Genomic DNA, 262,047 nt, shown 5'->3' on the forward strand with positions numbered 1-262,047 from the left:
ATGAAATAAAGAACTGTCAAGGGGAAGTAAAAAATCTCACCTGGAGCCATCTCAGTGGGCACATAGGCCACATATGGGCTGTTCATAAACTGAGGCCAGTGGTCATTGATATCCCCAATGAGCACAGTAACAAGCACAGAGCTTGACAAAGGCTGAGTCGGATGCTTATCACTGCCAATCACCATCAGCCTGTAGATGGCCTCCGTCTCCCTGTCCAGGACATCGGTTGTAAACAGCTCTCCAGATGTTTCATCAATAGCGAAAGGCACATCAAGGTTCTCCATGAAATACCTACAGGAGAGTCAAAATACCTCATTGCCTTTCAGTGTATTATTATAAAGTATAAATAAACATAATGTATGTAGAATCAAAGAGTGATTTACTTGCTCTTATGCAGCATATTCAGCAAACACTCAAGAAAGCCTTGAAACTGTCAGTCTTAACGTTGGGATACTATCCCCAAGAAACAGGCCACAGGCAAACATGCACAACCTCAGCAGTCATTTCTCAAGTGTACATTCGAGACAGTGTCTGTCAACATTGCTGTCAAATTTTGAGTGACCTTTTGATGTGGCATGTTACCTTATTTCCCCACTGACACCCTCGTCAACATCAGATGCCGTCATCATGGCAAACACCGTGCCGGTAGGGCTGTCCTCAGATACTATGGTGTTGTAGACGTCCTCAGTAAACTCTGGACGGTTATCATTGATATCATCCACGATGACATGCACGGTTAGAGTTCCTGTTAGAGGCGGCAAACCTTCAAATGCGAATAATGAGTTATCAAACCGTTTGACGTGACACTACAGAACAACATATTGTAAAGGTTTTAGCTTTGGCCTGATTCACCTGAATCAACAGCAACAATGGTAAGGAAGTACGATGATTCCCTCTCTCTGTCCAGGCTTTGTAAGATCTGAAACATGCCGCTGGGAGTGATGGAGAACAAACCATCACTATTTCCTGTCTGTATAAAATACGTAAGCTGGCTGTTGATGCCTAAATCTTCATCCAAAGCTGACACCTGGTTAAAAAAGACATAAACAATCTAGAAACTAGCACCAAAACATTGTGTAATTCAGAATTCAATGAACTCCTCAGTGAACAACATCCAGGAGCACCTGATGTGTTAGCTGAGAGGGATCCTCCTCATTCTCCATTACATGCATGCTGAGTGTTTCTGGAGTGAAGCGGGGCGCAAAGTCGTTGGCATCCAACACTGTGACGCTGACAGCAGCGGTAGCAGACCTGGGAATATTCCCCTGATCTACAGCTGTTATGATTAAGGTGTAGTTTGACTCCTTCTCCCTGTCCAGTTTATCCATGACTGTGACGTCACCTCGCACCGTGTCAACCACAAACGGACTCGCCCGGCTCAGTCGGTATCGCACTTGTCCGTTCTTCCCGATGTCTGGGTCAAGAGCCCGAACCTGAAACAGGCTCGCTCCTCTGGGGATATCCTCCCTGACCGTCAGGCTGAAGGTGCTTTGTGAGAACTCAGGGTCGTGATCATTAGCATCCTCAACATGCACCGTCAGATTCATAGTGGTTGCCATCCTGGGTGAGCCTTCGTCGGTGGCAGTCACAGTAATAGTCAGGGTATCTACCTGTTCTCTGTCTAATGCTTCCTCCAGGTATATTTTTCCACTTTTGTTATCGATGCTAAACACGTCACCAGAAGTCTTGTTTAAATAATATGAAACTTCCCCGTTGGATCCACTGTCTTCATCCTCAGCATGAACAGTCGTTACAACAGAATGAAGCGCAGTGTCCTCTGGTATACTAACTATTCTGGCTGATACAAACAGGGGAGCGTTGTCATTGATATCCTCAACCACCACAACAACATGCGCTGTGCTGGTGAGCTGTAAGGACACAGGCTGGACACAGTCATTGGCTGTCACAGTCAGATTGTAGACAGGTTGTCTCTCTCTGTCTAACTCTGTGTTCAGGCATAAACAACCAGCGGGGTTAACGAAGAACACCTCCTCTTCATCTCCAGCAACCACTCGCAGCTGCAAGTCTCCGTTATCACCTGACAGAGAGGAAAACATAATACACAACGTTATCACAAATGATTGCTCATAATGGCCCTGTACAGATAATCAAGGAGCAAAATGTTGCACTTTGCACATGACACACTGACAATAACACCTGTTTGCTGCAAAGTGCATACGCAAATAATACACTTTAATCAAGGGTTCAACAAAAGAGGCCAAGAATAGAAATTCTCTTGCAAATGGGAAACTAAAATGTGCAGTTTTGCCCCCAACTAAGCCTGAGATTTTCATAAAATAAATAGATAAATAAACAATAATAAAAAAGATTCATGTCTGGTATTCATGTTAAGTGTGCGGCCAAGAAATGTGTGAATTTTCTGTCTCTTAACACTCTAAGCTTTAATTTTCACAGTCATCCGTGCTTTTCTTCACTCTGGTCAACGCAGACTGAGTTTGACGGTTACAGGTCAATCCAATTAATGGGGCAACAATTTTTGTCGCTATCAATTTTATAGCTGTGATAAAGTGAAAGAAAGTGTAAAACCTCATAACTAGCTATAGCATCTCATTAGCTTTCTCTGAACTGTGCAATTCAGTGAGGACTGTCAGTTTGACCCCCATTAATTGCATAGACCTATAAATCCAGCTGGAGCAACATGTGGAAAAGAGGACATTGAGAAGAAATCCTGTATTTGTAGTAAATGAGCAGTATGTGTAAATTATAAATAGACTTTAAACTATTCATATGAAAATAATAGCTTCCCTTTACAAAAACAACTTTTTTGGGGGGCTCCAGCACAAAACAATAACCACATAGCTGTTTAGCTCCTTCTCATTCACTGTTTTTAGCTGTATTCAAATTTAAATACACTGTAAATCCTCTCAATACAACAGATTTCGTCGACAGCGCTCATGAAACACGACGATGCTTGAAAATCAACCATAGGGAGGAAACTTTGCAAACTGCAGAACTGAATTTCCCACAGCTTCCCCATCACAGCCCAGTGTTTGTTATTCAGTGTTGCTGAGCAATGTTCTGATCCTTTTGGGGTCTCTCTCTAACTGTTGTTTGTATTGTTTTGAATGCAGTTGTTGACACCTTTGATCAGTAATAAAGATGCATTTATGGTGACATCTGCGCTATGTTACATTACAGTTGTACTTCTGCACTTACCATCATCTCTATCTGACACATTCAGGGACAGGAAGCAAGTGCCAGCCCGTGCGTCTTCCTGCAGTGACGCGGAAAAGGTCTCCTGACTGAAAACAGGGGGGTTGTCGTTCACATCCAACACATTGAAAAACACCCTGACACTGGATACCTGTGGATCCCCCTGCTGCACCACCACAGTGAGTATGTAGAAGCTTTGTGCTTCGAAATCCAGGCTGCGGGATAATAGGAACTCTCCTGAGAGGGGGCTGAGGAGGAACAGGTTCTCTCCGTCGTCCTCCTGCACTGTGTATGTGATAGGCGTGAGAGTCTCAAACGCTGTTGCCACCTTTCCCACAACTGTTCCTGTCAACACATGGATAATGTATACTCAGTGATCTAGTGATTGGAATGAAAAGACAACATTTTGGCAACATTACTGTCAAAAACAGGAGGATCTTAAATATCCTAGAAATGAGGATAAAAATCACAAGCTAAGTAATATTTAAAACTATCCTGTAATATTCAAATTAACTGTAATGAAATATTTGGGCCTAATTTGCATTGGGAGAGGCCTTGCGGCGCAGATGACTAACCTGGTACTGTGTCTTCTTTCACTTCAAATGAATAAACTGTTTTGGAGAAAGCCATCTGCGTTCGCCATCTGTTATGAGAGCTTGAGCTGACTGTGCCATGCTTGGGCACAGCATCAATAGATGTGTAATACCAGGAGGGAAGCGTATGCTGCCCTGAGACGGTATCTGCAAACTGCCTCTCGCTGCTCACGTTCACCGTGTTTCCAGATGAAGGTCCGTGAGAGGATGTAGTGTTAAACACCTGAGGAGCCAAAGAGATGAAGGACTCTCAGTTTCTTGTTAAAGTGAAATGTGCATAAATAGGCAAGTTTGGAGGTTTTTAAGTGTCTTTACAGCCTGTTCATATACCACACATTCAAATACAACCTTTTACTTTTGATAAAAGATTAAAGTCGAAATAGTGATTAATCATTTTACACATAAATTGTTATCTGTTATCTAAAAAAAAAAACACTGCTGCGACATGTGAGCTACCAAGCCAACTTACTAGGAAATTCAACAAAAAAAGTGTGTATTTTCTCCAGTGTCCAGCTGAGTCCATTATAAAGTTTACTCCCTGAGTGCCTCTCACTCGGTCATACTTGCAAAATCAAGAGAGAGAATAAAGCCTGAAGCAAAACAAAACGGACTCTGCAGTAAGAAGTGGAAAGTCCTGGAAACTGCACAACATTACCTCCATACAAGACCAACAAATGGAAAACTATAAAAGCTGTATCCATAGTGATTACTCAATCTTCTCAGCTTGTAATCCTGACTGACACGCCCCTTTGACATCACTCTATGCAAATCCTGCAGTGGGAAAAAAAGAAGCTCTTTTTGGGTCTGCAAAATGCAGCAGATTGAGTGTTTGTCATTCGTGTTTGAATGAAAGCATGCCTCATAAGGTTTAATATAATTAGTCCACATATCCCTGCTTTCTTTATAAAGTTAACAAAAATCCTCGGAAATAAAAAAGACTCATAATATATACCACTATGTTTTGCTGAATCATCCTGTTTTATATTCTCTCCATGGATTCTGCTATTGAGGTTCCTCAATGCAGAGATGAAATGGACTCTTTGAACAGTTGCCTCCAGTAAGGTGACCTAGAGGGAGCCTTTCTTGCTGCATGTCAGACGGGGGATTCGTTCAGAGCCTGCGAGGCGTTCATTCATTTGCTGAAAGGAGAGAAAAGAAGGAAAAAAAAACACGCAGCTCTGAATCACAGGTTTTAAAAGCGAGCTGACAAGATACTGTAGCACTGAATGTTAAAACTGGGTTTACATTCACAAACTGTACCAACAAATCCAACATCTAACAGTGTCTTGGAGTAATTGTTTATAATCAGTTAGCATATGACTAGCATTGCCAGAATATTCGTCTTAGTTTCTCCTTCATGTATAAAAATTCAGTTTCCTCCTCTTATGAAATCACATTCATGGTTTACTGAGTTATTGTCACATTAGAAACTACTGACATAACTCTGACGTTCACTACATGCAGGAACAGTGGAGATGAAAGCCTGTTCCTGTGCTCCACCCACTGAAAAGAGAACAATGTGGTTTCATTCATTTTTGCAAACACTTTTAAGGAGAGAACAGTTCTTTGTATGGCAAAAAGCAACGCTGCCGAAAAAAGGCCTGATAAATGGACATGTGAAGCCCCTTTAAGTGACTGTGAGGCCACCGTGACTGTGAGACTGTCTCCAATTACACACAGAGGGAACTCTATCCAGCAGAGGATCACAAAAGGTCCCTCCCTGGACTCACTGGGAAAATGCTCACACAAAAACACAAAAAGTACTTTTTTTCTGGACAATTTGGCGAGACCGAAATAGACACGCAGCTCTTAATTTCATGTTTTGGATGTGGTCAGTACAACTCAGCTAACAACTGGGATTCATCCTGCTTTAGTCACAAAAAACACAGCTAATTCTTATGTGTGACTCTTCTTCTTGTTGGTTCAGTGTGTCCATGTCATGGTTTGAATTATACCCTTTCAAAAATATAACGTGATGCATGATTGTGTAGTGCTTCTGATGAAAAACTCCCATCAGCTGTAGAAACAGGCAGGCTTACTGGTCTTTTTGAGGAGAAAAGACTATCTGCAGTGTGATTTAAGTGAGACAGAAATGTCCATCTCATATTTTAGTGCTTATGAAATTTTCTATGGCGAAATGTCCTCCTTCATGTTCTTCTGGAACAATGATTATAGGAAAAAAGGCCACTTTTTGTTGTTAGGCAGATTGTTTGGGACAAAGTGCAATGCAAGTTTTTTTCATATCTGACAAACGTTGCACAACTTCAGGTGTGTTTTGGTGTCTTATAAGTCCATGTGAGCTAGGTAAACATATGTGCATGACACAATCACTATACAGCATTTGAAACTTTTAACTTCATATATTGTGCAATGTACTTCCACCCGGCGCCACCTTCTGGATTTAGGTGCTCAAACTCCAGTCCAACAAAAAACCAAGGGAGTAAACTCACTTTTTAATTAAGTTTGGAAGAATAGCAGAAGCCTAGCAAAAATGTCAAATCAGGCAGTTAGATAACACACAAACACACAATTATTTCCAGGTAAATGTGCAAAAACCCTGAAGGCCACCAATTCATTATCTCTCTACGTATCAGACTTCATAGGCTGTTACTTTTAGAACCAATAATCTCTGCTGAAGCTCCCAATTTTAGTTTCCAATAAATACATATTTGTGTTCATATTAACTTTGTTGCCAATTCCGCATTCTTCTGGCCAATCATTTCCCTGAAGTCAACGATTTATCCAGAGATTTATCCAGAGGCAATTTCGCTGCAGGTATTACAAACACATCAGGAACTTGAAAACCTAGTTGATGCTTTTCATTAGGTTTAAAATAGTTGCTTTCAAATATGCTGTTACAGTAAAATTTGACAGCAGAGCAAGAACAAAGAGCTGTCATGCTGTCTTACACGTACTCAGTTGTGCGGCCATCAGCTATACTGGTTAAAGGAAATGTGTTTGAATTATTTATGTGTATGCTTGATAGGCTACATGTTCTACACTTTGGGTCTTTGATAACTGAGTGGTTGTCTGAGAGATGTTGAGGGAACTCAAATTAGAGGAAGAAACCACAAACTTCTTAAGAAAAACGACCTTTATTGAAGACATTCTTGAATGTCGACAGCTGCATTTGATATTAGAGTGGTATTCAAAGAATAAAAAGACATTGGGACATCACATAAAAAAATATTTTTCAAAATAAAAATACACTACCAACTCAGAAATCTCATTTTTGAGTTGCAACACCTAAAGACTAGTTACTTTCATACTGATCTGCAGTCCTTCTAAATTGTTACGTAATATGGCGAGGATAAAGAACTACCACTAGAAAATCTCAAACTTAAGATATGTAGTGTTAACTTTACAAAAAAAGGAGAATAACACTGTACATCTTAAAAACATTAAATATACACATGTTCTTGTTCCGTCTGACTTTTGTTTCGAGATGGTGAATTGAGTATATTAGGGTTATATGGCATAAACAAAACTTCAGGTCCCATCCCTGTGCAATCTACTCGTCATCCTCATCATCGTCATCATCGTCCTCCTCCTCCTCGCCCTCCTCTTCATCCTCTTCCTCATCATCATCATCTGCTGTAGCAGCTGATTCTGAATCCACTTTGCCCTTCGTGCGGTAGGCGACGATATCCTGTGGAAATCACAATAAAGACGTTTTGGTCGAGTTTGCACCTCAACAACTACAAAATAGGATCATTAAATCGCCCCAAAACAAATCTAGCTAGTCTATTTACCTTGTCATATTTCTCCTTCAGCTTGGCAGCCTTCTTCTCATAGGGCTGCTTGTCCTCGGCTGATGAGCTGTTCCACATCTCTCCCAACTTCTTTGCTGTGTCCCCAATGGAGAGTCCAGGATTCTCGCCTTTAACCTTGGGGCGAAAGTCAGCACAGAATAGGAAGAATGCAGACCTGTGGAGAAACAATGTGTCAGGGTTTAAGAAGTCATAATCTAATTTGCACTTATTGACAGGCAAAAATTATGTTACATACGGTGGTCTCTTGGGGGCATTGGGGTCCTTGAATCGCTTCTTCTTCTGGCCCTTGGGGGGAATGTAATTCTTCATTTCCCTCTCGTAACGGACCTTATCTTGTTTGGCCATATCTTCAAACTTGCCTTTCTCTTTCGGTGACATTGTCTTTGGGAAAAATACAGTCGATTTTAAACAAACAATCTAGAACATGTGCAATGCTTGAAAGAGCATAGATTCAGAAAATTAAAAAATATTCGACACTAATATATTTTACCTTCCAACGCTCTGAGCATTTCTTGGAGAACTCTGCAAAGTTGACAGAGGCATCGGGATGCTTCTTCTTATGCTCCTCTCTGCATGTCTGCACAAAGTACGCATATGAGGACATTTTGCCTCTCGGCTTCCTTGGATCCTTTCCCATCTTGGATTTCTGAACAGAGAAAAAAAAATGTTTTCAGAGAAATGTATCCAGGTCTACTCATACAGTTGCAGTGGCAATAAATATCCCACACTCGTCTGCCTCTTGCTTTGTCAGTTCCATCTATTGTTTAAATCAAGAGGAGGGAGGAGGGTGTCTGGGGTGACTGATAATCCTTTGTGTGTAGAGGCCAACATGATGCTTCTTTTAATACTACATATTAATTAACCTGTACTTTGTTTTCAGCATCCATTCACAGTGATACAGTGCAGAGCTAGTGGAAAAACGGCACAGTGCGTTATAGTATCTGGCAAAGTTAGCCTCCCGTAGATATAACGTATAGCTAGCTGGCTTGGGGTTGTAATATCACTAGATGAATACATTAGCATAAGCTAGCCGCCTTTGATTGTTCGCTAACTGTTAGCCATTATGGCTCCGCTCTTGCTTTGTGTCCTCTTGCTTTTACCGTTAGCCGTTTAGCTAGGCTAGGCTAGCTGGTGCTAGCGAGCTGGCGCGCCACAGTGCTCATTTCATGATGACGATTATTAAAATGGCTGATTAAATTGCTAACAATGGCTAGCGGGGTTTTTCCACACACCGCCCGTTCTTCTAGCCTACTAGCTTGCCTCATACTTGACACCAGTGGCCTATCTGGATAATTAAAATGATGTGCGTTTTAAGTTTAATGAAAGTGGCGGTCTAGGAGAGGGATGCTCCGCCTGTATCACCGAACCCGGGTTGCCTCAGCACCAGTTAACGTTAGCGGTATTAACCTACGCTCGCCCTCTAGCTAGCGCTAGCTTTCCTGATAGCAACACGGCCAGACCAAGCAGCCACCATTGTCGAGGTAACATAGAAGGCTATACGGGTTAGCTCGTCGTTGTTAGCTGATAACACATTAGCGGACATCACGCTAACACCACAGCAGTAATTAGCTTGGTCATTGGGGAATTTGTTTTCGTTATTATTTAGGTCCGCAGCTAATTTCAGTGTTTGGTAACTACGTAGCTGGCGTTAAGTTAGGGAGGCACTGTTAAACATAAGCAGGAGCTTGATACTGTTAGCATCCCATCCAGCTCAGTCATGCAACTACACATATACAACGCCGATATACTGTGCAAACTGCATCGCAAACCATCGTTTCATTCAAAACAGCCGCAAACCAGTCGCTCTGTTAGTAAGTGGACATTAAGTTTGCTTACCCCTATAGTGCTACAAGAGGCCGGCTGTACGTCTGCACGTCTCAAACAATGGGACGGGAAGCACCGTCAGTCCGCGGTCGTCTGGCAGTGAGGATCACTCTGTGTTTATCCTGCATGTTGAGCTCCGGCTGTCGGACATTGGCTACCGTCAACTCCTTGGAGTATCTTATTGGACACTCGCTGTCTCAGTCACGCTTGTTGTACAGTTGGTTGTCCAAAACATGACGGGACGATGGCGCTAAACTTGAATGAGGAACAGCCGAGATGGGAAACAAATGCAGCATTTCGTCGTGGAATAGGCCAAACTACCCATTTCATGCACTTCAGTAAAAAATAATACTTGAGTGTTTAGTTATTCCATTAAGTAGGCAACACTTAAGTAAAACTATTGTTAGCAAACGATCCTTAAATGTGTGAAGGGTGGAAATGGGCTAACAAAAATTCATTGATAAAAATGGGTGTGATGAAAATACATGTGAATTGAAAAATGGATATGAAATGTAATATGTAGCAATAAATTATCAAGTGATTTGATTAATTTAAAGCCGATTTGATGAATGATAAATGGAAGACTGGGAAAACGATGAAGCATGGCTCCGTTTTCATAATATCAGCATGGATTTAATCAAATCAGCTTCAAATTAATCAAATTAATTCAGTTTGTTTAATTTTCATGCAGTTCATCATCTACATTTTTATCAAATATTTTTTTTGCCACTTTCACCTCATATAAAGTTGTGCCATATTTTTGTAGCCTATTTCTTCACTGTGTTATCTTGTCAAAGTGGAGCTAATTTTATTTTAGTTTTTATTTCTTTTCACTGGTTAAAATCAGATTTAAAGATTACGAGTATTAGATCACTGCTTGAGTTGGAGTGAGTCTGAATTAGGTTGAAAATAAGACATAAATTATGTGGAGGATTTGCTTATCTGAATTATATCTTGTATCACTTTAAACTTACATATTTGGAAGATATCAATCTCATAAATTGCACATAGCTTAATCAGTCCATACTAAATATGAAATGTAGAATACAGTACAGTATTTCCCCTCTGAAATGTGAGTTGAATATTATAGCATAGAATGAAATTATTTGAATTACAGACATTGCTTCAGTAATGGACATAAATAAGGCATCTCTGGCAACCTTGAATTTTTAATGCATCATCTCCCCTGGTGAGCAGCTCACTGTGGCCATTCAAATGTTGTAGGTCTCCATAACCACAGCACCTAGAAACATCCTGCAAGGATCAGCTGTGTCTCTGTCTCCGTGCAGACAAAGCCAATACCTGAAAGCGAAACTTTCTAATTGTTGCACACAAGGTTCAGTTTAGGCTCCGCAGTGGTCAGTTACGTGTTTCCGCAAGCCAACCGTGAAGTGAACTTTCTTCTGGAAGTGGAAATGTTTTCAGTACACCGAAAGCAACTGTAGCACAAGGTACTAAAACAGTGGTCACCAATGGCAACCAAAGGTAATGTCACATCAATGAAATTTGTTAACTAACTTGAAAAGTTTTAAATTGCAAAAAAACATGATACAGAATATTTGAATTAGCAAGCATCATATTATTTTCTTACATTTCTACTACTTCTTGGTTTTATCTCATTATGTTGCATAATTAGGCTATGCTGTGGTTAATTATGCTATGTATACAGTATTATTTTGGACAACTGCAGACTTACACTTGAGTGTAAGATGGAGAGTCTGATGTGAGACCTAAGTTAGGTGTGTTTACTGTCTAAAAAAGATTATTCATAGAGAAAGTGCAGTCTGTTTATTACCTGCAGCCTGGAGAGACTGGTGTACTCTACACATCAAGAATTCAGGGTTACGATTTAATAGTAGCCAATATTTTTTTGCAGAGGGCAAACAGTGGTGGGATCCATATGAAACATCTAACAGAAGACAATTCATCTACCGGCCAAACTCAGCTGCAGAGATTCTCCCGTATGTTCTATTTATGGGCTTCTGATCAGCATAATTCGTGCTTTTTTTGTGTGTGATGGCATGTACTTGTATGTCTATGTTGATCCATATGTAGGTGCCTGACGCCCACTTCATTTGTAGACTCTTATTCAAAGTCTGGACCTTTTGGTTCGACTGTGTACAATAAGGATTTTTGCTGGAAGCCAGCCTGTAAACCTGAATGCATTCGCACAGGAACAGTCTCAGGGCAGAGGAGAAACAACCCACATCCCAGTCAGGTTGGTATTTAGGCTGTGTTAGCCTCAATTTTACATTCATAGTTGAATGCCATGCTTGACCTCTCACAGTGTATCATAACCTTTAAGTCAAGCCATTTTTGTCAAGTCTTTCATGATGTGGAGGCTGCCTCGAGACGCGGCACAAAGCGCCGAGTATGTCGGCCTCCCGTGGAAATGTCCCCCATCTGAGTGGGAGATCCGTAAGGCTTTGACAGCACAGTACCGCTCCACCTACAAATGTGACTTCATGGGTATGCATCAAGGTAGGACAGGTCTGTTGGTTCAGTCTTGTGTTTCTGAAAGCATGCCAGAACAACTGAAGTCGTGACATTCAAGCACGCAACCAGGTCAGAATCAAACCGTCATAAGATTTCTCTCTACAGCTTGTTTTCCATTTGTTGTGCAACTTGTTTGACAGGATATGATCACATTAATAGTGCAGAAAGAAGACACGCACCTAAGCACAGCAGGCATGAAGTGCTGCCTTCCGCTGACACAGAGATGAGGGACAATTACCGCCATCCAAAGCGAAAGCCTGAACAGTACCTATGCCACAGATTCTTACAGAGCCTGCTGTGGCATAGGTACTGTAAAAAAGAAAAATGATGTAAACACAGTAAACAGTGCTTGCAATTCACCAAGCCAAGTAATTTCTATCTCTTCATTTTCTTCTGTGTCTTGCAGTTCCAACTGTTGTGCAAAGGCACATCCACACCCAGAAGAAAAGACCAGATATGACTAACTACGACAGGTTTTGTGGAAAGCGAGTCACTAACATGACACGCGAGCTGAAGTCTCTGCTGCCCCAGAAGCTGCAGCAGTCACACAGAACTTTACCTGAGGAGGGTTAGCACCAGCTCGTGCCTTTGATTGTTTGAGCATTTCAAGAAGTTGCTTACCGATTTTGGTTTTGACAGACAGGTGTAGTTCATGTTTTGTGTCTTCTGGCTTTGCAGAAACGGAGAATGTAAAAGCGGTTTTGAGTAACGAGGCTTATCCAAGCAACACGGTGGAAGCGAATAAACTTCCAGCAGTTGTACGTGAGTCCTGCTCACCAAAGGGCATATCAGGCAGGTCAGGACGTCTCTGAACCTTATAGCTTGTGGTTTTTTTAAAATATGAAATATCATAATGTATAATAATACATTGTAAATTAAAAGTGCTCATTTGTCATGGCATTTCTGTGTGGAGCGTGTGTGTTCTGATTATTTTGTGTTGTAATTAAGCATCTTTGCCTTATGAAAAGATATTTGTCTGCCTTCATGTTTCATCTCCCCCATGTTCTGCTATCTGGTATTATGCAGTCTGCTGGCAGCTTGATAACAAGACGGAATAAAACTTGTTGCATTGATTTGATTAATCATTCTTCTCTTTTGTATTGTTTTCCAAGTCTATCCAGCAGGAATATTAATCATCTTTTTTGCTTAATTCCCTTTTTAGTTGCAGTGAAAATGCGAAATTGCTTTAACATTAATGAGATGAATTCAACTGTGATTACCTGAAAATTGCTACAATAGTTAACTGATTAAGATGCGACGTAAACACTGCAGTATATTGCTATTCTCAAACAAGGCTGAAGATGCAAAGCTGTTTGTGTCTTGTCATTAGTTCTGCAGTCTCAGTTGTCACTCTTGGTTTCTTAGTTACCACGGGGCTGCCTGCTCTGCTCAGGTGTAATGTTAGAGTGAGTGTCAGGTAGGCTAATATGGGCTCTGTCTCATTAGCTCCGGTTTGGAGGTTAGACTGAGGAAATGCGTTGCTCTGAAGTCTGCTTTTTACAACACACCAACTTTTAAGACACACCATCAAACAAGGATGCCGTTGGGGAAAAAGGTCCGCTCTTCTTCAGCTTCAGGGAGGCTAGAAACCCAACATGTCATCAGGTAATCTGCACTTTAGCTGTTCTTACAACCATTTTAATTTGCATGCATTTGTTCAGTTTCATTCCATTTCAGTACCACTTTTATCTTAATTGTACATTTTTCACACTTTATGTATCCCTTGTGTAATGTGTAGACAAGGGCCTTGTTTCTCTGTCATGTTTAGAAAATGTTTACTGTTGTCATGGCGCTTGAGTTTCCATGTGTGGCAGCACTGAGCACTCACCATACAATAAAGCAAGTCTGGTCACCTGGAACTTATAATCACATTCATAGGATGAATTTTTTTTTTTTTTCTGCAACAAAGATAACAATGTTTGTTACCCTGAGTCATTGAGGATATAATAACATCCTTCTCATACACTTTGAATGAGGCCAAAACAATATTTACCCATAGTAACAATGCAGCGTAAGTGCATGAATTAAATCAAAATAACACCTGAAACCCTCCAGCATCCTCTCTGAACTGAGGAATACAGCCGAGAGGACAAGAAACAGCTCTGGGCCAGGTAGCCGGGGTGAGAAAGTCACTGATGACTTCTCAGCGCTGAGACGAGTGGGTGTCAGCGAGGACAGGAAAGAACAGCCTGAATGGATGGTTGGAGAGCTGCTGAAACAGAACAGGCGAAGACACTCTGTCACACTCGGAGACCAGGCTCAAATCATGAGGCAACAACACCAAAGTATTGACTCAACTCACGGACTCTGCAGCCTGCAGGTACAGTTTTCAAAACATCTATCGGAAAGATAAATCAGACATGTGACGTATTGAACCCAGCTGCATCTGAAAAGTTGTCCTAAATCTAGATTATTTCAGTGCTGTGATAGATTTTCACCCTTTCCCAATGAATCTACTTTCGTAGAGTTGCTGCTTTCAGCCTCAAGGTGTCACTAGAGTGTTACTTTGCTCGAGTTGTCAGCTTCTATAGTCTCTTTCTAAAGTGCTTAAACTCAACTACAGCTGAGACATATCTCACCAGGAGGAGAATGAATGTGAGGTAATGCCAAAAATGCCATTTTAAATCAAGCTGATGATCAATTTATTTGCAGCCTGACAGCGCATCAGGCAGAACAATCTGTCCCAGAGCCCAGGATGGCCAAAGTAAAACAAACATAGATGCTGAGTGAGCCAGCTGCTCTAAAGGACCCTAGCAGATTCAGATTCAAGCTTTCAGGCTGACAGGAATGATGGAACGGCGGCTGCTGCAAATGCACCGGCCGAAGTTTGTGGGTTTCAGCTGCAGATGTCAGTCACACTCGTGCGCTTAATGTAATGAGCAATGTGCCATAACGGATCAGGCGGAGCAGGCTCAGGAGTTCAAAGTTATGCAGCCCTAATAAAGGGATTTGGAAAGCAGTCGAGGTTACGTGAACATTTCAGTACTTCCATCACTTTGACTGATTAAACAATTAGCTCGACATTTCAGGAGAAACAGTGGGGAAGCCTAACCCCAGTTACATCCTTGAGGAATTAGGCTGTTTATCCCTGTTATTTATTAATAATAGATCAAAGAGTGTCATGGATCGAGGACCCGTTGCTAGGAAACCGTGGCAAATTGAAGAGAGGCCATTAACACAAAGAGCATGGCCTGTCATCTGGCCTTGTGCAGGCATCTCAGAGACATGTCATGGCTGGTGGTGGCTATTACGGATAATGCTCAGAGGTGGAGCCCTAATCATGTGTGTTGATAATTAAGCAGTGTTCATAAGGCCTCTCTAACCTTGGCTTGTATTTTCAGCACTCAGACTTTATGAACTGCCTGGTGAGTAAATGTGAGTGGACTGAAAAAACAAATGCAAGTCAAACTGGTTTTACTGTTCACTGTACTGTTGTATAATATTAATAATCACTGGCATGATGGTAAATGGCTTATGTCATAGCATAATGTCACCATTTGTCTCTTTCCGATAAGATTGATGAGACGATATCACTCGACAGCCTCCAGAAGCTAAAACTTGGATTTGAGGTACTGTATAAGCTGCACCCTTCAAGTCTGGTTATTCATTTCTGGAAGATGTGACTGTATTTTTCTTTAAAAGGAATTTGAAACGGGTGGCTTGAGATCCATTGATGCGAAGAATTTTGGACATATAGTGAAGAAGTGTTTGGGTTTGCCTAAGACAGTAAGACAGCGTGACATTTCTCTTTATATCTTATTCTCTCTCAGATTCTCACATCTATTTTTTTGCAATTAAGAACAGGCCTTTGCAATTACATGACTAATTTACAATAAGCATCATTGTGCTTCAATTCTTTTGTTCTTTGAATTTCTCAGAGCAGTGCGCAGATTCGAGGGTTATTTAAGAAGATTGATTATTCAGGCCAAGGAAGGATTTCATGGGTGAGAAGAAATTCATATTTGTTTCTTATGGAGCATGCAGCCTTTTTATTCACTGTAAGGAGAACCTTTCCATGCATGCTAACAGGAATCCGCAATAAAAAAAGTTAGGCCACTGTGAAATATGATAGGGTTATTTCGGCAACTGAAATTCAATTAGGATTTGTGAAGCAAGTGTAACTGAACACAATGTTTCGGACTAAATCAGCTTTTCTACTGCCAAGTTGACTGTACACTAACACATTTGTCTTGTGCTGACACAGAGGCAATGGTTTCCTAAGTAATAGCCTACACTGGTATTGACTCTGGGCTTAATTTTTAATATGCATTCAGTGTTTTGTTCTTCAGCTGGATAGTTAGTCAATTTTTCCGGGTTGTGTGGATTGTAAAGCAGAAAAAATTGCCCTGGTTTGTTCAGTGATATTTGAAGTTAGAGGATATTTCCAGATATCTGAGGTAACATCAGAGTATAATTAGTTTTTTAATTGCAAGAGTCAGATAATTAATTTTACATTTGCATTCATATATAACCGTGTAATTTCCACCAGGGAGGGGAGGACATGTCCCCCTCGCTTTTCAAAATCCTGATTCCAAAGTGCTCCGCACATTTTTTGCATAGAAAATGCATTTGATCCATATGTTTGATACTCGGTATTCTCCTAAACATATGTCCAATGTTAGCTATTAGATATGAAGATAAAGAACAAAGTTTTTTGTAGTGAAGGTACACTAAAAGATATTTATCTGTCATTCATGAGGTCTCTTGCAGCAAAAAGTTAATGTGATTTTAAGTAAGGTTAGTGAATTAATTTGGAAAACATGATGTGACGAATTTCAGAATTTCTAGATTTATACACGTATGTAAAATGTAGAAAATAGCATTAATCCTCCATACAATTTTTTTCTTTTATTTGTTATTTTGTTTTATGAAGAGCTTCTAACTTTTGGCATCTCCCCTTCTGAAACCAAACCTATGGCTTTGCTCGTATAACCATGATAACAGTTGTATAGCCTAACTATCAACATGCGGGACAGAGAGCCAGAACAGTTCTAACACGAAGTGATGTGATGCAGGGCGACTTCTGCACACACATGCTGCAGGAGCACAAAGAGCGGCAGGAAACTGCAAGACGCAGTAAGCAGGTGGCCTTCACTCTGCCAGCCACGATGAAAACGCTGTGTCACGGCATCCCCATCGCCAACATCCACCCCACCCATGACGGCACCACCGTCACAGTGCGAGAAGACGGGGTTGTTTGCTTCTGGAGCCCTGAACTGAAACCACTGACGACCAAACACGTGTTTGTATGTTTTAACTTTTGTACATAGTCTGAAATCAAATCCCATGAAATGAACAACACCAACAACGTGTTGGCCCATCTTTCAATACTTCATCACTGTCTGACTCAGCACTCAGTCCATTGGTTCATACTGAAGATGCAAATCTTTAAAAATGGCTCAAATATATCGTCACATTTTAAATAATAGGGTTAAATAAGGCTGATTAATGCCTTTGGCGGTATTACACCGCACGATACACGAGTATCTACAGCAGGAACATGGGTGAATTAGCTTTCATGCTCATTTGATGTGTTTTTTTAATCGTTTTTGGACCACAGTGAAGGTCTACGGATGAGATTTTAGGCTTAGGCTGCACATCGGTTCATTGTTGGTTTGCTTCTTTTCAGGAGATTTGTTGATAGTAAGAAATCTCCTGACATAGCCTTTAATGTTGTCCATATGTCTAGAACAATGTAAGGTATGACAAAAACATTTACCATTATTGTTTAAATTTGGTTTTTGATTCATTAATGTGTTCATTTTTTTTTTTTTTTTTGCAGAATGACGAACCTGCAAACAGGAAGTCAAAGTGGGCGAGTGATTTTACTCTGATGACAGAGTACAACAAGCTGATGATTGGAACGGGGTAATATGAGAAAAGCTTTGAGAAAATGACCACAATATTTGCTGAGTATACTGATTGCTCTCTTTAGCTGCTGGTGCCGGGCGGTTATACTTTGTTTACTGTGCGTGTCTTGCAGGGACAGAGAAATCCAACTTTATGAGCTTTCCAATCTGGAGCCCTATTGCCAGATCAATGCGTTAGACACAGTGCCTCTGACTTTAGACTATGGGTGAGTAACAGAACTGCATGTTAGCGTCTTCCCAACATCGCAGTAAGTCCCAACACACACGATGATTTGTGTGGTTCCTCACAGCTGCACCGGCCCTGACAAATGTTGTGTTCTGTATGGAGACACTGAGGTAGGACCTTTTGTTCAAATCTGATCCACTTATCGAGAGAAAAAAAAAAATACATTATATACCTCTGGATTAACACAGCGAAGTTAACTTTTATGTTTGTGTTTCAGGGTTGTGTGACTATCATTCTAATATCTTCGGTCGCAGATACTCTCCGGTAACTGTACTTTTCTTAAGACTTACTACACCTATTCACTCATAGTTCAATTGTTGGGCCAACCACCATACACACTGTTATTCAGTATTATTTGAACAGTTTTTAAAGGAAGCCATAGCAAGGTGTCATGAACACATTGTAAAAGTATTGTTACAGTAGAATTAGACTAGATATGTAGTTTTACAATACTGCAAGTGAAAAGACATTTTTGCATTCATGCAATAACAAAGCTGTTTTAACTGAATAACACAAAGAATATGTTTTTTCTTTTGAAAGGTCAAAGCTTATTTCTAAATTTCTACTCACATGTTCAGTGAATGCAACTTTCTGGTTCCTCTTACATAATGAATCTCTTGATCATATCAGACACATATAAAATATTGAGCTTTGATGGGCAGATATCTAGAACAGCATGAAGGAATGTTTTATCCTCCAGACTAAAATGTCTAGTTTCCAAATGAACAAGAGCTAATTTGATTCCTTTAAAAAGCCTTTTTCCAGGCTGTAAAAACCTTTGGAATCTGTGTCATACAGTGTTGTTCCAGTGAGTCAGTACTGAGTGATTCATTGACTGGCAGGCTATTGTACTGCAGCCGTACTGAGTCTAACAACATTGTTTTATTGATTTATTTTTTTGTATTGCACTTTTCTTCAGTTAAATGTGGCACATTTCACTGTATTCAGGCTGGAAACACATGCATGTGACTTTGGTTCATTGCATGTCTTTGACAGGAGTGACCGTGCAGTTGTTCTGCTCTGCTTTAAATGGAGCAGAGTGTATTTATACAGTGAAAAAATAGCCTGGTCGAGAATCATTGTCACGGCCATTTCAGAGATGTGGTAGAAAATTATACCTTTCCCTTCCTATGGGTTCCACAGCCAATTAACTTAATTATGGTCTGTACATATGTGAGGCTTTGCCTCAGAAAATGTGACCACTTCTGGCCTGATTGTACATCTCAACTTCCTTCTTATAGATTATGGAATAAATTACCGAAAATGGAAAATATGCCCAGCATAGCGATTGACAATGCAGTGCTTTCTCCTAATGTGACTTTTGTCAGATGGAAGGTTCATCAGGACTGGGTGACACAGGTGACAATTTACCTCTCTCTGTCTGAAACCTATCAAGAAACATGTGACACAGTATCTGCACGAGCCATGCAACAACAAATATACTTACCATATGCACAGATAATCCTGAAATAGACTGAGCAACTAACTATTCTCTCTATATTTAGGCAAAATACTTTCAAAGCTTTCAAGCTGTCGTCTCCTCATCAAACGACGAGTCCTCGTCTCTTGTTATAGGTAATTTCTGTTTCCATTTTTTTTATTTGGCACATGTTCAGCACCATCAGGATAATAACAAACAATGTGAGACTCTTGTTATCACACTAACCTGTCTGTTATTACACCTGCATATTCTCCTAGACCTGTTCTGTGGTTTAACATCCAAACAAAACATTACGTTGCTGCAGATGATCGTAGAAAGTATGAAACCCTTTCACTCGGCAATGTGGCAGTCATTAAACTCAGCTTTGAGGAGCAGTGAGAGATGACGCTTGATGGCTCATCAATCACAAATTCACCAGTCAGTGTCAGAGTGTCTGTACATCTTTGTGTGTGTGTGTGTGTGTGTGTGTGTGTGTGTGTGTGTGTGTGTGTGTGTGTGTGTGTGTGTGATCACACATGTCCACTTGCCAGCTCGGCTATTTATTCTGGTAATGATTTGCCCTTCATCCAGAAAGCCCGTTTTGATCGATGCTCGCGGCCTTGTAATAAAATGCTTGTATTTTGTCCTTCTTGAGGCTGCGTGCTGCCTTTAACAGACGCTGAGCAGCAGTTGAGTGAGATCAGAGAGGCCTGCTACGAAGGTAAGAGCAAGAAGATCCAACTGAGCTGGACGCCACAGCTCCGTGCGTCACGTGACCAGACAGCTTTCACCATCCAGAAGGGCGTGAAGACGTTCGACCTCTGTCAGAAGCACAGCTTGCTGGTCACCGGAGGAATGGACAGACTCATACGCTTGTGGAACCCACATTTTTCTGGGTGAGGAACCAAAATTTTGGTGTCCTTTCTTTAAGAACATTAACATTAAGTTAAAGTGCCACCTTAGATCTGTTTTTTATTTTTAGGAAACCAACCGGTATTCTGAAAGGCCACTCTGCTCCCGTCGTCTACCTCTGCATAGAGCGAGAGGACAGTCAGATCTTCTCTGTCTCACTGGACAACACTGTGAAAGTGATTCATTTTCTATGTTTCGCTTGTAATTTTGCATGTTCTTAACGATCCATATTCATCTATATACATTAACCACTGCAGCCAGTAATATTTTGAGACAGGCCTACTTGAGTTTTTCCATTTATGCCAATTTTTACTTCTAATCCACAACAATTATACACCAGCAACAGTTACGAGCTACTTTTCAGATTAAGGATCTACACATAAATGTATGATCAGTTCATAAAACATGATCGTTATTCCAGATTAACAGCAGTATAAAAAGCAGTCTAAATTTCTGCAGTGTTTCAGTGCTGCTTACACACTTCAATAACAATGATCCAGTAGTGTAGTGTGACGCTGACAGGAGCCATTCTGCATGGTAACTGCTCTTTCTGTTGATGCTTTATGTCACATATTATCGTGCTTTTACTGAAACGAAACTTGAAATCCAGGACTTGCACTTGTAATGGAGTATTTCTGTTAGTATGGTGTCGCCTTACCTTGAATAAATTTGTGTGACTACTTCTTCCATCGCTTTTCACCTGTTTCCCATTTCAGATCTGGGATATTCACGATCAGTGCTGCCTGTTTACAGCAGACCCCAAAGCAAGTGCGATTCATGGTGACATATCTGCATGCTCGTACTCCTCTGCTATGAAATCCCTCTACATCGCAGCAGACTGCATGGCTGCGCTCTCCCTGAAGATAAGGTTGGCTGGCACGCCTTTGTGCTTTATTCATCATAGAATCAAACACACTCTGAAGATATTTTGAAAATATTCCTCCACTGAGCCAATTTTAGGATGACGGCTTGTGAAGTTCTAAAAAAAAAAAAGTTGATGATTTTTCAGATGTCCTTTTAAGGGATTAAACGTCCAATTTTCACCCAAAAGATGACAGAATTTAAGGCTTTTTTTTTTTTGGAGATGACTGCAGCTCCTTAATATTCATCTCCCTGTTATCCATTTTGTTATCTTTTTCCTCTCTAAGGCCACGACTTCACAGCCGTCTGACTGTTTCACATAATGAGCCTGTAATGTGCTGCGGCTACAGCGAGGAGTTTCGTCAGGTTGTCAGCTGCGCAGGGGGATCTGTGAGTAAATTAATATTTTACATCACGGACACAGATGACCAGCTTCACATTTGCTCTGAAAAATGAATCCAGTCTATATTAAAGCAGGAACACGAATATCAGATTTATATGACATCTATCAGCTGCATAATTAACTCAAAATGTTGCTTTCAGGTGGTGAAGGTCTGGGATTTCGACACTGGCCGTCAGGTTTTTGAATTCGGTGGCGGACGTGACCTTTCAGTCATCACCTGCATGACTTTTGATTCCAAAGGGAGGAGGTTCAGTACATGATGCAACTTGCGAAAATGTTCTCATAAAATATATTTACTTCATCGTACTACAGCATGTTCTTGTGCTTGCAGACTCATCACAGGTGGGAGAGACGGTTGTTTAAAGATTTGGAACTTCAACAACGGTCAGTGCCTGAAGACACTAAAGAAGGGTACGTACTGAAAGTTGCCATTACTCCCTCAAAACAAGTTTGAAATAATATTTAATCCAGTAATCATGAAAAAACGCTTCGAATCTCTTTTGTAGGTGGTGAATGTCAGGAGGTGTGCGACTGCATCTTTCTGAAAGTTCACAGGAATTTGTGAGTAATGATGTGATATTTGGCAAGTTTGCTTGGCTCAGTATAAATTTTAATCCATGTTGCGTTTGTGGAATTTCTGTTTGAAGCCATGTGATGTCTGTCGGCCGGGACCGCAAGATTGACATTTACTCAGTGAGTACAAAAGCAAAGACACGAGTTCTAGGTGTTATTTGTCAGTTGAGTTTCCGAAATCCCATTCCAATTATTTTCTCCAATTCCTCCATCCCTCCATCGTATTGCATCCCATCTGCATTTGTTTACATTGTTGTCACCAGCTCAACTCCATCCTGAAACAACAACAAAGAGCGACTGATTGTTCATGCCACTTATAGCCTGTTTCGAATTTCATTATAAAACCACACAATTGAGACAGAAGTGTGCACATTGTTTGCTGCCTGGCAGATGACCCTCGTCCTTGTCATTGTCTGGTTAATGAGAATTCAGACGTGCTAAGAGGATGTTCTACCAATACACAAGAAAATGTATTAATATTGAGATGTTAAATGTCTCCTGTTTGCTGACCGTGCGTCTGTATCTTGTCAGGACACACCCGAGGACCTTCATCACATCCAGAGGCCGCAGCCTTCGTGGCAGGACGATCTGGTGATTAATGAACAGGAAACTGTCTTGACAGTAACTTTGAGAAAAGATGTTCAGGCAACCCAAAATAATAAGTAGTTCCATGGACTCCGAGTGAGAGTTTGGATTTCCCCTGTGACATTTGTTTCAGGCAGACAAGATGGCAGCGGTAGAAACATTAGCTGGATTCAATCGTTTTTCTTGCATTTCTAAAAAGCACAGCTCTCTGTGTTGAAAGTGACAAGAGGACAAATGAGGTCTTTTTGTTGTAAACTGACTGCATGATGCACAATGTGTGCCAGCTCTGCAGTTATTCAATTACCACCTCTTTATAATCTTCTTGACAAAAACAGAAGCAATCTTTCTCTTGCGTCGGTGTTTGTTTATGAAACAGCTAAAGAAATTCTGCATTTTGTGGAAAGTAATCAAGCATATTACTTAAGTACTGTACTATTTTAAGATAAGATTTAAAATCTTATCACTTTATACTCCATTAAATACATTACATGTGTTTGACAGCCATGATTACAAGATACTTGCATTGTCAGATTACGTACAAACTACATTTTATGTGCCCATATACAAAATAATGGAAGTAGCTCCACATTGGCTGCAATACCCCATTAACATTAGCACACTAACACATCATTGTGCATTATTCTCTACATCAGGGGTGCTCGGCCAGTTCTGCACATGCTGTCTCAGTCACCTACAGGGCTGTGAAAATAAAGCTTCCCTGCTGGTTCAGTGTTCATATTAGACGGACAAACGGAGGACACTCTAATCTGTGGTCCTAAGAATCGTTTTTGCTGACTGGCAGGAAAGCTCGGAGAAGATGGGTAACAAAGCTTCCATGATCTCTGCCCTACTGTGCAGCATCGCCTGCAGGAAAAATTTCAACTCAAGCAATGAGCCACCCCAACCCCCCATCTCCGTTTTATTCACCCTCTTTCTAATGCATTCACATTTCCTTTCCTTAATGTACCACCTTCCTCTATTCATGCTGCATATACAGTATCTTAATATATATATATATATAGTTTAATATATGGTTTTATTGATTGATTTAGTAAAGTTTCCTCCCATGTTTCATCGTTGATGTCATCACACCACATAGCTTTTCTTTGTGTCCCAGAGCCGCCAAGCTTTGACCTGTCAGCGTACCTGCAGTCAATGACAGGCTCTGCTCCAGAGCTGTCACTGAAATGTGAGGATGGTTTTATCGCTGACTCCATTCAGAGCACAAGGTGTGCACCAAATGCCCTGCGCAGGCCATCCACTGTGGCATACAGGGTTCCACCAGTATTTTACCCCGCGTGATTTTTCTGCCACACTTTTTCTGCCACGAAACAACAGCCTCAACTGTTGTTTTGTTGTACAGTTGAGGCTGATGGGAATGCCATTTGTTTATTTAGTTGTATAATTGCAGTATAAATGCTGTACAGTCAGTAAAATCACTCAATGCTGTATGTTGCAGTTTCTTTATCTGATCTTACCTGTATCATGTGACCTGGTTCCCTCTGACAGCCAGGCACAGCTCTCTCTCTACATGAGCTGTAGGAGGGAAAAACTCATTCTGTGTGATTCATCGGAGGAGGTGACGCTGAGTCCCCTTCCATCTCTTTCATTATGGCTGGTGGTTACACTCACCCCCAAAGAGGCCCATTAACAGAGCAGAAAGATTGCATTACAGTGGCCAGTAAGAAGATTGACCCCTTTGATTATCTACAGAGCTCTCTCTTGAAATTGTTTTTCATTAATGGCCTGCAGGAAGAAGATCAATGGGTTGCTCTATATATATTGGTCTCTTTCCCTTATCCACTGAGCCTCGGGTTCACTGTGAACTTTTCTGCTCCTCCAGATGGTCTGTGTTGTGTTGCATCTCATAAAAAAATTAAAACATGGCCCAGTTCAGCTAAATATTTCGCTTTTGCTTGGAATACAATTTATAGTAAGTTTGCTAATCAGTGCCTAAGTCGAAAATGCCATCTGCCTCCCATACGCTTTTACTGATTTGTGTAGCTTCTTGTTGGCAGCGTCGCTCCAAGCAAACTATTCCTGTTCAGTTCAGTGAGAAATGAACACATAAAGAACAAGATGAATGGCTTTGTGTCAGTGTGAGGTACGGCGGCAGGAGTAATGTTTGGCTTGTCTGCTCGCTCGGGGGTTTAACATCAAGTGGGTCGCTGATCCAAAGTGTGTGACACACTTGGTGCTGTAAGCAAAATCAAGACTTCAGTGAAAACTCTTTGACAGTCACACGTGGCTTGAAACATCTGCGATTCCTCTCCTCTGCTTAATGAGACACCTTTGCTCTTCAGAGAGATGCTCTTTGAAGTTTTTACAAACTGGTTCAGGATGCTTCAAGATGTCCACTTGTTCTGTGAGACGTGCAAACTCCTTGATCAGTGTTCAGATTGATAAGGCTACAGAAATACTTTGACATTTTGGAAAATATGTTTGTTTGCTTTGAGAAGACTGATAGCGCGCTGTCTGCAAAATGTCTGATACATATGAGCTACCACCAGCTGGCAGTTAGCTTAGCTTAGCATAAGGACTGGAACATGGGAGAAACTGATATAGCCGTATCATTTTTACACTAAAAAAACAAGATGTAATGTTAATTAGTGAACTTCAGAGATGCTAGGCAGATTATAATAATGATAGTAATTATAAAAATATCTATATTATTATTATCATTCTTATATATTTTTTCCAATATATATTTGAATACTTTTTTGAAAAATAGAGGAAATATTATTAAAATGTTTAAGTGAGAATCCTTACAAAATGCTCGAAAGTAAGCATTTTGTAAGGTTGTATGACCTGTAGCACTATATCAGGCTTTATCTGTTCGAGAATACATTCTGGTGTTTAAAGAAGCGGATAGAAACTTTGCATGGCTCTTGCCCATGTAAGAAACAAAGAGATAAAGTTTGAAGCTTTAACTCATTTCCACAGATGGTTAAATACTGAAGTGACGGGGATTGTAATAGACTATATCTTCCTTTGTGAAATCCCTCGAAATAACTCAAATTACTGTGTCCTGTTGAGCTGCAAATTCATTTTGACTTTTTCTTTTTAAAGTTAATTAACTTTTTATCATTGCAATTATTTAAAGACCCTTTAAACAACTGCATAATAACTTTGTATTCCCTCAGAAAAATGGCCATAAAGAGGACATCCTTTGTGTGGCACAGTGTCCTCCATCTCTCCTAGCCACCAGCAGCTATGATGGAGAGATTATAGTGTGGAACGTTGTTTCAGGACGTATACAGTGTCGGTTTGTCACCCCTCTTCCAGCTGAGCAGCAAAATGTTGAAGGTGATTTTGCAGCTTCAAAGTGAATGATGAATGTTCGGTAAAAACTCTGACGTGGTTAGAACATTGCATTTGCTTGATGTTTTCTTTTCTCTTGCACAGCGATGGACACAAGTGTTCCAAGCATCACTTTCCTGAAGAACCCCAAGCTACAGCAGTTTTCCTCGGCTACAGCTCTCGTGTCGTCTGGGGCGACGGGTCGGTGTTACGAACGTATTACATTACAGCACATGAATGCACTTTACAGCCTTCCACCGTGTCTGTCAATACACTGTTAATTATCTCTTTTCTCTTTAAAAGGCCGTATAAATCTCTGGAGCGTGCTCGGTGGAGGAAAATTTGTGGGCAGTTTCAAAGCTGTAAGAGATTTAACAGCATTTATTGGTTTCACTTTTGGATACAAAGGGATAGGGCTTGCTTTTCTTTCTCTTACCTTCAAGAATGCTGATCAAACACTAAGATAATTTGTGGTGCACTGTTCTTTGCTTAGTTCTAGTTTTTGAACAACCAGCAGGTACTTTCCTTGCAGCAATATAATGCAAATGGAAGGTGGTGAACACGGAGGGCGTGAAAATGGAATAAAACATGTGCATGTGAAATATCCCCCCCAAAAAAGCAGAAATTGTCTTTTTAGGCTGTTAATATTTTACACACAAAAAAAACTCTAAAACAACATGTTAACATGCCCCCCATGTGTTTTGTTACCTAGCAACAATGGCTTTAAAAAATGTTCATGTACTTTAATTTCTTCATGATTAATTTCTTCAATTTGTTGCCTGGCACATTTTGTATTATTTCATATATCAGAATGTTTGGAGGGGACTATCATCTGAGGGAATGTATTAAGTCTGTCTGCGGGGAAGATAACATTTACTCACCACAGGGGACATACGTGTTGTTAGCGTCTGATTCCACCTCTTTCATTCTGTTAAAGCTATTGCTAAATAATGAATGCAAATAGTTGGTGATATATCAGTGCTGTGATTGAAAATATACACTGATTTTTATTTCCGGTTTGCAGTCTCGATTCCAACAAAAGATTACAAAACTGGCGAAGACAGACAAGACGACGTTGCTGTACGCTGCTGACAGAATTGGTTACATCTATGTTTACGACTTGGAAAAGTTTGCCCCCGAGCAAAAATCACCAAGAGGTTAGCTACACTTCTTCTCACCGCTGACTTTGATTAAACAGATGGTAAAAATATGAAGCTGAACTTACAGAACGTGTAAAATCCCTTTTGTGAGAGTGTTTTCTCATATATTGTTTTTTTCACATTCATTCAGCTGAAAACTTCTGGCGTGCCCACACCTGCAGAATTACTGGGTATGTTAAACAGTTTTAAGTTCAGTCAACTCGTCAGACTGAAATGAGAGTTTGGGTTGTGTTGTTAGCTGGTTGTACACTTAAAACTCGCCGTGCGTACATCCTAAGTGGAGCCAATCATCCTCAGTGTGGGGTGTTGGTGGCAGCAGGAGCAGCGTAGCTTCCCTTTGCTGCAGTAAAACAAAGTGTAGAAGAGACTGTGTGTGTGGGAAGGTCTTTTAAACAGATGATCAGTATAGGTGAGATGCTGCCCGGGGTGCATCTGCCATCAGACGCACCAACAGAGTGGATGATTTAGAGTGTTCTGCCAGAAATGCCTTCTCCCATTTCATCTCATGTCTCTTTATTCTGGTCCAGCCTGCAGATTGTTGACAATGATCAAGTGGTGCTTACCTCATCCACTGACTACACTGTGCGCCTTTGGAGTGTGCATGGAAAATTCATAGGTGGGTGTCATTCAGCATCTGTCAGTCTCCTCTTTCTCGACATTATTGATGCTCATGCAAATATCGTTAATCTTGAGCATTGTGCTGTGATTAAGGGGGAAATGCTGTTTTTTATGGCCATGTTCATTTCAGTGTGACAGTGCACATGGCTGGATTAACCCACTGGGAGACTCTGGGGTAAAAATGAGCTGTTGGGCCCCCATGGGCCCCCACTTGCTCTCACTCTCCGTGCATTGTGTATGTGCGCTGTCACCTACAAGTACCCGTCAAGTACAGTAATTACATTTTGCCTGGAGAGCTAGTAAACATCCAGTAGGGTACTCCTACGCTGCAACACTACATGGCCGTATGTTTACAGTGCGTCAGTTGTAGCACAGATTCATTTAGCAATATGAACCCTGTTAACAGAACATTGCTTAAATAACTAAATACCTAAAAAGCTGATTTTGAGTCAAGGCATTCAGTCAGGTAGAGATGCAGGATTGCATTTTGGTGAAAATTGTTTTGTTATTGTTATTTCCTTATATGCAGACAAACAAACAAATGCACATTAAATACTTAAATAAATACCACAATCCAGTTCACACACACTGAACCTGTGAAACTGTCCGATACATAACTCCGTAAAAGCACACATTTTACAGTTTGGTGATTCATAGATTAAACAAAGGAGATATAACATGCTTGCTGGTGAGTGCTGGTTGGTGAACCTTTGGACAAAGGTTGCTGTTTCCACCTATTGTCACTCTTTGTGCTAAGATAAGCTAACTGGCTGCTGGCTGTAGCTTCATATTTCATGAATAAGCATGAAAGTGGTATCAATCTTCTCATCTAACTCTTGTAATTCCCAAAATGTTGAACTATTCCTTCAGACAACTGTCACCTTAACTGATTGGTAGTTCAACCTTGATGTACATTGATAGAGCTCTCAGTGACTCTAATTCCTGATCACAACTGTTTTTTATGTAAGTTAATGATCATATGTTTTGCCCACTGACAGACAGTAGGCAGAAACAATTAAAGTGAATTTCACATTATCTTGATATTTTTGCATACCTTTGTAATGTCATCATTTAAATGTTTAGGTATGTAAAAGCAATAATTTGGCATTCATTTTTCAGCCTGATTCCTAAAACTTTAGAGACAAAGATTACATTTTTCTGTGACTCTGTAGGAGATGTGCTGCACAGCAGAGCACTGCTGCAGAGAAGTGATTTCAAATGAATTCAGACATTGTGACATTTTAAGAAGCCACAGTTTTCACTGTGTCACATTCTTTCAGCACCATGTCGTGCAATTCTGCAAAACATTAAAATGGAGAATTTGGTCTTCATCCGCAGGGTCCTTTGGGCAGCCTGAGAGCTGGAGCGTCCACATCCCCTCTTCCTGGAAGCATCCCGCTGTCCCCTATGAGGTTCTGATTGATCCTCTAAGTCTGCCAGATCATGAAATTCTGAATTTAAAAACACCTCTTTCTGATGCCATCAAGCCTGGTGAGACTGAGGCTCACAGAGGGGAACTAAAGGTGAGCTGCATTACTTTACAAATGATTATCTGAGCTGTGTAAGGTATGTTTTTCTCTCTGTCTCTCCCCCCTGCAAATATTGAACTGAACTGAACTTTGCCTGCTCTTCCTGTGGCGTAATTGTAGTCAGAGACGCACAGTGAGCTGAGACTTCCTCCAACATCCACCAGTGACACAGATATTGAGGAAGATTAAAAGCATGTATTAGCTAGAGGAACACAAGAGTGGGTGTGTAATAACCATTACAGCAGCACAGACTACTGTACAAATGCAATGCAAGTCTTACACCAGACTCGGCTTTAAAAGAGACAGACTTATATTTAGAGTGAGTGTGTCTTATTTTGCATTTCAGGCTCTGTCATAAAATTGTCAGGCATACTAACAAGCTATCGAACGACTGCGCTGCGAAAGGCTTTGATACTGTGGAGCCACCAAACAGCAGTGTAAGACCTGACCTCTCCCTCTCTTGTATTGATCCTTTCATAAGCAGCGCTGAGGAACTGGAGCCAGCTGCATGAGCTGAAACTCTATTGATCACAATTGGGAAACTGGGTCATTGCAGCACCCAACGCTATAAAGACAGAGCAAGGAAATATTAAATAGAATTAAATAAAGGAGAGAATCAGGGCTATATGGAATCACACCCAACTGGCTTTTTCCACATCAACCATGTGAAGCAAAACAATGGATGAATGGAAGTGTTGAAACTGAAAATGTGACAATAACTGAACTGGTTTCATTAATCCAAATGAGACTGCAAGTGCTCCCGGGAAGGTTTTGCAGGATCTACGGCTGCTCGCGTTGAAAGAAGGAGCTGAGTAACCTGCTTTCCGGAGCGCCGCTCCATAAAATTGCTCTTATTTGCATTTTGTAACACACACAAGTAACACACATGTGAAAAGGGGTTGGGAACTTGTTGCCATCAGTGTAGTGCGACCGTCTCATGACATTAACCACATGTTTATTTTTGTCACCACGACGATGAAGGTCACCTGACTATGGATCTGTTCTTCACTGGAGTTAATGGGAAGGACTGGCGTATCACCTGCACGCTAAATTGGACTTCGGTGTATGCACTGCACGCAATTTGAAAGTGTAAAATAGTGTTATTATGCAGATTGAAGAGACCAACTTATCATCACGATATGATGCATTATCAGTGTATTAAATGTAAGATGCAGAATCTTGATAAGGTGATCTGACATACATAACACTATTAATAAAAGCCTGCATATTTTGTGCTTGTTTTCACAGTTGTCTTCCTTCTTTATAGCTTAAAGGATTTGACAATCTGTCTGACGCTGGAGTTTTTGCCATATTAAACAAGGCTACAATAGAGAGGACAGAGACTCTCTTGGTAACTAATAAGACCATATACTAAATAATAAGGGCAGTCATATTTTAAAACATATGACAGTGGAGATTAGAGGGCTGTTAGTTGTGCATTTGGGGAAAGTGAGATGTATGAGTGCAGGCACAGTCATGTTTGTGGAGGCAAAATAAAGCGTGGCGTAAAATAACAAAATGAGGGAAAGAGGTGCGTGGCACATTCTGCACAGTCCATCGAGTAAATTGTCACTGTGTTATTTTTACATTGATGGGTCACTGTTCATAGAAATCATACACACAGAGACCTTGAAAACCTGCAATTTATCATCCCTTGCACACACACACGCACAAATAAACACACACTCACCTGAACGCTCCCCCCTCCTCATCTTGCAGAGAAATTATGAGAGCATGCAATTTAATGTTAACAAACAATAATTACAAGAGTACCTCAGGGGAAGTTATACACACCACATTTATTTTTTTGATTACACTATTATAACCTAACTACCCACACAGATTTTAAGCAGTGGGACCTCAGAATTATTCGGAAATGCTCAGAGATTTTAAGTACCTTTATAGGGTATTTTTTCCAGTGAAAGCCAGGCACATTCTGGGTGGGAAACATCAAAATTATAGGTCACAACTTCCACAAACTGCAGAGTCGAGGCTTTCATTGCACAAAACATGTATTGTAGCTGCTTCAGTGACGGTGAACTGCAGACGCTTTGCTTCTTTTGCCAGCAGTCATGAACCAGAAAATCTGACTGTGTCTGTAAAATCAAGTAACCGTCACTGTCCACAAATCTGCTCTTTCATTTATTGTCACCGGAGAGAAATTCGTGGTGAGGCTGCCTTGGTTTTCTTGTTTCTGGCTGTGGGAGAGACTCGTTCATAGTCACAGATCTGGACTGAACTGTCAAAGTGCATCTGAATGAATGCTGCCTTCACAGCATATCAGAAATACTGTTTATACACAGTACACAGCACATGAAAGAAAACTAACCATACAGCTGTGATGCTGCTGAAATGTGGCGTTTATGGGTCTCACAACACAGAATACATTGCACTGGTGTCAAAAATTACTGTAACTAAAACATCATTACATACATGTGTGTCTTTTGCCATTTGAGAGCAAAATATAGGAGAAAATAAAGGGATTGTGGCGTACATATAACAGACAATGTGCATGCTTTAACGGCGCTTCTCCATCATTTAAAAGCAAGTGGTCAAACTTAAAAACCTCTCTCATTTCTAAGGGATCATTAAGTTCTCAGCTTCATCTCAGCCCTCAAATTATGCATCACATAACCGAGCAAATCTGTGAAGGAAACACAATTTAACCTTTTCCCTGAATCTCCATGCCTTAGCAGAAAATCTTTGCACAACTCCTGCAGCAACAAACACACAGGTGTAACTAAAAGCACAAATGATGCTAAATTTAGGTGCACCACTGAGTCGGCATGCAAAACAGCCCAGCAACACCTAAATGCAATGTAGCTATTATGAATGTCAATTACTGGTGCACTGATGCAAGCATCTGTTGTTTTGGGATCATAATACAACACAAGTAGCCCAGCAATACCGTACATAGTAATTGAGTAAAGGCCTGGCACACTTACACAGTGTTTTCAGTCATTGTGGCTAAATTTGCTGGGAATAAATTATGTGACCAACCTCTATGCGACCTACTAATAAGAATGATAAAGTTAAACTTAACTCAAAAGAAAGTGAGATCATAGTCAATGAATCACACCTTTGTAGGTGCATTATGGCTTTGAATGGGTTTTAATGAATAATTTGAATAAATAATGTTAATAAAGTAGGACTTTAAAAATACTGGCAGCAATTCCTTCCCCAAAACTGAGACACAATCAAAAATGGGCCTTTAAAATCAATAAAAGAAAAGAGTCAAGGACAAGCGAGAAAATTCTTCTCTGCGGCTTCTGCAAGTGCAAGCATAGCATCCAACTGAGCGTGTTTCAAACTGGAAGACACCGAGGTCAAATCATTAGAACTGTTCAGGCACATAAACGGGTGGACCCCGGTTGGCCTTTTTCACAACAGACATTTTTGACTTGCTGTTGCAAGAAAAGCACGGGTGCTATTTATAACACAGAAGATGGCTGCATCCCGTGTAGGTGTTCCAAGTCCAGGGACCATTGGCATGGCTTATTGGGAGACCTAAACATAATGGAGCCATTATAAATCAATACAATTACCAACACCTGTGCTTTTCCTGCTATGACAACATGTGTGGTGTGCCAAGGTTCAAGGCTTTAACTGCCAAAGACATCACACTAAACAGTTACACAAAAATGGTGATTTTAAGGCTGATTGTGCAACTTTTTTGTGGCACACAGCTAAAAACCGCACATATTTACATTCATCTGTGAAATGACTGACTGCAATATGTCGGATATATTTTAGAGGCTTTGTGGTGGTCAGTTAAAAATATATCAGGCATGTTGGCACTTGGGGAATTTGGGCTTCTGACTGGAACTTCAGCAATTAGCCAACTGATCAATTAGTCTGTGGACAGAAAATTACTTTTTATAATTGCCCAAGTGTTTTTCAAAGAAAAGGGCCGATGATTGGCTGCTTCCAGCTTCTCATTTGTGAGGATTTGCTGCTTTGCTCTATGCTGTATTATTATTAATTGAATGTATTTGGGTTCTGGACTGTTGGTCTTACAAAATAATCGATAATAAAAATATTCGAGCTGCAGCCCATCTTCTGACCTCAGTGGTTTTGAGCTTAAAAGTACGCAAATGGTCCTTTTAACCATTATATTCACCAAACATGAACCCTCATCAGGAGCGTGTTACCACACCCACCACTCAGAAACTGGAGTCTCACAAGAGCACTTGGAGGCAGCAGCAATAAACGCCTATGTGTGATTTTAGATTTCTATCTTTCTTTTGTTTTTAGTCTCCATCTGGTCGGGCTGCCTGCAGGCTGCGCTCAGTGACCTCATCCCGCCAGCAGAGCGCGTCCCAGCGCCTCGGACTGAAAACGGAGATGCCTCCTACCGGAGCACAAACCCACTCCCCCGTTTTCTGAGAAACTGTAAAGAGGAAAAGCCCAGTTGTTGTGTGTTTTTTTTGAACACTGTCAGAAAGCCCATGCACTGCGAGCTTTCTCCGCCAGCCACACTGCTCGCAGGACTCTCCCAGGATGCTGTCGAACAACCCTCACGTCGGGCACAAAGTGGCAGGCTGTTGGATTTTCCTCTCCCTCTGTAAGTACTCACTTTACTTTCTGATCTCCGCGTCGGGAGGCTCGGACCGGGCAGCTGTGAGGGGCGTCATGAGCCTCAACAGTAAACAGTTTGTCCTGGTTTTCAGAGCTGACGCTTGTGTTTGGAGAGAAGCGACAGCGCGGCGCTGAACGCGGCGCTCCCAGCGAGCCGAGAGCGTCATTTCCACAACTGTTGGAGAAGTGCGGAGCCATGATTTCGCCTCAACTTCCTGAGGAGTTGAAAGGCGATTTGCGCGTTGCCCACGCGGGCTCGTGCATACTGTTAATTGCAAGTTTGCATGCGAGTTAATCACGAGGAGAGGTCCGAAACCGCCTTTCCGTTCGAGTCTCAGTATTCCTGCTCAAATCTCTTCCCACTCGCGACAAGCGGCGTTAAGTAGCTTCTTCCTGACACATCGACGTTGCACGAGTGGGAGTCAAGCCCGAGGATGAATGCACCTCAGGCTATAGCAGCTGTAAGCTTTGCCCAAGTCAGGTTTTCCTCTGTCACTGTGGATGTGCACAGAGAATCTAGCAACAAAAGTAGAGGATGAGAGAGGAGTTACATCGGATTTATTCCTCTTTTTGTTGCCACAGGAAGGGAGTCTTGCAATTCAAAGAGTGTCATTGTACTATTATTTTAAAAAACTCAGCTTGCTGCAGAAATAATGGCATTTTTACCTTCTCTTATCGAGTTAATTGCTTAATTGGACAAGTGCTTAAAGGCTTAATGTCAAATATTTAAGGTGAGTTTGATTTCACAGGAATAAAAGCACGTTTTAACCCCTTTAACACTCACATGGAGCACTATCTGTATCACCATTAAGAATGAGGATCTCTACATTCCATGCGTATGTTCCAGCACGAATCCAGAATACATTCAGCGGTGTGTCACGTCCATTGGGTGGGGTGCAGCACACAATGTGTGGCTGCAGCTGTGGAGAGAGAATTTGCAGTGAGCGACCAATATTGCATCGGCCCAGTGTGCCATGTGGATGTCCTCCTGAAAAGACTGAGATAAATGCTGAGTGCGGGAGACTGTCTGCCTTGCTGGGACTGAAAATTGTCACAATGCAATAAAACAAGAGGCCAGAATACACACAAGGATCTGCAAATATTTTAGTCCTGCAAGATGGGGCAACATCTGCCAGGGCTGTGTCTGTTTTCAGGCCGCAAACAGATTACAAGCTGACACAGGATCTATGAATCTTAATGCTGCAAGAAATTGCCAGTGGTCACACTGATTTATAATTAATTGGGATAATCATTTTTGAACTTGCACTCACTCTTTACATTTCGCGTCTGCTTACGTTACACCTGGCTAAGCTTATGCCACGTGAAATGGCCTCTTTTACAGACAGACAGATTTCACAGACAGTCATTTCTAAGTTTCCTGGCGCTGCAAGAGAAGTTGCCGCATATTAGTTAGGATCACCTTTCGCTCTCAATTCATGGTTTCGCGTCAAAAATTGAGGCTTGCCTCAGTTTAGTCTGTGTTGAATAACTGGATGAGGGTAAAATGGTTTGTTTATCTTAATATACATATACTTCCAAACTACTATTCAAGCTTGTGGATACGTCAGAAATACAGTGCAGTCGGCGCAGTACGGGGAGCCGGGGTCACTGCTGCAATCCACCAGGATGTGCACAGGGTAGCGTGTATTTGGCACCAAGTCAAGCATGTTTAGTTGGGCATGAGACTCTGACAAGGCAGCTTGTCTGCTCCCCCCGTATGTAATATTCATGGAGCTAACATCAAGGCGCAGCCAAGGTCTGGAGAGCGTCCAGTTTGGTGACATTAGGGTGCCACCTCTGCTGTTTTTCAATGATGTCATCCATGAGGCTTCAACAGACCGTCGCTTCCGATGTGCACTGGAGCGGTTTGCGGCTGGGTGGGATGCAGTCAGGATGAGCAGCAGCACCTCCAAGTTTGAAGCTACAGCTCCCTCAACGAGTCTCCGTGGGTCGCATTTCAAATTGTGGTCCACAAAGTCTGCATGTGATTGTGGGTAGAGGGATACTACAATGACGTAAGGTGTTTGGGGCAGAGTGTTGAAATGCTAAAAATCTACTGTGGCTGGAGACGATCTTCATACTCAGAGGTTGTTGCTGCTTTGTGGCTTAATTTAAGGTTCAACATGTGGAAAGTTACAGCTCACCATTTTATCCAAAAGAAAAAAAGAAAAGAAAGTTGCCTTTTGCTTTCTGCCCACTCTCAGAGACGCCTCAGTTCAGGTGTCTTGGGATCTTACTCAGAAGTGACAGTGGAATTGATTGTGAGATTGATGTGGGTGGTGATGGTAATGGGAGAGCTCAGCCACAGAGAAAAGCTCTCAAACAGCTGCCTTTGTTCTGACCGTCAGCTGTGGTGGCGACTGAGGGAACGAGACTGCCGACGTGAGCCGCCACGTTGAGTTTTCTCGGCAGAATGCACGGCCTCACTGTGGGTGAGAGGGTGAGGAGGTCTGTGATTCAAGATCGCGTCAGGGTCCAGCTGCTGCTGAGGCCCCTGCACGCTGGAAGGAGCAAGATGAAGTGGATCAGGTACCTGGTAAAGATGCCATCCGAAGAGGCCAAACTCTCAGAGAGCAAGGATGTGCTGGAGAGATTACTGTATATCTCTGACTGGTCTGGGAGTGCTTGAGGATCGCACAGGAAGAGAAATGAGCTGCTGTGCATTTGCAACCCGGTCCTGAAAGAGCAGCTTCTGGCTAAAGGACGAATGGATGGATGGAGGTCTTAGTTATAATATCAGAATGAATCCTAATTAGAAACTTTAATCTAACTTCATTTACTTAAAGAGAAGGCAATATTAATAGAGGATATAAATTGTCTGCTGTCCTAGATTTTGCTGTATCTCTGTATCACAGCCTCTGAAATCTCAGAAATGTTCCCAGAAACCAAGGTGACATCTTCAGATAGTTTGTGCAACCAACAATACAAACCCCAAAGAGATTCAGTCGGTTTTCATATAAGACAAAGAAAAGCAGCAAATCTTCATATTAAAGCTGAATGTGAATGAAGTGAATGATCAATTAATCAGTTTAGCATTTCAGCTCCGCTACAAGCTCTGTATCATCAATGGATTCTTACACAATGTTTTGCATTAATGTGATCAAGTACTTTGATTTGTCAGGTATTTAATTCTCAGATCGGCCAAAAACAGACATTCATGTCTCGTCATTTTGTCCATGAACATTTTCTCGGTTTATTTCCCTTAATATGTTCATGATGGGTATTGATGTTGTGATTATAAAATTCCATAAACATGCAAACATCGCGGTAAAAAAATGCAAACGTGACAAAAATTGCAAATGTTGGTGTTTGCAATCCGAATTGCTTTTTTGAATTACAGTATTTCAGGTGCCATGCACCACGTTCATTAACTGTTTCCTTAATTATGGCCATATACCATCACGCTATACTAGAGACCATTCAAAGCATCTGAGGATGTTGCATGTTAAGCATCCTAAACAGGACAACAGGATGTCATCTGTATTTAAATAAGAAGATAGCATTAAGAGCGAGCTCCAGCTAGAAGCTCTAACTGGGTTAGGAGTTGCCAGTATGCATTCTAGATGGCTGCTGGCTGTGCTTGAATGGGAATAAAAAGTTTAAATTTAATATGACACAATGCCAGATGAAGCCTGTGCTTCCTGCATGCCTAACAGTCTGCAGAGCAGTTTTCATAAAATACAAATCAGATGCATTATTACAACGATATCTGCAGCGCAAACTGTGTGCCATCTGTGCCAGTTCTTTGATGAGCTACTTTCATTTTAATAGTGTTTGCTGCCTCTGTCCCCACAAAGTGTCACATTTTTCTCATTTTGCATTGAAACACTGGCATTTTGTAATGAACTTTACAGAATTTTTGCCAACAATGAAAAATAATGTAAACCCGCCTCGAGTCATTTTTGATTTTCAGGGATCAGGGAGAGGAATCCAGAAATCGCAGTTTGAAACTTTGATATATCAACTCATCATTTTTAGATGTTTTTCAGACTGGACACGAAGCAGAATTCAAAGGGAGAGTGATTACACGCAGTGGAAAGAGGCAAACAGACGTGGATTAGGCAACACAAATTGAGGTCAAGACAGGTCTGCACGAGCTGGAAATGTTTCTCATTGAGCTGTACGACTCCACGCCTCGGATGCACAGAGACGAGAGTAAAACTGAGAGGGGCCATAACGGAGAGGGTTGGTTCTTGATGAATTCAGAGTTTGTTCCCAGTCTGAGCTGTCACACTCTCACAAGTACAAACCCTAACCCGCCAGACAGGAGCGTCCACATAGAACGATTCTGCAAAACCACAGAGTGTAGGTTCACTGACAACAATAACTAGGTAGTTCTGAGGTTAGGGAAAGACAAAGGATGTGTTTCAAAATAAGAAAGTGTGAATTGAACACTTGTGCTGTGTAGTGGACACCCGTCTCCTGCAGGAAGGTCATACTTGCTGCACGTCCTGACACCACCACGACCTCCACACTAGACTTCCCGACCGGCTACATAAAGGGCAAGCTGCCTTCTGCATTGCCACTGAATTTTGCCATTGGACATAAACCATCTATAATCCACCAATATGGATGTAATTACTGGGCACACCGGGCGGCAGGCGCCTTCTGCACACACGCAGTCAGTTAACAGCTCGAGTTAACCTTTGTTCAGTGAGTGCCTATGCTGTTTTGAGTGTGGACTGCAAAAATGCTCATCAAATTTGCATGAATAAAGCAAAATTAACTTTAATTAATTTTTAACACACCTCAGTGGCAGAAGCACATGGACACGAGAATCCCATTTCAGTCCACTTTGTCACGTCCAGTAGAATTTATGTTGTCTTTTACCTTAGACTGGATTTGTCAAATGTAGAGGAGAAGTCTGGGTCTCTTTGTCTTGGTGAATGTTTGGCTGACCTCACCAGCCACTCCACGCCACTTTGTTCCACGTGGAAAGTGTTCTTGTTTGAACTGTGGTGCTGGGAGCTGCTGTCCACGGTTTCAGGAGGGTTTGGTGAGAGGTGAGTCCAGGTTTAATGGTCCTCAGCGTGAGGATGTTTGTGCATGGCGGACAGCCTCACCATAAATATCAGAATTGTGACGCTAAAGTGATTTTAGGTTTTATTGTCTTTTGCAGATTGAATTACTTTGCTTTTCGGGACCAGTGCAGCTGCAGTTCGGCCTCTTCACTATTTAGCCTCTTTTGAACCCTTTAGTTGTCTCGTTTTGCTTTGAGCGCTCACACATGGAAGCAGTGATTATCAGAGCTCTTCTAAAGCTGACACTGACTGTTAATTAGCGTTCAAGTTAATATAATACACCTGCGTGGCTGGCTTTGTTAATGTGATTTAGTTACTTCAAAGTACTTTAATGCGCTGTCTACATTTATTTCCGCTCCCTCTGTAGCCATTAAATCTTGGATGAAGTGGAAAGTTAAGTCAGACACCAACCGTCAAACGTCAAAATCATATCTTAATTATAAGAATCCTTTGAGATTTTCATGTTATAGAAGAGTATGTATGTAGAAGGAAAAAGTACAACAATGTAAAAATACTCTTTCAAGTAAAAGTCCTGCATTTTAAATCCTACTTCAGTAAAAGTGAGGTCAAGTAAAGTAGGACACTAAAATGCAGTAACTGATGTGACTGATATTCTGACATTATTGGATTGTAAAACTGATGAAGCAAAGTGTAAGTAGCATTTTACTGTGGTAGTTGGTTGAGGTGGAGCTAGTTTTAACTATATATTTAGTCCGGTAATTAAGTTTGGTGGTTCTCAACCAAGGATTCGGACCCCTTCAAAAGAGTCACAAGATAAATTTGATGGGTGATGAATAATGAGAGAGGACACAAGGAAAAGCAGTTCTTGGACATCTGAAACATGATGAGGAGACACATTTTATAAGCTTATCTTGTATATTTTATGCAAAATATTTTTCTGAAAAGTAATTATAGCTGTTGAGTTGAAAGATTTCCCTCTAAAATGTAGTAGAGTAGAAGTATAAAGTGGCAGAAAATGGAAGTAAAGTCAAGTAGCGTTCAAGTACCTGAAAATTGTATTGGGTGCAGCAGTTGAGTTACTGTCCACCACTTCTTCTTGCAGAACTGTTCTCCTGGAACAAAGAGGAGTTGTGATTCTGTAAACTATCCACTGTACATGTTTTCTTTGTCAGATTCATTCTGCGAAGATACCAACCTGACTCCCACCCTCTCTATTATGAGCACAATGTTTCCTGGCTAATTGCATCGAACGTGTGCTTTGTTTACAATGACAGTGCAAATTTAGATTCTTGTTGAAAGGCATTCAGCTAAACCATTCAGGGCTTTCAGCATGGAGAGAGATTTCCTGAGTTTCTAAAATCAAAGCAAACAAGTTCCCTTCGGTACGGCTCAATTGAAAACATGGTTGGAAACAACAGACTTGATTATGCAGCGATGCGATGGAGGCGCTCCCATCAGCACTCCTGACATTATGTAGGGGGTTACTCCCACCCTCGCTCTCCCTCTCACTCCTTGTGTGTCTCTCTCTCCGGGGTGAGCCATGAAAAGATGGGAAGTTTGAGCAGCTGTAGCAGAATATATCGTGAACTTGAATGTACTCCTGCTGGAAACTTCATTTCATGCCAAATGTTGCATTTTTAATCCTGACGGGAACCTGGATGACAGCGTCGTCGTCGTCGCACTCGCTCGACACAGCTCATTATTTGCTGGGTCGGATTTTATGTTTCTCAACTTTGAATGTTTATGAACAATTAGGATTCATGGACATTTGATAGTGTGTGTTCAGCTTGAATTTGGGTTATCTGCTTTTTGTTGCACATAAAAACATGGATACTTCATTCCCCACATTGTACAATGTAGTCGTCTTTGTCAGCAACCACAGGTGTTTCTTTTCTGTAGGAGCCATAATCTTCTGTATGTAAGAGAAAGAGGACACTTGTGTTCTTGGAGTGTTTTGAGTGGCAGTTAATAAGAAACAAGGTCCACACTCAAGGTCCACTTACTCGCTGTTTCTGGAGCTTTCAATGATATTATGTGGTCTTCATCTGGAGATAAAGTGTCATTAGTTAGATACGATAAAATAACATAATCCTTTATTGATCCCACAACGAAGAAATGTCAGCAGCCTGTCACTGAAGGAGCTGCCCAGTGCTGTCGGAGTGTCCTGCATGGGGTGGGACATGTTCTCCATGGGGGATACAAGCCATCATCCTCCTTTCTCCCTACACCACCTCTGGGTCGAGGGGACATCCCAGAACAGAGCTGGCCGTCTTCACCACTCTGTTAAGTCTCTTCTTGTCAGCAGTTGAGATGCAGCTACCCCCTGCAGACCACTCCATAGGAGATGGCTGGTGCCACCACAGAGCCAAAACAGGTCCTCAGGAGTTCCCCCTGAACTCCAAATCTCCTCAGCAGAGTCAGTCTGCTCCGGCCTTTCTTATTTACTGCTTTTGTTTTGTTGGTTCAGAACAGTTTATTATTCACGTGGACATACATTAAGAGTCCACCATCTAAATATCCATTCCCTGGAGGTTCACTGGTGTAGGAGGAGAGTGATTGCACCAGCAGCTCTTTATTTTTCCCTGCATTGATCTGGCGGTGGCTCTTCTCTGTCGTCCTGATCTGTGATCAGGCCGACGATTGCAGTCGTCAGAGAACTGTGGCAGGTGGCAGTTTGCTGAATTGTGCCTGGAGTCTGCAGTGTGGAGGGTGAAGAGGAAGGGATCCAGGACTGTCCCCTGCAGGGCCCCCGTGCTGCAGACAACCACACTCACAGTCCCTGTGCGCTCCAACTTGTCCTTCAGTAAGCATGAGCTGCACGGTGTTGAGGGCACCGGAGGAGTGATTCTCACAGTGCTTCGACCCTCACTTTCCCTGAGAGAGGGATCCATGTAGGAGGTCGTGTAGCATCGAATTTTGGGGTTGTGTACTAATGTGTATGAATAGATCTCCTTTTTGGGTCCTATGTTTCCATGTTTCTGTTTTTTAAAAATAACCTAGCATATTCCCAGACACCAGTAGAACCAGTAAGTGCAGGGCAGCTAATGCACTGGAGGATTTGTGGGAATCATCAGTTCCAGTATATACATTGTGGGAAGGATGACAGGTGCATTAGAGGAAGGACTGACAGTAACAGGACACCAAAGATGGTACATGATTGATTACAGCGATGTGGCATAACCGTGGTGCGACTATGTACCCACGGCCACAATTTTAAGTACAAAAGATGATGTTTCAACAAGGAAAATCAGTCTGTTCTGCAGAGCATACTCAGGCTTCGTAATCTGTGAAGAGAATAAGGCTCTCTGGACCCAACTCTTCTGGACTCTGACGCTCATTCAGACCACTTCTTAAAACTCTTCAGGTAAAGTAATACTGGTCCTTGATGGGACATCAGTAGATCCGCACTGAAGCTTGGTTCCTTTGATGGGATCACCGGGGGTAATGTTGGCTTAAAAGTTGAGTTTGACAGTTCACTCAGTAATCAATGATAATTAACAATGTATTTATTATCACTGTAAAAAAACTTCCACTGGTTCAACTTAACCGTTCTTGCTGCCTTAAAAATGTGCGGTGCCTGAACTTAAAGTTAAATAGTTTGTTCATGTTTGTAACGTAAGAAAATGAAAATGTAAAATTCACTGAGCTTGAGAAAAGAAGTTCAAAAGCTATTTATTGCAAAGACAGATCCAAAGAACTTACAGCTGTGGCTGCTGTTGTGGGAACCAGTCTGAACCGGAGTTATTGTTATTGAGTTATTATAAACTGCTCCCAGTGACCTCGGTGTGTTTCGAGTGCACAGGAGCAGAATTGAAAAGAATTCAATACTAACCTTCATCTTGGTTCATATTGTTTTCATTATAACAAGAAGAGACTACCTTGATTTAACGTAAAGACACAGAGGTCTCCAGAGAGTTTTGACTCCCAGACAATGCATGCTGGGAAGTCTGATGTGCTGATTATGTTTTTTTCTTCTTTTTTTTCAGAAATTTAATTTAATGAGTGTAAACAGTACCTTCATCCAGCTCATCATTTCAACTCATGTTTTTAAGTGAAGATTAGTTGATTTTCTGCAAACAGGTGAAGACTTATTGAAAAAAATGCAAAAATCTGCTGAAATCCGATGAATGAGACTGTGCTTGCTGCAGAAAAGTTTTGCTTTCTCTGTTTATTTTTCATCATGTCATCTGCAGGATAAACACCAGCTCTTTTCTGCTTTCTCTCTATTTTGCCTCATTACTTTTTCTCATTGGAAACATATTCCGAGCTGTCCTTGTCACAAAAATGCTCTCACTGCAGACTGCACTGAACAGAGTCCTCCTGCAGCAGCAAACAAAAGCAACTTTTGATGTGAGGAAACGTATAAATTGTGTGTGAAAATCAGATCTCCCTTTGAAAATCGGCTGAATCTTTGTGTGAAAATCGGAAACGACATTAGGTGTAATCACCACCTTAATGTGGGTGTTTTCTGCTCCTCTGAAGACGTCTTATGTGTTTTTAAAAGGAAAAATAATATTTCGTTGGCTCGGCAACTTGCTCGCGTCAATTGTTTGGTTTTTTTGGTGCTTTCATGACTAAAATAATTAGGTTCATTCCATTGTTTGTGGCTGTGGCTTTACCGCAGGCTTCAGGCACTGAAATGTTTTGAAGTGAACTCAGCTCTGAATAATTTAAGAAAAGGATTCCCTTTGCATGGTTAGAATTAGTATCTGACCAAATTACTGCAGATTGGGTCATAAAAGCAGTCACAGAGATCATATCTATCTTATGAAATATGCACCTTTTTATATTGGATTTTTTTTTGTGTGTATGTGTGTGTGCGTTGGATATTAGATTATAGCTGTAATGTGAGTTGGCTTGTTCCTAGAAAACATATCTGCTGCTTTAAGGTTTTAATCAACACTCGCAGTTGCCCTTTAATGGCTTCTGCAGCGAGTCAGCAGAGGAAATTTAACTCTTTCTCGGTTCTATCACCTAATTAAAGTCAGATTTGAAGCTGACTGATGTGAGAGTGCAGGCAGCCTGATTTAATATAAACTGCTTTATAAATTCATTCTCAGTGACACCGCTGTTTTTGATGTATCGATTTGAAATCCTGCGAAGATTTTCTTGTCTGAGAATCGATGGCAATGTAATTGGATAGAAGCTCTCCTGGCTCTTATTACATACTTGCATAGATGAATGGTGCTCTTACAGATCTAGCGTCGACTCGAATGAATTAGGCTGTGAGTAATCTTTTGAGCATTCAATTAAATATTTCTATTTTCAAGCATAATAACTTGAAGCAGATTTTTTCATTTGGCCCTGCCTGTGTAGACAAGACACCCAGCCTGAAGAAAAAAAAGACAGTGTGTGCTTCATCTTAAAAGCAGTGATTGCTGTTTGTTTTATGATCTAAAATATCATTTTCCTCTTTCTGTTCTTACAGTTCATATCAACTTTTCTGCTGGCAGCTCAGGAAAAGGCTCACAGGTAAGAAAAACAGTTGACACATGTGATTCTTGCACATTTGCTCTTGAGAATTAGTGTTCATCGTTCATTTCCTGCTCTCCTCGCCTCCATTAAAACCTTAATTACCTGACCAGCTGAAACTAATGACCATCTTTTCCTTTTTTTTTTTTTAAATGGATTGATTATTGGCCTCCAGATCGGAAGTTTAATTTGCTCTTCCAAATAAATCTGTTAGCTCTGTCTTTCCTCAAGTGCAAGATGATTTTCTTGCCGTTGCAATTTCTAAGTCTGCAGTTGCGGCTCGATAAATAATTAACATGTTCAGTTGCTCTGCTTGTTCTTGGTGTGAGAAGATGTTGACAGTAAGCCTCCTGGCAGAGGTGCTTAGCATCACAGAAACAGGAAATTACTGTCTTGCCTTTTACTGATGTCAACTGCTCCATTCCCTGCAGACGAAGTTTCACCCTTTCACTTTGTCTCTTTTCATATTTCTTACATTGCTGTAAATGATGTGAGGCAGGAATTGTCATCTGCTCAACCTCCAGTGTAATCTAAAAGAAAACCAAAAAAAAAAGTAATAATGAAACAATTGATTCTCTGAAGCACACAAAGGTATTGGCATCTAATTTGAGCAAATTTGCTTAAGTCAGTTTTCTTCCCGGAAATTTCTGTGTCACATTACCAGCGTCCCTTTAAGAAAGGATGCTTTTTGTCCATAAAAGAGCGATTAGGGACAGCTGCCTGTCAGAGTGATAAAGCTGAAGATTTAAACGACATCCGCTCAGGAGAAGAAGCTCTTTAAGGGAATGACAGGAGCAGTGTTTTTGCAACACTGGAAACACAATCAGGAATAAAAGACACGTCTGATGTGCTGGAGAAAAACGACTGTAAAAGCTGAGAAACTGCTTAATGGAGTTCCTCTTTGTCTGAGCTGTTACAACACATCTATTCTTAGACACAAGTGTACAGTAAAAACATCAGAAAAACATGTTTTTTTTTCTTCTTGACCCTGACGTGTTGGTGCTAGCACTTCTGAGAGCTCGTGGGGGGGGCCAGCACTGTGTTTCTCACTGCATTTGAATTTTTTAATGTCAACTTTTGACAGGTGTTTGTCAGACAGAGAGTGAGTCCAAAATGGGCTTTACACCTTCTATCAGACATTTGTTATAGTGAGAAATGTTTCTTTTTCTCACCAAGCTCAGCTGCAAAGTGGAAACCAGGTGCTTGCCCCCTTTTTAGATCTCCTGAGCTAAAGAACAACATTAACAAATTAGATAGGAATACACATTTTTAGGTCATCTCCAGTTTCATTCTAGAAAGTCACATCAGGGCCATGGCGGGAGGCCTGGCAGTCATTCCTGAACACAACATTTGCAAATTAGTGGACTCTAAAGTAAACACACTTTATTTACTATTTCAGAATAAACCAGTTGTTGAATAAAGCAATTAATCATTGCTCTTCAGAGGATTATTAACAAGGTTACAGTGTTCTGTATGTGGGACCTTTTTGCTCAAAGCCATTTTGCAGCAATAAGATCAATTACAATGCAACACATTTTTAAGCTTCCAGTGAAAAAATAAATTACCTTTGTTGTTTGGACAATCCAAATCCAATATATTCAATCTAACTTTGCTTCCTGTCTCTCCAGCCCATGTTTAAAAAAAGATCTTTTCCTCAACAGAGTTCTTGTTGGTTTGGATTTGAGAGTGCAGCTATAACTCAGATGTTAAACACACCAAACATGATTGATATTTCTCTAAACTATACAAAGTTGTTGAGAAGCATATAAAGGTAGTTATAAATGGAGGGTTTGCCACACATGTTTTAAGCTAATGTTGAAGATCGCACTGGTGTTTTGGTTATTTAGCTCATTTACAACCCATTTTTCCAGATGTGTAGATAGAGTTAGTTAGTTAATCGGAATTTCCTATATTTCAGTCAGATGTTGGTTTTAATATGAAATGTGACTCCTGCAGAGCTTCATTGTGACTGTTGCAAGCTAAAATGACTGACTTGGCAGCAGTTTTAATGAAAAACCACAGTGAGGTTAAACAGTTGCAGGTCTCTGGGAGGAAAGCATTTGATCGTTTAGGTGAGAAAAGATGAGAAAATGCATGAATGAATCTGACATTATCGTATGCTTTGGGAAATGGTTGACAGCGGTGTAGACTGAATTCTGCACAGTATGTTTTGCATTTAATGGAGTCAAACCACCCATCTAGGCCTTTGAGCCAGTGTTTGATCAGAGCTTTTTTCCACATGATTTCTGTGCCAGTGGTCAGCAGAGAAGATCTGGCACCTAATAAGAGAGGGGTTCCCCATCTGACTTCAAACAGCTGGGCTCATCCCATCAAGAGTAAAGTCTGGATAAATCTGCAGGGGCTCCTGTCGCATGAGATGTGAGCAACACTGCTCTCACAACGCAGAGTAGCAACAGCCAAGTCGTATTAATCTTCCAGTAGCATGTTAATAAAAGTGCTCAATGCATTTTCTATGTAATTCTGCAACCCGCGGCTGATTGTTTGCTCCCTTACATTGGAGGAAATGATCAAATCTGTTTTTCTCAGGCCGGATTTGAAAAGATGCATACTCTTTGATCAATGTTGTTGCATATAGCATTGATACAAAAGGCTTATGATATGTAAAGCAGGAAACATGGCTGCACCAGTAAACATTAAAGTGTCATTTTCAGTGGCTGTCTTTGAACACAGTCCGTGTCTTGCATATGGAAGAAGTTTTAGCGTCTCCCTCCTCCTTTGAAGACGGCCCGAAGCCTCTGATGACTGGCACCAGCTCGAACTTAGAATGACTCAGAGAAGTTGGCGATGGCAAGCGCAGGTACCGTGATTATCCGCAGCTCCAGGGCTTCATAAACAGCCTAAACAACGAGTCTGCTGCAAGTTTGCTAATGTAAGCAGAGGTGCCTTGATCTCATGCATCAAGAGGACGGAGAACAGCGAGAGGATGCGTGAGCACAACACAGCGTGAGAAATTATTTACAAACTTCCAGCCAGGGTCGTGCAAAGCCGCTGAATAACTTGTCAACAGGAGACCTGACATTCCCTGTCGCTTCGCCGCCGTTCGCGTCTGAGGACACTTCTTAAAAGACATTGCAGGGCCCAGGCTTTATTCTGAGAGGGGCGGCTTCACCTTAAGGTGATGTTCCTAGATGTGGCAACAGGCAACAGCCAGTCACGCGACGCACACAAGAACACAGCCAGTACAGCAGCAGTAATTGAAAGTGCTGATCTTTGTGAGTCATTAGCTTCTTTCATGGCTTTTCTAGACTAAATAGTAGCTTCGCAAAGTTACATAACACAAACATTTTCTCAGGTTCATCCTCAGGCTGCGCAGGATAACACAAGGTGTGCGCCACAGACCGGAACAACACATTTTAATTCCAAAGTATTCCAAATAGTGAATAGCGTCCTTGTAAATTTGCAGACAGGAGACATAAACACTTCTCATTTGCCACCACCGTCAACTTTGCTCAGTTCTGCTCCATTTAAGTGTGTAGATCTCCGTCTCTGTGTAGGCTGCACTCAAGCTTAAGTGCCATTCAGTTGTTGACATAATAAATAGTCTTCAAGGAAAAGAGCTCCTGCCTTCCTTAACAACACAGTCGCTTGAAGTCATCATGTCTGATTGGACAACAACATCTTCAGTGTTGTTGTCATGTTGTTTAAACTGTCATCTGTGCTCTCTAAGTGGATGCCACTACATGCAAGAGAGCCTCCCTTTTCCTCCCCAGCTCGGGCTGAGCCGTTTGTAAGAAAATCAAACTCAAGAGGAAATGTGTGAGACAGATGTCTGAATCATTGCTTCGGCTCCTCTGCAGTGACCTTATCTCGGCAGGAAAGACAGATTCTTTTGCTGAGATTACAGCCCTGCCTGAATGCTGCCAGTGTGCACCTAAAGATCCCACCGAAACTGGACAAAAAACGTGAATATCAACAGTTGTCCAGGTGGTACACATCTTTTTCTGAAACCACAGAGAGCAGCTGATAGCATCTCAGTGCTTTACTATACTTTACTTTACTATTTTTCGTCTCATCTCATAGGAGATCACCCCCTCAGATGATTTCCTTTTCCATTTGTCAGACACTAACTGCTCTTAATTGAAAAAGGTTTTTTTGAAGCAACTTCTTCCATAAGCTCATTATATTGATAAAACTGTTCCCACTAATTTACTGAGTGTTTGCTAATTTATTTCTTTTGAGTTCGGGTGATCATTTAGATACAGATTTAAATCGCACATAGTGCTTCACAGCATTCGGTTTTCCTTTTGAATCCACGATACGAGTCCAGCATGTTTTCTTGTGTGAGCAAACTCTTTTTTTCCCCAAAGTGTTGTGGCTAAAATTTCCATCTCATGTAGAGGCCAGGGATCATACTGCGACCCTAAATATCTTACACAGCAGGGCCTGACAGTAGCGGTTGCCTCGTTGCCCGCGGCAACCAGATTTGGACCACTGTCAACAATTTTGTGCGGTCTGGTCGCTTCTGTTGGCAACAGTTTTTCCTGTGCTTAGAAAAACAAAGCTGAATCCCTCTGTGTGCGCTCCTCTAACTAACTGAGACTGCCCCTGTTGAACTGTTTCACTGTTGTAAAATTATGGATGAAAAATGGAAACATTAACCCTGTAACTCACACAGAGATTTGTGCAAACTACATCAACAATAGGAGGAATTAAAATACTGTTTTTGTGTAAAAGGTTTAATGCAAACTCTTTACAACATGTATTTCCCTCATTAAATCATCCAGGCAAACACAACGTTTAGTCGCAGGGCTGAAAAACACACTGCAAAAACTCCCAAAAGCTCTCAAAGGTAAGGAAAAAAGCAATCAATTGGAGGAAATATTGCTTAAAATTATAAAGAAAAAATTATAACAGGCAAATTTCACTTACCCCACAGTGCAGCCGGACTAAAAGCAAGTACATTAGTCTGGATTCAAAGAAACTCTGACTTCAACAAAGCAGTTTTGTGTTTTTTAGTGTCGATCAAACAGCTCTACAATTCTGGAAAATCTACTTTCAAGCGTCAAGTTCACACAGAACCACTAATTAAATCTCAGCAAAAAGTTCAAATATTAAAATGATTAAGCACAAAAAAGCTTGAAGCAAGTGAAATGCTTTAGCGTAAAAACTGCCTGATAAGATGATATATCTCAGATCTTGTATTGGCTGATTTAAGACAGTTTATCTTACTTAGATTTTTAGTTTTTTTGCAATGCAGGAAAGGGGGGGTAAAACTTGTTAGAGGAGGAAGGAATACAGCATGTGTGCCTTTACAAGATTGTCCAGAACTGAGAGAAAATTAGCTTTTAGCATCGCCTACATCCTGGACAGACTCCTCTACCGTCTCCAGTTCAGAAACAACTCTGACATGACAGAAAAGTGGAGCTGGAGATCAGACCAGGCCTGCAGGAGTTAAACATTCAGCATATTGTAATTTATCCTGCTAATTATATTACCTTGCAAATGTGAAATTTAAATGCAGTGACATTAGCTGCTCTCTCTCACTTTTGTTCTGGATTATTAATGAAGCTCAGCCACTTGTTCTTAATCAAATCCATTTAATGTGTTCATTTGTGTCTCTGTTAGGGAGAGAGAGAAGGGCAGCTAAGATGAAAATGTTGTCATCTGAAGTTGTTTAACTCAATAATGTGAGAAAGTTTGGATGGCATCTCAGTTCAGCGTTCACTGATACTTTACTGGGTACAGGATGATGCTCGTTGCTATGGATACCGTCCAACGCTATAAGAGAACCCTTTAGCTTTCATTTTGTCATACACAAACTTTACAAGAGTGACTTTATTCCAGCGTGTGGCTCCTCTCTTCATGACACTTTAGTTCCAAAGTCTACACAACTGGCTGCATGAAAAAGTGTTTGAGGCTAGAGGGAGATTTCTGTATCGCTGGTACAAAAGTGCTGCTCGCCGTTTAACAAATACTAGACGATGCATCGGCCCCGTTTCAGCTCCTCTTTGCTGCTTACCAGTAAGCTTTCGAATTGATTTTAAGATCTCACTGATCACATTTAAAGCACCTCATGGTTCACCTTTGCTGCTTACCAGTAAGCTTTCGAATTGATTTTAAGATCTCACTGATCACATTTAAAGCACCTCATGGTTCACCTCCCAGCTGCGTCGCTGAATTGCTGCTCTCCTATGAGCCAGAGCACAGGCTCAGATCCTCGGGCAGGCTTCTGCCGGGCCGTTCCCACATCCCGGATGACTCAAGGTGACCAGTCGTTTGTAGTCAGAGCCCCTTCAGCTCTGGAACTCCCTGCCTGTGAATGTGAGGCTTGCAGGATCAGTGACATCATATAAATCTCCTCCCAAGACTCCTCTTTAAAAAAAGCCTTTTATTATTCTTTCTAATTGTTTTATTTCCAACATGCCCAATATTTCCTTATAATTATAACAGTAGGACTAACTAGCCTGCGAGGGACAGTGCTGTTGTATTACGTGTCTTCTACATGAATCATCAGCTGGTGACAGTGCTGAAGTTTTGCCTGGGACATGCAGCTTCAAACTCAGTCAAAGGCCGAAAGATAATGCTTGGTTGCCAGGTTGGCAGCTCCCTCTAAAAGTAACACATCCTGTTACTGTAGTATCATTTAGAGCAAGTTAACAGTTTAACTTGTCAGTTTCGAGACTGTGTGCCCTGTTATCAACAGAGCTATGAATAAAAACCTGAAAAGAGAAGCGTCAGGCGCTTCAAGTCATTAAGTCATTGCACATTAAGAGCATTTGTGTGAAAAAATGAAATTTTAATCTGTCAATTCTTTTGGCACCCTGACATGAAGGAGGGATACAAAAACGCTTTAAGTGTTAAACCGCTCAACAGACCTGAAAGCGCCTTCAAAATGAAGCTGACAATTTGCACCTCGCCAGGAAACTGCTTTATTCTGTGGTTAATGTAAATATAGAGTGAACACAAGAATAATAGATGTCAACTTCTCAGGTATGTCAGGTGCTCAGTGTCCTTCTAGAAAGCCAGCTTCTGTAAACATCACACATTTTTCAACCCACATGTCAAAATTCAGAAAACCCTGCAGCCTTGAATCGTTCCTGCCATCAGTGAACAGAGAGCTAATGTGACCTGACGGGTCACTCACATCAGTGGAGCGTCTGGGCCCTCGGGGATTGAGAGATGCAGCAGGGGGGCAGGGGCGCTGCCGTGTACGTATGTGAAGAGCTCCCAAATCAAAGGCGGGGATCAAAGGGTTGTCTTTGCGGGTGTCCTTGATTACATAACAATCACATTAAGTGGGTTGAGCATCATTCTCGAGGAGTTTGCGCTTGCACACCTCGGCTGCTGTTGTGCGGTTAAACTACACGAGGCAAAAAAATCTTTCTGTCTGTCTGCATCAGCGCTGCGGTTCCGCAGATCAAACCCGCTCAAGGGACGGTGAAACTCACTCCCTCAGATGGACAGCGCAGGCTCATAGCAATATCTTTTTAACACCTATGGGTGCCTGATTCCCGCTGCAAACGGCTGACAGCCTGCTGTCGGATGGGATTAAAAAGAGCGTTACCTGCGTGCAGAAGCATTGAGGGCCAAAAAGAGGCGAATCCTGTGAGCTGAGAATAATTCATCTCCGGGTAATTGCGAAAATAATGTGAGACCCGATCTGAGCTCACTCTGCCGCAGAATATTCCATCATTTGCCCGAGAAAGGTTTGTGCCACTGCAGGAAAGTGCAACCAAGGAGCAGGGTTTTGTTAAAGGTACAATAAGTAACCTTTTGAACATATAAATGTGAGGTATGTTCACCTTGAGTTGTGCCTTTTCATAAAAAAAGGCTTCTGATAAACCGTCAGCACTGCAGAAAGCAGCTATAGCTCCTATATTTATCTATATTTTTATAGTAGTGTAAAGGACAACACCAGGATTTGATGTCTTTTTTCCTTACAAAGTCCGACACGTTTTATTTTATAAATATATTCGAAATCCTGAACGCATTTTGTTCTTTAGTGCTGTTGTTTTGGGTTTTACTTCCACTGACAAATCGATGCTAAATGTAGGTGATTTCATGATATTTCAAGAAGTCTTCCATGTATGTAATTTTGAAAAATGTCGGAAATCATAAAATAAGGTATCTTAAGCAGGTGTTCAGACTCAAAAATAGAATTGCATAAAGAGGCACAGAGGGTGAGCATGGGTGGGGGCGCGTTGCTACAGGTACAGGTGAGAGGATGTAATATGATCCCAGAAGTCAGGTTTGAGAAAGGCACCCATGAGAGTGAACCTTGAACAGACGACAAAGCGCTGCACAGTTATTTGTAACACTGCAAAGCAAACATTAATCAGTTAAAACAGAAGTAATCTGCAGGACGGAGAACGTGCACTTGCGTGTAATTGGTTGGCCGGAGCGGTGCCTTGCTGGATGATGATGTGTTGTGGAACGGCGTCTTTTGCCAGATGACCCTGTGTTTTTTGTTTGCCAGAGGCAGCTGCGTTGGAACCTCTGCTGTGCCAAAATAGTGGTCTAATTGAAATGAATGAGGAGGCTGCATTTTTCTGGCCACGACGCAGCCCGTCCAACAACAGCTCGAAGCGAAGGGAACTCCTGACATACACTGTACCTTACAAACTGACGTGTAACAGCACAGGACTATCTACAGTTCAACTAGATCCAGAGCTTTCTCGTTAAGGCCTCATTAATACCTGCCTTAAAACATTAGTTCTTATTTAGAGTCATGTAGTAGACACACATGCGCACATTGCAAGCGCACACACAGTTGCGCACGATCAATATACCTGGTAACGTTTCACCGACCACTTAATTCATCACACTGGAGGTCTTGATTTATTTCATCTGACAGTGGCAATGCAGCGATTTACTGTCAGTGCAGTTTCCTCTCTGCCTGCCGGAGGAGACGGTGAAGAACTTTACACCTGCCACTCTTCGTCACAACCACCATATTCAACTCCTGCGCTCTTTTATTTGTTTTAGGGCGATTTGCCTCGTCTTTCTAGATTAGTTTTCCTTGGATATTAACCTGCTGTATACTGTATTTTTTCAACTTGGAAAGATTTTCTATGAGTAATTATCTGATAACGAGTCAGATCCTCCTGGCTTATGAGATGCATGTTTTCCGTCAGGTGCCTTCTCTCTTCAGCTGAGGAAATGATTTCAGAGCGGTAGTGTGTGATAAAATGAGACAAAAACCTTTTGGGCATGACTAATGCTACTGAGTCCAATTAAGCTGATGTCTTGTACCCACTGAATTAAATCACCCTGATATGATCTTGTCTGCCTGTGCATATATTTGCCTCTAACTCTGATCACCTGGAAAAATAAGAGAAGAAAAGAGCGGCTCACATGCGCACGAGTCGCCGCTGTGCATATCTTCGTAATTGGTGAACTTTCTTCTATTATTTCTACGTCTGAAAATGCGATGCTTGTCAAAACGCTCCATCCAGGATTTGATTTATATAATAGGAAAGATAAGAAGTGCAGGAAACAAGCCCTTCAGGAAATAAATCATGTGTTGTCGTGACAGTTGCAAGAAACCGTTCATGGGCACGGAATTGACTACATTTACAGTTTCTGTATTATGAAAATTGCCAGTCCTCAAAATGTGCTGGTTCACACAACTGCCACCCAAACTACTGTGATTCCCTGTAACCACTGCGCCACACCCGCTGAGAGTGAATTTATGACTTAGTTAAGCTCTCTGAAGGCTGCAACAGCTTGCCAGTAAAATGATTGTTAGTCTAGAGGAAGTCATAAATCAAAACAGGCCTCGGTTTGTCATTATCTATTAATACTCGAGCTCTTGAAACAGTCAGAAATGGCACGTTCTCGCCTTTTCCCAAGGCTGAAAGATTTCCTCTGAAAGACGGAGGTAAAAGACATCTCTTCAAAGTTTGCTCAGCTTGTGATTGATTTACTCATCCCTCCATGGTCTGCTGGGTGCACTGACAGCTCTGGAGGTGGAACAGTGTTGAACGCCTTAATTGAGCCGAATGTGCAGAGCTTAAATGCTGCAGGCACAAAACCCACACAATTAGGAAGGACTAATGACGTGGGGTATCACCCATTATTTCTCCAAATAACCCACAGGGCTTTCCATATTTAGTATCACTAAGTCTTAATTAGTGATTAGAACAGGAAATAGAGTATTTAGCTGAAACTAAGCAACGCCACAAAAGCCATATTTGACAGTTTCTACATCTTTTGTGAAAACAAAACAGTGGATGTAAATGGGTCATTATTTGAAGACGTGTTTGAACATCTTTTTTGGCTGTTATTAAAAAGTTTCTCTGTCTTTTCAGAGCCAAGATGATATGCATGTCACCCACAACAATCAGCTGGGTAAGTCTTATTTTTCTCATGACAGTACCAGCAAATTACAACGTAAATATTCTGTGCATATGGGGTGCTGATGCAAGGCTTATGAGGCAGAGCGACGAGAGGGTGACAGATTCGCAAATAAGAACGAGCCCGAAATACACGTAACTGTACTCTAAGTACAGAATGAATAATTAAAGGGTACAGATAGAAGACCTATCACGTCTTTTTAGCAATAGCTGTAATACCCACTGTGTGTCATAAAAAGGAGCCACTTTCACTCTGTAGAAAATATGTAGATAAAATCATATACAGAAAATATAAAACATTATAAACTGACTTTCATTTGTCCAATAAACAACAATAAGAACAGAAAAGTTGGTCTAAGTAATAATTTATCATTTTAAAGACATGTGTACACACGTTTATAGCAGCAGCTATCATACAGCTGCATCTCTCACCCAAACATAGCAGCATAACACTACTACTACAACTGCAACCACTACTACTACTACTACTACTACTATTAATAATAGTTTTGAAATAAATGATACCATAACTAAATTCTTTGCAACATCAACAATGACAATGCTGTTTTTTTAACGATCACTTTCCCCGTCTTATTATCTAGTAACGATATTACTGTGTTCTGGGAGTTGTTGTCATCATTGTTAATCAACCAGCGTTGCTGATGTAAATCTATCTGACGTGACTGAGGCCAAAATCCTGAATGTTTATGGACGAGGTAACTCTCTTCAACACCAAGCTGATATCCTCTGATTCAATAAACTCTACCCAGTAAGTATGCTGCTGATACCCTTTGTGTAAGAAATCATTACATTGTACTATTCTATATTCTCTGTGTATTCATGTTTGAATTCTTTTATATGCTGCTTATTGATAGTACCTGTGTTCAAAGCTGTTACTCACAGTGCTAGTCATCTTTTGGACCCTGTTATTGTTTGATATTTGGATCAGTCTGCATCACTGGAGTTAAATTATAGAGTTGGATGACATTCAAAGGGATGAACTATTACTGAGTATTTTAGAGAATAGCACAATCAAAGGGTTGAAATGCACCATCACTTGATATAATCATGAACAGTGAATCTTAAAATGAAAAATGTTGGATAGTGTGAAATTCAAATCGCAAAAGTTATTAAATGAAAATTGTAAAAGGGCTTTTGTCTGATGCCTGCCCTGAAAATTTAATCTTCTGAGATCCTCAGATTCTTTTTCATGAATATAGTCCCCTCACTTTATTGATTTGACAGCAACCAGGAATTTCATAAGTAGAGCAAATAAAAAGATCCCGTGCATGCCTTTCATGCTTCAGGGGGCGCATACAATCACCATCTGAGAGTGATTTTCGGGAGCCTGCAGAGGAGTTTGGAGCCAGTTTTCTGGACCTCTGCCTGTTGTTCATTCAACTGGGTCACCACAGATGCAAAAGCACACAAAAGCAACTTCATAATGCTCTCATTTGGCACCTCAGCACAGAGAGGAAATACAAACAGACAGCTATCTGAAAAATGGAGCTTCACTATCTGGCACGCCACAGTAATTCCCTTTGTCACACCAGAAGAGCTACACTCGCCTGCAGAGAATATTGTTTGTGGGCAGGAATTCTGAAGATGAATAAAGGAAGTTGGACTTTCTATTGTTTTAACAATACCGCGAACATCAAAAGGTATAAGTGGCTTGTTTATTTGAAAGGAGCTGGTGACCCGTTAGAGGGTATTGGAAGTAATCATTCAAACAGAGCTTCGTTTGAGGGAATACAGTGTGCCAAATGTAGACAGAATGATGTCTCATTTAAGACCGAATCAAATGAGACACGCTGTGCAGCTTGTACACACTGTACATCTACATTATTATATCCTGTGTCTTTATCTTTAGTGCAAACAAGAAGCAGTGTGAGTCCTCAGGCCACATTGTGCTGCGTGCTGTTTTTAAAAATGCAACATGCTACATCTCAACAACACATGTAGCTAAAACCTCAGAGGACACCACCTTCTGAAATGCCTCAGGAGACGAATTCATTCAGAACAGCCACAATATAGAGATACAACTGCAATGTTAAGATTTGAGTACAAAAAAACAAGAGAAAAAAACATGCATTGATTGAAGGGCCCAAGGCCACGAGTCAATGAATGCATCATGACCTCCCACAGCATAATAGAGACATGGAATCAGAAATACTCATTTGTACACGTTTCTTTCAAAGATATTGTTTCTAATTGTAGAACCTATTCTTCTTCTTCTTCTTCTCCTCCTTCTTCTTCTTCTTCTTCTTCTTCTTCTTCTTCTTCAAATCAGTTTATAGTAAAGGCTATTAAACCACATTACTATATATTGTGCAGCTTCACAAAAAGCACTAAACATCATAATAAAACACATCTTGGCCTTTGGCTGTCTAGCCCAAGCAGCCCAATCAGTCATGGTTCATCTACTCAATTCACTTTTCATTTCCAGACTCGTAGTCAGAAGAAGAAAGAGATAAAGTAGGAAAAAATGATGTTTTATATGCACAGTGTAACAGTAGAGGAGTCGCTGTGCTGAATAATAATATTCAAATAAAGGAAGTGTACAGAAAATCTTCAATTAAACCCACTTTTTAAGTAGGTAGTTTCAGATCATGTCCTGTCTTCTCATTTGCTGCTCCTGGTTTAAATACATACATACATACATGTGCACTATATGGAGGTGATGCATTTGGACAAGAGCAACCGAATTGCGAAAAATCCAAAGATTTAACCTGATTTGCATGTCTTGTCGGCCGAGCTCAACTTTTTAAATAGATCTACAACAATAGTGTTGAATGAGGCAGTTTTAACCAAAATCCTGTTGGTTATTCACCACTTTTACTACTTTACTATTAGGCAGAGTTTATATTCTGTATACATGTAAATTTAGGCGGCTAGTGTTTTTTCAATTTAGTTGAACAGTGCATATATACAAGGTTTGATCTGCGATACTACAGCTGGCTGCCTCCTTATAAAATTAGAGTTTTTTTTCCTAACAAGATTTCATATTGCAACTTGTTCCTAAAGGGTTTTAGACTGAGACCCGCTGAGACCCGAAATTACATCAGAACTCTTAAAATTCCACTTTTGAAATTGTGTTTCCTGGGTCAGACTCTGTCTTCCTCCACTGATAGAGAGACGCTGATTTGCGGAATATGAATGAAAAAGGCTGCAGTGGTTAAAATTGTGCTACGTGCTTCCTCGCCAAGTGACTGAATTTCCAGAGAATTCCTGCAGCCTTGTTTTGTCTTGTTTCAGCTGTTAGTTGTGTGTGAAACAATACAGAGATCATGAAGCAGGATTTGATCTCCTTACTTTAAAAAAGCCTCTTGGCTGCATTACATTATGATCTATTGGCGCTGGTGAAACTGGTATTTCTGCCTCCTCTGCTCTCCCTTTTATCTCCAGTTTCTTTCAGTCATGGCCAGTGCCTGTTTTTCTTGCTGAGCTTTGTTGCAAAAATGCAAATGTAGACATAAAACCTTGCTCTTTGACTTGAAGGGAACAGCTCTAAAATCAGAAGTTTATTGTTGATGCTGTGGAAAAAGGTTTGGTTCTTTATCTGTGGGACAAAGAAAAATGTTCCAGCAAACAGTGGATGCAAGCTGCATCACCAAAAGATGTGACTTTTTTAGATTACGTTGAGCTTTTTAATGTATAGTGTTAGCAGTTGATGGTACAGGGCAAACGGCGAGCGGTATTGCTTGAGAGTTGCAGAGAATGTGTGCCAGAATTGAAATCAGATTATCGCTGTAACAATAATTAAGCCCAGGAAAGCAGTGCTTCTGTCCCCTCTGCACCTGTATTATATTCACGAAGTGGCTCAGAGCCAGCTTCTTGAGACCAGGGGGATGCACGTTGTATCTTGAAGAGGGCACAATGTTCACAAGATTTTGACTGAATTATTCCAGCGTACCAAGCAACATTCCCCATGTATTTACGTTTCCTTACTTTCTTTCTCTTTCCCTCTTACGTTCCCTAGTGCCTGGCTGCATGCCGATTCTGTTTTCCCTGCTTTTCTTCATTTATTATTCCAAACACGGCTGGTGGCTTTATTTTCCAAATTAAAGAACACCACACATTAATCCTCAGTAATGTCACTGGCGTATATTGCTGTATGGGATATGAAATCATGCATCTTTCAAAAAAAAAATGGAGCTTTGCAGAAATGAGGAAAAAAACAAAGTTATTTTCAAGTGGTGTATCATCCATTTTTGAAACACTATTATGGATAATGAATGGGTTTCATAAGCAAAACCTGGAATCTGCTCTGCATTAATTGCCTTTGCTCCCTGAATTATTGATGCTAAGTGAGGTTTAAGGGTTGAGTTCAGCACTCATTAGTCTTCGGCAGAGTTGTCCGTGGAGTCGTGAACTCTAGAGAACCTCTAATGAGTGCGATCATCACAGGTTGGAGACCCTGTTCTCCAGCCTTTACGTGTTGCATCTGCCGTGTGATTGTTTTGCATGCGTGTTTTCGTATAACCAGAACTGTAATGAGCTAATTTTTACAGGACAGTGCCTTTTCCCTCTGACCTCCCCCTCATGCATACCTCTTTTTCTCTCTCTCACACACACACACTTCCTCTTTTTCTTCTTTTGCAATCATAGTGCATTCCTCTCTACAGGTTTGCTTCCTCATTTCATCCCCTATCTGTCAGCACCCTCTCTGCTATTTTCCTCTCTGTTTTACTGAGAGATATTTATGACGCTGACCTTTTCAGCTGTAAGCCAAAGTTAAATACACCATGTTCGCTATTGATCTTCTGCAAGGCAATTAAAAGTCTGTATTAATATGAGAAGGAGGCTGATAGAAAATCGTTTCACTTGCTGCATGACACATAGGCCTGTGCCACACGAGATGATTGCCTGTAGGGAAGGTAAATTATTTTTATATGGCTAAATCAAACTCTCAACAGCCTAAAAAAGTTGGATATATTGAATTTGGGCTTCCAGATTGAATATCACCGGATGTCTGCGGATTGGCTATTAAATCCTGGTGCTGTCTGGTGAGACCGTCACGCTTAGTTTGTTCTGGAAACTGCAACGCAATTCTCCTCGGTGTAGCATGTCTCTCGGATGCACCGTTTTGGACGTGAGGAAGAGAGAGATGGAGCGGAATTTTTAGGAGAAGGATGAATCTGGGCCTTCTTGTCTCGGGGAGTCCAATGATGTGAGTCAGTGGAGTGTAGCAGGTTTTACACCAGCACAATCAGCTGCTGGATGGGGAGTCGGGCCTGCCGCCTATGGAAATGAGCTATTGACATCCTCTGTCATCTCTGAATATGTGCTGGCGATGAAGAGCTCTGGATCTGTCATGACAGTTTCATTGTTCCCACAGCAGCCTAATGGCCCCACTTGCAGGATCTTATCCCTCTAGACTTTTGCAAACATTTGTCATTGAAATTGCACTATCGATCTGCCTTCCATCTGTACGGCCCTCCTTTTTCTTTCAGAACTAGATTTGAAATCCTGCTCCCCCAAACTCATCCCTTCCTGCACCCTTTCGGTTGCCTTGCCACGGACATGCGTTTATTTAACAGAGGGGATGGAGATACTCTAGGCTGAAATGAAATGTCCCTGTGACAGCTCTGGTGACTACACACACCTGCTCTCTGACACTGATGGAGATGACAGAGCTGCAGGAGTGCCTAGAGGTCAGTGTGCTCTCAGTTCCTCTGCCACTTGGCAACGTCTGCCATCCTGCTCTAAGGAAGTGTCACCATTGATTTGTGTCAATGAGGTGACAACACTGCAGGGGCAGGCCGCTACAAGAGCACATAATCTGCATTCAAGAGCAGATATTTATATACCTTCCTGCATGTGTGCACATACCTAGAAATACAAATATGTTTTAGCGTCTCGTCCATGATTCTTTGACTCTGATCCTCGGCCCTCGTGTGTTCAGAGAAAGCGAAGGAGTACACACAACACTGAAAGCCTTCACACAGAGTTTGCCATCGAGCAGATCATAAAGGCCTTTAAACAATGGCTCCATGAATCGAGGAAAGTAGCAGATCAGAGAGGAGAGGCCCAATTCTCCTGTGTCTCATTTCATCCAATATATTTCAAGGCTGATACAGTCTTTTTTTTTTTTTTCCTGTGGCCTCGGTGGAATACTGAATGAGTGAGGAGAGATAAACGAACACTAGATTCGTGCTTTCTAGTTCCATCAGCCTGGCAAAATAAAATCATCTGCTCTGAGGTGACCCGGGCTTTGGCTTCATCTCCCTAAGAACCTTCAGTCTCTTTCATTTTAAGCATATTATTGTGAGCCAAGAGGCATCCTTTGATAATTTCATTGAGCCACTGAAAAAAAAATGTTTCGTGGTGTGTTTAGCACCAGGGTGCAACTTCACATTTAGCCCTATTATTACATAGATGAAATGATTCTGTACTTTCACCACTGGTAATACTGCTATTAATACAACTACAGTTAGAACTGCTAGGTGTAATAGCATCCTCTCTGTAACAACTGTGAAAACAGACAATCCAAGCAATATACTCCCTGTCAAGCACCCAGAGTCACCCTAGCAACCACCACAAACTCCCTAGCAAACACCTGGCAACATCCTACCTGAATGCAGTAGAAACTGCCAAGTGAAAATCAAACAACAAAGTAAATTTAATTTGTATAGCATTTTTTAAAACAGAAGCTAGGAGAAATGAAATAACAAGAGCCTACATCCACAGTAGCAGCTCTATAAGGCCGCACTGAAGTAAATGCTACAGTAGTATGCTAACATGCTCACAATAACAATGCTAGCATGCTGTCATTAAGCTACATAATGTTGACCATTTTCAGCATGTTAGTTTGGGGTGTTAGCATGCTAACATTTGCTATTTAGCACTCAACACGTTCGAGGCTTGTGGTAATATCAGTTAGCGTCGCAAGTTATAGCCACAAACCACAGTATTGTACAGGGGATCACCACAGCTATTACAGTTCATTATGCACTAGCAATCCATCCAATTGGCCATTAAATCCATCTTGCTGTTGTTGAGGTACTTCAAAAACAAAAACACAAATATTGACTTCATGATGGCTTTAGAGAAAAAGTCGGGGGATCACCGTCCTCTGGGGACCATGGGGACCCTAGAGCCAAGCCACTAAATCAGGGAAAAAAAACAAAGAAAACAAATGGTTTTTAAGCTGCTGTTTGTGCTTCTCTAACTTTACAGGACACTGTCTCATATAATCATGAAGCAGACAAAGCAGAAGCATGATAACATCTGGTGCTCAGCTTGTCCTTGGAACAGTCAGAGGTCCCCGCTCTGAAGACATGAAATACCTCCTACACCCCAGCCCCACACAGCTTCATAGCAATTAGCGTAACATAACTATCACCTGACAACCATTCAGAACATCCAGGCACCTTACCAATCTTAGCCAACCCCCAACACCTTAACATCCCCTCATAATGTCCCAGTAATGCAAGGGCAAAGTACAAACATTAGCATGTTTTCTTATTCATATTCTTCTCAGCCCTGAGGCATCCTTGGATAATCTCACCTATCCACTAAAAAAGTGCTTTGTTGCATCCTTGGCACAGTAAGTCTTTAAAATCTTTGCCCTATTAAATACAGATTGTATTGATTGCACATTTGTAATCTGGCATGAGCTGCCGTGAGTGTCGAGGGACCACACAAAGGTGATTTTTACCTGAAAGGCGAAGGACGGAGGAATGGTAGAGGTGGCGGAAGAAGGGCGCTATAACAGGATTTTTCCTTTTCCCCTTTTCTCCCTGTTGTTTGATGATTAATCGAAACCCATTAGTGTGGAGCCAAGGCCAGTGAATTCAGTCTTAATTAGTTTCTTTTTTTACCCCTCATTCTCCTTTGCTTTGGCATGAAGTACGCATTATCTACACAATGAGCGATTGGCAAACTGCTTATCTGATTTTGCTGTTAGTCTCATGCAGCTGGAATTATAGCTGTACTGTGCAGTATCAGGAGGCCGGTGCCTCACCTGGGGCTTTAAAATGCACTGCTTTATGTGAAACCAGATGCACACGCACGCACACTCACATAGTCATTCATTTGGCAAACTCAGCAGAAGGACATTTAGAGGAGGTGCAGTGGTATTCGCTCTCTAAGCTCAGCTCTCGGCGGAGGTTAGATCTGTTGGGAGATGGGCATGCTGAGATTTAGCAAGTAAATCCCCCCCTCACCGGGTGCCCCGCGATCAATGGGATCTTTGTTATGAGCGGCGCAAAGGAGCGTCACACCCACCACCACTTAATTAAAAAGATCTGACAGGGATACTGTACTCTGACATAGTGTCTGCCCCTGATTCCACTGCTAATATCTGAACCCAGGGTGGGAAGAGGTTCAAGCAGTGTAATTGAGGAGGAGGCAATCCATCTAATCCTGCCATTGTCAGCACTCGTCTGTCCCCTCTCTCCTTCTATTGCTCTTGCACAACTATTCCAATGGGAAGATTATAGACCTGTCAGCAGCGGCTGGCACTTATTTATGTTTTGAAACACCAAAATACACTTAGTCAGCAAATTTTGAAACGCTTCATGGGGAAAGCTCCTTCTGGTAATCATAATTTATGACATGGTTTACCCTTTATGACTGTATTCTGTACAAATACTTAAGGAGCTAATTAAAATGTATAAAGCAAGTGAGAATTATCTGGCACAAAGCCTGCTGTGTTTGTTTGAGCTCAAATTAAGAGGAAAATATGCACAAAAAGCCTTGCACATCTCATTACAGGGAGGCAGCCTGTCATAGCAGGACAGCTCTGACATCTCTTGCGTTTCTTCTTATTTTACCTGGGTATTGGCTCCCACCTCTCGGCTTTAAATCCTTGAAAAGCCTTTTTGTTGTCACAGTCACTCCAGCCAGGTGCTGCAGACTTCATTTTGATGTGAGGGACAGCTTACAGGATTTAGGAGTTGTCAAATGTAATTGTACAGAGCCAAAGACAAATGACAGCTTTTTTTTTTTTTATTCCCTCCCCTCTGGTCTTTTGGTCTGGTTTTGATTGTGCTTGGCCGTAAGAGCCGCAGGGTTTTGTGTGGACTTGTTTGTGCAGCCAATGTCATTCTTCACTGAGCTGTGTCACTATTACTGCACTGTAAATGAATTCCACATGAAGAGGAACTGCAGCAAGCCGGGTCAATGACAGAGATGGTGTCTAAACGTGTTGTCAGCATTGAAGTAGCCTGTTTATGAGCTGTTTTTAAACAGGCATTAATGAGCTTGTGGCTCCCTGTTAACCTTGGTCTTAATATGCAGTAACATCACTCGTTTACTGAAAATGCACTTGTGCCGTTCAGCCAGCAGCGAACAGCTGGACTGTGTCAACCTTTTGTGTGTTATGCTACCTCAGAGAAACGCTTCTGACTGCTAATCTTTTATTAAGTAACACAGTCTGGGCTGTGACATTTACATACTCTCTCCCAAGCCAATTATGCCCTTGATGTGCTGGTTATTATCACCAGGCCAATAATGGAGATTAGCAAAAATCACCTCAGCTATTCCGACCGTGGCTCTTTTCTTGCCTTGCGCTCAGAAGGTCAACGATCGGCGTGATCCTTTTTCGCAGCGTGTGAGCAGCCTCACATCTTTGTCCTTTGTCTTCCTCCAGACCTGCGGGAGATAGTGTTCGTCCTCCAGAGTCAAAGCAACTCCTTCCATGTGAGGCAGGCAGAAAGACGGAGAGCAGATTTATTGAAGCAGGCGCACAGTCTCACAGAGGTAAGACTCAAGACACCCTTTCACTCCTGTACGCAAGATCTTATTTTGTCTTGCAAAGAGTACATGAGAGCATAGATCTTATAAATATGTGCAGGTAATGAATCACTTGCAGCAAAAGTCGCGCCTGCCAGGGAGCTGTTGTAAGCAGTGGATGTTGCCACATGGTGTCAGCACTGATTTTTAAAAAAATGGCTCAAAAACTTTGCATTTTTTTAAATTGGAAATCCATTTGGGAGAAAGTCTACAGAACATGATTTCACTGCATAGAAAGAAAGCTTCGCCAGGTGTTTTGCCATTTGTTACACTATTACTCAATCCTCATCATTTTAAATATTGGATGATGATAGTGAAGAATTATTCATGGTGCCCTCCAGATTAAACCTCCAAAGTATATGAAAGTCTGAAATATGAAAGTGTAGTTATAAGCAACATCCTCAGCTCCTTGCTACAGTAAATCATGTGATTACTTGTGATTTTATGTGTTTAGGAAATCCAGTGCAGCTTTGATGTCCAGATGTATAATGTATGTGTATGTATGTGTACATTTTTAATGAGATGTGATGATCATCCAAAGGCATATGTTCATCTTAATGAATATTGCTAATTATGACTCAGATATTCCAAAACAAAAAAAAAATAAATAAAAAAATGCTGGAGGAAAGAAAAAAGTATAATTTCTCTCGGGACGTCACCGCAGTATTTCATGCAATTTGTAAAATTTCAGTAAGGACATTCATCATTGTGCATCATGTCATCTGAGAACATTTACAGGTCAACGTGCCCTTTGCTTCCATTCATTAAATCGCTCCAGAGCCAGATGAGATGTGGTGTACTACATGGCGATATTCTATTAAACAGTGAATGCAGCATCACTAATGACAATATTACTGGCAGTTAGATTGCTCGCTGTGTTTCCTGTATCAAGAGACCAATTTAGGTCTCCTGTTTGGGTTTAATTTCTGTGGTCTTGGATTTGTCTCTCTTTGCCTCTGCTGGATGTCACATCCTTTTTATCTGCACTATCGACCGACTGACAGAAATATATAAATAGTCACAGTGAGTCATTATTTCTCTGTTTAGTTCTGCTATTATGGTTTTGAAAGTAATCTTAAAGCATTTTGTTTGGCGCACCATTGGAGCTGCTCTCGGAAAAGTACTGGACACCATGTTGTCTTTTCTGTCAGCAACCCAGAAATCCTGCACTCAGCCTCAAGCAATAAAAACTCAGCTCACTTCCCCATTTTATTGTTATTGAAATCTCATTAGTCCGATTTTGTCCACAATTTGGAAGGATTGTTTCATGGTTTGTGTAATGAATAGTGGCACCAATTTGTGCCAGTAGATCAGATTTGTCATGAAAAGATTTAGTTGCACGACTGGACATCAAATTTTATGAGATGAGACAGACTTTATGAGTACCACATCATGTTGTGTTTGCATTTATGATCTCAGAGATGTTTGGCTTTTTAGTGTACGTTGCATGCAATTACACTAAGTCCAGGGGGACTTTTAATCAGCAACTTCTCAAAGAGGCAGCAGTAAAGCTTTGACAGCCCTTCAAAGAGATATAAGACCCAAAGCCGCATGATCAAAATGAGTTATCCTCACAGAATCGCACTGAAAAGGCTTTTAGCCTCAGGTGTACCCATAAAGCTCTCAGAGAGTGGTGCACCTCCACCAAGGCTGCAGAGCCCTCAAAATGTTGTTATTTCTCTAACAGTAAATGTTGAGTTCTGTAAAGCTTCAAGAGGTGAAAGCTCCAACAACACTTGTCACATAAAGAATAATTTTATTGTTGCGGAAAAAATAAAAAGTTAAATTTTTTGTCTTTTTTTGCCTTGTTCATTACAGATTTCTAGCTTTCACATTTTAAACCTTTAGATTTTGCATCTAAACTTCTGACCCTAAGTTTCACAATATCTATTTGTCAGTATTTTGATTTGTGACCTGATTATTCTTAGTTCTTTAACATTTTATTTTAATTTGAGTACATTTATCCTTCATCGCCCTGATCTTGTGATTATGGAATAATCAGTTTTCCCCTCATTTAAAGAGCAGCTCATGAAAAACATGTTAGAAATCCACACAAAAAAACTGAAGAGCTCGATTCTTAGATCACAGCCCAACTGTACACAAAACTTTACTGAATTTATCTTTTCAGATGTCCTGCTTAAAAGTCTTTTCAGTTGTAATTACACAGCAGTTAAGACATCCAGCAAAGTAGCTTTGAAACGACAGCTACAAGCTGTCGTGAATACTGCGTCTGCTTTGCTTTCGCCTTATTAGTTGTATATAAACGTAATTTCTAGGCGACGGGCTTCCAGTGGAGTATAAAGGAAAAAATCAAACTCTCCGGCTCATCTTATTTACTACCATCCTTAAGCCAAACATGAGCTACAGCCGGCCATTCACCACTTCACTCCCACCTTCGAGGCACAGCACACACACACATCTTATAATGCTGCTGTTTAACAGTTTCAGAGGGCGTTTCTGGGATAGTGAAGGAAACAGAACAAATAATACAAGAGGCTTGCTCAGTTTGTAGCTGTTAAACATGTTTGTAGTATGTTGTTGCACACTGTCACAGAAATCTTTGCGCAAAGCCCTTTTAATGTCTTGAATAGATGTGCGGAAAGACGATGCAGAGGAGACATTAGTCTGCTCAAAAGCATTGTGATACAAAAACGTTTGATTCAGAGCTTCTTGAATGATTCAAGGCTGACTTGGTGTCAATAAATATGTGAAATTTCAGGATGTATGACCTGATCACTGCACCTTGGAGATGGGAAACGCATGTAGTATCAGTCTTTCTGTCTCCGAGCCTTTTTTCACCCTCAGCAGATATTTCTGTTGTATCCTCATCTGGCTGTGGAAGGTTGTGTGATATCCACAGATTTGCACAGGCAGTAACTTGTGTATTCTATGTGGCGGGTCACAGCCCATGTTCCTGCTGTCTGACATCCTGCCTTCTGGGAGGAATTCACATTACATTTATGTAGTATTTTTGTCGTTTAGCCGATGCTCATATCCGCACAGGGAGAACAGGGTGAGATTAAACTCGGAAACCTTTAACAGCAGTAGTGAAATACGCAGTTTTTAAATGCTCTACCTCTGCAATCCTAACAATTTATGCACTTAAGGAGCAATTGTGATTCAAATATTTTAACATGCGAGTCCTGTTCTTCAAAAAGAGGTTTGGCTCTTATTGCTTTAACTGAATTGACTATCAAAAATGTCATTTTTGACTGCAGCTCATCACTGAAAGGATTTGACAGGTGGCTGTCTCCAGTCTCCCCTGCAGCACCTCATAAGGTTAAAAACATAGCATCCTGTCCCCACATGACCCCCATCTTCTCCCAAGTCGCCAAGCAGTCAGTTACCTATTTGTTGCATGTATGTCCACACAAGGACCAGCTCTTATCTCTGATTTGGAATCTGCCTCTTCTTCCTCTTCCTCTTCTTCCTCCTTTATCACGGGGATGTCAATACTACTTTGAAGGAAACGCTCTGTGTCTGAGATTGCATTATTATCTGAACGCTACGCTTCTTCTTTTCTATTTAGCTTAATAGAAAAAAAGTTCTTCTTTTTATAACAGCGATGGTGTGAGTGTCAAGCAGAGAGCAGTTTAATAAAACATGGTCGGTGTCATTAGCTTTAAGATAAAGCTCATATCAGACGAGCGCTAACAAACCTTCGCTGACTAATATGGTTTAATAAGTGTAAACAGCGTCAGACTCATCGCCTAAATCAAACAGGCTGCCGTTAGACAGAATGGCTCAGAGGAGACTGTTCCCCCTGACTTCCTGCATGATGAGTGGACCGTGCAGTAATGAACCACAGGGTCTTACGCTCTGCTGCTTTGTTTTCCTGGCAGCGTGAAGCATCGGCTCTCTCAGACAGCCCTCACACACCTTCTCCTCGCCGTCCTCAGTGCCGAAAATTTTGCTGAAACAGATTCCACTCATTTGAAAGTGATTGTGTGTGCTGCTCATGTCCTCAGATGGCCTGCGCTTGTTTCCAGTGATATTTCTGTCTTACTGACAGTTTATTTCGCAGTGTAAGGGCAAGCAAGAGCAGAAACCCCGAAGGCGATATGGGTTTTGAAGGATCATACTGGTGTCTTTCCAAGTTTTGTCTCCTTAAAGAATAAGACGGTGTTCTGTGTTGTTCTTACTGTGGACCACTCACATGGAAAGATCAAAGGCAGCAAAAAGCTCAGTAAAGCCAAGGTCAGGCAGCACAAGCCTGATAATGGCACAACCTGACAGACGTTGGCAGCAAAAGTGAGGCTAATTTGTGATATTGGGCTGTAAAAATAATACAAATAATGATTGCTTATTTTATCCTGTGTTCTTATAGTGTTGCATAATGGAAGATGAGCATTTTGCTTTCTAAAAAACTTCTACAGTGTGCTCCGTGCCGACGGCGAAGCGACAAAGGAACGATGTTTGCTCATTTCAGCGAACCTGCAGCCGTTTGCACATCACCCTCTGGTCAGGAGAATTACGCCAAATTAATCACGCCTGTGAGTGCGAGATCATAGTTCCCCTCTGCGCACTTGCTGCACATGTATGCTGCGCTGACAGGACAGGAAAAAACAGACAGCGCGCATGTTTGCTTTCATTCGTAACAGTGTCTTTACATATGTTAATGTTCATTGTTGTTGTTGTCAGGTGGAATAATAGTCATTTCCTGGCACCTCTTTATGCGAGCCAGACAGCCAGCTTGGTGGGGGTAGGCATGTAGTCATGGTAAGCATTTATGCACACAGTGACCACATCAAATATATCATGTAGTCTGATCAATCAAAAATCAAAATCAAAAAGCTGTGCACTGTAGTTCCCAGCAAATGTCTGCGGTGCAGTTATTGAGGACTGTGGCTGAAGATTAATACACGTTTGGTGTTCTGGTGGTTGTCTAAGAAAGTTGTTAATATGTTCCACAAGATTGTGGGTCAGCGTCACAGTATGATGCTGCCTTGTGAGTCCTGAGTGGCGGGGAGAGGTCCCTCTCTATGGCGAATAAAAGTTGCAACCATCCGGATGGAGGTACAGGGCATCCTTATCCAGTACAGTGTGTTAAACAAATCCTCGTTGTTGTGAAGCCCTTCATTGTTAAATGTCTGTCTTTAATCGTCTTTTCTGTTTCCGTTGTAATTGTCTGACAGTTGCCACAGACACAAGCAGAATTTCCAAGAGCATAATAAATCAAACCTAATGTAAAATAAACTGCAGCGCCCACATTCATCATGAAGGAGGAACATGTTTTTGCACAACAGCGGAGGTCTGTGGCACAGCAGTCTTTGGCAGCACAGGCTGTGCTTGTAGCATAAATTTATTGTTGATTTTGGCCTTTTCATGGGATTTGTTGACACATGAAATAATACAGTCTGTGTTCATTTTTGTCAGTGTTGCACAATATTGCAGTGAGGTCAAGCTGTGCAGATTCCTCCAATTGCATTACCGTGCAAGATTAATGTTAATACAAATAAAAGCGTACAAATAAAGGCAGCAAGACATAGAGTCATAGAAGAGTAGTTATACAGCCATCATGTAGGTTAAATGTGTGTATCAAAACTGTAAAACACACCAGTATGGGCTGCAGAGTGGTTGGCTTCCATGCTTTAATGCAGAGTATATGCTATTTGTAGTAAATGGGCTACAATATGCAAAAGCACTGCTAATTGTTCTTTAAGTAGGAGACTGGGACAGGCATGGTCCAGAACTGGCTCATTAGCATGGATCAAACCTTTGACTTTGCAGTTACAGGGTAGTCTCTAACTTTGTGGAGCTGTTGTACAGTTAATAAACTTCACTGTATGTCTGGTCTGTGTGCTGCTTCTTTCAGAAACCACCGGTGGTTTTGCTTCTTCACAGTTTATCAGATAATGAGGGAGATTGGAGTATCCTTCCCCTGCTGCCTCAGTAAGTATCCCTGGACTCTCAGGACTCAATCAGTGTGTGATTAACAAAGATTTAAATGTCAGAAACATTTTGCCTTCCCACAGTTGAGATTTTGGGGGTTTGGGCACATTTTGTTTGCCATGTTTTAAGGCTACAAATTGCTAAGAGGCTATTATGAGCAGAGTAACTGACTGATTGCTACACATTGTGATAAATGCCTTCCTAATGCATCTATAACTGTGGCAGTAAGCCTATTATTGGAGCTATGCAGTGGTCCGTCCAGCAGAATAATGACATTAGCTGCAGTCGTCTACATGATTGGGCCTTTTCAGAAGTCCAATATGTGTTCAATAATTGTTTTTGGTGAGATGTGAAATAAGATTTGAATCTGTTTTTTTCATCCACCGCACAAATTTAGGCTTTAGGTCACCAAAAGCACCCCAGATCATTACAGAGCTGCCCTCCCTGAAAGAAGTCTGTGTGCTTGTGGTGGGTTTTTTTGTCTCTCAGGCCTCCAGGGAAAACTCTGTGGCTGCCTTGATCTGACTGGGTCAGGAGCCTCAGTTAGATGATTTCTCAGACTGGACTGAATTCAAAAAAATCCGCTTTATCTCGAGTTTGCCTGTGCATGGCAATGTTCCATTTATTCTTGTTTTATTATTTGACTCTAGCTTTTCATGATACTGTTATTTTTTATGTGTCCCCAGCTTATCGCACTCCTTTGGGAAAAACTCATCCTGGATTGTATTTCTGGAGGAGGAAACAAATGTGGAGATGACTAAGCTTGTTCAAGTCCTTGCAAAATTTGACAAGAATAAAGTAAGCGTGTGTGAATATTCCCTCTATAGCTCCATCTCTTGCCGTCTGCCTTTGTTGCCGTGTCTCTCTTTGTCAGATTCATCAGCGAGACCCGAAGCTTCCTGCTTGGGGCTCCGGCCTAGTTGATCATCGCTTCAATTAGGAGATATGGTATCAGGTTGGCTCCAGCTCGTCTGCAGCTGCACTGAGCTCTGCCAGCTCACAGTGTAACCTGTCAGACATGTCACTCCAATCTCTGCTGTAGACCTAATTTAAGGCCTGTCTCTCCACTCATGAAATTATTTTTCTTGTATATGGGTCAGTGGGGTAGGTCGAATATAAATATTAGATAAAAGCCGCAGTCAGAACATTGTAATGAAAAGATTTCTTTCTTAATCAAGCTTAGCGAAACAGCTTTCTCATCAATAATTTGTTTGTGTGTGAATTTTAACAATAATCCAAATAACAGCTTCTTTTTTTTTTTTTTTGGTGCTATTTGTACGTGTTGACAAGCTTTCACAACACAAGTTTGCTCCGGCTTTCAAGTGAAACAGGGCCAAAAATGATGTTAATTACATTTTGATGTAAAGCCTACAGGGGAAAAAACAAAACAAAACAAAACTTATTTTTATCAGCAATAGCTGAAGTTTGCTTTGGTCTCAGAGAAACTCAGCACAACAATTAATGGAAGCCTTTATTATTCATGTTGAACTATTTAGACCCTGCATGGTATCTCAATTCCAAGCCAGAGATGGAACTCGTTATTGTGGGACGATAAATGACATTTTCCTGAGGAGGACGAGACAGTGGATACATCACCTCATGATTTGATTCATTACAGCATGGCCTAAAGCAGTGACTTCTCTCTCAGGTGTTACGGCGCAGTGTGGCCAGCCTCGTACTGTGATGAGCAGGACAAAATTAGGCTTCAACGCAGAATATTTGAAGGACTGAAGCTGCCACTTTGAAATGAACTCCCAACAGTTAGACACTGAGACACTAAAGCATGACAGCAATTAGACAGAGTATGTCTTATGATACTTGTTGATTATATAAGGCTTAAAAGGGAAGGAGTGAAAGCTGCTATTTCTGTCATACATCCACATTTAAACGGCAGTCAACAAACACATTAATACTTAATATGAATATAATAAGACCTCTTACTGTTTCGCAGCACGACAAAATGCAGCCTCCAATATGATCATAAAGTGGAATCACCAGCACTCTAAAACAGCAAAAACTAAACTTTACAACCCTTATGAAGGTAGAATTTATAGCAGGGATGTTGTTCTTGAATTAAAATATTGTGTTAGCAGAATGCCAACATGAGCACACTTGACTCATGACATGTACATGTATTTATTAGCGAGCTTGAGTGAGGCTGGTGCTGAGCCGAGCTAACCGGTTGCTACCTGTAGCCTTATATTTACAGTACAGACATGAGAACTCTGAAATGAGCGAATTAGCATAAGATAAGATAAGACTTTATTGATTCCACACTGGGGAAATTCTCTTGTTGCAACAGCAGAATAACAATGAGAGGTAGAAAACAGAACAAATGGACAATAAAAAAGATAAAATAAAATCAGTTATAGAGGCCATGTACATTGTATACAAAGGATCTTAAGAATAATCATTGCCTTGTGGCTCAATTTCACATTGGAAGAATAAAAATTTTGATTTTATATTTCTCTAAACTTCATGTACTTTAGCTGTTGGAGGATTTTCTCTAAATATGAGATAACTTTTACTCCAGATATGTCAGGAATTTTGATGAGACCCACTTTGGCTACAGTGTCTGGTATCTTTGAACTTCACTCTATCAAGACATCTCATTATTTTCCAACCTAGTGACAAACTTAGTCACCGTAACGAATTTCAAAGATTTTCTCGCCAGCGCAGTGTCAAAACTTCCAAATTAGGCCCAAATGTGTCTTTTTTTAATGAAAGCTCACAGTGATGTGTTAACGGTAGAAAGTGCAACATAAAGTAAAGTGAGGTAACCATCGCTCACGCTGCCACCCTGTCACGTGCTTCTCGTTTATCAGGAGTGGTTTCTTGGTAAGCCCCTCCATGACGAGGAGTCGACCATCATCCATCACTACGCCTTCGCAGAAAACCCCTCCATCTTTAAATACCCTGACTTTGCTGCTGCTTGGGTCCTGAGCATCCCCCTTGTTGTGCGGTGAGTACGTGCAGTAAATTTGTTTTGCGTCTGTAAAATTGAGCTGTTCGGCTCGTATCATTACATTATTCCCTATTTTTGAGCGGCTGTCTTGTGTGTTTGCTCCATATTTCAACAAAAAAGAAAAAAAAAGTGATTTCTTATTTCAGGCTTGCAAACAAAGTGAGAGATGAGCCACTTAAATCTGACTTCACCATTGACCTGAAACATGAGGTAAGATAACATGCGAGTCACACGGTTACCTTCTGACCTATTTTGCTTGGAAAGTGATGATGAGTCTCCAATTTTCTTGTTTGTCACACACAAGCTAACGCTGACCTACTATAAGTTATTTGCACAAAAAGAGCGAGCCATGAAATCGATCTAACCTTGAAGTGAAATCTCATTACTTTGGAGAATTGTCATGGCGCAGCATTGAGGTTCTTATTTTTATCACTGAAATTCAGTGAGGGAGGCATCTAGGGATTTTGTTGGAGTAAACACGGCATCAGACTTATCAGGCTCAGTCTGGAAAAGGTAGTTCAGCCAGAGATGGCTTGAGTTCAGTCCGAGAGATTCAATTAAGTGGTATTTTTGCAGATGAATGGGTCTTTCAACAGAACAATGCACATCACAGATCACTTATATGCAAAAGTACAGACAGACTTTGCATGAATTCTCAATGTCAATCCAGTTCACTCTCAGTAGATTCGCTCCAGGCTGTAAATCAGCAGAACGTCACAGTTTACAGTTTCTGTAGATCCTGATTCTTTGAGACATCCGTCCATTATCGGTAACCGTTTATCCTTTGGAGGCTCACGGGAGGCTGGACCTGATCCCAGCTGACACCGGGCGCGAGGCGGGGTACACTCTGCACAGGTTGCCAGTTCATCAAGGAGCTGAAACATAGAGACAACCATTCACACTCGCATTCACACATAGAGTCAATTTAGAGTCACCAGTTAACCTAACCTGCATGTCTTTGGAGTGTGGGAGGAAGCCGGAGCAGCCGCAGGCTCCATGCAGATACCAGGAGAACATGCCAACCCCACACCCAGCCCAACCATTCAGCCTTCATCATGTATTCTTTCACCCTAACATCTGGATCTGTCTGTAGAATAGTTCAACTAAATCCTAAAGAACATTTGCTGGTTTTCAGAAAGAGGTACAGCAACACTCGCTGGCTCTCAATTTCTCCTTCTCCATCATCCCCTTCTTCATCTCTTTTGTCAGTCATCTTAAATATTCACGATGCTCACTGGAGTGTTGTTGTGAGAACAAAATTGTGGTGTTTATTATAAAAGAAGACAGGAAGCATTCCACGTCTCTTCTGCGAAGTCTGTAACAGCACGTTAACGTCTCGTGATAGCTGAAAGATCAATCCGTGTTCATACAGGTTGCCTTGTATATTTGGGACAACGGGAACGGTCCGCATCTCACCGCTGTTCCCGAGCTGTGCACTGAGCCGGAGGACTCTCCTCAGACCCTCAGCCACTGCGCTACCTCTCTGAGCAGCAAGCCTCCACCGTGTGTGAGTATCTGCTCTGTGTGCAGCCTCTATTTGAGTGCCCTCAATTCCCAGGAAATGGAAAAGGGACAAAATTGAACAACAACATAAAACAGAACACACTTCACTGTGAGCCATTGGTAGTTCTGTGATGATCTATGATATTCAGCCTTCAGCCTTCATGCTCACGGCCGCATCAAAGCAGCAGCCCCTGCAGCACAGCCCTGAATGTTATTGCCTTTATACACCATTCAATCGAGCATTGTGCATTAATCAAAAAGGACAGAAGTCTTGGGTTTGTCTTGCTAAATCTAAAGGAAAGGAAGGAAAAAATACTCCTCCATTGCCAAGCAACATCCTTGTACAGCCTCTCAGCATCTGGAGTTACATCTGACTTTTTGTTAGAAGTATTTTAGCAGGTTTGTGACTCGTCCTCCTCTGTTAGATTTATCCTGTCATCATATCTGGACCAAAGGAATCGAAATTGAGATGCAAATTCATGTTGTCTGCAGTTGGCGACGACCCAGGTCTCGATTTATGCTCTTTATCTCGTTTGTTGTCCGTTCTACAGACAGTATTTTATCACGTGAGCATACTATTTATTATGACAAAAACATAAATCATCCCACACTGTTTTGGGATGAGTTTTAAGTAAAGCATCAACATCTAAAGGATTTTAGTTGCTTGTGAAGAAGCTGCCTGCGTTGTTGTAGCATAAGTGTTGGACATTCGATGAATTGAATGAAACTAAGTGGAGTAACTGGCACTACACTGCAATTCTAACAGTTCATTGAATATCTCCCTTAGCATCTCAGCATTGATCTTCAGTAATTGATCTTACTTCCCTATTTATTAAATAATATAGAGAAAAGATTACAGTCGGTTTTATGTTCAAGGGAGAAATATCTGGGAGGCAGGTTCTTAGAATAATCCTGCAGGATATAATTGGCTCTGTCTTAAGGGCATACTTGATGTTGCATTGTATCTGAGTGGGAGTCGCTGAGTGTGTGTGGCTGAGGAAAAAACATAATTAGGTCACAAAGTAAGTAAGGTCAGTACTCTGTGTTATGTAGGAAGAACAATTCTAGTTTAATTTAATCATTATTGTTGGGGCGCTTCTTTACTGTTCCAGTATATTATTTATTGTTTTTCCGACCATGTCGCTGTGTTGAAAAGCATGCTTTGCCATGTGATACCTGACGCTGTATTTGCTGCGTTTGCTGTAGCTGAAAGAAGTTTGGTTTGTGAACCGATCAGAAGGGTCAGTCAACCTTTAGCCAGCGATTGTCGACGCCACGCGCACCCTCAGACAATCAGTGATGTGAGGAAGAATGGTAGTGTTGCACCGATGTGTTTGTGACTGAAGTTTTGTTGAGAGCGGGTGAGGTGTGATGAATCTGGGATGCCAGAACTGCAGCTGAATGTGTCCCAATTATGATTTTTCTCCCTTTCCCCCAAAGTTTTGACAGAAAAAAGTCCAATCTGATCTTTGTTGATCATTTGTGATTCAAATCACATACCACATGTGCATATGTGGTCTAGAGTCTGCCACGTGTTTGTTGCAGTCTTTGACTGTCAGATTTATATTCATGTGTTGTTGTTTTTTTTACCTCCCCCCTCGATGGAAATCACATCCTCATAAAAGTGCATTCTTTTGACCAGAAAACAGAAAAACAACTGGAGCAGCCAGCGTAGGAACATGAAGGTCACAGGTTTGATAAGCATTCAGGGACAAGTTTCCATTCAGACAAAACAAGAGGGGACACATCATAATCAGCACTTCGCTGCAGTGTCAATAAGGAATCAAGAGCCTCAAGAGGCAGATTCCGGGAGGTGAAGGACGACGATCAAACAAAGTGGCCGCGGCAGCAAAACACATCCTTTTTATGTGAGGCGATAAACGTGTTGTGGGGTTGCTCCTCTCTGCATGCCGGACGTTTGAGGACAGATGCGTGTTCAGATTTGCATCAAACGTGAGTCTTTTTTTTTTTTTTTTTTTTTCAGATGAGTAAAACAGACAAAAACAGAGACAATGAGGGCTGCGGCGAAAACTGAAAGTGAGCAGTAAAGCCTGTAATGAAAGTGTATTTTGAGCCCATTTTTTGGGTCTTATGCCAACAAAGAGTGAACAGAGCGTGAACGCCCACTCAGTCCTGTAGTATTTGGAGGAGGTCTGACAGTCCTGTAGATAACAAGTAGCCGAAACCTAATGAGCAATTTTGACAAATGATTAATTGTTCATGTTATTCATCAAGCAAGATTTGTTGGTTCTTCACTCTCAATCTGAAAATTAGCTTTTTTCCCCCACTTTTATGTTATCATTAATTCTTTTTGGTTTTGGGCTGACGTCACTTTGGATCAACATTTTATTAAACATTTTAAATTTTTGTGTGGCATTTCATGCACTAAATGATTAAAGCAGCTGTAACCAATATTTTTACAATAAAAAAAATCAATTGACAATATGAAAGGAGTCGCTCATAGTGATGAACCGACAGAGAATCAGAGAGCTTAATATAGCGATTTTCAGCTTGTTTATCTGTCCGACTGCAGCTTTAATGTTTTGGTTCACTTTCACACTCTTAAAGCATCATCTTCAGCATCATTTTCAGCCCAAAACCTCGAAAAACCCACTGTACATGACCTGCTCTGCACAACAGACACAGCTGGCACTAACTGGTGAACAGAGTGGAGTGTTAAGCAGCTAAGCAGCCAGATATTTCCCTCAGGAGTTGGTCGAGACCAAAAACAGAGCTAAAAGAGAGTGAATATTGATTATTGTTGTGTTCGCAGCTTGTTTCTGCTGCACACAAGTGGCCAGGAAATAAGTTATAGCAGGTTTAATCAGTTAAAATGAGTAGAATAATGGAAATAATCACTAGCTGCATCCCTAATTTGTATGTTATTGTTTCAATTTCCAACGTTTGTTTCCTGAGTGATGATCATAGCACAAGCGATTGTTACTGTACATCACATCCTGTCTATAAATGTTCCTGGAGAAGTGATGGTTTGTGCGGCAGCTGATGACATTTTAATGAAGCGTACACTGTTAATGCATTCTGGCTGCTGTTGATTTAGTTGATCTTTTTGTGTGACTGTTTGAGCACAAGAAAAGAAAAAAAAAATCATATCAGCCCCTTCCATTTTGGACTGAATGTGGTAATAAAGGGCACACAGATGCACAGAGAAATGTTCCATTTGCAGGTTTTTTCTCTCACTCTTTCATTTCATTTAGAATCTTTCCCAGTTGCAGTGCTCTTCTTTTTATTTCCAAGGCTTTTATATTTCACACATGCTCACCGAACTCAGCCCTGATTTCTTTTACATGTGCTGCAGTGTTATCAGCTGCTATGTGTCTTTAGTTTCAGGAGCAGAGCCAGAGGGCCAAATGACCTCCGACTATTAGCAGAAATATCCATTTCTAATTTCACTTTGAGGACTCCCACTGATCACTTTGATGCTCACTATCACCTGAAAAACTCAATTTCAGCTATTTGACTGGATATAATATAGATTCTGTTTTAATTCTGTGTGATTTATGTGCTCATGCGAGCATTTCTTTGATAAATGTCTCCTGTTTTCATCAAAGGGGGAGCCTGTAAATAAAGAAGATATATTTGTCGCTGTGAAAACGTGTAGGAAGTTTCACAGTGAAAGAGGTGAGTCACACTCCCACTCCTACAGAACCCGCCAAAGATCCACAGTTTCCCTTTTAATTGCAAATGTTTTTGCCCTTATGTTTTACCTTTCACGTGTGATTGTGTCAGAGCTTTACCAGAAAATCACGATCAAGTCTTTCACAAGGTAATTCCACCATCAAGTCGGGAAGGATTTATAACCCTGATACCAAAAAAGTCAGGACGCTGAGTAAAACTTCAATAAAAACTGAATGCACTCATTTGCAGATGAGCTGTGTTCACCAACAACAGTGTTTCTAAGCCCATGTAGTAATCTCCTTTATACAATCATGTGTTCACAAAGAGGTGAACATCGCTTCATTCTCGCTTGTGATTGACTGAGCCTTTCCACGACGCTCCTTTCATACCCAATCATAATACTATCACCTGTCACCAATCAACCTGTTTACCTGTGGAATGATCCAAACAGGTGTTTTTGGAGCGTTCCACAACTTTCCCAGTCTTTAGTTGCTCCTCCCAACTTGTCTGAAACATGTTGCTGCATCAAATTGGATAATTCTGATGAGGTCAAACATTAAATACGTTGTTTTTGTAGTGTTTTCGATTGAATGTTTGTCTATAAGGATTAACGCATTTATATTATTATTATTATTTTATTTATGTTAAACTTTTTGAGGCTAAAAGAAAATACCTAGAAGTGATTGTTTTTTCTTCGCTGGAAATGTGAACTCACCCAACAAGCTCTACTGACGCCATTTATTTGCACTGTCTGCCCGACATTAAGACATCTGCAGCAGATCTTGCTCTCTTTTAACCTGATAAAAATGTAGCAGGCTCACTCAACTGCTCAGTTGCGGATTCATTTCAAAGGCATCAGACAAATTGTACGCCACGCTCAAAGAGTATTGTTCCAAAGTAATCCCACTAATTACCTTAATTAACATTCCTCTGCCAAGCTGCCATTATTAATCGTTTCAACTATAGACAAGATGAAAATGAATATTAGATTTATATATCAAGGTTAGCTAAGATCCATAAGAAAATAGACATGAAAGAGCCACATATTTAATTTACGATGGTTTAATCTCCTTTATCTGTAGTGATTATCTTGTGCAAAAACAATGACATGGACATAAAAAATGCACATTCATCTGTTCAGGAATTAGACTTGATATAAAATCAGAGTGAACAATATGACATGTATTACTTTCCCTTTTCATGGTAGCTAAGTGTACTTCTCTTACTGTTGCAGTCTGAGAGCGTCAACCTTCAAATCTATGTTTGTTTTTTGGGATTTGAAGCTACCACAACAAGAAATCAGAAATGCATTTATCAATAATTACTCATGTTTTGAGTTTTCATGGCTCTGTGTAGATTTTGCACACTTGAAACACAAAAATTAATAATATTTTTTTCTTTTTTGATTTGCTGGGAAACAACCTGCAAATGGCAAAGTTCTGCAAAACTTTATGAAACAAAGAAGAAGAAAGCTAAAACAAAAGACAGAAATGTAATTCTTACATGGAGCAAAAACTATAAAATGAATGAAATAGAATATACAATAAATAATGTGCATAAAATGGAGTGCAGTGCCTCTGCTGCATCACAGGCAGTAGTATGCAGTAGTAATGCTGTATGCTCTTACAGAAGCTATCACTCATAATGCAAGCATTGCATTTTTAATGACATACATTCGATTTCTTCCCTTTCCTTTTCCTTTAATTTAACATTCCATGTTTTTAAAAACTGTAAAACATCAAATATCTCATGTCATCCAGTGGCTTAGTGTTTGCTCTACCGGTAGTCTGATGTAAAGTCTTACTAATATGTTTACATTTGGTTGATAATATCTCATTTTATATCCACTAAAGCAACAGTCGTCTATTTCCTTAAGTTTTATGTGTAGGTTGCCTGTCTGTGTCAGTATCTGTTTTCAAACTTTCTCACCCAATCTATTGATTGTCTGCTGCAGTATGACAGGAAATCAACAAATCAACATCTGATCTGCTCAGTGCTTTTGGGATTTTTTTAAATTTAGGTTTATATCATTTGAATGCGGCGATATAAAATAGCATTATGATATTTGGAGCTTAATTGTACTTCTCTTCTTCATTAGTACATTTGTCAGTTTCAAAGAGCCTTAAGAGGCAATGAAGGCCTGCCAACTCAACATTTTGTTCCTTTTGGTTCAGTCTTTCAGTGTTAAATATGCCACTCTGATTCACTTCTGTTGATTTATGAGAGTTGAACACAGCCTGGAGCTGCTGCTGCTGTGGATCTCTGGGTATTCAGTGTTTCTCAGCCCTCAAACACACTCGCCTCGACAACCCCAGAAACTCATCACCAAACCACCAGAACTCATCGGTCAAATGCCAATCGAGTCTATTGGAAAACTTAAAACTCTGATGCCAAGAATTAGGTCATTGATAGATGAGCGCTGTGTGCACTAATAGCTCAGCTGAAAGACACTGTGTATAAATAGAAGGGAAAAGTACATGCAGACACAGTAATCTGCTAACCTACACTGCTCCTCCTACTTACTGCTACCTTCCAGCAGAGGACAAAAAGTCAGAAGGCTGCATCGAGCACAGGCTGACAAAAAAACAAAAACTACAAATTCCATTTTTTTTTTTTCCTTGCAGGAGATTCATGGTGCTGAAATTTAACTGCTGAAACTGAAGCGAGTGCTTTTTGTTTTGCAGGACATAACATGTTTGTGATGCTTATTTGGCAACATGTTTGTGCACACCAGACTATCTGTATCATAGAAATATAGCCTCAGCACATTATATCTCGCTCTGATATGTTCTGCTTATTTTCAAGTTATCTTCAACATTAAAAAAGTGGGAGGATTAAAGAAGCACACTGAAGCATTTTATCTTATTCTCATCTTTTATTTTCAATCTATTTCCCCTCATGCCTCTACTGATGATTTATTTCTTTCGAAGCCTCCTCAATGGTCTTAAATAGAATATTTGACCAAAAACAGGCAGAAACATCAGAGAAACCATGTATGGTGATAAATTTGAAATAACCATTCGCTCGGGGAGCGAGTCTACATTGCACAGAACCAGAGGTCTGCTTGTTGTGAAACTTAGCGAACACTGTATTGATTGATTTTCTCCCCTTTGCTCTAGTTCCAGTGATAAAGAAGACTTGGGAAAAGGATGCCTTATTTTTAGAGTACTACAGTGACCACGCTGATCCTTCAATACCAACCATTGATATCGGAATACCAAATACTGAAAGAGGTAAGTGCTTGTTTTTTTGGAGGTACATGAAAAATGAAATGGACGAACTGAAACATCTACAGACTAATACTGTGTGAAGGGGATGGCAGGTAGTAGATATCTATAATTCAGATCTAATTTGTAGGAGAGTTGGAGTGAGAAGGAGTGGCCCACCGTCACTTCACAAAATGGCGCTATTGCAAAACTAGATATTTGTTTTTCAATCGACTTCATAAATAGATTTTAATCCATGATGTTGGCATTTTTTAGTTAATCGTGCTCAGACGTTTTTAGACTTTTGCATGCTGTCTTCTGCTGTTTCTCTGAATAATTCTGTGGTGATAAATGCGTCTGTGCCTTCTGTTTGTTCTTGGATTTGAGGAGCTTCTGTGTGACTGAGAGCATTTACTCAACAGAAACTTGGCCAACACCTCCTGCTGATTTCCACGGACTGTAGGACTGTCGCTATTTAATAACTGAAATGTTTCCTCCAGATATTTGTTTGTTTAAGAGCCGGTGATAATCTGACTTGTCATCACTTGCAGTTTATTTTTAACGATGGCTCACTCTGCCCGACTTACTGTTGCGTCCACCTTAACAAACTCTTACTGCAGGGCCAAGTGTCATTTAAAAGAGTAGATTAGGAAACAGGCTTCTAGGCTTTCTTGGTGAGATTTAGATGAGAAAATTGATACCACTCTTACTCCGTATCTGTACATTAAATATGTAGCTACATCAAGGAGCTGGTTAGCTTTACTGAGCATAATGACTGGAAACAGGGGGACAGAGCCAGTCCAGCTGTTACCCCCTGTTTCCAGTCTTTATGCTAAGTTGCGCTGCTCAGCTCCTTGGTGTATCTTTATATTTAGCGGACAGATACGAACCACAGAACCTCATTTTAAATTCATGACAAGATCCCAAATGTTGCCAAAGATATCTGAGTTTGAGGAAATATGTTTAAAATGATGCATGAGACAGTATCATTATTTCATGGGTTGGTGCGGACTGCAGACGCACAAAAGCATGTTTTCGTGTATGTGGGAACAAGCACGTACAGAACATGTAAAAAAAAAATAAGGCGACCACTGTGCCTCTGCATTAAGAGGCTGAGCCTGGTAGCAAAGCCCAGAGGTGGTTCCTTCTGTTGGTGCACCACACATGTCTGCCGGGGCAGAGACCCTGGGACAGACCAGGCTTCTCTGCACCAAGGCAAACTCCTTGAAATATGTGAAGACTTACTTGGCAGTAAACCTGATTCTGATTCTGGAGGAAAAACACACCCCCCTGCTGGTCTGAGAGCCTGGTGATCCCTCAGCAGAAGCTTTAACCCAACAACATCCTGCAGCTTCTCCTGAGGGAAAAACTGGAAATGCATAATGTATGATAATCAGAAACAAGTACAAGAACATGTACATAGAGCGTAAGACCGCTCAAAGCAGCCCAGAGTAGTTTGTAAAGACAGCAGTAGCTCTCTGCTTCAGCACCCTCCTGGTTGCCTGAGGCAGGGGCCATTTGGGCGCAAATTATTTTACAGTCTGATGGCTGTTGGCGTAAAACGGCACCCTAAGACCTCTCATGTTGCACCTTAATGGCATGATGCATCGACCGAAGCCACTCTCAGCCCACTGACTCTGGTTAATCCGCAGCCTCCATTCAGTTTCTGTCTCCGGGCAGCTTCTTTAACAAGGACGTCTTCTGCAGCATCTTTGCATTGAGGAAGTGAAGGATGCAAACTGCCACCGGCTACTTGCTGGAACATGCGGACTCGTCTGTTGCAGAGCTGAGCCTCGTCAAGAATAAAAGCCAACCTTTTCATGTAAAGTTACTCTGTTAAGAGTCCAGTTTGTTGTTGATATGCAGCCCCCGTACTTCAGGGCCGCCTCATCTCCACCTCCTCGTTTTGGATGGTGACAGGCCTCTGCGGCTTCTCGCTCTGTAACAAATCCACTACCAGCTCTTTTGCCTTCATGACACTGAACCACACATAGTTCCTCTTGCACCAACTCTCAGCGCTCTCAGATATCTCACATACTGTATCCTGGCTCGAATCACCATGTTGGATCTTTTTAATCAAATGTTAACAGGAAATATCCACAATGAAACAGATTTTTCCTAATCAGATTTTAAGTTTGATCAGATTTAAGAATGCTTAATCAGATTTCTGAAGGTGCGTCTCACCCCAGCTGCTCAAATCCGATTTCAAACTGGAACGGGAAAGAAACCGTGATGCCACATGGAGAGGAGGATTTTATCCCTGTCAGCTAACCTCACGGCAGCAGCAGGAATCATGTGATGGAGCAGTTTCACAGTGCGATGAGATATTGTTCATCTGTGCAGACCCGTTACATCTGTTTTTGGCCTGTAGCCTGCTGCTTGTTATTTTCCTTCCACATTGATAAAAAATGCCACCAGAAAATGCAAATGTGTGCGTAGTTTACATCTTTACAGTAACCAGTGTATCCCGACCTGACTGATGCATCTCATAAAAGTAGAGCCATGACTGCAGAACCAGTGTAAAGTTGAAGGTTTGATATGTGGCGGGTAAAAAGGAAGGTGACAGTACAATCCCCCAGGCCACTGCAGTGCCACTCTGCAGCTTATAATTCATCACTAATGCGTAATTGTTTGGAGTCGGGCCACGTTTGACTGAGTGCCTTTGAAATCCTTCAAAAAGCTAAAAATGCATTGATTTCGACACATTAAAATCCCTGACAAACGATTAAACACGTCGCTGCCTGATTGCAACCTACAGTTAATGACTGCTCAGGGTTAACTGTTAGTGGAAAAACACTTCCCAGGGTCTTAAAAGTCAAGTTGAATTTACACCCAATAAAGCTTCTTGGTTTAGATCAGGAATTAAACTCTGGCTGCATTTTTGTTTACCCTTTATAATTCTCTCATTAATGGATACAGCATTATATTGATCGCTTAGTGCATGGTTTTCATCCCACTGGTGGTGTTGCACTCGATTGCACACAGAAATGTGTCATGACAGGCACATATTGGAAAGAGAGTCCAATACATCATCGCTATCTGCAACCTAAAAACTGGCCATACAAGCAACTGTGAAAAAAAAGACACATTATAAACTTCTCAAGGTTTATTGGAAAGCTGTTCAAGTAGACTGCATTAGATTACAGGTAATTAAAAAAATGGAGGTAAAAGGTCTGCAACTAACGATTTTCGTTTTTGATAAATCTGCTGAATATCTTTTCAATTAATAAATACATCCTTTTGTCTATGACATGTCAGAAAAGGATGAAAAATGTGTGTTATGTTATAATTTTCACACAGCTCAAAGAGATGTATTCAAATTACTTGCTTTACTGATATATAGCTATGAAATCCTCATATTTGACAAGGTGGAATGAAAATGTTTGGTATTTTTGCTTCAAATATCAATCAATGAATTGACTAGTTGTCACGGCTCTGTATGTGCTGCTTAGTGTAGTGGATCTATTCTGACCTACAGATTTGTTAAATGGCCGTCTGTTCAGTAATTTCCACCCAGCGCAGCAACATTAATATTCCAGATTTTTAAATGACGCTCGTCATGATATTCTCCCTCTGTACGACAGGTACCGGGGTCAGGCAGGAGATGATGTGCGCTCCCATTCGCAGTTTGCGTACTGCCAAGCTGACAGGCTGGCAGCTGGTTATGCCACGGCAGAAAAAAATTTAAGTGGAAGTCATCTGGCTTTCTCAAACCTGCTCATTTGCATACTGTAACTCGACATGTTCCCTAACTCGTGGTACAGAGAGTCGGTGTGGCTTACTTGTGAGGTTGATGTCTCACTCCAGGAAAAGCCACGGCTCCACTCCTCTCAGGCAATAAATAATGTTAGTATTTTTTAAGCCAGTGTTGGAAAGGAGAAAGTGTCTCCTTCCCTTTAATTTTGCCTTCCACTGCCAGTATTCTTACTTTCAGGAGACAACAATTGAGTGTTGGAACTTTGGCAGCAACCCACAGTCCATCATCAAGGCAGGGGGATTTTCTCTAGTTTGGTAAGCAGCCAGATAGTGAAACTACTCTCAGTTTAGTAACTATGCTTTCTGTCATTCAAACAGCACTCATACAGTAAATTGGATTTTTTCACAGTCGTTTCAGTCAAGGAGCAGGAGATTTTAAACGTGATTTAAGCAACACCATGGCACCAGAGAATAAAGTTAGTATCATACTGTATCTTTAAACAGAAGCATGTAATGGAGTCAGCTACCTCGGGACGTACGCTGAAGCCAGTGTTTCAGTGCATGCTTAATCAGATAAGCATGCACTGAAAACAATGAACGATTGAGGTCAAATGAAAAATAAGCAGTTTATCTGTTCCTCTTTGCCAAATGCCCACGTGATATTCAGTCAGTCATTGGACTAAAATTGAGTTTAAGTCAGGACAAACATTATTTCCTCCTCTTTGTTAACCTCTTTCTGTTCCTTTTCCAAGACCTCAAGGTTTATACTAATGATTGCTGAGAGCAGCCTGGAGTTCATCAAGAGCCGACAGGCATCAATATGTCAGGAGTGTGGAGTCAACTTTCATTATTTATTTTTTTCACCGTCCACTGACTTCATTGATTCCATTGTGTTGCCTATACTTTGATAGCCAAGTGTTAGAGCTCTATTGCTAATGTATGTTTGTTTAATACAGCATTTATGTATATTTTGAAGGGAACATGCAGAATTTCAAGCTATCAAATCAGTTTTAAGCAGTTTGTACAAGTAGGGTTGATAAGTTGGCAGTCACTTACTACTTAGTAAGTTCCAGAAACTGCATCGGAAATATCAAGAAAACCAACCCCGAAGACTATTTAACCATAAGATAAATTATCTTGGTTGCCAGTTGAAACAAGCTTTGATCCCACTTAAAACTATCTGGGTTATCATGCCACCATCTGCAGTCTCAAAGAAATATTAAGCCTGGTGAAAACACACAAGCCTTACAGTATACATATACATCTTTTGAAAATGGAAAAATAAACTCAAGAGTCTGAGATTAAAAGTTTTAAGATGTTAGGGGAAGGGTGATGCAAGACCTTGTAATGGGAAAATGCAGTATCAAGTAAATAGTCGTAGTATTTACAGTAAAGTGTGTCGGAGGAGAACAGAGACTTGATGATAGGAGGCACTTCTGAGGCCAAGAGGACCTTTCTGCAGCGTTATGTTGCAGTGGCAGGTAGGACATTTTAATGATGCTCGATAGATGCTGCATGAGACATGGACATGGACGCCTCTTCCAACTATAAATAAGATTACCAGCTTGTCTGGAGACCTGCCTCTAAAAGTGCGTTTTTGGATTTTATTCCTGTCAGCAGTTCAAGGTGTCCTTACTTATTCTATATTCAGATACCAGCAAAAAAAAAAAAAAAAAACACCTTGGTTGCCTTATAAATAAAACAGTAGGGCCTCAGTATTCTTTGTGATGCTTGCCACCAGGGATTTCCATGTCTGAGCTCTCAGCCCTGATGGTGTGCAGATATTTGGATTCTGATGGTTATATTTCTTTTGGGTTCCTCGTATTTGTTCTGTGCTACCACATCACTGTTTTTGTTTTCAGGAGTTGGCAGAACATTTTGTTCTGTCTGGCAGTCATGTCAAACATGCCAGAGTGAAAGTCTGATCTTCCTCGCTCATCATGCCAAACATACCTTATTATTTGTTTAAGGCGTCAGGATATAGACAACAGCCTTGTCTCTACTCACAAAGCTCTAGAGGACACGTCGTTGCATTGAAGAGATTTTCTTTAATGCTGCTCAATGCAGATGTTAAAAATGTGGAAAAGGCATTTTTGCCCCTTAAATAGAAGGTCGTTTGTTTGATCACCGCGGTGGCTGATGTGTCCGCCTACAGCCATGCATGCTTTTGAGGCGTCCTTGAGGCTTTTGGCATTGAGAAGCACCACTTTGAGACTTATGATGCGTGCAACTGTCAATTTAATGCTGAAATATACATCGAAGGTGAGAATGTGCTGCACCCTTGTTAGGTCAGGGTTATGGCCAGGGTTAGAGTTAGGGTCAGGGTTTGGGTTACGGTTACGGTAAAACTCAGCGTTAGCATTTGGGTTAGGGTCATGGTCAGGGTCAGGGTTATGGCTTTGGCACAGCACAGTCATAAACTGTGTGGAGTCTCAATTAATTAATGGTTTGTTGTGATGGTTTTTATATTGTTTAAAGAAAACACTATTGGCCACATCTGATGAATCTTCATTTCATCGGTCACAGCACATTCCCCAGACTGGATTTCCACAGAAGCCATTCATGCTGAAAAATAAATTCACTCATCGTCCCGAATGGACCTGTGGCTGTGGCTGTTGGTTAGCCTACAGCCTCTCAAATTCTTTAGCATTAGCATAATTCATGAGTGTGATGTTGCGTTTTTGTGGCAGAGCTGTTGTCTATGCATTTGTGCATACGCAGGTGTGTGTGTGTATGTAAATACCTGCTTATGCCGAGTGTGTTCGCCTTCGTGCCACAGGGTCATTTATCTTGGTAAACCAGAATACAGCGCGTGGTCAATATGTGATTAAGTCGTACAGGCCAGTCTATTGATACCATGTCTCTATTTGCAGGCCACTGTGGGAAAACCTTTGCAATCCTTCAAAGATTTCTAAGCAGCTCTGTCCCACACACCAAGTGGCTCGTCGTTGTGGACGATGACACACTTATCAGGTATATTTTTGAAGTGTGGTTTCAGCATTTTATTGCTCCCATTTGTTCTCTTACTGTTTAAATGCCATGCCTTCGTCTTCCTCAAATTTTGACTGACATTTATTCATAGATTTTCAAATTGATTCTGTCTCACAGCCATGAAAAGGTTTGAACAGTGGACGAGAGAAACCCTTGGAATAATATCTTTTTTTTCTTTTTTTTTTTGAGAAAACGAGTTCCAGAGATATTACCATCCTGTCCAACATCTAAAAAGCTCAGTACATAAATTCAGGTCCAGCTGGATTCGCTTTATATCTGTCAGGTTACCCCTTCATGTGGAAGCCTGTGGACGTGTAATAGTGCCTGAGGGAGAGCAGTTATTTCAGCTTCTTAAATGGACGGTTTCATACATATGCGCAGGTGTGTGTGTGTGTGTGTGTATGATGATGATGAGGGTGTGATGAGTTTGATCTGTGCCTTCTGCAGCCTCCCCAGACTGCAAGTCTTGCTGAGCTGCTATAACCCCTCTGAACCAGTGTGTCTAGGAGAGAGGTACGGCTACGGCCTGAGCCAAGGCGGCTACAGCTACATCACGGGAGGTGGAGGGTGAGTTTCGCAGCTCGGATGCTCGAGGAATAATGATGAAAGATACAGACGCAGCGGAGGGACTATAAAACCTGTAATGGAAAACCTGTAATCTGTAGGTTACAGATAAACTGTTTCGAGTCAGTTTAAAAGTGTGTTGCTCCCTTAAGGGACATTTTGATTTGCTGGCTGCGTTAACAGTAAACATACTCAATAAAAATATGGAATAAATCACCTCAAAATACAGTAAACACACAGTCTTCAGTTGATAAGACAAGACAGGCAGTCAATAATTAATACTCAAACTACATCATACAGATACAGCGCAAAAATAATTGCAATCCACAAGATCCATAGATGACCCCCCTCTTATTAATAAAAGTGGGCAATAAGCAAGTTATATGCCAGCTGTCAGTGCTGGAGGAGAGCTGTACTATAGATAAATCTTGAGCTGTGAGTGAGCTGTGTGAGAAACTCTATTTAGGGACACTTCAGTTGCTGTGACACTTTACAGCACTGCAACTGCCAGCTTTCTCGATAGTGATACCTCCTAAAAACTGTTCTGAGTGGCAATGAGCGATTCCTTTGGCAGCTTAGGATTTGTTTTTTCATGTGTAATTGCCTCTCTTTTCAAAGAGATGTCACATCATTGTTGTGCAGAGATTCACAGAAAAACAACATCTCCCTCTCAGCTTGATTTGCAGTTTCACTCCCCGCTCTGTCGCCCTCTCACGATGAAGTAATCACGACGAACCTTACGATCACAGCTGAAAGACGTGTTATTTTCTGCTAATTTCCAACATTTGCCTCTAAAATTGTGGTGTTCTGGGTGTGTTTTGTATGTTTCTGATGGCCGTCTGTGTTGCTGCAGGATGGTGTTCAGCAGGGAGGCTGTCGTCCGACTTCTTGACAGCGGCTGCAAGTGCTACAGCAATGACGCGCCGGATGACATGGTGCTGGGAATGTGCCTCAATGCTCTGGGACTTCCTGTCACACACAGTCCACTCTTTCACCAGGTTGTATTCACACTCTTACAATTCATTCTTTGTGTCCGTCTGACTGTGTGTTTGTGCCTATGGTGGAACTGATTGCTGCTGTATTTACTTTTTTGATAAAAAACCACCCACACAAGTTGTATAAATATCCTGAGAATTACTTTTTTATAGCTTGGTGAAGAATCATCATTTGAAATCTCTTCAGATGCATGGTGCTTTTAAACAAATCCAGGCAAAGAAAGTTTTACAAACTCATTATCCACAGAAAGACAGAGACCTCTATTTATTGGCAGTCGACCACACAGCTCTGATATTTCGAAAACCCACGCAGAGGTTTTCAGTTTTTCCAGCTGATTAAACCCCTCTTCATGTCACATTTAAAGGTCCAGTGTGTTGGATTTAGTGGCATGTAGAGGTGAGGTTGCAAATTGCAGCCCAACTAAATACCCCTGGCCTCACTCTTCTCTGACCAAAGTGTGTAGGAGAAGCTACGGTGGCGCTCTCCAGAGCCAGTGTTTGGTTTGTCCGTTCTGGGCTGCTGTAGAAACATGACAGTGCAACAAGGTGGACTCTGTGGAAGAGGACCTGCTCCCTCTGTAGATTTAAAGCTCACTCTAAGCTAACACTAACACAAAACTTTTCCATTATCCATTTCACCATTTCCAGGTGATTATACACAAATGAAAACATACTTATGAATATTATATTCTATTTCTGCCTAGATCCTACACACCGGCCCTTTAAGTCATATGTTTGATTCTGTAATAACGAACAGTGAGTGGTAAAATCACATCAGTTTCTCCACTTGTAATGCTGAGTCACAGATATTTCCAGCCACAGTATCTACCATTTGGCAAAAAGACCAACAGAAGACAAAAATGACCACAAAAATGGCCATTATGTGAGGTTTTCCCATTCTTCCCATTGTGCTGGTATGATGTAAATGCACCATCTTGTTCACATCACATGAGATGGGTCGTAAAGATGGGAAAGATTCCCACGGTATAGCTTGCCACTGTACTACTACTGTTAGAAATACAGTGTAATAATATTATAACCCTATATCAATTAAATATGGGTTTAATTACCCTGAATAATGGATTTGAACAGGTATCCATGTTCAGGCTGTACTGTAAATTCAGGTGTATCGGTGCTTTCAGGAAAACTGCTGGAATTAGAATTTGAATGTTTATGTGAATGTTATGTAAAAATCATAATCTGATAATTATTCTAACTCCGACATGAACATATATATAGCCTGAAGGTGGATGGAGCTTTGCTGGGAATTATCATTCCTTTTACTATTTACACCTGTGCTTACGACCATAGGTCGCTCTGTCTACGAATCAGCCAATAAAATTGACTGTTATAAGTTAATCATTCAGCTCCTGATGTTTGGTTGAAAATATTTGTAAACCCATGATAATTTCAGCTGCCCAGATTTCAGCATGCAGTATCTGTTTCAACATAAACATCACGCCTTCGCTCTTGCTCTCTGCAGCACTTGCACGAAGTCTCTTGTGACTGCCTCCAAATATGAATTGCTGTACTTAATCTTACCTTTCAGGCACGCCCAGAGGACTATGCCAGAGACTTCTTAGCGCACCAGGTGCCCATCTCTTTCCATAAACACTGGAACGTCGACCCGGTTGCTGTTTTCAACAAATGGCTCAAGGATGACTTTGTGGCAAAAGCTTCAGATGGACTTAATAAGAGCGCTAAGACTGAGTTATAATGATTTTAAGCACACAACTAGCCTGTATGAATATGTATGTATGTACAGCGTGTGAGTGTGTGTGTGTGTGTGTGTGTGTATGATGGAGTTATGGAACTGAAATATTGCCCATCACAGATGTAAATGTTTTTGTATTGTTGATGTTGAAGTGTTAATAAGAGGACCTTGTGAGCGTGTGTCCATGACTTGATATGTGAGTGTTTTCATGACTGACTGCATGTTGAGGTTACTGTCAATTTGGAAATATGGATGTAATATGTGTATATTTATATCATACGAATAATCCAAACCTAACAGAGGAGGATCCTCCTCTATGGGAGATACTGTATCTTTCAAAAAGTATCACTAATGCTGTACAATGTGCTCTATTTTGACATAAAAGCATAGTTATTTGAGAACATTTTGCTTCTCGGTTTCATTGGAGGCTTATTAATTAGTTAGTTTAAACCACTAATGTATAAATTATGAAGCTGATAAGGGTTACTTGGGGTGAAAACTGCAGTATGAAGACAGATTGGTGCAGCTAAAAGGCAGCATTAAAGCTCTCTAAGAACACTGAAAGTTTGTAACTTTAACCTAAATTGTACCCAAACTGTCGTCTTTAAAGAGGCCCAGCTGCTGCTCATGCCGATAAACATCCTACATTTACTTTAAACTCACCTGAACACCCTCATTACATTTTTGGCTCACTTTGGCCTTGCAGGAACAAAAAAAAAAACACCACTTCCATGGATGTACTTTCTTGTAATTCATTAGCTGATATCCTGAGGTATGAGGTGGAAATTGGTTTTATCAACACCAATACCAATTTTTCATTTTCACATCTTTTCCCACAAAATTAACTGTCTCAAGTAATTAATTGGCAGACTCAATGATTTGCTGACCATTATTAAAGGTCTTTCAAAGACCTTGAGCCTGGGTGGAAGAATGAAACTTTCTCCTGGCTGTTTGCCATCTTAAGAAATGAATTTGCAGCTGTAATGCTTCATTCAAGTCATGCTTTAAAAAAAAGGAAGTGACTGCTGCTTCATAGTGGTCGCAAACGCTGTGGAAACACTGAGGATTATGAAAGCCTTCATATTAATTACACTGAACCGCTGAAAATTTGAAAATGTTAATACAGTAAACCTCATTACTGCCAGCACACTGTAATACAGCCATTGTTCCTCCACTCACAGATTCTGTCAGTATTGTGGTACTAAATTTACACTGTCCTAATAGCACACTAGGCCATCTCGAGTTCATGAAAAATCTATTAGCCGCAGGCATTTGAAGCAGTGCAGTATGTCAAGTAGACATCTCCGAACACACCTATGAATTGTAACCTATTTGCAGGAAACAAGTTAAATTCCTAGTGGGACTCTCCCACACGTGGAGGGAAATCCTCTGCGTGATTCAAAGTAGGTCCACACAACATGCTTGCACCGCCAATATTTCTAGCATGTCAGCAGCAGCATCCCAGCGGGGTTGGACTGTGTCTGGCATTGGATTTCATTCTTTAATCTTTGTCCAGAACAGTGAAAAAAAGGGAGATGAGTGCACCGCTGCATCTCCTTCATGTTCTGCCCATTAAGAAAAAGCACATTTTTGGGAATTTTCACACTTTATTTATTTGGTGATTATATTATCAAGGTCTCTCCACACCGCCGGGTATAAAACTCCTAGCATATTCGTATTGTATTTTGTTGGCCTAAAGTTATGGAATCATGCTTTTGGAAAAAAGCACACAGAATGTTTTTGAACTGCAAACTCCGCTGCAGAGAAATTCATATTTTCACAGAAAAAGGACGCTAGTGTCCTCAGTGGTAACAACACTGCGAACTACAGAATAACATCCAAGCCCGACTTAAAACACCAGCTCTGCAGCGATAAATATGGTTTGATGGGCGTTCAAGTCACTGAAGGGATTTTGCATCATGTGCTTCAAAAAACATCACAGATGCCTTCATTACCTAATTCCACTCATTTATACTGCTGGCTGATCTGTTTCAGTTCGCGGCTTTTGCCTTTCCTTCTCTATTTCTGCCTCCACCCGAATTTTGTGGAGGTAAATGGAATTTTATTTGTGTATTTAAAGCCCTGAAATATTACACAGGAACAATGAAACATCAAAATCTCTCTGCATGTCCTAATATTCGTTGGAACTGCTTTCTAGCAAAGTAACTGGCCCTGTGAGAACTGCATGTTTTGTAATTTGGGTGAACCGGCCCTTTAGAATTGCTGTGGGTTAAACTGGGAGCAGCAGCAAAGAGGTGGCACCTCTTTACCTTTATTCCTCCCTTTGAAGCAGTTAATTAGATTGCGAATGAACTGTACAGAAAGTTCAGTTTCTTATCATATTTCAATGTCTGCTTTTACCTTTGTAACAAAAGATTTGGCTTCCCACGGCCGGATTATTATTCATAAAGCTGCATTTGAATAAAAGCGTGTGTGAGCCATGGCGAGTCCTGGCTGGAGAGCCGTCGGAGGGTTTTGAGTTTTCATGCTGGGCTGTTTGAACGAGAGTGCGTTTTCCTCGGAGGATTCACTGTGATCACTGGGGTCTCCAAAATGGAGCAGATGAGAAGAGCTGCCGCAGTCAATGGCGTCTCAAATCTCTGTTACCATCGGCTCTGCTGAGGCTTTTATCATCACTCAGCCCTCTCACTTGTTGCCAATCTGTTTGCCAGCCCTCCAGGGGAACAACACTGACTGCAAAGATCTCTGCAGCAAAACAATTATGAGACTTCATTTTCCCCACTTACAGTGATCCCATTAGATCGAAGTGAAGCCTGTTGAGCCATGTTCTGCACAATGTAAGGATCGTATTGCTGTTGTAGCATGTAAGCTGTGCTAACGGCGTGGCTCTGGAGGGATGCCAACTGGCAGCCAGCTGGTCGATCCACCACTGAAATATCTTAACAGCTAACGCTAATGGATGAATTGCCATGAAATCTCATCTTTCTCATATGTTTTGTGCTCAGTGCTAATTAGCAAATGTTGGCATACAAACACACTAAGGTGAGAACATGGCAAACATACATCACCATGTTAGCATTGTCACTGTGCACATGTTAGCATGCTGTTAGCATTTAGCTTGATGCACTGCAGCCTAACAGAGCTGCTAGAATGGCAAACCATTTTTGACATTTTGTAGTATTTATGATTGTAGCCTCCTTTGTAAGTTAGAACAAAAAAGTCACAAAACCAAACTAAACTCTAATTTTATCCATATGTCCACATTTAATTCTGTTAATATTAATATATATAGCCTAATTAATATAGATTCATAAGTGCATGTCATTCAGGGAGTCGTGTTAATAGTGTGAATGTAGAAAAGGTAGCGAAGGGTTTTTTTTTCCTTTACATACTTCAGGTTGAAAGTTTAAACAGATGAATTCATAACTCATTGCATTTTATGTTTTCTCTTTAATATGAGGCCACTGAAAATGACACCTCTCTGACACGCACACACACACGGCCAGAAATTAGCCAGACGGTGTCTGAGGAGTCCAATGTGTAATCCTGCTTATAAGTTAAAGCTGATATATAGATGCAGACACAAAAGCCGTAGAGGTGTCTCAAATCTTGTTTTGCCCAGGGGAAATTTCACTGATACTATCCAATAAAATGAGGTTGTACTGATTGTGAACATTATGCATTCAAAAGGTGTTCCTCAGCAGGAGTCACCTGTTTGCTTGTCTGTTAAAAGAAAATCATGATAATGAATGCTGACAAGGTTGGCGAATTAATTATTTTCAATTATATGTATAATTCAGCAGTGTCCCGTAAAGGTGATACGATTGCGCTTGCAAAATAATGCCCTCAGAATAAACTCAGTGTCAAATAGGAGGAGTGATTTTGAGGGGGGTCTCTTTGAGAGGCAGGGTGGATGATACAGAAGGTGTAAAACTTCAGCAGATGTGCTGGTAAATGGGCAGGTTGCAGGTAAAGCCAGGTTGGCCAAGGACAAGTGTTGAAAGTCAAAATGCTTGCCGGCATTAACCACCAGTTACACAAGATTGGTTTTATAGCTAGTCCAATAGCAAAATAAATAGTATGCTGTCATAGTGTCAGGCTACTGATAGCAGTTAAAATATTTCTGAATACTTACACTGCACCAGCTGCTTATTCCGAAAGATGAGATTAGATCAAATGTGTTTTATTGCCCTTGCAAGGATGATTTGTCACAGCAGCAAGGACACGGAAACATAAACAGCAGCGCAGGATAAAAACACAATATATCACACAAAAACTGCAATTAATGGCAGACACCATAGGATGAAATCTCATCCAATTACTGTACATTCACCAGTCACCATAAATATATAACAGGAACTAAGGAAAGGAAGGACAAAACGGGAATGTGAAGCAGTCTGTGTTTGTGCAGTGGAGACCCAGACTATCATTCTGAGTTAATCAGTTTTATTGGCAGGGGAACAACAGACTCCTTGTATCTATTCAGGCTGCAGCATGGGACATTGCATCATCTGCCTGATGGGGAGAGATGGTATAACTGTAGCTGTCCACGATGTGAATGAAGTTTACTGATATATACACTCACGGCAAATGTGTTGGTTTTTTTTGTGGGATCAACATTTTATTGATATAACAAAACACCAATATCGTCGAGACAGAAAGCTAGGTCAAGAGGTAAACATCCACCAAACAAGAGGGGACCTTTCGGGTGTTGTCGACATGACCATTATGTTGTAGTATGTCCTGAATGAATATGATGTTTTTTACACAGTTTTCACAGTGCCTCCATGGCCTAACACACTATAACAGTATTTGTTGCTTCACTTGGAGTACAGACTGACCTTGAGTGACTGAGTGCTGCAGAACAATAGTCTTCACTTAGGAGCACTTAAGGATTACTCCTGCATTTCAGTATAAAGTTGGGAGACTTGCAAGAGAAAGATGTTAAAAAGAACGGTCAAAATCGGAGCCGCAGAGGCTGAGATATTCTGACTTTTGTTCCCTTGGATGAGTCATTTCTCATAACGCAACACAAAGGGGTCTTTAAGCTCACCTTCCCTGCCTGGTCCCTCTTCCTTAAACTGAATGCCTCCAGTTTACAATGCAGGTCTGTCTGTCAAATATCTAAGTCTGAAAACTTGATTAGAGATAGATAGATTATTTTTCTAGCTTTTTCAAAATGCCCTCCAGATCCACAGATGATATTATCCAACTGTTTTTGCATGACGAGTGACTTTTTTCTAAGAAGGAAGGCTCATCACAGTCCTGAGCAGTCGATCGGACATGCATAAAACCTGAGGCTTTAATGGCATGGATGCTGGGAGTTTTGTTTTTGTTTTTTTTTTTTGTACAGGCATTACTGTGAGAAGTAACAAGGATGGGGGAGAGGCTGACAGCTGCTCTGTTGATAGTCATGGGCTCAGGCAAGGTATTAACTTTAACACTCGTAGTGTGTTGAGTGAGAAAGGAGCACTTGACTATGTGAGCCCTCACCTCCTCTCCTGAAACTGTATGAGCTGCACGTCTGGAGGTGTGACACAGCTGCAGGATTAGGGCTGAGGTTTGTTACTGTCGCAGAATAAAATATGTAAAATCTGATTTTGCTCCAGCAGTATAACCCTCCAAGTAATGTCTGAGGACTAGAACCTGTGTTTGTCTATTACGTTCATGCACACTGCACAGCCTTTGCACTTGCCTGTGGGTTATTTTGTCCTTCTGAATTTGACCCAACCTAACTATTTAGGAGCGGTGGGCAGCCACACTGCATCTGGGGAGCGAGTCCAGTTCTGAGGCCACTGTCCTTGACTGAGGCACATATTATATTCTGGTAGTGTTCAGCACTGGTCTGCTTTCAAATGGAGCGAGCACGGCTACCGTCATTATAATGACGGTGAGCAGAGTCATTCAATAAGCGGAAAAGGGTGCAAAACAGCTCAGTGTGCATCTGCCTCGATACTGTAGCTGCACGACGAAACAACATCGTGTGATGAAACCAGTCAGAATTCCTCCCACACATGTTAACCCCCCATTTATCTTTGAGACACAGAAAGCAGAGAAAAATGGCCACCTGTTCACTTTCATTCCGCGTGAAATGTAATTATTTCGAGAGGTGTGTGTAAGTTGAAGCAGCACAAGCTCCATAAGTCGCAGCTATAATCTCTGATATGTCAAGAAAAGTCTGGAAATACTGCTTCCAGTCAATTTTACAATTTTATGCTCAAAAATGAGAGGTTTCTGCACTTCCTGTGTACTTCAGTGACCTCGCTTCGTACTTTTCGTGCCTAACGATTAATATGAGTCATTTTATTTATACTTAAAGGTTAACGATCATTTACATTACTGTTTTAATCTCCGCAGTTAATTTTCAACATCAAAGTTTCTGACTTTGATGTTGGAGGTGAAAAATAAAATTGGAGTTATTTCAGAGGAGCTTTTAATCCTTTCATGGCATGTTGTTAGTGGTGGTTTATGACATGCAGAATTAAATCAGCAGAAGAGTTCAGGTAATAATGGGATAGAGTGACTAAAAAAAATCTTCTCCCTTCACCTAATTTGTCCACTCGCAAGCTTAAAAGGTAATACAGTTCACCTTTTATAGACTTACTGTTGGTAATAGTATACCTGAGTGTCAAAATTCATGGAAAATCATCTTCATCCTGCAAAAGCTTTGCTGTTTGTTTTAAAAAATATATACAGTCTGTTTCTTTAAATTCTTGATCACTTATTGATTACCTTTTGACATTTGTTGTCCCAAAACAACAAACACTGTTTTCCAATAAACACTTTCATACTTTACCTTTTATATATACCTTATTTATTGACATTCATGAGGACTTTGAACTTATGACCGTCAGCCAGAATAATATGGTGTGGTGAAGGAGGGGAGAGCAGTTTTGAAACAAAGTACATCAAGCATTTTTAAGTGCAGAATGAAATGTGGGCACCACGAGCACCCAGGGAGACTTCCAAAGCAAAAAATCTAAAATAAAAACCTGATAATTGTGTTTGGCTGTGACCAACAACTCTGGGTTTGTTGTTGTTGTTGGTTCATTGTCTTTCTGGTGCATTTTGGCTTTTCACAGCTCACCAGGCTATACTCTTCAAGCACTTGTTAATTTGTGAATCTGCACTGTGATGGTGGCACCACGCAGAGAAAGCAAACCTCATGAATACTCCCTCTCCTACTCTGTATGTTGACAGCTGCTGGCAAATATCAAGCAGCATGGTGGCTACAACTGAATAGCAATTTCTTTCATGCACACTTGATCTAGATTTTCCCGCTGCTCTGCTCCTTCTTAAATCATCATGCTGGTATCATCCTATTATGAATTACATATGTGTTTCAAAGTTCCTCTCCTGGTCCATCAGAACTGCATATTTAGACTTGTTTTCTGTGGAAAAATTACCCTCATGCCTTAAAATGGCATAGATGCAGGTGCCTTCATTTAGTATGCACAGATCCATAGTCTGAGCCTCTACCTCCACCTACCCCTCCGTCCTGCAGGCCCCCCTCGCCTGCAGCTCCAGCGTACCTGCTCACCATACACACAAACCTCTGCTTGCTTGCTGTTTTGTTAGCTGCTGCACACCACACAGTGGCTACTGGTTATATAGGAGTAACTCAGACATGCTCAAACCAGAAACCTGAAGAAAAACTACCTCCAAAGTCTTCTGTCACAAATACCATAATGAATATAGCCACCATCTAATTCAGCAGCTTAACTCTCTGACAAACTGTTTTAAGTAACATTTGTTGTAACTTTCTTCATCAACATCCCCCAGCCATATTAAATATTCTGTCAGCATTTGACATGAATCATCATGGAACTTGGCAGGCTAACATTGGCTAACACAGTCAACGGATAAAAAACAAGAAGTATAAACTTACCAACATGTTGGCTGGTACTCACTGTGTCCCCGGGATAAATGGATTGAACAGTTCTAGTTGTCAGTGGAAGGTCTGTGGTAAAATCCATCTGTTCTCTGTAAGATTTTTTCTGGGAATTGCGCACTGTGGTAATACATGAAGGCTCGCCATATCTTCTTTTAGCAACTTTGCAGCTGAAAACAGAGCATGCCTGCGCCATCAGTTTAAACTTAGCTTGTAAATTAGCTACACCTGGCTTCTCCCCTGATAGCCCCACCCCCAAATTGACAGGATTGGTTCTGTCTGAATCTGTGCTGCTCTCATTGGTCCACTGCGGTTCCAAGGTGCAAGCGCTCAGCCATGGCGCTGACTGTTTATTTCACTGACAGTATGTCTTGTAGCATATAAAAAAAGCTTGATCTTTTAGCTGAGGGGGTGTTTAAGATTGTTTTATGTTCATTTATGGTTTATGGGAAAAGTGCGGTATGATGAGGTAAAGCAGTTTCACAAATATATGCTTTTAATATATGAAATTTAATAGACTCTTTTATCCAAAGTATTTTTTTCTTCTAGCATGTGTAGCACCAGTCTGAATTAAACCCCTAAATCTTGCATTAACGATATCACACGCGGCCCACAGAGCCTGTTTAAGACCAGATCTAAACAGAGTCTTTGGTGGTAATGCTGTACTGTAACATAAAAGAAGCAAGCAAATGTGAATAATCAGGCACAATAAAGGGAAGACATTAATTGCTGGATGCATAAGTGCCCACTCAGCCAAACTAAAATAGCAGAGTACAAATACACAGAGCAAATTACACATGGACTCAGAGTCTCTTATTTTATTCATTCCCTCAGTATGGAGGACCACACTGTAGTTGTAAGAGCTGTATTTGAGCTTCTACAGTCTGAAGGCAATAAGATCAAGCACCTTGTGAGTTTCTTTTCAAAGGTGTTTGCCCGTCAGCCGCTCTATGAAACCATAAAAACAGACATGCTGATCCTGTTCACGTTTTTGGAGACCAGGTCAGTCTTTAGCCTTTTTGTATTTCGAGTGATCACAGTCCTCTCACGCTAGCGAAATGTATGAGCCAGTGACAGACACAAGTGGTTGAAACTGTTTGGAGTGCAAACAATAGTTCCCTTGAGTGTTTGCATCTCCAGTTTCACCATATGATGCATGTGGAAAAATAATTATGGTGAATCCTCAGTCATGTTTGAAATTTTAATCGGAGCAGTGAAACTGTCAGTGGCTGCTGTGGATGTGACTCTGGTATAATTCTTCTTTAGGCAGACAGCCAACATGTTGGGAGTAAAAACACAGATGACAGACACGTACACGATCGCAGTTCATGTCCCGTGTCTGCGTTGAAATAATTCAGGATGCTCTGGGATGTATTTCATTCACTTTAAATCTTGTTGAATTAGTCCAGTAATTCTGCAGTAATGTGCCCCAGTGGTCATTAGTATCACTTAAATTGCTGTCAGTTTTATATTATCTTTATTGTCTCTATTATTATTGCTCTGGCCTCCTGGAAGTCAGGTCTCAAGCAAATTCATACAGCAGCGGTGAAGCCACAGTTCAAAAACCTTCAACAGATCAGTAAAAAAAAAAGGAAGACGATGTAATCAAGCGTGACATTTAAATCAGAATGAAGCTCTGTGGCTGTCCTCTCTGTGCAGATACAGTCTCTCTCCAATTGTGTTTTATGCTGTAATCTCACTGTGCTCCATCATCACTCTCTGTTCACCTAACATGCCCGTTTCAAGTCAAAGCCGTGTTAGCAGCGTATGACTCCAGGTACTTTGAAATACCTTTTTTTTTTAACAAGAAAAAAGAGTCTGTTGCCATGCTGGCGGCTCTGTCAGGCTGCATTAGCCACCGCAGTACTTTGTGCAGCCTGCTAACAATTGCATTGCTAACATGCTAGTGGTTGGCAGGTATTCTGTTTACCAAGTTCATCATCATAGATTAGTGCCTTCGCATGCTAATATCTGCAAATTAAACACCAAGTACAGCCGAGGCTGATGGGAATGTCATTTGTTTTGCGGTTATTTAGTCATGAACTTCTCATAGTATCGAACACAATAAGTCAAAGGATCACCAAAGCCAGCGGGGTTTATCCTCTGGGCACTGTGAATGTCTGTACCAAACTTCATAACCTTCAAGTGAATAGTTGAGATATTTCAGTCTTGACCAAAGTGGTGGATAAACTGATGGATTGCCATCCCTAGAGCCACGCCGATAGGATGTCAAGAAATCCTATACCACTCTCGACTGAACCCTTTACCTTTCACTTTGCGTACTCACTTCATTGTACTCACACCACAGAGAAAGGCAAATAAAGTTCAGATGCAAGTAAGCATGTCCTTATTGCTTGTGTTAACCTTCTCACCCAGACATGATTGCTTTGCCAAAGTTGTAATGGATTTTTATTGTATTGCAGTCACCTCTGGACTGAGAGGCTTCGTGGTCTGCAGGGTGTTTACTCTGTTTATCTAAAGCAATATTAAAAACATCACTGCCATGATTAGCAATGCATTTGATTGTGTTAATGGGAGAGGACATTGCACTGTTAGAAATATGAGACAGCTAATTCCACATACACTATATGAAGACTTGGAATATTGCTCAGCTCAGTTTGGGTTGCTGAATGAGTAATAGCTGCACTATAAGCACTGTAGGAACAGTGGGAATATATTATCTGTGATATGGTGTGATTTGTCTGCAAATGTGTACTCTGTGTGGATGAATGTCTCGCAGTATTATTACTCTCAACTTCTGGTGGAAATTTATAGTCACTGATAGAGGCCCTGAGTGAAGTTGTCCAATCCGGTTATGTGAGGCAAATTGGTGTAAAACACAAAAGGATGAAACATATTCCTGCAGTTAATGATTTGATATCACTGGGCCTCATCCTTTAGATCTGCACGCACTAATCGAATTAGGAGACGACCAGAGGATAAATTCCACGCATTACGCGACAGAAACATGCAGACTCGCAGCAAAATGTACAGATATATGAGACAGATGCTCTTTGAATAGCCTACTGGAGTGACAAGTAGAATCAGAGAGTGCCTTAAATACTATCAGAGGCCTCTCTGCGACACATTTTGACTGTTAATGTTGTCTAAGGCCACATTTATCAACAGTTTGTGACATTTTTGCTTTCGTTTTTGTCTGTGATGCCTTTCCAACTGTCAGTCCTGCTTTGAGAGGTATATATATATGTCAAGGTAGATTTGATCACCCGTTTGAATCCTCAGCTTCTGGGGATGCTTCTCAGTTATTGTGACTTATACCATGCCCGTGAGCAACCACCTTCCAGAATGGTATGATAAGCCCATCTGGGCGTCTCTTCTTTTTTTAATCTTGCAATTTTGAGTGGTGTTTCTTACAGCAGCCTCATAACTCGAAGCCGTGTCGTCTTGTGGTGTGTTATATATCCAGAGAAGCAGATTGTTGATAAAATCAAAGATAAACACGCGGCCTTCCTGCACGCTTTTGTGCCAGGCCCGGGCCTGCTATCCCTCCTGGGGGAGATTAGCAGGTAGAGGACAGATTGAAACCAGACAGAGAGGGGATGATAAATTGGAGCATCAGTTCCAGGAAAATGATACGCTGCACTCATTTCTGCTTTCCCATAGAGTTCTAACAGTGAGACTGATGCTGTTCATACACACACAGACATCCCAGCTGCTTTCACATCCATGTAGATATCCATATTCATTTACTGTAATTTGATTCATTTTTTCCGCCTCACATGTAGAGTAGTCAATAAGAGTTGCAGCACCATCATGACAGCAACAAAAACATCAAGGCCAAAAAAAAAAAAAAAGAGATCAGATTGTGCAAATTAATCCAGAATTGGACACAGAGATGTAAAGGTCATTATATTTATTGCAAATAACAGTACAAGCCCTCGAGGGCCGAGGCAGCAACACTCAATCCTCTTTAAAGTTTCCAGCATAGTGATGTTCAGAGTAAGATGATACAGAACAAACTAGCCTGATTTGTTTTTAGAACGTATGTAATCACTCACCGAAATAACATTAAACAGGTTGACAACACTGCCTAATACATTCCTAATAAAAAATGACAACGTCCAAAGTCGCCACCAATGGAAAACATGCAAATTGAACAAATCCATCATATGTTTACAGATATGAAAGTAATTCATCTCTGGATGCCAACGTAATGACATTGTCTCTTTGCAAAACATAGGGGCGCTAGCAAATCCCATCTTATTATGATTAACTGTGCGACTACACATGCACTTAAAGTTATGAACTTAGCTATCTTATTTGTCTTTTCCCCACTTGTCTGTGACAAGTAAACAAGTACACAGACAGAACATCTCAAGCAGTCGCTATTTCTCGAAAGCTAACGATCAGACTGTAGCGCCACAGGTTGTGTGTGAATCGCTGAGCGCGCAAAATGCACTCAAACGAGACAGGTGTGATTCCGCTGATGTCCTGTCCAGCAAGTGGCTGTAGGTTTTGTTGCTAAACCTAAAGTGGAAAGAAAAACCCATTAAAGTCCTCTTAGCCGTGCAGAGCATTGGGGCTGCAGTGTGCCGTGCGCAGTGTGCCAAGTGGCTAGCTGTGCATAAAAGGAAATCATGGCTGTGGCTGAGGCTGCCAGCTCCTGATTTGCACTTAAGTCAACTGTAAGCAGTCTAATAGAGAGATATGATAGAATATAATAATATAATACATTGTCTCTTTATTTCATGCCGTCCTTTGTCCCTCCTTGATCTCTCTATGTAAATTCCAGGCCCTTCACTGACAGAGAATTTGTCTCTGCCCGCTAATGTGAAGGGGGATGCATTAATGTGGAGGGCAGGTATTACTGGGCTTCAGGTTTGGCTGCTGCAGAAATGCACTGTAATTTCACTATTTTTGTACTGATCATCTCTGCTCATGTGCAAATACTCTTGCTCTTGATATGCACATTAAACATGCCGCTGCTGTGGTGGCATCAGACCCCATAATGAGGGTGGTGGACTAGCTTTAACGGCACACTAGGCAAGATATTCATGTGAAAATACACCTGTTTAAGCAGCCTAGATTGCAAAATGGGGCTGTGCAGTGAAGAAGGGCGTCAAACCCCTGCCAAGTGAGAGTCTTAACACTTGTCAGCTCACAGAGAGTAACCAGATTTAAAAGCAAAATACAAACAGCAAGCAAGTGACTGCTCCATTCAGCTTGGACTCATTAGATTCTTTTCCTCTCACATCCCTCTGGTATCCGTTGGCATAAGGCAATCAGAGCCTGGGTTAGTAAACATGAGCGTGCTGCGTGCAGTTTACTGATGATACATGCATTCTGGGTATAAACAGTTACTTCTTGCTGCCGTTTGGATTTGTCAGCTTGCCAAGTGAGGTTGTGGAAGGGGTCGGAAAATCAGTGATGGAAAGGTTCGCTTGGGTTTTTAGCCTTGAAGATGACGGTATAAAAACATCAGTGGTGGAAGGTGGCGCTTTTACACCACCGCAGGTCTTGTATGCCAGTGTAGAATCTCGCGCACCTTTCACCTGCCTCACAACCATTAGTTGCTTAGCTGACCTGTTGTTTGTCAGAGTTGAAACCAGACAGCCTTGAAGTTCTTAGTCTTCACATCACCTCATTTCTCATTTTCCTCGCCTCCTGGAACAACATCTCCTGCTGCTTTCAAGCTTCTCTCCACGAAACCACTGTTAATTGTGCCAAGTTTCTCTTCGCTAAGAGGTACAAATACCTCGGTCGACTTCAATTATCTCAACATGGGTGTTAATGATATTTTTTGTTACTTGCTGGTATGAGGCGGAGGGAGATATGTGCAGCTTCATAATCGCTGGTTGAAACTAGATCATATTCCTAAAATACATCCAGCCCTGACATATCATCCATCTGTTCACCCATTACCAGAACATCACAGTGTGTCCTTGTTCAAATACTTAACAGAGCTCATCTCATCTGTGGCCTCGTCAATATTGTTTGTGGAATAGTGCGGCATGGACCAATCCGTGCAGTCAAAGCATCCCTGCAAGACGTGAGAGCTTTGACCACACTCCTGACCTGCCGCTTCAGTGCCCTCAGCTGCCTCTCTGTGGTGGACTGATCTCTTGTGCTCTTATTCAAAGGTTTCAATTCTCCATTAGAAGGGCCAAAGTGTGAATCGAGGGTCATCATGCCTCAGAGTTTCAGCTGTGGGGCAGGTTCCAAGCTGAAAACGTTCATATTATAGCAAGAAATCCCCTAAAATGGAGTTGCTGCAGGAGTGTCAGCAGCTACAGAATACCCCTGAAAAATGTAAGACGGCATTGAACCTACACCCCCCAAGTGGAAAGTAAAAGACGGCTTACTTTGAAGAAGATGTGACTAATATGATTTCATGCATGTCTGTGTGGGTCACGGCTTTCACAGGCGGTTTATGGAATCTCTTTTTAATTGGTTCGCAGACTTTCATCTGAGCCGAAAACTACCTGCATGTGCATCAAGGCGCTGCGCTGTGACAATCATCCACATCCTGCTTTATCCTGGGTTTTCTCTATTCCTTGAAGAATTCAGAAAGGGGCACTTGGATCAGGTCAAAGCTGCAGTGCTGAGTTATGCAACTGTCTTTCCTTTGTACTGTGGCACTGATGTGTTACTCCACTGATGGGTAGCCTAGCAGAATTATCACTACAGCCAATAAGCCACAGCCAAAAACACCTGGCTCACTTTAGGAGAAAAAACACGAATGAAAACATTTTCGGAAGCTTAATTAAAATTCCAAATTGAATACACGCTGGTTTTATGAGAACGGCGCCGTTATTTCCATGCACAAAATATATTTTTAATGTCCTGGCTTGTGGTGCACCTGGTGCTCTATGCCTCGCCAGCACTGTAGAGCTCTGCTGTCATCGTGACAAGCCCTGGTGTGTGCATACAGTTGACAAAGCAATTTTGTTGTTCTGGTCTGGACGGAGCTCTCGGGCATGCTATCATCTTGAATCAGTTGCCTGCTTTCCCTGAGTGCTAAAACAGTGATGTCTGAGAGGTTGATGGCCAACCATTGAACTCTGTCCATCCTCGTCAGGGTTTCTGCTCTCATCAACAACAGCTGTGTCTCTCTGAGTCTGTGGGCTCACACGTTACGAATACCTTTTTCACAAAGCAACACCGACCTCACATTTTTACTTCTGACACATCTATTAGAGCAAGACAGATATTTGTGGTATTTTGTGGAGAAGTGCGGCCATTTGAAGCTCCACTGTCAGAGAAAGAAAACATCAAGTGTCAAACTGTGATATGAGCACTTATACTTCTTTGGCCATCTCTTTGAAAACCATTCTCTCCACACTTCTCAACCTTATTCTTTTCTAAACATGCATCCCAGTGGTGCTGCCCCTCACAGCCTCCTCTTCAAAGCTATTTCCACTCTTATCATGTTCTTTGACGCCATCTGCTGGATCCTCATTTAATTAATCCCTCTGAAAGTTCAAAGCAGCATTAGTACATTAGACACCTTGCTGTGCGTGTATTTGCAGATAACAGGTAACTCCTCCTCTCTGTATTGTTCCTTTCTTATTCATTTGTTGTGCAACCATTAAACGAGTGTCCTCAAATGGTCCACAAGTCAAGAATCTCATTAAGCCAATAAGGCAAAATGTCAATGTACACCATCTCTGAGTATACAGTTGCAGCACTATATACACACAAATACGGTATAACTCAGTATGTGGACAAACTGAAACATTTTTAAAGATGGATTGGTCATAGTCACGGTTAACTTTTATGTTACCTTTATTACCATTAGCTTTTTTTGTTTTGTACTGATTTCACATTTTGAGTAAAGGACCATGCTAGAAATGCTGTGTGGTTTTGGTTTAAGATGATTTCATATTTTGTATTTTGTATACATTGCCTTGCTATAGCTGTTTTTACTGATGCTGCATATAACACAGAATTTCCCCAGCTGGGGATTAATAAAGTTTATTTCATCGTATCTTATCTAACTTAATTAGATTTGATTAAGATTTGACATATTTTAGGTTTATCTGTACTCTTGTAGTGAAATTAATACGAATTATGTATTTTAAAAACACTTTGGACATATTTTTGTTCCATATGAACATCTGTTGGGTTTCATAAGTGACCCTGTTGAACACCGCGGTGAAATGTATCACACCTGATGACTTTGTTAACCCTGTGTGTTGTGTGTGTGGCCTCTGCTGTGATGCTCGGTGATCTTGGTGTGCAGCTTTCCCTGTCAAAGCCACCACTTGGCAGCAGGTGCGGTAGGAACCCAGAGCCAGGTCACGGTGCAGGCTGCACAGAGCCAGGCTCTTGCATGTTTTTCATTATTCAGGAGGACATGAGCGGGGCTGCCGGGGGCGGAGTCTGTCCCTGCAGAGCCGATGGAGGGAGACCGAGAGGGAGACGTGCATCAGAGCAAGTGGATCGCCTAGAGGGACGCCGGGGCCGAAACTTGGACTCACTTCGCAAGTGCAGATGGAGAAAGCAAAATAAAACGCACCTGCTGCAGCTGAAGGTATTTATCATCTTTTCAGATCTCCTGCACTTTCTGCTCTTTCTGCGGTTCACTTTTCGGCGCAGTAACTGTGGTCCTGTTTGGAGGAAAAACTGTGATCCAAACTTCTGCTTCTCTCTGTGGATTTTCAGAAACGTGAGGCCTTTCCTAACCTTCAGATTCAAGTCTGGGGGCTAAGTGCTCGAAGTTGGCCGTTAAAGTCTTGGTAGATGGAGTCTTTATTGGAGAGAAGTTCGTTCATCTTGAAGCATTTTGTCCATTTGTGTGATTGACGCGCTGTCTAAAAGCTGTATCCTGCTTATAAACCTCTTTCTCTCTGCTAAATGTCCGTAATGTGTTGTTTTGGGCAAAAGAATCTAAATGAATGAAAACGTTGATTCAAACAGGATGTTGCTCCATCATCTAATGCGTCCAATTATTGCTTATGCGCACTTTTTTCCAACACCTTCCTAAATGATTAAACCTTGATTCCTTCTGCTAGAAATTAAACTGTGAAACTGTACAAGTAGAAAGAAAAAGTCCTCATTTTATTACAGGCTGAGCGGTTAAAATAAAACCCCATCTCAAGTTGTTTGGGCAGGTGTCAGGAAGGTCCTGGCAGGTGGGAGTCTTCCTGTTTGGAGTTTGCTTGTTTGTGTTGTTATTTTCTACCTCCTGTCCAAAAAACTTACAGATGATTGGGAATTTTCCCCATTAGGACCATAGGTGTTGGTGAGAGTCTGTTTGTCCAAAACTTTACTGCAGCGGTTTGATAGACTACCTGCCCAGGATGTACCCTCCAGCCTGATGCATGCTGGGCCAGACTCCGGCCCCCTGGCCACACTTGATGGATGTGTGGTTGGTGCTAAGTTTTCTTATTTCTGTTGTTCGAGCAGCATTTTGCCATAGGTAGGCTTAGACCTTTTGGTGTACGTGCACCTGGGCTGGATATTTGTGCTGAATACTTGACTGAAGGTTCTGACCAACATAACCCAGTACCAAGTAGGACTGAAAGGGGACACGCTTGACATGATGATAACACTTTAAGGGTTCTGATATTCATAGTGGTACCATAATTTTTTAAATGATACCCGGCCCGAGTTCAATCTCCAAATCAACACATCAGAGCATAAAAACAAGTGGTGGATGTAACACAGCGGCTACAATTTTGGCAAATGGCAAATACAATTTCTGCTCTTTCCATTGGCTGAATGGAGATTGTCCAGAACATTTGTAGCATTGTCTCATTTTGCATCAGAATGAACTTTGCATTGAACTAAAAAAAACAACAACTCTGCTCTTTAGAATAAAATGACACAAAAGAATCAAGCAGTAGCCTGCATGTATTACATTAGTCAGTCAGAAGTGTGTCTCTACAGATCCTTCATCACAAGCGTGTCACAGTGTCACTTTTATTCTCAAACTCTGACTTGCAGATGTCTAAATGAGGATTTTCCCCACTTCTTTCTACATTTAGTTGACACTGTTGTTTTGTTTGTTTCTATTTCTGCGACGCAAACAGAACAAACATGCTTGTGCAGAAGTGCTCTGTAAATAAAGTTGACTTGCACTGACTTGACACTGTTGTCACTGCAGTGAAACTCAATTTCTGTGCATGTAAATGTGAATCAGAAATGTCTTCTACATGGAAACTTAGCTTCAAAATAAGTCACTCCCGTCAATGCTGCCTGATAGCTCTGTAAAATGAGAGAAAAATGTTCATTTAGAATTCGGTGGCATCACTTTAATGGGATCAAAGATTTTTTTTTAAGCAGGCTGGTAGGGTAATCAATAAAAACACAGGCCTACTCCAAGAGGGGCTGGTACTGGAATTATTGAGGTGTCTTTAGCAGGGAAGAAGAGCAGCTTTAAAGATTTTCAACCTTCCCTTATGAGAGAATCTGTGAATGCCCGTCGGCAATAGATGTAATGAATGCCTTAACAATGTAGCTTAGCATGGCTTAGCAGTTACTCAGATAAGCGCCTTGGCATCCATCTAGCAAAAAAAACTGAATCGATAATGACCATATCCAAAATTCAAGGCTGACTTTATTGTGCTACATTGTGGGAAATTTGACAGACAGGGTGAGAGAGCCAGAGGGAATAAGAAACATAATAAAACATAGAGTAATAAATATACACTGATGTTAAATAAAGGCGCCACAACTGGAAAATAGTCAGTCATCAATAAATAAGTGAAGCTCTGTTGGTTTTCATATCGGTTTCATTATTATTTAATCTCCTCCGTTTAAAATTTTCATTGAAGTATAAATAAAATAGTTTTTGCATCTGTTCAATAACGCCTTATTACAGTTAGTGTGTGTGTCGTGCTGACTTTGGGCAAACGCTCAAATGTCCATCAGGAGCAATAAATAAGTGATTTTTTTTTTCTCCCAGAAGCGAGGCGATCCTATTGATGCACCAAGCATCAGAACACAATCACCTCGCTGTAACTGGATCTGCACGGCGTTCAACTCACCTGGTCTCCACAGTGGCTGCATGTGTTCAGTATGAAGCCCCTCCTGCCCCAGGTGGATAATAGGCCGGCAGAGCAGGGAACAGGTGCAGGTGCAGAGTTGTTTGCAGCGCTTGAATGGTCCTTATGTAGAAGACAAGTGAGCCGTTGAGTAATTATTCACTGCGGATGCTTTGCCCGTTTTTTGCCGTGTGAAGTTATATATGCAAAATGCGGATGTGGAAGAATGAAACGACGGAGATCAGGTGGAAAGCTTTGACCTCATGTGGTATCTTTATACCACACAAGGTCAATTTTTTGTAATCATGCAAGTCCTTCCACTTGCAGTTGAAGAGATTTGTAAATGTTTAAACAGCACTCTGTGCAGTTGCTTCTTCTCTTAGTGTTTCAAGAAAACACAAGTGAAATGCACTTTAGGGGGACTTTCATACACACCGATGTTTTAAAGCTTAAAGTTGTCAGGTGTGTTACGTAGCAGTCGTCTGCGTCCAGCATCGGTTCCCACAGTGCGCTGCGTGCGTTTGTCTACTTGTTGCATGAGAGACCATGAGAATAGCTGGAATTAACCTTCAGCTGGTTTGTGCTAACATTAGGGCCTGATATCTATCAATTATTCATCATGTTCTGCTCTGCCTGTGCAAATCTAAATGTGTCTCACCATGGAAACAGCCTTCGGCCTCAGCCGGAGGGTGTCGGTTTCAGCGGCCATGCCAACTGCAGGCAGTCCTGCTCTGCTCCACATTCTGATACATGCGTTTATTTGAGCATTGTCCTGTCTTGTTAGTGGCTCAGTTTGTTTTCAGACTTGATAAGTTCATATAGACGCCAAGCTGATACAGACTTATTTATTAGTAGATTGTGTACATGGATTGGCTCTTTGTGTTGATTTTTGTTTATCTTCAGTATTCTGCATAAAATCTATGTTGTAGTTATTAATCATTTACGAACAACAGAAGGTCTAGAGGGCGTTTTGTTGCTAATCTCCTTTTTATAGAAGCAGAATAGACTGAGGAAGTTGTACCATCTCCAGCTGTATCGATCAGTACACAGAATGGGCAACTGTTACTGGTAAAGAGAAATAAGTAAAAACACAGATATACTTGCATGTATTTCCTACTAAAATATGACGGCCATGTTCATTGATTGACTGACTGTGAAACTGTGCACATTTTGGATGTGTGTGTCTGTTTAAACTGATGAAAGTGATAAATGATATCAGAGGAACAGGTACAGGAACCCTGAACTGATGGAATTACTTGTCAGTAGGTTTTAGTTGACCACTAGGGGGCGCACTGCTACTACAATTTTCCAGTAGCCTCTTGAGATTGCTCATCATGTAAGATTTTTATTGTTGTGAATACAAACTAAACATGAATATGCAGAGGAATGAAGAGTCACGATGCAGTGGCTGATGAAACCCTGAGAGAGGGGACAGTAATATCTATTAGAGGAAGATGTTCAAATATAAATGTTTAAAACATTAAATGTGCATATTTAGACACTTGAAAAGCTGATCAGGCTCGTGTAACTGTAGCAGAGTGAGAGAAGGCAGGCGTGACTCCAGATTTTAATGTTTTTTTTGTGTTTTAGTGGATATTATTAATGATTTGATCATATACTTATTTGGGATGATGTCGTTCAACCCCAAACAGAAGGCGCGTCTTTAGATGTTGTGAAGACATTTCTTTGCTTAGCTTGTTGTTTACTATGACAACATGATAATTCTTGTCCTGAAGGACCTCATTAAGTAGGTCAGGAGCAGGCTCTTAGGTAATTGTAATTCAGGCTGGTAGAAACATGATGAATGTACTTTGTTGTTCTTGACTGTTTTCTCTAGCGTGCTGCTGCAGAGTCATTCCTCTCTAACAGTTTTCTTTAGGCTACCTTTTTCTTTGACAGGTGGATGAAAAGTGAAATTACTGCTGGACTCATTAGATTGAAGAAAAACCTGTTGCCAGGGGCTCCCTGTCGTGCAGCTATTCTCTTTGAGTTCAGCTCCGTATGTCCACAATGAAACTATTCGTGTTTAGGCGTGACGTTTGACATGTCCATTTTGGCCTCATTGTCCTGTTCTGCAACACAGATCCTTGAAAAACCATATTAATGACACGAAAAAGGGGTGTATAGGCTGGTTGTTCCATGTTCTAACTGTGGTTTCTTCAGAAAACAGAAAACGCCTTCGCTTCATGTACATACAGGGTGTTTGTATTGCTCATGTAGGTCAGACTCGGAAAAACTGGTTCATGTGGTAGGTGTGTCCAGTTTGTGTTCACTTCAGTGGTTGAAAACGACTGTTGAATGGAGCATAAGATGCAAGCTGTGTGAGAGTTTCTCTGGATTTATTTATTAACTTGATGGTTTCGCACCTTTCGCTCATTTTTTTTTGACGCCAACAACAACAGCAGCCCAGGACTGGATGGAGACGGAGGCGTCGGAAACGTCCAAGTGTTTTGTCCTGAAGTGATGGAACCAGTGAGGACTCTCAGACGTGCATGTGGAGGATGTGCTTCTCTGACAAACATCTCTGAATGTGCAGCTCTTAAACATTTTCACGCCGCTAACGAGTGCTCGATTGTATAAGAAATTAGTTTGTATCTCATTAACGCTGCCGGTGGCAAAACACGTCTGTTTAGACTTTGATGTGTGGACTCCAAGGCAAATACAGGATATTTATTCAGGAATGCCTCGTGGGCATACAGTAGGCGGGGATGTTGTAGCTGTCAGAGCGGCCTCTCTCCCCCTCGCCCTCCCTCTTCAGTTATGACTTTGCCCCTCTCTTCTCTGCCTCTTGCCTTTTTGCTGAAAAGAGGAGGGACTGCCTCAGTAATCCAATACCTGCCCAATTCTTGAATGTTACTGTAACTTGCTGAACTGCTCTGACAAGTGCAGGGGTTAAAACACATTAGCAGACCGAAGCTGACGGCTCGGGTCGCATCTCTGCACGGCAGAAATCTGCTGCCGGACCAAGAGAAAGTTTGCAAGGAAGGAAAAGAAGGAGAAATATTAAACACTGCACTTAAGAAGGAAAGAAGGGGAAAATCCTGGCACGGCTTCAAATGACTTCTTTGGAAGAATGATAGAAGTAGCTGTGGGCTCCCTGCCATCCAACATGTCTTTAGAGGAGAGTGCTGTGAGAGACATGGCTGAGAGTGAGACAGATTGCTCTGAGGGACGGGATGAGGTTGTCTTGGGGCGCATTGCCAGCTTACCTCTGGATCCATTCCCACCCAGGGACTTCAGAGGGAAGTTTAAAAAGATGCGCCATAAGAAGAGGCCCACCATTCTTGAAAGTAGGTACTGCTTTGACTCTCTGAAGCTGTGGTAAGCACCTCTGTATTTTTAATCCGGTAGTAGTGGGATTTTGGAGAAATGTGGTGTTTCAGCTGCTGCTACACCACTGTGAAATGCCTCACCTGCCCGCTGTATTTGTCATAGTAAGCTAGGAATCTAATGGCTTGTTGTTAATGAGTCAGGCAGTGGGAGAGTACATCACACAATTTTTGATATTATGTCGTTGAGCTGACCTCACTTTCCAACTTTTCTGTACTCCTCAAAACGAGCACAGAGGAAACAGCGATGACCTGAAACAAACCGGGTACTTTAAGACCAGAATATGTGAGCAAAAAAGAGGAGAAGCTGAATAAAGTAGGGGCGCCGGGGGGCAGGGAGTAAGAGTAAGAGGGAGTCAAGTGTTTGAGCTTGATAACCACAAAGATGGCCGAGCTGGACAGACATACCTCACATTCCTAACCTTCATCAGAGCCCGATAATGCTTTTAATAAGTGCTCAATGTGTCAGAGCTCTCACCCGCCAGAAGCCTAATTAAGGAAAAATGTTTACAACCTTTTATGCCATCAGTTTCTGATTTATTCCTCTTTCACACTCGCCTGCTGCTGAAGCTACTAATAAACAGACCAGGAAACCTGAAGATTCGGAGGGTATTACTGAAGCAGTTTCCCTCAGAAGAAGCAACGCTGATCCTATCCAGGCTGCCAGCAGGCTGTCAGCGCTCTACGTCTAAATGTTTGGCAGCAGTTACGCCGACAACTTTTAAGATATCCAGATAAGGTGTTGTACTGTAAACACCATATTCAGGTCTGATTGCTTCATGATTTCCACTCCTGGCTGTTAAGATGAGCTGTGATACAAGCATCCAGTTGTCTTTTCTGGCATGTTCGTTGCATATTTTCATTTGCTTTGGCAGTTCTGACACCTGTAAAAGCTGTGTGGTCTGCTTTGGGCTCCCTGGTGCCGTCACCTCAGATCTCTCTGAGAGACAGGTCCATTAGATGCGTTTTTACCACCGCTTCTCTTAAAGTTTGGGCTGTCAGGACGGGAGCAACCTGTAAACCTCACTGTCGAGTCCGTGCCTCATGTAAACTGTTTCACTGCTGTGCTGATGCAAGTTTTTATAGAGTTGATGCGAAACAAGTTTATCCTGAGCCTTAAAGCGAACATAGTTTCAGCTGCATAAGCGTGTTGTGAATTTAAAGTTTTATTTTCATATTTTAGTCTCATAAATGAAACCAAAAGTGTGGTTGGAGTCTCCATCGCTCCACCTCTGCTTTGACTTTTTCCTGTTTAGCAGCCTTGTTGAAAAAAAAAAAGTACAATTATTCAACATGGGAATTACATAACCGTTCGCCCTTCAGAGGGCCTCTGACGAGACAAGTCAGGCTGACTAGATTATAACTGGTGGATAACTCAGGGAAGCAAACCAAAGCTAAGTGTTTAAAGAGTCCATTTGGACTGATCTCTGTTCGTTATCAAGTGTTTTGCTGTGACCATAATAGCCCAAGCAATTGCCCACAATTAGTCAAATTTGCTCTGTCTGGACTACTGTTTATGCCTTATCGCTGCTTGTGTTAATGAGATGACTTAGTGGTTACTTCAGGGTGAGGAGATGTTTGCTGAAAGTCAACATCTGAAACTTCACGAAACAGAAATATTGAGGCTCCGTCACACTGTTAAACGCTAACTGTTGCACTGAAGAACAAAAATGGATAAACGTCCTTAAGAAGTGTTTGGGTTGGTCGACCTGCAGTCATTCCTCTTCAATGCAGATGTGACAGATGCAACATCTGTACTAGCATAGCCATCGGATCCTCTCTGCAAAGTGCTCACATTATCATCAGTCTTGTTCGTCACAGTCACATTTTTAAAAATGAGCTCTCTTTAAAAGCTCTCTGACTGCCCGCAGTGGTCATCTGTGATGGCGCGACAGGAGGAGTGAATGTGTTAGAAATGCAGCCCTCAGAAATGATGGCACAAGTCACAAGAAGACTTTTGTTAAAGGTGATTCATTCGCTGCTGGAGGAAGTGGAGCAGGATTATACACAAATGTGCCGACTGCTATGTTTCAGCACTCATGACAAAATGTTCTCTATGACTTTAATGACACCAGATCAGCACCAGGCGCTCGCATTAACCAAATATTCATTGTCATTGGCTGAATTGTTTGAATGGAAAAAGTATGAAGTCAATGTATTGTAACGTCATTAACCACATGTAGTCTGTTCAATTGCTGGCGAGTGTGCATATTAATTAGCTATTGTCTCGTCTTGAGTTGAGAGGGTTTCAGTGGGAGCAGGAATTCATTGTAATTGTAATTGTCTAATTCTGTAAAGCTGCTTCGATTGGTCGTACCTGCCTGTTTAGGCACAGTCGCCGCTGTGCTTTAGCGCCCTCTGGTGCCACTGCAGGAAAAAAACAATCGTTCATCTGCTTCATGTGCTGCTGACACGAAAAGTGACTGTTTGTCTTCTCTTTCCATGCCCGTATAAATGTGCCATGTAAGTTTGTTCTAGTCATGAAGCTATGCTGCTGCTGTGTCGTGGTGTTTTTTAAAATTAAATGCAGTTAAATAGGCTTCGTCTCATTATTGTAAAAAAAAAAAAAAAAAAACTAAAATGATGTCACAATGACAAGACAACAACGAAAAACGAGCTGTGAGCAGCACAGCGGCAGCCAGGCGGTACTGTCTTGGATATAGTCAGGATACCTGTGTTTACCAAACACTGCAGCCAGTGATGGCTTCTCCATCACAGAGTGTATTATGTAATGAAGGTCAAGTGGCTGTCGCTTGATGGACAGACAGAGTTCTGATAGGATTATACTAAGAGCGCTGAGAGGCAGCAGAGGAAGGGGGATTGGAGGATGTGTTTCATAGTCCATATGGTTGACGACATACATCTGATTTTACATTTCAAAATGCTGTAAATAGTGGATTCAATTGACACATTTCCAGGAAAAACAGCAAAAAAGGGGGAATTCTGCTGCTTTGACGACACATTGATCAACTCCTCAAGTTCTGTTATTTTGTTATTTGAGGCTTAGAGGCTGAAAATTCAAATGTAAAAGTATGTAAATACAAATGTAGATGTGTTTTATAGCCAGTATTCAGCATGGCTGCAATACACATTCACCAATTTATTATTTTATCTTTTGTTATGCAAAAAAACAGTAATGAGGGGTGGGCTGCTGCAGGATTAAAGAGGCAAATGATAATAGTGTTAAAACTGTTGCACAAGTCATTTAATCATAGCATTAAACTGATACATTAAAAAAGTCGATTAATCATCATTTGGTAATTATTCATTTGCATTTTATTTTCCTTTTTTTCCCTCAATTTTCATTTTAAAATCATTAATTTTGTGTTTGGACTCTTTTTCACCCAAAATGAACAAGTTGAATATGTTACTTAGATCCTTTTTAGATAAACCGAATAATCAAGTAACAAATATGATAAAAAACATCTTGATTATTGGAAAATGAGGATAAGAATCTCCCCCTATTGATAATGATGTTTGAAAAACTAAAGAAATGCGCAATATTTGAGTAACTTTTTATTTGACAGCCGATTAAAATCGCTGCATTTAAGAAGTAAAAGGGTTAAAAGCCATCAGTCAGGCCCTGCTCCCATGCAGATCCCTTGTGTGCAGTTAATCCCGTCTGCTTGCTGATCACTTTAGTGTCTTCTTCTTTCCGCTGCTCTCCCAGATGTTCCCTGTAATGTGTTATACTTCCCGCCTTCTCCATCTCCTCTGTCAGTGGTGGCTACCCGTCAGACGCTCCCAGTCACGCTGAAAGACGCGCAAGCCCAGCGCTGTCATCATTATCAGGCCCTGCACGCAGACAAACAGTAGTTATTATTAACTGCGCTCTGCTAAGAGGATTGCTTCCTGCACTCTCAGCCTCCGCGCAGTTATTTAAAGGGAGCTTGCATTGCCGCCCACTGCCTGCCACAGCTTTAGAGAGAGAGAGAGAGAGAGAGAGAGAGATGTTAAGAGGGTGTGAAGAGAGAGAGAGAGAGAGGGCTGATAGCCAAGGACAGGACACAAGAGGAGGGGTGAGGCAGTGCTAGTGTGTTTTCTCAGGGTCTTTTCAGCACAGCATTGTGTGCGTCACAGAGAGGTGACAGCAGGCGCTACCTGCTGGTCCCAGCTCAGCTGCTGCTGCTGCTGCTACTGGAGGGAAACACAACTAGAAGGGGGACGCTCAACAGGAAGCTGCAGCCATGGCCAGCCAGCAGGACTCAGGCTTCTTTGAAATCAGCATCAAATCCTTGCTGAAATCGTGGAGCGGCAGTGAGTAGCACTTTGTCTTTTGTTGTTGTTGTGGTTTCCGTGCTCAGCTGACAGAGCTGACTGACTGACCGAGGCTGCGGCTCTGCTGGGAGCCGGACTTTGACGAGGATGCACTGTTGCCTGTTGGAGATTGAGTGTGATTTTATTGTTCAGTCAGTTTCTGCAAACTTGGTTGCATCATACTTTTAGCAACATATTCAAAAAGGCTTTGAGTTGTTTCATAGCAACAGCCAGGGCCATAACTGGCAGGAGTTCCACAGGCAGACAGTACTGTGGTACAGCTAACATTACACTGATTAACTTACTGTGTATCATAAGTTCTGCTGAAGGTGATTCAGCATCTCTGCTACTCTTTAAATTCTGCCCTTATTTGACTGTAGTCTGTGAGTCTCTGTCAGAGTCTAAATAGCTCTTGTTAAGTGCGAGGACACAGTAATAGGATTAGTGGAGGTTCAGCTCGGTTGCATATTCTGTCCAGAGCTCACAGCTCCGCTGCCTCCATCGGGCCCGTGAGGATGGGATAGGATGCCTCTCAGCATCTGATCATGGCAGGATTCTGTTTTATGTAGGATATGAGAGGTGGACTCTCTTCGGAAGTAAAACAAACAGAGAAGTGGAAAAATAGCAGCCAAACCAGGAAATAGCACCTTCTCTTGCAGTATAGCTTCCCAGTTACAATTTAGTACAGTGGCTAAAGCCTTAAAACCTAAAGTGAGTCATGCTGGCAAGTCAGCTGTACCTCTCAGGCAGCGTGCTAGCTTGTTTATATCTACTGAATCTGAATGTAAAGAGATATCATAGAACATGCTGTCCCTGTCTACAGGCTGAACATTGAGCCATCTCCTGATTGTTGCATAATCCTCAGAGTGGGTCACTTTGCTGATAAAGGCACAGGCACTCATTGTAGTGTATCAGCAAATGCAACAGCTATGCATTTAACATTTTCATTAAATATGTGATCTCCTAATCTCGGCTCTCTGCTCCCATTTACACGAGCTGTTACATAATGAATCACAAGAGCAGCAGAGACAGTTCTGCTCATAAAAGCTATTCCAGGAACAATGGGATTCCAGACACAGTTGCTGTTGATATTAAATTCGACTAATTAGTTCATTTGCATTTAAGTTTTGAGTATAGAAGAATTGACCAGGTGGCTGGAAGCAGCAGTATGTTTCCCAGATCAGATACTGTTTGCACTGTGACCGCAAGTTAAACAAAGTCAAGGCCCTTTGGACACTGACTCTCTCATAACTCCGTGCGTCCACCTCGAATAAAACAGTGACAACCAGAAGCACAGAACTGGCATTGTGCAGCAGCAGCGGCGTCAGGTCTGGTGTTCAAACTGCCTGAAGGCCGGTCCGCCATCAGCCAATCAGAGCAGGAGCTGAGCTGCAGCGAGCCGAGCGCAGCGGTGCTCTTCTGACGGGCTGTCAAACATGTTGTTCGGTTCAGTTGACGTTTATTTTCTGTTATGGAATGCAGTTATGCTCATTTTCAATTTAGTAGTTTAGGCGTTTGAATCATTCTTCAATATTTGCGCGATGCAATGCTCTCTTTTTGAGAAGCTACAACTATTAATGCACAGTGGATAAAACTGCAGTTATACATATTTGAATCCCTTCTGTTGGAGACAGATGCAGCCGTTTTAGCCTGGACTTATATAAATGGCCTGAAACACTCACACAGCAGGCAGCGGTTTTCAGAATGATGTCAGCTTGCTTAAACGGGGCTGATGGTCAATAGTTTGAGACCAACATGTTAATCTGCTTTTCACAGACGTCTGTAATCACTCTCTCACTCTCTCCACTCTGCCCAATTTTTGTGAACTTGTGATCATGTAAAAGTATAAGGATGCTGCTGCTCCAGCTGTTGCCTCCTTTTTGATGAATATTTCAGCAAAAATAGCTTCAACTCCAGACAGCATTCCAGGAGATTTGCAGCAATTATTGTGGAAATGTTACAGGGTTTTTTTTTAGGTATGAAGTCATAAGCTCTAGTGATTTATTCAGTTTCATTTTAAGATGGAAATATAGTCAATGTGGCACATCTGGCTGTTAACAGAGACTCTGGTTGTTTCCTTTGACCTAAAACTTTATGATCTAAACCAGCAGGCAGTATTTTCCCGCTTATTGCGTCACATGACGCAAACTTTTTTATTAACACCCACCTTTGGTGGAGCACTTCAGAACAGTGCCCCTTTATTCCCAACCTGAGTGTGATATAAATACTGTACAGTGGTGGAGGAGAGGATTATATAGTGACTTCTTGCTATTTCAATGCCGGTATTGCCCACTGCTCTCTCACAGAAATGCAGAGTCAATGTTTCTTACAGCAGCTGGACAAAGTGCTCCAAAAGGTCCATGTTGACATTGGAATTTCTGGTCCAGTTAACGAGGTCAGTGGTATCTAAATATCCACCCACTCTGTTCACAAACGGCTGCTAAAGTGGTTGTTTACTTAGTGGTCTCTGTGGATGCATATAGGCAACTGCATTCTTTCTGCATGTGTGTGCATGTGTGTGTGCGAGGCAGACACTTGTTAGCCTGTTTGCATTGTCCTCCTGGGAGCACCACCATGCTCAGGGTGTTTCCAGCATGGCGATGATGTAATGCACACTGTGTCCGAGCTCCTTGTTTGCAGAGTCACATGTCACGTCCGAGTCTTCGTACAGCACCCGGAGCGACAGAAAGGGCTTGATGTGCACACTGGTGGCTTTCTGCACCTCTCATCTCCAGTTTCTGTCACTAACATTGGAGAATTCGCACAAAATTATGTGTCGATTTCACATTGTGTTTGTAGAATGTTCTTACGAACATGTGTCTTTGCATCCAGTCTCTCTGCTGCTGGGAAGTTGCCTAAAATCAGACATTTTACTGATTTACCTTTGGTGTTTGAAAAAGTCTTTTTATTCTGTAAAAAGTTGCTTAAAGTGAACTGTGCCGAAGCAGCGCCTGATCAAGAGTGGTGTTTACACTCTGGTGGTCTGTGTCTCGTGCTTTAGGATCACAGAGGTGGAGGAAAGGGGAGGGCTGCTCTGTCAGTATAGTGTGTACCCCGGGATAAATATAGTCACACAACTATGCCACCGTAGCATGTTGGACCTCATCACTGTGCTGTGCCTCAGCTAAAAATTCCTGCCTGACCTTCACTCTTGGACGGCACCGAATGGTCACAAGGGTAGAGGAAGCCATAGCAGAAGCAGCTCAGAGAGAGAGAGAGAGTGAGAGAGAGAGATTGCGTGGTCTACAGTACCAAACACTACTCCCACTTTTTAAAACACACCCGCCGTTGGCTCTGTGCGCCATGGAAACTATGCCCAGCAGGACAGAGCCAGCTGACACACAAGACATGGACGTTGGTGGATTTTACTAGCAAGCATTTGCCTTGATTCAGGACAACCCTGGACACCATATCCTCCTTCCCCACTATGGACGGGATGGCTGTGTGCTGGAGTAAGGCCAGCGTCATCAGCTTCATCAAGGGCCTGGGTAGGTGCTGAGTTGCCACGAGTGAGGGAAGCATGTTCTGAAAGCCACACCAGACCGACGAAGCTGGGCATTCATTGACAGATATCCAAACGCTTCATGTCCTGAAAATATCTGGAGAAGAAGAGCTGTTTGCTGGTACCGCTGGTTTCTCCAGAGTTTCTTGCGCAGCTTTTTCTGAGCTGCTTGCTCTTAATGTACAGCCTGTAAAGAATGTCATGTCCTCTCGGTTTCTGCACATTAACATCTGTTAATGTGTAAAACCTCAATTCCGCATTCACTTGTGTGCATTTGTTTGCTATTTCCTTCAACTTCTTATGAAGAGGGAAGAGTTTTGGCAAAGATTCATCCTCTCCACCTTTGATCTGCAAGAAAATTGTTGTTTCTGCTTTGATTTCCTCTTTTGACCGACCACAGAACTCATTAAAGTAAATTACCATCTGATCCTCTCTGTTTAATACATGCTGTAGGTTTTGATCTTGTCACAACTTTATTACATGAGCATAAATTACTTAAATTAAACAGGACTTCACATAGTAGTCTGATAGAAATCGCTCAATATGACAGTTGCGTCTTGCGCAAATACTTAGCAAGACTGAGGTGTTTTTATATGCTGGATTTTGTTCTAATTAGCTCTAACCAAACAATTTTTTTAACAAGAATTTTTAACTGTTTGCTCATTTTGACCCAGAATTTAGCAGCAAACAAAGCAAAACTCATGCTGAACACGAAGTCTGGTGTTTGATATGTGATGCTGACAGATAGATAGTGCAGACTGTACAGCACTTAACTGCTTCTGATTTTATTTCTGTGCAGTCATTTTTATTTATTACATGCATGCATGCACACACACACACACACACTTTCACACTCTCAGAGTGCAGTAGCTGGAGAAAATACGTGAGGCAGCAAGTCTTTTCTCTCCTTCCCAAAACCCCTCTGAATATTTTACACTTCAGATTTATGGCAGTTCTTGAGGTGGACGTGCAGTTAAGGTTGTAGACTTTCAGGCTAAATATAAATTTCACAGTTATAATGAGATGTTTGTATGCTGTTCTTCACTATTTTTAGAACTTTTGTGTGTGGAAGCAGCGGAGTGAAACACTGAGGTAAATTGTAACTTGAGTGTTAGTTTGCAGGGTTTTATGGCCTGTGCCAACACATCCATAATTAAGCGAGGGCCACATCAAAACACTGGCTGAAGGATGGTCACATGCACAAATTTTTGCTTCCCTCAAAGGGCAATGACATCCGCGGTACAAAATGAAAACACCAGCTGCTGGCCGTGGTGTTTTAATTTCCATATGCGCTCTGTTCACTGTAGGAAAGAGAGCAGACTTGGGGCAAGCCGGTGCCCTTTGGACAGTCTCCCTCAGGAATGCTCAACATGTTGGGAACTTTATGTCCATGTTTGGAAACTTCTCAGCAATGCTCTATTTGGTGATCTCTCTCTGTAAACAGATCTGTGGCTGATCCTGTCCCGCTCATTTGTGCTTGAATTGGTTTCCCATCTCATGCTTTTTGTGTCGTTTCTGCAGCCTCGCCCGTGGGGAACGGATACAGTAAACCCCCCATCCCTCCAGTCTGCTGTCCTCAGGGAGAGAAGGGTCCCCCGGCCATGATGCCCATCAGCGTCGACCCGGAGAGCAAGCCGGGCGAGTACGTCCTTAAGAGCCTGTTTGCCAACTTCACCACCGTGTCGGAGCGAAAGATCCGCATCATCATGGCTGAGCCGCTGGTGAGTCTGCAGGGTGACAGACTGAGAGGTGGCTGCTCTCTGTGTCCTGTGGTGATTGGTTGCCGTTGCTCTCTTCCTCTTTTTAAACATGTGCTCTGTAAACGGCCTCTTACGTACATGCAACCACTCATGGTTGCATGAGTTTAATCAAAGCTTGCATTTGCTTCATTTGAATAATTATTGAGGCTGATCAAAAAGCAGCCATATTAAATTACACATTAAGAAAAAAGCAAAGATGAGAGAAAAGTCGCCAACGTAAACATACTGTTCTGTAGGAGAATCTAGTTTGCTGCCCTGTGAATCATCTCGTGAACCCTCTTGGGTGTCCTGACCCCCAGGTTGTGAACCACTCCAACAGGGTCAGACAGGAAGCCTCATGGACAAGCCCACAATAGATGGTTTGACAGTAATGAATTAGAAACAGTGGTGGAAGAAGTATTTAGAGTCTTTGATTAAGTAAAATTACCAATTCAACAATTAAGAATTACTCCAGTACATGTAAAAGTCATCAACATCTTAAGTATTGCTAGCAAAATGTACTTAAAATATCAAAGTAAAAGTACTCTGATGGCTGTGACTGATATTACAGTATACATCACAATATTAGATTGTTATTACCTGCAGTATTTTACTGTTAAAGCTGGTCGAGCTTGTTTTAACTACTGTGAGTACAGTTCATTAGTTTATTGCAGTGGTTCCTACCTACAGCCGGGGCCCCTTTAGGGGCTCACAGGTTAAACCTGAGGGGCTGTGAAATGGTTATGGGTTAGAAAAGAGGAAAAAAACAAGCTCTGCTGCTCAAAGTTAATATTTACCTGTTTTGGCCTTGAAATGTTATTTGAATGAGAAATTAGCAAGAGAAATCACTCTGCTAACAAATCATAGACATATAAAAGTAGATATTGTGTTTTTGAAGGGGTCACAAACCAATAAAGTTGGCAACCACTGGTTTATTTTAAAGAAATGCTGTATTTTATAAGATTATCATACTGGACGTTTTTTAATTAATGGTAGATTATCTACTAATCCGAAAAGAAATTACTAACTATAGCTGTCAAGTAAATGTAGAGGAGTAATGTAGTGCGGTAGAGGTAGAAAGTGGCATTAAATGGAAATACTTAAAGTACTTCAAAATGATACATACATATGTACAGTATTTGAGTAAATGCTGCTGTGTTTTTGTGACAACAGGCAGCCTGACTCCTGCCAATGAAGCCTTTTAAACTTCACAGTGATATATTACTGCCAAGGCCTTGGGCAGGCAGCTGAGTCCCACACACACAGAAGCGGGGATGTTAACTACCTTGTCATGTTTAATTGCTGTCAGCTAAAGGCCTGATAGTTTTGTGTGAAGCAGCAGCTTCATCAGAACAAAGACGGCAGCAGCCTGGGGCCAAAATGTGGAATTTTTAGCCAGCTTCATAGTGCATTCTTCAGTGTTTACAAGCGTCAGCTGAGTTTGGCACATGCAATGTAATGCAATGATAAGCCCAGGGAAGAGTTATACCCATGTCCTCTTTAATGCTGTGTGATTTATGTGAGATATTCCGAATACATTATGTACACTGTGCGCATTAATATCAGCCTTACATGGCTGTTCAGTACAGTAAACTCATACTGTATTATACTTATACTTATTATTATTATTATTATACGTATTATACTTACATACTTATTTTACATTAGGTCTGCAACTAGCAGTTATTTTCATTATTGATTGACTAATCTGCTGATTATTTTTTCAATTATTCAATCAATCCTTTAGTCTACGGTATGAAAAAAAAATCCCCGGCTTAAAAGCTTAAAAGTAGATGGAAGCATTTTGGCTTTTAAGAAGCTGAAGGGAAAAGGAACCTGGACAAGAGCCACACTGTATGTCTTTAAGTCATATGCCAGATATTTTGATTAGGAATGTACTTCAGGCTTGAATATTAATCCCCGATCAGCAACCTGATCTTCTCTCTCTGTTGTTTCTGGCCCTCGTCTTTATATTGTGACTAATGATATTGACTTTGGAGCATTTCCTGAAAATGAGATGAAGTAAAAGCTGCCAATAAAACCTTTGAGAGTGTTTTTGTCCAACGGAGGTTGAAGCTGATCAGTAGAGTCAACAGCAGCTGTCGTAAATAATTCTGTGGACAGGCAGTCAGGCAGACGGGGAAGAGCCACCGTGTGTTAATGTGGGCACCACTCACCACCTGCTCCGAGGACCACATTAATATCTTACGAGTGAAAGTCAGCTAAAAATGACCAGAGGATCCACATCACCAAGAGGAGACTCCAGCTGAAATACATTCAGCAGTAATCACCTTATCTTTAACTTTATGCCCTATCACACTGTAGAATTACCACAAGTTTACCACAGATAGTTAAAACTTCGTAGTGAAAGCAGCCAGCTGAGGTGGTTCAGGTTAGGATGCATCCTGGGCACCTTCCTTTAGTGGTTTTCCGGGCGCATCCAGCTGGGAGGAGGCCCAGGGGCAGACCCAGAAGTCACTGGAAGGATTACAAACTGCAACTTAACTGGCCTGGGAGCGCCTCGGACTCCCCCAGGAGGAGCTGGAAAACGTTGCTGAGGAGGGGGACGGCTGGAATACCCTGCTGAGCCCGCTGCCACTGTGACACACAAGAAAGTGGACTGATGGATGGAGTTAACCCTTTGTTATGCCCAGGTTGAGGTGATGGTGCAACATGAAAAAGAGACTCCCAAGAGCCACCTGCAACAGCGATTGCATCCCTTATAATAACTATTTCTCTCAAACACAAATCTCTCAGCTAAACCTTAGAACAACAGGAGAAACCAGATCGCAGGGATGGTGCAATACTACTGTTACATTTTACATTAATTGCATAAGTAATTACCTCATTGCAATTTACAATCATTTTATGTGGTTGCACAGATCCGACTAAACGCCTGTTACTGTTGGCTTCTGTGGACAGGCAGTCTCCAGTTTTAGGGACTGTGATTTATAGGAAGCTGTTAGTCATCGGCCTCAGTCTGCAGGGAAGTGTTAATTATCAAAGTGTGCAACCCCTCGTTTCAGCTGCGGGGAGGATGCGTCTCTGTTTTTCCCCTCGGTGGAGAACTTCCTGAGTCATTTGTTTTAACTCTGCTGCGTACGTATTTGCATGCAGTCGCCCCTCCTGCTCTTTGCATCATTCAGGTGGATTTGTTGAGCTGAACCCATCATGTTCAGTGATCTGGACTCAGGATAAATTTCTCAAATCCAGAAGACAGTGTTAAAAGTCTATACTCAAAGGGTAAATAAATGAACTTACTATACAAATGCTTCAAATCTATAACAGCCTGCAACAAAGGGCAGTAAAATGTTTCAAAGCTCGACAGTGCGAGAGGCTTCCTGTCGCTGTAGCACAAATGGGCTCCTCAGGTTCGAGTATTCGTCCAAAAACTAAAAGGTCCATCAGAGCATGGAGCTTAGCTGGCGTTCCTGCTGCAAGGGGAAGCGAGAGAGAGAGAGCAAACGCTACCATCAGCCCACGCAATGTCAATGTCAGACACATCAGACTGTCGCTATTTTGGATTAATCATCAAGTAAGTGATGTGTTGCGATTTGCCGTCTGGCTAACGAGACAGCAGGGGGACGAATCTGTCAGAGCAGAGAGCGAAAAGGTAACGGACAGCAGATGCTTTGGTTTGAGCCAGGACAGATTAGGTGGTAATTGTGGGTTGAGTGCGGACATAAACAGACTCTTATTACTGCTGTGTGCGTTTTAGGTGAAGGGGAACTAAAATAAAGCTTGTATTTTAATTTTGATTTGTTAACATTTATCAGAAAATTACAAAGTGAGTGTTCCTGTAGGGTGTTTCATTTGTACACAAATGAAAGCAGATAGAGCTTTGTGAAGCTTGAGTGGGTTTAATTGAAGCTTTGTAGCCAATTAACACTTTCATTTACTGTTTGACTATTTAAAACTGTGACACAGACCTTTGATAGTAGTAGAATGTGATATCTCTAGGCACCCATGGTCCCAAAAAATGAAAGGAGGGTGACAAGCTAGTGTTTTACTCAGCTGTCACAATACAGTTCAGCCTTCATTCTCTAACAAATAGGATGTGCTGCTATGAAATGATATACAGAAGACAAGAAACCATCTGCAGGACTGGAAAAGACTGTGTTCAGCCCGAATCCCCCATGAAGGCCTTTATCTCAGATGATAGAAGACTGTAATAATGGGAGCTGTCATGAATGTCCCATCTCTAATATCTGACCCTGCTGCTCCTGCCTGGCGTCAGACTGATTGATGGCTCTCTCATTAGCCGGGCTGTAATGAGTCCCTGTTTCAAAAATACTCCGCACACTCTTTTCCGACAGGGCGGACAGAGTTATGGGCTTCAGAGCAAACTTCAGAGGACTTTGCCAGCACAAAACTTACAAAATTTGTGAAATGACTCGTCTTTTTTCTTTGTTTTCAGGAAAAGCCATTAACAAAGTCATTGCAGAGGGGGGAAGATCCTCAGTTTGACCAAGTAAGTGCTGAAGAAACTGATAGAAAAGTGATGTGTCGAGCTTATGTTTGCTGGCATTTTAAGGTCGTGTTTGTAACCCCTGCATATTTTACATTATAACCTAAAAGACAAACATTTAACTGTTCTGTGAGCACCCAGACGAGCCCGTCTGAAAAAGTGCCCTCATATGATGCACTGTAACATGAAGGGGCTGATGGGTGAAAGCCCTGCTCTCATCCCAAAAAGGTCTTTCAGAGCCAGTCAAGGGCAGGAGTGTTTACCTTGAGAGCTGGCACCGGCTCTGCTCTAGGTGTGTCCGGCAGGTCTGTGGCTCTGCAGAGAAGGCCCTTTCACAGCCACAGGGCTGTGTTTGTGCTGCTGCGCGAGGCCATTCAGCAGCCACACAGAGCCAGGATTCTTCTCCGGCCTCGTGCTGAATGAAGGGCTCGCTGTGTTCCCCCGGCCCGACCAGACTCTCCTCCCTTCCTGTGTGCCCAGCCCATCCCGCCCGTTCCTTCCTCTGCCTCTCCCTCCCCCGAGCCTGAGGGAGGCTGCCCCATGGGCACCTTGTCCCTGCGCATAGTCCCAGTGAGGACCAGCTGACCCTTCAATCTCACCTCTCTCCCTTAATGCTTAAGTTTTAAGCTGCCTCGCTTCGTTCTACTCTCTGTCAAATGTAGGAAATGTGATGAAATGTTAATGAATCCTCTTGCGCTGTTTGAATTCTTGTTTAATTGCTGTACAAATAAACAAAGGAAGCACTGATTGCTGTCTCCTACTTTGGTATGTCGCTGCCAAACACAAACATGCCCGATGTGTGTCTCGTTCTTCCAGTTGATAAGCACCATGAGCTCTTTGGCTGAGTACTGTCTCCCCTCCATCCTGCGCACTTTGTTCGACTGGTACAAGCGACAGAATGGACTAGAGGAGGAGCTGCACGAGTACCGGCCTAGAGCCAACACCAAATCCAAAAAGTGAGCATCATTGAACTGACTTCTGCATGTGTCACCTGCAGGAAATGTAAAAATACAAACAGTGCTGAAGCTCACATGTGCTGTGTGATTGCAACAAACCTGTTGCTCTTGCTTTTTCTCTCTCTATCAGCGATGAGCAGCAGCGGGATTATCTACTTGAAAGGAGGGATTTGGCCATTGACTTCATCTTCTCTCTTGTGCTTATAGAAGTTTTGAAACAGGTGATCTGACTTAACTCTGTTGTACACAAAAGCTCCTCAGTGTATCTTATTGTTTTATGATATAAATCTCAAGTACGTAGAGTTGTTATGATTTACTGCTGCTGCTGCAAGAATAGGCTTATTGTGACTGGTTGTTTGTGAATATGTTGTTTTGAAGCATTCATTCTTATGTCTTCTGATTCTTAACTAGATGCCGCTCCACCCGGTCCTTGACAGCTTGGTCAATGACGTCCTTAACTTAGCCTTTAAGCACTTTAGATACAAAGAGGGGTAAGCTCTTGCCTTTTTCCAGCAATATGCCTTCCCTCTTTCATAGTTTAACATTTCTCTAAGCTTTGCATCTCTGGTGTTTTATTTCCCGCAGGTATCATGGTCCTAACACTGGCAACATGCACACTGTAGCAGACCTCTACGCTGAAATCATAGGAGTATTAGCCCAGTCCAAGTAAGCACCAATAGAGTTGAATATTATTGTTTTGTCTCTTTTCCATCTTCATTGGCTGTTAAATCTTCATTCTCTGCTCTGTTGGGTTTTGGGGTCATGCCACGTCCTAACGGTGCGTTACTGTTCCTAATGCCTTCCTGCAAAACATCTCCCGCTTCAAGAGACTGGAACGCACTGAAGGGACGACGCGTTTTTGGACAGGTCCCCTTCACACCAAACTAGGACTGGAAATTGATGTCTGTTTATTTGAAGTTTTCAGATCATTGCAGCAAGGAGCAAACCCTTAAAATAGAGATATGGTTGATGATCACACCGCATGCCTCCTTTCCAAAGTGCACTCTGCTTAATTTCCTGCAGGAGATGCTTCACTGAGAGGCTTTTTATAGCGATCTTTGCTTTTCTCCAAGGTCAAGAAAGAAAGAGGTCAAGAACGTTACTGTAAAATGAAAGGATTCAGATGTAATTCATAGATGTATTTTGAAATATCTTAAGAGAGGTTGATGCTGTTTTAAATACCTTTAAATGTGGTTTCTCAATCACTGTTTGTGTCAGTGAAAATGCTGTTCTCCACATGACCGGCTATATTCAGTACCTCCACTACTCTACCAGCCACCAGTGAAGAGGTTAAGAGATGCTCATATGAGCTCCCATGATGAATTATCTTCTAAATTTAGACCAGCTGAAAAATCCCATCTCTGGTTCGATTTGGGCATGAGATCAGGTGCTAGACGAGTTCATGTCGGGCCACAGATTTGGACTCTGCAGTTTGAGGATAAGACGAGGGGATGATACTGTACTTTTTGAGAGGCGTGCTCCCTGAATATTGCCACTCTATTGTCTCTGCGTCACGACTCCGAGTCGAGGTTCTTTTTTGTGGAAGTGCTGATATGGGATTTGTCTGACTGAGCTGTGCAGGCTTATCTTTATATAGAATCTCATTTTGTGTATTTTTTTCCTCTCTCTCTCTCTCTCTCTCTCTCTCTCTCTCTCTCTCTCTCTCTCTCTCTCTCAGGTTTCCTGCTGTGAAGAAGAAGTTTATGACTGAGCTAAAGGAGCTGCGGCAGAAAGAGCAGAGTCCATACGTAGTCCAGAGTACCATTAGTCTCATCATGGGGGTGAAGTTCTTCCGAATTAAGATGTATCCTGTGGAGGATTTTGAAGCCTCTTTTCAGTTCATGCAGGTACAGCAGATTGCTTTGAATGTGTCCCAAATAATTATAATAACCCCATAGTATAAACAGATTATATGCTATAAGATGCTCAGTCACACTGTCCTGTCGTTACTCATTTATTGGAATCATTTAGATATTTATTTTTAGAAACCTGACCCAGATAAAGGCTTATCTGGCAATTGTGTGGAAATTGTAAAAAGCATTCTTCAGGATTGTCAGGATTTGCTGCCCTTTGACCTTGATTTTGTTTCCTATTAGCTTTGGCATGCAGTTTGTGGATTGCACACAGTTATGACCATACAATATCAAGTCTGTTTATCTCTTGGGTAAATGTTTTTACTCTCTACATGTTTAGTTGAATTAAAGTGATAAAACTTTTTTTTGCATGTTAACCTATTCGCTACTCTCTTGTCTACAGGAGTGTGCCCATTATTTCCTGGAAGTCAAGGACAAGGACATTAAGCACGCCTTGGCTGGTCTCTTTGTCGAGATTCTGGTTCCTGTTGCAGCAGTGAGTTTTTTTTTCTTTATATATGTGTTTCATGCATTAACCAATATTTGAATTGAAATTGGAAAAGAGCACTACTTGTGTTTGATGTTGTCCTAGGCCGTGAAGAACGAGGTGAACGTACCCTGCCTGAGGAACTTTGTGGACAGCTTGTATGACACAACCCTGGACTTGTCCTCCAGGAAGAAGCACTCGCTGGTTAGTTGCCCTGCAGAAAACAAACCGACACTGATGGTTGGCCCTGTTTGTTTTCGTACACCTCAGTTTTCACCCTGACACCCTCTGCTGCATGCTTAGATTGCCTGGATGCCTGTGGTCTCGGTGAATCCTCAGGCATTTCAAGGTCACTCTTGTGTAATGTTCTCTTACAACGTCATTGTCCACACTAGAAATAATTTATGAGGGTAGACAGGCTGCCTTTTCAAAGCATAAAAAACAAGCATGAAAGCAATGCAGTGTACAGAAGTAATGCCCCTTCCTTCAAGAGCGTCTTCAAAAACGCATTCACCACAGCAGCTCACAGTGAAATGGAAAGACAACAACCCTTATGGAGCAGCAGTTTGCTCTTACAGAAGGTCTGCATTCCCCTGAGGCAGCGATTATGGCTCAAAGCCACATTTTATGAGCAATGCGTCGTCAGCAAAAAGCATTTCAGGAGGACGAAAGCTCATTATGTCTTCAAAAGATCGCTGGTTTACATCTTAAATTGCACTTATGCAGATATGGTTCGGAGATAATGCACAATTCCTCAAATTATCCACTCAAAGGACAACTTCAGATTTTAAATGTGGAAACTATAAGTGTTAAATCTACTGTTAAGTCAATGTGAAGCTGTCATAACAGCGCTAAATGTTCTGCACACAGGCGTTTTACCCGCTGGTGACGTGTCTGCTGTGTGTGAGCCAGAAACAGTTCTTCCTCAATAGATGGCATGTCTTCCTCAACAACTGCCTCTCAAATCTGAAGGTAACGTAACCTGGAAACCAGCAGCCTTTCACTCACACTACACTTGTCTTTGTTTAGGGCTGAGGAGTATCTAATGTATAAAGGTTGTTCAAGTGTTCATGGCTGTTAATCTACGTTGTTATTTGGTATGTGATTATATGCAGTACGTTAAATGTATTATGTAAGCACATTGTGATTACAGCAATCAGCTCAGTCATTTTGTTATTATAATCGTAGCCTGTTCACTTTGAGGCTGTCACAAAGTGGCTCTGTCACTGACTTTCTTTGATATTGTCATTTCACTGCAGAGTCGAGACCCTAAAATGGCTCGTGTCGCACTGGAGTCCCTGTATCGACTGTTGTGGGTCTACATGATCAGAATCAAGTGCGAGAGCAACACTGCAACGCAGGGGTAAATGTCTCGTAACTCCTTGTGTAATGTGGTGAAGAGCTAGCTGCATGGATTGGACCTGAAATTGTTTTCCTCGGATGTTTGTTTCCAGCTGGCATGAATGAGAATTTCTGGATTTTAACAGTTTTTTTTTACAGTGTTTTTATGTTGCAGTAAATAACTGAGAAGCAGATTATGGTCATGTGCTGAATCGCATTTGTTGGTACTAAAATATTCATGAAAATAACAAAAAAGAAAACAAAAAGGTTGATTTCAGTAGCAATTTACTGCCAAACCATCCATCCCTGTTACTGATTTTTATTGCTGTTTGGAGAAAGAAGAATGCTGTTTTTTATGCACACGCACAGGAGTGCAGGCCTGGGGTCAGTCCTACAAAAACACTTTTGCAAGCTTTATTATGAGCCTGAGCCACCATGAGAAATCCCAGACAGCTCTCAGCAGACTTTTTAAACGTGTTCATTTGGCCCAAAATAAACTTGTCCTAAAAATAAATCTCCTTTCAAGCAATGGGGGTACTGTGCAAACATTTTAATGTTAGTTTTCTATGCAACTTTACAGAGCTTTTTAAAACTTTAAATGCTTGTCAGAGGTGTCCTCTTAACGGTTTCTTTTCTCTGTGTCCGCAGTCGCCTCAACACCATTGTAACAACACTTTTCCCCAAAGGATCCCGCAGTGTGGTACCAAGAGACATGCCGCTCAATATCTTTGTCAAAATCATCCAGTTTATTGCACAGGTAAACACAATGATGTGTTATTCTGCACTATATAGAAATGACACAACTGTCAGTTTAAACCGATTATTATTATTATCTCATTGAAACTCGTGAGGTAATATCCTGTCATTCATGACATTCTATTAAACACAGTTTTTCTTCTTATGTCTCTACAGGAAAGACTCGATTTTGCCATGAAAGAGATTATCTTTGACCTTCTTTGTGTTGGCAAACCCGCAAAAGCCTTTAGTCTTAATCCAGAGGTATGCATTCAACATTCACTCATATGAGGTGTTTATAGAAAATATGTTGAAAATATGCCTATAATAACCTACTGTTGCTAGGTAACTTCGTGTAACTGCTGGTACAATTGATTTTTTTTTTTTTTCTGCTGAAGTGGTGCCTCAATGTCAGTTTCCCAGTAGTAGTAACATTGGAAACTGGTAACAAACAGCTAAAGTTGAAGTTTCTTTTCTGTGCAGAGAATGAATATTGGTCTGAGAGCATTCCTGGTCATAGCCGATAAACTGCAGCAGAAGGACGGCGAGCCTCCCATGCCTAACACTGGTTGCACTTTACCCTCTGGGCACACGCTCCGAGTGAAGAAGACATACCTGAGCAAAACGCTGACAGATGACGAGGCCAAAGTCATTGGTGAGTGAGACGGATTGTGGTCAGGGATGTTGGAAATCACTCACAGAGCAGTGACAGCTTTAGCATCAAATATGGAATTAGATGGACATTTGCAGCTTTTCCTCTGCCATCTTCTCCAGGGATGTCCCAGTATTATTTTCATGTGAGGAAGGCTATTGACAACATCCTCAGACACCTGGACAAGGAGGTGGGACGCTGCATGATGATGACTAATGCTCAGATGTTGAACAAGGAGCCTGAGGACATGATCACGTAAGTGCACCTTCCGCTTTGTCCTAACTGCCAAAACATTTCAAGTTGGCAAAGCTCCAGAGTGACTCAGTAGAAGAGTGTTAAATGTGGTCCCAGCCCCGTCGCAAACTCGTTCCAAGCCTAATTAACTCTGTGCTGTCAGTTCCGAAGGCAGTTTTTTGCAGTTAAACTTAAAATCTGACCTTTTCAGAGGTGAAAGGAAGCCCAAGATCGACTTGTTCCGGACGTGTGTCGCTGCCATTCCTCGCATGCTGCCCGACGGGATGTCCAAGTCAGAGCTTATAGACCTGCTGTCTCGGTGAGTCCCCTCTGTCGAGGGAAAGTCCCTCTATAAGGTAGACAAAGCACCGGCATCACACTCTAACTGTCTGACAAGATAATTAACTGGACAGTCAAGTGTTATTAATGTTTGTATGGAGAAACAAACCATGCAGGCAGAGAACCTGACTTTCCTGCTACCCCTGTGTGTGTGTCCAACCTAGTCTTTCATTATTTGCAGCACACTACAATAATATGTTCTTAAGCTAGAGTCTTGTATTAAAAAAACAAAGCAATATGTGAAGTTTAAAGTGCATTAAATCACTGCCTAAAAACACTGTACAAGCTTGTTGTCTGATAAAAAATGCACTTTAACTCCATAAAGAACACCACAGAGTAATTCTGATCAGCACTTTTAGTTAGATTTTCTTATGTTTAGTGGTTCAGCTGGAAGCCTGACAGCTTATTTTAAGCAGCCGGTGAATTGAAGGTGGCTGAATTAAAGAAGAGCCTCAGTGGGGTTTATTTCTGCATGTCAGATTTGTATCATAGATGAGACTGATTAGATTTCTGCACTGTGAATATCCTGCCTGTCAGGCAATCATCAGGCTAAATGTATCTTAAATTAAACCTAATCATTGCTAGTAGTTGAGAGACTTAATTTTATTCCCATGAAGACGCCTGGTTCAGTTTTGTTCTTCTCTGCCCCGTGTGTCAGATTGACGATCCACATGGACGACGAGCTGCGACTCATCGCCCAGAATTCCTTGCAGAGTCTGTTGGTGGATTTCTCCGACTGGCGTGACGACGTCCTGTTTGGATTCACTAGCTTCCTGTTGCGTGAGGTCCAGGACACTCACCAGGGACTGTTGGATACGTCCCTCAAATTACTGCTGCAGCTGCTCACACAGTGGAAACTCACCCTGGCTACCTCAGGGAAGAGCAGTGACACGGCTAAAGTGCACACCGCTGAGGTACACACCTTCCTGTCAGTTATGAAATATTTTTGTGCTTCTGGCAAGTGGAACATGTCTGACATGACATGAGTATTTACCGTTTGACTCATTAGTGTTTTGTTTCTGCTGTCCGCCCCTCTGATTGCTGCTGCTAACACTAGTGACAAAAGCCTGTTGTAGGAATAGAAATCTAATGTAACAAGGTGTCATTGTGCCAGCTGCAGTCGGAGGCGTGGCCTTTGGTGGTCAGAGGTCAAAGGTCACGGTCACTGTGACATCATAATGTGTAAAAACACTTTTCTTGTGACCATATTTCACATTTGGTTGGATGCTGAATTAGTGACACTAATCTTGAGCGTCCGCCTTGAAACTGTGGTGATTGTGTAGATCTTCTTGGCTGCTGGGATGAACATGTGTGTGTGAAGCATCCACATTTGCAGGACGTTCATATCTGAAGCACGGTAGTCCACCACATGCTCACTGGAGCTTCAGGTGATTGTCGTTGCACCGTGTGATGAAGCTCTCTATCAGTCCTCTGTGCTCGTCTAGAAAAATAGTCTCTAAGTGAAGACAGCAGGTTTCTCATTGGAATTATTCACTGGAATCATATATGTCAATGTAGTGATGACTTCTATTTGCCAAAAAAAATAAACTCTCGTCTGGACAGACATGGCTCATCAGCTTTACTCATCAGCTTTTGCTTGATTTCGCGTCACAGCTGCTGCAGACCAGCTCAAGTCTCAAGATACCTGCAGAGCGAGGGCCTCACTCCACTGTGCTGCACGCCGTGGAGGGACTGGCGCTCGTCCTGCTCTGCTCCTGTCAGCTGAGCACCCGCAGACTCGCCATCGGCATCCTCAAAGAGATACGAAGTCTCTTCATGACCATCGGGCAGTCCGAGGTAAAACAGGGCAAAGTTAAACTCAGGTGACGGATTGTGGCTTGATTTGAGTTCACAGACTGGGATGTTGCCCTTTGTCACCTGCAGGATGATGACAAACCAATGATAGAGATTATGGACCAGCTGAGCCCTGTCATCCTGGAAAGTTTTGTCAATGTTGCCGTCTCTGACACAGTGAGTTGTTGGTAGCTTAGCTCTGTGATTCAGTCTCGATCAAGATGTGTCTGCAGTTGAGTTTCCTTGTGTTTTTCTTTCACTTCCTGGGAGTGAGAGGATAATTTGTCTTGACAATTCAGCAAATGCTTGTTACGTTGACTGTAAGACAGAAGCTCGATTCAGTTATCTAACATGTGAAAACTGAATGAACAGCTGGAACTGAGCAGCTGTTGGCCTTTTGACCCTTTTATGTAATCATCAAGCTGTCATGGGAATTGTTTGGCCTCTGTAAATAATGTTAGAAAGAGTACAGCCTAGAGCTGCTCTGCATGAAAAGTGGCCTCAGATAACTTCTGTTATCTGTTACTGCTACAAATACATTAGACTATTACTGATAAAACTGGCCAGACTTGACTTGTCATCATGACGCTAAGAATACAGATATATTGAGAATGGGGTAATATTATTTGCATATTTAATTGTGTTTCAAATTACACTGTATTTGCCTTAGTATATGCCCTATTCACATTTAAATAATTAGTCTTAAGCTTGAGTTGGAAAGAAGTGTTGCTAATCTAATTCAGTCATGCCCCCTGACCTTTGCCCCCACTGTGCCTCTTGCTTGTTTTGCAGGCCGCCCTGCCATCTGGCCACCACGTGGACCTTCAGTGGCTGGTGGAGTGGAACGCGCTGCTTGTCAACAGTCATTATGACATCCGGAGCCCCTCGCACGTGTGGATCTTTGCCCAGTCTGTGAAGGACCCCTGGGTGCTGTGTGTCTACAGCCTCCTCCGACAGGACAACCTGCCCAAGCACTGCCCGACAGCTCTCAGCTACGCCTGGCCCTACGCCTTCACTCGAATGCAGATGCTCATGCCCCTGGTGGACCCAAAGTAAGTGTCCTCAAACACTACAGTGAGTTCAGGAGGAACTGTGAAACACTTTCTGGACATCCCTATTTAGTGTTGCTGTTTAAAGTATAGCCACCTGATACCGGTTCCTCATTCCCCTGTTAAAAACAGCTCAGATAAAAATAAAGATCTTTGTGTGATTCACCAGTAACCCAGTGTATGCGAAGAAGACCAGCACGTCTGGCAGCGGGGACAGTTACGTAACCCTGTGGAGAAACTACCTGATCCTTTGCTTTGGGGTGGCCAAGCCCAGTATCATGAGCCCCGGCCATCTGAGAGCATCGACACCTGAGATCTCTGCCGCCACGCCTGACAGCGCTGTCAGCTACGATAACAAGGTAGCTGCCTCCCCGCCCTCTGGCCTTATTAATTCCCTCAGTGCTTTGTCTCTCCAGGATCAGGTGTTCATACGGAGCTTGTTGACATTCAAACTCGAAGCATCAAGTAACACAGCGGCTACCTTACATGAATGGAACAGGAAGCTGATATATTCTCAATTGTGCAGACACTTATCTCAATGCGGTCCTGTGTAATTAGTGGTGTTAGAGGTTTATTCGTCTCACTGTACCATCGGTGTTTGATGTTTCAGGTCATTGGGAGCCCATCTGTGGCTTGGCTTCTGAAGCAGTTGGTCCCACTGATGAGGGCAGAGAGCATCGAGCTGACAGAGTCATTAGTTCTGGGCTTTGGTCGCACCAATTCCCTTGTGTTCAGGTATATCAAAAACAGTGTTATAGATGTCCTAATCTGAAGAATTTACTTTGCTCTAACAGACCAATTTCAGTTCAGATTTCCTCTTTCAAATGATGACTTGTTTCTATTGGCTTCAAAGATGGACAGCAGCACAGCGTTGTAATAGCTGCTGATTATGGCTGTAGGATTGTTTTTGTCTCTTTTAATGGGACAAGACCAGTCAAATGAAAGTTAGGGCACAATCCATTATTTTCTGTGTCGTTTAAGTGCATGCTGACCTGTATTTGTGTGGATTTAACATGGAGATAAACCGGGGATTACAGCTGAGTGGTGCTTGTTGCCATTTACAGCAGCATCTAACTTTCACCGCAATTTCATTTTGTCCATTTAACTCAATGTGTAGAATTTTAGAGCATTTTATGTTTTCACACATGACTTTTTCACCATGTGCAAACAGGGAACTTGTGGAAGAGCTACATCCCCTCATGAAAGAGGCCTTAGAAAGAAGACCTGAGGTTGGTTGATTGTATTTACAGCACAGTACTCCACACAAGCACAATATTTACTGTTGGATTTAGCTTGAGAATGAACTTGGTAGTGGGCTGTACTGCCACCAGAGAGCTTACGTGTATCAGAAAATGTCAGTCACTAACTGGAGATGTATGTTATTATTCTGTCATTAAGGATTCTTCTTAATGATTTTTTGCAGAATAAGAAGCGTCGTGAACGACGAGACCTGCTCAGGCTGCAGCTGCTGCGGATCTTTGAGCTGCTGGCTGATGCAGGTGTCATCAGTGACTGGTTAGTATGTGACACAGTATAGCTTATGTCACACAAGAGTACATCAGTAAGATAACACAACAGGATCAAGATACAACCTTGAGTTTTTACCTTATAAGTCCTGACAATAGAATTCCGTAGGACAGTTTGTGTGTTGAAAAAGCAGTTGTAACACTGCTGTTACTGTTTGCCGTCTACAGTACGAACGGAGCTCTGGAACGTGACACCCTCGCCCTTGGCGCTCTGTTCCTGGAGTATGTGGATCTGACGCGGATGCTCCTGGAAGCTGAGAACGACAAAGATGCAGAGATCCTCAAGGACATCCGAGCTCACTTCAGCGCCATGGTGGCCAACCTAATCCAATGTGTACCAGGTACTCTAAAGATTCAGCTTGAAAGGCCTCTCTCGTCAGGCCAGATGGATAAATTACTCACTTGAAGTGTAGATAGTATGCTAAAATGACAGAAACTTTAAATGTACTGAAATACACCAGTAAACATTATGATTCATGAGCATTCAAAACACATTTGCAGCACAATTCTATTCTATCACCAATATGTTGGAAATACACTTAAATATGTTGTTGCACCTTTACTTTACACACTCTCCCTCTGCAATATGTTTGTTGTACAACCACTTCCACACTACTGACGTCGCTATTCTTTTTGGAACTAACTCCTCCACTGTGCAGTGATGCATTCGCTTTCAATGCTTGTTGCTGTACATAATGGGACGCCGTGATTGCATCAAAAAGTCGAAAGGCTGTTACTAGATATAAACTTTTTTAATCATGCTAAAAATAATGGCGATGTTACCGTAAACAATATGATATGCCACACCCCTAAATCCAATCCATCTGTCCTTGTCATCAATTTGTGAATTGTGAATTATATAATAGGCTTTATTTTGGCTGGGGGGAGCGCAACACATGGAGCACGAGACTCTTGACATTGATCTTGATTTGGATGTAGCCCAAGGGTAGCTGCAAAAATAGAGCCGCTTAAGAACATAGCAGGCCAGGACAGGTGATGACTCATGGGTTGCTAAGCCTTCACATGTCCCCACTGAATGGCTAATGATCCGTCAAGGGACAACAACACCTTATTATCACGTCAGAAAATGCACTTTTAGTAGTTAATTAAGATGCTTGAATGTGTTGCTGACTCTTCACTCTTTCAGCGAGCAGAACTATAACAGGCTTTCTTGTCTCCCTCCCCAGTGCACCACAGGCGCTTCCTGTTTCCACAACAGAGCCTGCGGCATCACCTCTTCATCCTCTTCAGTCAGTGGGCCGGCCCTTTCAGCATCATGTTCACCCCTCTGGACCGCTACAGTGACAGGAATCACCAGATCACAAGATATCAATACTGTGCTCTAAAGGCAAGCATGCTTTCTGCAAGACATTGCATCCCACAACCTCTTGAACATGTTAATATGATGCTGATGCTTGGAGTTAATTGTGATTCAGTTCTCTTTGTTGACTGTTTGTTCTTCCAGGCCATGTCTGCTGTGCTGTGCTGCGGGCCTGTGTTTGATAACGTTGGCCTCTCTCCAGACGGATACCTCTATAAGTGGCTGGATAATATACTAGCCTGCCAGGATCAGCGGGTATGTGGCCAATACTTCACCAGTGCAATGCATTTAAACAAAGAGCTGACCCAGAAAGCCCCTCTGATAGTTTGCTGAAGCCTGCTTTGTGAAAACCCAACACTTGACGTTGCCAAGCGCTCACCATTATCTTGCAGGAGTGCTGGCAAGTGGTGAAGGCGAGTTTTGTTTCAACATAAATTTGTCTGTCTTTATTTCAGTTTACTGTGATACAAGATAAAGCAACTGCACCTTTATTTTACACACTCTCCCTCTGCAAAATTTGATCCCTCATGCTTTCATTACATGGCTTGAGGAGTAGCGTTACCTGGGCAGGCAGCCAAGGAAATGTGATTTATTGTCTTTTTTGTATGACAGAAATAGAGAAACTACAAATACAAAAGCCTCGGCTATATCAGATGGTGATAGAGTCAGGGATACAGTGAATCCTTCAAAAAGACTTGAAATTCAGGATGGTCTGCGACGGCACTGTTTTCACTCTTGGCTCAGGTCCACCAGCTTGGCTGTGAAGTCGTCATCCTGCTCCTGGAGCTCAATGCCGACCAGGTCAACCTGTTCAACTGGGCCGTGGATCGCTGCTACACTGGCTCCTACCAGCTCGCCTCAGGCTGCTTCAAAGCCATCGCGACAGTCTGTGGCAGCAGGTACAAAATCTCAGAGTCTCTCTGTCATCTGTTGAGCTCGCTGAGGTCAGAGTTTTTTTTATAAAAGCAGTTATGTTCTCATCTTTATTTCTTCTGGCGGAGTTTGTGTTTTCCCCTGTTTATTGGTGTGCCACTTTTCTGAGACGTTGTTAAGTTTAGATGCTTCATTCTCTGGATCACCAAAATTTCTTGTTCTAGTGAGGAAACCACTGATGAATTAGCTTATGGTGTCACTTCAGCTAATCCTCTTAAAGGACTCAGTATTCATCTGAAGTTGGTCTTCCCCTCTTGCTTTGTCTCAAGCATTGAGTTCTTAATACTAAAACATGACTTCATAGTTGTATTTTCTCTCTTTCCCTTTCCTTACTAGCAGAAACTACCCAAGTGATATAGTAACACTGCTGAATCTGGTCCTCTTCAAGGCATCAGACACCAACAGAGACATCTATGAGATTTCAATGCAGCTAATGCAGGTGAGAAACACAAGCACTGGTGCCTTTTTTTGCTTCTGGGTAGTTTTCTGTCTCTTTAATGGATCACACATTTCTTCTCTCCCTTTGGACAGATACTTGAAGCTAAGTTGTTTATGTACTCGAAGAGGATTGCAGAGCAGAAACCAAACAGCATCCTCTACGGCACCCACGGTCCACTGCCGCCTCTATACAGTGTCTCCCTGCCTCAGCTGTCCAGCCAGCTGGCCAGGATGTATCCTGAACTCACACTTCCTCTATTCTCAGGTAGCTGTTTGTGTCACGCAGTATGTGTGCGGCCACAGTAGGGTTGCCCGGGGTATTTCAGCCTGCTGTGAAGCTCTCACAGGCTTGTCATCTTCTTATGGCTTCCCACTAAATTGCTGGTCGCTCATCTTCCAAAGACACTTACTGTATCTATGGACGCTCCCACTAACCACAGAAACACAGAGAGCGAAAGTCGATTAAGGGACTCCCAGATTTAAGTTGAATTCATATGCAGATCAGGATTAAACTGGCAATTATGGTTAAAACTGAGTATATGGTACGTATCTTATTTCCTTGTAGAATAAACACCGCAGTCCCCGCTGATGTTATTCTGATGTCAGTATTGCCTTTCCCCTGCTTGTTCCAGAGGTTAGCCAGAGGTTCCCCACCACTCATCCCAATGGGAGGCAGATCATGCTAACCTACCTCCTGCCCTGGCTCGGTAACATTGAGCTGGTGGATAGCGGCCTGCTGCTCCCGGTCTTCACGCCGTGCACCTCAGATTATGACGCTTCCAGCCGGACGACCAGCACGGGTTCATCCCACCAGCTGAAGGGCACTGGCTGGGGCTCCTTACAGGCCACATCTATGGTGCTCAATAACCTCATGTTCATGACTGCCAAGGTGAAGTCATGTTGGAGCAATGTAGTGAAATAGGGTTAACTAAGTTCAATGCACTAACGCAGCTTTGTGTTTTTAACCTCTCTGGTCAGTACGGGGATGACCTACCTGGACCAGAGATGGAAAACGCCTGGAATGCTTTAGTCAGCAATGAGAAGTGGAGCAACAATCTGAGAACCGCACTGCAGTTTCTCATCAGCTTGTGTGGTGTGAGCAGCGACACCACCCTCCTGCCATATGTAAGATATATCATTTAGGCCAACTGGAAAATATTATGTTGCTATTTTTTTTTAGCTCTTTCCAGTTTCTCACGGATATTCTGTGATATATTTATTCAGATCAAGAAGGTGGTGATCTATCTGTGCCGGAACAACACCATGCAAACAATGGAGGAACTGATCTTTGAGTTACAGCAAACGGATCCAGTTAACCCTGTGGTGCAACACTGTGATAGCCCTCCTTTCTATCGCTTCACCGCCACAAGCAAGGCCTCCACAGCAGCTTCAGGTGCATCTTTAAACAGCACTGTCTCTATAAAAAATGAGCTCCTTTTGAAAGTTGTTAAAGTTTTTAATGGGAAGAATGACCCAACCGGGAAATCACCACTTAGTGGCCAACCATAGAAAACTGTTTGCTTTGGATCCGAGCAGTGAATGTGAACCAGTTCTGGTGTTGAAGATCATGCTCAGTTGGCTTGAACATGCTGTAAAACATAAGCATTTAGCTCTTTTTTGGTTGATTTCTAGGCACCACATCGAGCAGCAATACTGTTGTTGCAGGCCAAGAGAGCTTCCCTGACACAGATGATACCAAGACTGTAAAGGAGAATGAGGAGAGGTAAACAACAATATCTTGAAGCTTATCATTAGATTAATTACAGTCCTAGCAAGACCAATGATGACTTTTTTTTTCCTGACCTCAGGCTAAGCCACATAATGCGAGCCCACAACCGCCTGGAATCACGCTACAGCAACAGCTCGGGAGGATCGTACGATGAAGATAAGAGTGAGTGTATTTCTGCACCAGCCGCCCTATGAAAAAATGTGGTTGTCAGGGTCTGGTGAGTGTGGAATACACAGGCTGGGTTGGAGGGTAAGGTGGTGACTGCCGTGGTGTCATTGATAATGCATGAGCAGCGCAGAGTCGCCTGGGGTTTTTAAAAGGCTTCTGTGAGAACTGGCACTGAAATAAAAGTAGTGGAGCCCAGGGCCTCTGCACTGCTGCCAGTGACCCAAAAACAGCTTTGTTATATTCTCACAGTCTGAATTAGTCCTGCAAACTAATGTGAGTAAGAATAATTAAGTAATTAAGTAATAATTACGAATAAAAAGTAGCTGTAGATGATTTAAATGCATCTCCAGTCTGTCATTTGCGCACATGTTCAGCTGTGGAGAATCACAAAGTCTCATTTCTGATTGAAATGTGCGATAAATGCCAGAAGTATCATTTTTGATATCCATTTAGGTGAACCTCTGCCTCCCTATGCTGATTGGCTGATGGTTGTCATTGAGACCAACCAGCCCCATCCTCTGCCCATGCCTTTGAATGGAGGATGTTGGGCTCCGCTAGTGGACTTTTTGCCAGAGACCATCACTCCCAGAGGACCGCTGCACAGGTTAGACTGCTGCATACATACATGTAAAATGTGCTGGACGAGATCTCAAAATGTCAAAAGTCTTAATGTCTTTAAAAAACAGCAATCAAACTGATCTTTGACCTTTAATAACATGCAGGCTACCTCTAAATGCCCGCAGATAAAGCCAGCACAACTCACTTTCCATTTTGATGCACTTCAAGGTCATGTTTTTGTGAATTTTTAAGAACTGTAATTCATTTAATTGAGAGGCATTACAGTCTGTTCTTTCGTTTGTTAAAGGTGTAATATAGCCGTCATCTTTATGACTGAGATGGTGGTAGACCACAGTGTGAGAGAGGACTGGGCCATGCACTTGCCTTTACTGCTACATGCCTTGTTTTTGGGTGAGTTCACACTATAATCAGTTAGCCCTCTGAAACCCATCTATGTAATTACATGATATGTGCATATTTGATGTAATACAGTATAAATCTCATGGCTGACTGAACAGCTGACGTTTTAGGACTACATATTGAGTAATGATTTTGAAATGATAATTTTCCATATATTTTAAGTCCAATATGATACATCACCATTGTTTTTTCAGTACCCTGAGTTAGAGAATCCTCCTCTTGTAAAATCTTTTATTCAGTTTCAAACAGCTGATTTCAGTGTCATTTTTTTAGGGGGCTGTGAAACCAGGAGAAGGGAACTTGAACAGAAACAGAAATAGTTCTTGCTACAGCAACAACAGCTCTCATCTTTGAGTCAGTGTTCTGAAACAGGCTCTGTTCCTTTTTTTTTAGGGATGGATCACTACCGTCCAGAGGTGTTTGAGCACAGCAAACGTCTCCTCCTCCACCTGCTCATCACGTTGTCGTGTAACAACAACTTCCAGGCCATCGCCTCAGTCCTGCTGCAGACACGTGAGATCAACAGCACCAAGACCCTCACCTGCAAACCAAGTGTTCAGCCGGAGTTTTTACCTGCAGGTAAAAACGTAGACCTTTATAAATGCTCACCTGTTTGAGTTGTCTCAACTACAAATTTAGTCACAATTGTAGTAGACCTGGGTCCAGTTGACAGAGCAGCTTGGCATTTGACACGCTGCTCGTCTGTCTGGCTAATGTAAACTTGAACATCAGGAGGGAATGACTAACATTCCTTTCAGAGGATAGATACGTTTCTTATCTGGGGAGAAAATATTTGGACGCTGTGCCAAAAGCAATATTGAGCACAGAGGACATCAAAGGTCTTGATTAAAGCATTCCTTTCTGTTATTTTTATCCTCTCGCCCAAACTGGGGCCATCTGCTCAGGCCTGGATAGGCTGGTTTGGCTCCCCCACTCACCCCGTCACCAATTTGTTTTGCAAATGTCTAGAAATGACCAGAATATCATGTCCATTTGGCCATTTGAATACAACTTCAGCGCTAGAAACAGTGATTTTTTTTTTCCACATTGACACCACAAAATGATAACGCTGCCCTTGAGATCCAAAGAAAACATCCAGTTTCCTTCTCAGTTTTTGTAGCAGCTTCCTGTGTTTATTTTATTTGTATATAATGTGTAATATCTTGCAGAAAGATGCAGTTTGTAAATTAACAAGGATTAGGTGTGTAGCATCTTAGTAGTTAAACTTGACAGCTGACCCACATTGAACACATGCTGTCAGTAGAGGAGGCTAATTGGATTCAAATTCCACACATGTTGAGACACCGGTCATGCTGCTCCTGTCATTTCCTCTTCTTACACTAGCTGTGCCATATCCAGCTGCAAGCTACAGTTACAGGTGGAATCAAACATGCAAATGAACCGCCGTCACACTCCTGTTCCTCTGTTCGTGCTCAGGAGGATGTTTTGACTTCCTGCGGGAGTGCCAGGCGTCTCCTGTGCCAGACTCTGGCCTGAGTTCTTCTTCTACGTCGTCCAGCCTGAGTCTGGGAGGCAGCAGCAACAACCTGCCTGAGATCTCACATGAGGTGGAGGAGCTGGTGGCCTCCAGTAAATTGGACGAGAAGACTAACAAGCTCATCGAGTTTTTAACCACAAGGTACTGGTGTCGATGTGCTGTGAGAGCCATTTCCAGCGAGTGCAGCAGCTGAACTCTGAGAATATGAAGTAGTTTTACTAACAGGTTTTAATGGAACGCTGGAGGCATTTTACACTAGAAATGCATGTCATACAGCACAAATGTCCTTTTCTTACACTGTTATACAGTTATGCATATTTCTTGTTGTAGATTACCACCTAGTGGTGCTGTATGCATAGTGCAATAGATTGTTACAGGAGTAGATTAGATTAGAGATTTAAATTATGATAGTGCAGCTGGCATTTACCAAGATTAACTGAAAGATTAAAAGGAAATTCCACACAATTCACAATAGGCTAAACAGACGTGCTTTATACAGGTGATTCAGAATCATCAGCTAATTGTCCCACTTTCACTGTAGCAGATCTCCATATAGTCAATATGCTGTGTGGTGTTAATAATGAAAAAACATATTTTATAGATCTTATGGACCGCTGTGGTGCCATGAAGACATTTCACCAAAGAACCAAATTTCAAAAAGCACTGGGCAGCTGACCAACTTTCTGCGACATGTTGTGTCTGTGTTCAAAGAGTCCAAGTCAGGTAATCCTCCGACATATCCTTAACAGTAATTATTGATCAATTGTGCAACAGAACCTTGTCTTTACACTCAGTAATTCTCTTGTTCTCGTTCTTCTCTCTGTCCTGTTAGATTTCCACCTGGAGCAGCAGCTCAGCGACGTGGCGCTGCAGACGGCCTTGTGCAGTTCGTCGCGTCACTACGCCGGCCGTTCCTTCCAGGTGTTTCGAGCCCTCCGCCAGCCCATCTCCGCCCATGCCGTCTCCGACCTGCTCTCAAGGCTGGTGGAAGTTGTTGGTGAACATGGAGAAGAAGTGCAGGTTAGTCCTGTGTACATGATGCCTGATATGTTCAAGTATGAAGGAATTTCTTGTTTATGATTGTCGAATGTCCGTCAGCAATACAATTTATTATGGGATTTATTACCTACAAACTGATTAATATTGATATTGATTAACTGTATCATTTGTATTCTGAGTTGGTTTTTAAAGAAGTAGCTCATGCATTCTGTGCTGTTCAGCACATTACTTGGATGCCCCAGATGTTTGATCCTCTTACGAGCACATGAATGCAGCATTAAAACTAATAAACATCTAATGGTATATCATCATAGTCCATCAGCTGATTCTTGAGCATGCCTTTCTTTTAGCATCATTGCAAACAAAACCTCTTCCTAATTAAATCAGATCTATTTTTATCAGCAATTAAGTGCAGCAATTAAAAGTACTGTGTTATGATTAAATGATACTAGGATATAAGATTTTTTTATCTCTCTTGCAGGGCTATGTGATGGAAGTATTACTTACACTGGAATCTGTGGTGGATAACTTGGCTGAATGTCTCAAGAACAATGACCTCATGGCTGTCTTGACGAGGTTTGTGTCTCCTCAACGTATGTTTTTGTTGAAAGTAGTTATTTCTTGTTCAAATTATTTGTTTCTTTTCTTTTTTCAGAGCCTCGTCTCCAGATTTCCTCACCAGTTTCAAGCTACTGTCCAACAGGAAGAGCACAGGACAGCTCAATCTTAGGAGAGAAGAGAGGAGCCGACATCAGAGGAGCTCGTCCGTTCCCAAGAAGTTTGGAGAGGCGGACAGGTGGTCTGATCCACCTCGCAGCGCTACACTGGACCGCATCCAAGCCTCTGAGCAGCAGGTTTTGTTAGCCAAGACCCGCAGCTCGTCCTCATCTAAAGACAACATCACAGACCCAACCAACATCAACCACCCCAGCAACCTGCTGGCCACCATCTTCTGGGTGGCGGTGTCTCTGATGGAGTCAGACTTTGAGTTTGAGTATCAAATGTCTTTGAGGCTGTTGAATAAGCTGCTGGGCCACATGTCGCTTGACAAACCGGAGAACAGGGAGAAGCTGGAGAAACTGCAGAGCCAGCTTCGATGGAGCAGCTTCACTGGGCTCCAGCAGCTGCTGCTGAAGGGCTTCACCTCCGTGTCCACCACTGACCTCACGCTGCAGCTCTTCTGCCAGCTCACACCTGTGTCACGAGTGCCTGTAGTGGACACTTCCCAAGCCATAGGTACACCGTCGGGATTGAGGGGTGTGGGGTTTTGAACATTTTGATGATATGGATGTTGAAAATCTTCTTATTTTGTACCAATTTTTTTCATTTTTATTAAATTCCATTATTGCTGTAAACTTATATCCATGCAATTGTACACAAATTGCATCCCAGTGAAGTTTCAAAGTGAGTTTTTTCATGTGTAACATTATTCTATGTGTTTCATCCTTCAGGTTTTCCCTTGAATGTTCTCTGCCTGCTTTCGCATCTCGTGCAGCACTTTGACGGCCCCACGCAGTTCTGTCGCGATGTTGCTGAGAGAATCGCCCAGGTTTGCCTCTGTTAACAGTTATCTCAGTTTGGCTTAAACATAATTCTATGTGTTAAGCTAATGCACCTTGTGTGTGTAGGTATGCCTCGAGGAGAAGAACACCAAGCTCTCCAACCTTGCTCACGTCATGACTCTGTATAAAACGCACTCCTACACCCGGGACTGCTTCTCTTGGGTCAATGTGGTGTGTCGATACCTTCACGAAGCTTTCTCCGATATCACCCTCAACCTGGTCACTTACATGGCAGAGGTTTGTGCAGCCGTATCAGCTAATCTTGTATTTACTGAGCAGCAGCGAAAGACTTGTCTGGTAATTATTGGCTAAGGTGCTAAATACATGAATGGTGTTTAATTCTAACAGCTGTTGGAGAAAGGTCTTCCCAGTATGCAGCAGACCCTTTTACAAATCATCTACAGCCTCCTCAGTCACATGGACCTGAGTGTGATTCAAGCCAAACCCTTCAACATGGAGGTGCTCAAGACAATTGAGAAATTTGTCCAGGTGAGTTCAAATAAAACACCTGGATGCGTGTCCTACTGCAGATCATAGTCTAAATATGCGATGACTGTGCCTTATATTGATTTGCAGTGAATAGCTGTTTATGTTTTAGGATATTTCTTTGGTATCTTTCCCTGAGATATACTCTGTGTGCTCAGACAGTGAAAACATTCATATCACCCACATCAGATGTGATCACTGGAAATCTTGAAGTTCTGAGTCACAGTCTTCTGTTCCCTGCTCCTTTTGTAAGAGTTCATGGGGGAAAAAAGGAAAAAAGCTGTCTTGTGTCAGCGCAGTAAATTTGTAGACACACCCAAACTATAAACAGTCTGCTTTTCTGCCACTGGCCAGGCCTCTGCTTATTCTCATACTCCATACCCATTTTCCTTTAGCTTCCTTCTGTGAGCCAACTTTCAGAACACTAAAAATAGAGCTGCATTGAACCACACAGTAAGATCTATGCTGTTGTTTCTTTCTGAACATGGGATTGTGTTGTTTTCTGTCTGTGTGCATGGCTGAATTGGTGTGTGCATGTCTGCGTAGACTGTCCATTGGGGGGAAGCGCTGAATATCCTGAAGCTGGTCGTTTCTCGATCAGCCAGTTTGGTGCAGCCTTCCTTCCCACAAAGTGACCTCTCCTATGAGGACATCAGCCGGGTCTGGGACCGCTCCTCCAAGGCCTTGCCTGGGAAAACGCTGGATTTCCACTTTGACATATCTGAGGTTAGAGACTCTTTCTCTGACTTTCTTTTTACTGCGTATGAAAGTTCTTGGTTTAAAAGTCCCTGTAGCATGAGGTGAGCGTAATGCTTGTATGCTTTCCCCTGTATTTTTTCCTGTATTTTCCAGGGTGTGGTGCTTGTTGAGGTTCTGTGGAATCTTGTTAAGCTTTTTGGAAAGGAAACATTTCTTCCCCTTCCTTAATGCTGATATTTCTTTTTGAACAAAACCCTTGAGATTAGCTTGAAAGCTCAAAAGGTAAACACAATTAGCCAAGCAGTGCAGAGCTGGAAAGTGATGTCAGAGATACAGACGGAGTGGTGTATGTGTGGGAACTGAACAGGGAGCTATTTGTGTAGTTCATGAATGGCAGGAAATGATGTCAGCTCTTTGCTGCCGTCCTTTGTATGTGAATCAGAGTTTCAGTGGATAGCCAACAGCTTGTGTATTTAAACTTGAGACACGCTGGACAAACCACTGATATTTCTTAAAATACCCAGATATTTTTAGACTGAAGGGTTAAGCAGAGGAATAGCGGGGTTATTTGTCCTCAAATGCGTCACACATTCGGATTGCCAAGTGGAATAAAAACTGTGAACGTAGATAAAAAAAATTAACTGCCAGCTTATATTGAAACACTGATCTCTTTACAATCATCTTGGAAGAAAGTCAAAGTCCTGAAGAAGCATGAGCTGCTGTGGAGTCTGAGTCATGGATTGATGAAGCAAGGATGGACTTTCTCTTCTTCAGGCTTTCCTTGACTCATCCAGGTTTCTGTCTGCACGTGTCCGTTTGTTTGTGTCCGTGCTGTTAGACGCCAGTGATTGGTCGGCGTTATGATGACCTGCAGCGCTCTCCAGGCCAAGATGTGAAGAGCAGGACCACAGTGGTGACCCGCAGCACCTCCTCTACCTCCTCAGGGTCCACTTCCAACAACGTCCTGGTGCCGGTCAGCTGGAAGAGGCCTCAGTCTTCACAGGTGTGCACTTTCTTTCTTAGAAGTACGCTCATAGTAAGATAATTAGAGGCTGCATTTTATGCCTATTTAACGCATTTTACGCCATTTACTCCTGGTATTAAAATGCAATCTGTATCTGGATATGTTAGAAAAACTCATGCTGATGCCAGACGTATGCAGAAAGCGTTGTGATGGGAATGTTATCGGATCAGCAACACCACATTTGGAGGTGGTCAGGTTCAAATTGTGATCATATTGCAGCTGTAAATGACATCCGTACAGCGTAACTACATTCTTAAGAAAAAAATCTGCTAACAGTTTGAGAAGTCACTCAGCTCCGCCTCTTCCTGCTAGCCAGCAAGTCAGCCAGCCCTGACAACTAATTTGCATATCGAGATCTGATCACAATGCGGGCACAATTAAGATAACGAGAATACATATAAACACCAGGTGTGAATGCAAGCGGATGTCATTATCCAGATAACGTGCCCAGGTACAGACGTTAATACCAGGTGTAAAGGGGACCTAAAACTGTGTTGTGGTCCAAGTGGAATTGATTTGTGACATCCAAATTTTGTTTTGCCATCTGCAGAAAAGGACACGAGAGAAACTGGTGAATGTGTTGTCTTTGTGTGGACAAGAAGTGGGTCTCACAAAAAATCCTTCGGTAAGATTATTAATTGGTTAATTAATTTTATCAGTGCAATGAAATCCAGCACAAAAAATAGCCTGTAAGCCCTTTTAATTTTCCTCTATTTGTTTCTGTTTAGGTGATCTTCTCCAGTTGTGGAGAGCTGGACCTCATGGAGCACCAGCCTAGCCTGGTGTCCTCCGACGATGGGACCCGGGAACCAGAAAACATGGACGACACCACGTCAGAGCAGCAGTTCAGAGTCTTTAGAGACTTTGACTTCCTGGATGTGGAGCTTGAAGACGGAGAGGTGAGTCTCAGTGGTGAAGAATGATTTATCCTCCTTCTCGCTGCCTCTCACATTTGATGGACATCAACGTTGTCAAACTTCGTAAAGCGAAAGCAGAGTATTTTCCTCCAAAAAGCAAAAAACTGTGTTGGATCTTTGTGTAATGGGGTTTCTTTTTTCTGTTTTTCTTGTCTGTGCTATCTAGGAGCTACAGGTAAGTTTAGTCATGTTCCGTTTGTACTTGCTGTGTTCTTTAAAAGCGTGTTTGCTTGTGCAGATCATTTAGTGAACTGCCACACTGAGGGCGGTAGCAAATGTGTGTGCATGCCCTGTGAACAGATCCTGCAGTGTTCATGTAGTGCAAGAGAGACATTCACTCAGTGCTTAAGCATTGGAAACACTATATGTTTAGCATATTGTTCATAGACATCAGATAAGACTAGTATGCTTTTAGTCTGCCAGTGAAATGCATGTCCACATAAGGTGTCTTTAACCAGGATTACTGATATATGATTGTATCTTCTGTGTTTAATCATTTTTCCTGGTTATCAAGAGAAAACAAGTATTAGTTACGATGCTTTACACACAGCTCCCCTTTGACATCCAATTACATACTCATAGTTTCCATGCATGTGTACAGTACTTAACCAAGATATGAGTGGCTTGATTTTCACTGATGTTCATTTCCAATGTAGTTGCGCATTATGATCCAGAAGTCTATTTGCAGTGTTCCTTTGTACAAATTGAACATCTGAATATAGCATCTAACCTAAAGTAGAGCTTAATTTTACTTTCACTTACCAGTTTTCTTTCCCTTCAAAAACTTTCCAAATCTGACCAGCATGATGGGATTTTCACCATTCCTCAGTCGTATGTCTCAGCTGTTCCCCTCAGATGGGATTTTATCTCCATCTAGAGACACGGCAGAAGAAACCGTGCCCAGTTCCAGCTTTTCTCATACACACTGAATAATTACGTAATCCAAACATCATGTCATACACAAACTAATTCAACTGTATATCTTTGCCCTGTGTACAGTCAACTATTTGGTGAGTTCATGCAGTGAAATTTTCAGTTGGTTTACCTTGAGGAGGAGAAAATCAAACTTTGCTCCAGGCAGTTTTTTAGCAGCCGGTCAGTTCTGTCAAAATACACCGATGCTCGAACGGTGGTGATATACACATCGTTCTTCACCGTGTTGCAGCAATAGCATTTTTTGCTTTTGTTAACTGGTCAAATTTAAGACCGCTTTGTTTTGTAATGAATATGTCTTTGTTAATTTTAGTACTACTTATTCAAGCTTTAAAACCACATTAACATATTGGCATTGTAGAAATAGCATACAGCTATAAATATCTGTGTGTATCTAGATACAGACTGTGCCCAGGAACATGGTGTCAGCTGTTCTCCCTGAGCCTGCTGCAATTCCCCACAGACTGAAAAACAACCGCAGTGGTCAACAAAAGTGCAACACGGACAGGTTTACAAATTAATGATGGCACAACTTAAATGGCGTGGCAAGGTGTGAGGAAAGCCTCGCATGTAGTTTGCTTTAAAAAGAAGTGAAAGCCTTTGCTTTCTGTCAGTGGTAGGTATTAAGATCGTCATCACAGGAAGTCTCCCATGTTTGAGCTGTTGATGTGGAGCTTTGGTGGAATGTGGAAGTTGGCCGACATCTCCAGAGCCACGTCCGGTTGAAAAGTCACTCTGCGTTTTAAACAAGAAGCAGCCAGGCTCAGGAGGATTAAACCTGTATATATTTAAAGTCTGACAATTCGAAGGTATCCTCAAACCCAAAACTTTTCTGCTAGTTTCACCAGCGTCTTGGGATATTCGGCAGTAGTTTGAGGAAATTCGCTATGTGAGGATATGCTGTGACAACACTGTGTCAAACTTCATCCTCAGCTCTGAAGGGAAAACTCTCCGAGATTACTGCCCCCTGCCTGAACCCACACAGCACTGTTGTGTGAATGTGTGTATACGATATGTGTGTGTGCATGTGTTTGCGTTAGAGAAGAGATTGTTCCATACTTCGTTGTACTTGCTAGCTCAAGGCCATTCTCTGTTGCAGGGAGAGACGATGGACAACTTCAACTGGGGAGTGCGTAGACGCTCCATGGACAGTCTGGACCGGAGCGACCTGCTGCCCCTGGAGGAGAGTCAGCTGTCCATCAGCATGCCCAGCCTCAGCAAGATCACCCATGAAGACTCAGACGAGTCGTCTGAGGAAGATTCCCTCACCGCCAGCCAGATACTGTCACACTCACAGCTCGTAAGTTCACCTTTGTTTGCATGCCAATAAATTTATATCACATGAAGGGAAAGCGTAGGTGTTGAACCACACTCTCATCAGGAAATGATCCTTACCACATGGTATCTGCAGGGCTTTAAAAAACTTAGCAATTTGTTTCCTCAAAAAACAGCTTAGAGGGTATTCAAAAAGCTTACATTTCATCTACTGTCAGGAGACGGAAAATGGTGACTTAACAGTTGTCCAGTCCTTTACTGTGGAGTTTCAGTGAGCGCCATCAGACATGTAGCAAGCACAGTTACGACAGCTAGGTACATTCGCTAAGAAGCTCATCATATCATAATGAGCAAGTGTTGATTCCTTGATTCCTTACTGAAAACAACAGATATAATGTAATAATAACTAATTCTAGGCCATAACGTTCTGACTGGTTTTCCATCATGCTTTTATACTTTGACTGATCGTGAGACAAGTATTAAAATGCACTTGGTGGGAAGAATCTTAAAAAAAACACTTCAGTTAAATTTGGTGAACTCTGCATCAACCTTTTATCAACATCACGATACTGATTTCATCTATAATCCTAACAAAAAATATTAAAATAAAATATGGCAGATGAAATGTGCGTGTTTTGGGTTTTCAGAGGATAAATCCTTTCATCACGAGCTTTCCTCTTGCCCTCAGGTTAGATAATTATATCATTTCATATGCTCAGCACACTCAATGCTCCCAATAATATAAGATAAGCCATTTCATTTGATGATTGTGTATCTTTTCCTCTAGTGTCAACCACAGGACCAAATTTTAAAGGCTCTAAAAATACTTCTGCATGGACCCGTCAACACAAATTGTAGGGTGTAATGAACACTGCATTGTCCAGGGGCTGCTAGCAGAGCTTTCACATCATCTTTTGTGCTTTTTGCATCATTTTTTGTGCTGTTTGCATCATCTTTCTGTTATTCCATGGCTTCTGGGCCTCATGCAGTATTAGATAAAGTTGGTGGAAACTGTGGCGGCAGATGGAAAGCCCATGTGTCCACGCAGCTGTCATCACTCTCCTTGCCTGCTCCTGATTTGTCAGCCACTCTGCCGCTGTCAGAGCTTAGAAGCACTTCAGGAATGTTGTAGATTTTGCAGTGTCTTGAGCTCAGTTCTTTTCGGTGTTTCTAAAAAGAAACTTTGATGTTTAATCAAAAATGATGTGTGCTATTTAGAGAAGATTCCAACAACTTTGACTTTGTGTTTTTCGCAGACTGTCAACCTCTCTCCGACTGCAGAGATCAGTTTGGACTCTCCCTCCGCCTTTTATGATACAACTTCAGCTGATTCAACTCCTTTGAACACCAAAAATCCTAGTTTCGAGGTCCAACTGCCAGAGGACTCGAAGCAGCGGGTGAATAAGGGCTTCAGAGTGTCTGAGATACTGGGAACTACTAATTCCTATCGCAATTCCATACTAGAATTCTTTACTAATTTTGCCAAATAGGAGCTATTCTGTTGCATCTTTTCTTGCGATATGTCTTGGATGTTTTATGTGCTTTGGGTTCAGTCTATGTTAAGTATTTCGTGGTGCTGTGACATTTTCTCCTTTCAAAGTAGAGCATGAGAGGGTCTTTTCTTGATATTTCAGTAGTTGCATGCTAAAGCTGAATGAACTAAAACCTGGAAGCAGGCAATCAATAATGCTTTGGGCTATTGGCTAGTTTGTCCCTTACTTTTATTGTGGCAGAGGTTGTCTGGGGATAGAAGGGGGTTGTAGCCAGCAACAGAAAAAACAAAAAGCTCTTTCTCTCTGTGTCTGTCTGTTAAAGGCAATGTGTATACCTATTGCTTCTGTGTGGGTGGCGCTTAGCAAAAACTAAAATCTCATGGCATGTGGGAGGTCAAGAGAGGTTTACACATTGCCTGTCCCAAAACATGAGTGTGCCGGGCCACAAGGCTGGCTGAATCAAATTACGTTATAATCTATTTAATTGGCAATTTTCATGCACACTAAATGTACCGAATAAAAGAAAACACCACAAGGAGTGTCCATAGGGTCCCGTGCCAAGGTTAGTGTATTCATTTTAAGAATGATCAGTTTAATAAATTAAGTGTAACAGAGGGAACTAATTTAAGCTAATCAGAACCTTTTACTGCATGCTGCCTCAGTATTTGTTCATGAGTCTAGTTAATTGTGCAAACTGCTGAGGAAGCATGTGTCCCTCTTGCTCTCTTTTAGCCAGAAGATGAAGACACCAATGTCCATGAGGACGACTTCTCTCTCTCCATCAGCGAGCTACCCCCTGAATTTCACTGTGGTGATAGTTTGACAATAGACATGGTTCACATCGATTACAAAGGAGAGCTGGACATTGACTGCTGCTTACCCAGGTACCTCCTCACAGCTTTTCTCAATAATACATAAACCTACACGGGCATTACATCGTTAATAACACGGCTTTGCGTCCACCCAGTCTCGCCGAGGAGGAGAGAGACGACATGCTGGAGTCCCGTTCTTCACCGCCGCCGTCGCCCTTCTTCTCGGCCATCCTCGCAGCTTTCCAACCAGTCGTGTGCGACGATGCAGAGGAGGCTTGGCGAAGTCACATCAACCAGCTTGTGTCTGACTCGGATGGGTCCTGTGCAGTCTACACTTTCCACGTGTTTTCTTCACTATTCCAGGTATTGCAGCATGGCCTCGTAGCCAGCATACACCTAAAACAATGTGTCGTAGTAATTAAACTAAAAGGTAATAGGATTAGTTATCTGGCTGATTAACCTTTAGAGACAGAGGCTCTGTTTCAGAAGAGGTCTGATTAATTACAAATGGTAGGCACTCTGTAGATGCTTTCAGCTTGAAAATCTTCCGACATTCATTAACCAGATGTTGTTCGCTTCGCTGACCAAAGCTGACAGGGAGGAATTTCAGAAAAAAAGTAATGACAGAATGTAAGTTCTTTAAATGATGTAGGAGTGACTTTGACAGTATCACAGCCAGACTTTTTTGTTTGCATTGCAGAGCATTCAGACCAAATTTTGTTCCTTGACCTGCGACGCTGTGAGTTTCCTCGGTGACGGCCTGAGAGGATTAGGATCAATGCTTTTGAGGTCTTCTCAGATGCTGACATCATGCTCCGAGTGCCCAACGCTATTTATTGATGCAGACACAGTGAGTGACCTGAGAGTTTCCAGTTTCTGTTATATTTTTAAAAGAGTGACATGTTAGTAGTTGAACAAATTCAACAACAGATCTCTGTTTTCTCAGATTATGTCGTATGGGCTCCTGGAAAAAATGAAATTCAGCGTGCTGGAACTTCAAGAGTATCTTGATACGTACAACAACAGAAAGGAGGCGGCTCTCTCTGTAAGAGGATTACATATGGTGCTGTCCAGTCTGAATGTCACCTGTCTGTATGTTGTTCACATTGTTACTGTGTTGTCTCTGTCACCCCCAGTGGCTGAGCAACTGTAAAGCTACCTTTCCCAGGAGTCCGGGGGGCACCGTGATAACATGTCAACCAGCAGAGCACGAGGAAAAGGTGAAACCCTCAGAATAATAACTCTGACATGCTCATATCAACTAAACAATAATGTAAAATACTGGTTCTGTATTTTCTGTGGTGTGTGCAAACACACAAAAGCCTGTATAATTCCCAAGGGAGTGGTTGTTCATTCTGTATGAATGAAAATGACTGAAGATGCCACTTTAACTGACCTTCTATACTGTACTTTCTGCATTACGGTTACTGTGTGGTACTGTAGCTCTGTGAGTGTTGCCTCTAATTTTCTCACACTGTATAAAAGTCAAGTTCCTGACAACCTTGATTTGCAGCACGTCACATTGATTATCTCATTCCAACGTGCACTGTGATTATTTTCAGCTCTGCTGGGCATGGGAGCAAGTTCTATTAAGTTGCATTTTATCTAGCAGTAAGCAATTACGCTCACTTCATAACTGAGGAGAGGAAACAGCAAAATGGAAAGTTTTGCTGGTAAAACTTTGTACTTATATAGCGAGAGATTCCCACCAGAGTGAATGCATTTGTGCGAATTAACAGGCAAAACTGTGCTTGGCTTGTTTCGCTTGGCTTTTTGATTAAAGGGGCCCTGTGGAGCTTTCTTGTAAACAAAAGTTTACATTCAGTGCTGATCGCCAAACACTTTGTGTGCATCCTTGAGCTCTAACAAATGTGTCAAGCGCACTTCTGCCCTCATAAAATATTTTGAACGTAGGAGATAAGGAATAATGAAGGACCAATGGTGTCACATGCGTGCGTGTATATGTGCATCCTCATGTGCATTCACAAGATGAATAAAACAGGGACCCGCTCATAGAAAAACAGCTCCATAGCACTGCTAGAAGTCAAAACCCCCACAGGGAACCTTTAATACATGGCGACATCCAGCTCTCCTTTCAGTTCTAACTTACACATACATAGACCCTCACGTTTCTTCCTCTGTGCATGCCAATAAAATTATCCGTGCTAATACTTTTCACCCCCCCTCAAATGGAAATGAAAAGGAATTGCATGCCCTTCTTTTGATTCTCTCTTTTCCTTACTTCTCTTCTGTCCTGTAACATGCTTACTTTGTAGCAAATGGAATCTCTGGCTGTAAGTTGGAAAGACTTGTTCCTCTTTCTTATTTGAAATGGTCCCTTTCTGCTTTTAGAAGCAAACCTTCATCTGCGTAACTGCAGCTGGTTTGACATCTATTTCCCAGTAGTTCTACTGTAGTTATGTGTGAGTTTATTATCCATCAAATGCAGAACTGAAAGTACTTGATAGAGTAATACCTAAGAAAGAGAAGCCTAGCCCATTAAAAAGGCCCTTTGCTAATTACCACTTTTCTCTTACTTTCAGCAACTGGAGCTCTGTCAAAGACTCTACAAACTCCACTTTCAGCTGCTGCTGCTTTTTCAGTCCTACTGTAAGCTGATTGAACAGGTCCATGCAATAAGCTCTATTCCCGAGGTGGGTACATCAAGCATTTACTTGTCCCCTCTTTGTGGAACCACGACACCCACCATCTTATCCGTGTTCTTGTTTAATAATATTAATTCCTCTCAACCTTTAGCTGACAAACATGTCCAGAGAGATAAATGAGTTGAAGAGCAACCTGAGGGTAGCAGCAGCTTCAGTGACACATGATGAGATCACTGTCCGTGAGAGGTCTTGCCCTGAGCCCACCTTCAGCTCCTCTGAGGCCGCTGTGCAGGCCATCCTGGAGTGTCTGAGGAATAACGAGTTTCCGGTGGCCGTCCGCTACATTCGAGAGTGCAGGTAAGAAAAGAAAAAGGCTTGCTGTTAAAAAATACCACCAGTTGGATGCGTAACATTGTCTTCTTTATTGCAGAACAATGTGGCCTAAAGACATCTTTGGCAGCCCCTCTGAGGATGAGGTCCACACCTTACTCAACATTTACTTCAGACATCAAACCTTGGGTCAGACGGGAACTTTTGCTCTGGTGGGCTCCAAACAGGACTTGACAGAGATTTCTGTCAAGTTGATGGAACTTAACGGAGAGATCCGGGACATGATCCGGCGAGCCCAAGGCTACAGAGCCATCACAGCTTTCCTCCCAGACTCCAGGATTTCAGGCTCAACTCTTTGATGGTGGTCCCGCAGCAAGCGACAGCCATTCCTGCACAGCACCCTGTCCCATGCCTCGCCTCTGGTCCCGTCTGGGGCTGCTGCTATCATCTCAGTGGTTAACAAGCACTCTGCTCTCTGCTGGGAATAACCAAACCATCTTTCCTCCTCTTGCTCAGAGCACATCAGAATGTCATAAAGTCAGATCTTCATCTTCAGATGTGCAGCAATACTGTTGTTTCGTAGAAAGGTGAGAGACTGTGCTGTTGCAAAGAAACTTCGGCTTTTATTGCACTAATGATAGAAATTGTCACAAAGCGACCACTTGCTACTGAGGTCAACAACTTTCACATTTAACAAATGACATACCAAAGCTACGTGATTCTCTTTCAGTTTTGTTGTTTTAATTTTCAAGGGAAAATGTGCAATCCTTCACAGAAGTGGAAGACTTTTACTGTATCCTGAAAGAATGTATTTGAATATCATAGCATTGGAAAACATGAACATTGTGAGTACAGAAAAGGGAGGCTTCATTGCTTGGTGAAAGTAGTGGGTCTTTTTGTGTGTGTGTGTGTGGGTGTGTTGTGTGTGGGTGCTTGAATGTGTGATAAAAAACCTGACGACCATCACAGATGGAATTATGGATACATTTGGATTCATATAATTTGTTCACTTTTAACTATAGTGACATGCTGCAAAACTACTGTAATGTCTCCCAAACCTACACTACATGCTGCTGTGTGGGTTAACTGTTACTCAAAACATCTTACTGTACCTTTTAACTGTGCAGCTTTTAGCAATTAGGTAAATTATTTATATTATTTGCAAGAGAAAAACATGCTATTATCAGACTAGATTTATAGAAAGCAAATATTTCGTTTCATCTGTTAAACCTGCCAAGCTTGCAAATCCTATGTACTATAAAGTGTAATAGTAATGTTTATGAACAAATACAGAAACTATTTTAACTGAATAATTGTACATAGTGCAATGGGGGCTTTGTTCAGACTCATAAGATTGTATTTTTATGAACTTACAATTTGAGTTGCATGTTGAGTGAAAGAGATAGCTACATATTTGTAAAGCTTCCACAAGAACTGGTGGTGTAGCCTCTCGCCTTGTAAATACTACTGCCTTTGCAATGTACTGTACTTTGGTGTTCTGTACACTTATGTAACAAGAAAAATAAAACTTACATTTGTTAACTGGTTTCATTTTGTGATTTGTGCGATATTATTATTATTATTATTATTATTATTATTATTATTATTATTATTATTATTATTATTGTTATTATTGTTGTTGTTGTTATTATTATTATTATTATTATTATTATTATTATTGCGTGCACCACTCAAAAGGTTTACCTGTCAGATGCATCAGAACACACCTGGTAGGAGGACTGATAGCATCCACCTCTGAGCTCTGCCAAACCTTCCTAAGGAGGATGAACAGCCCGGAAGTCTTGCCCCATAGGTGTATCTTGTGGATGAATACACTACACTATGTTTCAGGCAGATTGTCCTTTTTTATTGAATTAATTGATTAACTACAGAGTTATTATAATATTCATGCAATAAATACACTATGCTGTTGTAAACAACTGAACGCGTGTAAAAATAACTGAACTGCGGTCTCCACATAGTGTAATTTAAACAGGACTCTTATTTTGAAATGAGACTGATTTCCGGTACCCAGCGCGCGAGGTTTGTTTTCGTAGCAAGGAGGAACTAACGTTAGCTAGTTTGCTCACTAGCAGTGATTCCCAAGATATACATTCATTGCTCCTAAACTGTTTTCTAATACTTTTGTTCACTTTATCTCGTGGTTTTGAGGATTTTCGGTCTAACATTTTGTCAAGAGTTTGGTCACGAAATGAAAGGCAACACTGTCGTACGCCGCCATGGTAAGTTACAGTTAACTTCGAAGCTAAATCTCATTTTGCCTTCTTGTTTCTGTCTGTGAATGAGTAGCAGTCAGTGTAAGTTAGCCTGAATTTATGTGTTTGCTTAATATTGGCAACTAACTCTAATATGTGCCACGGATGTATATCAAACGATAGCTAACGTTACCTTTGCCATAACCTGCTTAACCAAGTCATGGACATGGGCTCGCCATGCCCCCCCCCTGACGGATGTATCGCATCGCTGACTTACACTGACTGCAACTGAACTAGCTAACTAGCTTAGCGAGATAAATATTTTTGCTTTTTAACTTAACTCTTAATGAAAACGTCTTCTCAGGTGTGCCACATAATACGCTGTAGGCGAAACGCAAGTCATCTGGAATGGATTTACCCTCCAAAACCATGTACGACACATTCAAAGATGAAATCTGGAAAGGTAAAGTAACTGACTTAGCTATCTTCGTCACAATAAAAGCTAAACATTACATGGTGCACATTTGTTCATTTTGCACGACTTTTCATGATACAACCCTTAACCATTTAAATCCAGCTGCATGATCACAAAAGGTTGTTGGTGGTTGTGTGCTTATTACTAATCTATAAACCATTTTTAATGTCCCAATTTAGAGCTGGAACCACTGGACCCAGACTGGTTTGACACACTGACAGCTCAAACGTTCAGTAATGAGGGAAATGTGTCTGATCAAGATGACCTGGGTGCTAACCAGGAAGGACATTTTAAAACGCCCTTTGACAAATTTGCAGGGGACAGTCAGCTGTTTTCAACCCCAAAAGTTTTCAGACAGAGTCGAGTTGTCTCACCTGAAACTGAGGATGAGCACTCCTTCACTGCTGAGCAAGGTAATATTTGATTAAAGTTTGACTGTTGATATATTTATACAGTAATGACGATCAAACATTTCTAGCACATTACATAAACCCATGCTTAACAGGAATATGGATGTATGCAGAGGCTTTTTTACATTCGCTGAAAATTGTTGTAGCCTACTAACGTCTGCACTGATAAGCTTTCTGGAGTCTTAAAATAATGTTTCTCTGTGGTACTTCCTAGAAAAAGAAACATTGCCATGGACGGCCACACAAAGTCCATATTTGTTTCAGATGTCAAAAGAGAGGTGAGTGCAACAACTCTGAGACCTTGCTGTCTTTGCTTCATTGTTTATGGAGCTATTTGCAAGATAATTTTGTAAAAAGCTACTTGTGTGGTCACTGCTGTTGGCAGTTTGTGATGCCTGTCTTGTTATTTTTAGGGTCCCAGGTGTGAAATATGGAGGTATTCAGCCTCAGAGTCAGGACGGTTGTGGTGAGCTGCAAATTTCTTTGTATTTCATGTGTTTGTATCACATAAAAAAAAAAAAAAGATGACAGATTAAACATCACTGGCTAATTTGTTTGTTTGCTTTTGTCATTTACACAGATTTGCTTCAGACCCCGCAAAAATCCCCGGTAAGTGTATTTAAGTTTAAAAGTGACGTAATTTTTTATTTGAATGTGAAGCAATCGACAACATTTAGGTCTTCCCTTGGTATTGTTTTTGGAATGAAACAGGCCAGCTATGCCAAGCATATATCTGAAAGTCTTGGTGCACAGATTCATCATGATATGTCATGGACCAGTTCTCTGAATACACCACCAGCATCCACCCTGATTTTAAGTAAGCAAATTACTCATTTGGTTGTTTTCTAAATCTTTTTATCTGATTTGTTTACTAATACAGCATGTCTTCTCAATTTTATAGCTAAACCTGATGAGAGTCCCTGCCCAGTGAGTGTGTCTGCAGACAAAAATACTGTTGTGAGTACTCTGTCAAGCCCAAACATACGAGAGACATAACTCTCTAATGCTATTGAAAGTTAAGTCTGTTCTGCTGTATGTGCATCTCAGTGTTGGATTTCATGTCAGCGACACAAAAGCTTTTTTGTATTTTTTTTTAGATGTGTATGGTAAACATGTTCCTCTTTTTGTCTTTTTTGTGATATGTAAAAAACAGTTTAGATTTATCATAATATATTGACTCCATCTTCATGTAAGAAGATATGAAATGTGAATAGATGAATCAAGAGGAAGAACAATGTCAGAAGATTTGCACATTGAGCTAATACAGCTGAAACACAAGACCTTAAATACCTGCACATAAGGGACACGTTTCGTAACTCTTTTTTTAGTAACTTTTTTTATACCAGTCACCATTTTATAAAGTGACCTTTTTGTTGTCTAGATCTTGTCTCCAGTTCATGTTTTTTTCTGGTGTATATCAGAGGAAACATGCTATTACAGTAAATGTAACATGAAACTCTTTCTGTGTGTCATCATTCTCAGTTTGTACGCAAGCTTTTCCCTTCGCTTTCAAATGCATCTCAAGCAGGAATGGTGTCACCCAAAAACAATGACGAGCCTACCATTCAACAAGGTATGGTAATGCTTTTACTTTACAGTTTTCTAATGTCTAAGATGATGCAGAATTGCATAACTATACATTGTGTACATATACAAAATTATCCAAATTCTATGCATAATTGTTGGTCTGTAAACAACAGGTGCTGTCTCCCCTTTGGTTGGTGACAATCCAGAGCCCCATGACTCCCCTCAGAGTTCGCTGAATCAGAGTGACTGTGTTTGGAGACAGAAGCTACCCGATGCAATTGAAGATGGAGAAATTCGCAGCACTGTTGCAAGTGTTCTTGATGGAGCTGAAGATGTCCTCTCTATATTTTTCACCAACAGTGGTTCAGCACTGAGAAAAGTGAAAACTGACAGAATTAAAAGAAAGCAAGTCCTTCCAACAAAAGAGCATGGCTGCAGCTCTATGGACACTTCAACAACAAACAATGCTGCATCCAGTGGACAGAGAACAGCTGATCAGGAACCTGGGAGACCTCCCTCACCCTCACCTGTGAAAACTGGAGATATTGGAGTCACCCAGTGGTCTCCATTGAGTTTGTCTGAAATCCCACCTTTTACTGTGGATACTTCTTGCCGTGACAATAGTCCTGCTACACAAGTGGAGAACAATATTTTAACAGAACAACAGCGTAGTGGCTTTGATTCTGGCCAACCAGTCAGGCCATCTATGAAAACCACACAGTCTGGATTCATTAAGAAAAAGAGAAAGTTTGTTTACACTGTTGAGACTTTGAAACCACACGTTCGAGCAGAAGATGCACAGAAGATGGACTCATCACAAGGCATTACAGATTCTGGTAATACATTTCTTATGCATGTAAAGTGTAAAAATGCTATAATCTATATTGATGTAGAAAAAAACATTTTTCTGTCATGACTGAATTTATCATTTTTTATCACCATGCTTTGTTTCAGGGCTACAAGTGAATGTGAAGCAGTTGGTGAAAGCCCTGGATGAAGCAGAAGAGATGCAACAACAGGGAAATCTGTCTGAAGAAAAGCCACCTCCCTATGTACAAGCAAAAGTCCAGGATTTTGACATATCCCAGCTCTCCAGAGATTTTGCACAAGACTTCAGTCAAATGCCAGACCCCAGTAAACTGAGTAAAGTAGCAGAAGATCCTCCTCAAAATGGCTTCTGTCCATCAGCTTGTCTGTCAGCCATGAAACAAGCAAATCAGAAAGCAAGGAAAGCAAACCTGTACCAGGACTGTGATGGCATCAGTAACAGAACATCTGTTTCTACCACTAATCAAAATAACTCCATCAGTGAGGGCACAGTAAGTGACAGTGGATTCCAGTCTGCGGTTACAGATATCACTCATGTGACTGCATCATCATTTGTTCTGCCCAGCTCAGAGAACAATGGTGAAAGTCAACAGTGGACAGACTTTAATACTGATATCCCAACTCCTTTTCCATCGACAAATAAAGGAAATGGAAAAGCACATTTGGATGATACTTTACAAGAACCTGAAACTGATACCATGCTGTCCAGCGCAGTCAAGGAAAGACAGACACTGGGCCCTGACAGAAAGAGTGACTTTCGCATGGAGAGCACATCAACACAGCTTTCCAGTAGTGCAAAAGGAACTGTTGATAACATTAATTGCATTCCATTCCATAATGGTCAAGTACATGGCAGTCTGCCAGAGAAAGCAACAGTTTCTCTTCCTCCCAACCATGCATCAGGATTCAAAACCGCTTCAAATAAGGGTATACAGATTTCCTCAGCCAACCTTGAGAGAGCCAAACGTGTCTTCGAAGAGACTGAAGGGGAAAGAACTGTACGTGATCAGCCCATCAGATGTGCCCGTAGCACTAAGGATGAACTTAGCATGAGTCATGGATCAGTGAAAAACGCACCCTCTAACTCAAACCAGTCACTTTATTCAAGTGATAAATTTGACAGTTGCCAGTTAACAGCTTCACAGAAAGCTGATGTGACTGAGCTGTGCACTCTCTTGGAAGAAGCAGATAGCCAGTTTGAATTTACACAGTTCAAAACTGCAAAGCTAAAACAACATTGTCAAGATAATACCAACTCTTCCCAAAACGCTGACAAAGAACTTGACCCTGATTTTCTCACAGATATAGATTTTGATGACAGTTTCAATTCAGATGCTGAAAAGCGCATGGCAGTAACAGCAATGCCTGACAAAATGACTGACGTTTCAGAGGGTAAAACGGATCGTGAAACATCCAACGTCTCAACTAAATCCTCAGGTTTGTCATTGTCAAGTGTTACGAAAAAAGAAAAGTCTTCTACTGAAGATGTGTCTCCCTCTACAAAGCACCTCTGTGAAGGCAGCAGCGGTGGTATGGCAGCTGAAGCCAAGAGTCTTGACAGAGCAGGGCACACTGAAACAAGCACACTGGAGAGGAAAAACCCTTTGATGCTTGCCGCGGGATTTAAGACTGCAGGAGGAAATGTTCTGAGAGTTTCCAAAAAGTGTCTGAGCAAAGCGAGAGCTTTGTTTGCAGATTTAGAGGAGAATCTTGTGACAAGTCAGATATGCCCAGACAAACAAATTGTTGAAACTGATGCTGAAACACAGCATAAGCGCAGTGTGGAAAGTCACACGGGTAACTTTTTGAAACATAAGGAGGATAGAGTTAAAGTAATCTGTTCAGACGGGCAGGTCACAGACATTAGCGGTGAAGATGCTACAAAAAGTTTCAAAAACAGCAAAATGGACACAGCCAAGTGTCAAAGTGGGTTCCAGATGGCCAATGGCAAAGGGATTTCTATTTCAGCAAAAGCTATTCAAGAGGCAGCGGCTTTCTTCAAAGACTGTGACCTTATGGACACTATGGCTGACATATCTGTAAAACATAGAAAGAGCATCGAACCCTTGTCTACAAGTGTCAGTCATAAAGAAAACCTTCCGAAATTTAAAAATGCTAAAGAGATGAAAGCAAACTTTTCTGAAGAAAAAATCAGTGAGTCTGAAAATGTGAATGCTGGACCAGCTCCGCGCCGCACAGAGATTGTGCAACATAATGTGATGATTCACAATCCTGGTTTTAAGAAAACACCTGCTTCATCGAGTGCAGCGTCCTTCCATGGGAGCTCGTCATCAAATGCAAAGGCACTTTCATATGTCTCATGCACGGTATCAAAGAATACTGGCTCTTCTGCCGTCAATGAACTGAGCAATAGTGGTGGATTCTGTACAGCCAGTGGGGAGAAAGTATTTGTGTCAGCTGATGCAATGAAAAAAGCAAAGTGTCTTTTGAATGACATTCCTACACTTGAGGACACAAACGAACAACTGAAACAAAAGGAAGATGTGTTAAGAACTGGTTCTCTCACCAATGACAGTCAGTTTTCATCACCTAAAAATGGTGGATTTCAGACAGCTGGTGGCAAAGGAATAACGATTTCATCTGCAGCTCTCAAGAAAGCAAAATCATTGTTGAGTGAATGTGATGAAACTGAGGATAAAATCTGTGCAAAATCAACACATTCCAAGATGCCAGTTCCTGGTCCCAGGAGTCTGGGATTTTTTGCAGCTAGTGGCAAGCCAGTGGCATTTTCATCTGAGGCCCTTCAGAAGGCAAAAACTCTCTTCAGTGACATCAGTTTCAGTGCAGAGATCTCATCTGCTTCACACACAAGGAACAGTGACAAGAATCAAGACAGTACTGAAAATATGGAGATAATACATTGTGGTTTCTCAACTGCAGGGGGAGCAAAAGTCCACGTTTCACAGAAAAATCTCCTGAAAGCAAAAAACCTATTGAAAGAATTTGATGATGCTTCTATGTCAGCAAAAGCAATGCATGGTACAGATGCTTTCGCCAAGGACTGTGACATAATGCATGATAAAGATGGCATGCCAGTAACGCACAGGGAAAGTATTGTACCTGTGAGTGGAAGTGGCAGCAACAAGAACAACCTTGCACAATTAAAACAAGATCAAAGGGTGATGATAAACATTTCTGAGGAGCCTGGAAATGATTGCGCTGAGTTTGAAAATGTGAGTCTGGGACATGAAAAGATGCTGCACAGTGATGATGTGGAGACTGACAAAAGAGTTTTTAAGAGCACACTGGATTCTACCACTGCAGCCTCTTTACATGGTAACTCATCTTTAATTGCAAAACCCTCCCCGTTGTCAAAGAGTGCTCGTTGCTCTTCCATCAATGAATTGAGCAACAGTGGAGGATTCTGTACAGCCAGCAGGAAAGTGTCCGTGTTGGATGACACAATGACAAAAGCAAAGTCTCTGTTGAATGAAGATGCTACATTTGAGGACACAAACAAACAGCTGAAACTGAATGTAGATACTTTGCCACCACAGAACAGTGGATTTCAGACAGCCAGTGGCAAAGGAGTGGCTATTTCATCTGCAGCTCTAAAGAGAGCAAAAACACTGTTCAGTGAATGTGAAGGAGTGGAGGATAAAATCAGTGTAAAACCAACACATTCCAAGATGCCAGTTCCTGGTCCGCCACCCAGGAATCAGGGATTTCTTGCAGCCAACGGTAAGCCAGTGGCATTTTCATCTGAGGCCCTCCAGAGGGCAAAAGTGCTCTTCAGCGACATCAGTTTCAGTGCAGAGATCCCAGCTGCTTCACACACAAGGAACAATGAACACAAAGATGCTGTAAGTGATACAGAAAAAATCCATTGTGGTTTCACAACTGCACATGGAGCCAAAGTCCATGTCTCACAGAAAAATCTGTTAAAAGCAAAGAACCTTTTGAGAGATTTTGCTGATGGGGAATGTCATAATTCAAACACCTACTCAACAAGCCCACATGACACCCATAAATCAGACAAAGTGAAGGATGTGAAAAGAAATTTGAATTCAAATCTCACCACAGCCAGTGACAAAGCCATACCCACTACGGAAAGTGCCCCCCAGGTAGTTAAATCTTTCACCTCTTTCAAAGCGACCGACCATGAAAATGGAACTCTTCAAAATTCAAGTGCACGCGACTGCATTTTTATCAAAGACAAGACACCTACAGATGCATTCAAGTTCAAAGAAGGAAGAATTACCCAATCAGCAGTGGGAAACCTCCATGACAGCCCTGGAGAGGAAATGTCAAGCGTGTTGGACTGTGAAATAAATCAGACAAGCAGCAATGAGGAATCTAAGGTCAAAAGGACAGATGAGTCTTCAGTTCTGTACTTTCAGTCAGTTAACCTAAGTGGCTGCACTGAGGCCCAGCAGAAGTTTCTTGCCCAGGAGGCTCTGGACTGCACTAAAGCTTTGTTAGAAGATGAAAATCTTGCTGGCCAAAGACTCTCAGTGACTTCAGAAAATGTTCCACTGCAAGATAACCCAAAATCCAGCAACAGATCTGCAGAGGAACAAAAAGGAACAGGGAAAAGACTTGTAGAGGACCCAGATATGAGCAGTAAGTATCTGTGTTACTTACTTTAAGAAATATGATACAGTATGTTTTTATTCATGCTGCACAGATTGTTCAGTTTCAGTTCAGCGTTTTCAGATCATAATGAAATAAACAAATCCTAGGGAACCATTATTTTGAATTAACTTTTAACTTAGTAACTACTTGTATAATTCTAACCTTTAGCTGTGGCTCGTATCAAGCACGGTTATTTAACTATAAACTGTTGCCTGACTGTTTTGAAATATTCCAGGTCAGCCTCCCCTGAAGAGACGGTTACTGGAGGAATTCAACAGGAATGCTGGTGATTCAAGAGGTTCAACGCTCCATCCGGAAAAAAGCAGTCCAAATGGTAAATCACTAAAAAAATGTAATCAAGAATACATAATTGGTCTTATAAATTAAATAACTCTCAATCTGTATTTTTTCTTAATTAAGGTATAATGAAAGACAGGAGAGTTTTCAAGTACAGCGTCCCTCTTCATCCAAACATCACAAGGCCACACAGGTAAGTTGACTGTGAATTGTTTGTCATGCTTTCAAGTGGCTGATGCAGATTATCAGCTCTTTGTCATGTCTTTTTTTTTTTTTTTTTTGTCAAACAGCAATGGACGAAACTATGTGGAAACCAGATTGCAAAAGACAACACCAGCACATTACTCAACTACAGGAGACAGCAGGGCAGCACACTCCAAGATGCCCACGTTTATTCCTCTGTTTGTCAAGAATGCAACGACAGAGAGGCGCAAGAGCACAGTACTCAAGGACAACATAAGAACACCTTCTGCCTTTGTTCCTCCTTTCAAAAAACAAAGAGCTATTGTCCAAGAGAGCTCCTCTAAACCACAGGATAAGGAGGATAAACAACACCACCTCTCTGTAACACCCTTTAACAGCAACACTTTTGTACCACCCACTAAAAAAACACCAGGCACTGCAGATTTAACTGGTAACCAAAGGAAAGAAGACATTCAAACAGTGGCCTTGGGTGACACAATGACTGATAATCTGATGAATATTCCTAACTTTCCTGTTGACTGTGGATCAGAGGACTGTGCTGCAGAGGCGTCACATGTGGAGGACACATTGTCCAGAAGCCATGGTGCAGTAACCTTTTTTGGCTGAAGTCGGTTTTATATGCTGTAAATATTCTGCACAACACAGGTGAAATAATGATGTGTTTATGGTCTCAGACATGTTTCAGAATCTTCATAACATACAGCTGGCACGAGATATGCAAGACATGAGGATCAGGAAAAAGAAGCGCCAAACTATTCGACCTTTGCCCGGCTGTTTGTTTCTAACCAAAACGTCAGGAGTGTCGAGGATCCCATTAAAAGCTGCAGTCAGTGGAAGGTGTCCTGCAAGATGCACCAAAAAACAGGCAAGGCCAGAACTGTTTTGTCAGAGGATTTTGTTGTATTCAATTAAAAACAAGATCACTGTCGTATAACACACAGCTTTTTGACATATTTGTGTTGTTGTTTTACAGCTGTACAGCCATGGAGTTCATCAGCATGTGTATGAGGTCACCAGTGAGACTGCAGAATCTTTTTGCTTCAGCTTACAGCAGTTCATCAAACAGGAGGCATTTATAGACAGAGGTGGTGTTCAGCTTGCTGATGGAGGATGGCTGATCCCCAGTAATGATGGGACTGCAGGGAAAGAAGAGTTTCACAGGTACTACTGCATTTTAGTTGAGCTTAAAGGTGTAAGATTTAGGGGATCTACTGACAGAATATGGCAGAAATTTAATGTAATATTTATTATTATGCTTTCATTGGTGTATAATCACCTGAAAATTAGAACCATTTTGTTTTTCATACCTTAGAATGAGCTCTTTATATCTAGAGTGGGAGAAGGTCCTCTACCACAGAGTCCACCATGTTCCATGTAGCCCAGAACAGACAAAACAAAAACTGCCTTTTGCATTTTTAGCTGTCACCAAAGGGTCTTCTACATGCTTGGAAGGGGAGAATGGGGCAAGGGGTATTCAGTCAGTTGCAATCTGCACCTGAATTGCTAAATGCCTCTAAATCCTACACACTGGTGCTTTAAATCAGGATTTGAACCTATTATAATGTTTGAGAAACCAGGTCTATCTTTATATGTTGAAATGCAGACTGCAGGCTGATTGTACTGAATATCATCTTGTTCTCTGTCCACAGAGCGTTATGTGACACCCCGGGTGTGGATCCGAAACTGATGAGTGAGGAGTGGGTATACAATCACTACCGGTGGATTGTATGGAAGCAGGCCTCCATGGAAAGATCATTTCCAGAAACGATGGGCAGCATCTGTCTCACACCAGAGCAAGTTCTCCTTCAGCTTAAGTACAGGTACAAAAGCTGTAGGTTATATTAGTTCATTATGTTCCTGTAGTTGAACTTAATTTTATTGTGTGCTTAACAAGACCATACACATCTTGTTGCAAAATATGTGTGTATATATATATCCCTTATCTGACAATGGTGTTACACATCGCCCTGTAAAGGCTTGATGTAGTTACATTAATGGGCAGAAATATGTATTTATGTGTACTGTGCCTTCTTATCAGATATGATGTGGAGGTGGATCACAGCCGTAGGCCGGCTCTGAGAAAGATCATGGAAAAGGACGACACAGCAGCCAAAACTCTGGTCCTCTGTGTTTGCGGGGTCGTCTCCAGGGGTCACTCCCCAAAAAGACACAGCTTCAGTGACATCAAGGCTCCAGGTGCTGATACCAAGGTTGAAAACCCATCTGCAGTTGTTTGGCTGACAGATGGCTGGTACGCCATTAGAGCCCAGCTGGATGAAGCTTTGACTGCCATGCTTCACAAAGGTCGACTGGCTGTCGGTGGGAAGTTGATCATCCATGGGGCTCAGCTGGTGGGATCACAAGATGCTTGCTCCCCTCTAGAGGCACCTGATTCTCTCATGTTAAAGGTACTCGAACAGGGGGGCCACAAGTTATTCTTTCCACAAGGCAACCAAATACCAAGTTGGCTTATTAATTGTTTATGTGTTTTAGATTTGTGCTAATAGCTGCAGACCTGCACGATGGGATGCTAAACTGGGCTTTCACAGAGATCCACGGCCATTCCTGCTTCCTGTTTCCTGTTTGTACGGCAATGGAGGACCAGTAGGATGTGTGGACATTGTGATACTGAGAAGCTACCCCATACAGGTGCGTTTAGTCTTGTGTTGATTTATTTATAATAATGTCACAATACCAGAATTTTAAACTTCCATTTACACAATTTTTTATAATTTATTTTTAACGGCTTTGGTGTCAAAGTATTGATACCTTTGACTATCTTAATTTGTACTGTTTCTCCTGGAAGTTCCTGTATATTTGTCTGCTTGTCGCATTTTCCAGTGGATGGAAAGGAAACCAGACGGAGGTGTCGTGTTTCGTTCTGTTCGTGCAGAAGAGAAGGAGGCGAGACGATACAACAGCCACAAACAAAAAGCCATGGAGATCCTGTTTGCTAAGATTCAAGCTGAATTTGAAAAGGAGGAGAAAGGTAGAAATGATGTTTACAGCACGTTAAGTATCGGTTGAAATGGAATAAGTTTTAACCAGTTGTCATCTTCAGGTAACAAACCTCAACGTAGAAGACGGACAATCAGTCGTCAGGATGTTGCAAATCTCCAAGATGGAGAGGAGCTCTATGACGCAGTGGGAGACGACCCAGCTTACCTGGAGGTGAAATTTTAACAGATTGCTGACTTAATTTCTCTTATGGACTAAGTTTTAATTGCGCACCTATTTTACTTACATGTCCAAGGCTCATTTGAGTGAACAGCAGTTGGAGACTGTACATACCTACAGGCGTTCGCTGATGGAGAAGAAGCAGGCTGAGCTGCAGGATCGGTACAGACGAGCTTTAGAAAATGCAGAGGACCGTGAAGGTAGCTGTCCCAAGCGAGACGTCACGCCTGTGTGGAGACTCTGCATTGCTGACTCTCTGGACGGACCCGGCAGTGGTGTGTCTTTATTTTCAGTCACTTCAGATGTATTTAGTTTCTTTAATGTATTTATTATTGTGTATTGAAATACTGATTTGAAATGATGTTGTTCTAGTTTACCAGTTGAACCTTTGGAGACCTTCCTCGGATCTTCAGTCTCTACTGAAGGAAGGCTGTCGATACAAAGTCTACAACCTCACCACGTCAGATGGAAAGAAACATGGCGGGAGGACAACTGTTCAGCTGAGTGGGACAAAGAAAACACAGTTTCAGGACCTACAGGTCGACCTACATCTTGAGCACACTTAGTGCACACATGGAATTGTAGACGTAGTTATATATTTAGATATATGGTGGACATAATTTGTAATATGTGCTTTGTTTTATCATTCAGGCTTCTCAGGAATGGCTGTCAACACGTTTTCAACCGAGGGTCTCTACCAATTTTGTGGATCTTCAAAACCCAGAATTCCAGCCGCTGTGTGGAGAGGTTGATCTCACAGGATATGTTATCAGCATCATAGACGGACAAGGTAGGTGTTTTTTTTCTTAACTGTGTCTGCCAGAACTATATTGTTTACTAAGCGATTGTTTCTTCTCTTAAACACAGGTTTCTCTCCTGCATTTTATTTGGCCGATGGGAAACTGAACTTGGTTAAAGTGCGTTGTTTCAGCAGCTTGGCTCAGTCTGGCCTGGAAGATGTGGTAAAACCACTTGTCCTGCTGGCTCTGAGCAACCTGCAGCTGAGAGGTCAGTCCACGTCTCCAACTCCTGTTGTGTACACTGGAGATCTGACCGTCTTCTCTGCAAACCCCAAGGAAGTTCATCTGCAGGAATCCCTCAGCCAACTCAGAAACCTGGTCCAGGTACAGTGCTGAAATCCCAAAGCTGCTGCTGATGTGTTTCAAAAACAGCATTAAACGTTCACTCATTTAAAAATATCTTGTTCGTCAAAGGCTGTTTCTCTCATGGCCAAAATGAGTATTTCATCAAAGTTGAGGTTCAGGTGAAATTGGAAATGCTGATTCGGAACAGCAGTGTTTTCAAAAATAAAGTAATTTTTGTCATGCTCCCTGACTTTTAAAAAGTTGTGCTGAGCAGCACTGGAAATGCATTTGTAAAAAATATGTTTTAATCAATACGGCCTCTCTTAGTGACCTCAAACAGGTATTTTATATTTAACTTGTCTTCAATTTCCATCACCTGCTTTCAGGGTCAGGAGAACTTCTTTCAAACTGCTGAGGAGAAGCTTTCGCATTTGGTCAAATCTGATGGCCAGACCTCCACCTCATCTCCAGCTCTGCCAACACGAACCCCAGCTTCTGTAACAGATAGAACACAAGGCACAAAGACAAGCGTGAGTTTATGTACTTGCTCTGGTATCTGGGGCTGCTTGACCTGTTTGCTCTCATAAATAGTTCACATTGATTAAAAACTAAACGTGTGTCCCTTTTTTGTAGGTTACATTTCAGCAGCCAGTCAGAAGCCTCGGATCCCTCACACCTGTCAGCAGGAAGCCTCTTGCAGCAAACTGTTCAACAGAGAAAGACCCAAGCAGCCTGAAGAGGAAGAGAGCTCTGGACTATTTGTCTCGTATCCCGTCTCCACCACCTCTCTCCCATCTGGGCTCAGTGGCTTCTCCATGTCTAAATAAGACATTTAACCCCCCTCGGAGATCTGGGACACCTAGCACTTTAAAAACAGCACAGACTCCAGCTCGCAAACCTGTCAATTCACCGGTGGAGGATGAATGGGTGAATGACGAGGAACTGGCGATGATTGATACTCAAGCATTGCTTGTTGGTGATTTAATGTAGGTACATAACACTGTATGAGCGTGCTGCAACTTTTGAAACTGTGTAAATGACTGAATGTAAAGGTTAAAGGCTGTTTAAGGCACATATTCTGTGGTCGTTTTGTCATCTCATTGCACTCATTAAAAGATAAAACCACTTCACAACAGTAAAATCATGTCATCACTTAATATTCATCTACTTTGCATCAGTTTACTGCTTTGTCTGTAAAATGAAATAAGCTGAACACAAATTTAGAATTGCATCCCTGCAGTTTAGCTTTAAATGATCACCTGTTTGTGCTGTGTTGAGGACAATTAACTGAGGGCTGATCAGGGCGTATATTGTCATACCTGTATATGAAGGCATATATAGTCAGTTTTTCAGTCAGTGAATTCTAAAATAAAATACCTGTCTTGTATCGTGCAATATTGAAAAACACTGAGGCAAAAATGTAAAGTACTTAAAATAGTTATTAAGTGCTACTTTGAAAACAGAAAGGGAATTCTCCATAGTAATCTTATAGCGTCTTACAACAAAAGGTTAATGATGAGGGCATGTTTGATGGGTCAACTGACACAACAAATTCACTTTTATATGAAGATTCACTTTGTAGGATAGATAGCACCAAAAGTATATCTTAAAACTAACCCAGTGTATTTTTAAAATATATCGGTTACCTAATAATCAAGCCCACATTCGTCATAATCTGTTCCAAGACACGATGAAGCCGCACGTTATATTATATATACACCACTTGTTCCCTTACTTTTAATAATCATCGTCTTCTGTGTCGCAAGCCAGACAGCTGGTGGCGCTGACGCACTCATGAGCCAGTTCCTCCGGCCGTTAATGAGGAGAAGAAGAAGAAACGTCACTTCCGTAAACATAAGGCACCTGTAATGTTGAAATTGTGTGCCGGGTGGTCTGTCTCAATGTCGTTTCCATCATTTATGTATCCTGAATGTATACGGTAAGCATCAATGAACAGCGCCATTTATTTATGTTGGTGTTAACGCTGTTAAGTTGTTTAGCTTTTTTCGAGCATCTTCTGTATAGCATGTGAGGTGACATTAGCTAACAGACGGTTTAGCTTTGGTTTTAGCTTCACGTATACTAACCGAAAATACGTTTATGGACGCAACGAATTCAAAACCCAACCGACATATGTACTGACTTGCTGTAATTGTAATCGTCAATTCGCAGAAACAAAAATAGAAATGAGATAACTGCACAGATTAATCATTTTAAAACTGTGTGTTCTTGTGTAATGTATCAGTGTTTTAATCTGTTTTCCAGCAGATGTCTGAATCATTTTCCGCTGATATAGAAAACCCTTGTGCGGGTGTGCGGGAAAGAAGCGATGACTCCAGCAGTCCAGACAGTAGCGTGAGGCAGCGTGTGTTAAAGGAGGTGGGACTCACCAGCACCACCTTCATTGGTCCGTCATTTCCTGTAAAAACAACCACAGTCCAGCCTGACATTGAGGACTCGCTGAGTGAGTTTTACAAAGAGCTTGAGAAGATCGATACACCGGATGATGCGAATGATAACCCAGGGAAACAAGATGCAGGCTTTGTTAGACCACCTATACCTCCCACAACACCTGCCTGCAAAGATACTCAGGATGTAAGCCAGAGGAAAATAGTTAAATCCACAGAAACAGATGGCTACAAGAAAAGTAGTGGACAGAAACCATCCTGGCCACACTGGTATCAAAATGAGCCATACTACCCCAGAAGACCACTGCCAGGCATGGAGCTGAACTCTGGCAGAGCTGCTCCTGTTCAAGATCCATGGCATTATCCTCAACCACTGAGCAGACCACCAAACCCCAGATTTGACAGACCACCATTCCATCACCCACCGCCCCCATCTGCATTCCCGAATCCACAAAGCCCACCATCACACGTGAACCACAACTGGAGTGGTTCAGGCATGAGAAACCAGTATCAAAAGGAGTTGCATTTTCCAACATTTTCTAGCTTCCCACCTCCGAATGTACGCAGTCACCCCTCTCAGGGCTTTTACAGGGATTCCCCACACCACTTTGACAGGGACGAAAGGGTCGGCAACCGTGATGCATACTCAGGGAATGTAAATGTTGGATGGTCGAGAGATAGAAAAGAAGAATGGTGTCAGTTGGGTGAAGATTATGACAGGTGCCAGAGATATGATTCAGAAAACCACCTGTGGGAGCATCACTGCCAGCCCCGTGAGAACAATAATGCGTCCCATTCTTCCTTGGTGCTGATCTTGATGAGGGGATTGCCAGGATCTGGGAAATCAACACTGGCCAGGTACGGTCCTGTAATCTTAAGGCTCAAAAATGAGTGCTTTGTCAGTTTCAAGGAGTCAATTTTCAAGCCCTAACATATAATTTTAATTGTACATTTGTGTCCCATCTTTCTCAAAGGGAGCTGCTCTCCACTGGTCCCAGTGGGCTGATACTAAGCACAGATGACTACTTTGCTCACAGAGATGGCTACCGCTATGAACTCGGCCTGCTTGGAGCAGCACATGAATGGAACCAGAGCAGAGGTATCGTCTCCTTCAATTCTCACACGGCTTAAATGGTTTGTGAAAGTTGTTTCCATGTCATGAAATATTTGTTACGCGTCATTGTGTCGGAGTTTCTGTCAGACATCAGTCAGACAGTCTGTTGTCTTCATGTTGAGGGGATTTTCAGACATAAATGAAAAGATGTTTTTGGAAAAGTAGTGTTTGGATAATTAATGCCGTCCAAACCCATAAGGTTTTGCCCTTTTAGCTACTAAAATGCATGCATCAATCGGGCAGCAAGTTTCCCGATGTGGATGACAGTTTAGAAAATGTGGTTTGATGATTTTTTTGATGATTTTTTTGGTTTGATGACTTTTTTCTTTTTTGGTGTGTGTAATTTCATTTTTTTTTTTTTTTCTGTGTGTGTTTAATCCTCTTTCAGCAAAAGACGCAATGCGTGATGGCCGATCCCCCATAATTATTGATAATACAAACATTCAGGCCTGGGAAATGAAGCCATATGTCAAAATGGTGGGTATTGGCTTTTTATATATAATTGAGTTTTTAATTATGGTGTTCCACGTCACCTTCACAGACCCTAATAAAAATGCCTGACTTTTCTAACAGGCCTTGGAGAGAGGATACAAAGTGGACTTTTGTGAGCCTGACACCAGTTGGAAGTTTGATCCTTATGAGCTGGAGAAGTATGAATTCTGAATTGTCACATTATATTTAAATGCTCGCAGACTTCGAAAAGCTTGTGGAAACTTACGTTACTGCACTGTTTTCCCTCCAGGAGGAACAAGCACGGTGTTCCCCAGGAGAAGATCGCACAGATGATGGATCGTTTCTCATTTCCCGTGTCTGTAGACATCGTCATGAGTTCACAAGAGCCGCTTCACGTGAACCAGAGACGTCGACCAGAGCAGCCACAGATGATGAAGAGAAAATATTAGCTTTTTTTTTTTTTTACAGAGATTTAACCAGCAAAATTTGCCTTGAAGAATGACACTTTTGTAATGGTGTAAATATTTTTAGCTGCTGTTTCTACGTGATTTTTAAAATATTATTTTGTACACTGTAAATTTGTATACTGAGAAGATTTTTTTTTCTGAATAAGTTTTAAAGATTGAACAGTCATGTGTGACATGTTTGCTGGGAAAGGAAACCTGCTCTATTTTTGCATTTTGTATTAAATGGCTCATATTTCAGACTTGTTCTTTTGCAGCTTGTGTGTTCTGTACAATATGCAACAACATGGAAAACCAAACGGTTGCAATCATCTTCCTCACATTTATTTCCTGAACCTGTCCTTAAAGGATAGAGTGTTTGACCCATTCTATTTATCTAATGCAAACGTGCACATGTGGGGTGAAGGGCCTGTGGTGTCACACTATTACACTGATCAACAGGTGGCAGTAAAAGCCAAGATATGCAGGTTTTAAAAAAATGCATTCATCACATTTGTTAGATCACTTTTGCTTGTTTACAAGAAAACACCACAGGGCACCTTTAAGTTATGGGCTGAGGAGTGAAAGTTAAGTGAAGGTTATGTACGAGTAACATAAATATTCATAGACTATTGTGTCTTGGTCAATTACTGTAGGATAATAATGTATAGAGATGTTAGCACACTAGAAGCTCGGATATAGAGCAGAATAGCAGTGAGTGTGGAGAGGCTGTGTCTCGGAGGAAATCACATTTTGCCTCTGTATTCCCTCTGGTTTTCATTAAAGCGGCACACAGAGGTGCTGCACTGAAAATTCAGTGCACATCAATTTCTATTCATTTTTGTGTTGAAGAAATGCTCTTTGGAGGCTTAAAGCAGTTCACAGAGGGGGTGGGGCAAGAGGTGAACATGGATCTTACAACAGTTGCCCTGCAGTAAGCAGCCAGCTGCTGTCTATTTAGTGAAGGCGCGCTTAATTTTTGGTTGAGACTGTCAGAGGTCACTTTTGAATAAAGTAAAAATGACTTACTTTTCATTAAGTCTAAGAGGGTGAGGGTCTGCATGTGATCACCTTTCCTCCTCTTTCTATTTTGGTTTTTAGTATGTTATTGTGATTTTTAAGACTCCCCAGCCACATTACCTCATTCCACAGTGTTTTTAGACCAACGCTCCTCCCACCAGTAAAAGCGGTGCTTCCTGTTGTTGCATTGTTTTGTACTGTCTGATATTTCCATGAATTTATCCCCCTCCTGTTGGACGGACTGAAACATCACCCAGCTCTCCACAGCACTCTGCCTTTTGTCCAGTTGCTCTTGAAAGCGCTGCACTAACCCAGAAGCTGTCATTTGCTCAGCAGCATGGCGATCCCTCTGCCAGCAGTGGCTTTTCATTAATGACAGTGTTGTTAATGTTTGGTAATCTTCAATCGATGCAAGCATGAATAAAAGCAGTAAATTATATTTGCTGCCTCCTGGAGTTTCAAGGTTGACAGATGACTACATCGTGCTATTGTCTGCAGCTTCCCGTCTTTTCTCTGGAGGTTTATAAAAGTGACACTGACCTTGATCATTGATCTGCATCACAGTCCTTTCTGCAGTATATATAAAGGTGTAAGACAGATACTTGATTTAGGAAAATGTGCTACAGCTTCAACAATGTTTAAATAAAAGGACTTACATGATTTTGAGTGACAGTAAGCTAAACTGCAACAAGTACAATAGAGGAAATACAAAATTGCTGAAAGTCTTTTGAAACAAAGAAAGAAACATTTTCAATTTGGCATCACAAACACAATAATGCATCTCTTTCAGCACCTACAACTTCAACAACTACATTTATACAACAATAATAATGATACCTGTTTAGAATATTCTGACTTGGGGTCATAGATGCACTCAGAAAGATAAAATCATCATGATTCCTAATAACTACAATCAAATTAGTCTTGCATAAAATGTCATGAAAGAATTCTGTGTAACTGATTAATTCATGTAAATGACTTGGCTGTTAAAGGGCTTTAAAGCATCTAAATGCAAAAGAGTGTCAATGGCATATTAAAGAGAGGAAAAAGAGACGTCGGCTTGATGAAAGAAAACACATGAAAGAAGCTTGACATCTATTTCATGGACGTTTCCAAATGAATTTTTAATCTAAGAAATAAAAAGCTGCCCAGATCTTGATCAACAAGATGTAGAAATGGTCCCAAATCCCCGACTTTCAGCAGATGAAAAGGCTGAGACGTGTTGCTGGGTCTCCCTGAGATAATGATGAACTTCTGTAAGCTTTCAAATGGGTTTACCTTCCATAACGTGGATGGCGGTACCTCCCCTCTTTCCCATTTTAGTTGGCAGTTTGAGTCATTGTGAATTGTTGAACATTATTTGATCTTACTGTCATCTAAATATTAATATAGTATTAAATTATGTCTTTGCAAATCAAATCAAGACCACCACCACACTCTCAGGAAGAAGCAGAGTGTTAGCTGCCTTCTATAAAGTGAAAGCTTCGACCTTTGAAATCCTGATAAACCTTGATAAAGCTGATCTGTACACGAGCAGCATCACTGGACACTCTGACAGGGCTGATATGAACTGCTCAAGGAAATCAACAGCTCATCAAACGGATGGAAACCAGAAGGCTTTGCTTGGCTTACTGTCTGTGGGTATACTTACTGAGATTTGAGGCAAGCTTTCAGCCAGTGACCCTCTTCAAGGATTCTTAGAAACGACTTTCCTTTCATAAGAAAGGACAAGATGTTCCTCCTGACATTGTACTGTACACCGAGTTTTAGCTCCAGCTCCTCCAACATGCTTTTATCTGATTCGGGTTTCAACTATGATTAAAATGATTAAAACTATATTTTCATGCAATGTGGGTTAAGTAAGGCTAAGTTGTATTTCTGCACTCCTTATACACAAAAGATTTATACTGTATTTTTCAAGCTACAGCAAATATTCGTATTCGTATACGCTCTCAACACAGAATGGACATTGACCAAATGTACTTGAAATGTCAATAGCTTAAATAAACAAAATGATGATATGTTTCTTTTGGCTATTACCCGCTGTATTATGGCAGGTTTTCTTTAGGTTTTCAGATTTTCCTCAACCTGTCAGATTGTTTCTGCCCCTGCAGAACATTTCCATCTGTATAAAAACACATGTCTCCAGCCTCAGGGTTGGTAAGAGTCCTTGAAACACAAACATTATGAAGGATGGAGCCTGACTAGTATCTGAATTCATGATTAAACAGAGCGATGGAGCAGAAACTGGCAGCAATGTGGAGGTGGAGGACTGCAGAGATCATGGTGTTCATCAACCTCTAAACTCCACCTCGAGGGGGCTTGCGTCTTCCCCATCTCACCCCGTTCACCGGCCAACAGCTCAACAGTGTGTGTATTCAGTGTGCTTCCCAGGTGAGAAGGGGTGTAATTGTAATGTGGGGCAGCCAGCAGCAGAAAAAGAGCATGTGTGCTTTGAATGATGATGATGATGATGATGTGAGGGAGATGTGATGAGCACTTTGTGCTCCCTGAATGGCCGTGATGAGCCACAATTAAGTCACTGCCATTAACCGTCTCCGGGACAAAAAGGGCGGATGAAATGAGAGCTGACACCCACGTGCGAGGCAGTCAGAGGACAAGATAAACTAGCTACGACAGGCTAATGCGAGCTAATTAATGCCCCGCCGAGCAAAGCTTAATGCTGAAGAGCTCAAAGCTGTCCTCTGCTTATTTCACTTGAGCTGTGTATACAGTTGTTGCATTATTGTAACCTTCCATTTCATCCATATGTCTTTGCAAATGGCAGTTCAGGACAAACAGGAAACACTGAAGGACTCTGGAGCTCCTTATAGCCTTTATGATTGGTGCTAAAGAGGGGAAGTGCTTCCTGCATGGCGTTAAACAACGCATTAGGCTTGTTAGGCATTTTTCAAAAACAAGGCTCATAGCTGACCTGACTAAAGCAGGTCTGCTTGCCATCATGCAGGTTAGATTGTAAATTCCCATCTTTTAGGTTGTTGTCAGCCTCAAAAATAACCTGATTGGATGATTTTATTCTCAGCTGTCTCCTCACAGGAATTTAATTAAGAGGTTATAAGCCGTTTAGCCTGAACGCGACTGAAGCCTACAATGTAGATGTGTGATTAATGACAGTTTTTCGTTTTTCAGCTAAAGGCATCGACATGAACCGTTTCATAAACGCCCCTGTAAAACTCCTCTTTAAAGGGAGCAGGAGGGGTGGACATACACTTCACATTGTTTACTATGGATGTCACGTGAGGCCGACAACCAATGACAATCGTGTTCTGCAACAGCACGGCGTGTCATTATTTTTCTCTCCACACCGGCGACCAATCAGAGGAGACAAGTCATTCACAGTAAGACAGGACACAAAGTCATGTGTTCTTCAAAATAAGAGCGTGAAATTGTGTTTATTTTGGCAAGATAATGACAGGAAGTCAGCAGTTGCATAGAATCAGCACTGCATACAAATACATGCACCTGGAGTAAATGCTGGATAGGGGCAAAGTAAATTTATTATATATGTAATGAAAGTGTGTCTTTTTAACAGACGAGCCACCTCATCCATCCTTTTCCTTGTGATTTATTTTGTATTACATTGCATTTGCATTAATGCATTTGGTGACCTTCAGCATATGTCTTCCTATCGTTAGGAAGGATGAGACAATCTTGTTATCATTACACTGAATTAACTTAACCAGTTAACAGTTGTTCTGCATTTGTCTCATATTCTTTTATTCATTATCAAAAGGCCATTCCCCTATTTTGGGCAATGCTAATGTTTTTTTTTTCATCACTATCCATGAATTAGTGTTGTGAGTGGAAAAACTCACATTTATTTTACACACGAGAGTAAACTCTCATGTTATGACAAAGGTGAAAGTTTGCTTTAAAAAAATATGGTTAACACCATATTTTACGCTTTCACCGCTCGGGCTTTAATTTTGAAATACCTCACCGGAAGTCTCGCTGTACATTCTAACTACCTTGACAGGTGTGGGTCTCAAAATGCAATTGATTTGATACCGTCCCGTGGACAGGACGCGGCTTGCGGTCGCACGCACGGCAGGTGTTTCCCTAGGCTCACGAATCCGTCCTCGCGATGTCGTTGATACCGTGCCCGGTGCCGCTGCGTCGAGCGCGTGCCTCTGATCGGTATGGCAGGTCGATCATGTAGATCAATCGCATGTGCAGAGAGGGGAAGTTTACCTCCAGCAACCTGAGGAGAGAGGCGGATAATTGCACGGCGGCTCACACTCTGTAGCCGACGGTAAGTGGCTTTGCGCGGGCGGTTGATCACAAGGGGACGTGCAGTTAACATGATCACGGCAGTGTGCACATTTTATTCGGCTTAAACGTGTTAAATCTGACCTTGGACATATTTTTATCTAGATTTGATATCATCCTTTAAAGAAACTTTGATGGGACATAGAGTAGTAGCCCATATGCAGGAGAAGTCTGTACCCTAATATTCATTTTTATATTTAAATAAATGTGGCTGCGCTTTGGGAAACGTAAAGCACACCCAATGTACAAAAAATAAACTATTCTGAATTGCATTTTGATTGTTCTCCATATCTGTAACATGTGAATACATTATTTAAATCTATTTAAGAAACATGTTACAGTATATACTGCAGGTCTTAAACGCTGCAGTGTGACAGCAATGCATGCATGAAGCACTGAGGGGAGCCTAAGTTCACCACATGTTGATGCTGACTCATTAACTGCTGGTTTACTTGATGGGCAAACCTGTTCTCTGTGGTTCCTTTTGTGTTCATCCAGCAGTTAGTGGCAGCCCAGCGTGTACATAATAACACCACGAATGTCATCGAAGCCCTGCTGAGGTCGAGCCTCGGTTATCAACAGGGTCCACATAAAAGTCATAAAGTCAGAGATGTTCAGCATTTTATCTTTCATGACATTTAAAATCAAGCATTTTTACAGAACTTATTTAGAGATGTACCAGCTAAATTCAAACACAAAGGTTGTAATTTCTGGATGATTTTGTCTTTATCCAGAGGATGTCCTATACCTTGGACAGATCTGCGAGCCAGACGTCGCCTCTGTCCTCTGATTTAATTTTAGTTCCCATTGTCAGTCAGAGGCAGTGCTCCCAGCCTCCCCAGCTGCCTGTTACATAATGTCAGCCGGGGACTGTTTAGTGAGCAGAGGGGGGAAACTCAGGCGAAATTGAGCACAGAGAATACTGAAGGAGGCCAAATTACAATGTTACATAAGGGATGTTTTCCTTCCACTTGGCTGGGATGATGCAGATGATGGTGGTCCAGAAATAGGTCTGAGTGAAGGAAGACGGGATGCTGCACACACTATATTTACCAGCGGAGGAGTACACAGACTGGTAATGCACAGCGAGGGTACGGCTGTGACAATCAGTTTATAGAGGCCAATACTTGCATTTGATGTAGCACAGGTTGGCGTTTATTACTAATATCCTGTGGTAAATGTTCCCACTAATGTTCATTGTGCACAGTGGTGCACACAATAGGCACCAGACATTATTACAGTCAAGGACATATCAGCCTAATGTCTTTTTAGAGAGGTGGAGGGGAAACGTCTGATAGCTTTCCCTCTGGTTCACCTCATCAGCAGAGTGCACTCTGTGGTACACGTGCTTCATTAGGTTGCATTGCTCTCTTTTAGATTTGTTATTGTGAATTTCATTACAGGCAGACGTACTTAGAGGTGGATATGGATGTGGACTGTCTCTAAAAAATGCAGGTGTTGAAGTGGAGGGACAGTCTAACTTGTTAATTTCCTAATTCAGTGCGATCTAATCGAACACTAAAACCATCATGAGCAGATTTTCACGCGGTGGATGAAGTGGATTGTAATTAAATGTAATGCAGTGCAGCTGGAGACGAACCTTTCTCGAGTATCTGCGGGTATATTTGACTAAGTTGTGTTATATTTCCAGCAGCTGTATGAAGGCAGTGATACGTGACGCATGCTGGTGCGAGTCGGCCCTGACAGCTTTCATCCGTCACATACGATTCAGAAGAGCAAATGATCCATAAATCACACGGCAGGAAAATCCTTGTCACATTGTTCAAGATGGGTTGAAAAGTTGAAGTGTGTTGCAGCTCTCGCAGCCTCCCTGTCAGTGACCTCAGTGCAGATTGTATTGTGCACTGATTTAATGGTGATTTGTTGCTTGATATCAGTGTTTGCACAAATCAGATCTTGAATCCAGATGAAGAAGAGAGACGGCTTACTTCCCTGCTGACCTTATGTGATCGTTTAAAACCATCCTTTCTGATTTTATCTCCTTTAAAATGGGACTTTCCTCATTAATTACAGACTTAATGAACTTGGAGAAGAAGTTGTAGATACATATATTCATATTCTGACGGCCCACATTTTGTTTTGATAAACTGAATCACTCTTTGTGAAGAGGAGTCGAATCACTGTTTCATTTAAGGTTTGAGAAACCAAATCTGATAAACCAGTTGTTTTTTTTTAACAGTACTTTTGCTAAATGCCTGTTCTGATCTGACTAAACCAGCTAATGTTGTGCTGCAAGAAAGCTTGTGATGGATTTCCGCATCATAAGCTGCAAAAATGTGCTTGCAAAATCTCCCAGTGTTCAACACGTGATGAGAATTGTGCATATGTGTGGCCTTGCATTGCATTGAATTAATTAAACCTCATGCTCACATGTCGTGAAAGGTAACCACAGAGAACTCTGCATACTGAGATATCGTTTCGACTAAAACAACAATGTCATCCTGCATGATAACGCTGAAAAACTCTTTGTTCCCAGAGTGCTTGAGGGAGCCGCAGCAGCACTGCAGGAGCTGTGGGCCGCATCCTAATAAACAGAGCTGACTGCAGTGGGAGCTGTGAAAACCAGACAGAACACAAACATCACAATTACATAATCCCAAAATTTGCAGTCAGCTCTGAAATTCTATAACGCACCTCTGAAAGTGAACAGTGAAATCCTCACTGATGGGATAAGATAGTAGGAATGTTTATCAGCAGATGCCGTGGATGGCTTTCAAATGATATTTCCTCACTTATCTGTATCACAGTCTTTTCTAACAAATTATCAGAATGTGATTTCTTCGTAATTCTCATTAAAAAACTGAAGGAAAGGAGTCACAAGTATGTATCAGAGGAAAACAGACATTTGACGGTTACAGTAACAACCTCAACTAAAGCTGTAACACAGCCAAGTGATATTCAGTCACGCGCCGCTGTCAGATGATGGAAAATAATAGGATCAGACTGAAAATCCTGTGTGCACATATTAGCCTTAAATTTCCAGGGAAATAAAAAGTCCTCCTCAGAATTCAATGAGGGTCATGTGAGGAGAAAGAGATTCCTTGAACATGAGCTCGTGCTGAAATCTTGACACTGAATCAAATATTATAATACAGTGTGCAAAAGCCAGCAGCAGCCTGGTGTCTGCTTCCAGAGAGCATAAATGGCTTTTTTGAAAGGAGCCTTCACTCAAACATGATTGATGTTGTTCATTTTGCATCTTGCTGCAACAATAATGATTTATGTGCTGACCTTTAGCCCCTGCGTACTGAAAAAAACCCAATTTGACACAGCTTCTGTGGAAAGGGACCTGCTGAGTGCTCTCTCTCTGCTTCCCCACCGTTACCTCCTCGGTTAATTTTTGTTCCCGGCTCCGTTTTTTTTCTCAGTTACAGACGATTAATGACAAATTAAACCTGATGACTTTTAAGTGCCTAACATCTCACAACTCTGTCCTTGTGGAAGACTGCAGGTTGGATGTGAGGAGGCCGGCTGATCATGAGCACAGCTGGTTCTTCAAGTACAAAGCGGAGGGTTTGGTGTTAAATTACCGCTGCTGCCTGACAGATGTTTGAGTGTGTCTGCTGATTAAGGCTTCCAGCTGACCTTGTTGGACCTTAACAAGCATCTAGAGAGGAACACCACTGCGCTGTTCCCCTCAGGGGGTCCACGTTGCTATTTTTTATTCTCCTACTCAAACGATTTGATCAATTTATGAAGTGGAAATGAAATGGGGGATGTGTTTGTCCCTGCAGACATGATACTGTGAGGCCGCTGCATGAGGCAGCCTGGACGAACATGATGGAGGAGGCTGCCAGTCAGCTCGAGAGAGACCATGTGCACAGCGTCTATGACAAGATTGCCCCATATTTCAACGACAGCCGCTATAAAGCCTGGCCGAAGGTACGACAGTTCCTGCTGGACCTGCAGCCGGGGAGCATCATCGCTGACATTGGTGGGTGTCACCTCCGCAGTGATGTAACATCAGCAATCCCATGACTTTTGATCATTAATACATTTTTGTTTAATTTTCATTTTAATGCAATAAGTCCCTTTAAATGGTTTTTCAATCTAATCCGACCACTTATCACTCCTAATTGGTCACTAGTGTTGGATCTGACTGTCTTGACCTTGGCAGGTTGTGGCAATGGCAAGTATCTCCACATCAACAAGGAGGTGTTCAAGCTGGGGTGTGATGTTTGTCGCCCCCTGGTGGACTTTGCCTGGAGCCAGGGGCACGAGGTCCAGATGTGCGATGGCTTGCAGTTGCCTTACAGAGACGGCTGCTTCGACGCTGTGCTCTCCATTGCAGGTAACAGACAGACACACACACAGATAAAGGGGTGGTTTGGATATTACCGATTCCTCCCACTCAGTAACAAATCGCTCCCTTCATATGCATGAAGCTCAACCGCTGCGGCTGCCATTTGCCTCAAATTAAATTAACTCATAACAATGACAAACATCAGTTTGCCACAGGCTTGTGTTGTCTAGCCAACAGTGTGAAATAATTCATGTGTGTCCTCCAACAAAAGAGTGTAATTAGGACCAAAGACGACAGCAGCCACCCACACTATTAATTAATGTTGTGTGCCATATGCAGGGCACAGTACATAATGTCTTTTGTTCACTGCAAGTGCTGAATGTGACACATCACAATGAAATAAATGCCTACTCATCATCCTACTTAGTTCTGACAAATTATTGTTTTTGTCACAGTCATCCATCATTTGTCCACCAAAGAGCGTCGTATTCGAGCAATAAAGGAGATGGCTCGCACTCTGCGAGTGGGTGGGCGCATCATGATCTACGTGTGGGCCATGGAGCAGAAACGGCGTAAATTTGAGAAACAGGACATCTTCGTTCCCTGGAACCCCAACCTTCACTCGCCCTCCGGCTTCAAACCCAGACAGAGGGTCACAGCTCAGAGCGTCAGCGAAGCCATAGACAACAGTGACAAGCACAGGAAGGTTCGAAGCACATCGTCCGTGGCAGACGAAGAGGATCTGACCTGCACCACGCCACAGCAGAGGACACAGAGACTCTGGTTCTTCTCCAGGTCTCTGGATTCAGTGTTCGACTTTGGAAGCCTAGCCATCTCCCGGTCGTCCTCCAGAGACCTGAGCACTTTATCTTCACCCACAGGAGAAAACGAGGGGAACAAGGCCAGCCAGCGGGGGAGAGGACGGGGCCTCATCAAGCAGGTCTCGAGCTTCTTTTCCCCGCCGTCTGCGATCGGCTCAGAGGAGGACGTCTTTGACTCGGTCACAGACCTGCACAAGGGACGAAATGATCCTGGAGGCAACAACAACACCACCACCACCACCACAAACAACAACAACAAGGACACAGAAAACCAGAGCGTCTCAGTATCGTTAGCCCAGGAGTGTGGCTCTTTGGCCCTGCCAGATCTGGTCCCTTTCCAGAAGGAGCACCTGAAGCAGTCTGGAGAAGAGAGCGGAGGAGGGCCGCGGGGAAAAGAGCAGCAGGAAAGCACAAGGAGTCCTCAGGGGAGCGAGGGCCAGGTGGAGGGCTCCTGCCTGAGGTACTATCACGTCTTCAGGGAGGGAGAGCTGGCAGAGCTGATAGAGAATCACGTTGAAGAGCTTCATGTCAAACACACCTACTTCGATCATGCCAACTGGTGTGTGGTGGCAGAGAAAGTTCAGCTGTGGAAAATATGATTTTTAACCTGTTTGTTGTTTATTTTGCATCAACTCTGCCTCAAGTTTTAGCACTGAATCACACATTTGATGGTTATTACACTCTTGTAAGTGAAAAGTGTAGAAATATACAGATTTAGCCATTGTTGAAGATGCACTGAAGCACTCAACCGCTGCAGCTGTGTGACAGACCTGCCCACATCTAGCATTACATATAATTTTAGACGGTATCACTGTATTGGTTTGCAGCAGCAGGGGAGGATGCACAGAGGATGGCGGTGTTCAACAGTGGCTATCACTGTGGACTACACCATGTTTTTAAAGTATTTATTCTATTTCAGTACACGAAACCAACGAGTCGTATCCAGATATCCAGTGTATGTTCTCTTTTAGTGTCAGTTTGTTTTTATTATCAAACCACAGCAAGCTGCAGTGCTGCTAATGATTTGAACTCTTTTAAAAGAGCATTTCTGCAAAGGCCACGTGAAGAAATGCACTGTTTTTCTCTTTGGACTTTTAATATTAACCAAAGAGGAATTTACGAGACTACAGTATACTCTTCCATCTGCTCTTAAATGTTTTAATGCGTCGACCACAGTGGAAAATTCTTTATTCTTTGTGTCTTGCTTGTTTTACAATTGCACGCTCTACGGCTCTGAATAGGAGGAGCTAAACTTGCGAGTATCTGTTGTGGACTTCTTTCTGGAAACCGCTCGCGTCGCTGTCGTTGAAGAGCTCTGAGTTGTGCAGAATTATCTTCCAAAGCATTTGTGCGTCCGCTTTGTTGCGTTTCAAAGAACATGTTGCCAGTGTGCGTGTGCGCGCTTGATGTTTTGTAGTAGTTGTTTACTGTCTCATGTTGAAGTAACAAGCTGAACTACGCCGCTGGTACGTCTCAGCAAGTCAGCTGCCACATAAACTGTGAACGAACATTGCACTGTAACATAAGTATGTCGCTGCTTGATGTCAGTGAATGACATAATAGGTGAAACTTGAAACATGCTGGTTATCTGTACCCATTGTGCCAAGGACGGTACACATCCTTATCAGTACAGTACTTGTGTGGACCAACTGTGTTTGTTCTGAAGTGACACTGGTACCTTAATGTCTTATGTGACCTGATGTAAATATGTTTGAATTTGTTTTTCCTTATTAAATATTTTTGTTCATGATGTGTTGTTGTGTTGCATTCACTGTCTTGAATGATACCTGGGATTATTCGGTAGCTCTTAAATCAGTGACAACCACAAATTGCATAGTCAATAACAGCATATTTAATTGTTAGTTTCTTCTACAGTAGTACTGATACAGTATCTTGATGAGGTAAACAGCGAATTGATTTACTTCTTAAAATCACCCTTTAGCCGAAATGCCACACACTGTATGAGAGGGTCACCTGCATGACCATGAGCACCAACTTTCCACATTAAAATGTCCTGAGTAGAGCTCCTTTTTTAATATTTGGATGATTAATATACCAAAACAAGGTTCAAAGCTCACAAACAAGAGTTCTTGTTACGTAATCTGTCCAGCAGATTAAAATATTCTACAATACTCTGAGCAGATAGTGGAATCTGTTAAGAATCAATGTTCCCCAACATGTCTTTTGTTATTCTTGTAAAGCTGTTGCATGTACAGCATCATGTGAATCAAGCATTGGTTTATAGAGCATTACCAGATTTTTATTCCCAAATATTAATACTGGCCCCTAAAGATGAAGTATCAGTTAGGATGTGAAGGTCCTCTTGATTCAGGGCAAAGGTTTTACACTCCACACTCCCTCCAAACCTGAAATATGAAGGACATGAATTCAATATCCATTCATGTTCTCTGTTTAAGTGATGCATCTGGATCGAAAAGGCTCATCCAACAACATGTGTTCTGTACCTGCGTGGCTGCTCTGTGGACGATGGAGTGTCTGAGGGCCAGTTTGTCGATGTCTCTCGAGTATCCTCCTCCAATAACAGCAGCGACAGGAACACCTCTGCTCACCACTGTCTTCATCACGTACAGATCTCTCTGGTACAGCCCTGGGAGACGCTCACTGTCATTCATAAACTAGAGGTGGAGGTGCTTGGCTGTCAGAGTTATCACTCACCTTGGTCGGTCAGACGGAGCCGCCCGAGTTCATCGTCCCAGTGAGGGTCGACACCTGCGTCATACAGAACCAGGTCCGGGCGAAAAGTCTCCAGCAGCCAGGGAAGGTGGGCCTCCACTGTGGATCATCAGACGTGTTACTCACTTCAGCAGTTTTACGTTGTGATTCATTTAGCTTTAGCCTCTTCTAAAATCAGAGACCTAGTGACTTGACTGTGTTAACATGCCTGTGGAGAGATACTCTTTGTCTTCCAGCCCGTCCTCCACGCTGACATCCAGGTCACTCTGTTGTTTCCGGAGGGGGAAGTTTTTCCCACAATGTACAGAGAAAGTAAACACACGCGGCTCTTCTTTAAAAATGAAAGCCGTGCCGTCACCCTGTTGGATGCAAAGTTTTACTAATGACATCCAAACGCTGTACTTATGACATACTGGCATAACCACACGACATCAAAAGCAGTTAACGCCACCTGATGCACATCTAGATCCACGATCAGAACCTTCCTTTTGGGCGAGGAGATCAGGTGTTTGGCTGCAACTGCCAAGTCATTGAGGAGACAAAACCCTGAGCCATAGCTTGGGAAAGCGTGGTGGGTTCCTCCCGCCGTACTGCAGGCCATACCCCTCTGCAGAGCGACCTCAGCAGCTAGGACAGTCCCACCTGCCAACCAAAGAGAAGGTTAGCAGGCCCCTGTGGCGTGATCTTTCCAGGCCATTCGGCCGTTAAATCACCATGAGGCTCCAGACGTCCCTCTAACCTGTTTCGTATCGGCAGCGTCTCACTATGCCTTCGCTCCAGGGGAAACCTGTCCTCCTTTGTTCCTGCTCATTTACTTTCCCCTTTATGAAGTTGTTCAAGTATTCCTCTGTGTGCACGCAGCTGAGTAACTCTGTGGAGGCAATTTCAGGGACCCACACCTACTGCGAAGGAGGGAATTCACGTTAACAGGAAAATGTGTGAAATCCTAATCAGTAATGAGTAATCTATATATATATATATATATATATATATATATATATATATATATATATATATATATATTACTGCTATTACTATTAAATAGCAGTAATCATCTTTAAATGATTTGTCCTAACAACAGTCCATAATTTAATTTTCAGTGATATATAACCAGGGGAAAGCACTATTATCATCAATAAATTGGCAGTTAATTGTCAGTTGTGATGAAAGCATTGTATTTCTTCAGTTGAAAATATGAATGAGTCGCTCACCTGTTCCTCTGTGATCACCTGATCCTTGATCAAAGAGCGGAGAACCCGGGGGAACTTGCCCATCGGGAACCTGTGATTGGGCGGGAGCTCACACACATACTGGCTGTGATGAACTATTGGAAGTCGGCTGGATTCACGTCTCACCTGCGAGGTGAGGGGGTTCACTGTGAGGTCACAGATGATTAATGCACGAGTTTGTCATGTTCAGTAAACAACACTTCTCACCAGTTCAGCATGGAAACACCTGCAGGAGGTGAAAGCTGCAGCGAGCAGCCGTCCGACTCTGCTGCGCGGACTTCTGGACAGGATCTGTTTGATGCATGTCATTTCTCTGACTCAGGTTAATGCTAAATGACTTTCTTAGAGGAGTGTTCAGCTGCTGCATGTTATGAAACGAATCGATCAGCGTGCTGAAGGTCTCCTGTTTGTTGACGGATGTGCGAATGCGTTTGTCCTCCGTCACACTGCCATCTGCCGTCATGGAGTGGAAATGACTCAGTGTGTGATGGTTAAATGGCTCTTTACCGCCACCCACTGATTTGGAGTGAATACTGCACATGTGATGGTGTGATGATGATGGTCGACAAGCTTCATCAGCTGTGTTTTCATCTCCCTATAAATTAATCAGATGTCTCCTTGTACAGTCAGGTTTCATTATAAAGTAAATTACCACCAGCAGGCTAAACAAAACGCATTACTACAATGAAAAACACTAAAATATGTGTTTTTTAATCTTAATGGTGATGGTGGAATGTAACTAAGTACTTTTACTCAAGTACAATTGTTTTATTTTTGGAAGCCAACATTGCACTTTGTACCTGTATCTGACATTTAGTGATTTAGCAGATTCAGATTTAAATAATATATTATATATTTAAAAAATCAACTAATAAATGATTATGTATTATTATGGATGAAGATACACAGCAGTGTATAAACTAGCAGTAGAACCTTTATCAGTTGCAAAATGAAAATGATGAACACAGAAATGCAGAAATAACTATAATCCAGTAATATTTATTATTTTGAAATGGGCCATTCTGCATAATGAGTTTAACTTCAGTATATCTACACAGTAGTACTACTACTTTTACTTAAGTAAAAGATCTGAGTACTTTTCCCACCACAACTTAATATAAGCAACACATTCAATCAATACTGGAATGATAATTATTATAATGATTATAGTTTTCTTCATCATCAATTTGAGTTGAATATTCATTTTTTTGGGACTGTGCCTATGGGAGAGTGAGGTTTGAATTTCGTACACATTTGCAAGTGATGCAATAAGTGATTCATTATAAAACAAATCTATCAGTATGTAAAATAAGTATTGCATTTGACCTATAGTGAATTCATACTACAGTCTATGCTGTATGTATCTGATCTATAGTGTAAACACACTGTAGCATACCTCCAGCTGTTTATTCTGCATTTAATGTCTTATTATTGCCATTACTTTTACCTGCACTATACTGTGTATTTGATTTATAATATTAAAGCAGTTCAAACTGTATATATCTTCAGTGTATTCATATGAACCCTGCACTGTTTAGTCTATATAATGCTGCTATGCATATGTAAATTACTCTGCACTGATTAGATGCTAAACAATAAATTGGAATCTAATTGACGATACTTCGGTATATAGTTCATATTTTTTGAGTGGGCAAAACATAAAATTGTGATCAGTGTTGGAGACTCAAAACCTTTGATGATATTAACAGAAAAAATGGTGGCCAATCTGAGTCCATCCTACCCTGTCATATGCTGTCATATCATGTCATATCTGAAGGCAGTTTTTCTGCATTCAAACTGATTCCTCTCTGAGAGAACAAAAGTCGACGTGTGTGGAGACCTCATGCAAATGAGGCGAATTTATGATTCATGAGGCTCTTTTCATTCTGCACTCTTTCAGGTTTTTTAGCCTCGATTCATCAGATGATCAAAGCTCCTTTTAAACGTTGAGTTTTTGACTTTCAACCTGTGACAAATTGCTCATCCGTTCTGGTGTATTTTCATACAGCTATGAGAGTAGCTGTTTTTCTCTTCGCTCGCCAGATTTCCTCTCTGATGTTTGTCTGTGGCCATTTTTGCCCACTCGTCCTCTGTCCTCCTCTGCAGCCCTCACACTCAGCTCCCCTCCTGTCAAGCCAAAGCGCATTGTGGCCAAGGTGGTTAATCACAGTGGCAGAGGATAATTTATGGTGTCACATTGAAATCGTGTCAGACTCAGAGCCTGAGAGGTTTGCTGTCTTCACGCCCATGTGTCACAGTTTAAAGTGACAGAAGACTCTGGAAAGATAAGAAGTATTAATTTTACAATGTCCAGAATCTTTAGTGTTTGCATTTTCACATATTGGTGCTTTTTTATATATGAAAAATATGTTTCTTTAGCTTGGAAACACCATAGTTTCCTTATCACTGTACTATAATGGCCTTTGATTGGCTGCTTTTGTGTCTGGTTTTGCCTCTGCATCTGTCTCTGCTTTACATTGCTAGCAGGGTTGCTCAAGGCGCTGTCTGGCGTACTGTCGAATGTGGGCTTCTCCCATGAGAGAGAGAGAGAGAGTGTGTGTGTGTGTGTGTGTGTGTGTGCATGAAAAGTCTGGTGGATGGGGATTAGTACAGCCCCCACTGGGAGGGGCTAGTGTACTCTGGGCCAGATAAGAAAAAAGACGAGAGCATTGGCCTCAGGTGCAGAGCAGAGATCTCCTCATCACGGAGAGAGGAGATTAGAGAGGCAAAATCAATTACTGAGTTCAGCCTTTTTAACAGGCATTTCAAATAGGGAGAAAGGAAGGAGGAGAAGGGACTCTCTTTCTATCCTCGGAGAAAGGCTGTCTGCTTTGTGCAGCAGATAAAGGTTATATTAATTAAGTAACATATAGATTTTCTGCTCTGCTTTAGCGATGGTGTTTCTCTTTCTCAAATCATTTTTACAATATGTGACAGATAATCACTTTGCAAGCCATGATTCTGTTTTATAGAAATGTATATATTCTGCTCTTGCAGGCATCCTCTGGTTTCCATACGTTTCCACACGACACTCCACATTTCGTGTGGAAATCTATTAGAAGAGTCATAAAACATGCCTGAGTCGTATGCATCACAAAGAACTGTCTGCATGCCTTATTGTCAAATTGCGATTATTGCTGTAAGGTCCAATATATGGCGCAACAACCAATTATTTAATTATTTGATGTGAATTTATGTTTTTACTTAACTAATCAATTTGGTCTATGAAATGTCACAAAATAGGGAAAATACCCACGAACCTCAATCTGCAGAAAACCAGTAAATATTCACACTTCAGCTGTTGGGACCATGAATTTTTTTATTTTTGATGGATCAACTAATTGTTTCAGCTCTACTGCAGACCCCTCTAATCAGTCCACATGTAAGCTAACCATGCAATGATAAAATAACATGATGAAAAGTAATGGAGTGGTGATGTTTACAGTGTTCAGTGATACAAATCAAACAAGGTTCAATCTGCCAGCAGACTTTCACACCATTTAGAAATCAATGAAAACCAATGGCTGCCTGGTACAGCAGAAATAAACCAACCTAAAAAGGCAGAACGCATTTGAAAATGGTCAACAAAATGTAAACTATGCATGATTTGGAATAAATTTCAAACCTGCAGACACGCTGGTGTGCTTCTTTAATATTTAGCACTGATAGAAAGCACAGCTGACAGTAGGCTGTGAGTGAGCAGCAGTCTGCTTCAGGGCAGCTGTTTTCAGGCCTGCAGCTCTGCCTCTCATTCCTGGCAGAGACAGAAGGAGAAGCTGACAACTGCACAGCCTTGATCTCATTTTTTCTTCTCCCGCCGGCCAAAACGAGAGCAGGCCGACTTAAGTCTGCATCCAGTTTTTCTTACTTTCAGCAATGTGTTGTCATAAATTGCGGTCACATTATTTCAGGGTTCACCAAGTTGTTTCCTTGCTTTGAAGATAGTGCTCAAGTTTATTCAACCAAAGAAGCCACACAGACCTGCCTGAAAGCACTTGGACTATGCATATTGTGTTGTTCACACATGGATGGGATCAATGTTTTGTTGCACGCAATGTGAGTTTCGCCAAATGAATAACCCCATCAGTTCTGAATAGCCCTGTCATCCCGGCATGTGTTTTCACGTTCCTGGAAGCAGACGTGTTTGTAGTCCAACCCCAGCAGGGGAGTGGGCGGTGTGATGTTTGCATCAGATACTGGATTCAAGCATACCTGTCAATTACACAACATCACAATCACAACCCCCCGTCTTTCACCTCCACCTCAACAACTCAGAGCGGAAGGAATTCGCTGGTTGATTGCGAGTGCTGGCAGAGCGTGTTGCAGCAGGTGTGGACCGGGGTTGTTGTTGGAGTGAATTAATTTGTAGCTGCTCTCTTTGTGTGATGGTGACGGCCTGCCGCCTCGTCCCTCCGAGGCAATCCCCCGGTCACATGAAAGGCAGAGCTGATTCACCCCTCATGCATCCCTGTCCTCCTATAATCACATGCATGCTGGGGCTGTGAAATCATGGTGCAGCAGCTTAATTTGCAATCATTTTAGTCAATCTCCTTCCCTTCTTTCCTCACAATTAATAACAAATGTACTGCTGTAATTTAGTAGTTTATGACTTGTGTTGAGAAAGGGAACAATGCTCTTGTGGTATTTGTGTGGTTTGATCATCTGAGAAGTTATAAAGTTGAGTTTTTAATCAGCATTTCAGCTCAAGTTTGAGAGATAAATGGACAAGCGAAGAAAACTACTTCTTAGTGCTTGAAATAAAGTTACAAACCAGCATTTTCAAGCTATAAGCACACCAGGAAACCTCAACGTTAATTATCTAGTCACTGCTTTTGCACAAATATTATAAAAATAAAATTTATATTAAAATAAAATACAGCGTATCTGGGACTGTTTCATCAGCAAAAGAAAGCTTGTCTCTTCCAAACAATTATCAATCCAGATCTGTCAGTGTCCAAAAGTAATAGCTCTCCTGGGATGTTACAGGAGGAGGTGGTGTCTGGTATCTGTGACCCAAATTAGACTTTTTCCCAGGAAAGTTTTTTTACACTCTTAAGTGTTAAGGTGAAATCTTGGCTTCGTCATGGATGTCACCTGCTGAGTGAAAACATACATTTCTCATGTGATGGGTATTTTTTCAGTTAGCTAGCAGTGGCTCTGTTCTGAAAAACAGGATTATGTGGAGGGGATTTCTTAATTATGAATTATTTTTTTCGAATTATTAATCACTCCTATTATGGGGAAGAATATGCTGTATTACTGTGTTTATATGTCCAATCAAATTGTGAGATCACCCCCATATCTTATATTAGCTCTACTTTTGATTGTGTGAAAAAATGTTTGTAACTGAATATTGAGTTTAAAGCGGCCTCTGATGCCATTATCTGTGCATCCACAGCAACCCTGTGGCAATCTGATTAGCTCTTGGGATACAGACAAGTAACACTGCAGAGAGAAGTGATAATGCAGAACATCTGCCCGTGATCTGTGGTATGCTGGGAATCTGTAGGGGAGTCGAAAAGCTGCAGAGATATTGAGTCAGACTGCGGTATTGCTGGAATGTTTTGTAATGATGTTTGCCTTTAGTATTGTACTTGTCTGTTTTCCACAGCTGGATACGATTCATGTTACATAAGTGCTGCGTGCAACAGCATAAAAAAACACTGCAACAGATTTTCATGCTTCTGCACATGCTATCGTCAGATATAAATGCAGCATGATGTGAATGGAATCAGTGCTGCGGGAGCAGATAAAATGTGGTCATTTTTCATACTGGAGGTGTAGTTCATCCCTGTCAGTCTCTGCTGTCTGAACAGACTCGCTCTTGCTCTGTGCAGCTGTAACATGCTGCATCGCTGGCAGGCAAACCTGCGACCATACAGCCACATGTTTTCATCAACACAGCTGGCTCCAAGCCCCCCTCACTTTAATCTCGCCATGCCATGTGGAGACCACAGGCACTTCAGAATGTCTGCCCTTGCATCTTGACAGCCGTGTTGATACCGCTGATAAGGGAAGGGAGGAGAATGTGTTTCTCCTCAGACACTGTGAAACATGCTATGGCTGGATGTACAGTAACTGGTCTGAGTCAGAAATAAAAGTTTCAGGTGTCTTAATGCTCAAGAATTGATCATTTTTGCACCTCTGTGCCCCATAAATGTGATTTGCACCTTTATCAATGAGATATTGAATCTCTCACCTATATACAACACTATTGCATATCCCATAATGCACATCAATAGCATCGTTTTGTTAGAACCTCCCTGGCTGTTAAATTTCAGCTGAGGTTCAAATAATTTATTCATATATGAATTCTTTGGAGGACGTATTACTGAAGCGTAATGACTTCAATAGATTCAAAGTGAATATAACCTGATTGAGAGTAAAAGATTTCATCCATGACATCCATGTACACTGACAAAAGAAATTTGTGTGAAGTTCATATTCAGTAAACGGAAGTGAATCTATGCTGTAGTGAATATTTTGATGAGTATTTTTACAGTGAATCAGACAGCTGAGTGCTGAGAGCTCAAGGCTCATTCTTGAGAGCTGCGCAAGCCGGAGTCAGTATGTCAAGTCTAAAACAAGAACAGAAAATAGAATAGAATAGAAAATAGAAACAAATGTGTTTAATATGTTCTAGTCTTACCTTTAAAAGTGTATATTTCTAGTTAGGTTTGACATTAATAATTCATTGAAGATGTATTTTCTACCCTGAGGTGCTACAATTCTTTAGTGAATGGGTCGTGAACTCTGTCAGTTTCAGTCTTACACTCTTCTGTCTGAAGTCGCCGGTGAACAGACTGGGAAATGATCCTTCTTATCGTTCTGTAAATCAGTCAAAAACAACAGTAATATCCTCTTACACTCACATTCGCTTCTTTCTGCAGGGGTTGGCACTGAGCTCCTCCGCCTGCCGAGGATCTGCATCCGGGTCTTGGCATGCCTGTCATCCCTGGCTCTAGTTTGCTTTGGCAGCCGGTCCACGTCCCCCCAGTGCTGTCTTGACATAGTTGTCATAGCGGTGATCTGCAGCAGGAAACCTCGCCTTGTTTCCTTTTAATTCAACAAATACACTTTATATTTGATGTAAATCTCAAAATTACAAACTTGCTTCAAATAGTTTTTCAATCTGGACAACATACAACACCCTCAATCCAGATAACCGGATCCCCCTTACATCCTGATCCTCAGAAAACTAGCATGCTAACATCCTAGAAGGTGAACATGATTGTCATTGTGAGCATGTTAGCATGCTGACATTAGCATTCATCTCAAAGCACCGCTGTGCCTACTGCCCAAGTGCTGCCTCACAGAGCCTCCTGCCTGGCTATAGACTCTCAGTCTCCTTAACAGCCAAGTAGTCCCGAACAAATCTTTAAAAGTCATAGCAAATGAATTTTAATATAAATTTATATTTAGGGGCAGGTGTTTGGCCAGTGTGAAGTCACCACTTTAAATACACAAAGACTTTGCTCTCTTTTCTTTCTTCCCTCCTGCTCCAGGTGCTGATTCTGCCCTCCCTCAGAGTCAGTGTTTTTCTTGCAGCGCCACAAACAAGGCTATTTTTTCTTGTTATTTCCACTGGAGCCACGGAGGGCAGACAGGGCCTCCCAGGTTCGCTTGTGAGAACGTCCAGCTGTGTTTGAGCCCAGCTGTTCTCACTCCCGCTGGCCTTGGACTGTTCACCTCCACAGCTCAGACAGACCCGGCAGAGAAAAGGCGGCTATTAATCAGGTCTGTGTTTCCTAAATGTTTTATACTGAGCGTCGACACAATGAACAGATGCGTTTTCTTCCTGTGTTTCACTCGTTCTGTCTCCCTCCCGCTCTTTTTCTCTCATTCACATGCACCTGCACACATATGTTCCCTCTCTCAGGCTGAGTAAACAACACCACAGCACATCGTCTGTATCAACGTGTACGCAGCCCACACACACAAGCTGAAGGAGAGCTGTTTTCAGGATGATTCTGATTGAGTTTTGCCACTTTGCTTTCACGATCAGTTGGAAAAAGCACTCTTGTGTACTTCCTGCAACCTTTCCATGCAACTATTCAGACAGTGGAGGAAATGTAAATACAGATACCCAACAAGGACGGCAGGAATGTCACTCGCTGTGAACAAAAGATCAGGAAACATTAAAAGTTTGCACACATACCTTATCTCACCGCTCAAACAGTGGATTTGGTGCTGTTGCATGGCTTCTGTGTCCAGCATGGCTTGTTGAGTGTTCCCAAATATACAGCAGAATATATCTACTCTTGTCTTTCATGACTTGTATCTGAGTTTTGGTCAGCAAAATACTCTAATTTCTCCACACTGTTGAGTCCATAAGTCAGTATAGTTTAAAGAGAGACAAGGCCTCAATTCACAGCACAGGGGCTGAAGATGACTTGTAAAACACAAACAGGTGAAAACAGGAGGAACCTTTGAAACGTCGCTGAGGGAGAATCACAGCCACCTGCAAATTGCAAAGTATTTTATGAATGAAGGAAGTCAGTCAGCGCTCAGTTTTCTCCCCCTGGCCAGAGGTCAAACTGAGTCCAAGTGTTGATTTGTGGCCGTGGGTTCACCTCCTCACTCCTGCTGAGGAGGCTGAATGAGTGAGTAAATAAACAAATGAATGGTATAAAGTCAAGGAGAGCTCGCCGAGTGTGAACTCAGGCATTCTTTCTGCAACACTTCTGTCCTATCAGGGAGCCCAAGAGCAGTATAAACAACAAGTCCTCAGCCAGTGAGCAAGCAAACGCTCAGACATGCCCCTTTCATGTTTACTCTCAATGCTCATCTCTCACTTTCACCCACAATTCTTATATGTGGTTACTCCCTGCATGCATCATTTTTAACCCTTACTGAATCTCAACAGGGTTATTGTTTACTGAGGAATGCCGCGGCTCAATTTTTTTGCCCTGGGATTTCGCTTTTATTTATCACACATGTCAAAACGGGATTCACTTGTAGCGTCTGCTCCGCATTTCATTAATAATCAGCGCTGACTTAATAGAACGCATGTAATGATTACAAAGAAATTGAAGGATGAATGCAGGATTTGAGAATGAAGAAATGTATGCCTTTGGTTATTTTGAAGCCGAAGTCTGTTGAAGTAAATCTTTGCTCACTAATAAAATATGAATCAGCAGCATTATGAATAGTTAGAGTGCTTTGCCCATGCATACAATTAAGCACCCTGTCAGTTCATGATTTATAACGAGTCCTACACCACAAATTGGCTTATACAGACTCCCAACTGGCAGTTTCTCTGCATTCAGTGTCGAATAAAGACTTGAGGAAACTTGCTTTTGGTTTCAGCTCAGCATCAAATCCTCTCATGGAGATATCGTCTTAATCTAATGTACAATATGCTCCAGTAAGTCATGGTGCTTCACAGCTCTCCCCTTTGACTTGAAAGCATTCCTCAGCCCGGTGTTTTGAAGCCATAGGTCATGGCTGCGATACATCTTGCTCCTGCACAGCTCGAGAGCCAGTGAAGTTAGCCATTCCTCACAGCCTGTTTGTGAGGGCTAAAAACCCATTTCACCTTGTTCTTTTACAGTGCCAACCTCCGCTGTTCCCTCCACCGCACACCCTCTCCCTCCCTCCCTATTTAAGCTACCCCCACCCCCCTTCCCTCCCTCTTTCCATCTCCCAACAAGTACACATTCTCCCTGCTCTAAGGCATATTCTGAATGGTTTAGTTGCTGCTAACTGAACGCTCCTGCAGCCCCCTAGGGAAGCACAAGGAGGAGGAGGGGGTGATAGTTGTGATGACAAGCTTGCCTTTTAGCAGAATAAGCCTATGGGGACACAAGTGTGGCTCTGCGAGGGGCTGTCCAAGCCCTCTCTGCTCCTACAGGAACAAGGCTCACTGCCACTGTTTTGCCATGATCTCAGTGACACTGTTTGGGCAACACAGGCAGCTTTTCTCCACGCAGCAGGTGAGTCTCCTGTTTTCTGTTTCGCTGTGAATGTGCAGACGCCCGTCAACTCTGATGACGGGCGTCTGCTTATGATGAAGAAGCAAATGACAACTCCTTGGCTGAGCTGAGAAACTTATACTATAGGCTGAGGTTGTTTCTACGTGAGAGGACTTGTTCGGGACCTTTCTGTTGAAGATTCTCCAATGCGGGATGCTTTTTTTCTCACGCTTCTAAATAAGTTGTGGTCTTCCTTTGCCAGTCAACACTCCCAGTTCATTTCACTCTGTGACTTCTTCCCTCTATTTAAGTCTGCTCTGCATTCATTTGAGAATAATGAGACCCACTTGCGTTGTGTTTTTTAAAAGAGGGGTTTCTTTGAAGGAACCCTAATCTCCTGTACACTCACTTCACATTCACCATGTAGGGGCAGGTTTTTCAGGAGGCACCATGCAGCACTTGATTGACTTAATATTTATTGTTGCTGTATGGAATCATAGGCTTTTTCTATTTTCCACCATTGTGCCAGATTCATAAAAAGTCATCAGAGTTGGATTTCGTCCTTGTCTGAGGTTGCTTTATCTGCTTGTGTCCTAACAACAAAAGAGCGAGTACGCATATTTCTGTGTGTGTGTGGGTGTGTGTCAAGTGTCTCAAGGCCACAGTAAAGGCACTGGCAGCTGCAGCTTTCTCACAGAAACACCAGAGACCCATGTGCACAATATTTCCATACGCTAACTTTGAAAATCCACTGAACTAACTGATTGTTTTGTAGGGCACTTAATAAAATCAAATGATTTACTGCTAAAACATGAAGGAAAACACCAGGTCTTGTGCAGGTTATGTTTCTTTGGAAGCTTCCTGGAAATTTAAATTGAAGTGTCCTCTGAGGAAAGTCTATAATAAAGCAATTGTTTGTTTTTCTGTGTGTACTTCAGATGTCTCAGACCCGTCAAAGGTGTGTTTTAAAGAAGAGCTTAATGACGGGGTGAGCGGGACGTTAACCACGGTCGACCAGGGGCATCTTCTGCCCTGATGAATGGTGTAGTGTGTAGTAAATCACCGACTGGGGAAGAGCAGTCGGATTCCTCTGTGCAGTGATGTCACTACGATCGTGTGTGAAACAGATCCAGACTTGAACAGCCCAGCCTGAGCCAGATGTTGAATTTTGCAGCAAGCTTCTTGCTGGATGGCACGTAGTCGGAGTTGTTCAGAGCTGGATTTAAAAGCTTCGCATTAAACTCTGGTTGTATACTGAGACTTTGATCATCACAGAACAGAGGGACACTCAAAGAAGTCTGTAGAGTCCAGCTTGTTGTACCTGCTTTTGGAAATATCCCTCTGAGCTTGTCAGATGTGTTACGCGCCATTCATGTGTTTTCATTTCTGTTTTTTTCAGGTTGTCTGCTCTGTGACTGAGCATCTTGGATTAAAATGGCCATCCGATACATCAAGCACAAGTACCTGTGGATTTATGTTCTGAATTATGAGAAACTGTAGAATTAAAGAATAATGGAGATGGAAGAACATCAAGCTGGGACAGCTTCAGGATTACAAAAATTAGCCTTTTCAACACAGGAGTTGACTTCAGAATGCGCCGCTTTCTCGGCTGACAGCTCAGCAGATCACGGAGGGGATGGTTGTCTCCCTGAAGCCCAAAGCTCGCTGTCAGAGCCAGATGAGGGCATGCACAAGCTGAAGAAGAGTTTTGTTTTTGTCAGTCAAAACAACACTGAATTCTTGGAAGCTGTGTGCGTACAGGAGCCTGAACAAGTGTCAGTCATTCCTGGTGAAGCGCACCTGGACTCAAACCAGCTGGCCACAGCTCAGCTTCGTGAAGCAGGTATTGTCTCAACATTGCCTATGTCAAATGACAACTGCTCTGATAGCATTTCACTTCCTGTTCCTGTCGCAGAAGGCCATTCAGACCAGGTGGTCATGAATCATGCAGGTCAGACAGTGGACTCTAACTCGGGCTGTGGAAAACCAGACTTTGAAAGCTTAGAGCCAATCTCAAATGGCCATGTCTTTAGGCCTCCAGAGTACCTGTATCCCACCCTCATTCTGGACTCCAGTCCTACCCCCGCTGTCCCCACAGCTGGTCCTGATTCCTGCTGGAGAGTTCTGGATCTCCCACGCATCGTGAAGCACAAACCAAGCTCCATCACCTTCTCACACGACGCCTGTCCCCTCACAGCCCACGGCCATGCATTTATCAATGAGAGCTCTGACGATGGCAAGTCTTCACAGGGGGACGAGAAGGAGGATGACGATCACGACGATGGTGATGATGATGATGATGATGACGACGACGATGTTTTCCCAGAGCTGCCTCAGAGCAGAGAGCTCCTTGTCAATCACAGACAAAGGAGCAAAGACAAGCAGAAGAGGAGAAGTGCTGTGAGTGCCCGAGAAGAAATCGATCACGTGGCCAGGAACTGTGGTTATGAAGCGGAGGGGGAAAGCAGCAGTAAGGAGGTATGCTGCCATCCATTTAAAATCATGCTGAAGTATTCAGTGTTGCCCTTGCATTGTAGCATTAATCACATATAAACTAACATCAAGAAATTAGAAGAGATGTTTAGGTTTTATGATCAGAACAGAGCTTATTGATCAACAGAGGGAAGAAAAAATATAATAATTCATATAATACAATTCATATATGAATTCAACATAAATAAATTGTTTAGAGCAACAAATATGCACACACAAGCGCAGCAATTCATTGCATGTGAAAGTGATGTGATGTCTTGCATTTCATATGTGAAATATCTGTAAACCATGGAAAATCTCAGAAAGATAAATATGCAGCTTTTTCACATGTAAGAAGTACGCATGAGCTTTTAAGGGGAAATTAAAATCACGTATAATCACATATCTAGTAGTAGTTACCATTCAGTAAAAATACTCCCAAATTCAAACGTAAAATTAATCGAATCACTGAAAATCATGTGTACAGAAACCTAGAAAACTTAATATTTCTGAAACAAAATGGACTTGCAGCAGCATTATTTAGCTTCATTTTGGTCTTCCCATTCAGGGAAAAGATCACAGTGTCGGATCCCAGCAGCTGACATCATTACACTGTGAGATAATGCATAGTTGGTTTAAGTGTGTAGGAGTACGCTGACTTCACGTTTGTGAAACGCATGTTCAGAAGGAATGCAAACAGCTCCTGCTTTCTCTCCACTCCCTCAGCAGGCAGCAATGTTTTGACAGAGCCCATAGCAGGCTGCATTAGCACTGAACTTAGCCTTCCATCACTTAACAGCTCCCTTTATCTTTAACAAGTCAAGGCACACTGGAGCCTCTTTTTCACACAACCTCTTGCCTGACCTTGGTTGTAACCATCCTGTAACCCCTCGTCCCTGCTTTTTATGGCCCTATTAAAGCCCCATATGGACATTCATAAAGATATGACACAACTCTCCCTTTTCTAAACAGCCTGCAGATTGCAGCGCACACATAAACAGGTCAGAGTGCATGGCTGTGTGGAGATTCCCTTCACTCTCTGTTGGTCGGGTAGGATGCTGAGGCAACACCAGCTTTATGAGCAGAATGACTCACAGAAGTGTGGAAGGATGCCAGGTCGACGCTTCTCATGTTGCCACACCACAAGCTCTGCTCTCATAGAGTCTTCAGCTTCATACAACAGGCTGTTGGCATCGGAGTAAAAACTAGCTGCTTTTTAAATTCGGCCAATCAGTGCATGAAAGAACTGAAATAACCATCTGCTTAAAAAGGTTAAAAAAGACTCTTCTCTTAAAAAATGTATTCAAAGAAATGCTTCGAAAAAGCCAAAGGCTAAATCAGAGCAAAATGCCAAAATCAATACGTGAATGGGAGTCTTATTTGCATAAAATAACTCTTGAACTGCATCCAAATAACAAACCCACACTGTTCAAAAGTCAAACATTTATAAAAAGGCAAAATAATGACAGCATTCAGACCTGTATCAAAACCTTTAATGCATGCTTGCGTTTTCATAGTTAATGGAACAGCCATCAAAAGGCGAAACATGAATATGATCATTTTCTTAACTGATATTTCAGGGATCCAAAAGCATGCGATTATGATAAAACCTGACTGCAGAATGAGCTGGAGTCTGATTTAAACAGATGTTTTCGTGCAGTTGTTGTACATATGCATATCTGACTTAAAATTTTATGAAAAGTGGGGGTAAAGTTGCTGAAATAGCACATAGATGCAATTGTTAACATTAACCATATGAGGGCACTATATGCACAGTGTTTCCTTTCTGTGTCATCTTGTGGCTCCCCGCTGCTTGCATCATTTAGCTCAACTGTGACTAATAACCTCTAAAAATACACATTTCTTCACCAATCCTTCCTCCTCTACATGAGCTGGCTGTGTTCAGTTGGTGTTTTGGACTGCAGAATATTAAGAATGTAATTTATTCCTCCAAGTAGCCAGGTAGCAGTTGCCCTTTCGCATGACCGGCTGCTACATTTGGACACCTCCATGGTGATCTCTGGCACTCTCTGTGGGTGGCGCGGACTAGGCACCGAGCCCAGAGCTCGCACACTTAACTCCTCATTTCCATGTCAAAGCCGCTGTGTTGGGGTTCACAATGTGGCCAATTTGCGCTGATAAAGTTATAGTCAGCCCACATTTTGCCGTCCCCACAAGATAACATTAATGCATTTATCTAAAGGATTGACTCATACCAGCTCAGTTGCCATGGTGTGAGGACTTCACACAATTGCCGGGGCCGGATCGAGGGGAAAGGCACGAAGAGATGAATCAAGAGTAGTGTCTCACTTGAGCGTCAGGCCCTCTCTGGAATTTGACTCATTCTAAGTAGAAGTACCCACATTCCTACACAGCACCTTGTGGGGATGTCACTGAAAGGAGACAGTGTGAATGTGTTCCAGATTTGGCTCCAGCATGTGCCAGAATGGGGCATCTGTTTCTCGCATTTGTGTTTGTCTGACTCCGGGGGTTAATTAGGAGTCCAGCTCACAAGATCTTCTTCTTCTTTTTTTTCCTTTTCTCATTCAAAATACACTTCTTTTCCCCAAAAAATATCTGTAAAGTTTACTGAAGTTGACTTTTTTGCTCTGGCTCTTTGAAGAGGTAAAATTATCTCGTCACACACAAACCCACACCTACGACTGAAGTTGGTTTCTTGCTGGTGGACATTTCAGCAGGACTGGTCTCATCACAACAGCTTTATCTATAGATTCACTTCAGAGCAGTTTGGTCAGTTTGGTCTTATCTTTAGCTGGAGGACTGTACAGCCACTGAGGTGCAGAGGTGAGGATTTGTGTGAAAACAATTTCATTAGCATTCCATTGCAAGATGGAGTTTATGATGTCTGGATCCTGTTTGCACCAACATATGCAAAGTATAAACGTATGTAAAGGCCTTTTATTTGTTGAGCAGACACTGAAGATTGAGCTGTCTAAACACAATGAGCCCATGTCAAACCTTTTATATTCCCTGGTCAGTAGTTTTATTTTTTCCTCTCTGTGACCCCAGCCGACCGCTCCGGCCTTAGAGGTCATCAGGGGATTGGCCAGATTTAGGCCATTCCTTTGGGATTGAGTGGAAAAAGGCACTTTCTCCCACTGCTGGGTCAGTCAGCTGACACCAGGTGGTCAGCAGCGTGAATGGACCGTCCGGTGTCTGGTCCCTTAATTCCTCACAATTTAGGTGGAATGCAACATAAGTTTGTCAGCAAGTTGTCGACAAGTTTGTCCTTAATTTGTAAAATAAGCCTGTGGGAAGGTGTACAAAGGCGTTTGACTGACCTCTGCCAAATTTTGAGGACGTCCAATTGTGATTTCTTGAACTGAGCTGTTATTTTGAACACTTACTGAAGGTGAGCAACCTATGAATTGCAAAGTGATTGCAAACACACAAAACAGGTCAAAAGAATGTCCTGCTTCCCACATCAGCAGCCACACAAGCATGTACCCTGTTTCTGCTCAGTGACTGAAGCTTAGAACTTGAATGGGAGACGTCTGGGGGAAAACTTAGTTGGTGTTGGTGGGCCAGTAGGGGGCAGTCTTCCCTCTGATCCTAATAAAAATCCAGTGCGCCAGTGTAGTGAGGAGTAAGATGTGCTGCAGGAGACTCTGTCCTTCAAATGAGACATAGTCGTTAAACATCCCACGGCACTTATCACAAAGAGTACCTGGTGTTCTGGTAAAATTCCCAACCTGGCTGTCTCCAGCTGCCACCTAATCATCCCTCTGTGTAATTGGCTCAGTGTTTCCTTCCCTCTCCACCTCAAGCTAATGTTTGGTGAGTAAAAATGGCTGCCATGTCATACATTGGTGGTGGTTGAGGTGAGTTCCCCCTTCGCTGAAGCACTTTGAGCACCGTGATAAGTATAAATGTAATCCATTACTGTGAAGTGATTGCAAACACTCGAAATAGCTTCTGTTTCCCACTTTCTCTTTCCTCTCTCAGTATATTTTTAGTCAAACCACAGTGAGTTAATGGAAATACCAAAACAAGTGTCCTACTTGTTTCCAAAATTCAAAAAGTTTGTCAAAGCGCCTCTGACAGGAACCACGCCCTGTCCAAGAAACTGTGGGGATTTCCCATCAGAACACTTATTGACGTGTCCCTTCAATGAAATGATTGTGCATCGAGACACTTAATGTTATAAATGGAAACATGACTTGATTTAGAAGTGACGGCAGCAATCAGGGCTCAGGAGCATTGAGGCACAGACTGTTATGTCATCCATAGGAGACGATTTGAAGCCTGCAGTTGGGCTTGCACGCTATTATCTCTGTTAGTTGTTTTCTATCCAAAAAAAAAAAAAAAAAAAATGCATCCAAATTTGAGCGATGTGAAGATCTGAAGAAGGCTGGATGGAGTTCAGTGTTTTGATCAAACAGCCGCCGCTATGACTCACTTGTTGTTCGGGATTTTCTGACTCATTTTCATACAATCTTGGAGTGCTCTGCAGTTCTATCGTGTCACACTTCCCAGCCTTTTATGAACATTTTGATCTTTTACTCCACTGGAAGGTCAAAGTTGATTGATAGGATTCAGGAAGAGGGTCAGAAATATTCTAGATTTTGACTTCTGATGCAAATTTCAGCTTCGTGCAAAGATAATGGTTGTATGGACTACTTGATAACTATAGTCTATAGTGTATAACAGATAATGAATGGCAATATAATAAGACACAGAGTTTTTATAATTGTTGACAAATGCTGCATATATATAAAGACTTTAAAAAGTCTTTATATCTGCATGCAGCTACAGTTCAAATGTGTTCTAAGCCATTTATTAAATGTGTCAGCTTATAAATGCTTGTTGGATGAACTGAGGATGAATCTTTCTTGATCCAAAAAGTTAAACTTCTCTCGGCCAGATTTCTCCATTGGCCCTGGTTGCTAAACAATCTTAACATACTTTCTGCATCAAGCACAACCCAGGAGGAGCTTCCTGAGAAGAACATGATGTTACCATGAACGATCCACCAGAGAAATCCTCCAGAAGGTCCACTCTGTGGTTCTGGGATTTCATACTGGGATTCTTGAAAAGGGTCCAAAGCGATGCTGTCAAAGAGCATGTAGTGTATGTGACCCTCTCCAGGACCAGGACCAGGCCAGAAACACACATGGATATCTCTCCTCTCTGTCAGCCCGACATACTGCTCAGATTGCAGAACAACAATGTTAATTTATGCTTTGGTGCCTGAGTTATATCCTGCTGATTTATGAGGCCAGACCTCCAGATCCTCAGACACAGCTCCTGTCTGCGTGAGGATGGTCTATTTATATTCCCGGTGTGTCTGGGGAGTAGTGAAAGCCATTTCAGGGAATTCCATCATGCTCTGTATGGCACACATGTCTGGAGCCCTCCTCCTTTGCTCTTTCACCCTGAGACACGGCCGAGGAGATCACATTTCCATGTGTGGCAGCAGTGTAGTCCACTGATGTAGCGTCTGCGATTTACAAGATACTTTTTTGGGTTTGCCTGTAACTCTTTTCTGAGTTTAGGGCAGTGTGGTAAATTGACAGATGCTCTCACCTTACCCGAAAAAGCTCTCATGTGTTAAATAAGTCTGGCAAGGATGACAGGCAATTACTTGACTAACTAATGAACCTGATTTTACTCCTGATTTCAATTACTTTTACTGCGGGTTTGAAAGTCAGATTATTTTTGATTCTGATGAAGTTTAGCTGGAGCGTATAATTAAGATACCAGGCAGTTCTGATGAAGTGTCACCAGCTCAGCTTGACATTAACCTCAAATTAATGCCTGAAAACTGCTGGATGTAGTACAGTAAATGTGTGCAGCATGCATGAAAATATACTGTATGTGTGCATCATATATAGTTGATGTGATTGAAGAAGGTTTTCTTTTATCATTACTAGGAATTGTTGCAGCTTGCAACTTTCCGTCATGGCAAAAACACAGACATTTTGGAAAGAATCTGAAACCAGCACAGAAATTGTATGAAGAACTGTGCTCAAATCTTGCCCAGGAGATTCAGATAAAACAAAGTGTATGAACATACTGACATTGGCTTAGTCTTTAATTTGATGCTCTAATACCACGACTATCTCGTGCTACTTAAAACAGTGCTTCCCTGATTCCCCACAGGAATCCCTGCAGGTCAAGTCTCCCTGGTCAGTGTCCATGAGCCAGCTGATGAGGAAACTGGACCAGCTTAATCAAGACATAGAGGAGGCCCTGAGTGCGAGCTCCTCCCCCTCCAACACACCCAGCACCACCCGCAAGAAACAGGTTTGTGAGTTTGACAACAGTTTTGTCCCACATACTTTGATACAAACACAGATTTTACTGTGTGTCCTCCTTACAAAGCAGCAGTGAGGCGTTGGGCAGTGTCACGGCTGGTGCTATACACATTCCTGTGAAGCGTATGCTGCATACTTGGTCATGCTTACAAAGTCCGCTAAATCAATTTCCTTTGCTCTGTGGAGAGAAAATCCCAGTGGATTAGTCAGACCTGTGAGCAACAGGTGCTCATCAGAATTTTATGCCCTTCTCAGTTTTTTTCGGTTTAGATTTAAACAAGCTCTCTCAAATCAAGCAGCGGAGATCTGCGGGCCCGGTCTGTGAGATATCCTGCAAGTCGTAACTGTGTGACAGTCACGACACTGCGCGCTTTGTCAGGCCATCTTATAACGTCCATCTGACTTGCATATCTGTAGCCCTCAGATGTGATACTGGAGCGTACAGTGCTTTAGTGGGGTCAGAATGGTGTGGCAGGAACAGGCAGCTATTGTGCTTTTGAGGTTGCGACTGGGACCATGCAACTCTGTTCCTAAAAAGGGCTCCTCTCATGGTGGCATGTTTCATGAAATATCCCACTAGAGTTAGCATTCAGGAACAAAAGTGCTCTTTCGGGGTCCATATGTATGTACTGCACAGAGGAGCTATTGTATTGAAGGGAGTTTGTATGATTTGGTCCATTAGGAATGGTTGAGAGAGGCTCACATGCCTCCCAGGCATCTGCATAGCCATTCCAGGCATTCACTATTACTTGCTTTAACTAATGACAGGCGACTGGGCAGGACAAGACATCTTTACTGGGATATTTGACAAGGTCATAATCTCTGTCCTCTCAAAAGAAGATCCACACATACAAGCTCCTTTGTGTACCTCTGTCAAGCTGAATTGAGAGTGGAGATTTCACTTCCCCGGCAGTTGACCTCAGCCTCTTGTTTTCTTTTCCCCTGGCCACCGCTGAGACCATCCTGTCCTAGCCTGTTCGGCCAGACAGAGACGGACCCACAGTCTTGATTGTTGTTGTGATGTTGTTGCAGTGGGGCTCTCTTTCGAAGTCCACGTTAAACCAGCCGAACGACCAGGATCTCCAAAGACCGGACGGAGGGGAATGTCTGAGCCATGACAGGTCTTCTTCGCCTCGCAGTGCCTCAAGAGCAGTGACCAAGAAGACGGTAAGTGTCTCTGAGGACAGCTTCCTGCAGGCGTCCCTCGGTTAGTCAGTAAGAAATCATACAGGTGTGTGCATGAAAACCTGCTACATAAAGTAGTGTTGTGCTGTACCACTCCGCATCTTTAAGGCTATGATGGCTTTGAGTCTCCACAACTGGTTGCACATGTTTTGGTTTTTTCAGCTCAAATCTGGCTTCAGAATTTCTGGGTAACTGCCATGAGCTGTTTACCTCCTGCACTGCAACAAGTATTTCTCCCTGATAATTTAAAGTGCTTGTCCGTCTGGATTATTTTATCTAAAATGAATCAAATGAAATTCAGTTAATCTTTGTTGTTGAATTTAGCTGTAGGCCCGGTTTTAGCAATACAGGTTTACACTCCTGGAAAGATGTTCTAGTTTTATTCATAGGATGTTCAGGGTTTTTTTCATGATAATAAACTGAGGGTAAAAAACAAAATGATTGGAAGGAAAGCAATTATTTATCCTCTTGCAAAATATTTTTTATAAGCTTTCTTATCAGTTTCCTTCATGAATAAAATCACACTCTGCAAAACCTACATTTCACAATCACATATTTGAACTCTATGTCATTATCCCTTTGTTGACAGAAGCAAAAAAAAAAAAAAGTGGACTTTTTTTAAGATGAATCCATCACCAGTCAGCTGAAATTCTGGCATTCCCTCCTGTGCAGCTGCTCTTCCCTCTACATCTGTAAATATTTGAGGTTTGCGCTGAGAATAAGGTCAGCTTAGGCATTCTTAAACAAGCAGGACTCACTTCTGCCGGACAAAGTATATAAATGTCACTATTCAATGGCCCTAAGAGGAACAGACAACTGAGAGATTTGCAGACTGCAGGGCGGGTTTAAATTCAAAGCCTTTCAGCTTGTGCTTTGTGCTTTCTTAATGGCTCTGCAGCAGCATGATGGCAAACGACGTGATCATAAGAGCAAACTGCAGCCATCCGCTCAGATCCTCGAACACTTTCCACTTTCGTTTAATGATATCAGATGTCATATGGCACCATGTCACCTTGCGATATTTGAGTTATCAGGACAATTTGTGGACTGTTTTGTTGGCGGTCACTGGGTACTTGAAATGAAATGAAGTTTAGTTCTCAGACGTGCTGCCACCTGCCTTTTTTCGTGGAACCCAAACCTACCTCTTGAAAATGACAGCAGCATGGGTAAAGCTCGGCTGCCGACGACAGCCGGGAATGTTCACATACAGTAAAGCACAAGAGTGTTTTGGCTGCAGTGAAACCTTGACTATATCTTCAGTGGAGACATGTTTTAGGATGTTTGATGAATATGTGAATGACACATTTTTCCCCATCATTTTTCAAATGATAAAAAAGGACTTTCACATATTCTATACGGCTCTTGTGATGTCTGAAAACGACCATTTTCTGCCTCCTCTGAAGGCTGAAAATTAGGAGAGTGAAATGGCAGCTTAAGAAAATTTGAAGTTTAAAGGTTTGTTTGACATTTTGGGAAAATACGCATCTGGCTGATAATTACTGTCTGTGAGAAGATAGATACCACTTACATGTCTCTACTGTAAATATAAGGCTACAACCAGCAGTCAGTTAACTTAGGTTGCATAAAGACTGGAAACAGGGGAAAACAGCTCGCCTTGCTCTGTCTGAAGGTAACAAAACCCCTCTACCAGCAGCTCTAGCTCTCCAACAGCACAAAAATGTCAAACTATCCCTTCAGTTTGTCCACCGGGATAAGTGTGACTTTCCAAAGTTTCCAAAAACAAATGAGACAACATCCCAGCAGCATCGCACATGCAGAGAGATTTTCCCTCCTCGGTCCCCTCTGAGTCTTACATAAGAGCCCTGGAGTCAATATGAAACGTCTGACAGCAGGGAGCGAGAATGCAACACAGACCGAATCACAGTGTGTGTGTCTGTATAAACAGGCCGAACGTGTGAACCAGCACACCTTGCTCGAATAGGCAGTGACTGCTTCACTGAGAGATGTGTTTTTAGGAGCATCTGGTAAAGGTTTTTGGCACCTGTCTGACAACCTTTGACTCCCCCCAGCCTCTGTATGATCTCTGGAAACTGGAATGCGCCTCATATCTCCCTCAATCTTCTGCACATCATGCCGGCTGAGCTAATCTTAGCTGGAATGTGTTGGGTGTTGACTAAGATTTTGCAGCGAGAGATAGTATTTATAATTTTCTTTGCTTGTCTTTCATATCATTAATTGCACAATGACTATAAGAGATGATATGCACATTTTGTCAGCAGACTTCATAAAATACACTTCCAATAGCAAGGAATTTCCAAACTTTTAACTATTAACCCCCAAAAGCTACTGACTATTCTGTCATAAAAGCCTTTTTTGGACTCTTTTGTGCTCAACATCACTCCCAGACTGACCGACAAGCCTTTTAATACAGACTGACATGAGGCTCAGCTCTCTAAGTTCAGAGGTCATAAAGGATGATTTATGTCAATAATGTTTCTAAACACAAGAGTAAACAAGCCAGTATTTGTAGTTATGATCATTTTAGAAAAATAAATGCAAATTCTTTAGTGATGCAATTTAAAAGGTCCAAAAAAATCTACTGATTTGCATCTATAGTTGGACGCTAATGAAATATGATTGGTATTGATTTTTCATTTCCAGCTTTCAGATTCAGACTCAAACTCATGTTTGTCAATATTTAAGTTCATTTCAAAGCAGCAGAGGGTAAACTTTAATTGTCTGTCCGACTTTTCTCAACTCCCGTGGAAATAAAAAAAGCTCTTCAAAGTCTTGCAGAAGAAGATTTGACTGTATTTTCATTTAATGTAAGATTTGCTCTAATAAATGATTTATTAAGCGTATTTGTCATTTTCAAAACCAGTCTCACATTATTTATTTAAAAGGCCTTTTTATACTCTGTATTTACAGCTGACCATTTTAGTTGATTGATCAAATTGTTAACTGATGGGAAATTAATCCAAAACAATTATATTGAGTCATTTATCAAGCACAAATGCCCAATGTTCACAGCTTAGGGCCTCTCAAATGTGAGTCAGCTTTTTTTTGTAAATTAAACATCTTTGAGTTTTGAACTGTTTGTTGTACGAAGACAAATAATGTGAAAACACAACCCTGAAATATGTTACAGGCTAAAAAATTAACTAAACTAACTAATAGAAAATAAAAAAAGGGATTAATCAATAATGAAAATAGCTGCTGGTAGCAGCCCTAATTGTATTTCTGTCTTGACCTTGCTGTTCAGCACAGTCTGGTTGAGGCCAGCTGTAGGCTCTGCTCTGTTATTGGTGGATAGAGACGTATTTGGGTTGAAGATTCCTACTTTTAATTGGTGTTGACAGAGACGGGCAGAACAGAGGACACGCTGCTCTGTCATTCGGACTGACCGGTCCTGTAACTGCCCTGTTGACTCTCAGCCCGGGTGTCATTTGTGCTGGGACAGCAGCTATCATTCACCCAAACAGACCTGTCGCTCCATATAAACATCCTTGTTGGTGCAAGCAAAGGAAAGTTTTCCCTCTGACAACAGCTCTGAAAGGGACTCTGTGCTGCTCCTGCGTAGAGGATGTCACTTTTCCTGACCTGCTACGTTTGACATGTGTCCACCATCTGACTGCGACTGGACTGAACTGGGGCGGCGTGCGTTCAAAGTGGGTCAGCGCTCGAGATACGCCAGAATGAAATACTTTCTCTTGGCTGTTGAAAAAGAGAGAGAGTGATGCGTTCAAGGCTTTGAAGCCTTGTCAAATCGGCACATCTCCGCTGGGGCCCAGCATCTGGTTTTTTGGAGTGCTAATTTTCAGGCGTTTATTTCTGAAACTGGGTCTAAAGCTCATCCTTTGAGATTAGCTTCTCAGGTCCATCACATTTACAGAAGACAGTCCTATCTCCCCCTCTTCAAAAACACATATAGTATAGGACTTTGAGAGTGCAGAGATAATGATCCTCCGTGCTTCTGTCCATCAAACCCAGCCTTTGAACTGTGTTCAGATAAGTGATGGAATTCTTCCCGACTGTGCCAATTCTCACAGTCAATAATGAGCGATACATCAGAGGCTGCACCTCATAGCTTTCAGAGGCCCCACTCTCCTCTTCTGTGTGTAAACAGAGGTAAAAACACATGCATGTATGTATGGGTCATACTTTTATGACCTGCTTTTCTCTTTTCTTGTTTTCTTTGTGGTGTAAGAGCCAGAGAGTTCGGATTTTGTGCCCGTAGATAACCCTGGAGCCACATGGACACCCCTGGTGGTTCGAGGCAGAACCTTGCCAGCAATTTCTTGGCCGTGACTCTCTCTTTGCTTTAAATCTTCCTCTCCTTTTGAGTAAAATCAAAAAATGGACTGCCAGGTTGCCCGCTGTCCTCCAACCTCATTTGCACTATGGCCTAAAAGTGTCAAAGACCATGTAACGAAGACAGATAGCGCCCAAACAAAACCACCTGTCCTGGTTAATCCGGCCAGTTAGGTCTTTTTTGTTGTCACAGCAAAGTGGCAACCATATAGGTCGCTCATCCAGCCAAGTGCTCCCATACACTGCGAGCGTTTCTGCTGCCATGACAACATCAGGGGGCCGTGGCCTTCATGAAACATGCAGCACACGGCTGACTTTTTGTGTCGAGTCCAACTTAACATTAAAACCTTTGCGGATATGTTGAAAGAAGTTTGAATCAGCACATGCGGGCTGATTGCCAATTGACTGTCACGAGCGAGAATCAACAGTATGGCAAAGAGGCAGGCTGGGAGTTTTTGTCTCTGCCAGGGGAGAAATGTGGAAACAGGGCAAGCAAACAAGAGTGTAAATCAGACCAGTGGGGCACAGAGGGGAAATGGAGGAGAGAGTTTGGCAAGAGAGAGGAAGCAATCCTGACTGGTCCAGATCAGGAAGACACTTTGAGTCCTCATCATTTTATCATCTGTATGTGGATCTGTATCGCCCAGTGTTTTAAGGGATACTCCTATTCCAAGGTAACACATATCATCTCCTCTTTCCATTTCCTCTCAACAACACTTTTCCAGTACGAAGAATGCAACAGCGTTCATGGGAAACAGTACGTGGCTCAATAAAATTTCTCTTCATCTTTAGCTGAAACTTTAAAGCTCCTGGTGCTTCCTTTCTTTTTTTCATTTCCTGACTGGTCGACGCTGCACTGTCAACGCATAATTGGGGTACTCTCAATACTCTTTATTGACTTTGTCATTACGGCAGTGATTGCACTATAGAAGAATGCAGGGAGACATCCTCTGTCCCTGAATTCAGGGAACTGGGTGTGCGTCTCTTATGGTTTTGACAGCCAAACGATGTGAAATGCTCGTCTTAGCTTTCAGAGTGAAGCTAATTCAAGTAAAGTTAAAATCACGTCTTTTTTGGTCATTGCTCGCATCTCCTGTCCGTTGTCTCCACTGTCCACCACCTAGTGGCGAGTAGCATCCTTTCAAAACTGAAATCAGGACATGTAGACATGTACTGTGCTGCAGTTACTGATGTTTTACTGTTTCCTTTGTCTTGTAGATGTTCAATAAGAGGACCACTGCAGCAGGGGCAGGTAAGAAACGGTTCCTCTCTCTCAGAAGTCGACACTTTCACAAGCCAGGTTTGATCTCTGGCCCTAATCCTTTAACTTTGTATAGGTTTAACCTCTCACAAACATGCATTTCAGGTAGAGTGGACACTCTTTAATGTGTGTTTGTCTTTCTGTCCATCTTGAGCCTGTGATGGACTGATGACCTGTGCAGGGTGTTTTTCTGGGTGTGCATGCTGGGGTAGCATCCAGTGACCCCATAAAGGTTAGTCAGTTAAAGAAATTAGTAAATGTGATAACAGTAGTGACTAAATGGATGTAAAAAACATCAATAAATACTCATAAACATAGCAGAAACCACTTTATGACCTCAGAACTCTTTCCTACTGTACTGTAGTACTGATTTCAGGTTCATCTCCCTGTATATCACATCATTTCTGTTCACTGGACAGTTTAATTGGAAATCTAACAAGAAAAGGAACCTTTATGCTGAAATCCTGCATTTAAACACTTGTGAAATTTTCTTTCACTCATCCCGAGTCTAAGATTTCTTTGTGTTTGTGACAGAAGTCTGTGTCTGAATCAGATCACTCAGGGAATCTGTTCAGTCTCGCTCCACACTGGCTACTGTACTGCTGTTGAATCAGCGCTGCACTGCTGTCTGGCACATCAGGAAAATCTCCCCGCAAGCTGATCCTGCACTGTGTCCTGGCTCGCATGGTGGCATCGCTCAGGACTCAGACAATGTTAATCAGACTGACAGCCACAGGTGTCTGCAGGCTCCCACCCAGCCGCTGTCTCGAGAATGTCCAAGAGCAATGCCTCTTGCTTTAAAAGTCTTCTATATATTGGTCACTTGGCGGGATGCAGTTAAAATTAGGCAGCGTGCCAGATCATTGTTGCTGTTTTGCTGAGGGGAAATATTTGGCCCGGTGTGATGTGGCCCTTGGGGGGCAGCTGCGGGATTTGGGTAGATGCCATTTTAGGCTCAGGTTGCACTCTCACATGACCTCTGTTGTGCATGATGATACCGCACAAGTGGACATTATGGTCTGGAAAAATTCCATGTCACTTTTATGCAGCAGTTAACGAATGTGCGGTCTGCTGGTGCGTATGAGATATGCGCTGTGACCGATCGCTGGTCATTCTGAACTGGAGCTCTATGAAACCTGAGTGTGAGACCACCGTGAATAACATCAACAATTTTGTCAACACGGCTCTGAGGTTCTCTTCAAATGCATTTATCATTAGATTTTTCCAACATGTGATTTTCATGGCAAGCTGTGCCTTTCTCTTGTAGGTGGTTATCTTGGCTGAAATAAACCATCCCAGAGACAGTGTCCCTGTCAGCTCTGGTTAGTCACCAAGCAAATGAAATCACATGGTTTCAGTTGGAATCTAATGATTAAACAACTTGTAAAATGATAATGCTGTAAAAAGGACAAAGCTGGCAGAGAGTCAGACACATTAGGTGCGATATTCCCTGTTTGTATTTTACAGCTGGGTTGAGGAGACCTTTTTAATGACACGGATACGAGGTGGCCAGATGGCTCTCAGTGTGGACCAGAACAGCGCTGTCCACCTCATTAAAATGACATTGTGCAGGAGAGGAAAGCACATTCTTTGGGTCCAGATCCAAAATAGCAATGCAGCAATGAGAAAACGGCTGGTATTTGTGCTACAAATGTGCAGCGTCTTTTTATTGCTCTCAAATGCACATGGTCAACACGGTCAATATGTCTGCCACTTTCATCAATAGCTGCCTGTAAACAGAACATTCTGGTCAAGAATAGCAAGCTATTAAATGACTTCTGTAATGAGTAAATCAAATACTCATGAAACCAGAAACAGAAGCTTCCAATTTAGCTTCAAGAAAGTTTTTGCAATGTGTTTTTAATCCATCTACTGCAAACATGCACAGGTTTGCATGCACTGATTCCTCATGTATTATGTCCTTGTTTTGATCACTTTATTGTTTTATATTCATTAAATAATTGTGATGAAGTTATGTAACATTTCTAGAACATTTCCCACATTGTATAGCGCTTGAATCCTTCTAGCCAGAGCTCTATGAATGTTGGTTATGCAGTCACAAAGGTGAGCAAGCATTTAAGGAGCAGCCTGCAGGAGCTGCCAGTGGATTTTTCCTTAATCTCATCCGTTTGCATGTCACTCATCTCTGAAGTGCTGTTAGCAGACTTGAATTGTATTGAACAATAGCCTCCTTGTTTGTCATCGTCAACACTGATAAAAAGCACTGCACCGATCAGGATTGAGATAGTGAGCAGAGATTTCAAAAATAGTTCAGTGGATTTCGTATTTCCTACCAACATGTATTTAAGGAAAACAAAGCAAAGCACTGGACCTTTTAGCCCTCTTGACTTGTTGTTTTGTTTTTCCGGAGGCAAAAAAACTAAACCCTGAGCTCCATCCTAAAACCGCATATGGATATGCTCAGAGAAAAAAAAAACTTAATGCTTCTCAAATGTTTATTTTCTGAAGGCATTACTCAATGTTTATAGAGCATTTCTCAAGTCTTGAGTAGATGATGGGCCTTATTCCCTCTCACACAGCGTAATTTGTATGGAAATCTATTCCCTACAGTCTCTTTAATTGCACTGTGGATATTAATGGCTTCCTCTGGTGAGAGGAGGCAACTATGTTCATCCTCCAAACCCCTGCTGCCTTAACTGACGTTAATCATAGAATTAATGAATCTGCAGTGACACTGCAAGCTGAGAGCTGCACATCCAGCCAGGTTTCTGTCAGAGATGCAGCACAGATAAGGAGGATGAAGCTGCAATTATCTGTCCAGCCTAAAACATGCATTTAGTCGGCAGACATAAGATTTTGTAATGGATAGTGTATGTATATGTGTATATATGTATATATATATATATTAAATGTACTTGTGTTAAACAGACAAATAAAGATTGCAGTGGAGAAAGTAGACAAACAGAAAGACTGACAGGTCCAAGGAGAAGCAGTTATGCAGAACTCAGTGACTTTTAACTTGCATAAATAAATGGCTGTGTGCTTTGTTATGATAAACACCACCTTCCCTAACGCCAGTAAAATGACACAAGTGAGGCTTAAACAAGCCTTTCTGGTGCAGAACTGTCAGTGCGAGGCTTCCCACTTTGAGCTTTCAACACACAGACTGTGTGCATTTACACAGATCCTCTCCCCTGAATGAATATGCTAATCTACTCTCAATGTGGAAATCTGGTGCTACTGATTATAAGAACAAACAAAGAGGTAACTTTGTGAATCCCTTGGAGACTTCTTTCTGTTTGCAGGGAAACGAACGTAAAGCTCTGTGTCCCTCACACGTTGGTGTGAATGACTCCCAGAGAAAAGCTGCAGGAAAGAGGGGAAAAGGATGTGTCGGGCATTTTAATCTGGCCAGTTTTCCTTCATTGTCTGTGTTAAATCTCACCTGGTGATGGATTCCAAAATGCAACCTTTACCGCTTTTATTGATTATGATTTCAGGGTCGTCTGATCAAGCCGCAGACTGAGAAAATCTCTTTGGCTTGTGCTCTAGACTGTGAAAGTGAGATGAAGTAAACGTTGCACAGTGTAAAGCTCAAGAAATGTGCAAATCTAGTACTCTTTGCCAGCAAATGTTTCTAATTATATAAAATGATATTGGTGAGATAAATATTTTTGTTTTGAGCAGTAACATGAGCAGTAATAGTGGGGTGTTCTGGCATTCGCACGTGCTGTGCATATCAGAGGTTGGTGGAATGGTGTCAACAATGCTGTGACGTAGTTTTCCTTGAATCATCTGTTGAAGTGTGTCTGTAAGTGCTGCGTTTCTATGTGTTGTATTTATCCACAGTGGGCGTCCCTGTTCACACTTTCTGCTGTTGATGCTTCCAGAAACTCAAATGGCATCTCGTCTTGAGGATTTTTCCTCGGGTGTTTTGATCCGGCTCTGAAGCATTTATTAATTTATGTGAAACATCATCACAGAGTTACGATCATTTACCAGCCTTTTAATTGTGACTTCCGCAGTGTGAGACCGGCCAATACAAGAATCCTCTGTGAGTACACACTGCTATATAAATCATCTGTCCAGCTATTGATGTAGCACCAGTAGCATTATATAATACCTATAGCTGCTAATGCCTGACAGCAGGGTTGTCTGATCTGGTTTTGACTCCTGCGTGTTCCTCAGCTGTTCGGGCCTTCAGTCTCACCCAGGGTCACTGCCTGCTGGTGGAGGCTGACTGTGACCTCAGACAGCTGCACGCTCTCTCCTTCTCACTCTCTGGAGGCCTGTTAGGGACCATGATATACACATTACAAGATCTTCACAGCTATGGTCGGTCACCTAGATGTAATCAGAACATGTACAACAAGAGAACCGGGCTGGCAGGCTGAATGTTGAAATCATATGTAACTCAAGGAGTTTTGAGCTGTAAGCAGGATGATTAACTCCGTTGTTATAAACTTGTCTCTACTGGATTCTGACCTCAGTTTTGTTATTCTTATGAAATCTTTTTTGTTGTGACAGAAAAGATCCAAGCTTAGCTAAAAGTCACATACTGTAGTTCCCAAGGGGAAGCCACGGGGATTTTTAAAGGAGTAGATCATTTTAGAAGAATTGGACTATTTTTCCTATTTGTCTAGAGTTACGCACATCAGCCTCCACTTTTCTGAGAAGACTTTCCACCAGATTTATGAACCTGGCTGCTGGGATTTGCGCCCATTCAGCCACAAGTGAAGTGAGGTCGGTCTTTGATTTTCAGCGATAAGGGCTGGCTCGTGGTCAGTGCTACAGTTAATCCCAAAGATGCTGGATGGGGTTTGGACTTCAGGGCTCTGTGAAGGATAGTCATGTTCTTCCATACCAAACATTTCTGTGTGGACCTTGTCTAATCCAGTGTAAATTCATAAATAAGACATTAACAGGTCTGGAAAATTCTGGACAAACAGGAAAAAAGTTATATGAAGCATTATTATGAAGCACAAGTGTACTGATGAAGAGGAGACACTTATCTTTTTGTGAAAGAACTACAACAAGAGCCCTGACGTCGTAGTCATCACAACACAGGACGTTTTAAACTTGGTCAAAAAGGAGACGTATCAATGAATCTGCATCACTTCTGTGTCGCCCCAAAGAATATATGTGGTGTCTTAGAAGTGGCTTCGGCAGTGAGAGGAAAAGGCAACGTAGCACATTTTTTCCACATCAGTGTTTGAGTATGGCCAAGCATCTTCATCTGCTCCGTGACTATTTAGAGACAAACCTGGACACTGTGAAACGTCTTGATTCAAAGCATATGCGGGCTTTAAAATGCCGCAGGAAAATCAATTTTCATGAGATTGTACCGTTATTTTCGCTCCCCGTCTGTCCGTTGCCTAACAGGTGCCAAATCAGTGACCTCATGCGCTAAATTTAGAAGCAAGTCGTCATTTGTAGATCCAGCTCAGACTGTAAAGGGTGCTGCTGGCATGACGAGAGCATGAAAAATTCCACACATGGAAAGATGGAAAATGACTTGTGGCTTCCTGAGTGCAGAGGCCAGCCCGGCTGTTTGACAGGGAACTAGAAGGGGGAAAAAAAAGCCTGGTAGTATTTCTGGACTATTCCTTGTATATACAGTAATTTGTCAAGGTTGTGAAAACATTAGAAAAACTATTTGGTTAACCCCCTCTGAAATCTTTTAACGTTTTTATTGCAATTTCACCATTTTCATTGCAATTATTGTAGCTACATAAAATAGCACATAATATCATTTAACAATGCCTTCAAGGCCCTTGTGCTGAATGAGATCATCATGTTCAACGATTCCCATCATGTTTTGGAATACGTTATTGCCAAATATCCTCTTTGATCCTGTCATTTTGTGCAGAGGTGTGTGTGTTCACAGAGGTGTTTGAGCAGAAACTGTAACATCTGACAGTTTTATGTTCTTCGGTGAGAGGAAACAGGTTTATTGCTCTGATTCCCAATTATATCCACGCTGCCAATTAGAAAAGAAACAGTCAGTAAATCCGTTGGGAACAACATCCTCAAAATGACCAAGGTGGGAGTCTTTTCTGTGTGCGCTGTGTGTGTCTTGAGGAATTTCGGCCTGGGTTTTGTAAAGTAAGTGGAAAGAGACGTGGGCAGCCGTGTCAGGATGCAGGCCAGTCGCAGGAGGACAGGCACTCAGTGTGTGTGTGTGTGTGTGTGTGTGTGTAGCACAACACAAAAGCTAACAGGTTGGTCCAGCACTCAGCTGCCAACTGAGAAGAAAGGCAGAAACAAGATTTAGGAAGTAATGAGCCAGGAAGGGCCACACTCCTTCAGGACCCTGCACCAGGATGTAGTGACTAAACAGTCAACAGGCTCGAGTCCTGTTATCTCCTGTTGTGTGTGTGCTTACTTTTCCTGTGAATGCTCACCACTCCGCTGGAAACAAATCCAGACAATAACGCCTTTCTCATCCAAAGCTTCATCAGGTCTGGTGCTTCACTTTCCTCAGTGGTCCTGCATACACGCACGCACGCAAACACACACACACACACTCAGCATCCAAGCCAAGAACATTTCCGCAGGGTCGGTTTAGATACAATAACCACATTGGCTCTGTCACCGGCCTCCCAGATTTCCCACATAAACCGCACAGATTCCAGATGTTGCAGGGAGGCAAAAAGTCTGCGCCTCTGCTGGGCCCGCGGCCCTCGCCTCCCCATCCTCGGGTTGGCCTAACACGCGGCACAGCTCACGGCGAACGCTGTGTCCTTCTGCACAGAAGCAAGGCCGTGGGTAACCATGCTACAGGAGATTTACATAGCTGTGTGCTCCCACCTGTACCCAGATAACAAAAAAAAAAACACAGGGCTCTGTTAAAAGAGGCTCTGTCCCGGGGCAGTGTAGCACTGCGGCTTTCTTGTGGTTTCAGACCTGATTAAACAATTTGGCTCAGTAATCAAAGAGCAATAGCAGGCAGAGGCAGAGCAGACTTCCTGCATCCTCTCTGCTCTCTGGCTCACCGGCTTTAAAAGTTAAGGGCCCAGCAGGACCTGTTTGTGTCTCAGTTTGAAAACAATACCTGCACTGTACTTCCAGCTTATCACGGCTGATGAGTTGAGCAGAATTGCTGGACAAGCTGATTACACAGTCCACGCATGCATCATTAATAAAACAGATCATTAACGTGCAGCTGAAAGTATAAATTCAGCTCTTTTATTGGTGTGGAAGCATAAAAACTATTTGTTTTCATCTCGTAGTTCAAAAGTCATTTTCCTCTGTGTTGCTAACATAACTCAGCTTTATGAACATGTGGTCTGAGTGTTTGCACAGATGTTGATTGGTTTCCATTAAGCAGAAATGTTTTGTGTTGCTCTGTTTGAGAATCGTGTGCAGCAGCTTGAGACCTTTCAAGGCAAAGCTGCATTGATTTTAAATTTCAAAAACTACAAGACTGCAGGTTTCATTTTTAATCTTCTCCTTTCTTTCTCCTCTCTCTTGAGACATCTTGAAATATAAACACCAACTTCCTGTTTGACTTTGTTTCATGGAGGCTAATGTCATGCTACAGTCCATCATCAGATGCAATGTATGAAGAGTTATCCTGTCAGCTGTATTTAGAGGTGATTGCTGTGAAGCTGCCTTGGAGCAAAACTCCCCTAATGTGTATTTCATATTATCAGAAAGGTGATGGAAATTAGCCCCCGCTGGACAAAAAGAGACTTAAAATCAGCTTGAAAATTACTTAAAATTCAATAAAACATGAGCTTATTTTACATCTGCCACCTCTGGGAGAAAAGAGTGATTGAGAGAGAAATGTACCTCTGTGATTAGATCCTCGTTGCTTTAATAGAAACCAGGTGCTGCACAGTGGTGTAAATGTTTTCCCATGCATTTTTTGTGGCCAATGGAGCCTTAACAGATTCAGACCTGACAGCATTACATGCTTTGTCATTCAATGAAACAATAGCCACGTACGCTTGTCGTGCCAGTTTTACATTCTTCAGGCCTCTTTATACAAACTTTGACCCCTGCGAGCTCTCGCTTCTGCACAAGTTTCACAATATTGAAATAAAGTGTTGTAGCTTCATACCAACAGTCAAGTTATGTAACAAACAAAGTTGGTGAATCATGAAAGTCTTTCATTTTCTATTTTGAAAACAGATTTTACATAATTGATCATGTTTCATCTCCACAAAAGGAAGAAGTTATGACGTTACGACAGAGGGTCCTCTAAAAAAACAGAATTAGTGGCCACTTTAATGGATGAGGACCAAAGTCAGCTCCTCCTTCCCCAACCCCATAATCTAAACGCAGATATACACCACATGTGTGGCTCCTCTGGAAAAATGAACTCGACTTGGGAATATATGGTCAGGAAATTTATAGCACATGCCTGGGACGAGCCCTCAGGGGGTGGGATGGAGGTGGAGGGGAGATCTCCCCACTCCCCGAGCCTTGTTTCCATTAGGCTGGGAAGAGCAGTCTCCCAGACTATTCAAGGGGGCCTGGTGTTAGACCTCCTGGCCAACAGCATGACCCAATCGCGGAGGAGAAATCGGTTTCCTCACATCTGGGATTTTCCCACTGCAGCAAAGGGGCAGCATTCCACATCAGTCACCAGACACGGACACAGCACGCACACGAACTCTGGAATTTGTGTGCAAATAAATATGTGTGTGTTTATCTGTGTGTGTTTATGAAAGAGGGGGAGGGGGATGGAGGACAAAAACTAGCCCAGAGAACGTGCCAGTTTTTCAGGGAAAACGGGAAAACGAGCGCCTTCTAAAAGCCGCCCGGCCAAAACAAACAAGTGGGTGAGTCAGTGGAGGGAAAACATTCTCAGGATGATTGATGTTTCCTCTCCTTGCATCTGCTATTACTTCCACTGCCAAGGACCACTCCAGAGGCCAAGTCATCGTCTGGCCACAATGATACTCGCAGCGATAATGCTCATCTTTATTGTACAACGTTTTTTTAGAGTACGAGAGGGGAGGCGCAGCGGTGGGCTGTGTTTACCTCAGTGATTCACATCGAGAGGTCAGAACCTCGGTGCTGCTCTTCTTCCATCGCTTTTACCATCAGGGGCTGACAGGGACGGTATTGTCTGTCTGTCCATTCCTGCCGTGTCAGTCACCGGGCCTGGAGACTGACACCTTGTTTACCACTTTGACAACTAGCACACTCATTCATCATGGTGTTTTCAACCCATGTCAGCCCATAACAACCAAAGGATTAGTGAGATGACGGACAGAAGATGTTTCAGGATTCGTTATTAGAAAAAAAGTCCCTCAAATCTGTTTTGAAAGTCGCTTCACTTTTGTTGGAAGCAAAGGGTGTTATCTTGAATTAAGGATGAATTTGTGGCATGTTTTGTGTGAAATTGCCGGAATTTTTGCTTTAACTTCCAGCCTTTCTCTTTAAAAGCTTCCTGGTTCACGTGACCGGTGTAAAACAAGGTGCTTGACTCGGCCTAACCCTGACCCTTCCTGAACAGTCACAGGCTAAAATGAAACAGGTTCTTTGGACATGTGTGTGTGTGTGTGTTCTGTCCTCCAAGCTGCATTTAAGCCTGAGGTCTGATCAAGTGGGACTGAAAATAGCAACATGCTGATCACTGGTGCACAGATTCCTCCCTGAACCAAAAGAGTATTTATGTTTTCTCACATATTTTTCATTCCTGTGACCTTAAAATATCGGTGACAAATTCAGCTCGATCCATGCAGATGAAAAGCTGTCACACTCTGAGAATTATTTAGTTACCGTGAATGAGCAGAAAGTTTAGATGTTTTGCCTCATAGCGAGGTACAGTCTTCGATGTTTGTCTTAACCTCATATATGTAGATGTCAGATCCGGCAGCATCAGAGCAGTTTTTTGGTTTATTCCTCCTGACTGCACATCATTTCAGTTTCAGAACGAACTAATGAAAAACTGAACCCTTCATTAATATTCTCCCTTCAGCTACGCACTCGTTTGGCGCTCAGATATCTCACTCTGTGACCTTGTAATAATCTGTAAATCACTCATCCTGCTCAGTGGCAAATGGGGTCTATCTCCTTATTGAAATGAACTAATGTTAGCTCAGCTAGAGGGCAAACTGAGGTCAGCAGAGATTCGTTCATTTAAGAAACTGTCAGTCTTCAGCCACTCGCTCTGTGTTAAGACTGTGTGTTTATAATGGCATTAAACCTGTTATAACAGTAATCCCAGCTGGTGAACAAGAAATAAATGCAGCTGATATGATATCACCACTCTTAGGTCACGTGCTGCCTGAATGGGCACACAATAATAGGAGGAAATTCCTAGAATAATTATGGTATAATGATTACTGAAGTCTGGCAGGCAGCAGCAGCCCCGTAGAAGAACTTATCTTGTTTTTCTTCAGACGTGAGCTGAGGCTTTATTTTCAATATCTGCAGTGCAAGATATTGTGACAACAAAACTAAATGGTGCTGAAACTGAACCCATGTTGCTGTTGAAGGGTTGACCTACTCTAACCTACCTGAGGGGAACTCACTGAACCCTCACTAAGCTTTAGAATAATAGATAACATCATCCTAATGAGAAATGTGGGTCAAAATCCTAATAATTGCTAACAAAGTGAGGGTATTATTGATCCCTACAGATGCAGGAGTCCCTATAACTGAACATTACTGCTGTGCTGTAGTGATTTTTTCAAGCTTTTTTCCTTTACATGTGTGTTTTGGGATGAGAATGAAGAGGCAGACTGGACTGGAGAAAGTGATTGCTCAGTCTTGAAATGTGTCATTTGAGAGCCGCTCTGTGTTTGTAGTGGTGGTGGTGGTGGTGGGGTGTTGAGTGGTTAGCAGCTTGTGATGCCTTCATGTGTTCTACGTAGAACTCTGTTTCCTACGTTAAAGTCTTATGTTAGAATTGTTGACGTTTTGGAAACTGTCTGGTGGTTGTTTTTTTTTTTTTTTTTTTTTCTAAAAATCAGGTCCCTCAGGGTTGAGCTATGTTATAAGCCCCTGTAGGAGACTGAAAGGAAAATTGCCTCCAGACATTGTTACATGCAGTATTTTGCTGTTATCTCATTTAACTGCAGTCCTTTGGCTTTTTGCAGCTGTAGTCTCAAAAACAACAACAACTTTTAGTTGGAAATACTTTTAATGGTTGCTTATTTAACAACAGTCTTGTACTTCTGAGATGTACATTTTAAAAATTTCATTACTTTATCTGTTTTCATTTATATATAGTTTAATACTTTTAAATGGTTTGGGATGGTTTTTTGTAAGTGTTTTAATGCCAGTAAACGTGGTGTTGAAAAAAAAAGCAACATCCAGAAGAGTTTTCTTAACATACTGTATCTACAACGATTCTGTGAGACAAATGATGTGGGTCCAAAAAACGCTTTAACCTCACCTGCAAGGAATGTTCTCTCAGTGTTCTTTGGGATAAACCATCATGCAGGAATCATTAGTATTCACATAACCATGACAGAACATTATATGGAGGGCTCCTTGTGATGTTCTTTAAAGGTTACATGAAATAATATTAAATGAGAACCTTCATGGAACATTACAAAAATGTATGTTTGCTGGGTCCTTAAGTGTGTGACATTTAATATTAAACAAAGGCTGAATAGCTTGCATGCATATAATGAATTCATAATATTTTCATATAATCCAAAATGGTCCCATTTTAACATTTGTTGTCACCATCAGTCCTTTAAGCTCTCCCCTCCTCCCCTTCCCTCACTCTTACCGTTTTGTTGGGTAAATCATGTGCGCTCAGCTGCCAATCGTCATATTTCCCGCAGCGCCTGAAGGTCTCACCTCTTAGTAGCGCTCGCCGCGCGTGAATCCCTTCACAGACGCACGCACACACACACATCTGGTGTGAGTGTGAAAGTCTGGTCTGGTGCTCCTTTATCACTTTCTTTTGCTCGTTTCATTGATCTGCGTTTCTCACCGAGAGGAATATTTATTTTTCCCTCAAAATGTTGACAGCTGCGTTTGAGGACCGCGCTCTGAAGTCAGCTCTGCTGCTGCGCTAGAGAGAAAGTTCACAACCGGGAACAGGAAAGGTGATTTTCTGTCGGAGACTTTAACATAACGGGTTTGTGCGGGACGGAGAGGATTTGGTTATTATGAGCGAGTGGAGGATTTGCGATGACATCTAGAAGAAACTCAGCGAAACTGAAGCTCCGGCGGTCTTTCAGCGAGCAGCTGCGGAGCTCCACATCCAAAGCCTGGGATTTACTCTGGAGGAATGTCAGGGAGCGGCGGCTGGCAGGTCAGTAGCCCGCTACAGGCAGACCCGAGCCCGCTCAGAGAGTGTGGTGTAGTCACTGTCAGTTAATTTTTTGATGGCCGCAAACACATCATCCATGGTGCGCATTCAAAGTGGTGCAACTAGTGTTCGAGGAAAAAATGCATTTTTGAAACTGTGATAATTTGACTTAGATTTTATCTCTAATGATAAGCTCAGTCGGTAAACTGGATATATATTTAAATGTGCTCCAATTCATGCTAAAAATGAAAATGTGACACTTTTTGTTGTCACCAGGATTGCAGTTCTGCTCTGATGAGAAACCTGAACACTTAACACGGAACAACAACATTAGTGTATAACCTCTTGCACACGTGTAGGAAATCCTTGGTCATCTGCTTCATTTTTAACTCTTAACTTCTTCCATTAAGAAGGGGCATGGGCCGGCTAATGCCGCAGGGTGGCGCTGATGGGTCATTTTTGCACTTTGAAGTGAAAGCTGAGTGAGGGTGGAGCATATTTGATCATTTTCCTATTTGAATCGTGGTGCGAACGTATCCACGTGCTCATAGAGCAACAATTATCTTTAAAATGAATTCAAACACATATTTTTATATCTATCTTTATTTCTATCCATCACTTTCCATATTTTCCATTTTTCCACAGTGTCAGTGACAGTATTGCAGCTGCTTCTCAGTCTCTTTGAATTAGCATAGATCCTTTCATAGTTTCACATATAGATATTATAGAGGGATTACAGGTTTATAAACACTTGGATGTGAATCCTCTGACCCGTGCAGTGTCCCAGCAGTGTGACTCCAGTGCAATGGTGTAGGCTATTCATATATGCTTTAACCTCTTATAATGCACCTGTCTCTCTGAAGTACAAGACATACTGTGCTGCCAAACATTGTTGAGTCACACTGGACTTTATTGTTATTAAAGTCCCAAGTCAAGTCTCTTCAAACCGATATTATATATATAATTTATACGATATTTGCTGCATTATGTGTATGAAATTATACGCAAAAGATGTAGAATCATACATTTGATGCTGCCATTTAAGAAAAGGATTGTGGATTAGAACATTACCTCAATATAGGCAATTGCTTCAAAGAATCTCGGTGGGAGGAAGGAATATATGTTACATTTTAAACAGTGTGGATCAGTGTTTTAATTTTCTTATAAAGCTCCTTTGGGGTAAATCTGAGAGAAAGACTGATGCTGTAGATGTTGATGCCTGTTGAGGGCTGTGTGTGAGGGGTGGAAATCAATCATTTGTGCAGTAACCTACATCTACCGCTAGGTGCAGTGACTTGAACACAGCAGCAGGAACAGCCCTGTCTTCATTGGGAGGAGTTTGAGTGTGTAGTGTCACTCAAATAGAGAACAGACCAAGTGTTTTTGCTTTGTTTTGTTGTATTCTGTGCATGAAGTTTGATACATGCCCGGCTCAGCTGTGCAGCCTGCTGAGGCACGTTACTGATGCAGCAGCTGAGTCCTGCATTGTCCGGATATTTGACACATTAATCTTGCATTCTTTTCCATATACAGTATGTGTCTCAGTGATGTGTGCCATGCATCTGGCAGTCTCTGCAGTCCGGAGGCCTTGAGCTGCTGATATACACACTGAACAAGGGGTCACATACAGCCCTGATACAGCTAACTGACTTGACAGATGGACTGAAAGTTATGTGCATACTGTTAAGCTTTGTTTATCCCTGCAAGGAAGTTCTCTGGTGTTATTTTTCGCTAGGTGTGCTGCAGATACATATATTGGAGCAAACAGGAGAAAAGGGAAATTAGATGGACAAGCTCTGGATTTGTAGCTCAGGTGTTTAAGATCCCTGACAGGTAATTTCTAGTTCATCACACATGATCTGGCCAGTCAGCTAGGAAATTCATGTGTGTCACATGACAGATGGAGGCCCATTTACAGCCAAATACTGATGGATGGCAGCTGTGAAGGTCAGTTTTTAGAGAGAGATGCATAAAATCTTTGTGCACACTGAAGCAATGCCTACTAGACTTAAACTATGTGCATCCACATATCAGGTAAAAAGTGTGGAGCCCGTCCATGAAACTGTTTTTGCGTTTAAAGTGTGTCTGTACCCTGCTGCTGTGTTGAAGGACACTTTGCAGTAAGCAAATGTTTAAAAGGACGTGGCGGGTCTCACATGCTCCTGTGTGATTAATAGGTGTTAACTGTCACAAGTTAACTGCGATGCAGGAGCCAAATACTGATAAATGTGAGGTGTCATACTTTCTCTCTATGTGTATGAATATATATCACAAAGCATTTTTTTTAATTACAGGGAGATATGCATGAAAGATGTGAGGATTTTGACTTTGAGTTGAGTAAATTGCTTCTGCAGATGAATGAAAATACAAGATATTGTGAAATACTATTGGAAAAAATAAACAGACAAGGAGAAATAATGAGAAAATTGTTGAGATTGTGAACAAGCAAGCAGTTATTGTGTTTCATAATCCACAGAAAATTGTGCTTCTTTGGAATTGTAATGAGTTGTAGTTCTCTGCCTGAACCATCAATCACATAATGGTGAATAATGACAATATATTTATATTTTATCAGATATAATGGGAAATCTACAATTTTAATGCAAGATGCATAATGTTCTTCTCTCATGTTCTATTTAGTTCATATAAATTTCATTTAATCATTTGCAGGTGAGAAGGCAAAGTATCTCGGGACACACATCTGCTTTGGGGGAAACCCAGCAGCTTCATGCAGGTGCTTGAGCAGCAATAACCGCTAAAGATGAGATTAAAGTCTGAATAATTAAGCACGGAGTGATGAGTCACAGCTGTAGTGCAGTACACTGCGCTATTATTAAATGATCAAATGCTTCAGTTTACCTGCAGAGCAGCACAACTGGTCTTGCAGTATTAAAGTGTGATTTACTCCCAGACCTGAGCTCAGAATTCAGACATTTGATGGCTCATGAGGTGGAAACCTTCAGTCACACTGCTGCTATTCTTAACCCTCAACCACAGGAAACGTAGCCACACCAGAGCCAGAACTGCCCAGTGTGGATTACATGTGTCTGCCGCTGAATCAAACCACATCAGAGCGCCGTCTGAACTCCACTCAACTGCCTTCTTACTCATCATCTGCGGGCTCTGAGCTTTGACTCCATGACTCAGAATATAAGTTTCCCTTTTTTTAAATCGCACCTAGCCGAGAAGCAGAGACTGAATGACGGTTGGACAATGCATTACTGCCCCATCTCGACATGGCTTCGTTTGTCGTCACGCAGCCACATTCATGGCCTTCATTGTGATGAAGACTAAAATCCTCTCTGTCAAGCTCTCCGGCATCTTACAGAGCCTCATGTGTTTATGTGTAACGTGAGTCTGGATTCCTGTTGCCATGCTGTATAGCAGTTGAGCTCTGAAACCCAGACAGAGGCGTGTTGGAGCAAGTTTGATAAGGGCTGGAGTCGCTGCGCCTGACACACAACACTCCCACTGTGGACACACCGCAGCCATTTCTTCATGGCATGCAGCACAAAGTCAAACACAGGGACACCCGGAGAGAGCGCCGTAGATCTCGAAGCTCTTTCACAACCGCCGCTGAGGTATTTGAGTGCAGACAGACGTGAAAACACCATTAATCTCGTTCATTATGATGTTGCATAGCAGTGGATGATTGATTCCGTAATCCGATATGTGCGATGCACGCGGTGAGTTTCTTCGTCTAGACGGGGAGGGAAGAGAAATGGTTTGAGGGACATTGCGCCGCTGCCAACACGCCGCCACTCATTTTTTAGCATCTGACACCTGAAGCGATCCTTGTACAGTATGAATGAACACAGGTGTTTGTGTGTGCACAAAATGAGTCTCCTCCCAATGAAGTCATCTGAATAGTGTCACTCCACCTAGTGCCTTAAAAAAAGCAACAATCGCACATTTAAATAGCTCCACCTGAGGGTGTGGAGAGGGTCATTAAACCCAGGAGAGGTTTATGAAAACGTGCAGCGAGCTCTGAAGTGTGCTGCTGAATTGTGGTCTTTGTGAGCTTAAGCTAGGGTGGATTTTGCCAGCCAGGGAGCGAAACAGACAGGGCCTGTGTTTGACTTGGTCGCTTGCCCACTTGTGCTCTTTTCACATGTATGGCGCCATGCTTATACTACACAGGCGAGCCTGTATGCAGAGGCCCGGTCACAAGGAGAGTGGCAGGGGCCCTGGCTGACGCTGGGCAGGTCAGCTCGTGTGGATGTGGACTTGACTTCAGGTGTGAGGAGACTGTTGTTCCATGTTGTAAACCGGCTGATACGAGCACGCTTTTCGAGGGAGCATGAGTTTTATTTTTCATTCAAATATTAGCGTTCCAAATGGTGGAAATTGCTTTTTCATCCGTTTTGCATGCTGTCAGATAACTGTTTCATTCATGGGGACTCAGTTTTGGTTTTACCTCTACATGTAAAGCAGGTTTTGAGTGTGGGCATTGACAATGGGAAAGCTGCTGCTGTTGGACACGATTATCCCACAGTTCACACTGTGGACGATGGTGACACAACTCCCGAAAGTTCTTGAGTTGACAACAGTTGCATTTAGTTTTTTGGGGTTTTTTTTTGTGAAATTATTAGCAAATTGTCATTTTCCTCCAGTTCACATACATTTTGCTATGTCTTCAGCTCAATATAAATACATATTTTAAAACACTTGATGCTTTTATCATGGTTTCTTTGTATAATCCCTCCTCCTATTAATCCTAATTTCTTTTTTTTTTTTTTTTGGTTCATTACAACTTTCTTCAATTGCAGTTTGATTGCCATCCATAAGCACACCTCTCACTTCCTGTTAGTACAAAATGGAAACACACACTCTTGTATACAAAAAGCTGTATACTATAAAAAATAGTATATTATCACACATATTATAATTACATAGTATGATTTTTTTAATTCTTTAGCCTAAATATTTTAAACTTTTGTTCTTTACAACTTAATTCAAAGTCACAGCTTGATTGACGCTTGTTGGCACATGTCTTAAATCACTTAACAAATTACCTTCTTGTACACTGACTGCAAATATACCACGAACATTAGTAGTAAATACTTGAAATTTGAGTATGCAATAGGGACCAGGGGCACATTGTCAGTAGAGGCTGTAATTCCTGTCACTTAACGGCCACCAGAGCTGAACAGATGACATGCCGGAGCCTGATCTTTCCTTTTGTGTTGAGTAAAGGGGATATAGGCCACTCATATGTATTCAAGCTAAAATTTCTTTTCCCCCCTGAGGAGCTGACACTTTGAGGAGACCTGCTGAGAGGCCTTCCTGTGGCTGGAGCTAGGGGTTACGTGGTGGGGGTGGGGGAGCAGAAATTAGCATTCTCCAACCGAGAAAACAAGTTCTCCCTTTCTCTCGCCTCTGTACTTTTCTCCTAAATGGCACAGAATCACTCTCGCCCAGTAAACTTGGCACCTGTGTGACCAGCAACAGCAGAAGAGTTGTTCTAGTGCAGGGCGGGTCCAAAACCACTATTTTTCTAAGCCCTCCCACACCCCTCTGTCTTCCACTCCTGCTCTCCTTAGTCAGTTCATAGGCATTCCAATGGTATTTATATTTCCCTCCAGAGCAGGGGGAAGTTGACGAGCGTTCACACAGACATTGGATTCAGCTCAGCAAGGTGGGCAGTACTCCCACTGCTTACTTTCCATTGGCCTCCTGGTGGTCACATGACCTGCAGAGCTCATCTGAAGTGTTGGCACTCCTCCCCCTAGGCTCTGCTCTGCTGTCCCTCTCAGCTCACTTAAGGCTTTTTGCGCCTGTATGATAAGTTTTCTGTTGGTGGGAGAGTGTGTGGGTCAGGGCCTTGTTTGGGGTACAGGGTTTCAGTTATGTTTCGGGAGCTCTCAGAGTCCACAGGCAGCGAGTGTCTTGGGAGTATGACCCCAGAGACTCAGGACATCTACCTGAGAATGGACCATCATCGCAGACGCTCTGGATACAGGCTGGGCAGGATCATTGCCAGGCAGCAACTACTCAAGAAGATCGCAGGAGGTAGGAGACGAGTTTGGATAGGACTGACAGTTCAGGCTGTTGCACTCTTAGATGGATATCAAACTTGTTTAGCTTTGGCTGAAGAGCCAGCTGTTAGGTACTCTGTTTAAATTAATCCGTCTTTGTCATACTTCCAGGAATGTTAGGAGTAACACCTAAGCAAGCTGGCAGTCAAAACATGTAGTGAATAAGAAATGAGACATGCCTCTGAGTATGAGAGTGCAGGATAACCTGGTGGCAACTGAACGAGGGCAGAGTTGTGTTTCAGTTCATATCTCTGTATTTTCATTTGTTTTAAGATAGAGGCAGAATGCAATAAGAATAAAGACAAATGTAATCGTAACAGTGTGTGTATGTGTGTGTGTCACTGTAGACAAACCCAAACTTGACCTTCATCTATAAGGTAGTCAAGGGTGCAGTCATAGGTGATCTGTTAGGTAACAAGAGTTAAGCCCACAGTGTAAACAAAAGATATCAGTGATTTTATGACCTGAGCACATTTTGTGTAACAAGGAGAGCTAGGGGCTTTTTTTTTTTTTTTTTTTTTTTGACAAGAACATGGCCCAACCTCACATTCGTCTTTCTCCAAAGCCTGTAACACCTTTGCATTCACCTGGTCAGTCCTGGGAGGGGGCAGGGCGGCATAACAATAGAGAGGACAGAGCGCCGCCACTCCTGCTCCCTCCTGCAGGTGTGAGCACGCTGACGCTTAATCAAAGGGTGGCCGCGATTAATAGCAGAATAAAGCTTCGTCAGTGAAAAACTTAAGTCATCGGATGGCGACACAGCATAGTTCTCCTCTCAGTCACACTAAGGAGAGCATGAGTCAGAGAACGCAGCCACTTGTGTGGGCTGTATCAGCACAGAGGACCGAGGCAGCGCACGATGCATGTTTTGTGACGATGCGAACGGTACGCAGAGCTTACTGTTGGGCTGATGTGTGAAGATATGTGGGTGCCGTGTGTACAAACACTTGTTTTCGGTGGAAGTCTTCATGATCTGATGTTCGCAGGCGTGTGCAGTCATGTAACCCGGCATGTGTTTTCAGATTGCTGAAGCCTGGTTTGACAGCAAACCAACAATTTGGGTCATCTGTGACACAGACTGAAAATATGTGCATGTTTCAAGTGGGTTTTAGGATTTCTTTTCAAGTAAAAAGTCATTCTAACAGCTTTTACTTGCAAATTTATTGTCAGTTGACGTTTTAAATCCTTAAATATGATTTAAAAGTAGATTTGATTTATTTGACAGTTTTCATTGCAGAGTTGCCATTTTCATGTGGTTTTACACTGTTTTCATCAGGCTTTGATAACTGTATACAATCATAATCCTCATCCTCCATAAAACAGTTTCAGCTAAATAAACGTAGGTATTAAGAATCACAACACCAGAGAGAAGAAGAAGCTATATTTGCTGAAGTGTGTTGCCTGTGAGCGTGTCAAAATGTTAGAAATGTACAAACATTAATCAACAAAAACTGAAGGCTGTAAATAGCAGTAAATCAACTTTTCCGGTGAATGAATTTCAAGCAGTTTGTCGAGGAAAGTGAATATAAACGCTCATATTCTTTACATATGATGGATTATACACATTTGTCTAAGGAGTCTGTTCCCAAGGTGGTAAAAGACTAAAAAAAAGATAAAACAATGAGAAACTTAAAGTGTTTCACATCTGTTTTTATCAGCTGTCTTAAGTGCTGTGATTATGTCTAATTTTGGTAATTGTAGTTTTTAATCTGACTGGCCTTAAATGCCTTAATTGAGCAATTATTTTTGAGGTGTAGCAATTTTTCTTCATTTTCCTCAATATGAATCTAATTTCCTTTTCTACGTCATGTCTCACCTTGTGCGATGCATGCCGGTTTGAAATGCGCGAGCCAGCAGCGAGGTAGCATTTTAAGGGACTGACTGCAGAGTGTGCAGGACTGATCTCCATGTGTTGCAGTGGCTCCTGCATTCCAGCTGGCCAACCCTGTTGACATAGCAGGTTGAAAGTGAGTGGGGGCCATGGTGATGGGCAGAGTCACTCAGTATTGTTACACCCCAAATTCCAGGCAAGCCTGTGGGGGTCTTAGTCATGTTTCCGATTTGATGGCATTTCAAAGCCTCCAAAGCTATGTGTGTGGGTTCCCGTTCGGTCCACCATGATGAGCGACCAGGACTGAAGACTCACAAGTTCCTACTGTCCCGAAATTCTTACCACTGTATCTCATGAGCTTTGAGAGTGAATGGACATAAATGCACAGCTGTGTGAAGGGAGATGGAAAGAAACAGGAGTGCTGCACAGTGGGATTGTTGTGTAAGGGAAAGGGCCTGTTTTCATTGCGGAGGAATGTGTCTCCTTTCCTGAAAATATTCCTCGGACTTTGAAGGAGTATTCCATACTTCATCTCTCTGGAAGGGCTACTGCGTGTCTGCAGCTTTCTGCTCTGCCTGCCTCGGTTCCTCCCTGCTCGGCCCATCTGGGGTCCAGATTCTCAGGATTTCGGCACGTGTTGTTGCTACTCATGCGTTCAATCTATGTGACCAACATACATTTCATTTACATATATTTTTTATACTGTTGTACACTGACTGTGCTTTGTGACTCAATGAGCTTTTTATACCATCATAGAAAAAATTCTTCACTTGTTGACCCAAATTTTGAGCAAATCGCTGTATTTGTAGCGTTTTCGTAGCAAAACTGCCAAATACTTTTGATTTTTCCAATTGAAAATTGGCTCTTCTAAATGATAAACACTATATTGATATTATTCAGGTCTCCTAGGAGACATTGTTTGAACTTCTGTTTTTGCCTTGATAGTCTTAACTGTGTCGATTTTGCTATGGAATTTAAGGAACGTCAGGAAATGCTAAGATGCATGTTTGAATATGAATGAATCTCAGAGTAATATGCCAAGAAATCAGTTGATATTTATTGCAATAGATGATTGGTTTTCATCCATTTTCCTTGTGCACTGAGCTGGATTTTAGTGAAAACTGGAAAGTCCACAGATAGCTCACAGGAAACCCTGAGCAGCTGAATGCTGCACCGTGACTAAAAGCATGCTCGCTGACTGTGGCTGTTTGGTTCTTTTTGAGGAGCTGTTGTGTTTCGGTCAAGAAACCCTGTCCAGTGTGACCCCTCCGTGGCCCTCCTTCATGGCTTTTTGACCCCGGTGCAGCCAGCGGGCTCCGATCTCTGCCCTGGAAAGGCCATTAGTGCATTCTGCTATGGCTGAGGACGTTGTGCCTCTCTAGTCAACTGACACAATTTATTGTGTGGCAGCTGTGTGCTCATCATGAATGTGTCTGTGTTCTGGAGTTACAAAGCGTGCCTTTTATTTGGCTGTCATGACTGAAAGGCTTGTGTCTTTCAGGTTAACGTGTTATCGGCCACATTTGTTCTCCCGCTGGCAGCTATCAGTGTTCGTACTCTGTGTGCATAGTGCATCTTACATTGCTGTTTGCTCAGTGCTACAGTAGATAAGCACACACTGTTTTGCATATTTTTTACTGCAGTCAACTATATTTTACTAACAATGCTCGTCATATCAACATTAACTGCCTTGTATCATGGTTGAGAGAAGTTCAATGGCAAATTTTAAGCTTCTGCAAACTTTAAATTTCTTTATCAACAAGGAAAACCTACTTAGAAGCAAGACTTTTCTTAGCAGGATAATAGTGTGGAACATTTACACACTTGTAGCACAGAGAGGACAGGAACACTTCAGCTTGTTAAGAGGACAAGCTCTACCCCTCTTCTTCAGCTCGTTCTCTGACTAGTAGCTCGGTAATTGTTTGAAACCAGCTCTGAAAAGGGTTTTTTCATTGTTCGGTCTATTGAGAAGCAGTAATGATAAAAAGGGCTCTTTAAGGTGAGGAATCTGGTTAGACTATGCCCTCTCCCACTCAAGACTCCTCTTCCAAAAGCACTGAATTATTCATCAGTGGTCTGCAACAACATGTGGCACATTAGATCATCTGTGTGTGAAACAAATATAACTGCTCCTTCATTCAAATGGAGGTTTGATGATGAGCGAAGATGTAGCCTTACGCATTGTTTACTTAGTACACACAAACCCAGTTTATCTTTTATTCATGAATCTCTGTGTTGTGGAGGTGATTGATATGCAGATTCTGTTTGCTATCTTCAGAAGCCAGTAAATAACACTGTCATGGAGCGAAAAGCAATTCCAACGATTTTGTCTCTAGCACTGCTGTAATCACACTTCAGCTAATTGAATCTATAGCTTGTGCTCTCGTTTTGTGCTTAAATTAGACGACGATTGTGTTGAACAGGTGCTAAATATGCACTGAAAAAATACGAAAATAATGTCACATTAGGGGGTAATGAACGTCTCAGCTTATTCCAGAATCCACACCGCACACTCATTCTGATCATGTAGTGGTTTTACACCGGTAAAGGGAATGAGTGGCAAAATAAAGTGGGCTCAAACTAGAAAGTATGCATGCATACTCTCATTTCATTTTGAGGATGCTGTTGATGCACACTATTTTCCCACAATGCATAAGGAAACTGCTCACGGCTGGAAACTTTTAAAAAATATTGTGGGTGGTAGTGAGACAGCACGGAATAGAAAATTGTAAGCATAATTATATCTCAAAAAAGATATTTTTATTTAACTCTTTGACATTCAATTGGCAGTGACAGCTTGATTGATGTCCAACGTTGCACCATTATGCTCTATAGATTTAATATGTAGCACTGACTTGGGACATGCCTACGTTTGCATGCTCTGTCTGTGTAACTGCCATGCGTTTTGCAACCTGCAGTATGTGTGAGGCTGATACTGAAATGGAAGTTTATCATTTAAGCTGAGTACTGATAATTTACTTCCAATTTAATTATTAGCCGCTGTTACTGAACTCATATGTAGCAACAGTTGGTTGGTGGCCGTTGGTCATTTCCAGGCTCACTGAAAAAAAAACAAACAAAAACGAGTAAATGATTCAAGAGTCTTGTAACGGCTGGGAATGACTCAATCCAACCAACTGCGGGTAAATAAAGGTTACCCTCATAATGCTCCTATACAGATTCCCGCTTCTTGCCTGTAGGCGGCAGGCTGAGCTCGTGTTCTTCCTGTAAAGCTTTGTCCTGTGTGTGAATCAGTGTAGCTCCTGCCTACGCACACACACAGAGTAGCTGACAGCTGCCACATGTGCAGGGCTAATCATTTACTAAGAGGAGATTTCAGAAAACGCCTCCGCTGCCCTGCGACAGGAACGGAAAGTCACATATTAACAGAGCCATGATGGAAAAGTTCTCCTGTTCTCAGGTCTTTTACATTCCACAGATTAGAAAATGCTAATTCACTGGAAAAAAAGCCTTGTTAACCTACATCCAGCGAATCATATGCTAAATATGTTCTGACTCAAATAATCAATTCTTTTTCATAAGAAAGTGTCTTGAATAAATCAGGCATGCAGAAATGTTAAGGTTACATTTGAATTTTATGGGCTTTACAGAAGGATTCAAACATTCACATCTGTGTATGTAAAGATACGGTTTTGTAACATTCAGGTGATGTGTAACATGTTCCACATTGATCTGCACTGATTAGATAGCTGCGATTACAGACTCCACTTAAAGGCACATTACATTCTGGAGGAGTGTTTGCTGCACCTCACGTACATAGGGCATTCTGTATTCATCATATAGTGTATTTTCTCACCATCTGCAGATAAACCATGCCAGACTTCAGCACTTGGCTGCCTTCCTGTGGCAGAAATGTATATTACATGTGATTAGCTGGGAAAAACTGACAGAGACGCAGAGGCAGCGTGCATCCAGACCACAGACATTCAGCCGCTGTCTCTTCACTTTATAGGCCTTTTAGCCGGGGAGTGACTGTCTGAACACAGCCTGTCATTGATGGCCACACATGCCAAACTGTCCCACATTTTCTATTGAAAATGTGTGTGTGTGTGTGTGTGTGAGGGAGAGACTCTGTGAACTCTCTGATGAAGCAGAACAATCACATAGCTCTTTCAGCGGGTGCATTCTTGATAAGCTACGCTGCATCTCATCATACACGACAACACATGCTGACAGTATCATCATCTCTGCCGCCACTCGCAGCAAGTTGCCTGAGTGCCGCGAGGCTCCAGAGTCTTGTGGCCGTTCACTTTGATGTCGTTAATTAGGACCAGCGTCCCAAGGGATGGCTCCGTGCTTTTACTGTGGAGGTCCTGAGAGTGCTTTCTCACGGTAGGGGCCCTTGTTCTGACATTGGCCCCCTCTCTACCCTCTGACTCTCAGAGGCCATTCTTAGAGAAGGAGGGAACCCCAAGTAGTCCCCTCTGGGATCCAGTCCAAATGAGAGGGAGGAGGACCTAGTGGCGCTCTGCAGGATTCGACTTCAGAGGAGTTTCTTCTGGATGTTTTTCTCCTCCTCTATGACTCGTATCCTGTACTTTACAGAGCTGTGGTCACACATGAGGCATCATTTGTTAGTTTACAGAATTTTTGTACTTATTAGCATCCGCTAAACTGAAAAGGTCTTTCAACTGGAGACATCTGATTTGTGTGGGTTTCCAGGACTTACAGAACACGTGTTAACTTTCCACTCAGTCTTTTTCCATGTTTGAGTCGAGATTTCAGGTCAGCTGGCTGAGTGTTTGTCAGTAATTCATACTCATCCCACTTTAGTTGTGTTATACGGCGCTCTCGGAAAACCAAATTACAGTGTTTATAGAGGCTATCAAAGGGAAGGAAGAATTACAGCGACACAACCGTATATTATGAGTGGGAAAACAGCATGACATGGCAAGGCATGCAGCCTACTGTACTGTACATAAAACAAGACATGTGTGGACTTCAAATCAGGACGCACACCAACACACACCTCTGGAAACTTGTGGTATATGTTGGTAGGACTAAAGAGAGATACAGTAAACTACATGACCACATGGGACACTGCAGGAGCCAGCTGTTAAGGAGCAGGCATGAGTGACGAGGGGGGGCGTTTAAAAAGACAACTGAAAAGCTCAGATAGCCTTGCTGAGGGAGGGGAAGACAGAAAAGCAGAGAGAAGGAAGTGGAGAGCTTCAAGGGATGTTAGTGGCCAGAAAATGGAGCTGGGGGAAAGTCAGGCAGGTCCAGAGTTGGACTTTCCCATCCTGGAGTTTCCGAGGCTGACATCTGGACCGAGGGCAGCGCAGATGCCCAAAGGTACAATACCTCTGCTGATCTGTTTCATTAGGCTTTCTTACCGTTTATATGCCTCCTGGGAAGATTTGTCATGATGTTATCAACGTTGAGGAGCTCACTTTAATAAAGAATATGTTGGAATAAGATTCAACATAGATAAGAATTCGGCTAAAATGACCCTTTCTGAGTAAAGAAAACTGTTGAATATCATCGTAGATAGCAAGCCCTTGATGTGTTTTATCATGTCCAGACTGCATTATTCATCCTGCACTGTTATTTCTTTATCTGTGAATGGAGTGTATTACTAAACACCGAGCACAGTGATTACCCTGCAAAGATCAACAATGGGTTGGAGAAATAGTCCAGGGTTAGTGGAGGTACGCCTGGATGAAATGAAAAAGGAAATCTCCTAAAGTCAAAGTTGATGTTTTTATCACCAAAGAAAGCAAGTCTTTCATAAAGGCCTCCAAGATGGTTGCCAAAACACTTTAACATGTGTGGGAACGTGGCTGCAGTCCAGTGTCTGGAAGTGTTTAGCTTAAGCATTGTGCCTTGGAAGTGCACTGCAGTATGTATTTCACAGAAAGCTCTGCTGATTGATTTCTGCTCTGGTCAAAGCTGCTGGCTGTAAAGTGGAGGGACTTGGGGATCTGGAAATTGCTCAGATGTCTCCTCCTTCCATGAGGTTTGGGGTCAGAGGTCCCTTTTCTAGTAAAGGACGCTTCTCTTGAAGTGTCTGCCGGAAGTCATGTGCCAAAGTGTCCTGTAGAGTCACCAAAGGGGAAGAGAACACCTGTCAGTGAAGCTGCAGTGGACTCAACACCTTCCTCGGTTTTTGCTGTTTGCTGAACGATCGTGGGGAATCAACATGTGGTTGTTTGAACTTTTTTTTTTTTCAAAACTGAGTGAATGCAGCGAGTTTGGTGAAAACACAGCAGAGAACAGTATGAACTTTGAAGCCTTGGCTTGTTGAGGGGCCATGCAGCCCACACATCATAGCCCATTATTTGTCTTCTGCTATCATTTTGCAGTTTAGGTCTGGGGTAATTTGTGAACCCTTCACTGAAAGGCTATTTGTGGTAGGATGAGACAGTGACTCCGATAATGTTTCCCATCTCTCCCCCAGGCTGTTGTTTGGTGACTTGGAACACATATAACGTCCGCTTTTGGAAACACTTAAGTGATTTTCCACAGTTTAAAAATGTTTACAACATCATGCTAACCCCACGTGGTTTTAACTGTACAGCCTTCCTTAAAGCAGTCATCCATCTTGATTTTGTGTACTCAGGCAGGACTGTGTCAAACATATGAATCAGCTTTGGCTTTAATTATGAGTCTGCTGGTAACCCACATTGCACAGGAATAAGGGTATGTGAATGAATGTCTAGGTATTTTAGTGTTGTCACCGTGCATTGTATTATCATTAGTAACATGAACATGATGCAAAAGCTGGGGCTGGTATTTCCAGACTTGAGGCAGAGGCAAAAAAGAGAGACAGACAGGCAGAGAAAGAGGGAGAGAGTTGATGGGTTGTTACCCCTGAAGATGAAAGGACCTTCTCACTGGGTGTCCTTCAGAGGTGAAGGAGAGTGTTACCACAGCTGTGCTGCTCTTGTTTGAATTCAATACAGGACCTCAAGAGAAAAACACAGCTCAGATGACATTTGACCCAGCAGGCTTTGGCAGTGGTCAACAACAGCAGCTCCCTAGCTCACATAGCCATGTTATTTACTCTCAGAATCAATAAGCTCTTGCTGTGTGTGTGTGTGTGTGTGTGTGTGTGTGTGTGGCTGCTGTGGAGTGAAAGGCAGACATTTCGCCAGTGGAGTCATTAAAAAATACTACGATTCTGCAGCCAGACTGTGTTTATACTTAAAATCGAAAAAGGAGAGAAACTGAAGAGCAAATGATGATATGTGCTTTATTAAAAAGGCTGATCTGTGATGTATGAAGTGGCTCTTAAATTAATCATGGACGTCTGTGAAACCCTCACTTACGCTGGTTCAGAATGCTAATGCCTCCTTGGCACTGGCTTTTCCTGGGCTGGCACTGTGTTTGTCCTCAAGTCCCCGTCCTCCAGGAGGCATTGATGTCTGCTTTGTATATCCACTTGTTACTGGAGACCTGTGGTCCACTGAAAGGAGCTCTCCACAGGTCACTGTGGACCACAGGGCAAAAGCGGGACCAGGATTTGCTCATTCTCATTTGTATCTGAGGAAATTTTGTTTTGTTGTCTTAGCAACGCCGCCTAGAGCTGATCATTTTAAACCTGCATCCCATGTCGACTGCAGGATAACAGGTCCCCCGTGTGCCCCGCGGGATCAAATGAGGGGCTGGAACTCCGCGGGTGATTCAGCGCTGGCTCTCTGTAATTACTGGGCCTGCCGAGCCAGCCAGCTCATGTGCCAATCACTGCAGAGCGAATAAAGTCACATCCACAAAGGCACTGTGCTGTTACTCACCTTTGTAGAGAGATAATCTCTTAGATTTGGCTATTGTCCTTTGTCTCAACACCTTGCCGGTGATGAGAGTGCTGTGAACTGAAGACAAGTTGGATATTAGCGAGTGTCACCCATCACGCTGATGATTGCGGCATATTGAGCCTAGGATGTTGGAGTCTGAGGGACGTGCAGAGCTTTGTTAATTAAAACCTGCTCTTGAAAATGGGCAGGCTTTATTCCCACGATGTTAAGTGAATTGCATGGAGCACTGCAGTATTAATCCACCATGTGCATTTCCAGGATTCCCCTTAGAGGACCTGAACTCGTTTAAATAACACTAACATCTTCTCTGCCTCCTGTATAATCACATCACATCATCGCGTCTGTCTTTTTGCTATCATTAATCATTATTTGTGCTTCCTGTTTGCTCCCCTTTGCCCAACTGCCGACTGTGAGACAGAAGGAAATGTTAGGCTATTTTGGACATGAGACATCAGATGTTGTGGTTTCTGGGCAGACAAGAAGAGGGGGCAGTGTGTTTCCCCTGGCTGTCTGTCTAGTCTTACTTTTACAGTAAGGCTGACTGCTCTGTGAGTGGGTGTCTGTATGCAATTAGCATCATAAAGAGGAAGAGAGGCCTCTCGTCCACGCCTCCCAGCGTGACGACACCTCTCCGCCAGCCAGCCCACGGGTGGAATCTTTTTTTTTTTTCTCCATATTGCTGGCTCGCTCTGATTTTCTCCAGGTGTTTCTCATGCAGAAGATCTCGGTGCTCGGTTACAGTCTGTGTGTTTTTTGACTGATGCATTCGGCGGGCTGATTCACTCCGCTGCCTCTCCAGCAGTGCAGTGTGGGGGAGGTATGGACAGACGTTTGCGAGGGTCTACGCACTTTGTTTTACAGTGCTTTTAAAGCTCTGATACGTGCTGAGTGTGTTCATTGTTAAATTTATTAAGGTGACCAAAGTGAACTGCCTACGTCATTCTGTCTGCGCTTGCAGCTTCGAACCCAGACCCGGCCCCAGTAGGTCAGGAGAGTTGTGTTTTACACGGCAGAGTCACGTTGCGACGGGCGCACTGGAAGTGGGCTGCGTATGGAATTCTACTTACGCTGTAGGAAATTCTGGATGGATGTGATGTCCTTACGTAATGGTGCCAACGCAAACCCCAGTAATTGGTTTGCTGGTCATTTTATCCACATATTTATACTAATAGATTTTCCTTATACGCAATAGATTTTCGTGATCTCACCTTTTATAATATAATGTCAAATTGGCCTGTTAAACTGGGGGGAAATGACAGCAGGTTTGCAAATGAAAGTGGATCTTTTCTTAGTTAGTACTGTACATTCAGTAGTCCCAGATAAAAATGTAGAAATATATAAAGCAATATGTAAGACTATAAAGATTATCGTCTCACCATATTGTAATGTGTTCTAATAGCAAATCCATTCACTATGTCCTCTTTGATTTGATTTATGTGAGCATGTCTTCTTACATGTTTTCTGAGTTTTTCTCTTACCTTTCTCTCCCTTCCCTACAATTTCCATTGTAAGCTTGGATAGATACTGCTTACCTAGAAATCTGTGTTTTATTTATATATTCTATTTCTATATTTGCAGCCACGTTTCTTTCATTCATTATGTTCAAGCAAACCTTTTCAGATATTCTTGAAATAGTTTTTTCTTTGTTTTGTGACACGGCAACAATGTCATTGTCTCAGATGACACAGATCACACAATTCCTCCCATTCACTGAGTTTTGGCTCAGACAGAGAGGCTGAGACGGAGATGAAACAGACGAATATATCACTGTGATGATGTTAGCGCAGAGTCTTGTGAGCCCAGTGCCTCAGCATGATTCACTGCTGCTGATTGCTGGCGGTTTATGTCATGGTTTTCCCCCAGTTCTGCTGCCTACGTTTTTCCATTTTGTTGATCTGCTGGAACAACATCTGGACTCTGCACGACCATGCCTCCCTTTTGTTTGTTTAAATGAAACATTTCCCACAGTGTTAGCACTTCTTGGATGAAATTTTGAAAGACTGTAAAAGCTAACATTATGTAACCTGGCCGAAATGACTGAAAACAAAGAAACATATTCGGAAATGGTTGTAAATTCGTCACGTTTGAAAACAGGAACTTGAAATACAGGAAGAGTCCCACAATTCAGAGGCAGTGCCCACATAGATCTTTGCCAAAAATGTGCTGAGTGGGGTATAAAAGAGTTGTCGTGGGCAGAGCTGGGTAGGAGGGTCGGGCACAAGAAGCTGAGGGGGAAGGGAGAGGGGTGAATGTTAGGGAGCCTGCCACAGAAAGGGGTGGGTTGAAGGAGAGATTTAGTGTCGGGACCGGCACATGGTGGTTGGGGGTAGATGGAAAGAGAAAGGGGAAAGAGGGAGCTGTGGATCTGAGTTCAAACTGCAAGCTGTGTTCAGAGAGAGAGCAGGAATGTGGCTCAGCGTGGGAATGAAGATGCTCTGACATGTTGAGAGACACTCTTTAAGTCTGGACGGATATATGAACCTCTCTGGCTGTATGATGAAAATATCCCGTAAGTACACAATCATTTGTTAGCGGAAATCGGCAATGCTCTCCGTTGACTGAAGGATTTCGGAGAGTGATTATGAATATCAAGGCGTTTGCTGCAGTGATGCTGGTGATGATGGCTTGTTTTTATTCACAATAAGTCCAAATGAATGAATCTGGTAGAGAATGAGAGGGAGAGGATTACTGTCAGTCATGAAGTGTTGCCGTCAGACAGATGCAGCTCAGTTGACTTGCATATTTTGAAATATTTGAAACTTTTCACTCATGTGGTCGGCTGTAAATATTTTGAGAAAGAATGGAATGTGAACCAGCCTTTAAAACTGTCATGACTTTGGCAGCTCAGCCGGAGCTTTTTCCCAAATGTGCCATATCCTTACCTGCGGCACTTTTGTAACATGTCATATCTCAGCAATGCATTGCATAACCCATGCTCTTGATAGCGAATGTTGCATAAAGTGAACTGTAAAGGAACAAGTCGCCCTTGCCGTAGATCCTTTAGTACACAGCTTTTGACATTGTGGGCCATTGTGTCACAGCCAAAACTGGGTTTCATCTCTTTGTGAAACTGTAATTTTATACTGTACACAGTTTTAAAGCTGTGGGATGTGCAGAGCAAACACAAGTTCTCATTGGCACGATGCCCGCCCAGCCTTTTATCCACAAGAGATTTCCTTAGAGAGAGGATGAGAGGACAGAATGTCTCGGTATCGTGTTACAGAATGCCAAACAGAGAGGAATTCCCAGCTCATGTTACTTGCTCCCAGTGGTCCAACCTGCGGCTGTGGGACACAAGAGGACCTGGCAGCGCTCTCACTACGAGCTGCAGTCGAATAATACAGGTCTGATATTATCCACCTGGGAGGGAAACCTAGCTGAACAGAAAGCCTTAAGCTCCCGGTGATACAGGTGGGAACAGAGCAGAGAGGCAGCGTCCACATGTTGACTCAACTGCTGGTTAAGGGGGCAAACATTAGAATGTTTTTTAGTCATCCAAGGACACAGGGAACTGTTAATATTTATTCAGTTGTTGGTCAGTCTGAAGACCAAAGTCACTTCTCATTGATTTCTCTGTGACACGGACGTGAAGGCAGCACGGGTGAGTCCTGGATCAACAGTTTTGAAAAAGGGGTGATAGCAGTATCTTCACTGCAAGGCTACAGTCGCTGTAATTACACAGCATTGTGTGATGAATGACCTCGGTTCGTGTTTCAGCTGTAGTGTGACAGGCACAGACAGGGAGTGGAACTGAGACCTCAGATGTGTGATGGGAGAGCTGCTTGTTACCCGTGGGTCGAGCTCATGTGTGGTTTTTCATGGACGGGATGTTAATGCTCTTTATGTTGTGGAAATCTGGCTAAATCTCAGGTGTGTGGATAAGAATAAGAGGCAGTGGGAAATGTATTAGCCGAGGAAGCGCTTGAACTGGTAAGAATATTTAATTGTTAATGTAGTATAGTTATATAGTTTAGATATGTATGTGCTTTATCTTTTTTATGTGAAATGATTTATGTCATTCACCACAGAGGCACTGTGATTTCTAATTCTGAGTAATGTAGCTGTAGAGTGACTGACTTTGGTTAATAAGTGAAATAAATGCGTGTGTGTTTTGCTGCAGAATTCCCTGCTCACTGTCTCACTGTCTGATTTTTAAATTAGACTCTGCTGCTTAAGGCTGCAGCTGCCACTTATATTCATCATAGATTCATCTGTCAGTTGTTTTCTTGATTGATCAAATCTTTGTTTAGTCAATAAAATGTCAGAAAATAGAAAAAAAGCCTCTGTGCCCACCACAGTTTCACAGAGGCTGAGGTGACGTCTTCAACACACACACTAGAACCCAAAGATCTTCAGTTTCTTACAGAAACCAGGAAGCAGAATGGAGTGAACAATTTGTTAATTATGAAAATTGGCCCTGATAATGTTCTGTTGATGAGTGAATCCATTAACTAACTAAAATGTTTCAGCTCTACTTTTGTTATAATGAAGTGAAGGAAAACTGCTTCTACAAGCATTTAAAGAGTAAATTTCAGGGGTGACAGGGTGATAATTTTATGTAATATAATGTTTATCGTTTCCTTTTTTTTTCTTATTCTGTTCTTCTGTCTTCCTCATTTGTTAAACATACCTACGGATATATTTTCTCTCTTAATGTCAAGCAGACGGTGTACCGTAGCACCGGTGTGTCAGAGATTTGTCTCACTGAGGCGGTAAATGGCACCCATCTCTATTAGCATTAATGGAAAGGTGCCAATAGTCTGTTTCCTCTCCTTGTCATCATTGGCTCTGGGGCCTGCAGACGGCTCGGTCTGTAGTTCAGCAGGACCGCCTTGTGATCCTGACCGCTGGAGTCAACAGAGACCTCATGTGATAGCTTGCTTGGACTCTATTAAGGAGTCACAGAGAGCTTTGATTTATAGGTTTGGGTCATTTTACATGCTATTTTATTTATGTGATTTGACTCTTGCCTTCTATTTGCTTATTTTATCTTTTAAAGTCTTCATCTTATTTTGATATCACTCATGCGAGTGAGCTGAGATTCCTCCACCCAGTCAGACTGACCGGCAGGGTCATCATCACATCTATGTTATCTCTGAATAATCAGACAGGAGGGGGTTTCGTTTAGGGGGTCACCCAGGTCTGTCCATCCCCAGGTTTGTTTGCAGGATACCAGGTGCGGAGGGGTTTTTGCCGCTTCAGTTGACGCTCCAGTGGTTTTCTCAAAATGAAAGTGACTTAATGTGGTTGAGTTTCACTTTTAATCCCTGTTTTAAAACACGCACTTTCTTGTGTTCCAGAAATTGAGGCGAAAGAGGCGTGTGACTGGCTGCGGGCAGCAGGATTTCCCCAGTATGCTCAGCTCTTTGAAGGTAATAGAAGCACTCTGTAAACTCCCACACACATTCATCACAAAGCAGTGAAATGTTTGGCTAAAAGATAGAGATTAATGAAGTAGCACACTAATAAAAGGGCTCTCTTGTAAACCAAAAGTGGCATTTTTGTTTTAGCTTCTTTATGTCTGTTATGAAACAAAGCACTTTATTTCAGTGTGGGCTTTTTAAGATGATGACTGAATAATAATACACAGTGTCATCTGGTCTGTCACTCTGGTCCCAACGCTGTGCACAAAACCATGTATTCACGGGCTCCATAGTGAGCCTCATTTACACAAGTGTCCTCAGGAAGCCTCGGAGCTATGGCTCCAGTCGGATCCCCAGACACCACAAAACAAGCGGAACATCAGCTGCTTTTAAGGTCTAATCTTTTCCAAGCGATGGTTACTACATAAACATGTCTTCTGTGCTTAAAGACTGAAGTCATGGGAAGAAATGGGTTTTATCAGAGCTTAAAGTAGCTCCGCTCCCTCGGATCTTTGTGCCTAGGCCAGACTTTTGATGTGCTTTGCTGCAGCATATTTATTTACTGACTGTTTGTACATAGTCCTAACAGAGCTCAGGCAACATGCATTGATAATGACGGTTGGAGTGCACAGCAGAGAGCAAGAGATTCCCTCCTGATGCTGGCCATCGTGTATTAGAAATGACATTAATGATGAAATCTCTTATTATCATGTTTCAAAGCCTCCAGTATATCTAAATGTCTGCACCCTTAAAGAACAGACTGAGCCTTGTTGAGGTCTTAGCGTTCACTGCTGCTTCTGCTTTTCATAAAAAGTTAACGACTTCTCATGAATGCGGTGGAATGTTAGATTCAGAGGGTCTGGATTCAGTCTCTTAAGTTATGTAAGAGGAGGCCCATACCCAGAGCAAGACGTAATGCCTGCACAAGCCTGAGCGCTGTGATTTGGGCAAATTCTGCCTCCGCTCATTAGCATCACATACAAAACAAGTTTGATGGTCTCCCAGCCTTCATTGTGCTTCTGGAAAGAATGTGGTCTTCCAGATCCTTCTTTCCATTCATCCAGTCTAAAATAGAACCACTAAAATATCAAGTCTAATTTCAACTCTCAAATTTTTCTGCTTTTTTTCTTCAGATTCCCAGTTCCCGATTGACATCACTCCTGTGAAGAGAGACCATGACTTCCTGGACAAAGATCTCGTGGAACCGCTTTGCAGGTAACCAGACGTTTGATTGACACTGTAAAGAAGGTGACTCATCCATGAGTCAACGAAGGCAAATAAAAAGCACAACAATTTTCTTGCCAAAAGGAAGTAGAAGTATGTGAGCAGTTCTATCCCTGAAGTTTAAAGCAAAAACCCATCTCACATCTCATTATGTTAAAAGCACAACTTTATTATATGGTTCTTATCCTGGGTATTAGCTATCTCACAAAGACAATAAGAGTTTCCACATACTGCTGTTCCATTTATTTTATGTGTTAAATCCCTTCATCAGACTTTCATCTGTTGGACTGAAAAGTTAGCCTGACATACTGGTTTAATAAATTGCAAGAGCATTGGCAGTGCGTGATGAATAGTGGATGTGTACGTTCTCCTTTCCCAATTAGCCAGACAGCGTTAAGAATATAAAAGTTCACCAAGCCAACAACTGGTGGCTCCACATCGCTCCCTTGTAGGGCAAGGCGGCTCATGTACTTTTTCAAGCCGAGATGAAAACAGCACTCCAGTTACCACAGTAGCCGTGGCAACCATGCCGAGAGGGAGGCAGGAGGAGCGTTTGGGTTGCCTCACGCAGCTCAATATACTGTGACTCCAAACAACCCTAAAGCAACTCATCTAAATTCCAAACTAGCCACGGGATAAATAGAAGACAATTGGAAACAGTTCCACCTCCAACGTGATTGTGCCCATGACTTCCCAGCATCTCTATGGTAACATAAGGATGGCTTTGTTGTCAGTTATGCAATTATAGTCTGGTTTGCAAAAATAAATATCAACCCACATGCTGTGGGTGTCTTTGATAGAAGTGAAACTGCTCGATATTTCATGTATGTGAGTGCTCTCCCTGATCCCTGGCTAAGCAGCGTCCTATTTTAGCAACCGCATTCAAAGCTCTTTAGGCCTGTGGAATAAAGGGCCCCCAGCTTAGAAATCCTCTCTTGAGTTGGGTCCCGCTATCTACAGTAACAATCATGAGAACTTTTTGTTTGGCTAACCCCCATCATCGACAGCACTGGGGGATAGTTACAGCCTCCATCTGAGGCCATTTACTGTCACAGAACAATACTGTCAATCTGTAAAAACGACTGGTAGCAATATCTGGAGCTGTTAAAGCTTGTCATTATCATACCACAAATGGGTTTCTTTTCGTGTAGAGCCAAGTCACAATGAGCTGGAGTGTATTTTGTCATGTCGTCATCTTTTCCCTTGTGCTATTGTTGGTTCTTGTACAGTTTTTAGTGCTGTTACTTTATATATCCCAGCTTGCACACCCACAAAACCTCTAATAGCTAAGAACTTGCTCCAAGGCTCAGACTTAGGGTTGATTAAAAATATTGAAAAGGGTTCATTGCTTCTCTGAGAGACTTTTGGAAAACTGAGCTCAGAACATTTGCATTAGTATTTTAAAGTTTCCATATTGCCATTGAGTAAAGTGTTATTTCAAACTGCATATTCTATGTGTAGGACTTGTCAGCCACAAATCCTGAAAATTCATAAAAAATGGAATGATTAGCATGCCAAGTTCACCATGACATCAAAGCATGCATCTGTAGATTAAGATGGCCATACTAAATGAACCAGGCTGTAATTTGAACAGAAATGTGACCAATCTATTGGTTTACCTTAAATTCATCTTTCTTCAAACTACTGCACACCACCTTTCAAGTCACAATCACTTAGATCTGATGCTGAGAGAAAGACAGCAGAGCGACCGGCAATTACCGGTGTTCATTAGGTTTAGGAGATCATGGCAAGGACAAACTGAATTTCCCTCTGGGTCTGGTTGCACATCCAGACCAGAAGCTGATCCAATTAACACTTAAATAGCAAATGGAACAGGATTTATTTCTGGAGAGCTCATTAGGAAAGTGGTGTTTTCTCTTGTTTGTTCAGAACTGTTCATTCTCATCGGCCCATTTTTTCTTTCAGGCGACTCAACACCTTGAACAAGTGTGCGTCTATGAAACTGGATGTGAACCTTCCAAAGAAGAAAGTAAGTGTCGACTCTTGATTTAGAGCTTTAACATTGAATTTCAAAGTGAATTATTGTATGAAAAGTGCAATTCTGTGACAAGTGCGACGCAACGCTACATATGTACATCATATTTTTAAACTCTTAAAAAGCTTCACTCCTTGACTTGAATATCAGAAATGTAATTTGAACAGTGTAAGAAATAAGAGACGAACGTCAGTGCCTCCGTAAGAAATGGTGTTTTCTTACATAAACTGCCTGAAGTTATGCATATGCTTCCTGCACCAACACAAATATAATCTGCCTTCATCCCTTTAACCCAGATTCTATGGTATTTGAGATTGTACCATTGTTGTATTCATGCCCATTGAGTATGATTGCTTTTTATCTGTCCCCGCTTTGGAATGTAGCCTACTGGCTTATATTAATGATTTTTTCTTGCCGCGGTCTATTTATGGAAAAGTCCTCAAGTCAATGGAATTATTTGTCTGGTGTTATATCACTCTTGGCTGTATAACGTTATTAATTCTAAGCAGACACATCCTCCAGCTACTTCCTGCACTTCCTATTTAACTGCTCTTTGTGGCGTCGATGATATGTGTGATGCTATACACGCCCTACCTTGCAAGTTGGCTGATGCTCTATTAATACATGTTTTGTTTTATAATTTATAATATTCTACTCACATATAAAGAGGAAGAAAGTATAAATTCTCTGTCTATAGGTTATTTTTATTTTCGCCTCAATTACTGTATTTCCGTACTGGGTGTGGTAATAACTACTGTAAGTGTATGTATGATTTTTTTAATTCAAGTGCATTTATTATAATTGAATTTGGTAGTTATGAAGCTCTTTTTTGAGAGACCTAAATAGAAACATTCATCACTAATAAGAGCAATAAAATTACTAAATTAAATCACTTAGGCCAGAGTTAATTGATTTACAATGATCTGTGTTTGCCCAGAGTGAAGACTCTGATGAAGAAGACCTGTTTGCTATCAGTGACAAATGGACCTTTGAGTGGAGCAGCAGGCGTTGGTCCAGGTTACAGGACATTGACTGTCTGCTGGGAAATCACGGGGAGGGTCAGCCCTCCAGGGACGGCGTGCCTCTGAGAACCACCACCAGCAGTGAGAGTGTTTTGACGGACCTCAGCGAGCCGGAGGTCTCTTCTCTGCACAGCGAGAGCAGCGCCGGCAGCGGTCACAGGGGCCTCAGCACGGAGGACTCAGACTGCTCCAACCGCACCTGCTCGGATTCTGCAGCAATGCCAGACTCGACTTCTCTCACGATGCCTCACATCCCCAAAGAAATTACTCACTATGGCTCACTACCCGATAAGCACGGCAAGGCGAGCCGCATCCGCGCCAAAGACTTCCTGAAGCGCATGGAGACACTGCGCTCCAGAGGAACTCTGGGAAGGGCTCGTAAGACATTGGTCATCAGCGCTCCGGTGCTGCAGCAGGAGGCCCAGGCACTGAAGACGCTGCAGTGTGTTGAGATCATAAATGGAGATGGTGGAACTCCAGAAACACTGTCCAACAAAATTCTGCCGTCCCAGTCCAGTAGTGAGGGTAGCAGCCATTCTAGTGGCAGCGCTGTCAGCACACCCAGTCTGAAGGAGCGTAAGCCTCACCGGGCGGACTACAAGCGCAGTGGCATGTATTTGGAGGACATAGACATCTTCTCGGGCACCCAAGAGAATAAAGTTGCAGAAGAAAACCGCAGGAATGAATTCTGCTCCTATGAAGACCTGGTGGTCCACATTCCCAAAGACCACAAGCCAGGAACCTTCCCCAAAGCACTGTCCATAGAGAGCCTGTCCCCAACCAATGGGGCCTCCATCAACTGGCACACAGGCAGCATGCACCTGGACTCCCCACTGATTACATGCAGGAATGACTCCAGGCCTGTCACCCAGTGCTGCTCCAGAGGCAGCCGCATCAGCGTGTACGATAATGTTCCTGGCTCGCATCTATACGCCAGCACAGGAGACCTAATAGACCTGGAGAAAGAGGACCTGTTCCCTCACCTGGACGATATCTTGCTGCATGTCAATGGTCTGCAACAGATAGTGGACCACTGGTCCAAGAATGTGTTACCCATTGGAGAAGGGCTGGCGAAGGTGGATGGCGAGAGGGAAGATATTGGAGGCCTCCAGTCCTCTAGCCAAATCACATTAGACTTTGAGGGAAACTCTGTCACAGAAAGCCAGACACCACTGAGTTACGGGGACAGAGACAGAGTATCACTTGCTGAGACAGAATCTGCAAGGCTCAGGGAAAGGAGGGACTCAGGAGTAGGCGCTTCACTCACAAGACCTAATCGGTAAGACTCATGGAACTGTATTAAAAGTACTGAAATATTTGAAATGACACAATTCTAAGTCGTCTATGGACAAAAAGAAAAATGCTTTTCTTTGTTTTTTCATCTTTTATGGGATTTAGGTTACGATGGCCCAGCTTTCAGATATCAAATCGTCTAAGTCACTCAGTGGCATCCCTGCAGATTACCAACCAGTCTGCAGGCCAGCTGAGTTTGTTGCAGAAGTTTTCCCTCCTGCGCCTTACTGCAGTCATGGAGAAGTACTCAATGTCCAACAAGCATGGCTGGACTTGGTAAGTCTCATCTTTTCTTTACTAATGAATGATCATTTTATTACATTTCTTTGCTATGACAAACTGTATTTGCTTAAATTTTTAGATTCATGTTAATTTGGTTGTGTGTCCAATATGGTACGATTAGACCTTATTGAATGACTGCTGTAACCAGACTCCTTTCTGGCTTGCAAGCTGCTAACGTGTATATTCTGTTTTATATTCTCCATCGCAGTCTTTTGTTGAGCCAGTAAAGCAAGGTGTCAGACATGTGTTGATGTCTCTCCTAGGTCCGTCCCAAAGTTCATGAAGAGAATGAAGGTACCAGACTATAAGGATAAGAATGTGTTCGGAGTGCCTCTCATTGTGCATGTGCAGCGTTCTGGACAACCGCTGCCCCTCGGCCTGCAGCAGGCCCTGCGGTACCTGAGGAGCCAGTGTCTTGACCAGGTCAGTCACAGTACATACTCTCAGGTTGCATGCGACTTGCATTTGCACATGTGATGTAACAAATGGTTGGGTTTATCTAATGTGTATAATGTGGTGTAAGGTTTCAAAGCACAATGACTGACACAAGTTGTAGGTGGATACATTAGTAGTATGATAACAATACAGGGAGTGGAACTGAGGTGCATTGTAGTTACATATTGCTGTCAGCTGTCAAGTTAACAGTAAAGCTTGTGTTTTGCTCTCAGGTGGGTCTCTTTCGTAAGTCAGGGGTGAAGTCTCGGATTCAAGCTCTAAGGCATATGAATGAGAGCTCTCCAGACAATGTGAACTATGAGGATCAGTCTGCCTATGATGTGGCCGACATGGTGAAGCAGTTCTTCAGGGATCTGCCTGAGCCTCTGCTCACCAGCAAGCTTGGGGAGACCTTCCTCCATATCTACCAATGTAAGGACATAAATCTCCCTTGTCTTGTCTCTCTGCTTGTCTTTTGTCCCAGTTTTAAATTTTATGTCTCACTTGGTTTTTGTTTAAATTTGGAGAACATGGTGAAATTGCGCCTGAGTGCATGTCGCTGTGTGAAGATGCAGTTTCAAATCTAGTTAATCACCTTTCATGGTTGTTTTTCTGTCTTATCACCATGTCTGGAAAGCAAAAATAATTGAAATCAATTCTCTCAAATGTGCAGATGTGCCGAAGGACCAAAGGTTGCAAGCTGTCCAGGCAGCCATCATGTTGATGTCAGATGAAAACCGAGAGGTGCTGCAGACACTGCTCTGTTTCCTCAGTGATGTCACTTCCTCTGTGGAGGAGAACCAGATGACACCCATGAACATTGCTGTGTGCCTGGCCCCCTCCCTTTTTCATCTCAACATATTGAAGAAAGACAATCTCTCACCAAAGTAAATATTTTTCTCATGTCTTCTAGAGTTACAATTGCCGCCATTTCGTACTTGAAAAATTAATGAACAAGAAATGCAGGCATTCTATTAACTCCTGCATGATTGTCTTCACCTACGACTCCATAAAGAGAGACATAAAATGAGTTTGCTCAGCCCTCAGCGGTGCAGTAGATTACTCTCTTTCTGGGCCATTTTTAAAAGGATGTGGCACTTTGTTTAAAGCCCGATGTTTATGAGATCATGCTGTGTACAAATAAAGCAAAGTTCTCTAATTTACCATGTTGAAACTGTTGCTACAGGAATCAAAGAGGGTTTCCTGCAGAGAGGAAGAAGGGTTTATTTACTGCGTTTGGTGGGGGACTCTGACAGGCGGACCTCATAAGTTTTCTCTCCCCATAATCCCCAGGGCCATGCAGAAGAAGTATGCCACAGGCAGACCCGACCAGAAGGATCTGAATGAAAACTTAGCAGCAACACAGGGCCTCGCTCATATGATCATAGAGTGCAACCGTCTCTTTGAGGTACAAGAACCTGAAATTGAAGTGATGCAAGAATTTCAAGCCTGGATGCAATAACCACAGGCCACCCTCCATGTATATTTGCTGTCAGTCTTACCTCATGCTTTTATATATCCATTAGATCCCTCATGAGATGGTTACTCAGTCGCGTAATTCATATGTGGAGGCTGACTTGCATGCACCAACAATTGGCGAGTTGTGCAAGCAGCTGGAGGATGATGATGGAACGTACCAAACTCATATGGAGGGGAGACTTCAGAACCTGCTTAAAGAGGCCCGGGAAAAGTCCAAATACTGGATGTCCTGCAGCAGCTCTGATAACACAGAGCTCTACTATAAGAAGGTTGGTGTTCTTCCTTCTTCATTACTGTTTCACATATAATAGTACATCAAAACGTCACTTATCAACTCCAAATAATAAATAAATATCAACAATGCAAAACATACAACATACCTCAAGCATGGATCTTGCTTTCAGATCCACAAGTTAACGTGGCATTTTTTTGTCTGCGCGTCACATCCAGGTGGGAGATGGGAACCCTTTGAGACGATGGAGAGTGTCTGTGGAGGTTGAAGCGCCACCATCTGTAGTGTTGAACCGTGTGCTGCGAGAGCGCCACCTGTGGGATGTGGACCTGCTGCAGTGGAAAGTGTGTGAAACACTGGACAAGCAGACGGAGGTGTTTCAGTATGTCCTCAATCGCATGCCCCCACATCCCAGCAGGGACTTTGTGGTTCTCAGGTGAGAGGTGATAAAAAGAAAACACTAAACAGCATATCATACTTTGTTTGGAAGTAGAACTAATTGATTTTCTGTTTTTTCAAGGTCATGGAGGACAGACTTGCCCAAAGGGGCCTGCTCCCTGGTTTCTGTGTCTATAGAGCATGAGGACTGTCCTCCTGTTGGAGGTGTACGAGCTATAGTCCTGGAGTCCAACTACCTGCTAGAGCCATGCGGCTCAGGAAAGTCCAGACTAACTCACATCTGCAGAGTGGACTTGAAGTAAGTCTTTTAGCGCTTTTTTCTTTTACACATAAGATACATCAATGCCTTTTTATGTGTGATTTTAGTTGCGTTTAAAGATATTTATTTGACGCTCCCTGTATGTGTGTGCAAACTATAGTATGTTAAATGTACTGTTTTGATTTCAGGGGAAGGACTCCAGATTGGTATAACAAAGCCTTTGGTCACCTTTGTGCTGCAGAAGCTGCCCGGATCCGCAACTCCTTTCAGCCACTAATCACAGACGGCCCAGAGACCAAAATCTGAAACGCTTTGCTAGTTGTGTCTGCTCAGCCTTGAGATCAAGATTGAGCCTTTGAGTCATTGCTAACAGGCGGACACAACATGTAAACAGGACCCCAGAACTAAAGCACAGTTTATTCTGTTTTTTTTCCCCAGACTAGAAATAATTTTGAGCTCCTCTGTACTTGCACAATGACAAAAGAGGACATGTTACAGGTGCTGAGCATACAGTAATTACTCAACAGGAAATTAATCATCCTGCCAATGTCCTTAGCATTAGGAGTTTATTTACCATCATGTTGCTAAACCTGTATATTCTGATAATTATTATCTTTATTAATGGTATTGTATTACTGTTGCTTCAATCTACAATGTCTAGGACATTCAAGCTCTTAAACGCTTCTGGGAAGCATGTATATGTTATTCATTTCAGATTTAAAGCTATAATGTAGACTCAAGTGTCTGTATATATGTGTGTGAATATACTGTACATGCAAACGAGATGTATATACTGTATATATTTGAAGGGATAAATAATACATATGTTAATATCCTATATATTGATTATTTCACTGTGTTATCTTTCCTGTAAAACACATGGTACAAAATCGTAAGCTGGTTTTACTTGTTTCAGTATTGTCATTTTGGAATGGGTGTAATTTTATTAAACTTTGACCTCCTATGGTTGTGAAAAGAATGACTTAAGGTTTGACTTGATTAAACCTGCTTAAGGGTACTGGATTGTGCAGTCAAGTACAACAGACATCATTTTTTAAATAAAACTATCAAAATCATAAAACTTTTGTATGCACTGATTCTTTATCTTGCTGCCACATCAAAATAATGAAACAAGACATCTTTAAGAGATTATTCAGCATTGGACATCTGTCATCAATGCCTTCTGTGAAGATGTTTGCGTTCCACAATCATGCAAGTCAAGTCTCCCTGGTTTGGGGTGAGAGGGACATCTACTGGCCATTCAAAGGAAACACATGATTGAGGTCAGTATGGACTTAAATGAACACCTTAACTTATTTTGATGCAAAAACAGTGATTTGAAATTAAAAGCAAATGATGAAAATAATGCATTTTGTCTGGCCTCTGTCTGGCTGACACATTAACCAGCTGGTTGAATGTCATTTCTGTCCACTAGATGGCCTTTCTGATCAGCAGAAAATTCATCTTGGCAACATTTTATTTTCCCATGACACAAGATGTTTTTCATTTTCAGTTGTTTTTTTTAAGGTACTAAGGGTGAGAAGACAGATATCCACTGCTACAATATCTAACAGGGAGGTGTTCATGCCAGTGGCAATGGAGCAACAGCTACAATAATGCCACAATATGGTCATTTTGTTAAGTATTAGAATAAATTTTGGTTGATGCCTTGAAAAATGATCACCATCTGGTATCTATTCAAAACCTTCCCGACATAACATTAGAGGCTGTGGCAGCTCAGACGTGATGAATGTATCTAACACCATCATTCACCAAAACCATTACAGAGTACAGTGAGCTGCTGCAGTGGCAGACCTTACAGAAAAGATCATTACATGAACAATGCTGCAGGTCATTGACTCTGAATCTGCTCTTCAGATCTAGTTCACAATACACTTGATTCTCTTACAGTGTGAATGGCAAAGTCTAACTCCCTCCATTGACCTCTATTCAATATTGACAGGTTTTATGGTTCTCATTAGAATGGGTACCAGCGAGCTTAACAGAGGAGATGGGAGGGTAGGAGGGATTGAGTTCTTGGTAGTGACTTGCCACTGACATTAAAAAGACTTTGTTAGATAAAGTGTTATGTTGGAACACCAGAATTTAAAAAATGCAAAGAACTCATACCTTAAGGACACAATGGCTAAAAAGAAATTACACCTAATTCAACTCAGTAAATCATGTTGCTATTTGCTAGTTCAAGGCTATATTGTTCTGTAAATACATTTATGATAGCACATAAGACTGCAGAGAGATAAGAACAGCCCATGTCACAGGACGGAATCATATTTCATTTACTCATAGGTGAATTGGCTAAATAATCAGATTGCTACTTGTTCTGCATTGCATTACTGCAAATTAAATCAAGCTTGTAAAATGTACAGTAATATTCATGATAGGTAGCTATATAAAGCCTGACATTATTTCTACCTCTTTTGAAGCCACGCTGACACAGATCAGCTTAA

At 42.0% G+C, this 262,047-nt stretch overlaps 10 protein-coding genes across 25 annotated transcripts; 8 read left to right on the plus strand and 2 right to left on the minus strand.

Annotated features, from left to right (window-relative positions):
• Positions 1-6,849: 6,849 nt before the first annotated feature.
• hmgb1b (high mobility group box 1b) lies at positions 6,850-9,520 on the minus strand. The gene is made up of 5 exons (XM_041941479.1): positions 9,377-9,520; positions 8,031-8,186; positions 7,776-7,921; positions 7,520-7,694; positions 6,850-7,416 (listed from the first exon to the last, which is right to left on the minus strand). Exons 2-5 carry the CDS (start codon positions 8,175-8,177, stop codon positions 7,279-7,281), a joined length of 606 nt encoding a protein of 201 aa, XP_041797413.1. The 5' UTR covers positions 8,178-8,186; positions 9,377-9,520; the 3' UTR covers positions 6,850-7,278.
• A 1,316-nt stretch (positions 9,521-10,836) lies between these two features.
• On the plus strand, positions 10,837-12,672 carry LOC121609313 (testis-expressed protein 26-like). The gene is given in 8 exon segments (XM_041940902.1): positions 10,837-10,849; positions 11,241-11,325; positions 11,420-11,582; positions 11,689-11,845; positions 12,001-12,133; positions 12,135-12,166; positions 12,267-12,428; positions 12,539-12,672. Coding segments are annotated over 8 exon segments (879 nt in total).
• A 725-nt stretch (positions 12,673-13,397) lies between these two features.
• On the plus strand, positions 13,398-33,703 carry wdr95 (WD40 repeat domain 95). Its single transcript, XM_041940903.1, has 28 exons — positions 13,398-13,465; positions 13,916-14,180; positions 15,376-15,429; positions 15,739-15,804; positions 16,876-17,106; positions 17,643-17,728; positions 17,844-17,936; positions 18,021-18,066; positions 18,174-18,220; positions 19,198-19,315; positions 19,462-19,531; positions 20,032-20,272; positions 20,359-20,464; positions 21,005-21,156; positions 21,437-21,539; positions 21,693-21,799; positions 21,884-21,963; positions 22,059-22,113; positions 22,200-22,245; positions 22,657-22,716; positions 25,854-26,016; positions 26,116-26,211; positions 26,314-26,372; positions 27,035-27,167; positions 27,301-27,340; positions 27,698-27,786; positions 29,127-29,311; positions 33,572-33,703. Exons 1-28 carry the CDS (start codon positions 13,398-13,400, stop codon positions 33,701-33,703), a joined length of 2,991 nt encoding a protein of 996 aa, XP_041796837.1.
• A 56-nt stretch (positions 33,704-33,759) lies between these two features.
• On the plus strand, positions 33,760-91,931 carry b3glcta (beta 3-glucosyltransferase a). Its single transcript, XM_041941473.1, has 15 exons — positions 33,760-33,881; positions 44,306-44,349; positions 54,621-54,660; positions 64,261-64,370; positions 70,219-70,295; positions 70,982-71,093; positions 73,121-73,257; positions 73,407-73,470; positions 74,633-74,767; positions 78,333-78,402; positions 81,519-81,632; positions 88,175-88,274; positions 88,740-88,859; positions 89,710-89,854; positions 91,401-91,931. Exons 1-15 carry the CDS (start codon positions 33,818-33,820, stop codon positions 91,566-91,568), a joined length of 1,500 nt encoding a protein of 499 aa, XP_041797407.1. The 5' UTR covers positions 33,760-33,817; the 3' UTR covers positions 91,569-91,931.
• Positions 91,932-113,214: 21,283 nt separating this feature from the next.
• Positions 113,215-160,375, plus strand: LOC121609740 (protein furry homolog). 10 transcript variants are annotated; one of them, XM_041941444.1, is made up of 62 exons: positions 113,215-113,656; positions 122,976-123,175; positions 127,611-127,664; positions 128,478-128,617; positions 128,748-128,838; positions 129,029-129,108; positions 129,203-129,283; positions 130,296-130,464; positions 130,874-130,966; positions 131,063-131,161; positions 131,828-131,929; positions 132,217-132,320; positions 132,947-133,055; positions 133,211-133,297; positions 133,517-133,688; positions 133,808-133,940; positions 134,131-134,238; positions 134,917-135,172; positions 135,873-136,055; positions 136,143-136,229; positions 136,845-137,104; positions 137,271-137,460; positions 137,712-137,836; positions 138,273-138,330; positions 138,525-138,616; positions 138,796-138,968; positions 139,815-139,975; positions 140,093-140,203; positions 140,693-140,847; positions 141,218-141,320; positions 141,413-141,584; positions 141,952-142,208; positions 142,298-142,444; positions 142,544-142,712; positions 142,952-143,042; positions 143,128-143,210; positions 143,670-143,820; positions 144,082-144,185; positions 144,588-144,773; positions 145,632-145,833; positions 146,294-146,415; positions 146,525-146,712; positions 147,173-147,267; positions 147,347-147,927; positions 148,143-148,240; positions 148,320-148,490; positions 148,602-148,742; positions 149,286-149,465; positions 150,277-150,441; positions 151,013-151,087; positions 151,191-151,361; positions 153,412-153,612; positions 154,844-154,984; positions 155,813-155,964; positions 156,048-156,255; positions 156,593-156,742; positions 156,839-156,937; positions 157,029-157,112; positions 158,169-158,186; positions 158,436-158,546; positions 158,650-158,855; positions 158,929-160,375. In XM_041941444.1, exons 1-62 carry the CDS (start codon positions 113,440-113,442, stop codon positions 159,185-159,187), a joined length of 9,171 nt encoding a protein of 3,056 aa, XP_041797378.1. In that variant the 5' UTR covers positions 113,215-113,439; the 3' UTR covers positions 159,188-160,375. The 10 variants fall into 10 exon arrangements, with proteins under 10 accessions (XP_041797378.1, XP_041797379.1, XP_041797380.1 ...); XM_041941445.1 differs by having other exon boundaries at positions 141,221-141,320; XM_041941447.1 differs by lacking the exon at positions 113,215-113,656 and adding an exon at positions 117,854-117,952.
• A 628-nt stretch (positions 160,376-161,003) lies between these two features.
• On the plus strand, positions 161,004-174,760 carry brca2 (BRCA2 DNA repair associated). Its single transcript, XM_041941454.1, has 28 exons — positions 161,004-161,071; positions 161,409-161,507; positions 161,699-161,932; positions 162,144-162,207; positions 162,343-162,395; positions 162,510-162,538; positions 162,641-162,746; positions 162,831-162,886; positions 163,412-163,502; positions 163,630-164,292; positions 164,411-168,331; positions 168,545-168,868; positions 169,116-169,214; positions 169,301-169,370; positions 169,468-169,964; positions 170,056-170,246; positions 170,355-170,542; positions 171,031-171,201; positions 171,420-171,789; positions 171,875-172,030; positions 172,223-172,370; positions 172,443-172,552; positions 172,635-172,833; positions 172,931-173,097; positions 173,210-173,348; positions 173,426-173,682; positions 174,030-174,173; positions 174,277-174,760. Exons 2-28 carry the CDS (start codon positions 161,453-161,455, stop codon positions 174,631-174,633), a joined length of 8,859 nt encoding a protein of 2,952 aa, XP_041797388.1. The 5' UTR covers positions 161,004-161,071; positions 161,409-161,452; the 3' UTR covers positions 174,634-174,760.
• Positions 174,761-175,486: 726 nt separating this feature from the next.
• Positions 175,487-178,328, plus strand: n4bp2l2 (NEDD4 binding protein 2-like 2). 2 transcript variants are annotated; one of them, XM_041941475.1, is made up of 6 exons: positions 175,487-175,582; positions 175,912-176,909; positions 177,026-177,150; positions 177,554-177,642; positions 177,739-177,815; positions 177,908-178,328. In XM_041941475.1, exons 1-6 carry the CDS (start codon positions 175,574-175,576, stop codon positions 178,065-178,067), a joined length of 1,458 nt encoding a protein of 485 aa, XP_041797409.1. In that variant the 5' UTR covers positions 175,487-175,573; the 3' UTR covers positions 178,068-178,328. The 2 variants fall into 2 exon arrangements, with proteins under 2 accessions (XP_041797409.1, XP_041797408.1); XM_041941474.1 differs by having other exon boundaries at positions 175,502-175,582; positions 175,909-176,909.
• A 4,801-nt stretch (positions 178,329-183,129) lies between these two features.
• trmt9b (tRNA methyltransferase 9B) lies at positions 183,130-190,143 on the plus strand. Its single transcript, XM_041941476.1, has 4 exons — positions 183,130-183,354; positions 187,127-187,326; positions 187,510-187,683; positions 188,091-190,143. The coding sequence occupies exons 2-4, from the start codon at positions 187,170-187,172 to the stop codon at positions 189,053-189,055; spliced, it is 1,296 nt and encodes a 431-aa protein (XP_041797410.1). The 5' UTR covers positions 183,130-183,354; positions 187,127-187,169; the 3' UTR covers positions 189,056-190,143.
• Positions 190,144-190,308: 165 nt separating this feature from the next.
• Positions 190,309-192,782, minus strand: hdac12 (histone deacetylase 12). Its single transcript, XM_041941478.1, has 8 exons — positions 192,587-192,782; positions 192,362-192,505; positions 191,890-192,049; positions 191,602-191,792; positions 191,359-191,509; positions 191,133-191,249; positions 190,922-191,064; positions 190,309-190,822 (listed from the first exon to the last, which is right to left on the minus strand). Exons 1-8 carry the CDS (start codon positions 192,686-192,688, stop codon positions 190,799-190,801), a joined length of 1,032 nt encoding a protein of 343 aa, XP_041797412.1. The 5' UTR covers positions 192,689-192,782; the 3' UTR covers positions 190,309-190,798.
• Positions 192,783-203,811: 11,029 nt separating this feature from the next.
• stard13b (StAR-related lipid transfer (START) domain containing 13b) lies at positions 203,812-260,653 on the plus strand. Of its 6 annotated transcripts, XM_041941460.1 has the most exons (18): positions 203,812-204,335; positions 204,369-204,771; positions 210,889-211,032; positions 212,076-212,210; positions 217,719-217,752; positions 250,896-250,967; positions 252,092-252,173; positions 254,109-254,172; positions 255,116-256,479; positions 256,599-256,769; positions 257,039-257,198; positions 257,444-257,642; positions 257,884-258,097; positions 258,504-258,618; positions 258,737-258,958; positions 259,140-259,357; positions 259,442-259,618; positions 259,768-260,653. In XM_041941460.1, the coding sequence occupies exons 1-18, from the start codon at positions 203,812-203,814 to the stop codon at positions 259,883-259,885; spliced, it is 4,416 nt and encodes a 1,471-aa protein (XP_041797394.1). In that variant the 3' UTR covers positions 259,886-260,653. The 6 variants fall into 6 exon arrangements, with proteins under 6 accessions (XP_041797394.1, XP_041797396.1, XP_041797398.1 ...); XM_041941462.1 differs by lacking the exons at positions 203,812-204,335; positions 204,369-204,771; positions 210,889-211,032; positions 212,076-212,210; positions 217,719-217,752 and adding an exon at positions 229,810-229,951; XM_041941464.1 differs by lacking the exons at positions 203,812-204,335; positions 204,369-204,771; positions 210,889-211,032; positions 212,076-212,210; positions 217,719-217,752 and adding an exon at positions 233,466-233,529.
• Positions 260,654-262,047: the final 1,394 nt, after the last annotated feature.

The sequence above is a fragment of the Chelmon rostratus genome, chromosome 7 (genome assembly GCF_017976325.1).
Source record: "Chelmon rostratus isolate fCheRos1 chromosome 7, fCheRos1.pri, whole genome shotgun sequence".
Lineage (NCBI taxonomy): Eukaryota > Metazoa > Chordata > Actinopteri > Chaetodontiformes > Chaetodontidae > Chelmon > Chelmon rostratus.

Bases quoted from the DNA above. Each gene is read 5' to 3' on its own strand.
- n4bp2l2 (XM_041941474.1), top strand. The intron at 176,910-177,025 runs GTACGGTCCTGT...TCTTTCTCAAAG, and splicing joins GGGAAATCAACACTGGCCAG to GGAGCTGCTCTCCACTGGTC. The intron at 177,151-177,553 runs GTATCGTCTCCT...ATCCTCTTTCAG, and splicing joins TGAATGGAACCAGAGCAGAG to CAAAAGACGCAATGCGTGAT.
- brca2 (XM_041941454.1), top strand. From the start codon at position 161,453: ATGGATTTACCCTCCAAAACCATGTACGACACATTCAAAGATGAAATC. The intron at 162,539-162,640 runs GTAAGTGTATTT...GGAATGAAACAG, and splicing joins AGACCCCGCAAAAATCCCCG to GCCAGCTATGCCAAGCATAT. The intron at 170,543-171,030 runs GTACTACTGCAT...CTCTGTCCACAG, and splicing joins GGGAAAGAAGAGTTTCACAG to AGCGTTATGTGACACCCCGG.
- hmgb1b (XM_041941479.1), bottom strand. From the start codon at position 8,177: ATGGGAAAGGATCCAAGGAAGCCGAGAGGCAAAATGTCCTCATATGCG. The intron at 7,695-7,775 runs GTATGTAACATA...GTTTCTCCACAG, and splicing joins AATGCCCCCAAGAGACCACC to GTCTGCATTCTTCCTATTCT. The intron at 7,417-7,519 runs GTAAATAGACTA...TGATTTCCACAG, and splicing joins TGAAGGAGAAATATGACAAG to GATATCGTCGCCTACCGCAC.
- hdac12 (XM_041941478.1), bottom strand. From the start codon at position 192,688: ATGACATGCATCAAACAGATCCTGTCCAGAAGTCCGCGCAGCAGAGTC. The intron at 192,506-192,586 runs GTGAGAAGTGTT...CTCACCTCGCAG, and splicing joins GGTGTTTCCATGCTGAACTG to GTGAGACGTGAATCCAGCCG. The intron at 192,050-192,361 runs GTGAGCGACTCA...CCTTCGCAGTAG, and splicing joins AGGTGATCACAGAGGAACAG to GTGTGGGTCCCTGAAATTGC.
- trmt9b (XM_041941476.1), top strand. From the start codon at position 187,170: ATGATGGAGGAGGCTGCCAGTCAGCTCGAGAGAGACCATGTGCACAGC. The intron at 187,327-187,509 runs GTGGGTGTCACC...TGACCTTGGCAG, and splicing joins GAGCATCATCGCTGACATTG to GTTGTGGCAATGGCAAGTAT. The intron at 187,684-188,090 runs GTAACAGACAGA...TTTTTGTCACAG, and splicing joins CGCTGTGCTCTCCATTGCAG to TCATCCATCATTTGTCCACC.
- stard13b (XM_041941460.1), top strand. From the start codon at position 203,812: ATGGAAGAACATCAAGCTGGGACAGCTTCAGGATTACAAAAATTAGCC. The intron at 254,173-255,115 runs GTAAGTGTCGAC...GTGTTTGCCCAG, and splicing joins TGAACCTTCCAAAGAAGAAA to AGTGAAGACTCTGATGAAGA. The intron at 258,959-259,139 runs GTTGGTGTTCTT...CGTCACATCCAG, and splicing joins CAGAGCTCTACTATAAGAAG to GTGGGAGATGGGAACCCTTT.
- b3glcta (XM_041941473.1), top strand. From the start codon at position 33,818: ATGCTGTCGAACAACCCTCACGTCGGGCACAAAGTGGCAGGCTGTTGG. The intron at 73,258-73,406 runs GTGAGTACGTGC...TTCTTATTTCAG, and splicing joins AGCATCCCCCTTGTTGTGCG to GCTTGCAAACAAAGTGAGAG. The intron at 88,275-88,739 runs GTATATTTTTGA...TGCCTTCTGCAG, and splicing joins GACGATGACACACTTATCAG to CCTCCCCAGACTGCAAGTCT.
- wdr95 (XM_041940903.1), top strand. From the start codon at position 13,398: ATGCCGTTGGGGAAAAAGGTCCGCTCTTCTTCAGCTTCAGGGAGGCTA. The intron at 21,157-21,436 runs GTTGGCTGGCAC...TTCCTCTCTAAG, and splicing joins GCGCTCTCCCTGAAGATAAG to GCCACGACTTCACAGCCGTC. The intron at 21,540-21,692 runs GTGAGTAAATTA...TGTTGCTTTCAG, and splicing joins TCAGCTGCGCAGGGGGATCT to GTGGTGAAGGTCTGGGATTT.
- LOC121609740 (XM_041941444.1), top strand. From the start codon at position 113,440: ATGATAGAAGTAGCTGTGGGCTCCCTGCCATCCAACATGTCTTTAGAG. The intron at 137,105-137,270 runs GTAAGTGTCCTC...GTGATTCACCAG, and splicing joins ATGCCCCTGGTGGACCCAAA to TAACCCAGTGTATGCGAAGA. The intron at 140,204-140,692 runs GTATGTGGCCAA...CTCTTGGCTCAG, and splicing joins TAGCCTGCCAGGATCAGCGG to GTCCACCAGCTTGGCTGTGA.